The sequence below is a fragment of the Ambystoma mexicanum genome, chromosome 1q (assembly GCF_040938575.1).
Source record: "Ambystoma mexicanum isolate Mex_15411 chromosome 1q, UKY_AmexF1_1, whole genome shotgun sequence".
NCBI classification, from domain to species: Eukaryota; Metazoa; Chordata; class Amphibia; order Caudata; family Ambystomatidae; genus Ambystoma; species Ambystoma mexicanum.
The window spans coordinates 257,577,198-257,865,555 of record NC_090922.1 but is presented as its reverse complement, the minus strand read 5'-3'; the positions used below and the strand labels follow the sequence as shown (position 1 = coordinate 257,865,555).

Below are 288,358 nucleotides of genomic sequence, written 5' to 3'. Positions count from 1 at the left end.
GTGAAAACACTGATTTCCCCCCCTCTATACTATTCAGGGGTCCCCCATGAGACCCTTGAAAGACTCCATTCTTGTATGGAGAAAATGGAAAGGTTTTTGGGAAACCAAAACCCACCCACACCCAAAAGACTGGGAGAATGGCCCCAGGATGACCCTAGGGTCAAAATTCCTAGGCTGTTTCCCCCTTCTACAGACGTATATGACCTCACGGAAGAGGAGCAATACCTCCAGGAGGATGATGAGTGTTTGGGTGGAGAGGAAGAACATGAGGAAGAGGGGTTTGAAGAAGATCCTTACACTAGTGCAGGAGCTTTCGAAGAAGATACAGCTACCTCGCAGCCTTGGCAATCCCCATCAGTGCACTCAGACCCTGATGTCTTTCACCCTTCTCCTCCCAAGGATTCACCTATTGGAAACACCTCTCCCATAGATGACCAACCTTTACTTAATGCACTATTGCGCAAGGCAGCAGCGCATTTTGAAATAGACACAGGGGAGACTCTTCCTGACATAGACTTTGTAGAGAAAGTTATTAAAGAAAAACCCCCTGTTAGTCAGTCTATTCCGCTCCTGGCTTCTATAAAGAGAAGAATAACTCCTTCCCTTTCCAATCCTGCCTTAGTCAGAGGGGTCAACCCTCGGATAGAAAAGCTCTTCAGCCCTTCGCCCTCTGACCCGTTGTACATCAGAGGCCATTCTATTCCGGACTCCCTCGTAGTTACTAATACAAGGAAAAGAGCAGGGGTACCACTATCCACTAGTGAGGCACCACCTGACAAAGAGGGCAAAAAGCTCTACGCACTTGGGAAGAGAATCACGACGTCCGCCGCCTTTTCAACTAGGATTGCAAATAACAATTCCCTACTAGCTAGCTACGCAGATGCACAGTGGAGCAAGCTTCGCAGCGAAGCAGAGGACGCACCAGAACCCCTGCGTTCACGCCTGTTAGCTACAATCTCAGAGGGAACTCTTGTAAACCAGGGCATCGTAAAGAACTCCTTAGATGCCGCAGAGATGGCTGGCCGTTCCCTGGTTCAGGGAACACTTCTCAAACGCCATGTCTGGCTGCGCAATTCGGGATTTAAGCCGGAAACCCAGGCTTCCCTGATAAATAAGCCCATAGAAGAAACACATCTGTTTGGGAAAGCAGTTGATGAGGCCCTAGAACATGCGAAGAAAGAGTTTGATACCATCAAAACTCTTGACCAAATTTCTAGGCCCCCTAACAGACGCGGCTATGGCAATAGACGCTCCTTTCGTGGCCAACGCCAGCAGCAAAACCAACAGCAATTTTACTCTGCTACCAACTGGCCCTCTAACCAGGGTAACAACACCCAGTTCAGTCAAAGAGGCCAACGCCGTGGCAGGGGAAGAGGTCGCGGCTCCAGCCCCAAAGGTTCCACGCCCAATACCAACAAATGACCCGAAGATTCGGGTCCCCTCCCATGCATCACCGGTCGGGGGCCGGCTAACATCGTTCCTTTCAGCATGGGAGGGAATATCGTCAGACCGCTGGGTATTATCCACCATAGCCCACGGATACTGCATCGAATTCAACGGTTCCCCGAAGTACAGACCCCCACGGAACCGACGCATGACACCGGAACACCTCACCATTCTTCTACAAGAAGTAGAAGAGCTACTGAAAAAAGAAGCTATAGAGGCTGTCCCCCTATCTCAGGTAACAGAAGGTATTTATTCAGTGTACTTCCTTGTACCCAAAAAGGACTTAACCATGCGCCCTGTATTAGATCTGCGCCCAGCGAACAAGTTTGTCAAACCCCAAAAGTTTCGTATGGTGACCTTGCAGGAAGTAATCCCACTGTTATCACAGGGGGGTTACATGACAACACTGGACATGAAAGATGCATACTTTCATATTTTAATGTTGCCAGCGCACAGAAAATACCTCAGGTTCAAGATAGAGAACAAACACTACCAGTTCAGAGTACTACCCTTCGGGATAGCATCTGCACCAAGGGTATTCACGAAGGTACTGGCAGTGGCAGCGGCCCACCTGCGCAGGTTATCCATCCGGTATACCCTTACCTCGACGACTGGCTCATAACAGGGGATTCTTACGAAACATGTTTCTCCAATACCCAAAAGACCGTAGACCTTTTGTTCCAACTGGGCTTCTCCATCAATGAAAAGAAGTCCAGCTTAGACCCCAGCCAAATCAAACAATTCCTAGGGGCTCTAATTCGAACAAAGGACGGCCTCGTCTTCCCCTCCAATGAGAGGGTCCAAAACATGCTGTTTCAGATCTCCCATTATGGGGCAGGTCGAGAGGTGACGGTATGCAAAGCAATGCGCTTGCTAGGAATGATGGCGTCATGTATTTATTTGGTACCTCACGCGCGCCTGCGCATGCGCCCAATGCAAGAGTGGCTCAACAGCCAGTGGTGTCAGGCCAGCGGACAATGGGACGATCTAGTGGTGGTCTCGCAGGCCTTGGTTCTCTTGCTACGGTGGTGGACAAAAGAAAACCTGTTATTAGGGAAAACTTTTGCCACACCCGCAGTGGAAGCCACTCTAACCACAGACGCATCCCTTACAGGATGGGGGGCTCACCTATCCCATCAGACTGCTCACGGAGCGTGGACTCCGAGCTAAGCATCCAAGCATATAAACCTGCTGGAACTATGTCACGCCCTCCGGTTTCCTAGGACATTCTTATGCTCAGGGGAGAAGCCCATGGCGTTTGCCCTGGCGTTTACAGCAACGCCGACGCCACCGCCAGTAATTAACTACATCTCCCAAGAGGAACGTGCCTGCAAGGAACCTTTGGAATGTTTTCACTTTCTTTTTGCGTGCGTTTCACGCCTCCTTTGTATTCACTTCCTATATTTGGCCACACCCCCAGTAAGCCGGTGCTCCTAAACCATTGCGTTACGCGAGCTACGCTCCTGGGATAAGTTATTCTTTCCTTGCTTACCTGGTTGCTGAATTCCACCTTTGCCTTGGACCTTGTTATCCTTGTTATCCGTTTTCCTGTCTTTGATCAACTCCCCTGCCCGACCACGGAATACACATTGGACTTGCTTTGGGTTCTGCTCCTCATGTCTGGCTCCCGGCTCCCTTCAATCCCGGATTTTCCAATCGCTCCTTACCATCCGCTCCCCAAGTGAAGAAAGAAACACCACTTCTAATCTCTCCCGGAGTGTCGTTTTCCGCGCTAGCAAGTACGGCGCTGTTTAACTACACACTTGTTGGTTCTTTATTTGTGGGACGCTTTGCTGTGTTGCTCCGCCCCCTTGGATCTTGAGACACTTGGCTCCTGGCTTCACTCCGTGGATTGTGGGACGCTCTGCTGTTTTTTCCCGCTTATTTGCTTTCGGAACATTGGATTCTGCTTTCACTCATTGGATTGGGGGACGCTTTGCTGTTAACATCACTGATCCATCATTGGGGGAAGTCTTTGGTCCCCCTTTCTTTCAAGCAAGAACACTTCCCCTGACCTTCACTCACTCCCAGTCTTGTGTCTTGTCACAAGTAGGTATTCCGCTGGAAAAAGGAATACACAGGTAAGCTTGTGGGGCTCGGAGGGGGTAGAGGGACTGGAATTGTCAACAAACGGTATGTAATCTTTGCTTTGTTTGTTTTCTTCCCTCTAGCTCCGCTGTGCGTTCCGCCTTTTTGCCTGAGCCCTTGGCCTGACAGGTGTTCTTTTCCCTGCAAGCTGTGCTCTCAGGAAGGAAGTCTGAATTACTTTAGCGGCATCTAGCCCAAGTGATCTCTCAGACTGATCGTGGAACATACGAAGCGCGACAGATTTAGGAGCCCAATACTGGTGCCTGTCTGTCCGAAATGGATCCTAATGCAGATCCTATGGCTGCTATGATGCAAGCCTTTACCACGTTACGCACAGACATGGCAGCAGCACATGCCGCTTTGCACCAACGCATGGATGTCATGCAAAGCTTTGTGCAACCCTTGCCGGTGGATGAGGAGTTTGGGGATGTTCCCGCTCCTGTACCACCACCCGTTCCCCCGACACCCCTAGCCCCTGTGGTATTGCCGGGTCCTTTTCCATTGGCACCACCGGAACGCTTCACGGGAGATCCCAAAACGTATAGGACATTTGTCAATCAATGTCGTTTACGTTTTCTATGCCGTCCTTTGGCATTCCCTACTTCTGAAAAAAAAGCAGCTTTTGTGCTCTCTCACCTAGGGGGTATGGCTGCGGCCTGGGCGAATCCGTTGCTGGAGTCCGATGACCCGGTTTTGTACAATTTCGATGCCCTTCTAGTCGCCATGAATCTGGTCTTTGACACCAGATATAAGGCTCAGACTTCGGACTTAGAGTTTTTGGCAATATCCCAGGGGAAACAACCCCTTTTGGCGTATTTAGCCCGATTCAATCAGCTGGCCGCAGAAACCTCTTGGCCTGAATCAAAAAAGGCGGCAGTCTTTTATAAGGGATTATCAGACGAACTTAAGGATGCGTTATCTGTTGTCCCTTCTGTCCCTTCAGTATTTTCTGAATTGCTTGATTTAGTGTTACAGGTCGATGCTCGGCTGCAACAAAGGCGTGGAGAACGCCGTCAACTTGATCTACGTCCTGGCAAACCCGAATTGGGATCCTCTCCAGCCTCCGGAGAGGTAGAACCCATGCAAATTGGGGCAGTAAAAGGTCCCCTCTCAAAGGCAGAGAGGGAGAGAAGAATGCAAAACAATCTGTGTCTGTATTGTGGACAGACGGGACATTTCATTTGTGTCTGCCCTAAACGCCCTGCTAAACGGGCGGGAAACGCCACGGCCCGTCCCTAAATCGAGCCGATGTGACGGGTCAGCCTTCCAATGGCTCATTCCTTCAGACAGCTGCCGCGCACATATACTTAGATATGTCTTTTATGTTGCCCAACTCTCAAGTTTTTTCTAGTCCAGTCATGATAGATTCCGGGGCAACAGGCAATTATATGGATGAACATCTGGCAGCAACCTATGGTATTCCAGTAGACCCTAAGGAGTCACCAGAACTTGTCTATGCAGTAGATGGCTCCTGTTTGGTTTCGGGTCATGTCGTAAAACAAACACAACCCTTGCGAATGAGCACAACGGAAGGGCATACAGAACACCTGTCCTTCGATCTCATTTCCGCACCGCAATTTGGGGTCATTTTGGGCCTCCCGTGGTTGCGTAAACATAACCCTATCATTGATTGGGTAGAACAAACAGTACTTTTTTCTTCTCCCTTGTGTTTGAAGGAATGCTTTCCGGTTCAGGGGACATCCCTCCCCTCTCCATGCAGGGCTCTGGTTTCAAGTATACTCACTTGTAACGCGACTACTAGGGCGACGATGGAAATACCTTCTGCATATCAGGACCTGATTGAGGTGTTTGACAAAGGTTTGTCTGAACAACTGCCGCCGCATCGGGAATACGATTGCCCGATTGATCTGGTACCCAATGCCATTCTCCCCCACGGACGGATATATTCCTTGGCACGGCCCGAGGAAGAACACCTAAAGGAGTACATTGAGAAGTCTTTGAGACTGGGCCATATAAGACCTTCCCGTTCTCCAGCTGCTTCTCCAATTTTTTTTGTCCCTAAAAAGGAAGGGGATCTCCGGCCTTGTGTAGATTATCGTGCACTTAACGCTGTGACCATAAAAAACCAGTATCCATTACCCCTCATTTCGGAGTTGTTGGATCGCCTCTCTACCGCCAAACTCTTTACGAAACTAGATTTAAGGGGGGCCTACAATCTGGTGAGAGTGCGTGCGGGCGACGAATGGAAGACTGCCTTCAAGTGCAAATACGGCCTTTTTGAATATCAAGTAATGCCGTTTGGCCTATGTAACGCCCCCGCAACGTTCCAACACTTTGTTAATGACATCTTCCGAGATCTGTTGGATGTTTTTGTTGTGATATATCTGGATGATATATTAATATTCTCTGAAACGTTATCACAACATGAGGACCATGTCCGGACAGTGTTGCTCCGTCTTCGGGAACATGGGTTATATGCAAAGGCTGAAAAATGTGTCTTTCACGTTTCCTCTGTGGAGTTTCTAGGGTTCGTGATATCCTCTCAGGGTGTTCATATGCACGATGCAAAGATGCGAGCAGTCCTTGAGTGGCCTGCTCCCACTTCGCTTAAGAGTTTGCAATCTTTCCTAGGATTCGCTAATTTCTATAGACGTTTTATTGCATCCTTTTCAGCCATAGTAGCCCCATTGACACGCCTTACCGGTCCTTCCGTTCCCTTTTGTTGGGACATTCAGGCTCAGGACGCCTTTCAGACCTTGAAAGAGGCATTTACTACGGCTCCGGTCTTGCTACATCCAGACCCCCTATTGCCTTTCATCATCGAAGCTGATGCCTCTGCCCTTGCCCTTGGGGCTATCTTGTCTCAAAAATGCCCCACGACTCGGCAGCTACATCCTGTAGCTTTTTATTCCAGGAAATTGACTCCCCCGGAAAAACATTATACTATAATGGAACGTGAGCTACTGGCTATTCGAGCTGCTTTTAAGGAGTGGAGACACCATCTACTGGGGGGTCGACACCCTGTCACGGTTTATACGGACCACCGTAACCTACAAGCTCTATCCACGGTGAAATGTACCAACTCTAGACAAATCAGGTGGCATTTGTTTTTTGCACAATTCAACTTCACGGTTTCTTATCGACCGGGTCCCTTGCATGGCAAGGCCGATGCACTTTCTCGCATCGGAGTTGATATCCCCTCCGAGGAGGCAGTCCTTCCTGTTTTGCCGCACAACACTGTTATGTGTGTTTGTGCTGCAACCGGTTCATTATTAGAACGGATCCGTCATTGGGCTGCAGAACATGGGGAGGTGCTTCAAAGGCTAAAAGCACGATTGATATCGGGATTACCTTATGTACAGGAACGCCTATATATCCCTGATGCCCGGACTCGGTTACAGGCCCTAAACTGGTCCCATGATACTCGCCTAGCGGCCCATCCAGGACAAACTAAGACAACTGACCTACTCCTTCGGTGGTGTTGGTGGCCCAATATGAAACGGGATGTGGCAGAGTATGTATCCAAATGTGCCATATGTACGCAATGCAAAACGGTGCCTGGAAAACCGGTGGGGCTTCTCCAAAAAATGCCCATCCCGTCACGCCCATGGCACACTGTGTCACTTGATTTTGTGGTAGAGCTACCACCGGTCCAGGGGTTAACCACTATCCTGGTGGTAGTAGATACCTTCACCAAGATGGCACGGTTTATCCCCTGCAAAGGTGTTCCTTCTGCTCCTGCATTGGCCAAGTTGTTCTTCGAGCAGGTGGTTCGCCTATTCGGCCTCCCTCTGGTCCTTATCTCAGACCGTGGATCCCAATTCACCTCGCGTTTTTGGTTGGCTCTCACTCGTTTTCTTGGCATTGACGTTCGCCTATCCTCAGCATACCATCCTCAGACGGACGGGCAGACAGAACGTCTTAATGCCACTATGGAGCAGTATCTTCGATGTTTATGTCTACAATATCAATCGGACTGGCTGTCCGTATTGGGGGCTGCGGAATTCGCTTACAACAATGCCTGCCATGCATCAGCCGGTTGTTCACCCTTCTATGCCATGTACGGTTTACATCCTCGAGTTCTACCATCCATCCTTCCTTCGGTGGCACGAGTACCCGCAGCTCAGGCAACAGCCCTGTCATTACGGTCTATCCGTGCCGCTGTGCTTCGGCATCTACACCAAGCACAGGATCGCACAAAACGAAATGCTGATAGGCATCGTAGGTCAGCCCCGGAGTATCACCTGGGGCATAAGGTCTGGCTATCCACTGTGCACCTTCGCATACTGGGCAAGCGTAAACTTAACCCTCGCTACGTGGGTCCCTATACCATCACGCGATGTATTAACGCAGTAGCCTATCGCTTGAACATACCCTCACCTTGGAAGATCCACCCCGTGTTCCATGTCTCCCTATTACGGCCTTATGTTTCCGGTACACGCTTGGGCAATCGTCCCGCTCCCATTACGATCCAGGGAGAAGAGGAATATGAGGTACAGGTTATATTGGATACCCGGGTGGCCCGGGGCACCCGGTATTATCTAGTGGATTGGAAAGGCTAGGGCCCCGAAGATCGTACCTGGGAACCCGCCTCGAATCTTCACGCTCCACATCTTTTGCGGGCGTTTCTCCGCTCTCGTGGTTCGAGACTCGGGGGACGCCCATCTTTGAGGAGGGGTACTGTCACGCCCTCCGGCTTCCTAGGACATTCTTATGCTCAGGGGAGAAGCCCATGGCGTTTGCCCTGGCGTTTACAGCAACGCCGACGCCACCACCGGTAATTAACTACATCTCCCAAGAGGAACGTGCCTGCAAGGAACCTTTGGAATGTTTTCACTTTCATTTTGCGTGCGTTTCACGCCTCCTTTGTATTCACTTCCTATATTTGGCCACACCCCCAGTAAGCCGGTGCTCCTAAACCATTGCGTTACGCGAGCTACGCTCCTGGGATAAGTTATTCTTTCCTTGCTTACCTGGTTGCTGAATTCCACCTTTGCCTTGGACCTTGTTATCCTTGTTATCCGTTTTCCTGTCTTTGATCAACTCCCCTGCCCGACCACGGAATACACATTGGACTTGCTTTGGGTTCTGCTCCTCATGTCTGGCTCCCGGCTCCCTTCAATCCCGGATTTTCCAATCGCTCCTTACCATCCGCTCCCCGAGCGAAGAAAGAAACACCACTTCTAATCTCTCCCGGAGTGTCGTTTTCCGCGCTAGCAAGTACGGCGCTGTTTAACTACACACTTGTTGGTTCTTTATTTGTGGGACGCTTTGCTGTGTTGCTCCGCCCCCTTGGATCTTGAGACACTTGGCTCCTGGCTTCACTCCTTGGATTGTGGGACGCTCTGCTGTTTTTTCCCGCTTATTTGCTTTCGGAACATTGGATTCTGCTTTCACTCATTGGATTGGGGGACGCTTTGCTGTTAACATCACTGATCCATCATTGGGGGAAGTCTTTGGTCCCCCTTTCTTTCAAGCAAGAACACTTCCCCTGACCTTCACTCACTCCCAGTCTTGTGTCTTGTCACAAGTAGGTATTCCGCTGGAAAAAGGAATACACAGGTAAGCTTGTGGGGCTCGGAGGGGGTAGAGGGACTGGAATTGTCAACAAACGGTATGTAATCTTTGCTTTGTTTGTTTTCTTCCCTCTAGCTCCGCTGTGCGTTCTGCCTTTTTGCCTGAGCCCTTGGCCTGACAGGTGTTCTTTTCCCTGCAAGCTGTGCTCTCAGGAAGGAAGTCTGAATTACTTTAGCGGCATCTAGCCCAAGTGATCTCTCAGACTGATCGTGGAACATACGAAGCGCGACAAACTACTAGCGGTGTTCAAAGCACTGAAAGCCTTTCAGGAACACCTACAAGGAAAGACAGTGATGGTCCTCACAGACAGCACCACAGCCATGTACTACCTCAACAAGCAAGGGGCACTCACTCTCCAGGACTGTCCAAGCTGTCCCAGAACATCTGGAAGTGGGCTCTCAAACACAACATGTTCCTACTATCACAACATGTACCAGGGGAACTCAATCTGCTAGCAGACAAACTCAGCAGAGACTTCCCCCTGCCCGTAGAGTACGAATGGCGGTTACAAGAAGACATCGTCTTCGACGTCTTCACACAGTGGGGTTTCCCAGAAATAGACCTGTTCGCAACTCTGGAAAACTCTCAATGCCAAGATTACGCCTCCAGGTACCCCCAGAACCAGTCCAAGGGGAACGGTCTATCGATTCCATGGTCAGGGAAATTTGTTTACGCTTTTCCCCCGACTCGCCTTCCCAACAAGATAGTGCACAAGATGCACCAGGAACAAGTTACCATGATACTGGTGGCCCCTATGTGGGCCCGACAGCCATGGTTCGCTCACTTGTTGAAGATGTCTCTATCTCCTCCAGTGAAACTGCCCTGCCCGTACAGCATGCTGTCACAAGACAGGGGCAGGACACTGCACCCATGCCCTCAGACCATGAACTTAGCAGCCTGGCTCCTGAGGTCATAGAATTTGGACATTTACAACTTCCACAGAGGTGCATGGACATCCTCAGAGAGGCCAGAAAGCCTAACACTCGTCACTGCTATTCTAGCAAATGGAAAAGATTTGTCATCTGGTGTAGAGGGAAGAGTATCAACCCCGTTGACTGCTCTCCCACACAAATTATTCTGTACCTGACCCATTTACTGGACTCGGGTCTAGTATTCAATTCTATTAAAGTACACCTGGCAGCGCTTTCGGCTTACACCACTTCACAACTCAAAGTATCGTGGTGGAAGATCCCAGTAATCAGAGCCTTCATGGCAGGGGTAAAGAGAATATACCCTCCAATAGCAAACCCAGCTCCTGGCTGGGATCTAAATGTGGTACTCACCAGGCTCATGGGGTCACCCTTTGAACCCATGCACAAGGCAACTCTTAAAGATCTCACTCTTAAGACTGCTTTCCTAATCGCTATTACCTCCATTAGGAGAGTAAGTGAACTACAGGCCCTTTCGGTTTTAGACCCCTTTGTAACAGTTCACAAAGATAAAGTGGTTCTACGCACACACCCAAGGTTCGCACCGAAATTCATCTCCAAATTCCATGTCAACCAGTCTATAGAACTACCAACGTTCTTTCAAAATCCTTCAAATCTAGGAGAAAAAAGCCTGCATACACTTGATGTGCACAGAGCTGTCATGTTTTACATGGAAAGAACTAGTCCACTGAGAAAGACTAATCAGTTCTTTGTCTCGGTGGCAGCAGGAAGAGAAGGAGATGCAGTTTCAAAATCCACTATATCTAGATGGATTGTACAATGCATCACTCTCTGTTACACTCTTGCTAAGAGAGAACTACCCTTCAAGCCAAGAGCACACTCTACTCGAGGCACTGGGGCATCCATAGCATTAATTGCAAATGTTCCCCTTGAGTCCATCTGCAAAGCGGCAACCTGGAGTTCTGTACACACCTTTACAAAACACTACTGTCTAGATGCCCACTCTAGATCTGATTCCCAGGTGGGACAAGCAGTATTAAGACATCTTTTCTCTACTGTTCCTTCTCACAACCCACCTCCAACTCCGGGTACTGCTCGCTAGTCTATGCACAGCATGTGATTCTAAGCAGATTAACAAACATCAGAAGACAATGCATTACTTACCGTAAAAGCATTTCTGATGGTTGTATCTGCTTAGATTCACATGCGCCCACCCTTCCTCCCCGCTCGGATGGAAGGAACATAGACATCCTTTTCTATATCTCTCTCTTTTCTGTACTCACTCACGTCTAGAAGGCTCCCTCAGGGCAGAGAAATACAAACAGAGGGACCTCGACGTGTGAGGGATTATGGGTACAACGCACGTCACCATAGGGATAGTGTTACAGACACGCCTTGTCGACGTCCCCTTTTCGACTACGAAAAACAAAATGCAATACTCCGCAGTGACCACTGGATGTCGGACCTATGCACAGCATGTGAATCTAAGCAGATACAACCATCAGAAATGCTTTTACGGTAAGTAATGCATTGTCATATATATGTATCCTTGAATCCCCTGTCATTTTAGGACCCAACCTGCAAATTATTCAAATTAGGCACTTGTTGGAAGTGCTTAATGTTGCTTAGTATGCCTAAAAGTGCCACAAAAAAGTTATACTTGAAAACCTTACCCTTTTCGTGTTTCTAACTTCCCAAATATAAGATTACAATTTGAAAGCCTTTCTGTGGGCATACCACCCATACAGCTAAAATGTCTGTATGTGAGAGGCATATATAATGCTCCTTGCTGATTGGACATTCGGAAAATGTCTCAGCTTAGGAGGAGCAGAGACAACTGGTTACTTACTACCTGTCACTGTCACAGTCTAGGAAGAATGCATTCCTCTGCTTGTTATGGTAAAGAGACTACTCAACAGATGATGTTGAAAAAGTAGAGGACATATAAGGTTCTATCTATCCCTGCCTCTCTAGGCCACTATACCTGGTGGGCCGCCTATCTTATAGTGGATAGAATAAGAAGACCAGAGAGAAACACTTACATTTTTTATTTCTCAGTTGTCTTATGCGTTATGTTTCATTGTAGCTTCAGACTCTAACCCCTTAACTTCTTATGTATTTTTTGATAGTTGTGATGCTGACAAGTGAAGCCAAAGAAGGGCTATTGGTTGTTGTGGAACTAAAAAACAGTGGGGCTGGAGTCCAGGCAACTCTCCACCAGTATTTAGGCAATGATTACTTTATTGGCCAGTGCTGGGGCTGAGTATGCCATCGGTAATAAACACTCTCATTTGAGTGGTTTAAAAGAAAGGATTGCTGTGAAGACTCAGCTGGTGAGGGTTGATCCGTTGAGTGGTGGATCTCCCTATTGCCGAAAAACGAGGAATGCAGTGGGAAAATCCCTGCTGTCTCCACTTGTTTTGTCGATCGGTTTCAGTGGGCTGTCTTGTTTGCAGCACCTTCTTCAGGACTGTCTTCTTATTTAGTTGAGAGTTTCATTTGCATATATAGAGTGCCCATATTCCTTGGACTCTAGAAATATTTCCAGCATATCATTGCATGGAAAGACCTCAAAGTGGGATAGGCGAGGCATTCAGACTGACCCTGCTGAAAATCACATGGAACGGTATCACTATTAATACAACTACAGTATGGTATTTATTACAGGGTTATTACAATGTTGTGGAGCATTCACTCTCACGAATTAAGGTACTCACACATCATATCTATTAACTCGAATGCAGATTTTCATGTTGGAACTCAGCAGAGGTGTATTCCAATATGCGTCACCTGCTCTCAAGTTATGAAATCCACAGTTTATTGAGTAATTTGCATGTCTTCCAATCATTACATATCCAGCTATCAATCAGCAATTAGTAACTGCTATAGGTGCTAAGTTAATATAAAGGCTGCCATAAATAAGCCACTCACCGCCACAGTTTGTTTTGGCACATTTTTACCATCTCAAACATATCAAGAAAATGCCACAGCTATATGTTTCAAAATATTTCTGCAAAGAACCCATGTGCCTTCAAATAAGCGCTCTTAAATTATTGCAAATGCACCACCCTGTGTCATGGACTGCCATTTGCGTCCCTTCTGGACTTCGTGGTCCCTGACCCATAGGGGACTGAATTCAGTAGTCCTCCCAACATGGCCGCTGAACGCTGTGTGCCAGTCTCTGTGTTACACGCTCTACGTTCTACAAAGCAGACACGCCCCCGCGGCTCTGCGCGTCTCAACGCTACCGCTTGCAGTAGGGTGTGTGTTGCCGGAGCTCGTTCAGCGCTTACTTTTGATTCCTGGTTCCCGGTTCCCTGAATTCCTCTTCTTCCTTCCTTCCCCTTATCCTTACCTTTGCATATCCTGGATTTCTATCGCATTCGGCTCTCCGAGTGCAAACCTCGTTATTTCCCGGTCTCCGTCCTGGACATCTGAACGTATCCTGGAGTTGGGTTATGAACCACACACTGGAATCCGAGGACCTACGCACGGGGTTATATAATTCCCGAACTGTGCGAAAGAAGACATCTCCGAAGATCACGAGTAAACAATACAGACAGGTGAGAAGGGGAGAGACTTGTGACAGATTGAGACGCCAACAAATTGATACAGTTACAGAAATGGAGGCCGCAGTTCAAGAATTAACAACAGAAGTCCAAAATCTTAAGGCTGAGAATACTGCGTTGAAACAGCTGGTCTTGTCACGTGACACCGCAACCAAGGAAAGCGTGATATTGGGAGGAGTAGTGGATAAATATGATGGTTCTTCGAAGACCCTTTGTGCCTTCCTCGATTCATGTTTAGTGCACTTCACCTTTAAACCCTACTACTTCTCCACTCCCAGAGCAAAGGTGGGATTTATGATCTCACACCTCACTGGTAATGTCTTGTCCTGGGCAACTCCCTTAGTTAATTCGGGCGACGCCCTCCTGGATGATTATGATGGCTTCGTGGAGGCGCTAAAGGCCATGTTTGATCGCCCAGAGCAGGTTTACAGTGCTCAACAGCGTTTACTAGAATTTCAACAAGGATCCCAGGATATGCTTATCTATGTGACCTGCTTTAAACAACTCGCCAAGGAAGCAGACTGGTCCCCAGAGGCCAGCTTCAGCCTCTTTCGAAGAGGTTTGAATGAAGAGATAAAGGATGAGCTAGCCAGGGTAGCTCACCCAAGTTCTTTCCAGGCTCTCATGGATCTTTCCTTGCAAATCGACTTTCGTATCCAGGAAAGAAAGGCGGAGAAGAAGAAATTTAAGTCACCCTTCCAAAAGGCCACTACAGACCATCCTTCTAGACCTGAGCCTTCAGCTTCTCCGACCACGGACCCAGAACCCAGGCAACTTGGGGCCTTCCGCGGACCCAGAACCCCCCAAGAAAGGATGCGACTAATTCACACTGGTCTGCGCATGTATTGTGCCTCTGATAAACATCTTGTGAGAGAGTGTCCTATTGCTCCTCCACGGCGTTCGGGAAATGCCAGCTCCCGATCCTAGATGGAGCACAGTTTTGGGAGAGAGATGTTTGCTCCACATCTATTCCATCCTTGAACTCTCCTGGACAAAACAACCTTGTGATTCTGCAGACCTTTCTATCGCCTTCCAAGAAAGAATCTTACCCCATTTTGGCATTAGTGGATTGTGGGGCCATGGGGATATTCATAGATCATGATTGGGTCACTACTCATAATATTCCATATGAAACTCGAGAGATCATGCAACCTGTGGAGGCTATTGATGGGAGACCCCTCTCTTCAGGACCCCTAACCCTTCAAACTAAAGAGATCCTGCTTTCTATAAACCACCATCAAGAGAGAACCAAATTCGACATCATAAGATCTGCCCATTACCCAATGGTTCTTGGCATGCCCTGGTTACAGAAGCATAACCCCTACATCAACTGGGCAGCAGGATGCTTGTTTCTTGGTTCTGAACATTGTATGTCCCACTGTTTATCCCTAGACTCCCTGTCAAGATCCTCTGAAGACTCGCAAGCAAACCAGCAAGGTCCACTCACTGCCTCTAATATCATCCAGATTCCCAGGGCTTATCAGGCTTATACAGATGTATTTTCGACCGCCATAGTTCAAGCTCTTCCCCCTCACAGACCTGAGGACTACGCCATCGATACTGAACCTTCAGCAGTGATTCCTTTTGGGAGGATGTTTATTCTATCAGAATCTGAGAAAAGAGCCCCCCGAGAATACCTGGATACTAACTTGGAAAATGGTACCATACGACCATCCAAGTCCCCGGTGGGAGCTTCGTTGTTTTTCGTTCCCAAGAAAGATACCAAGGAGCTTAGGCCCTGTCTAGATTACCATAGCCATAATCAATGCTCCCTCAAGGGCCGCTACCCGTTGCCCCTCATCTCGGAAATCTTGGAAGCGGTAAGAGGAGCTGTAGTGTTCACAAAATTAGATCTCAGAGGTGCCTACCATCTTATCCGTATAAAGGAAGGTGACGAATGGAAAACAGCCTTTAGAACACCCTTTGGTCATTTTGAATACTTGGTTATACCCTTCGACTTGCCAATGCCCCAGCGGTCTTCCAACGTTTTATGGACCGGGTGTTCTCCGATAAGCTGTTCCTCTTCGTCATTGTATATCTGGACGACATACTGATATACTCTAAGGACCATCTGAAGCATGAAGAGCATGTAAAGGCAGTCTTACAACATCTACGTGAACATAAGCTCCTGGCTAAACCCAAGAAATGCCTTTTCCATGTATCTAGCGTTCACTATCTTGGATTCATCCTTAGCCCAAAAGGAATTGGAATGGACCCCTTGAAAGTAGATTCCATTCTATCCTGGCCTGTTCCAACTACTGTAAAACAAATTCAATCCTTCCTGGGGCTTGCTAACTTCTACTGGAAATGTATACCCTCTTTTTCGGAGATTGTACATCCAATCATTACATTGTTGAAAAAGGATACCCCCTTTCACTGGACAGCAGCCCAAGATAAGGTGTTTCAACGGTTAAAGTCGGAGTTCACACAAGCCCCCATTTTAGCCCAACCTGACGTTGTGTCATGGTGCCTACCCCCGGACATCTGGATCGAGTCCATCAGCCCTGGGAGCAGGCATCCAGATACTCATTAAAACCCCAACAGCCCCGGCTGGGGGCTGTTTGGATTCAGTGCTGGTGCCTCAGGCACCAGGCTCATCATAGAAATCAGTCCTGGCACCATAGGCACCAGGCTCTTAGACTTTACTTACCTTAGGCAGACCATGCTGCAAATGAGTCCAAGCCAACGTGAGGCCTGGATGGGACTATTTTATTACAGGGACTATTTTTTACTCGGGTGTGGTTCTGGGGAACTTCTTACCTGGGACTACTTTGCAGGCTATTTAAACCACGCCCGAACAGCAGCCCATGCTTCGCGTTATTCTGCATCCAGCAGCATGACGCTCACCGTGTCTGCAAGTCAGCATCCAGCCTTCTGCCACGCCCGCCTCGATTCCGGAGTTCCTAGACAAAAGGAAAAGAAAGGAGAAGAGGTTAGATCATGGACATTATTTGATTCCTTACCTGATTCCGGACCCAGCACATCTCCGAGTCTGGAAAGGACATTATTTCAGCACGCGTCGTTTCGCCAGTAGCAGCGCCGCGTTATACTCACCAGTCCACCGCATCTTTCGACTCGGCGCTGCCTCCATCATTTTCTTCGTCGAAACCCAGCACCTGGGAGGAAAACAAAAGGAATAACAAGGTGAGCCGAGAAAACCGACAAAGACAATGGCCCTCATTACGACCCTTGCGGAAATCAACCGACCGGACCGCCATAGCGTAAATAGCGTTTCCGCCATTGCACGATGGAGCAAAGTGCGGCTCATTCCGACCCATCGGGCACGAGCACCACGCCATGGCGGAAGTGCAAAGTCCGCGATGGCGGAAATGACCCTAAAACGGCCCACACCGCCGCCGTACGGCGCCCTAGGTGCAATACCGCCACCCATATCAGCGGACACCGCAGTGAGCGCCAACCGGAAAGTACGGTGACCGTAAATATATGGAAACGGAAGTAAAAGCATGGTCCCGGAACGGGAAACATCCCGCCGTACACCTATAAAACCACAAATTCCACACAACCATTAAAAATACTACCCTGAGACACATCCCAACCCGTCATCCACCCTAGTGAAACCAAGAAAAATGGGAAAAGTAGCGAAGAAAGCGTGCGACCGCAAGCGGCAGGTCCACTTCTCCCGTGAGGAACTCACCGTGCTCACAGAGACCCTCCAGGAGAATGCTGCCGCCGTCTTCTCCACGCAAATGACCAGGACGGCACTTGCGAACAAGAAGGCCATATGGGCCCTGGTGGCACAGCGGGTAAGTGCGGTGGGGACCGCACCCCGCAACCCACAGCAATGCAGAAAGCGATGGGACGACCTTCGGATACGTGTCCGTAGCATACTTTCTGCCAACCGTAACATTGCCACAGCTACCGGGGGAGGATCGGAATCACCCATCAAGTTGACCCCCTGGGAAGAAATCTGTGCCTCCACCATTGGAATGGAGAGCATAGAGGGAGTCGGAGGGATGGAGAAAGGAGTGCAGACATCCGAAGATTCAGGTAGGTGTCCCAAATAAAACAATGCCAAAACCACAATGTCCAATCATGTGAAGTACCACGTGCCCACATAGTGCAACAGGAACACATGTCCAGGAGAACGTCCACATACATAGGCCTGATAGCACACTTTAAAACACACATCAAATACATAAATAATTAAAAATCCTAAAAACACCCTCTACACGTGCAGCAGGCACACCCTAACTGCAGGCTGCCAAACAACTGCACCCTCACTCCACACACAAATGAAACCACCTCCAAGGCCCCGACCCAAATCACCCTCAGGTACCACCCCAATGCGTGTGATACATTGCCATTCCAATTCCCACAGACCCATTAATAACGCTCGCCCTCCTTTACTCCACCACAGGGTCCGATCCAAACGATGAGCTCCAGGACACCCCTACCAGCACACCTGCAAAGAGGGCCAAGACCAACGGCCAAAGACCCTCCACCTCAGCTGCACGCATCAAGACACGGCAGCAGCACAAATCAAGTGGCAGCACAGAGGAGGGAACTCCAACAGGCACCCCAGCAGCCAGCATGCCCACAACAACACCACCACAGGTCCCCCCAATGGATGCCACAGTAGGCACTGCTTCTGGTGGCAGCAGCACCATAGGTGACACAGCATTAATGGCAGCATGCTCCGACACAGAAAACGGGGATGTCGAAGTTAGATCCATCCATGACCTGTCTCAATCCCCCTGTCTGTTCCATCCCGTACACCATGAGGATACCACGCAGGGGCACCCACAAGACGACGACTGGCCATCCCCCACAAGCCCTGTGGCAAGGCAACATGAGGTGATCAGCCACTCTGTGACACCACCGCAAATGGCCATGGCCCAGCAGAGGCAACAGTCCCTCGACCAGGTAATCGTGCAACAGCAGCAACTGGCCACGCTCCTCAAGGACCATGCCGATGAATGTGGGGGCACTAAGGCAGACATAGAAACATCAACTGAGACACTTAGGGCAGAAATGGAGAGAAGTACAGAGACACTAAGGGCACAAATGGAGAGTAGCACCGAGAGCCTGAGAGTAGAAATGGAGAGAAGCACCGAGAGCCTGAGAGTACAAATGGAGAGAAGCACCGAGAGCCTGAGGGGGGAACTGCATGCGACGTCCAAAGACGTATGTGCCGAACTTGCCGCAGTGCGCCGTGTGCTCACTGAGCTCTCACAAACCCTTAGGGACATGCATGGACGTGAGCAGGCAGAGACATCATCCGTTGCAAGTTCCGTCCAGGGCAGCCCCCAACGTAGATCTGGGAGGAACCTGCGCTCCACAGGCAGGGGTGCCCCTGATACCCAGAGAGGGGGCTTGCAATAGCGACTGCCCACTGACAAAGAGCATCTTTGGACACTGGTGTTCGGGGGGGAGGTAGGAGGGTGGAGGGGGTGTGTTGGGCTCACTTGGGTGGCGGGTCGATGGGGTGTTTAACATGATATCACATATGCCATAAACAATGCACGATCATCCAATGAGATGTGTGGACATTGATCTTTGTGTACGAGGCCATTATAGGCGTACAGTCCATATTGTGCATGTTCCAGACACACACAGTGCCACGAGTCCCGTGTCCATGTATCAGCCACCAGGCGTGAGTGCTAGAAGCATGCATCTATGAGATGCTGACGAATGTCACGGCCCTCCTGTGCCTCGCAGACTCCTTGAGGTGCTGCCACACCCCCACCCTCATCATGACCATCATCAGGTGCTTGCAGTTCTGCGTCAGGGGGCATGGGCACATTTCTACGTACGCACATGTTGTGGAGCATGACACATGCCATGACCATCTTTGCAACCTTCACATGGCGGTACAGGAGTGCCCCGCCAGACCTGCTGAGGCAGCGGAAACAAGTCTTCAGTAGGCCGAATGCCTGTTCAATGACTACACGGGTACGTGAGTGGGCATGGTTGTAGTCCTCCTCATGCTGGTCCCGTGGGTTCCGGACTGGTGTGAGGAGCCATCTCTTCAGTGGATACCCGGCATCACCTGTATGTGGACAATAAAGGAATTCTGAGGAATGCCATTGCTACGTACGCACCCCCCCCCCCTTCCTGCCAGGTCATTGCCGCATCACGTACCCCACATCATCATGCATGAAATGAGACTCACCGAGTAGCCAGGATCTGTTCCCTGCGTGTCGCTCCATGTAGCGTGGTATTGTAGAGTTCCTCAAGACCATAGAATCATGGGTTGATCCAGGGAATCGGGCACAACAATGTGTAATGATCCTGTTGGAGTCACACACCATTTGTACATTCAGAGAATGAAATTGTTTTCGGTTGCGGTACTGGGCCTCCACGGCATGTGGGACGACCAATTCCACATGGGTGCAGTCGATGGCACCAATGCAACCCGGTATGCCGGCAAGTGCATGGAATCCCACTTTTGTGTTGGTAATTTCCTGCTCCGAGCGTGGTAGAGAGATGTAGTCGTCTGCGTGCTTCAGGAGGGCATCGAGCACTTGCAATAGTGTCCGTGAGAACAGTGGTTGTGATATGCCATGCAACTGTCCGACTGTGTGCTGGTAGGTGCCTGTGGCCAGGAAGTGGAGTACAGACACCACCTTCAGTAGGGGTGGGATGGCGGTTGGGCTATCTATCATGCTGACAAGGTCAGCCTGTGTCATGTCCACAATGGCGGTTATGGTGTCCCGGTCCAAACGGTAGAGGGTATGGATCTGCTCATCAGTGAGGTTGAACGGATGTGCTCGGAGGCGTGGGATTGCGGGCTGCCTGCGTGGTGGTAGTGGCTGTGCTGGCGGCCCTTGCTGGCCCTGCCTTGCCCTCCTCCTCCTCCTGCGTCTCCGCCGTGCGGCCGGTTGTAGTTGGTGTTCGTCTTCTTCTTGAAGTTGGAGTACTTGCAGTGCTAACAGGTCCCCCAGGGCCAACATAGCTAGTCCGGCCGGTAGCATTTCGGAGTGGGTGTGGTTGTGGGAGGAGACTGGGTGTGCAATTTATGTGTTTTCAGGCTGTATGGCCTCCACCTGTGGTGATTCATTCCACCTGTGCAAGCTGCTCTCCCCTTTGGGCGAGCACGTCCCGCACACAACGCTGCAATTCGACGAATGGCATCTTGCTATTACAATCATGTATTTGTACCCGATCGCAGTGTAACATTGGTTGATATGTTCATTCGGCTATGGTCCCATTGTTTCACATACTATCTTTGCAGTCGCGAACAGACTTGTGAAGGGTCAGTGGAACGTAGTACTCGAGTAACGGTGGACCCTCATGCAACACTGTACCGAGGTTCACCGACGGTCGGGGCGTCCCATTTGTGAGTGAAGGCAGTTGCCATTTTCACTCACAGTCGCACTAGATGGATTAATTTGTGAATTCAAGCGGCCACAGATGCCTTTTCGACGTGATGTTGCAAATGAGGAATTCGAAGGGCGGCGCTTTCGGTTTTCAGCTAGCGGCGAGGAGATGCCCACAGGTCTGACTGCAAATGTAACGTTCTATTGTTCAATGTCCTTGGGACAGGGGCCATGGCGAGGATGCAATGATTGATATGAATAGTTTGGGATGCGCAATAGCGACGTGGGCGATGAGGCCGGACGTTCCCAAATACATGTTACTTCACAACACTGGAATTACGGGCTGGGGCACAGTGGATTTTGCAGGCTGCATAACGCACAGACTCAATGGAAATTTCACATGTTATGTGAGTATGGAAACAGGCGTTTTCATTACGGGATGAGGGAATGATGTATGGATGCATGGACAGATGATTTGATACAGAGTTTGCCATGTACAGGGCTTCTTGGAATCTATCCGCCTCCCCTGCGCTATGTGATGCAGGGTGCCATAGTGGGACCATCGTCTATCTGGCCTTGTTGAGCCCTCCCTGTCTCGACGCACCTTCAGACACTTGTGTCTATGCACGTTACCAATCCCATCTGATGGATTCTGTTTTAACAGACTCATGCACAGGTACACTCGTTTGTGATAGTGTTTTCACCTCGATATGGATGGTTATGATTCGCAAGTGGTTTTTGGGTGGTGATGATCCTTTGGAGTGGGCTAGCATGCATATGGCTGTGGATTTGGTGTGATCATTGAAGTGAGTAATTCAAATGTAGTTCTGATGGCCATACTATTCTTTTTCATTTCATTTGGTTGACAGGTATCTCCTCCCCTTTTGCCACTGCCATCTGTATGCCACTCCTGCAGATGGCTTTTACTCCCGACACCTGCTGCTTCGTGTTAATCAGTGGAGCAGCATTACGATCTCATGGGACGATCGCCAATGGGCCACATGCCCTTACGCAGTACTAGTGGCTAGGAGCAACATTTCGGCCTTTCAGCTGGACTAGTGCCTCCCTATTGGGACGGCCCTGCGGTTCTAGGCGCTTCCATGTTGCCTTTTCGTACGAGAATGTAGCCCCTGTGTACCATGAAGGAACAGGGCGTCACACAAGAAGTAGCTGGTCATTTATTGCGGATGCAGCCCACAATGGTGAAATGTATTTTGGAGTTCATGGCCTAATGGCTGTATGGGCTTGGAGAATTTGTTGTGCATTAAATTTCTATTCTGATATGAACCGTGTAGCGTTCTTCTTTGCAAGTGATGTGGCATATTACTATTTGGGGAGCGATGTATTGTGAGGAGATCTGCATTGGGTTCCAGCTTCGGGGTATAGTTGCGTGGTACTGTGCTGGGCGCGTTTGCCTACGAAGCCCAGTGAGGTCAGGGATAGGGGCTGCCATTATGACTGTTTTGATGTTGTCATGCTCAGGGGCGGGGGATTAGCTTTTGTGTAACAGATGCCGGTCAGCCAGTTGGATTGGTGTAATGATGTGATTATCGGAATATTGCTGGTCACAGGTGCCTGTGTTTGCGTGCGTTTCTTGGTGGGAGACTGAGGTCATGTCCATTTGTATAGCTTCTGTATTCGTGCCATCTGTGCCCTGCAGCTCCCATTGGGCCCTCTTGAGATTCATTTGCTCGTTGGCAGGCATGGATGACTAGTACATTTCACTGGTTGCATTGTGTGACTTCATTGCACCTACGGGGGGTTGTACAATGTGGCCAGGGAGCGGTGTACAGGCACTCAGTAGGGCCGTTTACGGTTGGTTCGCGATGCCGTACTTCTCACCATGGCGGAATGGTACTTTCCGCCGTGCTTGATGGCGTTAGGTGCATGTCCGCTAGGGTCGGAATTCGCGTACCGTTGCGCCATGGTGGTAATTACGGTTTGGCATGGCGCGCGCGCGCGTACTTGGTGCAGTTAGCGTTGGCGTTCACTACGGTGTCGCTAATGGCATCGTACTTTGCGGTGACGGGTCATGATGGCACCGAGCGCTATTCGATGGCGGTATTGCATTTCCGCCATCGTTTTTCGATTTCCGCCAGGGTCGTAATGAGGGCCAATCTCTTGCCACCATAGGCTTACCTGCTTTACCACCGGAGGTATTATTCTTTAATTCGCCGCATCTTCCTATGCCGCACCTACAAAGGGAGAGAAAACAGCAAGTTAAACTCATGCAACTTTTACCGGACAGTGTTTGGTAATACAGACTCTTACCTGAACGCCATCAGCTGCCTCCAGGCAATATTCTTTTGGACCCAGCTGCAACCTAATGAGGGAATGGAACAAGAGTGAACATCGGACATATTGAACTCTTTGAACTTTATAGACACTGGAGTCAATATTCCTCTGGAACGCCTCCAGTACCTAGTACCTAGTAGTAAGTAACTGAAGTAACTGGTATCTACGCGCCCCTGCATGCCATGCAGGATGGAGAGCTCATCATTTAAAAACATAAGGTGAGGTTACCAAAAGGGGATATCAGAGGTGATTAGTGGGGAGAACGAGAACTGTTGGGGGGCCATCACTTAAGTCCACGGGTGGCTAAATCCCTTTCTCCACTTGCAGGAGAATAGTTCTACAAGTCCAGCAGACAAGATTAGGCGGGCCAGTCCAGACTGTCATCTCTTCGCTACGCATCACGTTGGTGGAGACCACAGCTGTCTGGGTCCGACCGACGCTCCTGTGAGAACCAGGTGAGCGTAACACATTGATTGACCCTTTCTAGTGGAAACTGCTGCCTCCAACTACGCCATTGGGGCAGTCCTGAAACAGGAGTTGGATGACAAGTTAGAGCACCTCATCGCCTATCTTTCTCGCACCTTGACTCCTAGCGAAACCCATTATTCCGTTCTAGAAAAGGAATTGCTAGCCATCCGTCAAGCCTTCACTGATTGGCGTCATCTACTCCTGGGAGCAAAACACCCTGTTCAGGTCCGCACGGACCATCAGAATCTTCAAGTCCTGCAATCCCTAGAATGTAGAAACAGCAAGTGAAACTCTACACAAAACTGGATTTAAGAGGAGCATACCATCTTGTAAGAGTAAAAGAGGGAGACGAGTGGAAAATGGCCTTCTGCACGAAGTACGGCCTCTTTCAATACCAGGTCATGCCATTCGGGCTATTCAATGCCCCAGCGGCATTCCAATTCTTTATGAATTATGTACTCCGTCAACTACTGGACGTTTGCGCTCTTGTTTACAATGATGACATTCTTATCTACTCAAATTCCATGGAAGAACATGTAGGCCATGTCCGGGCAGTCTTAGAGAAGCTTTGACAACACCAATTGTATGCCAAGTTGGAAAAATGTTTTTTCCATGTAACGGAGGTCGGGTTTCTCGGTTTCTTGCTCACACCACAAGGAGTACATATCGATACACGAAAGGTGGATGCAATCCTCCAATGGCCCTCACCAACATCCATGAAAGGAGTGCAAAGTGTGCTCGGATTCACCAACTTTTACCATCGGTTTATACCTGGGTTTCCACAGATTGTACATCCAATTACCTTCTTGTTAAAGAAAAATCAAACGTTCCATTGGTCGACAGAAGCTGAAGAAGCCTTCCAGAAGTTGAAACTAGCATTCACTACAGCACTAAATATTCACCACGCTCCTGTGCAACCAAGGAAATGGGCTTTCTCGGATGCTGTTATCAAAATGGTGTATTCTCGGAAGTGGTAAGGGATAAGATTAAAGATTATTTGTTGGACAATGGGGTGTCGGATACATCCCCAGGGATTTGGTGGCATGCCTGTAAGACAGTGATATAGAGGAACTAATAAGCCTGAAAGCCTCCAGTGACAAACGGAGAAGGGCGCTAGAGCAGGATTTGGAATCCTAATTGAAAGAGATTATGCTCAAAATGGGGAAGGGGGCAACCAAACAGGGCTACTCTGAAACAGTATAGGGAAACACAGGGTGAATTGGATTTACTGAGGGCTAAATGGGCTGAGAAGAGTCTGCTTAATATGAAGCAATAGTTCTACATAAAGGGAATAGAGCAGATATGTTATTAGACAGGCAACGTAGGAAAAAGGTAGCGTCTCAAACCATCATGAAACTACAAAATGACGCCGGGCAAACAGGGACAGAGAATGGAAAATGGTGAAACTATTTAAACATTTTTACAGGTCCCTATATTCGTCCGAACACTCCCAGGAGGTGCCCCAAGGAGAATACTTAGGGCCTCATCACAAGTTGTTACGTAGCCCTTAAATGCGGTATTACCATTTTACCCATTTAATGGCTGATCCTATCACGAGTTGGGTGCAAAATGTGCTGTTTTACCTCCAGCTTTTTTCTAGAGGGCCCATTTAGCGCCCTGTTTTCGGCGGTATTACCACTGGCTGTATTATCCCACAGTATTAGCACTGAAAATGCCCCATTGGATCCAATGGACCCAATGGAGAATGGGGATTTACTGTTAACGTCCAACGCGTGATCCGGCGCTAATACCGCCAGACCGGTGGGTGCTAAGGCTTTTACAGTCAGGCGGTATTACAGCCGGGATGAAGCCCGACTCATGATGAGGCCCTCAGACTTTATCAAGCTGAGGACCCTATTGAACAAAGACAGAAAATCTCTGGAAATGGACATTCTAGGAGAAGTTGTTAATATCCACAGTAGGCAACTACCCATGAATAAAGCGCTGAGGCCGGACAGCTTCCCAGCAATATTCTATTAGAAATACTGACTGGTACTTACTCCGAGGTTAACATCTTCATTCAATTCATTTGGGACGGTCGGGAAGTATATCAGAGTCGATGGACCAAGCAAAACTGGATGTATTCGCAAGGACTAATAAGGATCCCACACTATGTGGCTCATATTGCCCTCATTAATAGTGATGCTAAAATATATACAAAGATTCAGGCGACTAGATTGGAGGGCCTGCTCCTTGATCTCATATATCCCAATCAATCCGGATTTATTACATCTCATTAAGCACTCAATAATATCCAGAGGGTGAGCCATCTTGTAGAAGAAAATCTCCAAATGTAAGACTCCCACCCGATTGCTATCTCTTGATGCAAAAAGGCGTTTGATTGGGTGGAGTGGTCATTTTTTTCCACACTATGAATTGTATGAGATTCAGGAATAGGTTTCTGCAGATTGCACGAGCCAATTGTCACTCACCCAATATGAGACTTATAGTGAACGGCCAACTCTGGCAACACATTTTCATGGAATAAGGGACGAAACAGGGATGCCCCCTCTCGCCATTATTGTATGCCATATACTTTGAACCTTTTCTGCAGCGACTGGGGGAGACCCCTAAAACACGGTACAATATTTGGAGGTGATGTACATACGGTGATGGTCTTTGCCGACGACATGTTGCTGGCCCTCTCAGATCCGGTCACTTTGCTCACTGAGGTGGTGGTGGAGGTAGAGGCGTTTGGCAAGGTGGCATGAATAAAAATAAATATAAACAAGTCGGACATTGTTAATTTGTCTCTAACATGGGAAGTGTTTGAGAGGGTGCAGAACTGTTCTGTGTTCAGTGGGCGAAGGATGGGATCAAGTATTTGGGTGTTACTATCATGAAGTAATTCGCCTCCTTATACGGAGAAAATTACACACACCTTTTCACCAATACAAAATGGGGATATGGAACGATGGAATACCCTTAACATGTCGTGGATGGGCAGGATGGCATCAATTAAAATGGTGACCATCCCAGGGTTTCTTTATTTTTTTCAAGGCCTGCAGATTACTCTTCCCAAGACTTTCTTTAGAAAATTGAACAAGCACTTAACTGCATTTATTTGGAACAATGAAAAACCAAGGGTGGTCCTACAATTACTATTGGCCCGAGATGTAAGAGGGGCCAGGCAGTCCCAATGTTTTACCATTACTATCAAGCCACATAAATGAGGGTCATGTACCAATGGTTGCTAACCAATGTAAAAAAGCAGTGGGTCGAAATGGATAGGGCGTGGTAGGTTTCCCATTAGTTGAGGTCTTATGGCTTGCAAAAGCAGAGAGACCGGATAGTATGCATGCATGTAAAATCACTGCATTAAAGGAAGATATATGGGATGAATTTGTGAAAAACAAAGGTATCTCGTCAATACCTGCCACATTCACACACTTGTTTTCGCAATACTTAGTTCTCCCCTGCTAATGCAGGGAAGCTTCTTTAGACACTGGAGAGAGGGGGGGTGTCTACTGTTTAAGATCTATTATGCAATAGCAGGAGGTACAGTCTTTCAAACTGCGCAAACAGAACTTTGGCCTGGGGGAAAGAGACAGACTTAGTTACTACCAATTGTGACCCTGTTTAACATATCCACACAATAAATCTGCTGTGAATAGACAATTGACTTTATTCGAAAAATACATCACCAGCCGGTTGGGGGAACAACATCTGGTATCGTACATATAGAAAATCATAACGGAAAACTCTGGGATCAGGACTTGGCTATAGATGAGCAAGTATGAAGGGATGCTGGGTCATGATATTGTAACAAGATTGGGAATTTCTTAGAGGTAATATACCCAAATTGACCAGATCCATCCAAATACAGGAAATCTGGTACAAAATACTATTCCAATGCCACTGTACCCTGGTGAGGTTGCAGGAGATGTTTCCAGATACATCAGCCGAGTGTTGGAGGGCCTCTAAAGTAAGGGGAGATTAGGCCCACATTTGGTGGACCTGTCTGATCATTCAACCATTTTGGGAACAGGTAATGTCTTCAAATAATAATATGCTCAAAACAAACTTTACTCTAGGAATGGAAACGTACCTCTTGGGCCTTTGGGACAGGGAAGCAACCCCACAAATTAGACCACAATTTAAAGCATATGTGATCTTAGTGTTGGCTGCTATCCTAGTGGTGGCCAGGAAGTGGAATAACAAGTCTGCCCAACGGAACATGAATGGTTAGCAAAAATCTGATATTAATACTTATAAGTGCTTTAATGGTCTTTTGTTGTCTTGAGTTTTCACCACAATACTTCTTAATCATTCCTCATTCATAGGCCTTTCTCACTTACATACAATATTCTCCTATATAAATTCCAATATACCCATATATTGATTTTTAACTTATCTCAATACATTCATTATTCTCCTTGTACATAAATGAATGAGTACCAGTGGTTTTTCAGGCAACAGTGCAAAAAGAATTTTTAAACATCTAAAAATGCATTATATCCTAAAACTCAGCAGTAAATAATATTCTCTCATTCATTCTCACTTCCACACTTATCATTCCATTTCATTACATTTATCCCAACATGTTTCATTCCTTCCATCCATTCTAAATTATTTGTTTAAGGACATTCTTCAGGGGAACACTGTTCCCCTTTCTGCAGTCCTTTTTTGTAAATATTGCATCCGCTCCTTTTTGTTTAGGAGACTTATTCTGTTCATTAAGCTATTAGCTGATTTGATTGCTGCATTTCTGTGTTTACAATTATTTCTCAGGTCTGGTGTTGCAAAGTGGTGTCTCCTGCAACGACATATAGGCAAGGGTTTTAATTACCTGATCCTTTATAAAAGATTGAATATCTTCATTAGTTTTTGACTAACTTTATTCACTGTCAGGATATTACTTCCCATTTTGCTGGGCATATTGGGGTACAAATGTACTTACAATTTCACTGTATAGGCAATGTCCTTAGCTATGCTATAATATAGTATGCACGCCCATGCTACAGGCCTCTAGTGGGTTCCTAAAATCCCTGAAAATCACAGTAAAGGGTGGGGGAACAAAACATCTCTTATTGCTCCTGTTATTAACTAGCATAACTAAACCTCTGGCAGTTTCATATTTATTTCTTATGTTTATTACGTTATTTATTTGAATTCTGAATGCCACAGGGACTTGCCATGATTTCGGCTCCGACACAGGCTGACTGGCCAGTTGGTCAATCTGACTCTGGTTGCTGTAGACTCCCAAAGGGTACTGCCCACAATCTTGCCTAACAGTATGCTATTGCTTTATTTTGCCCGCTTGTTACCCACAAAATGTTAATAAAATTAGGAGTTGGTCGAACAACCATGTTGACAATTGTACCTGCTCCCAAGTATTAAAACACAAAATGGCATTTAATAGTGTTTGCTTATTCCTGCAAGCTTTGTCTGATTACTTTGCCGCTGGTGTGTAGAACATTATGGACACATCCAATTCTGTTGTCTACCGGAGTCAGTGAAGTTTTTTCCACCTTCACCAGGTCACTTGTCATTACCGATCCCCTAAAATTTATCTGCCAATTTTGGGACACGACCTTGGTGCCAGGCTGAATACTCTCTGGAGGGAGACATAAAAGAGATAACAGATGTGCTCTTAAGTTAAGCTGTTTGGGGTCTTACACCACCTGCCCAGTTCATTATATACAAAATGTGTCAATCTGTGAATGTCGAATTGGTTGTTAGACCTCTATTTATGCATGATTTTGTAAAGGCTTGACCCCATCAGGAATAAAGCTTCAGGAGCTGGACTTCGCATTCATGCCTGAAAGTGGATTAAATAGTCTGTTGGGGGGTGGCAACTGTTCTTGATTTCAGGCAGCTTTTGGGTATAGAAACAAAAAAAACAACCAAAAATCACATACACTCGGGTATGGCTTACCTGCAGTCATGAATGAGCGAGGCTTGTCAATGGATGTTTTGGTGCTCGTGGTGATTTTGAGGGGGGTCGGGGAGGGTGGTAGCGTAAATTTTCTTTTTAACTCCCCGCTCTGGCGCATGATCAGGGAGTTAATCACTGGAATAGGGTGCTCATGCTATTGCATGAGCACCCTATTCTCATGAAAACCACCTCACTCTCACGTCAGAGCATGGAGGTCTCATCTCAATAGGGTGCTGATGAATAGCATCAGCACCCTATTGTTATTAAAAGCCCCACTGCATTTAATAACAAAAGGCAGGGATTTTGGTTGTTTGCCCGTAATGGAAATGTTTGTGGCCGAAAAGACTGTAGCTAACTTGACCGTTAAGTTAAACAACCCAAAGTAAATGCCTTGCCAAACATACCCCACAAATAAACTCCCCCCTTACTTACCTTTTCCTTTTGGCAGCACACCTTGTTGTGTGCCACCGACTCCCTGTGACACCGGTTCCCTTCACTTACATGCTTGGGAACTGGCACCCCAGAGTCCTTTCATGTATTTTGTTTAAACTTTATTCCCCCTCTTTCTCCGCATCTTGAGTATTTTTTCAGATTCGTACGAATGGTACAGGCCTTTTTCGGTCTTTTGTACATTCGTACAAATGGATACAGTCTTTTGGGGCATTTCCCCTACCGCACCTTCTCCCACTACGCCAGCTCAGGGGAGCCCTTGAAAGACTCCCCCGAGCCGGCGTTGTGGGGGCTAATGGTGCCCTAGGGAGGCTCTGGCGCCCCAGGCGGTCGGCCAGCCGGCCCTGCCCCAAGGTCGGCCCTGGGTGTCTTAGTCATGGTGGATTGCACTCACTGTGTCTATCTGTAGAGCTGCCACAGTCCGTCTTGCCTTCCTGCAGTTGTCAGTATGAGTATCGTGTTACATTGTAATTGGTGGGACAGGCATTGTGGTCACATGACCGGGAAAAGTAAGCCCATTGCAGACATCCTATGTTTGTGTGTTCTAACTTTGCCATTTTGGACTGGAATGCACTCAAAGGCACAAATACCACCTGTACATGGGAAGCACGATGTAAGGGACTTGCTGTTAGAAATGCCGCTATATATTACAGAAAAATGTGCAAACGATGTTGTACTTTTAAGAAATTGGAGCCTAGTTCGAAGTTTGCTGGTACTTCTATTTTTTTACATATCTGGATATTTACTTGCACTTGCGCTGCATCATTCACTATAAAATATTTTATCTAATCTATTATGGAAATTGTTATGCTAGTGCTTTGTATGATGCATAACCCATCTTTGACTGTAAGCACGGCCAAACTGGTTTGTGTAACTGGTCACAGAAACCGCAACTATACGGTGAAGTATGTTCAAATGTCTTGTGTAATGGGGACATGTCATACCTTCTTTTGCAGTCGATTACACACATTTGTCTTCTCAACAATATTCTTATAATACAGAGAGATGTTGCCATGGGATTCCTTCATTTAATCCTGTCATGTAAGTGTGTAATTTATTAATCCCATTTTGTTCCCTCAGCAGGAAAATGCGCGGGACGTCACCCCTTGATCTATAATGGTCCGTTTGCGGTCGCATTCTGTTATTGTGTATGCACACACTGGCATTGCCGGCAGGCCTTTCACTGAGCTGCAACTGTCACAATGGCACGCTGCAAGTTGGCAGAGCGCAAGACAACAATCATTCTGAAAACAAATATATATACATGTGCGTAACAGTACAGTAAACATTTAACAAGTTGAATTTGGCAGGATCGAGAGAGAGGAAATATGCAAAACTTTTCAAGTGATACTTTGAGAGTATTAAAGCTGAAAAAAGAGAGATTGGAAGATTTGTATTCTACAAAGGCTGAGTGGTTGCTTTTTAGAACCAAAAGCAGCTATTTTGAAAGAGGCGAAAAATGTGATCGGCTTCTTGCTCATCGGTTGAGGGTCATGGATAATGACAGAACTGCAAATGTAGTGAAGAGACTGGATGGGGTGGTGACTTTTGACCCTATGGAAATTAATGCAGCGTTTCAGTCATACTACAAAACCCTCTACTCTTCAGAAACCATCTTATCTGAGAGTGAAATTTGTCAATTCATTGAAGACTACCATTTGAAGAAAGTGAGTTCGGAATCTCTGGAGTGCATGGAGAGATAATTATGCGTGGAGGATCTCAGGACGGCAGCTTGTGCGTTGAATTTTGGGAAATGCCCGGGCCCAGATGGTCTACCGGCAGAACTTTATAAAATTTTCCTGGAAGAGGTTTTTGAATTGATGCTAGAAATGCTGCGCGCGTATCGTTGAGGGATGGGTGCCTTCCAGGTTCAACAAGGCACGCTTCAATTTCTGTTTTTCTAAAGGAGGGGCGACCCCCGGTAGAAACCGGCAGCTATAGGCCAATCAGTTTACTGAACACTGACAACAAGATCTTAGCCAAGGCATTGGCTTTGAGGATTGAAGCTTCTCTAATGGATATTATAGATGTTGGTCAGTCCGGCTTCGTGAAAGGTAGACGTGTATCAGATAACATGAGAAGACTGTTGCTGACTCTATATGAAAGCAGAGAACACCAGAATGATGTGGTGACGTTATCACTGGATGCTGAAAAAGCTTTCGATCGTATTGAATGGACATAGCTTTTAAGTACATTGAAAGGTTTTGGATTTGGAGATAACATGATCGGATGGATTAGACTGCTGTATTCACATCCAATGGCTAGTGTTCGGACTAATGGCAGAAGCTCTGGCATTTTTGAACTTGAGAGAGGCATGAGGCAAGGCTGTCCATTGTCGCCGATTTTGTTTGTAATCGCTATGGAACTGTTGGCTGTGAGGATAAGAGAGGAAGATAGAATTGAAGGAGAACGCTATGGTGCGGCCTACCAGAGAGTTTGGTTATATGCGGATGACATGTTGTTGGTGGTTCAGAATGTGGAGAGCTCCATTCCTTTGATGATGGAGTTGATTGGTGTGTTCATCAGAGTATCCGGATACAAGATCAATTGGGTCAAGTCGGAAGCGCTGCCGGCATCGACCGCATGCACCGTTTTGAGGATGAGGAACTTTTCATTTTAGTGGTGTCCGAGTAAGATGAGATACCTTGGGATTTGGTTAACGGATGATGTCTCAAAAATTATGGATGTCAATATTACACATGTGATTCAATCCCTGGAGCTTGACTTGAAGAGATGGAGTGCGCTTAAATTGAGTCTCTGGGGAAGGGTGAATGCCATCAAAATGACATTGACGCCACGTATAAACTATGTGCTTAGTGTACTTCGCCTGGACGTTAAGAAAGGCTTTTGGAAGAAAATTGAGAGTTTAATCCAATCTTTTATCTGGGAGAACAAACAAGCATGCCTCAGATTGTGGAAATTACAGTTACCCCAAGACTGTGGGGGTTTAGGGGTCCCGGATTTTGAAAATTACCATTTGGCCTTTGGAGCCAGGCATCTGGTTCCATTTATTGAAAATTCGGAGGACGTATGGACGCAGGCGGAATCAAGTCATTCATCTCCACTGCCACCTAGGGCCATGCTGTCCACGGTGGATGGGCCTGGATGTCGATCATTTCCACCAACAAAATTCCTAAGAACTTGTTGGAATGGGCTATGGAAGAAGAGTAAACGCAAGGTATGTGATGATGATTTCATCCCAATCTGGTTAAATCCAAGAATACTGTTGAAGGGGAGGCCGCTATTGTGGTTGAATTGGCTCCTGAGTGGGGTGCTATGGCTGAGCGACTTGATTGAAGATGGCAAATGGATCAGCTATAAAAGACTTGCACAAATTAAATATCTCAGAGACTGCACATTGGGAGAATACAGGAAATTGAGAAATTTATTGCGAAACGAAAGTACAGCTAATGGCGGTGGATGGCAGTTATGGTTGCCTGAATATAGGACAAGAGGTGGTATGGCATCCAAGGTGTATAAGAATCTGGGCCAACAACATACACCAGCAGAAGGATTATTAACTAAGTGGTCTGAGATCCTTGGCTATGATATGTCTGTGGAGAGGTGGAGGTTCCTTTGTAAAAATGTGAACCTGACTTCCGTTAATCTGGGAGAGCAATGCCGACAAATCGAAATTCTTAATAGAGTGTTTTGGACTCCCCAAACACTTCATATGAGAGGGATGATTGCTTCAGAGGCTTGTTAGAGATGTAAACATGCAGTTGGTTCATTTGAACACATGATCTGGGAGTGTTATGAGCTAAGAACATTTTGGAGGAAAGTCACTGAGAAGATTAATGAGGTTTTATTGTTGCAGGAAGATTTTGACTACAATACTATCATCTGGGTCGAGGATGATAAAGTAGAAGAACTCACTTATTCACAGAAATGTTGGTTTTTCAGGGATGCAAATTCAGCGAAGAAAATTGTTTTGAGAAAATGGAAATGTGATGAGAGGCCGACCTATTTAGAATGGGTGGAGGATTTGAGACAGGTTTCCAGGATTGGGAAGGTTATTCTTCGCAGAAACAAAAAAGAGAAATTGTTTGATCAAATGTGGGTAGATTTTTGGAAGAAATGTAATGATAGGTTGGTCTGTTTTTACATTGCTTTCGGTTAAGGTTGGGGATGGTAGTGGGTGTGTGGATTATTTGCGGTGAATTCAAAAGTTATGATACTGATAAACTTGATGTCATGTATAATTTTATGGAAACTTCAATAAACTTAATAATAAAAAAAAAGAATGCAAGGAGCAAAGTGCCAGGAGGCGCACATTGATGCCTAATATTACACATCCATTAAATATTTGGTGAAAGCGACTGTATTTAGGGTTAAATTGAAGTCCCCACGGGATAAGCACTTTCTGGGATTGCATGAAACCTTCTCCAGCAAATATACATTGAATTCTAGAAAGTTTCATAAAGTTGCATTCATCAGGGCAAAGGAATAAGAGGGGTGGGTATAAATGGCATTTCCTATTATAATTTACAAGTGAAAATGTTTGCTCTCACGAAAAGAGAAAAACAGAAGGTGGATTCGCATCACACGTTGCACAAGAAGACGTTGGCACCTGTGCAGACACACATGCTCCTCAAAATTTTAAAAAGGTGGCACAAATAATAGGCATATTTCGTCTAAAGGGTCGTTAGAGATCTGTCTACCCAAATTCAAATTTGAAGCCAGAATTGTGATTGGGAGAAATCGAGGATGAAAATACTTGGTCTCCTGCCATTGTGGATCCGGTGCTGGGAAAAGATTTGAAGGGGGCATTTAGCAGCCCCATCAGGCATGCCCCAACTCTGGGGAGGAAAAGGGCAAGGTGTGTAACACGGCCATTTCTATGGGGAAATGCCCCATTGCCTGCAGGGTTATCAGATCCAGGGAGCTGCATCAGCGGAACTGGTGAGTTATGCAAATGTTTATATGCCTATTCAAACATGGCGTGACAGGCGACATCTATGATGTCACGTGTGCCACCGCTGAATTGCAACCCTAATGTCCCTTCAACTAAAGATGTTTCAGTACATTTGGGGTTTTAGAAATGAAGGTTAATTATTACCGTACATAACAAAGGTTATCTTGTGAATATATATGGACACACTTGCACACAGTACAGCCAAGAGTCCAATCACATTAAGCACATTTGGCCTCGTGGCACAAGGCATCCTACCTTGGCACTCACTATCCATGCCTGTGCAGGGCCGGCTGTCCCAATTTTCACTTTTATATGGCATTGTTAACCCATTCCACAGGTTATACCGGGGTTAACGGCCCGGCAGCACGAGTTCACAAGGGTGTTTAATGAGTGCACCGGGACGTTACCCTGGTATTACCCATGGAACGGGTTAACACCATTAGCACCCCCAGCACCCCTGCGGAGGCCCAACCGCTACCACAGCAAACAGGTAGTGGTGATTTGGGAAAAATGACTGCAGTGGTGGGGGAAGATGGTGTGCTAGGGAGCCGGGGATCAGGCTGCTTGGAATGCGTGCTAGATCGGTAGTATCAGCCCACGTTTCTAGCCTCCTGATTGGCCGGCTACCACCCACAGGGTGATAACACCAGTGCTAAACAGCCAGCCTGTATCAAGACCAAAAAGGCAGCAACCTGTACACTGCAACTACACAGATCCTAGACGCAGCTCTTTCATAGCCTAGTCGGGCACATGGAACATACTCTGGCTAGGCCTAGCTTCTGAATTAACACTCCATCCCCCCCCTTCAGAATTGCATTTCACTGTGCCAGCCTTAGTGTTTGAACCTTTCCTTGAGAAGATAGCAAACTGAAATATAATTAGCAATATAGCTTATAGGAGTTTATCCTCAATGTGCATTTCATAACTCGGAGACTGATAAACAATTAAGTATTTGTACTTTTTGAGTATTAGGAATGTCATTTTGATTAAAAGTCGTGTACAAAGGAGACAATACTGATAAAGTAGGCAGTCACTGTGAAGGGTGTCCGTACAAGGGGTAGCTGAACTCGAAGAAGAGAATGGACTGGGTAGTGCATGGATGGCAGTGAGAAACATTAACCAGGGACATGCACATCTCTCGGGAGCTCTGCTGTGAATCAGCTGACTGGTTAATGTTAATGCAGAAGGATATTTGTACCGCGCACTATCACCACAAGAGTGGTCCCCTGGCACTCTGGTGGCTCTGTAAAGGGAGGGGGGGTGAGTTAGTGGGAACGAGCGGGAAAAGTGCAAGAGAGCAGTGATGTACCGTCGGCAGCCTCAGCCTGGTTAACACCTGTTGACTGGGCTTGGGGTGCTTTCCGGCCGGTAGCCTTCGTGTGCTGTTGTGCAAGTCTACGTGTGGTTTGGTTTGTTTTGTTGTTGTGAAAGACCAAAAAAATATCGAGGCTTAGTACCACAAATGAAATACACCAATCACTGGCTAAAAAGATACAGGTATCTTTTATTACTGTACAGTTTACAGCAGACACAGTGAGGAGTGAGAGTGCTGGACATTTAAACACAGACATATTTATATGATTTTTGCAATATTGTCCAGCCTCTTTCCAAATTAATAAGTCGTGGGCTAGAGTTTGTGCCTAGTTCACATGACAGATGCTACAATATTATACAAAGGATTAAACAAGTTTGCATGTCAATGAACATTGAATGGTAATGTTGGTTCTCGAATCCACGGTAAGCCTTATTCCAAGAGTCACTACAATGCAGTTCAGCTAAAGCATACGATCGAAGTTTACTCTTCATTGTTTCCGTGTTTATACGAGGATGAGGCTTGTGAGCGCAGACAACACTTAAATGGCAGTTCGTATGAAGCGCAAGGTTTCTTTACATAGGTTAAACAGTCGGCTCTCGGTCAACCTAAACATTAACGAAACTCAAAGGTCGTTCGGCTCGACTGCAAGTCGAAAACACACTCCACCATTTCAGAACTTGGAACATGAGTTGAAATCAAAATGGCGGATGAGTCTTAAAATGGCAGCGGAGTTAACCCAAAAATTGAAACTTTGCAAAGTGGTTTTCTGCGTAACGCGAATGGGTTTAGGCCAATATTCATAAGAAGGAGGCACTATATGATTACAGTTTAACAAACCGTTAAAGTTTGGCCTAAGCCAAGAGCTTTACTCAACCATTCGCTTTACTAAAAACCCCATGTCTCAATGTCCGTACATCCTGAATCACGTTCATCAGATATATCAATCGCCATTAGATCCTTGATAGTGATATCCTTCATTAAAAAAACATAAGTCATTTTCTCAGGTGCATGTATTTTTGGTTCCAATGTACCTACAGTTTGCGCACAACATCCCCCTAACATCGAACATATGGCTGGAAGACATTGTATGGAACAACAACAGAACAATAGAATACCAAGGATTACCACTAAGACTGAAAAGAGCTTCCATATCCAAGACCGTAAAAAGTCCAGAACCAAGCACTAAGATCCCAATTTCCCTCGGGAACATGTACTTCCATACTTAGAATGTGCAGATTTTGTATTGCCTTGAATAAGGTAGGGGAGGAGTCAGGCACAAAAACACAACAAGCAGATCCCACCAATTTACATACTCCACCACACTCAGCTAGGATGACGTCTAACACCATCCTGTTCTGTAGAGCCACTAATCTAATTGCTTTCTGTTCCAACGTCATATTGTATAGTGTATCGGTGGTTCTGTTGATGGTTCTTTCCTACACTCTTGCCAGTCTCCTAATATCCTCAGAGTTCATGATCTGTCCCCAAAATGGCACCAAGGATTTCGCTACATCACCCATGACCCGTGAAGGAGTATCACCATTCTTGTCCCACCTTGGACGAGCTCTAGAGACCTCAGAGGTACTGGCTACAAATACCCCTGGTAGCAAGATATCCAAATAACAAGTACCCTGCCAATCTCTAGGTAGCCAAGGATAAGCTTCATTGCCACGGACAAAATAAATGGGATTGTGTACATACAAAGGTCTGTCCTCAGTAGTCAGATTCGCAATATTGGTACAACCCTCAAAAGTACCCATTGACTGAGAACCATCCCTTTGTATGCAGAAGGAAAAAGAGTTGGGGGCTATGATTGATAGTGTAAGAAGGAGGCATGGCATCCCGGTTGCCTACGGGAACCATCTTGAAAGAAATCAATGATTGGAAAGGTCTTAAAAGTCTATCGGAAAGCCTAATAGAAGCAACATTGAGTTTGCTACTATTTGCAAAAAGGGAACATCCCAAAGACGTCAGGACTCGTCTTTCAAATTCATTCAAATTAGTCCCATCGAAGTTCCCAGAGATGCTATCATTCCAACGACCAATGAGTAGTGCCCTTAGAGTGGCCTAAATTGCAGTAGTCAAAGGAAGAGGATGAATATACCAGCCCAACCCTTTTTCCCCATGCTGTGGCAAATGCGAACATATCCAGCAATTCGTTCTGTTTAGAATCGCATGGGTCGCGTTCATAATTAATAGAAGTGTATTATTTTGGTAACTCTGTCTGTGTTGGTAATCCCTAGAAGGTAGAGTGTGCAGATGCACGAAAGGTGACGACATAATGGGAACACTCTCGGTAGGTAACAAAGTCTCAAGTGGCCGCACCCCCTCAATATACCAAAACCCAAATGCAAATACAACTGTTCGACCAGTTAACATTATAAGAACAAAACAGTAAATCCTCAAGGACCATGATTTTTGATGCTCAATGTCTTTGTTAGCCACAAGACCGATCAGTTGCTTCGTACAAGTAGAGTTAGCGACGGGCATTGTCCCTCAAAGTTCATTTCAAAAAGTTTCTGCGACAGACTCTTTCAGTTCGTCCGTTGGTGATCTCCTGACCATGTGGCTTATCTTGCTCGAAGGTAATTTTGCCGGTCCCGGCCACTTACTTATGTTTCAGTGAGAGAGTGGCAGGGGACTGGCTCAACAGTGATTCCTCATGGGCACAGCCGTGCTGTGCTGTAAGTCTAGTGCCATGGATGCAGATCGTATCTCAAGACTCCAGGTAAGGTGTGATCTGTGATCAGAGTGTCGTTGCTCCCTGATGAAAGTGGTGAAACAGAAGCAAGATTGCTCAAGGGTGCAGAAAGATCCAAAGAAGAATACAAAGACAAAGCAACAGTCTCCCCAGACTCCACGGGCTCAGGAAGTATCTCTGAGACACCTTTGGTGTTGTTCAAGACAGGCTTATCATGCGAAGCAGAACAAACAGTTTCCTTCTTTTCTTCTTCATCGAGTGGCAAAGGAAAAGGAATTTTCTTGACGTGCGTCGCGTGTACCCAGTGTCGCTTTCCTGCTACTCGTACAACGGTCTGTGTGGCCAACAGGACCTGGAACGGTCCTCTCCAGAGCGGTGCGAGACAGGATGCTCTTTTAAAAGCTTTTGTTAGCACCCAGTCCCCAGGTCGAAGTCAATGACCTGGCCCCTCGTATTTCACTGGGATGGCTTCTCGCACCTGTTGATAAATCAAATACAAGTTTTGAGTTAACTGGTCACAGTGTTCAGCAAGAAGCAAATGCTCCACGTCTTTCAGTATTTTGGGTTTAGGTAGGTTCCAAATATTAGCTGGCCTCCTCATCACGATCTCGTACGGCGAAAGTCCAGTTCTAGTCTGTGGGGTCGTCCGCATGGACATTAAAACTACTGGTAAGGCATCTGGCCATTTCAAGTTACTGCTAGCACAGACTTTTGCTAGCTTGTTCTTTAGGATACCATTATGGCGTTCTACAAGTCCGGCACTCTGAGCGTGTCTAGCCGAATGGAACCATTTATCAATCTGCAATCCCACGCACACTTGCAGGATAACAGCAGTGATATAATGTGGACCATTGTCCGACCAGATGACTCTCGGCACAACAAACCTAGGAAAATATTCCTTAAGCATGGTTTTTGCCGTTGTCATTGCTGTGGCATCTTTCACAAGCTTCAACCCACTTGCTAAAGGCACAAATGACTACCAGAACATACTTGTAGTTGTAGCAGCGTTCCATTTCGATGAAGTCGAAATGTATTACCTCGAAAGGCACTGAGGGGGGACCAAAACTACCCATAGGTGTCGCTGTACTCTTCCCCACATTATGCTTGAAGCATACCATACAGTTTTGGACCAAACATTCAGCAGTTTTTGAAATATTTACATTTACCCAAACAGGTTCTAGCAGTTTACAGATTTTCTTAGCACATATATGAGTAGGACCATGAGCCATTGTAACCATGGCGGTGACATAAGCATCGGGTAGCATCCATCTTTTCCTTGTGTTGCCCACCCAACAACCTTCCTCACCCAAACTTGCTAAACCCTCAGCCCAGTGTCTAAGTTCTTCTGGAGTGGCATCAGCTTGGATATTTTTTATTGAATCGGTTCCTTCATCTATTGTACAGGTATTCGTAACTTCTTTCGTTATATACATTTCTGAACATAAATCAGTGGCAGCCTGTTTAGCTATCCTGTCAGCAAAAGCGTTTCCTCTCCCTACATCGTCTGTCACTTTCTGATGTGCGGCGCACTTCATGATTGCTAGTTGAGTAGGAAGCGCAAGTGCTGAGAGTAGCTGAACTATCAAAGTACCATGTTGGATTTTAGTTCCGTGTGAGGTCAAGAAACTTTGTTCTGCCCATAGTCTACCAAAGTTGTGAACCACCCCAAAGTCATACTGGCTATCCGTAAATATATTTACTCTAAGCCCTTCAGAACGTTCAGAAGCTCGAGTCAATGCGATAATCTCTGCGGCCTGCGCGGAATTATGCATGATTCTCTTGGTTTCCACAATCATACTTAATATAGTGATGGCATAAGCAACAGTGGATGTACCACCCGGAAGTTTGAAGCAAGAGCCATCGCGAAACAGCTCCCCTTGTGGTTCTTTCAATGGTGTATAATTTAAGTCAATTCTGCCTTTGGTTTTTTGGTTTGGTTTAAAGGCAGTCATGTGACATTTTGTCACTGCAAACAATGTTTTGCTGAAGAGACCATAATTCAGCCGCATTCAATACGCAACACCGCTTAATTTGAATATGTGGTGCAAATAGGATCAGTTCGTATATTGTTAATCGTGCGGAAGTAAGGTGTTGCACTTGCGTTCTGTTTCATAGAACATCTATGGAGTGGGGTTCCAATACGGTTAAAGAGTGACCTAAAACCATACCCTCACATTATTTTACGGACGCAGCAGCAGCAGCGACAGCTCTCAAACATCTTGGCAAAGCGCATGCAACGTGATCAAGTGTAGAGGAAAAATAACCGCACAGTCTATTCTTCCCCCCATGTTGCTGCATTAACACAGCCAAAGCACATCCATCACATTCATGCACATATAACACAAAGGCCTTGTCATAATTTGGTGTGCCCAAAACTGGTGCTGAACACAGTGCAGCCTTGAGCAGATCAAAAGCTTTCTGGTGTTCCAAGATCCACGGTAATGGCAAAGAAAAGCCCTTCTTTGTCAATGCCAACATTGGTTTTATCACTAGTGAAAAATTAGGGATCCACTGTCTACAGTAAGAAGCCATTCCTATCAAGGCTCTGACCTCTTTCTGTGTATTTGGGACAGACATGCTAGAGATGCTTTTTATCTGTTCAGGTGTCAATCTTCTTCCTTCCTTTGACAGGAGATAGCCTATATAGGCAACCTCCTGTCGACAATACTGAAACTTTTTCAATGAAGCTTTATGCCCATGCTCTGCTAGATGAATAAGCAACAACACAGTACCCTCTTTGCAAGCGATTTCTGAGTCTGCAGCTAAGAGAAGATCGTCAACATATTGCAACAATGTACAAGTGGGAGGCAATTCAAGTGTATCAAGCTGCTCTTTCAAAGCTCTACTATAAATGCTCGGACTCTCCGTGTACCCTTGTGGCACACAAGTGAATGTAAACGAGCATCCTCCTATGGTGAACGCAAACAAATATCTACTATCCACGTGTACTGGAATGCTAAAGAAGGCATTCTTAAGAACCACCACACTGAAATAAGTAGCAGAAGCTGAGATCATTGTTAATATCGTGGTTTCACCAGACACAATTGGAAATTGTGGAGCAACAATCTTATTGATACCACACAAATCAATAATAAAACAGAAAGGAATCGCATTATCCACTTTCTTATACACCAGTAAAATCGGGCTATTGCACAAACCTCCTGCAATTTCTTCGATTACTCCACGATGGACAAAATCAGAAACTATGCTCTTCAGAGCTTGCTCACCATTAACTGAAATCTTATATAGTGGAATGCGTGGCAACTTAGCTCCTGGCTTCAAAACAATTTTAACAGGTTTGATTTGCAAAATGCAACATCATTGTCATCAACCGCCCATAAACACACAGGAACTTCACTAAATTCAGGCGGTAAATGTCTAGTCAAAAACTGTGAGGCAGAAGATTGCTGGGGTGAAATCGGCAAACGTACTCCCTCTGAAGAACAATGAATTACCGCATTTAATTCCTTCAATAGATTCAACCCCAAAAAATTCTCACCACAATTCGTCTTTAGAAGAAATGGACAGTGATCTGTGAATGGCCCAAGTGAAATCGGTACCGGCTGAGAAACCGGACTAACCACTGGCGTGCCAGAAAACCCTACAGAAATGTTATTCTGCCCTGACAGTGGAATATCTGTAACCCGTAAATGATCAATGGAACACTTCTGTGCTCCTGTATCTATCAAAAATAGATGCTTACTATTCCCTACCTTCATCTCAATGTAGGGTCCTTTCTGATTGACGGGAATAGGTACTGGTTCCAGACCCTTCTTCGGGCTGTCCTAGCGAAACAATATATCATCAAAGACAAGATCTTGAGAAAGATAGGCAGTTGAAGGATTATCAAAAATATTTCTACTGTCTATACTAGGTTGCTGACTATCTTGAAAGAATGACTGTGGATTTTGAGCGAACTGGCTTCTACCAGCACCCCTTACCCCAGGGCGGCCTCTGGATCGTCTACCCATGATACCATGTGTTATTCGATCTTTGCTGAAGGATCGGGCATTGTGCTCACCAATGACCCTCTTGTCTGCAATAAGTACATTGGTTCATGTGCACAGGACCCAACTGTGTATTACTTTGTGGAACAAACTGGCCTCGAAACTGTGCACTCCCACTTCTAGTCCCTCTAACTATCTGTTGCAACAATACTTTAGTTTTCAAGTCTCCCTTTTTCTTTTCAATCCTCTCTTTTTCATTATTGACTCTATTTTTGTAATACTGAGCCATATGCAATACTTCGGACTGTGATTTAGCTGGCCAAGCACTTTCGAAAGTCATGATTTGTGATTGGATATCAGGCAACAATCCACGCACAAATGTATCCACAAACAACCTTTTCCCTAACTCAGTGCTTAAATCCTGTCCGCTAAAATCTGAAAATACTTGTTTGAACCGATTAAAGAATTCAGTAGCACCCTCAGATTTCCCTTGGGTACAAGCAGTGAGTTTGTCCCAAACAATCCTTCTCTCGGGAACCAGAGCTTTTAGTTTTGTTACTATTCTGTCTGGCAAAGTCAGTATCACCTGCAGTGGTCTCTCACCAGCTTTTCTTTCTCCATCTAACTGCATCAAGTTAACCCACGTGTTACCCAGTCCTGCTTGATCGTCTACAGTCCTAATTTGTTTCCATAAATCAGCAGGTAGGATCACAGGAAACGCAGGAAAAGGGAATTGTCAACAGTCACTTATTCTCTAAGTGATAAATTCACATTTAGAAAAGATATAAAAAAACTTTAATAGTAATTATTTTAAGTTAAACATTGTACATATATAGATACACAAAAAATTTCATTTTCGAACACTCTAAAATGCATGCATGGTCAAAACCTTTACAAAGACTAATTAAGACTCATAGTTCTAAAAAAATTAGGAGCATATGGTGGTCTAGCTGTTAGTATTTAACCTAAGCTTTGGGTCCTGTAGTTTATCGTAGGGTATTAGATCTTGTTAGATCTCTAGCTATTTCTATGCAATCTAGTTAGACTCATAGATTGCCAACTCAACATGTTTCAGTCCTCTATATCGGGTGTAGGGACTTTCTTCAGGAGTAGTCTTAAACATCCATATTGAGTGATCAGGCAGATGGTCTGGAATCTTCTTTAGATGAAGAGTCTTTAGTTAAAAAGAGAGGTGACTGTTGACAAAACCAGAAAACCAGAGTCAATATTATATAGTATTCTGGTAACACAATTTAGGGTGTTATGAAGCGGAATTAGATAGATAAATTACCTTTCCGTTCTTGTGTAGGGGCTCCCTTTGTTGGTAGAGATAAATCCACATATGTTGGACACGTTCTCTTAGGGGAATATGTATTATTCCTTAGGTACCTGAAATGGGTTAAATAAGGGAGTCATTAGATCCGTTTTTCTCTTTGGGTCGGGATTAGCCAGAGTCCTAGGTAAACAACCTAATGTTGATTTAGTAGCCATGATGTAATTGGCGTATATTGCCTTTCATTCCTACCTTTTCAGGCGTGGGTAGGGTATTTCTTTCTAGTCTCTAACGGACGCTTGGAAAAGTCGTCGCTGCGGGGCGGGCCATTTGATTTTCAAAACTCGTGTGCGGCGTCTAGAGGGTCAAAAGTACCTATTAGTTATGCCGTTGTGTCGAATGTTATGATGCGGAAACCTGTTGTTATTATAAAACTGTTTACCTTTGTTTCGCGGCAAAATTGCGTGTTTGTGCCCTTTCCTGGTCAATCCCTTGTTCCTAACTTGCGGAGGGTGTTCTCCTGGGCGGTCTGGTTGATGAGCCGCCGAACGTCTGTTGGTGCCGTTGGGAAACCTGAGTAGGCTGCCATGTTGGGTGTATAAATACATGAGTGCCTAGTTCTCTGTGTTAGTCCTTCTTTTGTGGTGTTGTAACGTCCTACGAGGATAGCTGGCTAGTGTCTTATTTTACTGGCAATCAGGTTCGGTGTAGTGAGAAACATTAGTAGATCTCTAGCAAAGTAGTTCTATTGGATGTCGTTTTTTCCAAATAATTCAGAAATGAGTATTTAGATTTTAAGCCATTCAATGGACTCGTTAAGTCCTTTCTTATCACTTTGTGTTATAAAGATGAGTCTTTGTTCTTTTTTAAGAAGAATTCTACTTTTAGTATGGTGATCGTTCCCTTTGATCATTAGCAATACGGTCCATTTGAAATCTTCGTATCCGTGTTTGGCTTCTGAAAAATGTTTTACTAGAGGGGCATTTACTGTTTTGTTCTTAAGACAGCTTTTGTGTTCTTGCATTCTTACTTTTACTTTTCTGTTTGTTTTTCCTATATAATGTTTGTTGCAGGGGCAGGTAATCATATAGAGGACATATTCCGAATTACAATTTGTGAGCTTTTTTTGTTTCCACATTTCTGGTAGTCCTATATCTACTTCTTTAGTTTTTTGTGTTTGTTTACACATCATACATTGACCGCATGGATAATGGCCCACAATTGGGTCGTAGCCCCAAATTTGTGTGAGGCTTGGCGTAGAGGGTCTAATAGTCTTTAGTTTGCTATTGCTCACTCTGTTACCTATAGTGGCTGATTTTTTATATGCAAACATAGGTATTGGTATAGATGAATTGCCCTTTTCAAAGATTTTCCATTGTTTCTTAACTATTTGATTGATTTTGAGACTCAAGTTAGTGAAGGTATTCACACATACAAGGCGATCGTTGGTAGGTTGTTTACACTTATCTTCCAATAAGGCGTCGCGGTTGTTATTGAATGCTCTCTTTGCGGATTTCCTCACTAGTTTTTTAGGATACCCTCTTTGTCTAAGTTTTGCAGCTAGGTTCTTGGCTTCTTTTTCAAATGCTGGTTTTTGGCTGCTATTCCTTTTTAGACGTAAAAATTGGCCATAGGGTAAATTGTCTCTTAAATGTTTAACGTGATGGCTTTCGTAATGTAACAGGGAATTTTTCTCTGTGGGTTTGTGGAAAGGTTTCACTAGTAGTCGGCCTTCTTCATGATAGATAGTAAGGTCTAACTACTTCCTACCTTTCTTATATTGCTAATCCTTTAACTCTCCCAAATTTAAGGTAGGATTCCACACTTGTGGACGTTTGGGATCTCCTCATTGTTTTTTCCTCTTCTATAGTGGCTAATTAGTCACGGAGACTCACTCAGTGTAGTGATCCGTTCTTTCCTCTTTGTGAGAGGGACCCCAGAGCCTACAGACTTTACTAAATACCTAAGATATACACCTCTTTAGCTCTGTTCAAAATGACAGACGAAAGACTACTCGCTTACAGCGATGATTATGCCACGGCACTTATGAATGCCATCTCGATCATTAACAATAGCGAATTAGAAGAAAATAGTGACAAACTTAACGATTGGGATGAAATAATCCAATTACGTAAAAGACTGATCAGAACAGAACTACATGGAGCCATAATGCTAGAATATCTTAAAAACAAGGCCCTACCACAAGGGTTAACTGTACCAAATGAACCACGACTATTTCTAGACAACCCTAAATTCGTATTACAATGGAGCTATATTGCGAATCGCTGCGGGAGAGACTGGCTTATACTCATAATAGACACAGCCAAAGAAACCACAAGCAAAATAGAGATCGACCTTAAAAAATTAGAAGACGACATTAAAAAACTGATCGCTCTAGATGCATTAAAGAAAAGAATAGAAGAAATCGACAAAGAAATGAAAGATTTCAAACAAACAAACACCCTAGAAAGAATACAAAGACTTAAAAAAGACCTTGCCAACTACTCACACGAGAAAGCATACCCCTACACTAAAGATGGATATAAAACACAAGCAATACCTACATATGGCCAGCCACGCCAAAATAGACGAGTTAGATTTAGAGCTACATCATATAGTTCGAGTAACTCCAGTAATGACCCAGATAATACCAACCCAGGCCCTTCCGGTAATCCACCAACTAGAGGAAGAGGTAACCCGAACTATAGACAAAGAAGAGGGAATCCAAGTACACAACCTTTTTTATACAAAGGCCCCAACAGGGGCAATCGGAACGGAGACCAGAGATACCTCCGAAGCGGCAACAACTTTTAGTCAATCTATCTACTTATGAACCAACCAACACTGAAAAACAACTCTTGGAGAAAGGTTTAGGGTTTGTATTCTCTAATAAACACGACCCTTTCCAGTTCCGCATGGAATTCTTTAAATTCATGCGTAAGATTAGACTTAAAGAGTTTTTCGCCACAGAACCAGCCACACCAAAAGAACCTAATACAGTGAACCATTCAGGCCTAAGGAATCCTTCAACCTTCTGTCCACCAACTTACACTTATTCTCCAGAATCAATAATTTTTGAGAAGAAAGTCCTGGCAGATGTTACCAAGTTAGAACAACAGAATATACCAATGTACCATAATCTAACGACACAAGAAAGACTAGCCATGGAATCACTAGCGATTAATGACAAAATTATCATCAAGAGAGCTGATAAAGGCGGAGCGATCGTAATGCTCAATAAGAACGACTATATCGCAGAATGTCAAAAACAACTAGCAAATGGAAACTATTACAAAAAACTAAGTAAGGATCCCACTAAAGATTTACAACAAATGATAGAACTGAAGACCACCAAAGCTCTAGAAAGGAATTGGATCAGCAAACAAGAATGGGCATTTTTAAACAATCCAGAACCCAGCGTACCAAAATTCTATTGCCTACCCAAAATACATAAGTCATTAATTAATCCACCGGGTAGGCCTATAGTTTCGGGTATTAATTCCATTTTGGAACCTCTTTCTAAATTCGCGGACCACTATCTGAAAGACTACGTGGTTAAAATGAAATCATACTTAAAAGACACCAAAGACGTGATAATTAAGTATGAAAATCTACCATATAACCCTGAGAATTCCTACTTAATAGGGTTAGACATTGTTTCTTTATACACCAATATTCCACAACAAGCCACATTAGAAACAATAAGCGAAATTCTACTCAACAGACTAGACAACGACCCTGTACCAAGTTCATTCATCCTTTGGTGCATAGAACTTGCACTGACACGAAATTATTTTGAATTTCACGAAACCTTTTACCAACAGGTTGAGGGCACAGCAATGGGAGCCACTATGGCCCCCAGCCTAGCAAATCTGTTTGTCGAATTCTTCGAAAAACAATACATTTACATGACAAACCCATTTAAAGACAATATTCAATCGTGGGCAAGGTATATTGACGATATACTTATGGTCTGGACAGGAACAGCAGAAAAAGCTGAAGAATTCCTCAACTGGCTTAATAGCTGCAATCGACATCTGCAGTTTACTATCAACATTCAAAAACACTCGATCGACTTCTTAGACCTTACTATCTATCATGAAGAAGGCCGACTACTAGTGAAACCTTTCCACAAACCCACAGAGAAAAATTCCCTGTTACATTACGAAAGCCATCACGTTAAACATTTAAGAGACAATTTACCCTATGGCCAATTTTTACGTCTAAAAAGGAATAGCAGCCAAAAACCAGCATTTGAAAAAGAAGCCAAGAACCTAGCTGCAAAACTTAGACAAAGAGGGTATCCTAAAAAACTAGTGAGGAAATCCGCAAAGAGAGCATTCAATAACAACCGCGACGCCTTATTGGAAGATAAGTGTAAACAACCTACCAACGATCGCCTTGTATGTGTGAATACCTTCACTAACTTGAGTCTCAAAATCAATCAAATAGTTAAGAAACAATGGAAAATCTTTGAAAAGGGCAATTCATCTATACCAATACCTATGTTTGCATATAAAAAATCAGCCACTATAGGTAACAGAGTGAGCAATAGCAAACTAAAGACTATTAGACCCTCTACGCCAAGCCTCACACAAATTTGGGGCTACGACCCAATTGTGGGCCATTATCCATGCGGTCAATGTATGATGTGTAAACAAACACAAAAAACTAAAGAAGTAGATATAGGACTACCAGAAATGTGGAAACAAAAAAAGTTCACAAATTGTAATTCGGAATATGTCCTCTATATGATTACCTGCCCCTGCAACAAACATTATATAGGAAAAACAAACAGAAAAGTAAAAGTAAGAATGCAAGAACACAAAAGCTGTCTTAAGAACAAAACAGTAAATGCCCCTCTAGTAAAACATTTTTCAGAAGCCAAACACGGATACGAAGATTTCAAATGGACCGTATTGCTAATGATCAAAGGGAACGATCACCATACTAAAAGTAGAATTCTTCTTAAAAAAGAACAAAGACTCATCTTTATAACACAAAGTGATAAGAAAGGACTTAACGAGTCCATTGAATGGCTTAAAATCTAAATACTCATTTCTGAATTATTTGGAAAAAACGACATCCAATAGAACTACTTTGCTAGAGATCTACTAATGTTTCTCACTACACCGAACCTGATTGCCAGTAAAATAAGACACTAGCCAGCTATCCTCGTAGGACGTTACAACACCACAAAAGAAGGACTAACACAGAGAACTAGGCACTCATGTATTTATACACCCAACATGGCAGCCTACTCAGGTTTCCCAACGGCACCAACAGACGTTCGGCGGCTCATCAACCAGACCGCCCAGGAGAACACCCTCCGCAAGTTAGGAACAAGGGATTGACCAGGAAAGGGCACAAACACGCAATTTTGCCGCGAAACAAAGGTAAACAGTTTTATAATAACAACAGGTTTCCGCATCATAACATTCGACACAACGGCATAACTAATAGGTACTTTTGACCCTCTAGACGCCGCACACGAGTTTTGAAAATCAAATGGCCCGCCCCGCAGCGACGACTTTTCCAAGCGTCCGTTAGAGACTAGAAAGAAATACCCTACCCACGCCTGAAAAGGTAGGAATGAAAGGCAATATACGCCAATTACATCATGGCTACTAAATCAACATTAGGTTGTTTACCTAGGACTCTGGCTAATCCCGACCCAAAGAGAAAAACGGATCTAATGACTCCCTTATTTAACCCATTTCAGGTACCTAAGGAATAATACATATTCCCCTAAGAGAACGTGTCCAACATATGTGGATTTATCTCTACCAACAAAGGGAGCCCCTACACAAGAACGGAAAGGTAATTTATCTATCTAATTCCGCTTCATAACACCCTAAATTGTGTTACCAGAATACTATATAATATTGACTCTGGTTTTCTGGTTTTGTCAACAGTCACCTCTCTTTTTAACTAAAGACTCTTCATCTAAAGAAGATTCCAGACCATCTGCCTGATCACTCAATATGGATGTTTAAGACTACTCCTGAAGAAAGTCCCTACACCCGATATAGAGGACTGAAACATGTTGAGTTGGCAATCTATGAGTCTAACTAGATTGCATAGAAATAGCTAGAGATCTAACAAGATCTAATACCCTACGATAAACTACAGGACCCAAAGCTTAGGTTAAATACTAACAGCTAGACCACCATATGCTCCTAATTTTTTTAGAACTATGAGTCTTAATTAGTCTTTGTAAAGGTTTTGACCATGCATGCATTTTAGAGTGTTCGAAAATGAAATTTTTTGTGTATCTATATATGTACAATGTTTAACTTAAAATAATTACTATTAAAGTTTTTTTATATCTTTTCTAAATGTGAATTTATCACTTAGAGAATAAGTGACTGTTGACAATTCCCTTTTCCTACCTTTCTTATATTGCTAATCCTTTAACTCTCCCAAATTTAAGGTAGGATTCCACACTTGTGGACGTTTGGGATCTCCTCATTGTTTTTTCCTCAGGATCACAGGAAACAACAAGTCTATATCACCTAAGGTGAAAACTGATGAATGCAAGACAGATTCTATTTCTTTATAAAACCCTGTTGGATTTTTCCTAATGTCTGGAATCAACTGCCTAATAGTGTTCACTTCCTGTCTGGAAAACAGGACATGAACAAATGCGATACATAGTGAGCTTCAATAGTAGTGGCTGCTGCTGAAAAAAGAATGTTGCTACCAACAAAGCTCTCCCTTGGCGCCTGCTCCTTAAGTTATATTGTTGTCTGCATGAGTAATTCCCAAATCCTTGTGTGGCTGCTACACACATGTTAGTACAAAATAGGTTGAAATGAGAAAAAGATTTACTCAAATGCGCCAACTTAGAATTTTAGGTTAATGTTGGTGAGTCAGCTGAAATTATAGTTCCCAAATCTTGAATCTAGTTTCTTGTTAAATGAGAAATAAACTTCATTCCATATCAATAGTGTTTTTCTAGATTCTTTAATTATATATGTAGTTGTAGAAAATCAAAGAAATCAACAAATATTTGTGAGTCCAAGTGTTATCATCACACCTGGTGGCTTGCAAGTAAATTTTTACTGAATAGTCAAATTATCAGTCATTCTCACTCAACACGTGTTTCCCCATTGAAATTCTCAATGGTTCATCAGGAGAGAGAATAATTCCTAATCAAAAAATATAATAGGAGAAAAGAGAGAAAAGAAAACTGTACAGATTTATATGCATTTTTCTTGTTTCAAATACATGTTAATTTATGACAAGTTTACTGAATTGGTAATCATTGCTTGTAAATTCAATGTTCTGACTCGCCCTTTAATTTTTTGAGGTGCAATTTTAAGTGTCTTGGATTTTTCCAGTTAAGTTTCTCCTGATATTTTATAATGATATAGTGATGTTGCTTTCCAAATGTTAATGTATTCAACTTGTTTCAAGTATCTTTGTGAATAATCTGTTAGAAAGAGAAGGCTTAATGAGGTTTATGTTTAATTTTTATACCTATTGTTGCTTTGAGTCAAGCTTGGAGACAAGCATAGTTGTTAGTTAAGCAGATAGGACTGCTGGAGGGAGCCTCTAGTTCTTACCTTCTATTTATTATGCATCCAAATGGGATCTGCATACGTCTTTGTGGCCTTGATAAGCAGAAGACAGCTGCCGGCAGGTTGCGCGGCCTCTGTGTTAAAGGTTACACTATTTATAGCTCGCGGGTGGCGTGGTTACATCATCATGCTGCGCGCCCCATATTTACATGCAATGTGATGATGTCACTGCGTCCTCTTTATGCTTGGCGGCCATTTTTGTTGCTATTCGCTTTGGGGTCTTTTGCATTCCTCTTTTTGTCGGTCCATTCTTTGGCTTTTCTCTTCTTTTCAGCATCCCGTTCCCTTATAGCTGCGTCTTCTTCCAGTGTGTACTCTTCCCACTGGGGGATGCGTGTTCGGGGTTGGTACCTCACCATTAGTTCAGCTGGCATTTTCCCCGTCGCATCATGCTGGGTGTTTCCATTAGCTTCTGAGCATGCTGCAGATGGCCTGTGCTTGAGGTACTTGCTCGGCTAGGGCCTTCTGTCGGGTTAGTTTTATGGTGGCCATGAACCGTTCCACCATTCCGTTGGCTTGGGGCCAGAGTGGTGTAACCTTCTGATGATGGAAGCCGAGGTGGGCTGTGAGTTTGGCAAATTCGCGTCCTTGGAACGGGGATCTATTGTCTGACTTAACGATGTTGGGGATGCCCCACTCACTGGGCCTCATCACGAGTTGGGCGGTAATGCCGGTGCTAATAGCGCTGGCGCTATCTGCCCTACCGCTAAAGCCCCGGCGCTAGTAGCACCGGTTCACGGGTTTGGCGGTAATGGAACTCCCCATTCCCCACTGAGCCCATTCGGGAATGCCCCAGTATCCGCCTTCTTCCAGGGGTCCATAGAAGTCCATTGCAACCTTTTGCCAGGGCCTCACTGGAAGTGTCGTTGGTTGTAGGAGGTTCGGGGGTGATTTCCCCACAGCTAGTTGGCAGGGTCTGCAGTGTGCCAGCATGTCTTCCATTACGATGTCCATGTAGGGGAACCAGATGTGGTTTCTTAGGATCTTTTTTGTATTGTCAATTCCTCTGTGGCCCTCATGGGCTAGCGTTACGAGCGTCTTCCGTAGGTCTTTTGGGGCCACTAGCCTGTTTCCACGTAGCAATATGTCTTGGTCTGTCGCTATCAGTTCCCTGTGTATTTTGGCTAGACAGTCTAGGTCCTTCTTGTCCGCCCCCTCCCCTTCGTTTCTTCTTTCCTGGCACTCTCTACATTTGTTGGAGCCTGTGAGGCGTACAGCGGCTTTGATTGTCGGGTCAGCCTTATTTCTCTCTGCAAATATTGCCGTTGATATCGTTGGTGGCATGGCGTTGGAGGATAGATATGAGATGTATTCTTTGGCCTCATGGGCTAGGGTATCGTCACTTCTTATCAGTGGGTGCCTTGACAGGTAGTCTGCCGGGTTGGCCTCTCCTCCAGGCTTGTGGATGATCACATAGTCATATTCTTGTAACCTTATCCCCCAGCGCTCTATTCGGGGAGGCATTTTTGTCTTGGGGTTCCCAAATATCAAAAGGAGCGCTTGATGGTCCATTACAAGGGTGAACTTTCGGCCAATTATGAAGTGGTGGAACTTTTTGCAGGCCCATACTGCTGCAAGGCTTTCTCATTCGGCTTGGGAGTAAGCCTTTTCGGTGTGAGATAGGGCGCGGCTGGCGTAGGCTACAACTGCATGTCGCGTGTTGTCCTTGGTGTCTGTTTGGGCTAGGATGGCTCCAAGGCCAACTGGGCTGGCATCCACCGTGATGATGGTGTGCCACTCCGGATGGAAGTATGCTAGCTGGCGGTGGTTGGCAAGGTTCTCTTTGATGGCTGAGAATGGCGTCTGGCAGTGTGAGTCCCAGTGGAATGGCTGGTCCTTTTTGAGGAGAGTTTGAAGTGGGTCGGTAATTGTTGCATAATTTAGGAGGTAGCATGCACAGTATCCCGCCATCCCCAGGAATTAGCGCAGTTCCTCAGTTGTCGTGGGGGCTTGGAGATCAGTGATTGCTTTTATCTTGTCTGGGTCAGCTTTTATGCCTTTGTCTGAGAATATATGTCCAAAGAATCTGAGGCTGGTTTTGTTGATGTCGCATTTGGGGCCATTCAGCGTCAAACCCGCCTCTTGGAGGATCTTGCAGACAGCTGTGCGTGCCCTGTCGTGTTGGTCTTGGTCCCTCCTGAAGATCAGGATATCATCGCTGTAGTTTAGGGCATTCACCTCAGATGATATTAGGCGTCTGATTGTTTCCTGAAAGATTTCTACGGCAGAAGATATGCCAAAGTTGAGGCGTTTATATTTAAACAGCCCTTCGTGTGTCACAAAGGTGGTGATTGGTCTCGACGCGGGGTCTATGACGAGCTGGTGATAGCCCTGATTAAGGTCTAGTTTTGAGAAATGTGTCGCTTGGTTCATTCTGATAAGCATGTCCTCTAGGCTTGGACCTGGGTGCCTCTCCCTTTGAATCGCAATGTTGGAGATGCACATATCAACGCATATGCGTAGGCGTCCATTGTCCTTGGGTACTATTACTATGGGGGATACCCATGGTGTTGGTCCCTCTGCCTTTTCAATGATGTTGTTGAGGAGGAGGAGTTGGATCCCCTTTGAGACTTGGGCCTGGAGGTGGAAACCCACCTTGCGGGGGTGTTGTGGCACCAGTGACTTTGGGGTCGATGTGTAGCTTAACAACGGAATCTTTTAGCATTCCTACCCCTTCAAATAGTTGTGGGAACTGGGCCATAAAATCCTCTTTGGTGAGGGGTCGGCAGGTTATTGACATGATGGTGCTGCGTTCTGATGGGCGTCCTTTTATCATTTCAGTTTGGTCGTATTGCAGGTCGATGAGTGCCAGGGCTCTAGCCGTGCTGTAGCTGAGAAGGCAACGCCCTACGGAGGGACTCCTTATGATGTGTATTGTGGTGGATATCATGAGATCACGATGTGTCAGGTCACATTGAAATTGTCCTTTGAACGTCATGGACAGGGCTGCGCCCCATTGGAAGATGTGCGTTCTGGACTTCCGCAGAGGGTAGAGGGCTGCGATTTCCTGGTATAATTCTTCACTCATAACATTCACTGTCGCCCCGGTGTCAATGACGAATTGGTTTTTGGTGTCTCCCATTTGTATCATGACTTTGGGGGCTAGCGTGTCCGCAGTGTCAATGCTAAGGAGTCAGACGTACTCTCTGTCATATCCGTCTTGTAGGTACTGGAATTGTTGTATTTCCTCCTGATGATACCTTGGTGGAGAGTTGTCCTATGGGTCGATGACTAGTGGGAACGGGTGGGCAGGGCTGTCATGTTCGTGAGGTGGCGAGGGTTCTCTCGTATACATTCTCTCCTGTGCTGTCACTTGTACTGGGTCACGGTGACGGAAGTCTTAGAGCTCATGGGCTTTCCTGGCGGGTTCAATTTGTAGTCCTTCTAGCGCTCTCACCGTGTTCGGGCGTTGGTAGACGTTTGTGGGGCGCTGGTCATGCTGTTCTCTGTGGGACTCTGGTGGGCGACTGGCATTCTGTTGGCAGATTGGGCTCACCTACGAGAGTTGTTCCTTGCACATGGCTTGGAAGTGGTTTTCTTGTCCACATAGCATGCACCGTTGGCCAATCGCAGGGCATCATCCACTGTGTGGGTACTCGAACCCACAGCGGTAGCATTGTTGGTCACTTTGTGTGCGTTGTGAGGAATATCTGGGAGTTGACCTGCTTTGAGCATTCGGGCATCGGGTGTAAGAGGTTATGTCCGCGATGACGTTGCCCTTTTTGGGGTTCTCTGTGGCTGCCGCTTGAACATCAATCCTTTCGTACACCCTGGCCAAGTCCAGTACTTCTTTGAGGGATAGGGGTTTTTTCAGAAGATGTTTCCTGAACATTGAGGATATACACCCCTCTATTATGCGCAGCCTAAACGATTTGTTGTTGTTAAAGCTGGCGAAGTACCACTTTATGATCTTCCTTTGAAGGCGGATGACAAATTCCCCTATCGATTCGTGGGGGAGTTGAGCACATTGATTGAAGGTATAGCGTTCATAGTCACGATTGGGTGTTATGACAAGTTTTTCGTTGATGGCTACCAGGAGGCGGAAATAAGTAGCGCGGTCTTGCGGGGGAATCATGCGTATGATGTTTTTGATTTCTCTTCCCGCGACATTGGTGAAGATGCTGATTTTGTTCGGAGTGTCCTGGGTGCCAATGGCACCTACGAAGTCTTCGAATTCCTCAACCCACTCTACCCAGCGCTGACCTTGGTCATGGTGATGGTTGAGCGTGAATGGGCTTGGTCTCCTCATGAGGCTGGCATGCGAGTTAAGGCTGGCGTTGGCAGTGGGGGGTGTTCCTGCATCTGCAGCTGCCTGTGCTGCGGCTGCCTGGGCTGGGTCAGTCATGGTTGCACCTTAGGTGCTGTGTTGGCTTTGTGGTAGGTTGGAGCTGTTAGTGGTATTCAAGTGGAGCTTTTAATACTGTGTCGCACGTAGGAGTGCTTGTGGTACCAAGGGATGTGATGGCGGTAAAATTAATTCTGGCCTCGTAATGGAGGAGGCTTGTGTGCTCCTCTGCTTTCCTTTTGAGCTTGGGCCATTTTTTTTTTCTTCCACTTTGGGGTTTGACACTCTCTGGTGTGAGTGTTGTCCTCTTCCCTTGTGACTTGCCGTGGTAGGGGTTTCTGCCGTGGCTTATTTTTGTATGCTATTGGCTTGCTCACTATGTGTGGCTAGAGGAGGAGGCTTGTGTGCTCCTCTGCTTTCTTTTTGGGCTTGGACTGTTTTTTTTTCCTCACTTTGGGGTTTGACACTCTCTGGTGTTTTCCCGCTGCTTTCCGCAGTTGACGTGGGTCCTGGTTGGGCGCGGGTCTTCACCGCAGTTGAACCGCAGCTCATGCGCCGCAGTTCTCGGTGGTGCTGGGCCCTGCGATGTTCCGGTCCTCCGATCCTCCTGCAGGGTCGCTGGGTCACGGTCCGGTAGCAGCTCCACTTCTTGTTGCTGGCCATGGTCACGCGGCGTCACTCTGCTGCTGGGTATGTCACTGTGGGGCGGCGGGTCTTCTCTGCTGTGCTCACGAGCCCTCCTCCTGGGCTTCTCCTTTGTTGGGCACATGGCCCTCGGTCTCTGCTGGGCTCACGGGCCCCCTTCCTGGGCCCCCTTCCTGGGCTCCTTTTCTGTTGGGCACACGGGCCCTCGATCTCTGCTGGGCTCACAGGCCCCCCTCCTGGGCTCCTCCTCTGTTGGGCACACAGGCCCTCGATCTCTGCTGGGCTCACAGGCCCTCCTCCTAGGCTCCTCCTCTGCTGGGCACACGGGCCCTCCGTCACTGCTGCGGAGCATGGACTCTTATCGGCCTCGTCGCCAGTTGTTGGGGTGAACTGTAACGCTCACCTGATTCCCGTAGAGGCGCCGGTCTTGACTGGGCGTATACCGTATCTTCAAAGGTGATGTGTAACACACGGCTGGCTCTTTGGGCTGGACCTCTGTGCACTGTATGTCTGACTCGAAGGGTAAGATGTCTTAGGTAAGTGAACGCCGTGCTCTCCATCTGCCTCGGGGCAGGGTGCTGTAACCAGTTTCTTCACTGGATAAGGGGAGCAGGCCTCTTGACTTCAGAGGACTGCTGTCAGTCGTTTACTGCACGAACGGTAAGTTTCGAGTAATCCTAATGTCTTTAAAGTCTTTAGTAATGATGTCTCTTGTTTTGCAGGGTTCCGGCGATGGCGGATGACGGGCTGAAGTGAGTTGAAGATGGAGCCCGTGTGATGAATAGAAGCGCCTGGAAGCACGTAAGTAAGCGCTTGTTGCCTGCTTCACGATGCGCTCTAACTGTCTTTTTATTTTGCAGGTACAAGTTCGGAGCAGCTGCAGGGTGCCGGAATACCCACTGGGTTAGATGTGGAAAGGAATAATGGCACGTGAGTATTAAAGTTCCCCAATGTCTTTAAACGCACCTTGTTTTGTCTTTCCGATGCGGGATGCAGCGCCGAAGGCCTCCGGAGCGTGCAAAGAGTTGGTAAGCTTTTGTCTTTCAGATGCCGGAATGCAGTGTGAAGACCTCCGGAGCGCACGAAGAGTAGGTAAGCCTTTGTCTTTCAGATGCCGGAATGCAGCGCGAGGCGTTGGTGACAGCCGATGGACCAGGTAAGTGAAGAGCTGTCACTGAAGACCGTAATGCTAACCTGTTCTTTCTTGTCTTTATAGGTGTTGCTGAAGACTGGATTCAGGATGGTAAGCCTTTTTCCTTAGGCCCAGGATCAGATGCAGAAGACACGATGAGCGTTCTGCTGCAGAGGATGCAGAATAACGCAAAGCAAGATTCATCCATCGGGTGTGGTTTAAATAGCCTCCTGTAGTGCTTAGGTGTCTCCTTCCACGCCTAGGTAAGAAAAGAGTTCCTGCTTTCCAGAAGAGTTCCAGTGTTCTGAATCTAGGGAGTGGCTCCTGCCCCACCCAACAGGAAAAGTAGTTCCAAACAGAAGAGGATCAGAGGCTCAACTGGCAGGCAAGTAAGCAGCATGGTCTGCTGCAGGTAAGTCCACCCAAGCATTATGAGCCTGGCGCTTCCAGCGCTGGGACTGGGCATATTTATGAGCCTGGTGCCACTGGCGCCAGGACTGGGTCCAAAAGGTCCCAATTGGGACTGGTTGGCACTCCGAACCTGGGTTATGGATCTGCTTCCAAGGGAGTTGGGAAAACCCTGACCTTTTGGAAGCAGAGATCATGACAGTACCCCCCTTCAAGGCCCCTCCCAAACCGGGCTTCTCCGGGGGTTTTGGCTTGTCAGGAAATGTTCGGTGAAATCTTTTGATTAGGCGAGGAGCGTGGACATATTCAGCAGGTTCCCAGGATCTCTCTTGGGGGCCGTAGCCTTTCCAGTCAATTAGGTAAAATAGTTTAGATTTGGAGATCTTGGAGTCCAGAATGCTTTTGACTTCAAACTCGAGTTCTCCATCAACTAGGATAGGTTTTGGAGATTTAGTTAGTCGGGTTTGAGGTTGCACGGGTTTTAATAGAGAGACGTGGAAGACCGGATGTATCTTCATGTGCGGGGGCAAGTCCAACTTGACCGCTACTGGGTTTACTATGGTAGTGATGGAATAGGGACCAAGGTATCTTGGGTTGAATGTGCGTGGCCCTTTTAGAGGTAGATATTTGGTGGATAACCAGACTTGATCCCCTACTTGATATTGAGGGGCTTCCTTCCGATGTTGATCTGCTCCTTTCTTGTATTGTTCTTTAGCCCTTTGAAGGTGAGAAACAGCTTCCTTAAAGGGTTGGGTGATTGTAGAATGCAGGTAGTCTACTGCTGGTGTTTCAAGATCTTGGAGGGGATCCAACTCCGAGGTTCGAGGGTGACTGCCGTACAAAAGAAAAAACGGGGTTTTCCCAGTTCCCGAATGGACAGAGTTATTGTAGGCATATTCGGCTATCCAAAGGATGTCTTTCCAAGTTTTTTCCGTTTGTTGCAGCATGCAGCGTAAATACTGTTCCAGAGTTTGATTGGTCCTCTCGGTTTGTCCGTCGGTCTGAGGGTGGTGACTGGTCGATAGTCTCACATCAATTTGAGCCGACCGACAGCAACTTCGCCAAAAATGAGAAATAAATTGACTACCTCGATCCGAAATTAGAACCGAAGGAAAACCGTGCAGTCGGACGATGTTTTCGAGAAATTCTCGGGCCAGAGTTGCTGCTGTTGGCAAGCATTTGAGCGGAATGAAATGCGCCATCTTGGAGAGTAAGTCCACGATTACTAGAATCGTATTGTATCCGGAGCATGGAGGTAGATCGGTGATGAAGTCCATAGAAAGCGTATGCCAAGGGCGAGGTGGGATGTAAATAGGGCGTAAGAGGCCTGCTGGTCTTTCCTTTTGACTCTTGTTTTGGGCGCATACTCCACAGGACATTATAAAGTCTCTGATATCTTTTTTCCAAGACGGCCACCAGAAGTAGCGCTTGATCTTTTCTGAGGTCTTGGCCATACCGGGATGTCCTTCCATTAAAGAATCGTGATAACAAGAGATTACTTTTTTCTGTAAATCTGTGCTGGGTAGGTATAATCGTTCTTGGAAATACAATAAGTTGTCCTTTACTGCAAAGTCCTTTCCCTGCAGATGCCAATTCTGTATGTCTGCTGGAGTTACAAGTTGCCTGGCTTTATCCTTAACTTCCTCTATGGATTCTGTGGCGATTACACCCAGAATTCTTTGTTCGGGAATGATTGGTACAGGTTTAGGGTTGATCAAGTGTTTTTCCAGTCCCATCCGAGAAAGGGCATCAGCTTTACCGTACTTTGTACCAGGTCGATAGGTAATTATGAAGTCAAACTCGGCAAAGAATAATGCCCAACGGAGTTGTCTAGAGGATTGGGCTTTTGCGGTTTTCAAATATTGCAGGTTTCGGTGATCCGTAATCACAGTAACGGTGTGTCGGGCCCCCAGCAGATAATGCCGCCAAGCCTTAAAGGCAGACTTGATAGCCAGAAGTTCCTTGTCAGTAATCGTGTAATTGAATTCAGGAGGCGAGAATTTGCGGGACCAAAATGCCACAGGATGCAACTGATTGGTTACCGGGTCCTTTTGTGATAGAACTGCCCCCATGGCAAGGCTTGAAGCATCAGTTTCCACGATGTAGGGGAGTTCGGGGCGAGGGTGTTTTAAGATTGGTGCAGAGATAAATTTAGTCTTCAAATCCTGGAAAGCTTGTTCCGCCTCGGTAGAATATTCAAAACGTTTGTTTTTCTTTAACAAGGCAGTGATGGGCTGGACTATTCGAGAGAATTCGGGGATAAACCTGCGGTAAAAGTTAGCGAAGCCTAACATGCTTTGCACACCTTTTACGGAGGATGGTGATGGCAATTTGAGAACTGCATCGACCTTCTTTGAATCCATACGCACTCCGCCAGGTGATAATATGAATCCCAAGAATTCAACTTCAGTCACGTTGAAAACACATTTTTCCAATTTAGCGAAAAGTTTGTGTTGACGCAATCTTTCGAGGACCATTTTCACGTGTTTCCGATGTTCAGATTCCGATGAAGAATAAACGAGGATGTCGTCAATGTAAACAACAACACACACATCTATGAGCTCTCTGAGGACATCGTTCATAAAATATTGAAAGGCGGCCCGGGCATTGCAAAGTCCGAAGGGCATGACCTGATATTCAAATGGCCCATACTTGGTGCGGAAGGCCGTCTTCCATTCATCGCCCTCTTTTACTCGTACCAAGTGGTAAGCTCCTCTAAGATCCAGCTTTGTATATATGCATGCTTTTCTGACTTGGTCCAGGAGTTCAGGGATCAAAGGTAACGGATATCTATTCTTAATGGTGATCTGGTTCAGGGAGCGATAATCTATACAAGTTCTAAGGTCTCCTTCCTTTTTTGGAACGAAGAACAAAGCTGAAGAAGCAGGGGACTTGGAAGGACGAATAAACCCATTTGCCAGGTATTGATCCAGGTATTGTCGAAGGTGAAGGTTCTCAGGCTCGGTGAGGGCATACATTCTACTACAAGGAGGAGTAGATCCAGGTATCAGGTCTATCTGGCAGTCATAAGACCTATGAGGAGGTAGAGAGTTAGCCTGATCCTTCCGGAAAACATCTTGGTATTCTAGGTATTCGGGAGGTAACTGGGGAGTCTCTGAAGAAATTGCTGCCAGTGCAACACCAGGTGGAGGGTGACAAGTAGAGACACATTCTGGAAACTGGACCGTTCTTGCTCGCCAATCGATCAGAGGATTGTGTTTCTCTAACCAAGGTATTCCTAGAATAATCTGAAACTGAGGGGCCTTGATCACATCGAACACGATCTTCTCATGGTGTCCATCTTGACTTACTAGCGTCACCTCTTGAGTGGTATGCGTTACTGGCCCGGAGGCTATCTCCGTACCATCCACCGTAGTAATGACGTCCTTTACAGCCTTGGGACAAAGAGTTAGATTCATCCTCAAAACCATTTCATGATCCACATAATTGCCAATGGCACCGCTGTCGACGTAAGCTTCAATCGCATGTAATCGATCCGGATGTTCAGGGCTAATGAGGACCATAGGTATCACGAAATGCGAGGTCACGGAACTGGTTTTAACGCTCAGCAAGAGGACCTCTATTCTTGTCGGGCGAGGTCGTTTCCCTGCTCAGAGTTTGTAACTTTGGTAACTGCAGCTCCTACTGCCTTCTTGGCAGGTTTCACCGGACAGTCTCGAAGAAAGTGCCCTGAGTTTCCGCAATAGAGGCATAATTGCAACTGTTTTCTCCTTTCCCGCTCCTTTTGTGTTAGAGGACCTTTCAGACCCCCTATTTGCATGGGTTCCCCGGAGTCTACTCCTTTGGAAGGAGTTGGCGGTTTGGAAAATACTCGAGCATCAAACTTGGAACGATCGGCCTTCCTGTTCTGCAGTCTGTGATCTATTTGAACGACTAAGTCTATATAGTCCGAACAATCTTGTGGGGGATTCACTACTTGGGCTAACACATCTTTGAGCTCTCCACGTAGACCTCTATAAAACAGCGTAATCCTTTTGTCCTCAGGCCATTGAGTTTCCACTATCAGTCTGTTGAAAGACGCAATATAAGCCAAAAGGTCTTGATTACCTTGTCGCAACGAAAGAAGCTCATTGTCCAAGGCCTGCCCCTGTGAATGTCTTGCGAACAGTTTTTCCATACTGAGCTGAAAAGCTTGAAAATCATGGAGGACCGGATCATCTTGATTTACTAGAGGGATCGACCAGTCTGCCGCATTGCCACTAAGGTACGAAAGCACGAAAGCTACTTTAGCTTGATCAGTTGGAAAGGCTGCTGGCCGGCATAAGAAATGCAACCAGCACTGATTGATAAATACTGCAAACCTCTTTGGGTCACCAGAAAATCGTTCGGGCGGAGCCAGAGGTACATTCCCAGGTAGGTTGATCTGCACTGGATTCATAGAGGATGTAGAAGGAAGATTTCCCCCAGATGCGGGTAACGGGGTCTGTCCGGCTTGTGACTGTAGCAATTGTCTAGCGAGATCATCTGTTCGCTCCTTGGAAATAATCAGTTCCCTTCTTAGAGCGTTCGTTTCCTGACGGGCTGCATGCACTTCTGCCCTTAGTTCCCCAAGTAACTGGGCTAGCTGGTCGGTATCCGAGGTTTCCATAGCGCCTGGACGGGAGTTTTGTGGTAGGCTTTGCGTTCTGTAACGCTCACCTGATTCCCGTAGAGGCGCCGGTCTTGACAGGGCGTATACCGTATCTTCAAAGGTGATGTGTAACACACGGCTGGCTCTTTGAGCTGGACCTCTGTGCACTGTATGTCTGACTCGAAGGGTAAGATGTCTTAGGTAAGTGAACGCTGTGCTCTCCATCTGCCTCGGGGCAGGGTGCTGTAACCAGTTTCTTCACTGGATAAGGGGAGCAGGCCTCTTGACTTCAGAGGACTGCTGTCCGTCGTTTACTGCACGAACGGTAAGTTTCGAGTAATCCTAATGTCTTTAAAGTCTTTAGCAATGATGTCTCTTGTTTTGCAGGGTTCCGGCGATGGCGGATGACGGGCTGAAGTGAGTTGAAGATGGAGCCCGTGTGATGAATAGAAGCGCCTGGAAGCACGTAAGTAAGCGCTTGTTGCCTGCTTCACGATGCGCTCTAACTGTCTTTTTATTTTGCAGGTACAAGTTCGGAGCGGCTGCAGGGTGCCGGAATACCCACTGGGTTAGATGTGGAAAGGAGTAATGGCATGTGAGTATTAAAGTTCCCCAATGTCTTTAAACGCACCTTGTTTTGTCTTTCAGATGCGGGATGCAGCGCCGAAGGCCTCCGGAGCGTGCGAAGAGTTGGTAAACTTTTGTCTTTCAGATGCCGGAATGCAGTGTGAAGACCTCCGGAGCGCACGAAGAGTAGGTAAGCCTTTGTCTTTCAGATGCCGGAATGCAGCGCGAGGCGTTGGTGACAGCCGATGGACCAGGTAAGTGAAGAGCTGTCACTGAAGACCGTAATGCTAACCTGTTCTTTCTTGTCTTTATAGGTGTTGCTGAAGACTGGATTCAGGATGGTAAGCCTTTTTCCTTAGGCCCAGGATCAGATGCAGAAGACACGATGAGCGTTCTGCTGCAGAGGATGCAGAATAACGCAAAGCAAGATTCATCCATCGGGTGTGGTTTAAATAGCCTCCTGTAGTGCTTAGGTGTCTCCTTCCACAGAGCCACGCCTAGGTAAGAAAAGAGTTCCTGCTTTCCAGAAGAGTTCCAGTGTTCTGAATCTAGGGAGTGGCTCCTGCCCCACCCAACAGGAAAAGTAGTTCCAAACAGAAGAGGATCAGAGGCTCAACTGGCAGGCAAGTAAGCAGCATGGTCTGCTGCAGGTAAGTCCACCCAAGCATTATGAGCCCGGCGCTTCCAGCGCTGGGACTGGGCATATTTATGAGCCCGGTGCCACTGGCGCCAGGACTGGGTCCAAAAGGTCCCAATTGGGACTGGTTGGCACTCGGAACCTGGGTTATGGATCTGCTTCCAAGGGAGTTGGGAAAACCCTGACCTTTTGGAAGCAGAGATCATGACATGAACTCTCTCACTCTTTCGTACCGACCTCATTAAGAATGGTAGGAGCCGTGTCTCATATTAACCTTCTTTATTCCGTAACATATTTCAACTGCCGTTCCCTTCCCCTGTCCCTCCCCTTCTGCCCTCCTCCCGCCCTGGTGTGTGTCCTCTCCCTTAAAGGGGCTGCGTCCCTTTATTCAGGTACAACAGACATGGTGAGCGTTACGCTGCAGGAGTCCAGAATAACGCGAAGCATGTACTGCTGTTTGGGTGTGGTTTAAATAGCCCAGGTAAAGTAGTTCCAGGCCCAGCCACACCCAAAACACTAGACCGCATGGCTTGGTTCTAAAGAACTGAGCTGTGTAATAGGCCTCCATGTTGGATTGAGGTCCAAAACTGGTATTGCTTTATTCCTGATAATGAGCCTGGCGCCAAAGGCACCAGGTCTAACTCCATGTATGTTTCTGATGGAGTTTTAAGGCCCTTGGGGCCAGTGTGAAGGGCTTTAGCCCCACTGCTGCCAGGGGGCTGTTATACCTGAGGGGGTCAGGGGCATGGATCGTGACAGCACTCCCCACTAAGGCCCCTCCCAAGGTATTTCCTCCATCTGGCCCTGGTTTGGTCGGATGCATCCAATGAAATTGTCTTACCAGGCGTGGCGCACGGACGTGCTCGCTAGGCTTCCATGTCCGGTCCTGAGGGCCATATCCCTTCCAGTCCACTAAGTAATATAACTTGGACCTGGTGAGCTTAGAATCTAGGATGTCCTTGACTTCAAATTCAGGTTCTCCGTTAACCAGTACCAGATTTGGTGGTGTTTTGACCCGAGTTCTAGGCAGAACAGGTTTTAAGAGTGACACGTGGAATACGGGATGGATCTGCATATTTGGTGGTAAAGCTAGTTTTACTGCCACAGGATTTATAATAGCCTTGATGGTATAGGGCTTACATATCTGGGACAACATTTTCGAGTTCCTCTTATGGGCACGTGCTGAGACGCCAACCAGACTTCATCTCTGACTTGGTAGTCTGGGGCTTTTCTTCGGTGTTGATCAGAGAATCTTTTCTGTCTTTCTTTGGCTTGGATCAAGTGTTCTGCTGCTTTTTTGAAGGCTTGGGTGATGGTCGTATGTAAAGTCTTCACCGTGGGCATTTCAAAGGCCACGCGGGTATCTAATTCGGAAGTACATGGGTGCCTTCCATATACGGTATAGAATGGACTCTGTCCCGTACTGGTGTGTAGCGAGTTGTTGTAGGCATATTCGGCTATCCACAGCACATCCTTCCAGCTTTCTTCCACTTGATGTAACATGCACCGTAGGTATTGCTCTAGTGTCTGATTTGTCCGCTCCGTTTGGCCATCAGTTTGGGGATGGTGACTAGTGGACAAACAAATATCGATTTGGGCAATTGCACAACTCTTCTGTCATGATCTCTGCTTCCAAAAGGTCAGGGTTTTCCCAACTCCCTTGGAAGCAGATCCATAACCCAGGTTCCGAGTGCCAACCAGTCCCAATTGGGACCTTTTGGACCCAGTCCTGGCGCCAGTGGCACCAGGCTCATAAATATGCCCAGTCCCAGCACTGGAAGCGCCGGGCTCATAATGCTTGGGTGGACTTACCTTCAGCAGACCATGCTGCTTACTTGCCTGCCAGTTGAGCCTCTGATCCTCTTCTGTTTGGAACTACTTTTCCTGTTGGGTGGGGCTGGAGCCACTCCCTAGATTCAGAACACTGGAACTCTTCTGGAAGGCAGGAACTCTTTTCTTACCAGGAACTCTTTTCTTACTTAGGCGTGGCTGTGGAAGGAGACACCTGAGCACTACAGGAGGCTATTTAAACCACACTCGGTGGATGAATCTTGCTTTGCGTTATTCTGCAACCTCTGCAGCAGAACGCTCATCGTGTCTTCTGCATCCGGTCCTGGGCCTAAGGAAAAAGGCTTACCATCCTGAATCCAGACTTCAGCAACACCTATAAAGACAAGAAAGAACAGGTTAGCATTCCGGCATCTGAAAGGCAAAGGCTTACCATCCTGAATCCAGTCTTCAGCAACACCTATAAAGACAAGAAAGAACAGGCTAGCATTCCGGCATCTGAAAGGCAAAGGCTTACCTACTCTTCGTGCGCTCCGGAGGTCTTCACACTGCATTCCGGCATCTGAAAGACAAAACAAGGTGCGTTTAAAGACATTGGGGAACTTTAATACTCACGTGCCATTACTCCTTTCCACATCTAATCCAGTGGGTATTCCGGCACCCTGCAGCCGCTCCGAACTCGTACCTGCAAAATAAAAAGACAGTTAGAGCGCATAGTGAAGCAGGCAACAAGCGCTTACTTACGTGCTTCCAGGCGCTTCTATTCATCACACGGGCTCCATCTTCAACTCACTCTAGCCCGTCATCCGCCATCGCCGGAACCCTGCAAAACAAGAGACATCATTACTAAAGACTTTAAAGACATTTGAATGACTCGAAACTTACCGTTCGTGCAGTAAACGACGGACAGCAGTCCTCTGAAGTCAAGAGGCCTGCGCTACCTATCCAGTGAAGAAACTCGTTACAGCACCCTGCCCCGAGGCAGATGGAGAGCTCGGCATTCACTTACCTAAGGTGAGAGCGTTAACCTTTGGGGGTCTACAGGAGAGGAGAAGAGGAAAGAGATAGGGACACCCCAATAACCCCAGTTCATTAACCCCATATTTTCTATCTGCAGACATCTTACTCTACACGTCAGGCATACAGTGCACAGAGGTCCAGCCCAAAGAGCCAACCGGGTGCTACACATCACCTTTGAAGATACGGTAGTCGCCCAGTCAAGACCGGCGCCTCTGCGAGAATCAGGTGAGCGTTACAGAACGCAAAGCCTACCGCAAAACTCTCGCCCAGGCGCTATGGAAACCTCGGATACTGACCCCCTAGCCCGGTTACTTGGGGAACTAAGGGCAGAAGTGCATGCAGCTCGTCAGGAAACGAATGCTCTAAGAAGGGAACTAATTATTTCCAAGGAGAGAACAGACAATCTTGCTAGACAAGTGCTACAGTCACAAGCCGGACAGACCCCGTTACCCGCATCAGGGGCAAATCTTCCTTCAACATCCTCTATGAATCCAGTGCAGATCAACCTACCTGGGAATGTACCTCTGGCTCCGCCCGAACGATTTTCTGGTGACCCAAAGAGGTTTGCAGTATTTATCAATCAGTGCCGGTTGCACTTCTTATGCCGGCCAGCAGCCTTTCCAACTGATCAAGCTAAAGTAGCTTTCGTGCTTTCGTACCTTAGTGGCAATGCGGCAGACTGGTCGATCCCTCTAGTTAATCAAGATGATCCGGTCCTCCATGATTTTCAAGCTTTTCAGCTCAGTATGGAAAAACTGTTCGCAAGACATTCACAGGGGCAGGCCTTGGACAATGAGCTTCTTTCGTTGCGACAGGGTAATCAAGACCTTTTGGCTTATATTGCATCTTTCAATAGACTAATAGTGGAAACTCAATGGCCTGAGGACAAAAGGATTACGCTGTTTTATAGAGGTCTACGTGGAGAGCTCAAAGATGTTTTAGCCCAAGTAGTGAATCCCCCACAAGACTGTTCGGATTATATAGACTTGGTCGTTCAAATAGATCACAGGCTGCAGAACAGGAAGGCCGATCGTTCCAAGTTTGATGCTCGAGTATTTTCCAAACCGCCAACTCCTTCCAAAGGAGTAGACTCTGGGGAACCCATGCAAATAGGGGGTCTGAAAGGTCCTCTAACACAAAGGGAGCGGGAAAGGAGGAAACAGTTGCAATTATGCCTATATTGCGGGATAACTCAGGGCACTTTCTTCGAGACTGTCCGGTGAAACCTGCCAAGAAGGCAGTAGGAGCTGCAGTTACCAAAGTTACAAACTCTGAGCAGGGAAACGACCTCGCCCGACAAGAATAGAGGTCCTCTTGCCGAGCGTGAAAACCAGTTCCGTGACCTCGCATTTCGTGATACCTATGGTCCTCATTAGCCCTGATAATCCGGATCGATTACATGCAATTGAAGCTTACGTCGACAGCGGTGCCATCGGCAATTATGTGGATCATGAAATGGTTTTGAGGATGAATCTAACTCTTTGTCCCAAGGCTGTAAAGGACGTCATTACTACGGTGGATGGTACGGAGATAGCCTCCGGGCCAGTAACGCATACCACTCAAGAGGTGACGCTAGTAAGTCAAGATGGACACCATGAGAAGATCGTGTTCGATGTGATCAAGGCCCCTCAGTTTCAGATTATTCTAGGAATACCTTGGTTAGAGAAACACAATCCTCTGATCGATTGGCGAGCAAGAACGGTCCAGTTTCCAGAATGTGTCTCTACTTGTCACCCTCCACCTGGTGTTGCACTGGCCGCAATTTCTTCAGAGACTCCCCAGTTACCTCCCGAATACCTAGAATACCAAGATGTTTTCCGGAAGGATCAGGCTAACTCTCTACCTCCTCATAGGTCTTATGACTGCCAGATAGACCTGATACCTGGATCTACTCCTCCTTGTAGTAGAATTTATGCCCTCACCGAGCCTGAGAACCTTCACCTTCGACAATACCTGGATCAATACCTGGCAAATGGGTTTATTCGTCCTTCCAAGTCCCCTGCTTCTTCAGCTTTGTTCTTCGTTCCAGAAAAGGAAGGAGACCTTAGAACTTGTATCGATTATCGCTCCCTGAACCAGATCACGTTAAGAATAGATATCCGTTACCTTTGATCCCTGAACTCCTGGACCAAGTCAGAAAAGCATGCATATATACAAAGCTGGATCTTAGAGGAGCTTACCACTTGGTACGAGTAAAAGAGGGCGATGAATGGAAGACGGCCTTCCGCACCAAGTATGGGCTATTTGAATATCAGGTCATGCCCTTCGGACTTTGCAATGCCCCGGCCGCCTTTCAATATTTTATGAACGATGTCCTCAGAGAGCTCATAGATGTATGTGTTGTTGTTTACATTGACGACATCCTCGTTTATTCTTCATCGGAATCTGAACATCGGAAACACGTGAAAATGGTCCTCGAAAGATTGCGTCAACACAAACTTTTCGCTAAGTTGGAAAAATGTGTTTTCAACGTGACTGAAGTTGAATTCTTGGGATTCATATTATCACCTGGCGGAGGGCGTATGGATTCAAAGAAGGTCGATGCAGTTCTCAAATGGCCATCACCATCCTCCGTAAAAGGTGTGCAAAGCATGTTAGGCTTCGCTAACTTTTACCGCAGGTTTATCCCCGAATTCTCTCGAATAGTCCAGCCCATCACTGCCTTGTTAAAGAAAAACAAACGTTTTGAATGGTCTACCGAGGCGGAACAAGCTTTCCAGGATTTGAAGACTAAATTTATCTCTGCACCAATCTTAAAACACCCTCGCCCCGAACTCCCCTACATCGTGGAAACTGATGCTTCAAGCCTTGCCATGGGGGCAGTTCTATCACAAAAGGACCCGGTAACCAATCAGTTGCATCCTGTGGCATTTTGGTCCCGCAAATTCTCGCCTCCTGAAATCAATTACACGATTACTGACAAGGAACTTCTGGCTATCAAGTCTGCCTTTAAGGCTTGGTGGCATTATCTGCTGGGGGCCCGACACACCGTTACTGTGATTACGGATCACCGAAACCTGCAATATTTGAAGACCGCAAAAGCCCAATCCTCTAGACAACTCCGTTGGGCATTATTCTTTGCCGAGTTTGACTTCATAATTACCTATCGACCTGGTACAAAGAACGGTAAAGCCGATGCCCTTTCTCGGATGGGAGTGGAAGAACACTTGGTCAACCCTAAACCTGTACCAATCATTCCCGAACAAAGAATTCTGGGTGTAATCGCCACAGATTCCATAGAGGAAGTTAAGGATAAAGCCAGGCAACTTGTAACTCCAGCAGACATACAGAATTGGCATCTGCAGGGAAAGGACTTTGCAGTAAAGGACAACTTATTGTATTTCCAAGAACGATTATACCTACCCAGCACAGATTTACAGAAAAAAGTAATCTCTTGTTATCACGACTCTTTAATGGAAGGTCATCCCGGTATAGCCAAGACCTCAGAAAAGATCAAGCGCTACTTCTGGTGGCCGTCTTGGAAAAAAGATATCAGAGACTTTATAATGTCCTGTGGAGTATGCGCCCGAAACAAGAGTCAAAAGGAAAGACCAGCAGGCCTCTTACGCCCTATTGACATCCCACCTCGCCCTTGGCATACGCTTTCTATGGACTTCATCACCGATCTACCTCCATGCTCCGGATACAATACGATTCTAGTAATCGTGGACTTATTCTCCAAGATGGCGCATTTCATTCTGCTCAAAGGCTTGCCAACAGCAGCAACTCTGGCCCGAGAATTTCTCGAAAACATCGTCCGACTGCACGGTTTTACTTCGGTTCTAATTTCGGATCGAGGTAGTCAATTTATTTCTCATTTTTGGCGAAGTTGCTGTCGGTCGGCTCAAATTGATGTGAGACTATCGACCAGTCACCACCCTCAGACCGACGGACAAACCGAGAGGACCAATCAAACTCTGGAACAGTATTTACGCTGCATGCTGCAACAAACTGAAAAAACTTGGAAAGATATCCTTTGGATAGCCGAGTATGCCTACAATAACTCTGTCCATTCGGGAACTGGGAAAACCCCGTTTTTTCTTTTGTACGGCAGTCACCCTCGAACCTCGGAGTTGGATCCCCTCCAAGATCTTGAAACACCAGCAGTAGACTACCTGCATTCTACAATCACCCAAGCCTTTAAGGAAGCTGTTTCTCACCTTCAAAGGGCTAAAGAACAATACAAGAAAGGAGCAGATCAACATCGGAAGGAAGCCCCTCACTATCAAGTAGGGGATCAAGTCTGGTTATCCACCAAATATCTATCTCTAAAAGGGCCACGCACATTCAACCCAAGATACCTTGGTCCCTATTCCATCACTACCATAGTAAACCCAGTAGCGGTCAAGTTGGACTTGCCCCCGCACATGAAGATACATCCGGTCTTCCACGTCTCTCTATTAAAACCTGTGCAACCTCAAACCCGACTAACCCAATCTCCAAAACCTATCCTAGTGGATGGAGAACTCGAGTTTGAAGTCAAAAGCATTCTGGACTCCAAGATCTCCAAATCTAAACTATTCTACCTAATTGACTGGAAAGGCTACGGCCCCCAAGAGAGATCCTGGGAACCTGCTGAATATGTCCACGCTCCTCGCCTAATCAAAAGATTTCACCGAACATTTCCTGACAAGCCAAAACCCCCGGAGAAGCCCGGTTTGGGAGGGGCCTTGAGGGGGGGTACTGTCATGATCTCTGCTTCCAAAAGGTCAGGGTTTTCCCAACTCCCTTGGAAGCAGATCCATAACCCAGGTTCCGAGTGCCAACCAGTCCCAATTGGGACCTTTTGGACCCAGTCCTGGCGCCAGTGGCACCAGGCTCATAAATATGCCCAGTCCCAGCGCTGGAAGCGCCGGGCTCATAATGCTTGGGTGGACTTACCTTCAGCAGACCATGCTGCTTACTTGCCTGCCAGTTGAGCCTCTGATCCTCTTCTGTTTGGAACTACTTTTCCTGTTGGGTGGGGCTGGAGCCACTCCCTAGATTCAGAACACTGGAACTCTTCTGGAAGGCAGGAACTCTTTTCTTACCAGGAACTCTTTTCTTACTTAGGCGTGGCTTTGGAAGGAGACACCTAAGCACTACAGGAGGCTATTTAAACCACACCCGGTGGATGAATCTTGCTTTGCGTTATTCTGCAACCTCTGCAGCAGAACGCTCATCGTGTCTTCTGCATCCGGTCCTGGGCCTAAGGAAAAAGGCTTACCATCCTGAATCCAGTCTTCAGCAACACCTATAAAGACAAGAAAGAACAGGTTAGCATTCCGGCATCTGAAAGGCAAAGGCTTACCATCCTGAATCCAGTCTTCAGCAACACCTATAAAGACAAGAAAGAACAGGCTAGCATTCCGGCATCTGAAAGGCAAAGGCTTACCTACTCTTCGTGCGCTCCGGAGGTCTTCACACTGCATTCCGGCATCTGAAAGACAAAACAAGGTGCGTTTAAAGACATTGGGGAACTTTAATACTCACGTGCCATTACTCCTTTCCACATCTAATCCAGTGGGTATTCCGGCACCCTGCAGCCGCTCCGAACTCGTACCTGCAAAATAAAAAGACAGTTAGAGCGCATAGTGAAGCAGGCAACAAGCGCTTACTTACGTGCTTCCAGGCGCTTCTATTCATCACACGGGCTCCATCTTCAACTCACTTCAGCCCGTCATCCGCCATCGCCGGAACCCTGCAAAACAAGAGACATCATTACTAAAGACTTTAAAGACATTTGAATGACTCGAAACTTACCGTTCGTGCAGTAAACGACGGACAGCAGTCCTCTGAAGTCAAGAGGCCTGCGCTACCTATCAAGTGAAGAAACTGGTTACAGCACCCTGCCCCGAGGCAGATGGAGAGCTCGGCATTCACTTACCTAAGGTGAGAGCGTTAACCTTTGGGGGTCTACAGGAGAGGAGAAGAGGAAAGAGATAGGGACACCCCAATAACCCCAGTTCATTAACCCCATATTTTCTATCTGCAGACATCTTACTCTACACGTCAGGCATACAGTGCACAGAGGTCCAGCCCAAAGAGCCAACCGGGTGCTACACATCACCTTTGAAGATACGGTAGTCGCCCAGTCAAGACCGGCGCCTCTGCGAGAATCAGGTGAGCGTTACATCTTCCTCCAGAAGTTAGACACAAACTGACTCCCCCGGTCAGAAATCAGGACGGAGGGGAAACCATGTAATCGTATGATTTGCTCTAAAAACACCTTTGCCAGACTGGATGCGTTTGGTAGACCCTTAAGCAGAATGAAATGGGCCATTTTAGAGAATAGGTCAACAACCACTAGGATAGTGTTGAACCCTTGACAGGGAGGCAGATCTGTGATGAAATCGAGGGAGAGTGTGTGCCAAGGTGCAGGTGGAATTTCCAGGGGTTGAAGAAGGCCTGCAGATCTTTGTTTCTGGGATTTATGCTGTGCCGGCCACCAATAATTCATTTTCACTTTGGCTAGGGTCTTGGCAATTCCTGGATGTCCTTCTATCAGGGGGTTGTGATAACCAGAAATTACTTGTTCTTGTAGTGCTTTATTCGGTAGATATAAACGCCCTCTGAAATACGGGAGTTGGTTCTTTGTTGTGTAATGTTCACCTTGAGTGGTCCAGTCTTGTAGAGCCTCAGTGTTCATTAGGAGCCGAATTTCCTTTTGGCGTTCGTCCAGAGATAACAATGTTTTAAGTCCTAGTAGTTTGTCACCTGGAATAATGGCCACCGGGTCTGGGGTTGACTATGCGTTCTCATCAATACCCATGCAGATAGGGCGTCAGCTTTTCCGTTCTGGACTCCCGGTCGGTATGTGATTATGTAATCATATTCTGCAAAGAATAAAGCCCATCGGAGTTGATGGGATGATTGAGCCTTTGCCGTCTTGAGGCATTGTAGGTTGCGATGGTCGGTGATTACTGTGATGGTATGTCTGGCGCCTAGGAGGTTATGCCGCCAAGCCTTAAAGGCTGCCTTGATCGCTAGGAGTTCCTTGTCTGTTATTGCATAGTTAAGTTCAGGTGTAGTACATTGGCCACGGGATGTAACTGCCCTGTTTCGGGATCCCTTTGGGAAAGAACAGCCCCCATTGCCATGCTGGAGGCATCTGTTTTCACTACATATGGGAGATCTGGGCGGGGGTGTGGTAGCACTGGGCCTGAGGTAAATCTTTTCTTGAGTTCCTGGAAGGCCTTTTCCGCCTCTTCAGTTCATTGGAACAGTTTGTTCCAGGTGTAGTACATTTTCACGACCAAAAGGCCACAGGATGTAACTGCCCTGTTTCGGGATCCCTTTGGGAAAGAACAGCCCCCATTGCCATGCTGGAGGCATCTGTTTTCACTACATATGGGAGATCTGGGCGGGGGGGTGGTAGCACCGGGCCTGAGGTAAATCTTTTCTTGAGTTCCTGGAAGGCCTTTTCCGCCTCTTCTGTTCATTGGAACAGTTTGTTGTTTTTTCGTAATAAAGAAGCGACTGGGTGAACAATCTGGGATAAACCCAGGATGAATCAGCGATAAAAGTTTGCAAAGCCGAGCATACTTTGGACACCTTTGACTGAATAAGGTGATGGCCAGCTTAGGATGGCGTCTTCTTTGAGCATATCCATCCAGACGCCTCTGGGAGTGAGGACAAAACCAAGGAACTCGACTTCGGTGACATGGAAGGAACATTTTTCAAGTTTGGCGTATAGCTGGTGCTGTCGGAGTTTTGCAAGTACGGAGTGAACGTGCCTGACATGGTCCTGTTTAGAAGAGGAGTTCACCAAGATGTTGTCGATGTAAACTAGGGCACATACGTCGATCAATTCTTGTAGTACATCGTTCATGAAGTACTGGAACGCGGCAGGAGCATTGCAAAGCCCAAAGGCCCAAAGGGCATCACCTGATATTCGTACAGCCCCCCTGAGGTCCAATTTGGTGTAAATTTGGTCATCCTTGACTTGGTCCAGGAGTTCTGGGATAAGGGGTAGAGGATAACGGTTTTTAACTGTTACCTGGTTTAGTGCACGGTAGTCGATGCACGTTCTCAAGTCCCCCGCCTTCTTGGGTACGAAGAATAGGGGCGAGGCTGCCGGGGATTTGGACGGGCGGATAAAACCGTTTGCCAGGTATTGGTCCAGATATGATTTCAAGTGGAGATTTTCAGGTTTGGTGAGTGCATAAATTCGACTACACGGGATTTGTGCACCAGGTACAAGGTCGATCTGACAGTCATATGGCCTGTGAGGGGAAAAGGTATTAGCCTGTTCTTTTTGAAAAACGTCTTGGAAATTGTGGTATTCGCTTGGTAGTGTACTTGGTACACCTAGCACCAACGCCTCTTTATCTTGGACAGGTGTCTCTGGGTCATACAATGGCATTTCCACTTTTTAGCACAGATGAGCACACTCATTGGAGAAGGCTAATTTTTTTGCTCGCCAGTCGATGTTAGGATTGTGAGCCACCCACCACGGCATCCCTAGAATCAGCCGGAACTGAGGGGCCTTGATAAGTTCGAAGGCAATGGCTTCCCGGTGTCCGTATTGGCACAGAAGGATCAATTCTGCTGTGCATTGAGTTACAGGACCAGAAGCTAGCTCTGTGCCTTCGACAGTGGTGACCTTCTCAGTTGTCGTTTTCTGACAGAGGGAAAGCCCCATCCTTGTTGCCAGGCCTTGGTCTATGTAGTTACCAATGGCTCCGCTGTCTATGTATGCCTCCACAGCATGCATCTGAGATGGTTGTTGGTGACTAATCAAAATCACAGGCAGGGCAAGGTGTGAGGTCTGTGGCTCTTTTCCTTCGCTCGACAAACGGACATCTATGCTTGCCTGGCCTGGAAGTTTTCCGACTCTTGTTCTCCTCCTTCTTCCTCTGTAGCTCCAAATGTTCTCATAGGAGGTTTTACGGGACATTCTCTGAGGAAGTGACCTGATTTCCCGCAGTACAGGCATAATTGCTGTTGTCTCCTTTTGTCTCTTTCGGCCTTGGTTAATGGGCTCCGTTCCCCCCCCAATTTGCATGGGTTCCAAAGTGTTTTCTGATGAACGCGGAATGTTCTCCTTTGAGCGTACATACACAGTCTGGTTCTCCGTTCTGGCTCGATCTGCCCTTCAGTCTTGCAGCCTGTGGTCTAGCTGCACCACTAGGTTGATGAACTCTGCACATTCTTTTGGCGGGTTTACGACCTGAGCTAGGACGTCTTTCAATTCCCCCCGTAATCCTTGATGGAATAACGTTGTTCGTTTCTCCTCAGTCCACCCAGTTTCAACGACAAGTTTGTTAAAAGTGGCAATATATGTTAACAAATCTTGGCAGCCTTGGCGGAGGGACAGAAGTTCGTTATCCAGAGCTTGGCCCTGGGTATGCCGGCAAACAGCTTCTCCATCCCCTGTTGAAACCCCCTGAAATCCTGCAGGAGTGGGTCATCCTGGCTTGCTAACGGTATGGACCAATCCGCGGCACTGCCACTCAGATATGGCAGAACGAAGGCAACCCGCGACTGATTGTTAGGAAAGGCTCTGTGTCTACAAAAAAAATTGAGGCGGCACTGCATATTTTCTTGGGTTCCCCGTAAAACGTTCCGGTGGGGCCAAAGGAACTGCCCCAGGGAGGACCACCTGCACTGGATTGATGGATGTCGCTGGAGCCGATTAAATACTTCCTGGCAACGGAGCCTGCCCAGCCTGTGTTTGGACAAATTGTCTGGCTAATTCATCGGTGCGGTCCTTGGTGACAATCAACTCCCTCCTAAGGGCGTTGGTTTCTTGTCGGGTGGAGTGCACCTCAGCCCATAATCCTCCCAGTAACTGGGCTAGTTGGTAAGTCTCTGATGTTTCCAGGACGCCCAGGTCGATGTATTTAATTGAGGCTTTGATTTCTGTTACGCTCACCTGGTATCCACGGGGCGCCACACGATAATGGATGGAGGTCTAAGCGCTATTCCGGACCCCTCTCTGCTTGGTTATGTGCCAGATGTTGGGTAGCGCCTATTACAGGAGAATGAAAGGTTAAGATACTGGTTCTGTGATGGCTGGACTCCCACCTTCCCCTGGTACAAATCCCCTCCATTGGGGTTATTGATCACCTTAGGTTTTTGTCGTTGAACTCTCCGTCCTGCATCTCTGTGCAGGGGCGCGTTGTTGGCGGGGGCATTCCATGGACCTAGTTGCTTCACTGGTCCATGTGCCCTTATGTCAGGTCCAGACCGGCTTTGACTCCGACTCTGCTTGCTGTCTTCCAGGTGAGTTATAATGTCTTTTCCGTCTTTAAACTGTCTCTTTCTTTCCCTCCGTTTTCTCTGTCTTCTCAGCGTCTTGCTCCACTACGCTGTTCCCTAACAATGTCTCGTTTTGTTTTCTCAGGGATGGTTGCAATCTCGAAGTTGCCACACCGATGGCGAAGATCACGGTGAGTTATTGATTTTGTGGAGCGCTGCGCTGTTTATTGGTGTTAATTGATAACCTGTGTTCTCTTCCCTTCTTTGTACAGGTTGCAGTGATGTTCCGGAGTGATGAGCGATCGAAGCGCTGCTTGCCCAGGTAAGTGCTTTATTTATGCTGACCTTGTTCCTTCTCCCTTGCAGGTTGCGGTGAAACCCGGAGATGGGTGAGGTAAGAGAAGTGCAGGGTGCTGCCAGGACTTGCTGCTTGCCCAGGTAAGAATTGTTATTAATGCTTTCGTTGTTTCTTTACCTTTGCAGGTTGCAGCGAACTCCGGAGATAGGCGAGGTAAGCGAAGCGCAGGATGGATTTAAGACCGGTTACTTCACAGGTAAGTGTTCTTGCTCGCTGATGCTGTTTTTGTTTTTCCATGTTATTAATGGAATCCAGATCTAGCACTTCAGGATCGTGCCGCCAGAGAAGCAGATAAGCAGGAGCTGGACACGGTGAGCGTTACGCTGCAGGAGTGCAGAATAACGCGAAGCATGTTCTGCTGTTTTGGGTGTGGTTTAAATAGCCCAGGTAAAGTAGTTCCAGGCCAAGTAGTTCAAGGCCCAGGCACACCCAAAACAATAGACCGCATGGCTTGGTTCTAAAGAACTGAGCTGTGTAATAGGCCTCCATGTTGGATTAAGGTCCAAAACTGGTATTGCTTTATTCCTCATAATGAGCCTGGCGCCAAAGGCATCAGGACTGATTCCATGTATGTTTCTGATGGAGTTTTAAGGCCCTTGGGGTCAGTGTGAAGGGCTTTAGCCCCACTGCTGCCAGGGGGCTGTTATACCCGAGGGGGTCAGGGGCATGGATCGTGACATTTAGGAACAAATATCAGAACGTCTCTCATAGGTAACTGAGAAGTGGCCAACTCTGAATGTTTGTTAAGCAATAAAGCCATATTGAGCGCTAAAGTGGTCGAAGTAGTATCGGGCGCAAATGCTCTCTTATAAATAATCATCAAATCTGCAGGACAACAAATCTTTTTCTTCATACACTCATCCTGCAGGTATTCTACCATTACCTGTAACACTTTCTTCTGCATTTCTGGAGTATACTGACTAAACATATCATATACTTCTATGTGACATATCGACACATCCGAAATCCATCTAAGCACATCCCTTGTGCAAATTAGCGTCTCTTCACTCGCTGATTTAACAGGAGGAAGTAAACATTTCTGCACATACAGAGCATCCAATCTATCACCATCTACTTCATAATTCTGTAACTGTTCTAACTCCCTTCTTAACTCAAAAACCCTCTCGGAATGCTCATTTACTTTCTCCGCAGTATCCCTTGAATAAGATAAGATATTCAAATCCCTCAACCCTTGTGGGTCATCCATGTCCATAAAATTATTCACATTAAAGCCAAGTGTATTGCCATCCCCTCAATAATAACATTCTGTTCGGGAATACTTTCTAAATCAAGAAGTGTGGCTAATACAGCTGATTTTTCACCTTTCTCTATACATTTCTTAGCCCATGCATACAATTCTCTCTTATCTTTAGAAACTGTACTACGAGTCACTACTTTTGATTCAGCACTCGCACCTTCATCGGCTACAAGCAGAGCAGAACCGCTTGGGAAAGAGAGAGTAGGCAAATCCTGCACAACAGGTAGTGGAGACACTACCGCTGGCTCCAAAGACGGAATCACGGGAACAGTAATGGTCGGTAAAGGTGGAGATACAGAAGGAGAAGCATCAATAGGAAGAGGAGCAAGAGCTGGCAGTGGAGGAACAACAGAAAGAACAGGGATAGCTACGGGAGGAGGTGCAACAGCGGGAAGAGGTAAGACAGCAGGAAGAGGTACATAAGGAGGTGGTTCAGTGGAACCAGGCCTTCATTCTTTTAAAAGTTTATCAATTAGTTCATCTGAAACATGAAAATCTTTAGACGGATATATCTTTTGTACACCAGGTTGGAAAGCCCTATCCATGTTTCTAACAGACTCAGACTGTTTCTGTTGATCATACAATAATGCCTTTTCTGAATTCTACATATGACGACGTGCATGCTTCTCTTTACTCTTAAGTTGCTGCATAGCTTCTTTTTTCCAATTCTGAATTACATCAAATTGTGAAAACAAAATCAAAATATCGAGGCTGAGTACCCCAAAAGGAAATACACCGGACATGGGTTACAAAGGAACATACAAAGTACTTTAATTTATACTGAATTCAGTTACAAAGAACAGAACAAAACCAGATGGCTATCGGCCCTCAGTGCAACACAGCAAACTCCAGCGTGGTTCGGTGTATTCAGTGAGAGACCCTGTACATTAGAATTCATTGCTCTTTTATACTATTTGCGAACACAATGTCCAACCCTACTTTGGGTTAATATTCCTCTAATACATCACTGATCTAGGGTTCATGCCGAGTTCACGTATCCACATGTAACTAGTTTGCCTTTAATACATATGTCAACAAGCCTACTCGGCAACTGTGTGTTTTGGGATTTCCCATACAGGTCTTCTCAAACAGTAATACAATGTAGTTAAACAAGTGTAATTAGTTCAGTATTTGAATACATTGTTCTTAACATATGCTCGCGGATTATTTTAATTGCACGAGTAATCCTTTACACAAAGGTCAATGAAGGATAAGGTCTCAGTTCATGACCTCAACAAGTGGCCTGCAGGCAAGTTATATATTAATTACACACAGAGGTCAAGACAGCCATGTTGTATTTCGGAATGACATCGTCCACCATTTTAACTCACAGGGTGACTTTACAAAGCAAACCTAAAATGGCGGATTGACCTAAAATGGCGCTTACATTGATTTTAAGGTCAGGACCTTGCAACACAGATTTTTCGCAAGTGACTTACAAGCAGCTTGGCGTAGGCCAATATACATATATTCATTGCAATAGGAGGCACGATATAATTTCTCATTTGACAAACCCTTCTTTTGGCCTATGCCAAGTGCTACACTACTTCGGATCTCCTTGCAAATAACTCCATGCATCATCGTCCATCAGTGCTTTAAGTGGGGTAAGAAATTGAGGGGGGGGCCCTCGTTTGGGGGCGTGGCTTTCATTGTGGGCGTGGCCTAAAAGTGCACAAATCATAGTAAGGTGCGCAAACAAATATATAAATGTATGTGAGCATTTATATGTTTGTATGCGTACTACTATGGTGTGTGTACTTTTCAAGCCATATTTTATAAACATAGCAATGTTACATATTTCTATGTTTATAAAAGGTGGCTTGAAAAGTGCACAAACCATAGTAAGTTACGCACACTTGTGTGCTTACCTTACTATGGTTTGTGTACTTTTCAAGCCACCTTTTATAAACATAGATATTTGTAACATGTTTCTATGTTTCTAAAAGATGGCTTGACACGTAAACAATTGAAGGCATCTTTTATAAAGCGTTGATGACAGACAAAACAAACCGCAAGGTGGCTTTGTCCGTCGACAAAGCTTTATAAAAGATGCCTTGAATTGTGCACGTTTCAAGCCGTCTTTTATAAACATATAAATATTTCTACCTTTGTAAAAGATGGCTTGAAACGTACACAGTTCAAGGCATCTTTTATAAAGCTTTGCCGACGGAGAAAGGCACCTCGGGCTCAGTGATCTATCTGCTCTGAGCAGATAGATCACTGAGCCGAGGCGTCTTTCACCCTCTGCGAACCCGCGGGCTCCGTGATCTAATCTGCATATTAGATCACGGAGCCCGCGGGGGTCAGTGACCTGGGGAGGGAAAACAAAGGGACAGTAACTTCCTCTGATGACCCTGATGAGGGGTCATCAGAGGGAGTTACACTGACAGAAGTGCCGCCAGCCTCAGCATAGCTGTGGCTGGCTGGCACTTCTGTCTGCTTGGCCGACATAATGACGGGCGCATTTCCCGTCGCGGCTTCGGCCGTGGTGGGATAATGCATCCCGCCAATGTTGTGTGGGACGGGGGCCCCGGCTGGGCCCCGGCTCAGCCCCACTTTCTGGAGACTGCCGGGGCCCGGCCCCGGCAGGCCCCGGCCCACTTAAAGCACTGTCGTCCATGCACCCTGAATCGCTGTCAGAAATATCTATTGCCATCAGGTAATTCGCTAAAATTTCTTTTAACACATATTCCTTGGAAGTTTTATCTGGGGCATACACTTTATGTCCTATTGTACCTATCGCTTGTGCGCAACATCCCCCTAGCATCGAACATATACTCGGTAGACACTGAATACAACAACAAAGGAACAACAGAATTCCCAAAATGATCAGTAAATCAGAAAGTACCTTCCAACCCCAAGATCGCAAGAAGTCCCAGAACCAAGCGCTAAGATCCCAGTTTCCCTCGGGAACATGCACTTCTGAACTAAGGACGTGCAGATTCTGTATTGCTTTGAAGATAGTTGGGGAGGAATCCGGCTCAAAAACACAGCAAGCGGACCCCACTAATTTACACACTCCACCACGTTCAGCCAGAATGACATCTAATGCCATCCATTCTGAAGCGCTACTAGTCTTATCGCTTTTTGTTCTAATGTCATATTATAGAGTATGTCTGTGGTCCGGTTGATGGTTCTCTCCAGTACTCTCGCAAGTCTGCTGACATCTTCGGAATTCGCTATCTGCCCCCAAAATGGCACAACTGATTTTGCTATATCTCCCAAGATTTGTGCTGGAGTGTTACCATTCTCGTCCCGCCATGGACGAGCCTTTGAAACTTCTATCGTACTGGCTATAAACACCCCAGGTAACAGGATCCCTAAATAACAGGTTCCCTGCCAATCCCTGGGCAACCATGGAAATGCTACATTACCGCAAACAAAGTAGACAGGTTCGCCTACATACAAAGGTCTGTCTTCCTCATTCAAATTTGCAACGTTGGCACAACCTTTAAAATCTCCCATTGACTGAGTACTATTCCTCTGTATGCAAAGAGAAACTGAATCGGGTCTACGGTTAACAGTGTAAGAAGGAGGCAGGGCATCCTTACTGCCTATCAGAGCCATCTTGAAGGAAATCAAAGATTGGAAAGGACGAGACAATCTATCAGAAGGCCTAATAGAAGCAACGTTGGGCTTACTCCTATTTGCAAAAAGCGAGCATCCCAGGGGAGTCAAAACACATTTCTCAAAACTATTCAAATTAGTGCCATCAAAGTTCCCCAAGATGCTATTGTTCCAACAGCCAAAGAACAGTGCTCTAAGAGAAGCATAACAAGCAGTTGTCCAAGGTAAAGGATGAATATACCAACCTAGCCCCTTATCCCCGTGTTGCGCTAAATGTGAGCAGACCCAACAATTAGACTTATTAAACATGGCATTCGTAGCATTCATAATAAGTAGCAGAATATTATTGTGGTGCATTTGTCTATGCTGGGAGTCTCTAGGGGACAGAGTATGTGAATGTACAAAGAGAGTAGGAACAGTAGGTACATTTTCAGTCGGAAACAAGCACTCTAAAGGATGACTTTCCTCAAGGTACCATAAACCTAAGACAGTGACTATTATAAAACCAAATATTATTATAAAAACACAGCAATACGTTTTCGAGGCCGGGGTGCATTGTCCATTGTCCCGGTTGGTCACGCAATCATTTACAAGTCCCATACGAGCGGTAGCGGTGGCAGGCATTGTAGTCTTCAAGCAGAAACCCCCAATGTTTGTTGCTGGTGACCTCTCGGCCGCACGACTTCTTAGTCCTTCCACTACCCTAGCCAACAGAATCCCCTTTCCCAAATTTGGGCAAAAACAAGCCCTCAATGATCCTTTCCTTCTCCGAATGCACAGCTGAACTGTGCCGTAAGTCTATCAGATGCACAGCCAAACCATGCCGTAAGTCTATCAGATGCACAGCAAAATCGTGCCGTAAGTCTATTTTCTTGAACGCAGATTCTACCTTGCTTTTCCCGGTACTGATTGATCCGGAAACAATGTGTCGTCACTTCCTGTTGGAAGCAACGTATCAGAGACAAGTGAAGATGCCGAATTTGAAACAGCAGTTTCCGGATGCAAAACTTTTGGAGAGTGTGGAGACAAAATGGCTGCTTCCCCAAGCCTCACGGGCTCAGAAAGATTCTCCAACACACTCTCGGTGCTATTTACTGCTTTGGGATCATTGGTTGCAGCGTTAGCGAGGGGTTCTGTTTCTTCTGTATCGTGTGGCACTGGGTGAGGAAGTTTCTTGACGTGCGACGCGTGGATCCAATTCTTTCTTCCAGAAACCCGCACCGCTGTTTGGGTGACGAACAGGACCTGGAACGGGCCCCGCCAGCGAGGTTCAAGGCAGGAAGAGCGCTCAAATGCCTTAATAAGCACCCAGCTTCCAGGCCGTATGCTGTGGCCCAGGCCCTCGTATCGCACAGGTAAAGCCTCTCGCACCTGGTGATAAATCAAATACAGGTTTTTAGTCAACTGGCTGCAATAATCTGAAAGTAATACATTTTCAACGTTTCTCAAAGAGCTACATTAAGGAAGGTTCCAGATATTGGCAGGTCTCCCCATTACCACCTCAAATGGAGGGAGCCCAGTCTTAGTTTGAGGGGTTGTACGCATGGATAATAACACGATTGGTAAGGCGTCTGGCCATTTTAATTTAGTGCCAGCACACGTTTTAGCAAGCTTGTTCTTGATGATACCATTGTGTCTTTCTACTAGTCCGGCGCTCTGAGCGTGTCTGGCCGAATGGAACCGTTTGTCGATCTGCAATGCCGCACATATCTGCAGAATTACAGCAGCGACAAAATGTGGACCATTGTCCGACCAGATGACTCTTGGTAGCCCGAACCATGGGAAGTACTCCTTTAACATGGTTTTCGCAGTAGTCATGGCTGTAGCATCTTTGACAGGGAAAGCCTCAAGCCATTTACTAAAAGCACAGATGACCACTAGTACGTACTTCATATTATTGCACCGTTCCATTTCAATAAAATCAAAGTGGATGACTTCAAAGGGGACAGAGGGTGGGCCAAAACGTCCCCTTGGAGTTGCTGTCCCCTTTCCCACATTGTGTTGTAGGCAAATCATGCAATCCTGGACATAGCGCTAGGCAATTTTTGAAATTTTGTCATTTGCCCAAACTTTCTGGGCACATACATGCGTAGGACCATGGGCCATGATGACCATCATCATTACATATGCGTCAGGGAGTAGCCATTGGCCCTTCAACTATGTCCACCCAACACCCGTCATCATCAAGTTTCCCCAAGCCTTCAGCCCACCTCTTGGATTCTTCTAACGTGGCATCAGCTTGGATATTCCGTACAAACCCAACACCCTCATCCATTGCATAAGCATTTACATTCTCCCTCGAAACATACATCTCCGTACGGAGATCGGTGTCATGATCCGTCGATCACGCCCTTTCTGGTCTTCCTGGTCCCTGGCACATCGGGGGTTACTCGCTGTAGTACACCCAACATGGCCGTATACACGGAACGCGGTCTGTCGACCTTAACGTCCTATGCAGCACGTTCTATAAATTAGCCACTCCCCTGCGGTTCCGCGCATCTCAATGCTACTGATAGCTGTGGCCTGACGTGCTCCGTAGTTCGTTCTCCTGAACTGTGTTGCTTCCTGGTTCCCGGATCTTCCTCCTGCTCCTTTCCTTCTACCTTCCTTGATCCTGTTCTTCCGCGTTCCGCGCAGACCGCCTCCGTGTGCTGCCTCCATTCCAAGCTTCCTGGAGTTTCCATAAAACCCCGGACGAAGAAGCTGAACGAATCCTGGAATCCGAAGACGGCCGAGTGGGCTTGTACAAGACCCGAACTGCTTGGAAGAAAACCCTGACAAAGGACTCCGCAAAACAGACAAAACAGGTGAGAAAAGGGTAAACCTGTGACAGATTGAGACGCCACCTGACCGATCTCGATACAGACATGGAAGCGGCCGTCCAGGATCTTATGCGTGGCATGCTTGGCATGCAAGAGCTGACGACCGAAGTGCAAAACTTAAAGGTGGAAAACGCGGCGTTAAAACAATTGGTGTAATCCCGTGATTCCGCCACAAAGGAGAGTGTAATTCTAGGCGGCGTCGTTGACAAGTACGACGGTTCAGCAAAGAGCCTTTGTGGATCACTTTACATTTAAGCCTTATTATTTTTCTACGCCCAGTGCTAAAGTGGGCTTTATTATTTCGCATCTTTCCGGGAATGCCTTGGCCTGGGCCACACCATTGGTTAACTCTGGTGATGCTCTCCTGGATGACTACGGCGGCTTTATAGAGGCCCTCAAGACCATGTTCGAACGCCCGGAACAAGTTTACAGTGCCCAGGAACGTTTACTCGACTTTCATCAGGGTACCCAGGATTTGCTCTTGTATGTCACACGCTTCAAACAGCTGGCAAAGGAAGCGGATTGGTCCTCTGAAGCTTGTTTTACTTTATTTCGAAGAGGGCTAAATGAAGAGATCAAGGACGAACTAGCCAGAGTGGCTCGCCTGGGTTCCTTTCAAGCCCTAATGGATCTCGCTCTACTGATTGACTTTTGCATTCAGGAGAGAAAGGCAGAAAAAAAGAAAACCAAGTTACCACTCCAGAAAAAACCCATTGGGACCCCTTCGAGCCCAGAAGGCATTTCTACTCCAAGCAATGAGCCTGAACCTATGCAATTAGGGGCCTTCCGTGGACCCATTACCCCCCAAGAGAGTATGCGAAGGATTCATACTGGATTATGTATGTATTGTGCATCCGACAAACATTTAGTAAGAGAATGTCCGATTGCCCCCCCCCACGGCGCTCGGGAAACGCCAGCTCCCGATCCTAAACGGACCGCAGGTTCGGGAGAGCGATGTCTGCTCCACCTCTATTCCATCATTGAACTCTCCTGGACAAAATTCCTTGGTAATCTTACAGGCCTTCTTGACAACATCCAAGAAAGAAATATACCCCATCCTGGCACTGGTCGACTGTGGAGCTATGGGGGTATTCATAGATCATGAATGGGTCCTAAAACACCATATTCCTTATGAATCCCGGACTATCATGCAATCTGTAGAAGCAATTGATGGAAGATCCCTTTCTTCTGGACCTATAACCCTGCAGACTAAGGAGATCGAGCTTGCTATAAATCAACATCGAGAAAGGATAAGATTTGACATCATCAAGTCAGCCCATTACCCCATGGTTTTGGGAATGCCCTGGCTTCAAAGACATAACCCCTATATCAATTGGGCAGAGGGATACTTGTTCCTGGGTTCTGAGTTTTGTATGTCCCACTGCTTACATCCAGACCTTGATCCTACACCATCGAAGGGATTTCCTACAACTCGTCAGAACACAATCTCAGTCTCAAACATCATCTGGGTTCCGGAGGCTTACCAGGAATATTCCGATGTTTTCTCCTCTGCCATTGTTCAGGCCTTACCTCCCCACAGACCTGAAGATTGTGCTATTGAAACGGAACCTGTAACGCTCACCTGATTCCCGCAGAGGCGCCGGCCTTGACTGGGTGAATGCCGTATCTTCAAAGGTGATGTGTAACACACGGTTGGCTCCTTGGGCTGGACCTCTGTGCACTGTATGTCTGACTCGAAGAGTAAGATGTCTTAGGTAAGTGAACGCCGAGCTCTCCATCTGCCTCGGGGCAGGGTGCCGTAACCAGTTTCGTCACTGGATAAGGGTGCAGGCCTCTTGACCTCAGGGGACTGCTGTCCGTCGTTAACTGCACGAACGGTAAGTTCTGGGCACTTCAAATGTCTTAAAAGTCTTTTGTAATGATATCTCTTGTTTTGCAGGGTTCCGGCGATGGCGGATGGCGGGCTGATGAGAGTTGAGGATCGAACCCGCGTGAGGAATAGAAGCGCCTGGAAGCACGTAAGTAAGCGCTTGTAGCCTGCTTCACGATGCGCACTAACTGTCCCTTTTATGTTGCAGGTACAAGTTCGGAGCTTTAGAGAAGCTGAAGGGTGCTGGAATACCCACTGGATTCGGCGTGGGAAGGAGTAATGGCACGTGAGTAATAAAGTTGCCCAATGTCTTTTAACGCACCTTCTTCTGTCTTTCAGATGCGGGATGCAGCGCCGAAGGCCTCCGGAGCGTGCGAAGAGCTGGTAAGCTTTTGTCTTTCAGATGCCGGAATGCAGTGCGAAGACCTCCAGAGCATACGAAGAGTAGGTAAGCTTTTGTCTTTCAGATGCCGGAATGCAGCGCGAGGCGTTGGTGACAGCCGATGGACCAGGTAAGAGATGAGCTGCCACTGAAGACCGTAGTGCTAACCTGTTCTTTCTTTGTCTTTACAGGTGCTGCTGAAGACTGGATTCCAGGATGGTCAGCCTTTGTTCCCTTAGGCCCAGGATCAGAAGCAGAAGACACGATGAGCGTTCTGCTGCAGAGAATGCAGAATAACGCAAAGCAAGATTCATCCATCGGGTGTGGTTTAAATAGCCTCCTGTAGTGCTTAGGTGTCTCCTTCCACAGCCTCGCCTAGGTAAGAAAAGAGTTCCTGCTTTCCAGAAGAGTTCCAGTGTTCTGAACCTAGGGAGTGGCTCCTGCCCCACCCAACAGGAAAAGTAGTCCCAAACAGAAGAGGATCAGGGGCTCAACTGGCAGGTAAGTAAGCAGCATGGTCTGCTGCAGGTAAGTCCACCCAAGCATTATGAGCCCAACGCTTCCAGCGCTGGGACTGGGCATCTTTATGAGCCTGGTGCCACTGGCGCCAGGGCAGGGTCCAAAAGGTCCCAATTGGGACTGGCTGGCACTCGGAACCGGGGTTATGGGTCTGCTTCCAAGGGAGTTGGGCAAGTCCTGATCTTTTGGAAGCAGAGATCATGACAGCACCGCCCCTCAAGGCCCCTCCCAAACCGGGCTTCTCCGGGGGTTTGGGCTTGTTAGGAAATGTTCGATGAAATCTTTTGATTAGGCGAGGCGCGTGGACATATTCTGCAGGTTCCCAGGATCTTTCTTGGGGACCGTAGCCTTTCCAGTCAATCAGGTAAAATAGTTTAGATTTGGAGATCTTGGAATCCAGGATGCTTTTGACTTCAAACTCGAGTTCTCCATCAACTAGAATAGGTTTTGGAGATTTAGTTAGTCGGGTTTGAGGTTGCACGGGTTTTAATAGAGAGACGTGGAAGACCGGATGTATCTTCATGTGAGGGGGCAAGTCCAACTTGACCGCTACTGGATTTACTATGGTAGTGATGGAATAGGGACCAAGGTATCTTGGGTTGAATGTGCGTGGTCCTTTTAGAGGTAGATATTTGGTGGATAACCAGACTTGATCTCCTACTTGATATTGGGGGGCTTCCTTCCGATGTTGGTCTGCTCCTTTCTTGTATTGTTCTTTAGCCCTTTGAAGGTGAGAAACGGCTTCCTTAAAGGCTTGGGTGATTGTAGAATGCAGGTGGTCTACTGCTGGTGTTCCAAGATCTTGGAGTGGATCCAACTCCGAGGTTCGAGGGTGACTACCGTATAAAAGAAAAAACGGGGTCTTCCCAGTTCCCGAGTGGACAGAGTTATTGTAGGCATATTCGGCTATCCAAAGGATATCTTTCCAAGTTTTTTCAGTTTGTTGTAGCATGCAGCGCAAATACTGTTCCAGAGTTTGATTGGTCCTCTCGGTTTGTCCGTCGGTTTGAGGGTGGTGGCTGGTCGAAAGTCTCACATCAATTTGAGCCGACCGACAGCAACTTCGCCAAAAATGAGAAATAAATTGACTACCTCGATCCGAAATTAGAACTGAAGGAAAACCGTGCAGTCGGACGATGTTTTCGAGAAATTCTCGGGCCAGAGTTGCTGCTGTTGGTAAGCCTTTGAGTGGAATGAAATGCGCCATTTTGGAGAATAGGTCCACAATTACTAGGATCGTATTGTATAAGGATCATGGAGGTAGATCGGTGATGAAGTCCATAGAAAGCGTATGCCAAGGGCGAGGTGGGATGTCAATAGGGCGTAAGAGGCCGGCTGGTTTTTCCTTTTGACTCTTGTTTTGGGCGCATACTCCACAGGACATTATAAAGTCTCTGATATCTTTTTTCCAAGACGGCCACCAGAAGTAGCGCTTGATCTTTTCCGAGGTTTTGGCCATACCGGGATGTCCTTCCATTAAAGAATCATGATAACAAGAGATTACCTTTTTCTGTAAATCTGTGCTGGGCAGGTATAACCGTTCTTGTAAATATAATAGGTTGTCCTTCACCGTAAAGTCCTTTCCCTGCAGATACCAATTCTGTATGTCTGCTGGAGTTACCAGTAGCCTGGCTTTATCCTTAACTTCCTCTATGGATTGTGTGGCGATTACACCCAGAATTCTTTGTTCGGGAATGATAGGTACAGGTTTAGGATTGATCAAATGTTCTTCCACTCCCATCCGAGAAAGGGCATCAGCTTTACCGTTTTTTGTACCAGGTCGATAGGTAATTATGAAGTCAAACTCGGCAAAGAATAGTGCCCAACGGAGTTGCCTAGAGGATTGAGCTTTTGCGGTTTTAAAATATTGCAGGTTTCGGTGATCTGTAATCACAGTAACGGTGTGTCGGGCCCCCAGAAGATAATGCCGCCAAGCCTTAAAGGCGGACTTGATAGCTAGAAGTTCCTTATCAGTAATAGTGTAATTGATTTCAGGAGGCGAGAATTTGCGGGACCAAAATGCCACGGGATGCAACTGATTGGTTACTGGGTCCTTTTGTGATAGAACTGCCCCCATGGCAAGGCTCGAAGCATCAGTTTCAACAATGTAGGGGAGTTCTGGGCGAGGATGTTTTAAGATCGGTGCAGAGATAAATCTAGTCTTCAAATTCTGGAAAGCTTGTTCCGCCTCGGTAGACCATTCAAAACGTTTGTTTTTCTTTAACAAGGCGGTGATGGGATGGACTATTCGAGAGAATTCGGGGATAAACCTGCGGTAAAAGTTAGCGAAGCCTAACATGCTTTGAACACCTTTTACGGAGGATGGCGATGGCCATTTGAGAATTGCATCGACCTTCTTTGAATCCATACGCACTCCGCTAGGTGATAATATGAATCCCAAGAATTCAACTTCAGTCACGTTGAAAACACATTTTTCCAATTTAGCGAAACGTTTGTGTTGACGCAATCTCTCGAGGACCATTTTCACGTGTTTCCGATGTTCAGTTTCCGATGAAGAATAAACGAGGATGTCGTCAATGTAAACAACAACACACACATCTATGAGCTCTCTGAGGACATTGTTCATAAAATATTGAAAGGCGGTTGGGGCATTGCAAAGTCCGAGGGCATGACCTGATATTCAAATAGCCCATACTTGGTGCGGAAGGCCGTCTTCCATTCATCGCCCTCTTTTACTCGTACCAAGTGGTAGGCTCCTCTAAGATCCAGCTTTGTATATATGCATGCTTTTCTGACTTGGTCCAGGAGTTCAGGGATCAAAGGTAACGGATATCTATTCTTAACGGTGATCTGGTTCAGGGCGCGATAATCTATACAAGTTCTAAGGTCCCCTTCTTTTTTTGGAACGAAGAACAAAGCTGAGGAAGCAGGGGACTTGGAAGGACGAATAAACCCATTTGCTAGGTATTGATCCAGGTATTGTCAGAGGTGAAGATTCTCAGGCTCGGTGAGGGCATAAATTCTACTACAAGGAGGAGTAGATCCAGGTATCAGGTCTATCTGGCAGTCATAAGACCTATGAGGAGGTAGAGAGTTAGCCTGATCCTTCCGGAAAACATCTTGGAATTCTAGGTATTCGGGAGGTAACTGGGGAGCCTCCGAAGAAATTGCTGCCAGTGCAACACCAGGTCGAGGGTGACAAGTAGAGACACATTCTGGAAACTGAACCGTTCTTGCTCGCCAATCGATCTGAGGATTGTGCTTCTCTAACCAAGGAATTCCTAGAATAATCTGGAACTGAGGGGCCTTGATCACATCGAACACGATCTTCTCATGGTGTCCATCTTGACTTACTAGCGTCACTTCTTGGGTGGTATGCGTTACTGGTCCGGAGGCTATCTCCGTACCATCCACCGTAGTAATGACGTCCTTTACAGCCTTTGGACAAAGAGTCAGATTCATCCTAAAAACCATTTCATGATCCACATAATTGCCGATGGCACCGCTGTCGACGTAAGCTTCAATCGCATGTAATCGATCCGGATGTTCAGGGCTAATGAGGACCATAGGTATCACGAAATGCGAGGTCACGGAACTGGTTTTAACGCTCGGCAAGAGGACCTCTATTCTTGTCGGGCGAGGTCGTTTCCCTGCTCAGAGTTTGTGACCCTGGTAACTGCAGCTCCTACTGCCTTCTTGGCTGGTTTCACCGGACAGTCTCGAAGAAAGTGTCCCGAGTTTCCGCAATAGAGGCATAATTGCAGCTGTTTTCTCCTTTCCCGCTCCTTTTGTGTTAGTGGTCCTTTCAGGCCCCCTATTTGCATGGGTTCCCCAGAGTCTACTCCTTTGGTAGGAGTTGGTGGTTTGGAAAATACTCGAGCATCAAACTTGGAACGATCGGCCTTCCTGTTCTGCAGTCTGTGGTCTATTTGAACGACTAAGTCAATATAGTCCGAACAGTCTTGCGGGGGATTCACTACTTGGGCTAACACATCTTTGAGCTCTCCACGTAGACCTCTATAAAACAGCGTAATCCTCTTGTCCTCAGGCCATCGAGTTTCCACTATCAGTCTGTTGAAAGACGCAATATAAGCCAAAAGGTCTTGATTACCCTGTCGCAATGAAAGGAGCTCATTGTCCAAGGCCTGCCCCTGTGAATGTCTTGCAAACAGTTTTTCCATACTGAGCTGAAAAGCTTGAAAATCATGGAGAACCGGATCATCTTGATTAACTAGAGGGATCGACCAGTCTGCTGCATTGCCACTAAGGTACGAAAGCACGAAAGCTACCTTAGCTTGATCAGTTGGAAAGGCTGCTGGCCGGCATAAGAAGTGCAACCGGCACTGATTAATAAATACTGCAAACCTCTTTGGGTCACCAGAAAATCGTTCGGGCGGAGCCAGAGGTACATTCCCAGGTAGGTTGATCTGCACTGGGTTCGTAGAGGATTTTGAAGGAAGATTTGCCCCTGATGCGGGTAACGGAGTTTGTCCGGCTTGTGACTGTAGCAATTGTCTAACGAGATCGTCTGTTCGCTCCTTGGAAATAATCAGTTCCCTTCTTAGAGCATTCGTTTCCTGACGGGCTGCATGCACTTCTGCTCTTAGTTCCCCAAGTAACTGGGCTAGCTGGTCGGTATCCGAGGTTTCCATAGCGCCTGGGTGGGAGTTTTGCGGTAGGCTTTGCGTTCTGTAACGCTCACCTGATTCCCGCAGAGGCGCCGGTCTTGACTGGGTGAATGCCGTATCTTCAAAGGTGATGTGTAACACACGGTTGGCTCCTTGGGCTGGACCTCTGTGCACTGTATGTCTGACTCGAAGAGTAAGATGTCTTAGGTAAGTGAACGCCGAGCTCTCCATCTGCCTCGGGGCAGGGTGTCGTAACCAGTTTCTTCACTGGATAAGGGTGCAGGCCACTTGACCTCAGGGGACTGCTGTCCGTCGTTAACTGCACGAACGGTAAGTTCTGGGCACTTCAAATGTCTTAAAAGTCTTTTGTAATGATATCTCTTGTTTTGCAGGGTTCCGGCGATGGCGGATGGCGGGCTGATGAGAGTTGAGGATCGAACCCGCGTGAGGAATAGAAGCACCTGGAAGCACGTAAGTAAGCGCTTGTAGCCTGCTTCACGATGCGCACTAACTGTCCCTTTTATCTTGCAGGTACAAGTTCGGAGCTTTAGAGAAGCTGAAGGGTGCTGGAATACCCACTGGATTCGGCGTGGGAAGGAGTAATGGCACGTGAGTAATAAAGTTGCCCAATGTCTTTTAACGCACCTTCTTCTGTCTTTCAGATGCGGGATGCAGCGCCGAAGACCTCCGGAGCATACGAAGAGTAGGTAAGCTTTTGTCTTTCAGATGCCGGAATGCAGCGCGAGGCGTTGGTGACAGCCGATGGACCAGGTAAGAGATGCGCTGCCACTGAAGACCGTAGTGCTAACCTGTTCTTTCTTTGTCTTTACAGGTGCTGCTGAAGACTGGATTCCAGGATGGTAAGCCTTTGTTCCCTTAGGCCCAGGATCAGAAGCAGAAGACACGATGAGCGTTCTGCTGCAGAGAATGTAGAATAACGCAAAGCAAGATTCATCCATCGGGTGTGGTTTAAATAGCCTCCTGTAGTGCTTAGGTGTCTCCTTCCACAGCCTCGCCTAGGTAAGAAAAGAGTTCCTGCTTTCCAGAAGAGTTCCAGTGTTCTGAACCTAGGGAGTGGCTCCTGCCCCACCCAACAGGAAAAGTAGTCCCAAACAGAAGAGGATCAGGGGCTCAACTGGCAGGTAAGTAAGCAGCATGGTCTGCTGCAGGTAAGTCCACCCAAGCATTATGAGCCCGGCGCTTCCAGCGCTGGGACTGGGCATCTTTATGAGCCTGGTGCCACTGGCGCCAGGACAGGGTCCAAAAGGTCCCAATTGGGACTGGCTGGCACTCGGAACCGGGGTTATGGGTCTGCTTCCAAGGGAGTTGGGCAAGTCCTGATCTTTTGGAAGCAGAGATCATGACAGAACCTTCCGCGGTGATTACTTTTGGAAGGATGTTCATCCTATCAGAACCTGAAAAGAAAGCCCTTCGTGAATACCTGGATACAAATCTTGCAAATGGCACCATACGACCATCTAAATCTCCATCAGGGGCCTCCCTGTTCTTCGTTCCTAAAAAAGACACTAAAGATTATCGAGGTCTAAATCAATGTACTCTCAAGGACCGCTATCCGTTGCCCTTGATCTCAGACATCCTGGAGGCAGTAAGAGGCGCAGTTGTGTTCACCAAGCTGGATCTCTGGGGCGCCTATCATTTGATTCGTATCAGGGCAGGTGACGAGTGGAAGACAGCCTTTAGAACACCCTTTGGGCATTTTGAATACTTAGTCATGCCCTTTGGACTTGCTAATGCCCCAGCGGTGTTCCAACGTTTCATGGATCGAGTGTTCTCGGACATGATGTTCCTTTTTGTGATTGTCTATCTGGACGATATTCTAATATGTTCGAAGGACCCTCTCAAGCACGAAAAACATGTGAAAGCAGTATTACAACGCTTACGCGAAAATAAACTCCTGGCGAAGCCCGAGAAATGTATCTTCCATACTTCTACTGTTCACTACCTAGGGTTTGTCCTTACTCCCCGATGGTATCGGTATGGATCAATCCAAGGTTAAGGCTATTTTATCCTGGCCTAGCCCCGCCTCGGTGAAACACATACAATCCTTCCTGGGCTTGGCTAATTTCTATAGGAAATTCATACCTTCCTTTTCCGAGATTGTCCAACCAATAATTGCCTTCTTGAAAAAAGATGTTCCCTTCCATTGGACCATGGCCCAAGAGAAAGCCTTCCAACAGTTAAAGTCTGAATTTACACAAGCTCCCATTCTTGCTCAGCCTGATGTTAATCGACCATTCATAGTGGAGACAGATGCCTCCAATTACGGCATTGGAGCCGTCTTAAGACAGCAATTCGAGGATAGCTTGGAACATCCCTTCGCCTACCTTTCTCGGACATTAACTCCTAGTGAAACCCATTACTCCGTCCTAGAGAAAGAGCTGCTAGCCATCCGTCAAGCCTTCACAGAATGGCGTCATTTACTTCTAGGAGCCAAATTTCCGGTCCATGTCCGCACGGATCATCGAAACCTACAAGTGTTGCAAGCCCTGGAATGTAGAAATAGTCGCCAAGCTCGGTGGGCCTTCTTTTTTGCCCAATATCAGTTTCAGATTCACCACGTCCCTGGAACCCAAAATGTAATAGCTGATGCACTTTCTCGTCGTCCAGACTATGAACCTCCAGAAGATCAGACGTATCCCAAGAGGTTTCCTCATACCATATTCGTAGCTCAAGCAAACTGTCATGGGCGCTACTCCCGAGGGGCCAGGACTGGCCCAGCGCCCTCGGAAGCAGACCCGTCTTCCACTACCCCGGACCCAGCAGACCCCTACAGGGGCCCTTTGGACCGTGTCCTGGCGCCTTTGGCGCCAGGCTCATGAAGGGTTTCAGTCCCGGCACCATAGGCGCCGGGCTCATATTGATAAACAGTGTAATAATGCTTGGGTGGACTTACCTGAGGCAGACCATGCTGCATATTTACCCAGAACAATCCAGTCTGGTTGAAGTCCCCAGCCATCAGGGCTGGGAGGAACTATTCCCTCCATTCAGGAACTCTTTTCTTACCTGGGTGGAACCGGTGGAAGAACACACACTGGAAGCACTTCTCTGCTATTTAAACCACGCCCTATGGAAAACACGTGCTTCGCGTTACTCTGCAGCAGCAGCAGGACGCTCACCGAGTCGGCTCCTGCATTCCAGGTCCAGAGTCATCTTCAGCTTCCACGCAGCAACCTGTGGATGAAGAAAGACACAGAACAATACTTACCAGATCCCGGAATCCAGTCACCGGCAAAACCTGCAACGAATAAACATAAGGTTAGAAAAGTGCAACTCGCTCGCAGCCGCGCCCGCTTACCTGATCCATCCGTGATTGCAATGGAGCTAACCGCGGCCTTCTCTTCGGCAGCTTCTCTGCATCTGAAAGGACAAGGACATAATTAAAAAGGGGTTCGGGTGAAGGCAGTCGCATTCATCTTAACTTACCAGTTTTTGCACGCGCAGAAGCGGCCGCATCAACCGCAGCATCCCGGCACCTGAAAACTAGAAAAAGGACATTATTAGAGGTGCCATTAAAAGCGGCCAACGATCATTATACTTACGTGCATCAGCACGTGCAGTGGCAACGGATATAAAGCCTGCAGCATCCCGGCACCTGAAAACTAGAAAAAGGACATTATTAGAGGTGCCATTAAAAGCGGCCAACGAACATTATACTTACGTGCATCGGCACGTGCAGCGGCAACGGAAAACTACACCCACAGCATCCCGAGGCCTGAAACAAAGGAAAAGGGACATTATTGAGGTGCCCATCTTTTAAAGCCTAAAGACTACAGTATACTTACAGGCATCCGCTCGTGCAGTAACGGCGGCATCGCTCTTCGGCATCCCAGCACCAGTGCCACAACTAAGGCCGCAAAAGACTTGAGCCTCAACACTGAACTCATCCAGTGACGTAACTGGAATCCACGCACCCCTGCACCAGACGCAGGATGGAGAGTTCAGCATTTATACGCCTAAGGTGAGAGCTCGCCGAGACAAGTAGAAAGCTAGGCTGTGGGAGAAACTGGCGATTGGTGGAAGAAGGAATCCCATCAAACGGTGATTAACCCTTTTTCTTCCACCTGCAGAAAACTTACCCTGCAAGTCAGACATTCGATAAGAGGAAGCCCAGTCCTGAGAGTCGTCCGAGCTCTACGCTTCTCAATTGAAGAAACTATAGCAGCCCAGCCGGGATCAGCGCCTCCGTGGGAATCAGGTGAGCGTTACACAAACAACCTCCTGGAAGAGATTCGTATGCAAACTCAGACTTCGGAACTTTTGAAAGGAATTTCAGAAAGGAATCAATGGAACTTGAGAGTCAAGGACAGATACTTGTTCAAAGATACCAATCTGGTCATTCCTACACAAAACTTACAACAAAGAATAATAAATCTCTGCCATGATACTCTTCATTCCAGTCATCGTGGTATTTCCAACACCCTCCGTCTAATACAAAGACAATTTTGGTGGCCCAAGATGAAGACCGATGTACAACTGTATATTCAATCTTGCTCCGTCTGTAATCAGAACAAACATGATAACCAGAAACCAGCAGGTCTCTTATTACAGCTTACACCACCAACCATACCTTGGGAAATCATTGCTACAGACTTCATTGTGGAATTGCCGCCTTCTAGAGGTTATACCACTATCATGGTCACCATTGATCTATTCACTCAAATGGCTCACTTTACCCCTCTGTATAAATTACCATCCTCCTCAGAACTTGCTGGTATTTTCCTGGAACACGTCTTCCGACTGCATGGACTTCCTTCCAAGATCATATCGGACAAAGGACCCCAGTATATATCTCAATTCTGGAAACACCTCTGCAGGATACTAGGGACTCAACAAGCTCTCTCCTCGGGATATCATCCCCAAACCAATGGTGTCACAGAACGAGTAAATCAAACCCTTGAAGAATATCTTTGTTGTTTCTCTACCAAAGTCCAGGATGATTGGTCACTTTTAGTACCAGTAGGCAAATTCGCTTACAATAATTCGGACCATTCCGCTGTTAAGAACAGCCCTTTTTTCTGCAGCCAAGGATTTCACCCTTCGGTCTTACCTTCTGTTCTTCCACACCCTACACCTGTTCCTACTGTCGATTCCTGTATTGAAACACTCATAAATGTTCAGAAAGAAGCCAAGGAACATCTCGAAAGAGCGCGAATCCAAACCAAACACTATGCAGATTCAAGGAGAAGACCAGGGCCTTCATACTCCATTGGGGATAAAGTATGGCTATCCTCGAAACTTCTACCCCGACATCTCAGACCGAATAAATTGGCTCCCCGGTATTATGGACCCTTCTCTATAAAAGAATTCATCAATCCTGTGGCCTTTCGACTCCATCTCCCGGACTCCTGGAAGAAGATACATCCAGTTTTTCACAAATCCCTGTCGAAGCCTTTCGTCCAAACTACCCGGACTACTCTTAGACCTAGTCCTGTGCTTGTCAATGACCAGCCGGAATATGAAGTTTCTCGTATTTGTGATTCCCGATATAGACGAGGCAAACTTCAATACCTGGTGGAATGGATAGGTTATCCACCCAGCGAACGTACCTGGGAACCAATCTTAAATTTGAACTCCCCCAGATTGCTCAGAAAGTTCCACCGAATTCATCCAGGTAAACCCGGTGGAACGGGTTTTAGAAGGGGGCATGCCGTCATGATCCGTCGATCACGCCCTTTCTGGTCTTCCTGGTCCCTGGCACATCAGGGGTTACTCGCTGTAGTACACCCAACATGGCCGTATACATGGAATGCGGTCCATCGACCTTTACGTCCTATGTAGCACGTTCTATAAATTAGCCACTCCCCTGCGGTTCCGCGCGTGTCAACGCTGCTGATAGCTGTGGCCTGACGTGCTCCGTAGTTCGTTCTCCTAAACTGTGTTGCTTCCTGGTTCCCGGATCTTCCTCCTTCTTCTTTCCTTCTACCTTCCTTGATCCTGTTCTTCCGCGTTCCGCGCAGACCGCCTCCGTGTGCTGCCTCCATTCCAAGCTTCCTGGAGTTTCCATAAGACCCCGGACGAAGAAGCTGAACGAATCCTGGAATCCGAAGACGGCCGAGCGGGCTTGTACAAGACCCAAACTGCTTAGAAGAAAACCCCGACAAAGGACTCCGCAAAACAGAGAAAACAGGTGAGAAAAGGGGAAACCTGTGACAATCGGTAGCAGTTTGTCTAGCTATCTGATCAGCGAAAGCATTCCCTCTTCCTATGTCATCTGTAATCTTTCGATATGCTGCACATTTCATAACGGCTAACTGAGTAGGGAGTGCAAGCGCTGAGAGCAGTTGTACTATTAGGGAGCCATACTGGATTTTGGTACCATGCGAAGTTAAGAACCCTCTCTCTGACCAAAGTCTCCCAAAATTGTGAACCACCCCAAAGGCATATTGACTATCAGTATATATGTTTACTGTCAGCCCTTCGGAAAGTTCACAAGCTCGGGTCAATTCTATAATCTCTGCGGCCTGCGCAGAGTTATGCGTGATTCTCTTGGTTTCCACGACCGTGCTTAATGTGGTGATTGCATAAGCAGCTGTGGATGTACCATCCGGAAGTTTGAAGCAAGAGCCATCACAAAACAGCTCTCCTTGCAGATTATCCAAAGGAGTGTCTTTCAAATCAATTCTACCCTTTGTCTCTTGTTCGGTAGTATACAGACGGTCATGTCACTCTTCATCGCCGCAAGTAGTATCTTGCGGGAAAGGTAGGAGTTCAGCCGGATTAAGAACACAACACCTCTTAATTTGGATGTGAGGAGCAAACAAGATCAATCATATCTCGTCAACTGTGCGGAAGTGAGCTGTTGCGTTTGGGTTCGGTCCAGTAGAACATCTACAGAGTGAGGCACCATCAGGGTTAGACCATGGCCGAGGACCATTCCCTTACTCTGTTTTACAGACGCAGCAGCAGCAGCAGCAGCAGCGACAGCTCGCAAACATCTTAGCAAACCGCATGCTACATGATCAAGGGCGGAAGAAAAGTAACCGCACGGCCTATTCTTCCCTCCATGTTCCTGCGTTAATACATCCAAAGCCCATCCATCACATTCATGCACAAACAACACAAAGGCCTTTTCATAGTTTGGTGTGCCCAAAACTGGTGCAGAGCATAATGCAGTCTTGAGCAAATCAAACGATGGCTGGTGTTCCGCATTCCACGGCAATGGTGAAGAAATACCCTTCTTTGTCAAAGCCAACATCGGTTTGATCACTAGTGAAAAATTTGGGACCCACAACCTACAGTAAGAAGCCATACCTATCAAGGCTCTAACTTCCTTCTGTGTATTTGGGAAAGACACGCCAGAAATGTGTTTTATTCTTTCAGGTGTCAATCTTCTTCCCTCCTTTGACAGGAGATAGCCTAAATAGGCGACCTCCTGGAAACAATATTGAAACTTTTTAAGCAAAGCTTTGTGACCATGCTTAGCTAGATGAATAAGCAATAACACAGTGCCCTCCTTACAGGCGCTCTCAGAATCAGCAGCTAAAAGCAAGTCATCAACATATTGAAGCAATGTACAAGTAGAGGGCAATTCAAGGGCATAAAGCTGTTCTTTCAAAGCCCTACTATAGATGCTAGGACTCTCTGTGTACCCTTGAGGTGCACGAGTAAATGTGAACGAGCGTCCCCCTAAGGTGAACGCGGACAAGTATCTACTATCCTTGTGTATAGGAATACTAAAGAAAGCATTCTTTAGATCCACAACACTAAAGTAAGTAGCTGTAGCTGGAATCATGGTTAATATTGTCGTCACATCAGGCACAATTGGAAATTGCAGAGCGACGACTTTATTAATGGCACGTAAATCAATTATGAAATGTAATTGCATTGTCGCCTTTCTTGTACACGGGTAAAATCGGACTATTGCACAAACTTCCTGAAATTTCTTCAATCACCCAGCGATGCACAAAATCCGAAACAATGCATTTCAAAGCTCGCTTGCCCTCAACTGAAATCTTATACTGGGGAATGCGTGGCAGCTAAATTCCATGTTTCAAAACTATCTTAACAGGCTCAATCTGTAAAACACCAACATCGTTGTCGTCAACAGCCCATAAGCTCTCTGGTACATCAATGAATTCTAGCGGCAAAGGTCTAGTCAAGAATTGCGAGACAGAAAATTGCTGTGGTGAAATCGTCAAGCGCACTCCATCAGAAGAACAATAAATCACTGCATTTAATTCTTTTAACAAGTTCAACCCCAGCAAATTCTCCCCACAATTCGAAGTCAACAGGAATGGACAGTGGTCCAAAGAAAGTGGACCAAAGAAATAGGTACCGGTGAAGAAACTGGACAAACAACGGGCGTGCCAGAAAACCCTAGAGAAACGTTGGTTTGCCCTGACAGTGGAATGTTTGGAACCCGTGAATGATCAATGGAACACTTTTGTGCTCCAGTATCTATCAAAAACTGATGTTTCCTATTCCCCACCACCATTTCAACGTAGGGACCTTTCTGATTGACGGGAATAGGTATAGGTTCCAAACCCTGCTTCGGGCAATCCTAACGAAACAGAATATCATCAAAAGGAAGCTCTTCAGATACATTTGCAGCAGAAGGATGATCAAATATGTTCCTAGTATCCACACTCGGAGTCTGATTATCCTGTGAAAAAGGTTGCTGAGGATCCTGTGCAAACTGACCTCTACCAGGGCCCCCTACACCCGGGTGACCTCTGGATCGTCTACCCATATTCCCAAATGTGTTATTTGACCTCTGTCGAAGGACGGGGCATTGTGCATGCCAATGACCCTCTTGATGACAATAGGCACACTGATTAATGTTCACAGGACCCAAGGGCACATTCCCTTGAGGAACATACTGACCTCTAATCTGCGAACTACCCCCCTCTGGGGCCTCTAACAATTTGCTGTAATAGTACTTTAGTCTTTAAATCACCTTTTCATTTTTCAACTCTATCTTTTTCATTATTGACCCGATTCTCGTAGTACTGAGCCACGTGCAGTACTTCTGATTGGGACTTCGCCTGCCAAGCGCCCTCAGAAGACATAATTTGTGAATGGATGTCAGGCCGCAATCCACGAACAAATTTGTCCACAAATAACCTTTTCCCAGAATCTGTGCCTAGGTCTTGTCCGCTGAAATCTGAGAATACCTGTTCGAACCGATTAAAGAACTCGGTAGCACCCTCAGACTTCCCTTGGACACAGGCTGTAAGTTTGTCCCAAATAATTATTTTCTCTGGAATTATGGTTTTCAATTTTGCAATGATTCTATCAGGCAAAGTTAGTATCACCTGGGGCGGTCTTTCACCAGCTGGCCTTTCTCCATCAAATCTAGTTATATTTGCCCAAGTATCTCCCAACCCTGGCACATCGTCTATGGTCCTATCCTGTCGGATTTTTCCTAATATCAGGAATAGATGGTCTAATAGTATTCACTTCTTTTCTTGAGAACGGGATGTGAACAAACTGTGATATATAATGTGCAGGAATGTTCACACCAACTATACCCTGTGCAGCATCGGCCGCAGCATCGGCCGCAGCATCGGCCGCAACCTCAACCCTCGGGACAAATGTCGGAGGAACCTCTCTCATAGGCAACTGAGAAGTAGGTGACTCCGAACGCTTACCAAGCAACAGAGCTAAGTCGAGCGCTAAAGCAGTCGAAGAAGTGTCAAGTGAAAAAGCTCTCTTATAAATACTCAATAGCTCTGTGGGACAACTAATCTTTCTTTTTACACAATCATCCTGTAGGGACTCTATCATTACCTGTATCACTTTCCTCTGCATTTCTGGCGTATACTGACTATATGTGTCATATACCTCAACTGGAGTTATCGACATATCTGAAATCCATCTAAGCTCGTCCTTCGTACAAATTCGTGCTTCCTCAGATATTGATTTTCGACAAGGAAGGAACCGTTTCTGTACATGTATAATTTCCCCCTCCTCATTCTGTAACCTTTCCAACTCCTTTCTATACTCAAATAACCTCTTGACATGCTCATTTACTTTCTCCACAGTGTCTCTTGAAAACGCTAAAGTATGTAGATCCCTTAACCCCTGCGGGAGATCTGTTTGATTTAATTTGTCCCACATTACACATAAATTAATCCCTAAACCTTCAATAAAAACATTTTTCTCAGGAAAATTATCCATATTATGAAGTGTGGCAAACACATTAGCTTGATCATCCCTCTCCATACAACATTTAGCCCATGCAATCAAATCAGGTTTCTTCTATGGTGGTACAGTATTGCGAGTGACAACCTTCGACCCCACACCTTGATCAACTACAAGCGGCACAGGACCACTTGGAAGTGAGGGAGCAGGCAAATTCAATGGAGGTACTGTTACTGGTGCGATAAGAGGTGGAGGAAGAGGAACATTAGGAGGAGCAGGAACAACGGGAACAACAGCAGTTAGAGCAGGAATAGCAGGAGGAAGAGGCAAAGCAGCAGGAAGAGGAACATACGGAGGTGGCGCAGAGGCACCAGGCCTTCGTTCATTTAACAATTTGTCTATGAATTCGTCGGAAGCATGAAGGTCTTTAGAAGGATAGATTTTCTGAATTCCAAGTGAGAAAGCCCTAGTCAATTCAGAATGTTTTCAGAATGTTTTCAGAATGTTTGTCTATGTTTGTCAATTTGTCTATGAATTCGTCGGAAGCATGAAGGTCTTTAGAAGGATAGATTTTCTGAATTCCAAGTGAGAAAGCCCTAGTCAATTCAGAATGTTTTCAGAATGTTTTCAGAATGTTCAGAATGTTTTCAGAAAGCGGCACAGGACCACTTGGAAGTGAGGGAGCAGGCAAATTCAATGGAGGTACTGTTACTGGTGCGATAAGAGGTGGAGGAAGAGGAACATTAGGAGGAGCAGGAACAACGGGAACAACAGCAGTTAGAGCAGGAATAGCAGGAGGAAGAGGCAAAGCAGCAGGAAGAGGAACATACGGAGGTGGCGCAGAGGCACCAGGCCTTCGTTCATTTAACAATTTGTCTATGAATTCGTCGGAAGCATGAAGGTCTTTAGAAGGATAGATTTTCTGAATTCCAAGTGAGAAAGCCCTAGTCAATTCAGAATGTTTATCTTGGACATACAATAATGCTTTTTCGGCATTCGTTTTATGACGGCGCGCACGTTTTTCTCTACATTTAAGTTGCTGCAACGCTTCTTTTTTCCAATTCTGCAAAACATCAAATGCTGCAGGTCTAGCCTTTTTCTTTAATAGAATTGACTCTAAATACTTAATACGAGGGATTTCGAAACTACCATTGATTGGCCACTGAAGTTCGGAGGCATGTCTGGTTTGTCTGTGCCAAATATCATTAAACACTATACTTCCAATGCCTTGCTTAAAGTACATAGTACATGCCGGCGACCCCTCCTGTGGTGCTGGACAGCTAAATTCCAAAGATTGCCTATCGCTGCGGAACAAGGCCCTGAAGCAGGTAGACAATTTCCCAGGCATATCAAATTATTGGTGTTACCTGGTCAATAATTGTGTCTGCAGATACAATACGCCAAAATCAAATTATCAGGATTATATTAAGAGTCGGGTCACGACTCACCTGATCAAGCCTAAGGAGGTCCGATCGGATTTCAAAGAATCTTACCTAACCAATCTTACCTCGTGTGTGGTGATTTCGGCAAATCTGCCCGCCTCGATAAGTGGACCCTCGTCAAGATGCCGTTCTCGGACCACAAGCTAATCGTCCAGGGATCGGGTTCTGCAGCGCTGCTGAGGTGTCGTGTTTCGTTCAGTGGGGCCCCTTTTCGTCACACCGTCCGATCCCGGTCTGATAGCGAGGGTCAACCTTCGATAATCTGGCATCAATCTTGAGGGTCCCTGTTCGGGCGCCAACTGTGAAAACAAAATCAAAATATCGAAGCTGAATACCCCAAAAGGAAATACACCGGACACGGGTTACAAAGGAACATACAAAGTACTTTAATTTATACTGAATTCAGTTACAAAGAACAGAACAAAATCAGATAGCTATCGGCCCTCAGTGCAACACAGCGAACTCCAGCGTGGTTCAGTGTATTCAGTGAGAGACCCTGTACATTAGAATTAATTGCTCTTTTATACTATTTGCGAACACGATGTCCAACCTTACTTCGGGTTAATATTCCTCTAATACATCACTGATCTAGGGTTCATGCCGAGTTCACGTATCCACATGTAACTAGTTTGCCTTTAATACATACGTCAACAAGCCTACTCGCCAACTGTGTGTTTTGGGATTTCCCACACAGGTTTTCTCAAACATTAATACAATGTAGTTAAACAAGTATTCTTAGTTCAGTATTTGAATACATTGTTCTTAACATATGCTCGCGGATTAGATTCATTGCATGAGTAATCCTTTACACACAGGTCAACGAAGGACAAGGTCTCAGTTCACGACCTCAACAAGTGGCCTGCAGGCAAGTTATATATTAATTACACACAGAGGTCAAGACGGCCATGTTGTATTTCGGAATGACATCGTCCACCATTTTAACTCACAGGGTGACTTTACAAAGCGAACCTAAAATGGCGGATTGACCTAAAATGGCCGCTTACATTGATTTTAAGGTCAGGACCTTGCAACACGAATTTTTCGCAAGTGACTTACAAGCAGCTTGGCATAGGCCAATATACATATATTCATTGCAATAGGAGGCACAATATAATTTCTCATTTGACAAAATGCTACAGGTCTAGCTTTTTTCTATAACAATATGGACTCTAAATACTCTAGTCGGGCAATCTCAAAACTATCATTGACTGGCCACTGAAATTCAGAAGCATGTCTTGTTTGCCTTTGCCAAATATCGTTGAATACTATACTACCAATGCCATACTTACAGTACGTAGTAAATGCCGGCGGCCCCTCCTGTGGTGTCGGTCGGCCAAATTCCAAAGATTGTCTGTCTTTGCAGAATAAACCCCTGAAACAGGCAGACAATTTCCCAGGCATGTCAGATCACTGGTGTTACCTGGCGTCGTTTGTGCTCATGAGGAGAAAACTGCAACCAAATATCAGGATACTTAGGAATCAGGGCACGACTCACTTGATTACAAAGGAATGAGGAGGTCCGATCAGATTACAAAGGACAAAGGACCCTTGTGGTTGGTGAATTCGGCAAAACTGCACGCCTCAATATGTGGACCCTCCTCAAGCTGCCTTCTCGGACCGCGTGCTCACCGTTCAGGGATCGGATCATGCAGTACTGTCGAGGGGTTGTATCTCATACAAAGGGGCCCCCTTTTTCTCACCTTCCGATCCCAATCCGATGGCCACATATTCTCTTCAATGAGGTGGCATCAATCTTGAGGGTTCCTATTCGGGCGCCATCTGAAAGACCAAAGAAATATGAAGGCTTAGTACCACAAATTAAATACACCAATCACGGGCTGAAAAGATACAAGTATCTTTTATTACTGTACAGTTTCAAAGCAAAACAGATAGCTATCTGGCTCCCAACACCTCGCAGTGTACCAGCAGACACAGTGAGGAGTGAGAATGCTGGACATCTAAACACAGACATGTTTATAATATTTTTGCAATATTGTCCATCCTCTCTCCAAGTTAATAAGTCGTTGGCTAGAGTTTGTGCCTAGTTCACATGACAGATGTTACAGTATTATACAAAGGATTAAACAAGTTTACATGTCCATGAACATTCATTACTGTTGGTTCTCGAATCCACGGTAAGCCTTATTCCAAGAGTCACTAAAATGCAGTTTGGCTAAAGCATACGATCAAAGTTTAACCTTCATTGTTTCGGTGTTTATACGAGGATGAGGCTTGTGAGCGCAGACAACACTTAAATGGCAGTTCGTATGAAGCGCAAGGTTTCTTTACATAGGTTAAACAGTTGGCTCTGAGTCAACCTAAACATTAACGAAACTCAAAGGTCATTCAGCTCGACTGCAAGTCGAAAACACAGTCCACCATTTTAGAACATGGAACATGAGTTGAAATCAAAATGGTAGATGAGTCTTAAAATGGTGGCGAAGTTATCCCGAAAATCGAAACTTTGCAACACAGATGGGCTTAGGCCAATATTCATAATAAGGAGGTACTATATGATTACGGTTTAACAGTTGCGGTGTAGTGAAGTTTGTGCGGTTTGTTGTGCTATAGGGTTGTGGTTGTGTTTGGTTAGGGTTTGAGAGGTGTATGCAGAGGGGTGAAATTGTTAGTGGGTTGGTTATTGACATCGCTGTTTAGAAGTGAAGTCCTAAATTTCCATGTTCTTTCTAGAAGTGGCACGTGAATATCTCTGTATTTCTATCTAGAACCGGTACTGGCTAATATTCACAATTGTTTCTATATATGACGCCCATCAATATTCAACCACTGTATCCAAATGTGGCACTGACACACCTTCGAAAATCCTGTCTATATGTGAAGCATGCTAGTATACACAGTTCTATCTAAATCTGGCCTTGATAGTATTCCCAATGCAGTCTAGGCTTGGCACGGGCTAACAATCACTATTCTATCTAACTGTGGCACTGGCCGACGTTTGCAATCCTATCTAGTTGTGACGCAGGTTATTGTTCACAATCTTATGTAAGTGTGGCACATGCTAACATTTGCAATTATGTCTAAGTGTGGTACTTGCTATCATTCACTAATCCATCTGAGTGTGGCACTTGCTAACCTTCAACATCCTATCTAGATGCGATGCAGGCTAGTGATCACGATTCCAAATAAGTGTGGCACATGCTATCATTCCCATTTCTATCCAGATGCGACGCAGGCTAATGCTCATGATTCCATCTAAGTGTGGGACATGTTATTATTCACAATTTCATCTAAGTGTGGCACAAATGTCGGGCGCGATGCAGCCTGAGAACGAGGCTGTGCTTAATAGGTGTTGCTAGGCAACGCGTGTTTATTTTTGTTTAAATTACCCTAACATCCACCGGCAGGCGGAAGAGCCGTCGGCCACATCCAAGGCCTCTATAAGGCCTGCAGCCCTGTTTGCACCTGTTCGCACCTGGAGCACTGATCTATGTGCTCTATAAAAAAAAATGCTTGCTCGCTTCCTGATTGAGAGCAATCCCGCCTCAGCTGATCGCCTTGAGCTGGCCTGTTACACATGTAAGTACGTCCTCTAACAGTTCCATTGCTGTGCCCCTACTGTCTGCGTGATCCATACAAACTTACAAACTTTAACCAGCGCTAGCACATGTCATTTGCCATTCTAAATACATCTATCGCGCTCTAATGCATGTACTCGCACTCCTACTCCTGATTGCCTCCATGTGAACATCGTACCACGCACTGATGTCTTCATGCCCTGCTGAATCAGCCTACTGCACCCTTTTGGCCTTGTTTTATGGGACTAGCGTACCCCTACACTGGTAAGTATGCTATTTGGGACTAGCCCACTGAATATGCCTCTTCTTTATCACATTAGCATTTTGCTAGATGCTAGACGCCGGCAAAATTAGCCCATATTCCACGGGCGCCTTCCTTATTTTGCCTGTACCCTGAGGTTAGCCCCACTACCCTCCAGACTGCAGCTAACAGTCTGCACCTACTCCGCTGTATAATTCACCATCAGCAGCCATGTGAACACTCTGTTCCTAGCCTTGTGACCACCATGAAAACATCATCTGTGCTTATTTTTGAATCTAGATACTTGTGCATATTTTAATCCTAGCCCCTGTGCCTACACTGCTCTTAACCTTGTGACCACTGTGAAAGTACTGATTCTAGACACTTGGGCATTTATTGATTCATTGCCATCACCCTACCCTAGACATATTGCCTCTATCCACTCACATACCTGCTATAGTTGCCATAATGCTACCCTACCTAGCTACCTACGCCTGCGTTTGGACACCCCTCAACCAACGTTAATGCCACTTCAACAATTAGCTAGCCACTCCAGGCAAAAACCATGTTTATGCCTGCAATCTACACTGTCCTACTGAGGACTATCTTATACCTATTTAGTCCATTAGACCCTACCATGCCACTCACTCTGCCTTTATCAGCGTATGCGACTCTCCCCAACAAACCCCTCAGTCAAAATGACCTCACAAGACCCTGCAGTATCCTCCAAAGAAACCTTAAACTTTGCGCTAGACTTCCCAAAATCTATGAACCTTTAGCCAAAACCTTATATCCTCCTTCTAACAATACCACCAGATACCTAAGAGGACCTCAGCCTATCACTAAAACCCCCTCTCACAAAGCCACTAACATTCAGCATCCACTCCAGCTCAATCGCCGACTCACCCAAGACCGTAATACCCACCCAAGACGCCACCACAACACCCGGGCACTACCCATGGAGTCCACTCAGACTGCCATAAAAGGAGCTCTGATAAATGCCCGTTCTATGGTGGCCCATGCTACAGATATAGCCGATCTACTCTTAACAGAAAGAATTGACTTCCTTGCTATCACTGAATCCTGGCATCACTCAGCAGCTGGCCCAGCGATCATGTTAGCCATCCCCGAGGACTATACCCGTCTAAGAATAGATCGCACCACCTCCCGAGGCAGAGGCCTTGCCATAATTGCAAAAACTAGTCTAGCACTGAGACTCACCTCCCCACTAAATGTAGACTCATGCGAATCCCTTACTGCCAAGTTGACCATTTCAGACACCCAGACCTTATCCATTCATCACCTCATTTACAGACCCCCGGGCCCACAAGACTCCTTCGAAGAAGATTTGACATATCCTTTCTGATAACCTTTAAAACTCCTCACTATGCCTTCTCTTAGGAGACCTCAACCTTGGATTCAAAGACCCATCAGAGCCTAACGCTACACAGATTAACGATTCCCTTGAGGAATAAGGGTTCACCCAAAAGGTAACAGGTGTGACCCATACCAAAGGTAGGACCCTCGACTGGATAGCAGAGCACAAATGCCAGACATCCATCACCTCCATAACACTGCTGCCCTGGTCCGACCACCACTTGATCTCCTTCTTCTTAGAGGTTGCAGCTCCCATACACGCTGATAGCATAGCTCCTGTCATTCTCACTAGAAACAAAAAAAACATTAAAGCTGATAAACTCGCTCCTCTGATTCTTCCCACTTTGAATTCTCTACCTGCCCACACAGACCCATTTATCCTGGTTGAAGAATACAACAAAGTAATGCTATCTGCTTTAGATGCCATAGCACCACTGAAAATCAGAAAGAGAAAACCGAAGAAACATGTAAATACATGGTTCTCTCCTCACCTGAAAGCATTCAGACTAGAGAAACGTAAAAGCAAACACATTTGTAGACTAGAGCCATCTGACACTAATAAAAACAATCTCAGCAAACTAGCCTCCCTCTACAAAAAAGAAATCATCCTTGCCAAAACAAGAGTCATATAACCTGCATATTACCCAAGCCTACTCTAATACCAAAGAATTGTTCACTATCCTCAAAGAGATAGAAACGCCCATCCAAGCCCCTGACACTTGCCTCAAGGACAAAAACTGGTGCACCAGTTTTCAGAATTCCCTATCTAACAAGATAACGAATCTCCAGACTAAGATTAACAATAAAAAAGAAACTCTCCTCCTTGCCCCTACTCCTAACAAAAGTTCGGCACCCTTGCCCCTGACCACCCTACCTCCTACTCTCCCCACTCCACGCACGCCCGTCTTCAACTTAAAGAAAGTATCCATCCTAGAAGTTGAAAAAGTCATCCTAAGCCTCAAACCGTCCAACTGCCATGGCGACCCTTGCCCAGCACAAATTATAAAAGATGCCGCACGTGACCTCTCCCCTTTCATTGCCAAGCGCATAAATGCCTCCTTCTCCACCAGCATCATTCCTAAGAACCTGAAACAGTCATGGGTCCTCCCACTTCTTAAAAAATGAACACTTGACCCATCTATACCCACCAATTATCGCCCCATCACCACAGTTCCTTTCCTGCTTAAAATCCTAGATAAGACGGCATACCTCCAAATCCAACAATATCTGGAATGCAACCACCTTCTAGGAGTACGTCAGTCAGGTTTCAGACCACAACACGGAACGGAAACTGCGCTTATCGACCTTAAAGCACAAATAGACACCCTGAGAGACAATGGTAAGACAGCACTATTACTGCTACTTGATCTCTCAGCGGTGTTCGACCTGGTTGACCATAAAATTCTTTGTAACCGCTTGGACTCTGCCGTTCACTTCTCACAAGAAGCCATAGGCTGGATTCAATCCTTCCTTGACAATAGAACAATGCGGGTTTTCTCACCTTTAGCAGCCGGTGACCCCATACCTATCACCTGCGGTGTGCCCCAGGGCTCTTGCGTCTCGCCTACTCTGTACAACATCTTTACAAAGCACCGTTTTGATTATCTAGATGGCCTGGGTATCACCTACACTAACTATGCGGATGATATACAGATCCTCATCCTGTTGACGGGAGATTACAACAAGGATTTGGCCTTTGTGAACAGAGTGTACCTCATCATCCAGGCATGGATGGCATCTCATGGACTATGCCTGAATGATGACAAAACAGAACTTCTCATTCTCGGCACCCCTGCTAACCTCAGCAAACTAGGCCATCTCTACTCGAATTTCAGAATAGACAACAATAATATCACAGTAGCCAAGGAAGTCAAAACACTTGGATTCTATCTAGACTCTTCCTCTCATCTAATACCTGCATCACCCTAGCAAGAGCCCTTGTCTTATCCAAACTGGATTACTGTAATGCCTTATATGTAGGGAGTAACAAATACATTACCAATAAGATCCAGATTCTACAAAATAATTCCCTGAGAGCAGCCCTTAGTATTCCCAAGAAAGCCCATATATCTGACCTCAGAAGATCCAATAACTGGCTCTCCACAAAAGACAAAATTCTCCTCAAAACAGCTTCCCTGACACATAAATGCCTACACCATGCCGCCCCACAATACCTCACTGCCAGATTCTCGAGACAATCTTCCAACCGCCCTGCGAGAACAGCTAACGCCAACCTCCTACTAGTGCCCAGATTTAAACGGATGGAGACTGGTGGAAGCAGCTTCCCGGTCAAAGCTGCCCAATGCTGGAACTCGCTCCCACCTACCTTAAGGGAAGGCCTACCCTATCTATGCTTTAGATCTAACCTCATCCATTGGATTAAGCAACATGACATCTGACACACTACTACACTCTGTTTACATCACCTGCCCTGCATGTATATATTGTATATAACTGTTTCTCGATGTCTCTTGCCATACTGTGTATATCATGTATGATAATTTACAGCAATGTGTATATAATGTATGATATTTTACAGCAATGTAACCGAAGCTGAACAACCCTCTTTATGCCTTTTGTGCCCTGATACCCTTGCGTCTGGCGTGCATTATAAATATTAAACAAACAAACAAACATGCTAACATTCACATTTCTATCTAGATGCGACGCAGGCTAATGTTCATGATTCCATCTAAGTGAGGCACCTGCTAACATTCACAATTCTATCTTGATGCGACGCAGGCTAAAGTTCATGATTCCATCTAAGTGTGGCACATGCTAACATTCACAATTTCATCTAAGTGTGGCACATGCTATCATTCACAATTTCATCTAAGTGTGGCGCATGCTAACATTCACAATTCTATCTAGATGCGACGCAGGCCAGTGTTCACGATTCCATCTAAGTGTGGCGCATGCCAACATTCACAATTTCATCTAAGTGCGGCTCATGCTATCATTCACATTTCTATCTAGATGCGATGCAGGCCAGTGTTCATGATTCCATCTAAGTGTGGCGCATGCTAACATTCACAATTTCATCTAAGTGTGGCACATGCTATCATTCACATTTCTATCTAGATGCGACGCAGGCTAATGTTCACAATTTTCTCTAGGTGTGGCACGTGTTAACATTGACAAGTATGTTAGTATGCAATGCAAGGTAAAATGTACAATCCTGTCATGAACATATTCAGGCTGGCGGTCATAAATCTTTATAAGTATGCAAGGTGTAAGTCTATGGAAGTCTATGTTATGGAAAGGTAAGGTAGAGTGGCGTGGTCTTTCTGGAGTAGAGTAATTGCTCTACACCCCACCCAAGCCACACATACAGTTTTTGTTGGTGTCTGTTACCTGCTGGCTTCAGTGGCTTCTCCTGCGGGCAACTGCAGACATATAAGCATAAGTTAACTCTCGATGGTCCATTGCTTTTCAGATTTGCTCCCTGGTTTTGTGCCTGGACATTGAACACTGTGAGCCTGATTCAAGGCACGCTTTTTAATGGGAAAATGTGGTGAGAGGGACTTTCGAGAGCCTGTGCTGAGTGGGGCATCGCGAGACTCAAAACGAGATTTGCACGAGGCAAGGAGAGCACGAGGTAAGGAGAGTGTGCGCAGATCAACGGCCAGTAGAGGTGGAGCAGAAGGTGCTGTCTGGCGCTCCTGACTGAGCGGGACTTATACTGTTTGCTCAAAGAATAAAGTTGAGTGACTGCCGCTAACCATAGGAACAGTGAATCAAACTGTTCACTGTAAATATTTCAGATTGCAGATCAACGGCCAGTAGAGGTGGAGCAGAAGGTGCTGTCTGGCACTCCTGACTGAGCGGGACTTATACTGTTTGCTCAAAGAATAAAGTTGAGTGACTGCCGCTAACCATAGGAACAGTGAATCAAACTGTTCACTGTAAATATTTCCTGTTTGTTAAATAAATCTCTGTACAACCAATTCTCTCGGAGTTGCAGTCCTCATTTCACAACACAAAATCCCTTTAAAACGCTTGGCGATTCATGTCCTATACGTTTCCATAAGCTCTTGCAGGCTCTGATTCACACAGAGAAAGCAAGGCTACGAGTGCCACAAAACTAAAGGGAGAGGCAATTATTTACTTTATTGCTAATATATTGACTCTCGATTAAATATTCTGTATATTTTGCTTTGATCCCCCTTCCCCCCCCCCGCACCCCGCTCACATTTTCTCTTCACCTCAGGCTGAAGCCTTGTCATTGACATTGCTGTCCACAAATCATCAATTTGTGCTAATTCAACCTTAATAATATATTGTCCTATGCCCTGCAAATTCATTTCAGGCTTATATGTTTCTACCAGAAAGCATTCCTAGGACACATGGCTGCACCATTTGCCCTTTCCTGTCCCTGCACACACACATACTATGATAATACTTTTGATAAATGTATTTCACAGTATGTTGTTTAAAATGTTTTTAATTGATGCAGTGGTGCTGCTTGTCTCCTCTACCAGGGTAAACACATGTGTGGAATGCCTATCCTCCCAATCCAGCATTGCTGCTTCCCTGCACCGGAAATGAAAACATGGCAGTGCACTCGCATGCATTTCAACCTATGCCATTTGGGATTTGGTCAAGGTTGGACGTGGCACCAAGAAGTGCAGTGCAGCCTGAGAGCTCACTTGGAGATGGCAGCAAGGAAAGGTACAGATGCAAGCTCAGGTCTGGTAGTGACGTTGAGCGGGTACAAGCAAAACAAATAAAAGCTGTGAATTGAAAGTGGGTCAAGGGCATATTATGCAAGATGCTCACCGCATTCTGCATGGGGGTGTGTACTAAAAAAAGGTCTTGCGTTCCTTTCAGTGGCCATGCAGTACCTCTGCTCCCTGTCACCTCCTACAATGCTTGAAGCCGTCCATAGATGCCATAGATTCTGCCACATTATTTTTGCTGGCATAAGGGCATGTCTCGGTTTGCAATGAATAGCTAGGTTAACAACACAGTGCCTCTATTGTATGCTGTGGCAGGATGTCACAGCAACCTGAGCAGTGGTCGAAGTGGGGGAAAAATAGTAGTGGGGCTATGGATTTTGTAGAAAAATTGGAGTTGTTTCCAGTGACGGCTGGTGAATTTTTTAAATGGGTGGTCTGGGAATAAAAATTTCCATAAATACGTGGTAGCAACCGAGCGTGTAGCGAGTGAGCCTAAAATAAATGAGATGGGTTAAGAGGGTTTTGCCCATGAGAATAATTTTTGAATAATGGGTTAAACAGTGCTTTTCTTGCAGCACATTTTCAGAGCTTTCTAGGGTAAGTCTTGAAAAATCAGTTTGAGGCAGAATCAGCAACAGTGCTAGTCTTTGCTTTGACCATATTATCGGTAAAGATACTATAGGGAAACATGCCCATACTGGCAATTGAAACATGTCCTGACTGGCTGCACCATGTTGGCTGGTGAGGCCACATAGAAAACGCTCATCATGTTTGCTTTGCCCTTAACGTCAGTTTAAGATGGCATGCCACAGTAATAAAACATGTCCGTGCTGGAAGAACAAATTACAAATGCCCACAACACCCATATTATGGATACACTTCATGATGGCTTTGACCTCTCCACACAGATCAAAATGCCATGCCATAGTAATAAACCCTTTCCAGATTGGCCACATAAGAACACTTATACTGGCTTTGCGCTTAACCCCAGTATAAAATGCAATTTATGATAAGAAATAATGTTTCATCTTGATGCATAAATGCTACTGCAATTTAAGAATGTTCATTTAATTTGCTTTCCCTGCTATGCCACCTGAGAAAATATTTCAGTGCACCAACACCCTCTTTAGCCCCAACCTTCCATGCAAACACATATTCATCCACATTCACACCTGCAGGCATGCACCCATACAGGTTCTCTCAATCATTCACACACGCACAGAATATTTACACTACATTTGTATTTGCATGCTCACCCATGCCCACCAGTGGCACTGCTCTCTTATATATCCACTAATACAGACACCCCTTGCCAAAAGACATGCATTCACATCTGACATCCACAGATGAATACACAAATTCAAAAATGCTTTTTTTACCCATTACTTGTTTTCCCCGCAGATCTGAACTCAGCGAGGCTCTTCAATCCAGGCTTCCAGCTCCAGGTTTCCACACATATAGGAACCAGAAAGCAGGGTGAGCTTCCTGGGTCCTGACATGTGTGATAGAATCACAGTACCTACATCTCACAGCCACAAACTGAAATGCACGGTGAGGTTCAGGAGCACCCTCGCAGCATATTTGAACCTGCAGTTTTCCAGCCTCCATCCCGATTGGGCCATACGAGACTGAGGAATCAAAATACCCTGGCCTTGCTTTGCTTATTGGGCATGAGTTCTGAGGGACTGAAGATTAAACGGAAACGAGTCTTCCTCATTACATTTTGGTGGATTGCCTATAATGTGTGGCATCCGGCAGGTTCACACCCTGAATCCCTTTTCAGACGGTCTGCTCCTGTTTTTGTGCAGGAGGCTTGTTGGGGGCATAGCTAAATCATTCAGATCTATCCTTCTAGTGATGATTTTTGGCAATATTTCACTTAGCTAGAACTACTATAAGGGATGCACAGGTAGCCATTCAAAAAAAAGGAAAAGATTGTACTATAAATCCCTTTAAGGCTTGATTTTGGATGCTACGAACTGCCTGGCTGGCTCTAGAAAAAGCATGTAGGTTTGGCTGCATTGATTGGTGCTGCTCAGAGTATTACAGGCATGCACTGCCTTGTCAACATAAAGCTGTAGCAGCTGTACAATACATATGAGCTTGGTTCATTCAACAACATACCAACTTAATAGTTGAATTAAATTTTATTTTACACTTCCAACAGAGGCAGCTGTTAATTAAGCTTACATGCAGTAGTACAGACATAAATATGTATTTAAACATTGGTACAGAGTGCAATGATACTGTGTTGTATTCCATGTACGCTGATGCTAACGGACCTTTATTCAGAATAGTTTTGTTGCAAAGGGAATTTGTGCTCAGAAAGTAACATACATCATGAAAGTTTACACCTGTTATGTAAATGGTTAGAATGCAAAACTGTATCAACATTTTTTTATTTACTGGCCAGAATGTGCCAGATATTCTTATAAGCTGATTCATTAACAACTTGTCTGCCGAGCCATACAGTTTGTGGCATCAGCGCTTCTCCTGCCTTTTTGCAACCATTTCTTTACGTAGCAGTCTGGGATAAACTCTGTCTCTGGAGGCCCAACAATTTTTAAGAGCATTACAGAGGACAGTCTAGTAACTGACATCCTATTGCGCAATGGGGTAAGCACATAATTCATCATGCTAAAACCACGCGCACAATCAGCAGTGGATGTGGAAAATGTTTCCACAATTCTTGCTAAAGTTTTCAACTGTATAGGTATGTATCATGCAATCTTTGTTTTGTTTGTAATGCCTGAAATCGTTGATGTACTGTCAGGCATCAAAAACATGTAACTTATCACAAAATGCCCGCAAATCAGCATCACCATACTGAATATCCACAGGGAATGGCCAATGATGTGGATTCAGAAGCTTCATTGCATCTATCAGCTGTGTGCACTCAATATCTCCCTCTCTGGTGGAGGTATTCTTTGAAAGATGTGAGGCTGTGGCTGTTCTCATTCTTTGGCAAATATTATTTGTCAAACTCCTAAAGAACTGAGCTCTTGATATGCTAATACAACTTTTGGTGTTACTCTGCTGCAGTTGTATCCCATCAAATTGCATTTGTTCAACAGCAGTAGCTGTGGCTGTAGCATAAGGCCCAGGTGACAATGCCATTGATTCAAAGACACAAATAAGCGTTTGGATTATTCGGTCTGCCTCATATAACGTCATGTCACGCCGCTGCAGTTGTCTGGAAAAGTCACCCAGTTCTGTTAGGGCATCGAAAATTATCCCGAGGTACTCCACAAATACTGTAGATGTTAGCATTCTGTTTAAGCCACAGTATTTGTTACGCTCAATTCCACTCTTCGCTTTGTCACAAGAAGATTCACCAAAATGCTTGTTTAGAGCTTTATCATTACTCCACACAACCTTTACTAACCTTTCACTGGAGGCCACCCAACGTATATCTAAAACCTTTCCTATTTTGAGAAGCCTCACTTCTACCTGTGTTGCACATTCCCCTAGCTTGCGCTGATTTTTTGGGGAGGCACGGTAAGTTGCATATAGCTTGTCAAAAGAAATCTTAAATTGATTAATCCCTGTGACTTCTTTTGAAACATCGCCAACCGCAAGCTCTAATTTGTGGTTAGCACAGTGCCAAATAGTCAACTGTGGATAATTAATCTTAAGTAGTGTTCCTACACCCGACTTCCTTCCTATCATGTTAGAAGCCCCATCAGTCACTCGCTGAATCAAATGCATTCTTAGATAGTCATCTATAAGGTCATAACTCTGCAAGCATGCCAATAACTTATCAAAAATTATTTCTGCTGAAGTACCAGGCTGTTCAACAAGGTCCAAGAAAAAGGTCAAAGGTGGATCCTCCTTCTCAATGCATGCTCGTATACAAATAATTAAAGTTGTTCGTTTACTGAAGGTGGTGGATTCGTCTATTAATACAGATATTTTTGATTCATTTTGCAAGATATGGTGAACCAGTTTTGCCCTCATCGTGGTTGCAATGTGCTCAATAATTTCAGCACAGCTGTGGTCAGAATGCAGCACTCTTCCCAAATCAACACCATTCATTCTTTGAACATCTACATCCAATGGTAGATCAGTAAAAGGACGTTAATGTTGACCTATTTTGTAGGCACTTCTAAATACACGGCATGTTTCTTCATATAATTTTACTTGCATTCAGGAATTTAACTGAGTAATGGTTTCACAAGTCCTTACATCTAAAATTGCTACTGCTTTCAAATGGCAAGCGCTGCTTTTATGGAGAAACATTTATTTACGCAGGGCACTGTGTTGTTACTCTTTAGTGGGACCATACAAGCTGACTGAAGAATTCACCCATTCCAGAGAGAAATGCACCCCTTGACTTATTTCTGTTCCAAGATTTTTAACTTCCCTACAGATTTTACATCCAAGCTTCCCTTTGGAAGAAGTAAGCCAAGGGTATTCTTTGCATTTGTTTTCATACTGTTCCCATGTCCAGCAATCAAGATGCTCACTTCTTTCCTCCTCCTCCCTCACATTTTCCTCTTCACCAAGGACCAAGTCCATTACACTGTCTCTCTCATCGGAACCTTCTATCATCATTGGCATAACATCTTCAGAGGGTACTTTTCTTTTTTTCTCAGGTACCTTAAGCATTTCATCTGTTCTACTTGCAGGCACTGGACTAAAGATGATTTCCCCGCCTAGATTTTCTGCCACTGCTGGGTCTTCTACTCTGACATCTGAGCTCTTTTGAGCTGTTTCCATAGATGTAGCTGCAGCATTTCTCTTCTGTAGCCACTTTAGCATCCTATGTAAATAGTTTTGTAAAGAAAGATACTTTTACAAACGCTCGTTATAAGCGACAAGCTAGACATACACGTCACTTGCAATTATTAATGAAAGCCAATTCTCCAAATTCAAAAAACACAGCCTTTCTTACTCGCCCAGAGCGAATATTCACTAGGCCACAGCGAACAGTGTCTCCATGTTTTGTGGCCTATTACATCGATGTGTTTTTCCAATAAATGAATCATCCAGTTGTGTACAATACATTAATGTTGCATGGCAGGATGGAGATTCAAGTTGCATTTCACAATGTTTTTATTGTCTCTTTAATCAATCCACTTGTGTTAGGGTTTTCCCCTATATGGGATTCACCTGTACAATATAGGTCTGAGTTGAACTATTCAGGAAAGAGATAGCCCTACCTCGTGGGGCTATATGTCAGATTTAGATATTCAAAAACCTATTCTTTGGGAAGGGTGGGAAATGGAGACCAATTTGCATGGCAAATGGGTGTATGCTTAATTCTGATCACCTAGATCTATTTCTCTCTTTACCTTAGCAGTGATTTGAGTAGACTGGTTACAAGAGTGGGAGACTTCTAAGACTCTGGCTAAGATTGGGGATGGCTGCAGCCATCTATGGCCCTGCTAATGAAAAAGTCCTGCCTTTTCTGCAGCTCTGTGTCAAATGTTGCCTTATTAAGTAGCCATATGTGTATTCTTTGGGAAACAAATGGAGTGCAGAATCTCAGCCCACAGGCCACAACCCACAAAAAACATGGCAGGTTAATTGTACACATGATCTGAGAGGCAAGCAGATACACCACCACAACAGCTACACCATGGGTAATCTGCAGCTGCTTTCTACACATTCAGGAGCCACGTGGGACGGACTAGTAGCTATGTAAACAGACTGAATGGTGTCTTCCTTCAAGTGCTTTATCACTAATAACATATGGAAGATATACAACCTTGTTCTCTTACCTTTTTTTTTTTTCTTTTTTTTCTTCCGACGTTCTCTTACCTTGAGCAGTCTGGAAACAATACTTCCTGGATGCCTATGGGTTGGCTGGGCGGGATTTCAGTCACCTGGTTCTCTTGTGGACAGATGAATCCCTAGGGAATGAGGAACAGGCATTCACATGTTAGAGAATGTTTACAAAGCTTGAGCAGGTAGGCTACTAAGAGAAGGATGCATCAGGGAAAGAATGAAACATGAGGTTGAAGGAAGTGGAATAGTGGAATACTGATACGGGCACATTCCTTCTAAGAGGCTAGGAAGTCGAGCATTTAAGAAACCAGGGCACTACGAGGAGTATGCACACACAAGTGGGATCCCATTTATGGTATTCTTCATATGCTTGATATTCAGACAATTTCCTAGACATTACACAGATACTCTTATCATTTTCTGGTCTTATCATGAAAATCCCTTGCTTAAAAATGTGTTAAGAGCTAGGTGGGATATGGGATACAGGGGTGAACATTTCAAGTTGCAAACTACTAGCCAGCCATAACAAATCACTTACCACCTCAATTGCACATATACAGCACACCATTTTCCAAATGGATATGTATCTATATAATAACACTTCTGTATATCCAGTGGGAAGAGAAAACACAGTGAGCACTGTAAAGTGCACATTTCAAGCCCCAGAACGAAAATAGAGAAATTAATATATTGCAGTGCTACAAAACTGATGACTGGCAACACAGGAACTGTTGCTGGGGGGGTCCACTTGACATGAAAGTTTGAAAGGCCCTGACGCCTTCCCTGTCACAGCTCAATGCATTTTATTTAGGAACTCCACTGTGCTGCCAGAAATATTTCCCTCCATTGAACTTTGTTTTTCTGCATTTGTGGGGTTAGGTAGGAAGCTGCTGAAATACCCACACATCACTGCTTCCAAAGCTCATCAACTTGAAAAGAAATACGTTTTAGGTAACGAAAATAATACTGCTTTTGTATACTGTTCAAACCTAGGGTGTTTCCAGATCCTGTAGTAACGGATGACATTAATATTAATGTATTCAAAAGTACTCATTTTTGTTAACTTTAGAAGCATAAAAGTGTGTGCTGGTCATATTGGGAGACTATCCTTTGATTACATAACATTCTCTGCAGTCGCCACATTACCCTCCTTTGACCTATTTATTATGGTTGCTTGCATCCCCCAACCATTACATTCTCTCCCAAAGAATCGGCCACAGAAACTCTCCCTTCTGCCAGCAATCCACTCTGGAGCAATGAAAAGTATGTAGTGTGTTACAGAAAAACAAATAAATAAATGAAATAGGCATCAGCTGAAATCCCATATAGAAATTGTACACGTAAATTACTTTCGACTGCGCACGTCCCCAATAAAGTAACAATAAGTTTGAGATAAAAGAGGGTGCCCAATAGCTTCCCGTTGGGGGTAGCTCTTAAGTAATGGGCTGCCCTGCTGCAATGGGGATCATGCAGTGTATTACGCATGCACGTTGATCAGACTCACATCAGCACATCACGACATGCATCCATTTTCAATTATGTGTTCTTTCATTATTTAGGCCAAGTACTCCGTTTTGTAGACTGCTGCCCTTTTAGAACGGGTTGTGTGAGAATGCTATAGGGGTGCATCTGCCCCTCTCGCCAAACAACCTCCTTCACTCATCTGTTTTCTACCTCCTCTTTAGAACATCTTCTCTATGCTGACTCTTTTCACCACCTCCTCCTCGTCTTCTTTTGTTCTGTTTGCAATCACATCTGCTCCTTCTTTTACTTACGTCCTCCTCTGGTAACTTCCTCCTCCTCTGCTCGTATTCTCACATCTACCTGCTCTGCTCCTCCCTTCATCAACCTTCAACTTTCTGATCTTACTCTCTACTCTAACTCCTCTACTCTGCCCATTACCAGCCTCCCATCCTTCCTTCATTTCCTCTGGAAACAGAGGCACACATCTAAATAAAGCAGTGTAAGTTTAACTGCAGCAATTAGAAAATGGCCACTGTTTCATCCCCTCCCACTCACTTCGATCACTGCTCCCGAACCAGTGGGCACCTGGCCTGGCCCAGTGGCCCTGATCTCCCTCCGACGGCACCCTCCACTGCAGAAAAATAATAAAATATGCTCATGTCGGGAGAGAGGGACGGCACTGAACCGGACCTCTCTCCCAACCCACTACCATCTGGCCTGGCTGGCCCCTGAGCTCCTGTGTGTTGAATGTATTTCCTTGGAGACCCGTTGTAAGCAAAATACATTCTGCACACCAGTGAAGGTGGCACATACATAACTTTCCTCTGCTTGAAGCAACATTATGTACGTGCCACCTTTGTGTAAACATCGACTTCACTGGTGTCTGATTGCTGGATTTATTTTGTTCACGGACAGTCTACAAAGTAAGTTCTTAGAGATCCTCCATGAGCAAAATACATTCTCGACAGCAGTGAAGGTGGCGTCATGTGAAGGCCACTTTCACTGGTCTGCTGGGAGGTCCTTTGGAGACGACCTGTGAGCAAAACAATTTTTGGCAAAATATTGCCAGGGGGAGGGCTGCAGCAGCCAATAAACTATTTGCTTATTGGCTGCTGCAAATTACAACCTCACTGGTGTGCCTTTCAGCAGCCTATAAGCAAACGGCGTATTGGTTGCTGCAGCTTTCCTTCGGCAGTTCCACTCTCTGTGACTGGCTACCATCTCTCAAAAATAGAGAAAATAGTAATCATAGAAAGTGGACTTCGGCTTCAGAAAGTATGCAGCCAACGACAAATAGCTGGATTTCAGCCAAACTAAAGCCGAATTCTCACTCGAAGCCAAGGTTCGGTACACCCCACTATTAAGCGCCAAACTATGGGTACTTGAAGCCATCTGCATAGTATGTACTAGTCAATTTCACTGTCATGGGTCTTCGGGCACCTGATCATAATGAACGCTATATAATGGGTCTCCCCATGGTTCTTTCTCCTCTTTTCTGGACAGCAGCATGGTGTGCGCAATCAACCTACTTGCCAACCCTACAGATTTAGGCAGAAGGCTACTGCTTTCTAAGCATTCCTACAGCCTACAGATTTCAGTGACAGATCCTACTGCTTTTTACAGTAGCAAGTAATTTATATGACTCTAAGGCCGGCTCCAGGACATAGCATGCAACACATTAGTCTGTCTATACAGTGGACTGTTAGGTGATTACTGTGATTTGGCTCATGTGGCTCAGACCAATCCACTGACCTGACAGCTACTTGACTCTGTCCTGCACTCTTGCCGAGACAACCCTTAGATGAACCACCAGTGAAGGCAAGTGGCAGAGTATAACACCATCACACATCATCTGCCTATCAGACTGAGGGGGGTATCAGTCACCATGTCATTCAGTGTTCAACTTGCAATAAATATGTACTGCGTGGGCTGCCGCTACAGAGCAATGGCAAACGTTGCCTACTAGCTCTGTGTGATTACCTTCTGTGAAGTTAGGTAATTGAATTTGGTGTTAAGTTACCATTCAGAATTATAAATCTTTAAAATTTCAACATCTTTCCATGTTGTGTTGTTTGATGGGTTGTGTACTTTAGAATGCTTCAATGGTGCCAAATATGTTTTTTTTGTATTTTCCTGTGATGTAATTGTTATGGGAATTATTATTTTTGAAACTTAAAAAATCCTACATCTTTTTGGTCACAGAATGTTGGAAAGTATGACTCAATACAACAAAGCCAAAACGTGACAACTTATTAGCAAGCAATATTATCATTTCAGATGATAAAAGGTACATTTGTGAACTAGTGTTTTAGAAATCTGAAATCATCAGTTGATGAGCATCCGTTTTAACTTTTGACTTCTAAAAGACAAAAGGGTTAGTATTAGCAGAATACCTATCTGGACAGTCGTATCCAAAAGTAGTATACAATTAAGCTGATGTATAAAAGGTCACCTACTGGGCTTTACATCCAAGATCTGCAGATTGCAAGCAATTTCTGCAGCAGATGCATTAACCTACTGAACTAACTCACCCTGGCTAGAAGCTAACAATAAGACCATTTAGGATTGACACATATACAGTGCTTTAAAGGGGCCGGTCCCAGGCGGCTCTCAGTGCCTGCACTTGAAATTGTTCTGTTTGAGAACCTGGGCTTCTCCAACCTAAAGGAGAGCACCTGTACTCAAGTATATTTGACATGATGAATGGAAGTGCATTTTAATAACTGCACCACGATGGCTCCTGCACCCTGCACTGTGGGAGGCTGTGCTCGTTGTTAGGGGGAATTCTCATTTTATGGCTAATTTCCCTTACCTAGTGAGTCCCCCAGCAGCTTTGCTGGATTTCTGGAGTTATTTTTTTCACTTGGTAAGAGTGTGCCTCTTTTTCCCACTCTTACCTTTGTTTTTGCCATGTGTATTTCCTCTGCTTTTATGATTGTGGACTCTGGAGTACACCACTTCAGTAGCCCCCTTCTTTTGTGTGTTACAAAGCACCTTCAGTGCAGTGACACAGGGTTGTCTTTTAGACTTCCCCCCGACTCCATTTCTGAGGCTGACTGCTGTCCCCCAGAAGAAGGTAAAGTTGCCATTAACTTTACCTAGTCGGAATTTAACCACAGATCCAGTACACCCCATCTTACATGGAGTACTGGAAAGGGTTAATCCTTAGCCCTTTATATCTGTACCTCCTAGAGCATTGTTTTGCTCTTTTAACATTTACAGTTGGCTGGTGGCAGTGGTATCTACCCTAACTTTTCTACCGCGATTATATTATATAAACGTGGTATTGTTTTAGGCTATTATATTAGCCCCGAACATAAACCCGCTTGACCAAATACTCTTTCTTTTGGCTCCGGTCGGGTTTATTCACCATTTCTTTTTGTTAAAGTCCTTCTTGTGTTTTACTTTGAGTGGCAAACCAGCTTTGCCTCCTTTGTTCACTGTCTTTTGGCAGGCTTCTGCCAAGAAGCCCTCCTCCAGGCGATTGGGTGTCTAGGTGGGCTGAATGTGAGGGAGGGGTGTAGTCACCCCCTGCACAGGGTATCCTAGGAAACCCAAGTCGCACTTTGCCATGATTGGCTGAGGTGGTTATCCGGGCTGGACAACCCCCCTGCTGCGTGATTGACAGCCAGGCTGTGTGAATGGGGGATTCTTGCATAACAGGCAGGTCTCTTGGGCTGGAAGTCAGAGTCGCCACTGGAACTACAAGGAACCGAAGAGAAGCGGAGAAGAAGACGGCTGCTGCAACAACCCCGTCCCGGTGAAGCCCTGCTGCAGTCCTGAGCTATCTACCCTTCGACGACCAGAGAAGATCCAGTCCGGAGTCCTCTTCCCTTGCGCCCGGTGGGGATAACCAGCTCATCTTCCACAGCCAGAGGATCCTCTTCTTGGTCGAAATCGCTGCACACTGCTGTAGTGGTCCGGATAGCCATCTGAAGAGCCTCTCCGGTTTTTAAGGAGCACACCTTTTATACACCGTCGCTGCTGCCGGCCTCATCCCTGTGTGGTGCAGACCCCTCCAGATGTCCTCCTTCTTACTGAAGCTCCAGGAACTGTGGGTCTGCAGGAAACTACCAGGAACAACTGCCGTGGCACCAGCTTCTTCATTGAATAAGGTACTGTGTTCTTCTTGAGGAATTAGGGTGAATCCCTTTTCTTCGCCTCCACGGCTTGCCCTTGTCTTCCCTCCTTCTTATAACTTTGGCTTCCTCTGTTGACAATATCTAAGTACTCCTGGAAACGTTGAATCTTGAACTGTCCGACTGTGTGATCCTCGACAACAGGAACCCGGTTCCAATTGACACTGGCTCCGGCCTATTGACTCTTTAATTTCTGTCAACGAGTGTTCTCTGATTCTGTCTGCCTTGACAAAAGTATTGCCTATGATGTTTGCCCCCAACTCTCTCTGGTTAACTCAGGTGCTAAGTGTGTTTTTGCCCCGGTAACATTTCTTGTCGCGGATACACGTATCTTTAGTAAGACCGAACTGTCATTACTGTCAAAAAGTGATCGCATATGTATTCCCAGTAATGTCTTTTGCTTCACAACACCGGTCCGTTAAAACATAGGGTACTTACCTTGAGTGAGAGTGTACCAAAGTGAATTGGTTGGTTGTAGTATATTTTACGTGTGATTTTGAATTAATAGAAGTGTTGTGTTTATAACAAATGGTTTTAAAAAAAATGTACTTATATTTTTACCTGAAACCTTGAGTCAGTGTTTGCTTGATTCACAGTCATTGTGGTCCCTTTGTGTAATCTCTGCTACTGCTCATATACTCTTGAGATAGGCCTGGCTGCTCCGCTACTGCTACCACTTTAACATAGTAGTACAGGCTTGTACCAAAGGTGAACTTGTATTACCACTTGTAGTCTTAATTGTGTGTAGTGGTCCGTAAGGGCACTGCACAGGATTCTGCCTAACACTGGTGTACAGCGGTGAGGATTTGGAAGTAGAGTGATTACACTTAGAGTGCTGCTGTTGCTTGGGTTCAACTAACCACAAGGCTAAACACCACTAATTCCATTTAACTGAGAAATCATGTCAAATATGGAAAGCTACACTGAAAAGGGTGTCTTAAACTACACTGCTGAGGTTCTGAGAACCATGTGTAGGGAGAGAAGTCTCTCTGGTAAAGGAAAGAAATCTGAATTGGTTGCAAAGTTAATGGGAAAACAAAGTCTGGAGAGTGGGTCAGAAGAGCCTAACCCTCCAGCAAATGTGGATACTGATGTTTCTGATTATGAGAGTGTTACTTTAGAAGAAGTAGATGAGTCCTTGTTAGGAAACCCTACAACTCCTTTGCCTGCTCAGAAAGCACAACCTCTGTCCACGGGGACCCCCACAGGTCCTACACTTACTCCTGGGTTTATTGCACTTGAGAAAATGAGACTTGAATTGGAAGTGAAATGTATTGATGCACAAACTGCCATGAAACATCAAGAGTTGAGGCTCAGAGAAATGGAGCTGAATCATGAACTAGAGATGAAGAAATTGTCTGTAGAAAATGCTTCTTTCCCAGAGTCTTCTAGGTCTTCCAGCCCTAAGAGACCCCGTATGCCAAAGGAAATGATTGGTATGTATGAGACTAAACTTGATGTTTTGTATTGGTTAGCAATGTTTGAGCACAATCATGGGATTCAAGGTATCTCAGGGAATCAGCTGATTCCCTGGCTTTTCTCTAGGCTTCCCCCTGTTGCAAGTGATGCTGTAATGGAGTTGGGGGAGGAGGATAAACAGGATTATGAGTGTGTGAAACTAGCATTAATAGCTAGGTTTGGGAAGACCCCTTCCCAGTATCTTAAGAGGTTTAGAACCCTCAAAAAGGATGATGGTACCCCTTGGGCTACCTGGGTGTGTGAATGTTTGAAAAACTTAGATGGTTGGGTTAAGGGTTACAAAGTGAACACTTATAAAGGTTTGAGGAATCTTGTAATGTTGGAGTCTATTTTTGATGTCTGCTCTCCGGAGCTTAGACAGCACTTGGCTGATTCAAAGGAGATAGATCATAAGAAGCTAGCTAAGGCTGCTGACTTGTGGGTTGCCAACAGGGCTACTCACAAGGATTCTGGGGCTACTCAGAAAAAGGATGAGGGGAAGCAGCCCAAGAAAGCCAACAAAGAGAATTCCAATAACTCCAATCCAAAAGAGGGCCACAAACATAACCAGGGTAAGCCACAATGGAAACCGAATCAGGCTAGTGTACCATCTGGTCCCAAACCAGGTGGAGCTCAGAACAAGCACCCATTCCAGACAGCATTTGGGAAATGCTTTGTTTGTGGGTTAACTGACCATGTGAAAGGAAATCCCAGATGTAAGGGTAAACCTTCAGGGGTCCACACTGTCTCCTTAGCCTTCTCCCAGGTGGATGAAGTACCTATAGCCAGTGGAAAATTTCAGTTACTAGCTGATGAGCCCATGAGAGTCTCAGCTAGTCTTTCTTTAGTGTCCTTGGGTCTTTGGGAACAACAGAACTTAGATGTCTATAACTCAATCCCAGATAATACTAAAGAGTATTACAAAGATAGTGTTCTTGTGAATGGTCAGGAAACCCCTGCCATCAGAGACACTGGAGCCATCATAACTGTGGTTGATGAATGTTTTTTCAAAGTGGAGGATGTTGCTAAGGCACCCAAACACCTAACCAAGTTAGCCAGAGGCCCTGTGCAAATGGTTCCCCAGTTACCAGCTCTCATCCAGTGTAATGACATGACTGTCAGAATACCTGTAAGTGTGCAAAATAACGTACCTGGCAGGGTTCGGCTGGGTAATGACCATACAACTCTTGGAGTTGTGTCTAGTACCCCCAGGCCCTCCAGTAGAAGGAAGCAGGAGCTCACTAGGTCTGCAAGGGAGAGAACCTTGAGAGGCTCTCCTGGGGACATGATAGAGGAGACTATCACCCCAAGTCCACAGTACTTACTTACTGCTATTGCAGGACAGAAAGAGACAAAGGGGAAACCCAAGTCTGCCAGCAAGAAACCAGCAAGCACCCCTGTGCCCAGAAGGACATCTCAGAGACTGTCCAAAGTCACATCTGTGACTCCTCCACCAGCTGAGGCTGAGTGTGAGGTTCAACCCTGTATGGTTCAGCTACATACTGAGGAATCAGATCTAGAAGAAGATCTTACTCTGGTAGGAGATCTTGACCCTGTTGACCATCCTGAGCTGCAGTGTTTACTGGCAGAAGGTGGACCCAACAGGGCAGATTTCAGCAAAGGATAAAGAGAGTGTCCTACCCTGGAAGGTCTTCGCCTACAGGCAGCTTCTCAGCTCAATGGGACTGATCCTGGGAAGTATAGGTTGCACTGGGAAGATGGCCTCTTCTACAGTGAACCGACTGAGTCAACCCCTGGAGACTGAAAGAAACGTGTAGTACCTCTAGTGAACCGACTCCAGTTTCTGCAGTTAGCCCACGTGATACCTTTGGCTGGTCACTTAGGTTTTAAGAAGACCAAGGAAAGGCTCTCTCTTTACTTCTACTGGCCTAAAATGGGTCCAGAAGTAGACAAGTTCTGCAGGAGCTGCCACACTTGCCAAACTTCTGGCAAGAGTGGAGCCAGGAATGTGGCACCCTTGGTGTCTCTCCCAGTGGTGGGAGTTCCTTTTGAGAGGGTTGGGATTGACATTGTTGGTGCTCTTGACCCTCCCACATCTTCAGGCAACAGGTTTATCCTGGTTGTAGTGGATCATGCCACTAGGTTCCCTGAATCCATACCTGTGAGGATTGTTACGGCTCCGGCTGTGGCTAGGCCCTACTTGGTATTTTTACCAGAGTAGGTTTTCCTAAGGATGTGATATCTGATAGGGGATCAAATTTTATGTCCCACTACATGCAAGCCATGTGGAAACCCTGTGGAGTCACCTACAAGTTCTCAACTGCCTACCATCCCCAAACCAATGGTTGGTGGAGAGGTTTAACAGAACTATGAAGAGCATGATAGGTGCTTTAGAAGAAACCCTTAGAAGAAAGTGGGACCTTCTACTGCCATGCCTTCTCTTTGCATATAGAGAAGTCCCTCAGGAGGGAGTGGGATTCAGTCCCTTCGAACTTCTCTATGGCCATCCAGTCAGAGGTCCATTGGCCCTGATTAAGGAGGGGTTGGAGAGTGCTCCTTCCCCCAAGCCAGTCAGAGTGACTGACTATGTGATAGGTCTCCGGAGGAGAATGTCACACATGATGGCAGAGGCAAGTGATAACTTGAAGGCTGGTCAAGCACTGGTCAAGCATTGGCATGACCAGAAGGCTAACATGGTTGAGTTCTCTCAAGACCAGCTTGGTCTTGTTAGGGTCGCCACAAGACAGAGGGCCTTGCAGGACAAATGGATAGGACCCTTCAAAGTTGTGGGTAAACTTGGAGAGGTGAACTATCTGGTGGATTTAGGCAATCCTAAGGAGGCTCCCAGAGTCTTTCGCACCAACCGTTTAAAGGCTTATGTCTCTAGACCTGACATAGGAGCTCTGCTTCTAGCTTCAGCTCAGGAGGAGGAGGAGAATGAACCTCTGCCTGACCTCCTCAGAGGCATACCTTTAGATGGGCAAGTGGAAGGAGTTCATCTCTCTTCCAGTCTTAACTCTGACCAGCAGGATGAGTGCAAATTACTGTTAAATCAGTTTGCCTCCCTGTTCTTACTTTCACCAGGCTTGACCCCTTGGGGCCAGCATGATATACTCACTGGTGACTGTTTGCCTGTCAAAAGCAGGGGGTACAGAATGTCAGACAATGTAAGAACCCATATAAGGAATGAGGTCAACAAGATGCTTGATCTCAGGGTTATAGAGCCCTCTACTAGCCCATGGTCTAGCACAGTTGCGCTTGTACCAAAGGCAGGATCCAAGGAGTTGAGATTCTGCGTGGACTATAGAGCTCTAAATGCAGTCACAAAGACTGATGCCCATCCTTTGCCTAGGACAGATGAGCTGGTGGACAAACTTGGCGCAGCCAAGTACCTCAGCACATTTGACCTAACGTCAGGCTATTGGCAAATAGCCCTGACAGACCATGCCAAGGAGAAAACTGCATTCTCCACCCCAGCTGGCCTCTACCAATTCAAGGTAATGCCTTTTGGACTAAAGAATGCACCTGCTACATTTCAGAGGATGGTCAATCAAGTTCTAAATGGGATGGAGGACTTCTGCATGGCATACTTGGATGACATTGCAGTGTTCAGCCCTACATGGAAAGAACATATTGAACACCTAGGATATGTATTGCAGGCTCTGGAACAGGCCCATCTGACCATAAAGGCAAGCAAATGTCAAATTGGTCAGAGTTCAGTGGTCTACCTTGGACATGAGGTAGGAGCAGGTGAAATAAGGCCATTGCCTAGCAAAGTACAAGCTGTACAAAACTGGGCCACCCCTACTACTCAAACCCAAGTGAGAGCCTTCTTAGGTCTCACTGGGTATTACAGGAACTTCATAGAGAACTATGGGACCATAGCCTCTCCCTTGAATGTCATCTCCGCTCCCAAATTTCCTAAAAAGGTCAGGTGGAATGAGGAGTGCAATCAAGCCTTTGAAGGTCTGAAGAAAGCCCTTTGTCAAGCTCCAGTCCTAAGTGCTCCTGACTGTCACCAACCCTTCATTGTACAAACTGATTCTTCTAATGTAGGTATAGGTGCAGTCCTTAGTCAACTGATTGAGAAAGGTAGGGAACACCCCATTTGTTTCATCAGCAGGAAGTTAAAGGATCCTGAGACAAGGTGGGCAACAATAGAACATGAATGTTTTGCTATTGTGTGGTCACTGAAGAGGTTTAGACCATACTTGTATGGATCTACCTTCATCATTCAGACTGACCACCAACCCTTGAGATGGCTGATGCAAATGAAGGGGGAAAACCCAAAGTTACTCAGATGGTCAATCTGCCTACAAGGATTAGATTTTTCCATTGAGCACAGAGCAGGAAGTCACCACCAAAATGCTGATGGTCTCTCTAGGATGTTTATAACCGACTAGAGGTATGAGATCCATCCAGGAGTGGATTAAATCCTCCTCTCCCTTAGTCTGGGGGGGGGGGCGAGTGTTAGGGAGAATTCTCATTTTATGGCTAGTTTCCCTTACCTAGTGAGTCCCCCAGCAGCTTTGCTGGATTTCTGGAGTTATTTCTTTCACTTGGTAAGAGTGTGCCTCTTTTTCCCACTCTTACCTGTGTTTTAGCCATTTGTATTTCCTCTGCTTTTATGATTGTGGACTCTGGAGTACACCACTTCAGTAGCCCCCTTCTTTTGTGTGTTCCACAGCACCTTCCGTGCAGTGACACAGGGTTGTCTTTTAGACTTCCCACCGACTCCATTTCTGAGGCTGACTACTGCCCCCAGAAGAAGGTAAAGTTGCCATTAACTTTACCTAGTCATTTAACCACAGACACAGTACACCTCATCTTACATGGAGTACTGGAAAGGGTTAATCCTTAGCCCTTTTTATCTGTACCTCCTAGAGCATTGTTTCGCTCTTTTAACATTTAGACTTGGCTGGTGGCAGTGGTATCTACCCTAACTTTTCTACCGCGATTATATTATATAAACGTGGTATTGTTTTAGGCTATTATATTAGCCTCGAACATAAACCCGCTTGACCAAATACTCTTTCTTTTGGCTCTGGTCGGGTTTATTCGCCAATTCTTTTTTGTTAAAGTCCTTCTTGTGTTTTACTTTGCGCTGCAAACCAGGTTAGCCTCCTTTGTTCACTGTCTTTTGGCGGGCTTCTGCCAAGAAGCCCTCCTCCAGGCGCCTGGGTGTCTAGGTGGGCTTAATGTGAGGGAGGGGTGTAGTCACCCCCTGCACAGGGTATCCTAGGAAACCCAAGTCACACTTTGCCATGATTGGCTGAGGTGGTTGTCCGGGCTGGACAACCCCCCTGCTGCGTGATTGACAGCCAGGCTGTGTGAATGGGGGATTCTCGCATAAAAGGCGGGTCTCTTGGGCTAGAAGTCAGAGTCGCCACTGGAACTACAAGGAACCAAAGAGAAGCGGAGAAGAAGATGGCTGCTGCAACTACCCCGTCCCGGTGAAGCCCTGCTGCAGTCCTGAGCTATCTACCCTTCGACGACCAGAGAAGATCCAGTCCGGAGTCTTCTTCCCTTGAGCCTGGTGGGGATAACCAGCTCATCTTCCACAGCCAGAGGATCCTCTTCTTGGTCGAAATCGCTGCACACTGCTGTAGTGGTCCGGATAGCTATCGGAAGAGCCTCTCCTGTTTTTAAGGAGCACACCTTTTATTCATCATCGCTGCTGCAGGCCTCATCCCTGTGTGGTGCAGACCCCTCCAGATGTCCTCCTTCATACCGAAGCTCCAGGAACCGTGGGTCTGCAGGAAACTACCAGGAACAACTGCCGTGGCACCAGCTTCTTCATTGAATAAGGTACTGTGTTCTGCTTGAGGAATTAGGGTGAATCCCTTTTCTTCGCCTCCAAGGCTTGCCCTTGTCTTCCCTCCTTCTTATAACTTTTGCTTCCTCTGTTGACAATATCTAAGTACTCCTGGCAACGTTGAATCTTGAACTGTCCGACTGTGTGATCCTCGACAACAGGAACCCGGTTCCACTTGACACTGGCTCCGGCCTATTGACTCTTGAATTTCTGTCAACGAGTGTTCTCTGATTCTGTCTGCCTTGACAAAAGTATTGCCTATGATTTATTCCCCCAACTCTCTCTGGTTAACTCAGGTGCTAAGTGTGTTTTTGCCCCGGTAACATTTCTTGTCGCGGATACGCGTATCTTTAGCAAGACCGAACTGTCATTACTGTCAAAAAGTGATTGCATACGTATTCCCGGTAACATCTTTTGTTTCACAACACCGGTCCGTTAAAACATAGGGTACTTACCTTGAGTTAGAGTGTACCAAAGTGAATTGTTTGGTTGTAGTATATTTTACGTGTGATTTTGAATTAATAGAAGTGTTGTGTTTAGAACAAATGGTTTAAAAATAAATGTACTTATATTTTTACCTGAAACCTTAAGTCAGTGTTTGCTTGAGTCACAGTAATTGTGGTCCCTTTGTGTAATCTCTGCTACTGCTCATATACTCTTGAGATGGGCCTGGCTGCTCTGCTACTGCTACCACTTTAACATAGTAGTACAGGCTTGTACCAAAGGTGAACTTGTATTACCACTTGTAGTGTTAATTGTGTGTAGTGGTACCTAAGGGCACTGCACAAGATTCTGCCTAACACTCGTTCCCCCTCCTCTCACTCCCGCCCTCTGTGTTCCTTTCCACCACACCAAGCAGGCAGGCACAGCACTGCTGTCTGTTTTCGTACACCACATCATTAGGTTGCTAGGTGGTAAGGAAGGCAGAACCAGCCAGGGCATTACAGGGCAGCCTCACCCCTGCCATCAAACAGGAGGCCAGCTGCTCAAACCTCCTACCATGCCCCTCTGTCCTTCTCACCTCTTACTACTGTATGGCCCTCTGGCTCTGTTCATAAAAGTTGAAAATACCACAGCTGCAGCCCAATTTAACAGAACTTGCACGTGCATCCTGGGGCAGGTTCTTTGCAAGCATCCATGGTTTTGCTAATGGGCACTTTATAAACAGCCATTAAATACATGTGATAAATAGGTTTGTGGTTTGCTTTCACTACTATAGTAAGTCTCTGATGATTTTGGTCTGCTGATTTTCGGATTACTCTTTCATATTTTCTTGGGTATCTTTCTATTTGTTCAATGCTCCTCTGGCAGTGAATCATGAAATTATTGAATTTCAGCACATGAATTCCATGCACTTTTCAGGCCTATACAGAAGTGGCTTGACTGTTTTTAATCATACATGGTTGACTCGGGGTAGCTCTATTTTGGTCTTTGAGGATGTAATCATCTTTTTCTTACTGTAAAAACGGGCTGATTCACAGTATATGTGGTAAAACAATTGGCTGCTCTTGTGTTTGTAAATAAATAAAACCATGCCTTGTATTGATAACTAGAGAGTGGGGATGGTAAACCCAGACGTGCATGTGACTCATTAAATCCCACGTCAAAGCAGCGGGCGCAGGGCCGACTTAAGGGGCGATTGAGTGGTGCAGCCACACAGGGTCGTAAACAATAACTGGCGTACCACATCACCTGGGTGCGTATGTGAAAGAGCGAGTGAATAGTGTATGGGTGAGCGAGTGAATGTTGTGTAAATGGGTGTATGCGTGTTTTGTGCTGGGCCGGCTGCGGAGAGCTCATTTGGGCAGGAGGGGGGCTAGGGATGGGGCGTCATAATGGAACAGGGATTTTTTTATGGGCATCCATTAAATGATAAAAACAAGCATCTTATGTGTCATTATGTGGCTAGACTGGCATTTTGGGTCAGCCTTTTCCTACTGTGACATGACATTTTGTTTGGCATCTATGATAAACCAAGCATGATATCTTGTATTACTTGGCTAGACTATCATTTTGTGGCTGCCAGTCTAGACCTTTCTTAATGTGGCATGACTTTTTTTCTGGGCTTCTATGATAAAGCAAGCATGCTATGTGTTATTACTTGGCTCGACTGGCATTTTGGGGCAGCCAGTTCAGCTACATTTTATTGTGGCATGGCATTTTATTCTAGGCCTACTATGCGCATGTGGGCCAGAACATTCGAGGGTGGGGAGGCACCTACAAATCTCATACTGGCTGCTAGGAGCAGTGGGTCTGGCACTGAGAGTGTTAAAGGGGCTATTTCTTAGGATAATTTCCTGTTGCCAGCCTCCGTGGGAGGGAACGCACGATGTGCAAAAGACAGACACAGATGACGACTAGTCGGGAGTATTTTGTTTTAAACACCATCTTGCAGGCCGACAAAAAGCAGATCTCAGCTTTTTTTTACATTTGAGACAACACTTATCGGGCCTCATCACGAGTTGGGCTGTATTCCTGGCTGTAATACCGCCAACTATAATAGCCCTAGCACCGAACGGCCCAGTGGTATTACCACCGGATCACGGGTTGGGCCTTAACAGTAAATCCCCATTCCTGATTGGGTCCATTGGATCCAATGGGGAATTTTCGGTGCTACTATTGCGGGCTAATACAGCCGGCTGTAATACCGCCGAAAACAGGGATTTTCACCACCAGAAAAAAGCTGGAGGTAAAACACCCGATTTAGCGCCCAACTTGTGATAGGGCCAGCCCTTAAATGCGGTGGTAATACTGTTACCACCGCATTTAAGGGCTACAGCCCAACTCATGGTGAGGCCCTATGTCTAATAAAGGTAAAGGCTGGTCGAACTTTCAGTATTACTTGATTTCACTGTTGTATATGATAATGGGAGAAAGGAAGAGTATATAATAATACTGCAAAAAATAATACATCATTTCTGTCCTAGCATAATTTCTATAATTTCATTGGTCAAACTCCTATTCATGAAATGCATCACCTTTTCACATTGGGTAAACATATTTTTTAAGATGTAAACTCCCCCTATCCATGTCCTGGCATTAATATCCCATGTTAAAATGACTCGTGGTATTTCATTGAACACAAGATATATTTTGCACCCTTAAACTAGAAAAAAGCAGTTTGGAGAACGACGCACGTTTCTAGACAACCTTCAAGGATGTAAATTAGTTGTCGAGTTTCGCATTGGTTACTTCACCCAGCTTATCTTTTTTCTGACTCTATGCCAGTTTCATTTGTGAGCAACACTGTTGAAAGACCATCTATTTGGTTTTTGATGCTGCCAAATTGCCCCAAGCCTGCTTTCAGTCAACCTTGGATTGGGTTTCTTCTCTATTTGTCTTTTTTCCCAACTCTGTATTTCTGTGATTTTAAGCACTTGTGATTCTCCATGAGAGTTAAGGCCTATAGTTGCCTGTAATGCATGCTGTAGAATCCAGTTTAAAAAGAATGGACGTCCAGTGCTGTGCTATGTCTACGTCAGGAAACTATTTTCTGCATGTATTTGAGCACTGCATTTTCCCATCTATTGAGTGTGGCTAATATCCTTCATATCTAAACACAGTCTGTGTTATTTTGTAATGAATACATATTTGCCTTGTGTCTTATGCAACTACATGTGTCGTAGGTGAGAGGGCATCACTCACTCCTGCCATTAGTGGCTCATACCATGTTTATCCTCACTGTTTCTGGTTACGTTATGGATAATACAGTTGTTTGAGTGCATAACTCTTCTCACATTTGCACTATTGTACCAGGGGCGGAATATGGGCCCTAAATGACATATTCACCTGTCTGTCACCAGAGGGAGGCAGGGCCTACTCCTCTTCAAGAGCACGTTTCAAACAATTATTGTAGTGCTTACAATGTAGCTTAATTGTCTTTTGTGTTTTTTTTCTGTTTCGTATGTAACTCTCACTGCTCACTATCCACCACACAGAATTTAGTAAATAATTCTATTTAGGGTGGAGCATGACACAGGGGCCGGTTAGCTGGGTGCCCTGCAATGCTGGGCGACATATGCTCTGCTAAGAAAGGGGTCATGGCAAACTACTTGAGATCCGTTAGTGGTATTGTCAGGCTGCGTTACATCCTGTGTGCTTCGAGTAGTGGCATGCTGTATCACCGTTATGCACAATAGCGCCTCCAGAATGTTACATCCTATCACGCCTAACAGTAGCTCTGCCCAGCACTACATCATCGTTCACTATATCAGTGGATGTCTTTAACGGTGTTACTTGTCATGATGACCCAATGCCAGGGGAGTTGCTAGGTCTGGAAAAGACCAGGGGCTAAGCTGATGTCAGAACTGTTGGGACTGGGGGCTAGCTAGTCTTTTGGCTGTAGCTCCTGAGATTCTATCCGGGGCTACAGCCAAAAGATCAGGGGCTATAGCCCCCTTAGCCCCCCCCTAGCAACGCCCCTGCCCAATGCTGTCAATACACATTATTGCTCTTCAATGTGTAATGTTTTTTGCCTACTGCCAGATGTCATATCCGATATTGTGCAAACAGGGGGGATGGGGCAAAAGGGTTATGACTTTCAAATAGAAACGCACACAGAGACATTCTCGAAGAGCGAGACATGAAGAGTGAGACAAAAAGAGGGGCGCACACATGGAATGCAAGTGAAATGGAAAACTACAAAAATCGAGAGCGACATGGAGTGAGATTAATAACAGAGGGGCGGGTAGTTCTGTCAATGCCCAAGAACAAGAGCAATATGTGGACACTGTTGTGGGCCGAGCCCCCAGCTCCCCCAACCACATAAACCTGCACAGGAGGCGAGTACCTGCGCTTCTTTTCTTTTTGTTTCAAGCACTGCATATACGAAAGCACGTGGCAGAAAGCCACGCCTTCTATATGGATCCCATGAAGCACATTTGTAACCAATGATGTGATTCTGTGTGTAAAAACCCTGGATGACGTAAACACATTTCTTCACACACACACCAATGCATTCTACACAGGGCTGGCACCAGGCAAGTGCAGCTGCACTTGGCCTCATGCTCATGGGGACCCGCGGAGAGGCTGACCCTCTTTCTCAGAGGGGCAGCGTCTGAGAATTTTGCAAGAGATGCCCTGGCATGAAGCCAGGTAGACGGATTGGGAGGCGTGGTGGCGGGCCAAGAAGGGAGGGGCACCAGAAAGAGGGTCACCACACCGGCGCCGGCGGCATGGGATGTCACTGGCAAGCAATGGAAGTTGGAGCCAAAGGGTCCCTGGCAGGTATAATGAGGGGCGGGGGGGCGAGGTTCTCTGCCTCCCTTTTGCCCTGCCTGGCATCGGTGAGCTGCGAAAGCAGCATTTGTTTATTTTCCCACCCACCCTATTAGATCAGGGGTTTGTTGGTGTGTTGTGGTAGGTTGGGGCACATTGCATTGAATTGAGATACGGGCTCGACCATTTGGGTCACTGGAGAGGAGATGTAATTCTGAGGTAGGTTATGGTCCTAGGTTTGGCGTAGATTGGAGAGGTGTCATGTCAGGGGCCCATAGTGCGGTCCTCACCGGTCCACCAGGGCAGGTCTTGTCAGTTTAGGGTGTCACATATTCACCTCGGGTCCATCCTGCTGCATGGGGGCCAATGGCCACTGCCACTCCCCACGCTCAAGTACGTAAAAGACATAATTGATGATGTAACTATGACTTAATGGTGATGTAAAAATGTGGTGATGTGATTCATGTATGGCTTCATCGCATTTGTTGATGATGTAAGAAATGTAAGAAATGCAACCTTTTTACCTAGCAAAGAATATTTGTTTCTGGATGTTTTTGGTGTCCCTCAATGGCCCTGTCGCCTACGCCGCCCAGGTGCTGTAGTCAAAGGGGAATCCAGCCATTGTGCGGCTGCCTGACATTGCTCAACCATGTCTGGCTTCTTTCACAATGTAAACTCATATCGAAAGAGGGTGGGACTTTCGTTCTTTTGTGTGTTTATATTGTGAAAGAAGCCTCGGCAGGCCAAGAAGGTCACTGCAGTTCAAAGCTCAGGCGGATTGCCATTCTTTAGCAAGCCCACATGCAGCATTCTGAACTTAGCTGCCTGTGACTTTTTAATGACCTGCAACATGCCCCTTTCTCTTATCCAGCACACCCTTTATTTAACAACCTTATTCATGACCTTAGCAAGAAGGTGTTCACTAAAATAAAGCACCCCTTTACAGGTTTGCCATGATGTCAGGGGTTGCCTTATGTGAATATGCAAACGCTCTTAACAACTTGCTCAATAGCCTGCTGGAATGTTGTGACAAAAGTAACTCTTATCCAAGGAATGGTATAAAAAAAAAAGATTTTTGCTTCAGGCTTTTAATATTATGCATTGTGGGCCTTCGAGTTTTCCATTCAGGATGTGGAAAATAAAGCAACAACAATATTCTTTTGCTTTAGCAAGTCGGTCTAAGGATTAATGTATTGTAATGTTGCTATCAGATATGTCTGTTTTATAAGTAAACTATCCGAGCTCTGAAGTTTCTCAGGGCCACGTGTGAGAAGGCCATGAAGTTCCTGTTTTTTGCATTTTTTTTATTTATTTTATTTTTTGAGTATTTATAAAGCGCCTATACAGCAAATGGTGTTTCAAGGCGCCAAAAGACAAAAAAAGGGAGGGGGGACAGGGAAGAAAACGACAATAATGGTCCTACTAGGCCTTGTGTCATTCAGATCGTGCAAGTGCAGTAACAAGAAGTGAAGGGGGCAAGGGAGTGCAGGTCTGGGCAGAGGGGATAATGCTAGGGTGGGAGGGAAGTGAGGGGCAGAGTGGAAGCATACAAGTGCAGGGGAGGAGAGGAGGAGGGGTAAGAAGAGGACCATGGGGCCTGGAAAGTGCTAAGGGGAGGCCAGGTGGGCAGGTGCCAGGGAGTGCAGGGAGAGAGGATCACATGCTAAGTGCAAGAGCGGGGGTGGACCAGGCTTGGTAGGGATGCACACCCCGCCAGGCTAGTTGGGCAAAGGGGTCCCAAAAAAACAAGTGCAGGCTAGGGGTGGTGCAGGGGTAGACTGGGTGAGGAGGGTCTGGTGCCCTGTAGGACTCAGAAGGGACCAGCTGGTCAATGCGGCAGAGGGGGGCATTAGCAGGGGAGTGGGGGAGGGAAGAAAGAAGAGAAAAGGAGGGTCTTGAGAAGCTTCCGAAATTTAAGGAGATCCGGCTTAAGCCTGAGAGGGGCAGGGAGGCCATTCCAGAAGGAGGCTCCTGCCGAAGAGAAAGATCAACCCCCCATTCTCTGCTTGGAAAACCGTCTGATCTGCATAGAATTTCAGCTAGAAGACCGAAGGGCTCTAGCAGTGAGGTATTTAGGGAGAGAGAGTTGGATGTAGAGGGGTCCAAGGCCCCTGAAAGTCTTGTGGATGATGCAGAGGGTCTTGAACTTGATCCTCGCAGCAACCGGGAGCCAGTGGAGAGCTTTTACAGTTGGAGAGAGGCTGTCCCTGGGTTTGAGGCCAAGGATAAGTCTTGAAGTCTTATTAGTTCCATTTTGATCCTCGGACGTGTACTTTTTTCTCTCTGGTTTGCAATTCAGAGAAACTTAAGTCCCAAAATGCCAGGGAAAATGAGGACTGGGTGGCATTTGCCTGCATAGCCATGGGAAGCTGGAGAGCTCTGCTCTACCAGACATTGTTGTAGGTCTTGAAATACAAACTTAAAATATTTGTGCCAAGTCGAGCTTGGAAGGTATGTCTTCAAGTGGTTAAACTGTGCATGGGTTAATATCCCCGATTCACTGTGGACAATAAGGTAATCATCCCTTGTAGTATAGGCAGAGCCATCGTTAACTTTGATCTCATGTTGCTGCTAGTGACCAAAGTGGCATGGGCCATACAAAGTACTGCCTAACAGAGAATGAGTGAAACATTTTGCTATGCCCAGTTATGCAATGTTATTGAATCTTGTATAGCACATAGTCTGCCATAAAAAGCAAGTGTCTATGTGTGTGTTGGGGTAAAGGGGCAGGTAGACGACAAAGTATCTTTATATCAATATACATGCAGCAATTATAGCCATTAGGTTAATGTGCCTACTGCTGAGATCTATGCTTAAACTGCTGGCCACGGGTTCCAATCCCCTCAGGTTTCATCCTTCCGAGTTCAGCTTGGAGTGATGTCACTTCCTTTGATGTCATATGCAAGTTAATAAGCCCCACAATTAGTTTGCTGCACTTGGCCCCACAATTCCTAGGGCCGTCCCTGATTCTAAATACTTCAGTCATCCCACAATGCCTCTGATGGTCAGCGGCATCACCTCCACACATTACTTAATTGCTTTGGTGTAAACACAGCTGCTTGTATCTTTAACCCAAGATCCCACAGTAGCTGTGCTATAGACCCCTAGGAGGCCGACGCCCGTTGTCATAGCCTTGACTCCCTAAAGAGTTGTTGGTACGTGCATGTTTTCCTTCAAACAAACACTTGTGCTCATTCCCTTTCATTATTGTGGCCTGTTTTTGAACCCTTTCACACCCACTTTGCTGTCCCTGAATATGCGACCAGCGAAACATTGAACGTTCGTTCCTACCTGGAAGCAATGCCAATTTTGCACCCCAAATTCCACTACTTTTACTCCATTCATCAGCCGAAGTTAACAAAAGACATTTCCATCCACCAACAGCAAAGCCGCATCCACTAAAGCAAGGCCCTGATATGTCATGTGTTACATTTCACGGTAAATGCTTTTACGTGCTGCTTGACTGCACGCGCTCCTCCCTACTGAGCTCCGAACCGCAGCGCCTAGAAGGAATTTAACAAAGTTAAGAGGCCAGGTTTGTGCTGGTAGAGCACTCCTTCCTTCAGTGGCCCGGGGACTAGGCCAGGAAACTTCGGGCGCCTTGAAACGGAATTGGCTTACTGTATAAGTGCCTAAAAAATGCAGTATACATACATAAATAAAACTCCCAGACCTGACTGTTTCCAAGCAGAGCAGCCCAGGTTTCAGAAGACTAACTCGGCACCAGAGATTGCATGCAGAAACCAGTTTGGGTTACGGGAAGATATACTGCCACCCCTCCTCTTCCCTCAAGGAGGACAAGATCACCAGAGTAACTGGTTTCCATGTATCCCTATACAAGCATGAACAAGCAGCTAAATATTAAAAAAAAACAGATTGAGGAATCTTTTTAAGATTAAGTAAAAACATGCTGTAAAACGATTCATTCCTTGTAGTGACAGGAAGCAAAACGCACGCTCGCATTGTGTAGTATTTCAACTTTCCGACCATCCCTTCTCAACCATACCGTGTTCCAGATCCCAGCACACTGGAGATATGCCCCGAACCTGTCATTCAAAGAGTGTTCACACAATGGCGGCGCCTCTCCTTAAATGACACAGAAATACAAGAAAGGGGCGTGGCGGAAAAGTACGGGACAGGGTGGCGTAGATAGATACGAGAGAGGACAGGTGAGAGCACGCACTCTAAGGCGGCAAAGAAGGGTGGGTGTACGTGGACCTTGATTGGGAGGCGCAGAGCTCTTTATCTGGGGTAAGTGAAATATGGCATTTCTTCCACGTAGGAATGAACCCGTATTTGTTTTCTTAAAACGGGATTTCGACCAGGAAACAGCTAAACGAAGGCATTCCCTATTTAAGCGAGACTTTAACACGAGTACCCCGAGGGTGCTCTGCTGTTCCGAGTCCCGCTTTACCAGCGTGGCTACTCTAGAAAAGGTGTCAGAAACCAGTTTGAGTTACAGGAAGAGATACCGCCATGCACTCGTGGAGGAGAAGATTACCAGAGTAACTGTTTTCCATTTCCAGCACTGGGCCGAACTTGCAGGCATGCGGTCAGTCCAGAGAAGCAGCTGCCATGCTCTGTAGGCTTGCTCTCTCTAAGATGCACACTATGTCAGCCCCTTGTGATTTGCCTGTCTCCGGCAACCGCCGCACCCCGAAAAATCCCAGACCAAAATAAGGAGCCACACAGAGTAAAATCCTCACCACACTCCTACACTAACTACAGCCACAGTTATGTTCCCGGCAACACAAAATGCACCTGTCAGTCAGCAGCCAGGTCACAAGGAAGCTGTACATACAGTCACATCTCACTGCTCGGCTCATTAGATTGCCTATATTACGCAGAAGTACATGTTTCACTTGAATCCTCGAAATAAAACATTCCAAAAATAAAAAAGAGACAGGAAGAGGGTAAAGAGAGAAAGAGGGGCAGTCAAGCACAACAACAGGAAGATAACAGGCGAAAGATAGAAAGATACAAGAGATCAGGAGCATAAAGTGTTGAACTGCTGCAGAAGCGCAGGATTCCACCCCGTCACCTGCAGGTCACACCTGGCTCGCAGCAGCAAGCGCTTATTCCACTGAGCCATCCTGCCAAATATTCCTGCTGCGTATCCCACTGAGCCATCCTGCCAAATATTCCTTCTTAAAATGTGTATACGGGCAGCTTCAGGTAATGCCTTGACTCTGGGGGCTGCGTTGTTTCTTATTAATAAGTAACACCTATTGTTACAGTGCCACGAAGCAGGGGGAATATGTCATGACACATTATATAAAAAAGAGAGGAGTCTGTAGGTATTGGAGAGGCATACTTGCCAACCCTACAGATTTAGGCAGTAGGCTACTGCTTTTTTAAGTAGTCCTACTGCCTACAGATTTGTGTGACAGATCCTACTGATTTTTACAGTGGCAGGTAATTTATGTGACTATAAGGCAGGCTGCAGGACAAAGCTGCAACACAGTAATTAGTCTGTCTGTACAGTGGGCTGGTAGGTGATTACTTTGGCCTCAGACCAATCCACTGACCTGACAGCTACGTGACTCTGTCCTGCACTCTTGCTGGTACAACCCTAAGTTAAACCACCAGTGAAGGCAAGTGACAGAGCGTACCATCATCACACAGCATCTGCCTATCAGACTGTCATTCAGTGTTCAACTTGCACTGCAGAAATACATATGTATTCCCCAGGCTGCTGCTGCTAGAGAGCAGTGGCAAACGTTGCCTACCAGCTCTGTGTGATTACCTTCGGTGTAATTGCATTTGGTGTTAACTTGCCATTTAGAATTATACATTTTTAACATTTGAACCTCGTTCCATGCAGTGCTGTTTGATGGGCTGTGTATTTTAGAATGCCTCAATGGTGCCAACAAAGTATGTTTTTTATTTTTCTGTGATGTCACCATTATTTTTGAAACTTGAGAAATCCTACATCTTTCTGGTCACAGAATGTTGGCAAGTATGGAGAGGGTGGTGGATATATGTATCTTAAATATTTATTTTGAACTGCACAGGCCATTATACATAGTGTAGTGCACGTGGATAGCTCAGCATGTTAAATGCTCAACTCTGGCACGTGCCAGCATGCACTTGCAAAGTTCAGATCTCAGCCCTTCATCCTTCTGAGGGTGATAAATTGACTTGAGTATCATTACTTGTGGTAGTAATAACACCAGTTGTTTCAGCCCTTTGAAGCAGGAGGAACCAGGCATGAAGAGCTACATATAAAAAGCTGACATTATATAAACTATAGAAGCTGTTTATGGGAAAAGGCAGCCCACAGTAACATCCAAGTGAGCAGCTTTGCTCAAAATAAAAAGTTAAAATAATCAAGTTCACTGACTCTACAAAGCCAGCGCTGGGTCAGGGGCATCGCTCTCTTCAGCTGTACCCAGAATATAACACATTGGTGAAAGCCAAAACACACAATAAGGAAGGCTTGTGGCAGGGGGTATTGTGGTTTAAAGTTCATACTGCAGCTCACATTAACTGCAATGTGCACACAGTTAAGCTGACTAGAGTGTACAATAAGGTCACTCACCACATATAATGCTTCCCATTGTTTCTGCAGGCTTTACGTGCCAAGTGCAGAGCTTCTAGCTGCTCACTAGAGAGGGAGTCCATCTCTGGTTATATTTATTCTTCACTATGGTAGGCACGCATTGGTGCACCCAGTCTAGATGTATTTACTGCGGCATGGCATTTTTTACTGGCCTAAATGGTAAGGCCAACATGATGAGTATTGTTATATTATGTTATGTTGATTTATACCACACTGCTGCCACCAAGGGGCAGTCCCCAGGCGCTCACGTGGCTCTGCAAGAGATGGGGGCGGGGAGGTTTGTGAGGATAGGATGAGAGGATAGGTTCAGAACCAGGAGGAACTGGCATCTGTGAGTGTTATTTTACATGTGGGAGTAAGTGCGGGAGGCCCCATGTGTTGTAACCGTATGGGTAAGATTTAGTGCCTCAGTGTTTGATAGTGTTTGTGTTGGTGTTAGCGTGTTGTGGTGGGTTGTGGTTGTGCGCGCTGGTTAGATGGTATCCATAAGAGATCCAGAGTCGCGGATGGCCATAGCTGTAAGACTATCTGGTGTCTTGGTGGGTAATTGCCTTGTTGACGGTCTTATGGATTATGTGGGATGGCTCACTCTGAGTGTGCTTTCAGCATCTCAGAGATGATGGGTGTGAACATAGAATTTATTATTGCTTTGTTTATGTGTAGTGTGGCTAGCCCAAGGTCTGGTGTAGTGGCCTTGGTTATACTGGAGCAGCAGGAAGGGCAAGTGGGTTGCTAAGTCTGTCGGTTTGTTGGAGTTCTGGTGTGACACTTTGGTTGCCGCTTGATGGTATCTAGACAGGTGCCGGGTTGTGGATCGTCGGCCCATCTCACCTCCACTCTAGTTGTTTGTCTGTAATGTTATTGCTGCTGGTTTCCCTTTGCGATTGTTATTGTCTGTTGAATAGCCAGATTTGTATTTGTTTCCTGAAGCTAATGTGGTCTTCTGTGGTTCTAATTTCTTTGGGCATGGTGTTCCAGGGGATAGCAATTAGATGTAAGAACGCTGTTTCCACCGAATTTCCTTTTTTTTCTTATGTTTTTGTAGGTCGTTACTGGATCTTAGGCCCCTTCTTGGGCGATACCGGCTGTCATGCTGTTCTTATAGGGTTATACTGGCATGTATTGGTGCAGCCTGCCTGGACATGTATGGTTATAGCCAGCATAACATTTCTTTTTTTCATTAATTACTTTATTTCTGTATAAAAACCATAATAGTATACACCATCAGTAAACAAAACTTGACCATACATAATCAGAATAAGAACTGAGGACAATCATTAAAAAATTCGGTAGTGTGCCATACATTTATAATAAAGTAATAGACTTGGGCCTAATTTCACCTGGTTTAGTAAAAACAATTACATCCTACAGGACCAATAAAACACCTCACTAGCCATGATAACAATTCATTATGGGGCTGATTCACAGAACGTTTTCCTATGGCATTGCGCCATTATAAAACACTTCCATGAATCTGGCCCTATATCTTTTGTTTAAACTGCTATACAGGCATCAGAAAAATGCTTTGGGAAATTCTGCTGTGCACTGTTGGTGACTTGCATCTCTTGATTTTGTTGACGTCACCCCATAAAACTACTTGCAAACCGTGTGGCTTTTAACCCAATATTTCACAGAAAGTGTGCTGAAAAAAGCACCGATTGTATCTATTATTTCACGGGAAGACCTCCCTAAAGCAACCATTGATTTGTTGGGCTCCCTTGCTACGCTCGGCTTCTCCTGACCCTCTAATCAAAAAATTCACCAACCGCCACTGTGACTATTCAATTCTTGCATTCTCTGTGGAACCCAACAACACGCACTAGTCTATATTTCCTCTGAGGTGCTGGCTTTGCATTTACCCGTCCGTTAAGCATGATATGACATGATAGGTTATTTATAACACGCTTCATACCCAGAGGTTTTAAGCGTGGACCCGGGGATCAAACCCGTGTTGCTTCGTGTCCTCTTGCTCCCAAGGTGAGCATGTTACCACTGACCATTCTCACATGCTTGTGTGCATGTCCCTTCTGGGACATGCACACAAGCACTAGTGGAGACATCTTCTGGTGCCGGGGGGCGGCCTGTAGGGTGCCAGCGGGAGGCTGGGGGTGCACTGGGCACCCAGGGGGAGCCAGCAGGGGTGGCCGCTGGAAGTGTACTCGGTCCCAAAGCAGCAGCCGCATCCACCAGTCAGAAGCGTCTTTTTTTTTTAATGTATTTATAGTGCAAATTGGATAATTCAAACCTTATACACTTAATATATACACATTGTTAAGAGAAAGTAAAGATTCCATTAAGAACTACAATTCATATTACATAACAACAAAATTGATCCGATGCTGCCATTCTAAGGTCGCTCACCAGATCTCTGTAGCCTTTGTTATACAATTCTTGGCAATTTATACAATTTGTCAGCAAGTGTCTGCTGGTTTCCACCTCCTTTTTACACGACCGGCACAATCTATCCTGGTACTTTACCGCCTCCCAGCTCCCCACAAATTCATAACAAGGTAATACATTGAACCGGAGCATTAAAATAAAACGTAACAATACAGGGTTGCACATTTTTGTCATGTAACTTTTTGTTATATCAGTTTCATATCTCATCAGAATGTATTGGCTATACCTTTTCTTCCTACTGAGTACAGTCATGTTATTTCACATGTCCTACCCACTGCACAACACTTTTCGCACCAAGCTCTGGGATTATTTCAATTTCTGTTGCATTCAACAAGTAGTCTCCCACCATCTAAATCTCATTTGCTGTACCGTTTAACCAATTATCAAACAGTCCTTGATCATTGATTGTTGTTGCTGTGGGTATCACCAGTGCTTTTTTCACCTTTTGTATCTTATCTACCTTTGTTAGGTCATAGCTATTCCCCTTAAAGTCACATACCACATCATTCCCCATCTCCTCCAATGAAGCAACATTCGCTCTGCTTACCACTTTCCCTCTATTTTTCCCCTCTTACACCTCTGCTTTATGCTATTTTTTGTGATTACGTTTGCGACTGGTACATTTCTTCCTTCCAAATGTAATACTATTTTCGTCCCCGAACACAATATCTATTTGTATCTTTTCCTCTATACTTTCTATCTCAATTGTGCCATTTTCACAATCATCTTCTGCTAGAGGTCACTCAAACCATCATCACCTCCACCAATGTTAACCCCCTCTTCAATTATTTGTTCCGCACCACGGTGGCTCACCTTCCCATATGTAGTGATACTACATATCAATACATTTAGGGCATTTAGGGCAAACGCTGCATCCAAAGTTGCAGCCATGACCTCTATTGTATTTGACATACTCATTGATCTTTCACTCCCAATAACTATCATCTTCAGTATCTTCAATATTATTGGCTGCTGGTTCTATATTGACATACCTGACCCGGCACCCCTTTCACCACCATAGATTGTCTACAAAATTTGTGGCAGTGGCACATATCTCCTATGGGGTATCATATATGGGGTATCATACTATTAATCATCCCTTCACATGAATCCACAGACTCACCCCCCTGCCCCTCTGTTCAAGATGTTGACTCTCATTTTTATTTTATTTATTTTGCATTTTTAAAGCTGTTACGTATTTGTTTTATTTTTTTGTCTTAGTTGCATATTTATAACGCGCTTAAATACCCAGAGGTTTCTAAGCACGGACCCGGGGATCGAACCTGTGTTGCTTCGTGTCGTCTTGCTTCCAAGGCGAGCACGTTTGCCGCTGAGCTACCCTCCCGAGACACCAATAGTCAGATCCGCCATGTTATTACTCCCTCCCACTGTTACAACGCCAGATATCTTTGGTTGTGCTGGGTCTAATTTTCTGATTATGCGTATCCCTTTTCCCCTTTATTTTCTTTAATACCCTTTGCGGGGAAGACATGTCTGGAGGTGTGACACTACGGTCACCTAATTTCCTTTTATTAAGGTGGGAGAGAAGCTTATGCCCCATGTTTCAGGTCCACTGTATACTGGGCAAATATAGAAATATATCTCCCAGCCACCAGGGACTGAATACAATATCCCCAGACTAATATGAAATGGAAAGTCGTTATTTAGCAATTCATGTCAATATATACCCTTGCTCCAGTTCTATTATCAGGCTAAGCTGAACAAGCTACTTTCAGTATTCAATATGCTGATAATATGTAAAGTGAGTCAGTAGGATACTTCGTCCCCCAGGAAAATTACTTAAAGAAAAGTCAACAACTCCGCTTTTATATTGCAACAGCACCGTGGGATAAAATCCACTGGCTTATGACCACCGCACGTGATGTGGAAATACGATAACAAGATTACAATATATCAAGCGATATATAACCCAGCTAACTCCGGCTCATTTGCTATTACATGCGGGGAAGTTTTGTAGAGTTTAATTGTAATCGACACAGTTGACGTACTGTAAATTGCAATACATCAGCAGTATCAGTAAAAAGCAAAAATCCAAAATCGCTACGCTCTCACCCATTCTCACTCTCGCTGCGAGCAGCGAACAGCAAACAGCCACTTCTGCAGTACGCACGTGCTAGCGCGCGTGCACATCTGTATATGTAGTATGAGCAGTTAAGGAGGAGGAGCCACGTATTCTGCTACCTGTTAAGGTCAATAAAGAGTATTAGACTCCACAGTGAATAATGATATCTTGAATAGTACTAAATGTCCACATATACAGTCTCTCTGGTTAGCCTCAGCGCAAACCACAGGTAAAGTCTAAAAGCGCTGTAGATTCCACAGGAGCACGGGGACACAATAATTTTAGCCAGCAAACAGCCACTTCCGCAGTGCGCGCACGCTGGTGCACGCGCCCGTCTGTATGTGTAGTATGAGCAGTTAAGGAGGAGAGGAGCCACGTATTCTGCTACCATAAGTAAAGTCCAATAGTGCTGCAGATTCCACAGGAGCACAGGGACAGTGATTTTAGCCAGCAAACAGCCACTTACCTGTCACTTCCGCAGTGCGCGACCAGGGGGGGTGGCCGCTGGAAGTGTGCATGGTCCCAAAGCAGCAGCAGCATCCACCAGTCAGAAGCGTATTCAGATTTGTGCAGCAACCAAAAATCATTTTTCTGTTGTTCAACAAATAGAGCAGTTTGCCCCTTTCCAGGTGTTCTTCTTTGTCTGCCATCCCAGTAATCTGCAACTGCTCCTTCACGTCTCGACCAGAATGTGAGGGTGAGTTGTATAGGGATTGTGGGTAGGCACATTTTACTTAGGCGATCTGCTTTCATCTAGCTATTTGCCATGGTACCGTGTGCTGATTCTTGGTACAATGTATGCAGTGTGGTGGGGGCTCAAATAGTCACTAACCTCTTTACTGCCCAGGGAATGGGCATCCACTGGTCCTGCTCAATCACTATAAATATATTGCCCAGTACTTGGTCGTCCATGTTCTTGCTGCACCTGCTAATTGGGCGGTTCGGCTCTGCAGCAGGAATTCCTGCAGCCGCCAAAACCTACCCTGCCTTTAGGTGCTTGCATGGGCGTAATTTTAGGGTGGTACAGGGGAGTTTGTACCCCCCAACTTTCATGGCACACCATTTTGTCACCATTCATTTGACTTGGGCACCTTTTCTTCAGATGTCATGTCCCCCCAACATTTTCAGCAAAGTTACTCCACAGGGTGCTTGCATTCTTTTATTCGTTCATAAGTGATTCAACCCTCCTCTGGAAAGAATAAAGGGTGTCAGTCGTGACGAGGGTGCTTTGGATACCCGCAGGGAAAAGTGGCAGCCATAGATGGTCCGCTCACTGGAGACCGACTAGCCACAGGATTTAGCCCTGGCGGCAGACTCATCCCCAGAACTCATCCTTTCATCATTTGAAGCAGCTAAACTGAACAGAAGTCAGCAGGAACGTGCATTATAATACCGATAATGTAAAGGGTGTGGTATTTAATAGTTACACGACGTAAAATATTTGGAAACGTCCTGCTCAAGTGTAATGGGTGCCTTAATCCGTGTTAGATACCAGCATTTCAGTTTCGACATAGAGAGGGTAATTCATGGAATGAATGTGCGCTGAAAACGGGGGCGCAAGCGTGAAAATCACAGCGCACGCGTGCGAAACCCTCGCATGCAGCCGTTTGTCGATTCATGGAAGGCGCTGCGCGTGGCTTACCTGAGATCTGCACTGAATCTGCGTGTGGTGCACACGTCATTGCGACATCCCGAAGGCTGTGCGCAAGACGGCCAGTGAAGGCGCACACAGGGCAGCGCACACACCTAAGAAGGCAGCGGAACATGCGGAATGGGGAACAACACGTGAAAATGTGGGCGTTACGGGGGAAGTACCGCTGCTAAATCCTCGCAATGCCCACACACGCACTAACAACATGTATTCATGGAATCGAACAGGGGAAACCCACGTGCCACAAAAGACGCACTAATCCGGAAACACGTTCGCCAGGCGGAAGTTAGCGTAAGCGGCCGAAGCGCAGCATTAAAGTGCACTCAAACAACAAACAAGCTCATACGCTACGATGAATATACCGTTCCTCGCAGCAGTGGTCGTGGGAAACCGCAGGGGGAGGAGGAGACCCAGGACCAGCCTTTTTGGGATGCCTGATGACCAGGTCTATGGCAGGTATAGGTTTCCACCCCATATCATCCTAGACCTGGTTGCTGAGTGGGAGGATGACCTCACATCACCCATCCTGTGCTCCCAAGCACTGAGCCCCTTGGAAAAGGTGCTCAATGTACTGCATTTCTTGGCCACCGGGTCATTTCAGCGGACAAGTGCCATAGCTGGGGGCATCTCACAGGCCACGCAGTCATGCTGCCTACACCAGGTGTTGGTGATCATGACTGCATGCCCCTCAGTCCGCAGGCACATATACATGCCCAGAACACCCGCAGAAATGCAGGCCGTGGTCCAGGACTTTTACGGGTGGCACACTTCCCCAAAGTGCTAGGTGCCACAAATTACTCATGTTCTTTTGGAAGAATTATTCTTTATTTATTTTTTTCAGCCATGTGGCTCTCCGTCCTCCTAGGGCCACTGAGCACATCTATCGCAACCGCTTGCATTCCATCAACGTGCAGGTTGTATGTGATGCCAAGGAAATCATCACCTCTGTATATGCCAACTCTCCGGGGTCCAGCCATGATAGTTTCATATTCAGAATGTCACCCCTAAACCGGGACCTAGAAGCTGGGAGGCATGGCGACACATGGCTCATTGTTGAGTAAAAATGCCTCTGCACATGCATGCATGTCACACACAGAGAAATGTCAAAACCCAACTAATGACAACCATTAGCACCTCCCCAGGGGCAGTGCCTACCCTCTGAGCACCTACATGATGACGCCAATACGGAACCCCACCACACCACCCGAGGTAAGATACAACGCAGCACATATTGCAACCTGGGGCATAGTGGAGCGCACATTCGGAGTGCTGAAGTCAAGTTTCCGCTCCCTTGACCACTCTGGCGGCCAGCTGCTATATGCGCCCCCAGTAGTGTGCAGGATTATAGTGGCAGCATGTGTCCTGCACAATGTTGCAACCCGGCGGGGCGTACCGGTGGACATGGTGGTGCCCCCACATCCCCAACCACATGCACGGCTGCTGCACCTAGGAGGGGAAAGAGCACGTGGCGAGGCAGCCCGTACCCAGCTTGTGGCAACATTTTTCACCTATAATCTCACCCTTGCAGAGTGCACACATGCCTGGCACATATCAGCTGAAAATTGATGATGACAAAGGGACAGTCAACTGTCACAACCATACCACCCTGAGATTGATTCCCTGGAAGTGCTACATTGTGTGCATCCCTAGCTACTTAAACAGACCCAATGCTGTGTCAGTAAAAGGCACACATTCATGCTGCATGAAGGACTACCCCATTGCAAAACAGCACACCCAAATACTGGTATGTCACCCAACCCCTCCCAAACCCCATCTCACCCACCCAAGACACCATGGCATGCAATGTGAAAGCAACCAAATGAATGCACAAAACATTACACAACTGTCACAAAGTGCACCGTCACAAATGGAAACAGGCCACAGACAATTCCCTCTCACCTATGAAAAAGAAACAGCACACATGAACATATACTTACCAGCATGACAAAACATGAATACAGGACCCAACAGTGGCAACGTCTGACAGTAACCAGTCACAATAGTCCAAGTGTCACAACCTGACAAAGGCAGCACATCGACTCCTTCCATCTCCAGTGTGTTGCTGGTAGGTAAATGTGGCAGGTACTGCATACAACATGAACTGCCTCTGGAATGGAGAGAGGCAATGTAAGACATGAAGAAGCTAAATGCAATTATGCATAATGAGCAATATCGAATACAATATACAAATCAACCATGCAGTGGAGAAATCATCAGTAATCCCCACTAGGGGTGTATACACAGTTTGGACTAAAGACTGGCCACACAACTGATGGAAGCCCAATGCCTCTGTGTAAGTTACTGTCACACGGTGCCACCCTTGCGAGCCCATGGAAAGGGGAAGCAGGAGTGGCATATGTGTCTGGACCCCGAGCTTCAAACACAAGACAAGCCTGCATGGGCCTAGCTGGAACACACAGTGGATGCCTACGGGTGGCCACACAAAGCAACACACTGTAACATGAATGCACGTGCCAGCAGGCCCCGACTCATGTCCCCCCCACCAGTGACGGGCTCCTGCCAGCAGGCCCCGACACATGTCCCTCCACCCCACCCCCATTGACGGCAACCTGCCAGCAGGCCCCGACATATATCCCTCCACCCCACCCCCATTAATGGCAACCTGCCAGCAGGCCCCGACTCATGTTCCTCCACCCTACCCCCATTGACGGCAACCTGCCAGCAGGCCCCGACACATGTCCCTCCACCCCACCCCCATAGACGGCAATCTGCCAGCAGGCCCTGACTCATGTCCCTCCATCCCACCTCCATTGACGGCAACCTGCCAGCAGGCCCCGACACATGTCCCTCCACCCCACTCCCATTGACGGCAACCTACCAGCAGGCCCCGACTCATGTCCCTCCACCCCACTCCCATTGACGGCAACCTGCCAGCAGGTCCCGCAACACATGTCCTTCCACCCCACCCCCATTGACGGCAACCTGCCAGCAGGCCCCGACATGCCCATGAATAAATGTCCTACAGAGCCACAAAGTGGCAACACATGACTGAGGCAATGCTCATAGAAACATGCACGAAACCAATGAGAGTAGACCACACCAATAATGAAGATTTATGAAATGTATTAAAAAGAAAACAAAATGACGAAAATGAAAACCACACATGCAAATGAAGAAATAATTAATGCAATATGAAAAAGAAAGTAAAATCTAAGGAAAAATCAGAATCCAAGACATGAAAAATGAGAAGTGGTCCATCGCCAAAGTCCATAGAAACAAATTCAAAATTGAAAAGCATAAAAAACCATCACTCCATGGGATGACGTAAAAAAGAAAGCATGTACATGTCCGGAACTATTTACAATGAAAGTCGGAAGTGTCCATGATCCCAAAACAAAATGAAACCCACAAAAAACCCTATGTAAAACACAACTATATACAAAAAGTGGAGCAAAGTCCGTGTACTCCAAATCATAAAGAAACAAAATGAAACCTAAACCTAAATAACCATATACAAAGGCGGCGGGCTAGTCTGACGGCTCACTTTTTGATGTCCCGGGCCAGGGCATCATCGAACTCCATGTCGATGTTCCAGTGGCGGGCCTGTTCCCTGGCCTCGAGGTCTTGCAGAGGTGCAGCCATGGCATCCTCCGACTCCCTGCTAGTTGCCTCGAGGCACTCAGCCCGCCTCAAAGCCCGGTACATGGAGTTCTCCGACCTGACCATTGTGAGCCGTGCTCTCTCCGCCCGCCGCCGCTCTGCATCTATTTGCTGGCCCAAACGCTGCCACACGGAAGACTCTCCCAATCCTGGGTCCTCCTGCCCACCGGCCGATGCCTGCCCCCGGGATGGTGATGGCGCTGAGCCATGATGCCTCCCACGTTGAGCCTGCTGCTGCCTACAATGCAACTGCCTCTGGCACCACAATGGCATCCAGGCTGATGGAATCCTCTGGTGCCGTCGTGGACGCGCCCTGCTTGTTCATGCCTGCACGTCCTCCATTTTCTGGGGTCCAGTTGGTGGGGTGACCACCCCTGCTGGACCTCAGACTCCCGACTGTGGTAGGGAGGTGTCCTCTACCAGCCTGGCCACTGGCTCAGGGGCAGCTCCACAGGGGGCCCAGGTGATACTTGGGCGGTAAAGTGGCACGGAGGATGACTGGCGCATAGGGAGTTTAGTTAAGGAGGAGGTCGCAAGAACCTCCAGCACATGGAGGAACCCAGTCCTAGTAGTTCGACGCGCCCGAACAGGTATTCGAAATGACGTGCATTGTCCTGACGAGAACCCTGCACGTCAACCCGAATACCATGTGCGTGCAACGCCAAACCAGCTAGGACAGGCTCAATCGGTCACGGATTGCCACGTCCACAGGGAGAGGAAGGCCAGTTGTTCGCGCATCCTCTCCCTGAAAACGGGTCTGAACTAAGGCATCCCTGCTGGTGCCGGATGATGCAGTCACAGGATCGGGGACAGGATTACACACAGGCACCTCCGAGGCGGCCTGTGCTGCCTCCTGTCCCTGCCCCTGGACTGCACCACTAGCACCAGTGGAATCCCCCCTTCCAGGCCCCATGCGTGGGGATGTCACAGCCTCCTCCTCAACCAAACCCCCACCAACCTGGATGACTCCGTGCCGTCTTCCTCCATAGGCCCCTGTGGGGGCTCAGCTGCCCCTTCTGCTGCCGAGGAGTCCACCTCCAACCTCCGCCTCTCAGCCCTTCCCTCGGCAGCTGCGGCCATGGATGCGGCACCAGACTCCTCACTCCCGGAGGATATCAGTACTTGGGAGGGGAGCTGGGCCTTGCGTCTCTGGCTGGCGGTGGCATCCCTGCCGCTGTGCTCCACAGCACCGTCTCCGCCCTCTTCATCAGTCGACGCCGCAGACAGGGAGAGATAGTACACAGGCAACAGGGCACTGTACAATGGTCTGATACACACATGACAGTTGCACATGAGTGGCAGTGTCAAACTTCACAGATGGCATTACACTCCCCAACACTCATATCATTTGAACACACCCACATGTACAAATAGACTGGTATCGTGCAACAGGCATCAGCATCCATACACACGTAACTGCTTGACCCACCAAAAGTTGGCATGACGTCACAAGCAACATGGGGAGTGCCGATCACATGCACACACGCCACCAGGCGTACATGCATCTGTACACCTGTCAGAGTGCAATCATCCGCAAGTAAGTCACATCTGCCAATCAGGTACCCACATGTCCGGGTCACACGCATCCATGGCGTATCACAGTCGCACACATGTCAATCACACACACGCACATGTACACCGTACACGTACATGAAGGTGGAACCAGCATCCATGTCACACCCCAACCATGGCATAGTACATGCACAGAAATGCAAACATGTGTGCATCTCCACATGCAGTTGGGCATCATGCATTGGAACACATACATCATTGATGTGCATCACACATGACTGCACACACATGCAGCATGGGCATGTTCCTGCACACACACACATCCATACATGGGCCATGTCAGACATATGGCCAATCTGCACACTCCTGCCACACCTCAACATGCACTGTGTGGAATGGGATAGCCCAGACATTCACCGCTCGACTCCAGATGGGTCTGCCTCTCCAGGACCTGGTGGAGAAGCACTGGGTCGATGTGTTCCAGGACCCTCATCTGGTCGATGGAGAGTTGGACCTGGCACCCCCCTGCATCTGCTGCATGCAAGAGGAGCCCAGCCTTCGTGAGGGTCCTGGATCTGAAGTCCTCCCAGCGCTTCTGGGCGTGTTTGAAGTCATGGGTTGCCACCCCCTCCACGTTGATGGCAACCACGATGTCCAACCAGGTCCTCTTCCGTCTATCCTTGTCGGCGCACGGTCATCTGAAGAGGGCATCATAATGCCCCAGGACTTGCTCCACCAGGATGCCAACGTCTGTGGCTGAGAAGCTGACAGCCCTCTGCCTCTTTGGCTGGGGGTTGCCAGTGGTCCCAGATGGTGTTTGCCCTGACATGGCGACCCACAAGTCAGGTGTGGGTGGGCAACTGGGTCCTGGGGCTGGGCAGTGGAGCGATGGAACATCAGTCGGGAGTCTTCTGTTCCAGCAGGGGTGGTCGCAGCAACTTGACCCCTGCAGATGGCTGATGTGCAGGCACCAAGTAGCAGGGCACTGTAACGCTCACCTGATTCCCGTAGAGGCGCCGGTCTTGACTGGGCGTATACTGTATCTTCAAAGGTGATGTGTAACACACGGCTGGCTCTTTGGGCTCGACCTCTGTGCACTGTATGTCTGACTCGAAGGGTAAGATGTCTGCAGATAGAAAATATGGGATTAAGGAACTGGGTTATTGAATGTCTCTCTCTTCTTCCCTTTCTCTTCTCCTGTAGAACCCCAAAGGTTAACGCTCTCACCTTAGGTAAGTGAACGCTGTGCTCTCCATCTGCCTCGGGGCAGGGTGCTGTAACCAGTTTCTTCACTGGATAAGGGGAGCAGGCCTCTTGACTTCAGAGGACTGCTGTCCGTCGTTTACTGCACGAACTGTAAGTTTTGAGTAATTCTAATGTCTTTAAAGTCTTTAGTAATGATGTCTCTTGTTTTACAGGGTTCCGGCGATGGCGGATGACGGGCTGAAGTGAGTTGAAGATGGAGCCCGTGTGATGAATAGAAGCGCCTGGAAGCACGTCGTAAGTAAGCGCTTGTTGCCTGCTTCACGATGCGCTCTAACTGTCTTTTTATTTTGCAGGTACAAGTTCGGAGCGGCTGCAGGGTGCCGGAATACCCACTGGGTTAGATGTGGAAAGGAGTAATGGCACGTGAGTATTAAAGTTCCCCAATGTCTTTAAACGCACCTTGTTTTGTCTTTCAGATGCGGGATGCAGCGCCGAAGGCCTCCGGAGCGTGCGAAGAGTTGGTAAGCTTTTGTCTTTCAGATGCCGGAATGCAGTGTGAAGACCTCCGGAGCGCACAAAGAGTAGGTAAGCCTTTGTCTTTCAGATGCCGGAATGCAGCGCGAGGCGTTGGTGACAGCCGATGGACCAGGTAAGTGAAGAGCTGTCACTGAAGACCGTAATGCTAACCTGTTCTTTCTTGTCTTTATAGGTGTTGCTGAAGACTGGATTCAGGATGGTAAGCCTTTTTCCTTAGGCCCAGGAACAGATGCAGAAGACACGATGAGCGTTCTGCTGCAGAGGATGCAGAATAACGCAAAGCAAGATTGATCCATCGGGTGTGGTTTAAATAGCCTCCTGTAGTGCTTAGGTGTCTCCTTCCACAGCCACGCCTAGGTAAGAAAAGAGTTCCTGCTTTCCAGAAGAGTTCCAGTGTTCTGAATCTAGGGAGTGGCTCCTGCCCCACCCAACAGGAAAAGTAGTTCCAAACAGAAGAGGATCAGAGGCTCAACTGGCAGGCAAGTAAGCAGCATGGTCTGCTGCAGGTAAGTCCACCCAAGCATTATGAGCCCGGCGCTTCCAGCGCTGGGACTGGGCATATTTATGAGCCTGGTGCCACTGGCGCCAGGACTGGGTCCAAAAGGTCCAAATTGGGACTGGTTGGCACTCGGAACCTGGGTTATGGATCTGCTTCCAAGGGAGTTGGGAAAACCCTCACCTTTTGGAAGCAAAGATCATGACAGGCACATGGCCAGCAGGCAGACAGGCAGCAGCAGATGGCTCGTGGGAGGCTGCTCGGGGCTCTGGGGGGCAGGAAAATGGCCTTCTGGGCAGGAGCTTGGTCTTCTATGTGTTGTTGCGTGGCCAGCTTGATGCAGAGTGAATCCGCACATGAAAAATCCGCACGTTTGCGTGAAAATTGAGGAAAAGCCCTTAGCGCGTAAGTGACGTGGCACGCGTAGGCGTTGCTGTGCGCAGGGGTTAAAGGTCCACGTAGGATGCCATTTTCTTGTACGTGCTTTTTGTGGAGAGCGAGCATGTGATTCTTGTACTTCTTGTCGGTTCACACGCGATTACTTCACAATGGTTGCAGTGCGTACTCCTTGTTTACTGAGACAATTCTTCTTTTGGCGGGGGTGTTGCCAAGGCGCACACGTGTATCTTTTTTACGTTCATTTTCCAGGCAAATGGTGAGTGGCGCACATATTTTTCCACTGTGGTTGCCCCCGTGTTGCCCCCGTGTGTCGCGTACCCATTCAGAGGTCATTGTAGCCTGCGTGTATCACGTGTACGCATTTTTTGTGTTTCTGGGTGCCACAGCGTACTGCGGGTCCTTCATTCCACGCACGTGGGCTACCGAGGGGTCGCATGCATGTTTATTTTTGTTTTTGGGAAGCCTGAGCGTTGCGTGACCCGTCATTTTCCCCCTGGGGTCGCAGACAGCCTTGAAAGGGCACAGGGGTACGCATTACATCTAGTACCCTGCCCCCCCTCACTCCAATTGCCCAGGACAATAGTTTTCTGCACCTCCCATTCGCACAAGAACATCAGTGCCATGGTTGGAAGGCAACCAAATAGTAAGGGAGGCAAAGGTGGCCGACCTCCAAGAGGTGGCCGCGTTAGGGAACATGGCCAGGATGAGCAGGGTGGCCAAGGTGGCAGTGGTGGGCAACGTGGGCAGGGTGGCCCAAGAGGGCAGTGTGTCCAGGCCCATTCAGGGACACCTATGCACCACTTGCCCCCAGTGGGTCAGGGAGATGCAGCTGACACCATCCCAGCTCAGGCCCTGCTAGCCCAGCCCGGATTGGTCACCGAACTGGCACGGGATGACTCACAGGCCGACTTCCGTGTCACGAAGTCCAAGCCACGTGTGGCGGTGAAAGTTGCTGTCACCAGGCCACGTGGCTCTGGGGCAGCAATGTCATTTGCTGCCCCGAGTAGCCAGGGTGAGGAGGCTGCAGGGGCGGCTGCAGCTCACTCCACCCCGGCTCTGAGTCACCCAGCTGGGACAATGTTGGTCCCAGACACTCACACCAAGGCAATTGTGCCACTTGGTCCTGGCAACAGCACCCAGCAGCCAATACCTGCAATGAGACCTTTGGTCATCGTGCCGTTGCCTGCTTCCAGTGGCCAGTCCACCTGCGCTTCAGCCCCTACAGTGGCATAAGCAGTGGGTCACCACCAGAAGAGGATGAACTCACAGAACATGAGGCAACTGCTGGAGGGTTCATCACAGAGGATCAGATCCAAGGCGGGGAGACCTACCAGATCTTGAGACAATGTCTGGTGAGTCCCCATGCGTGTGTGTCCAGACCATGTGTATGTTGCTTGGGTGATGTGTTGTGATTGAGTGCCAGGTCAGGCTGTGTAGTCATAACTGCTATATGTGACCCATGTAGTGCCTCCAACCCATCCCCCGCCCTTGGGTTTGGGGTTCACTGTATCCCTACTGACCGCTGCAAACACTTTGGACATGATGACTGCACTTGCCCTTAAACTGCCATCATGCCACAACATTGTTAATACAGTTTTTTCTCTTTATTCTGCCTGATTGATGGAATCATTAGCATGATAAACGCAGATTTGTGTGCCGTTCTGCCCCAAAATCACCATACTTCAGACAGGGATTTTCCCCCACAAAGCCCCACAAATGTGCACTTTTTACGCAAATGATTTAATCAATCAGGCTAATTGGCTGCTGTGCACCTAAACATGCACTGCACCCGATCACTTCTGAGCCCTGTTTGAAGTTTCAACATGACAACTGACTTGTGTCATGTCCAAGTGACCTACCATTGATGTATCCATGTGCCTCCCATCACTGTATTTGAACACACTGGCGTTGTTGCAGCGTGTGACACATGTGTGTTTTGTTCCACTCTTTTGCATGTTCTGTTTGATGATATGCGTTTGACATGGATGGGGGACAGTAGTGATTAATTCCCATCTGGGTGTCCTTGTCAGTTCTGGCATGGCTATGCTACATGCATCTGTGTGCTGGCATGTGTCATGTTTGCGGATGGTCCATGCCACTCACAGGCTAATGTGTGATGCAGGTGCTATGCACCATGCAGCACATGTGTTGCTTTTCCATTTCTGAGTCATCAGTGTCTGCATTTAGGGCCCCCTTCCACTTCATTGCCACTGCAAGCATGGCTGAGTTTGTGTCATTTGTGACATGTGTGATTAATGTATTGGATGTGTACATTGTGATGCCTATGTGTGTCGGCTATGCTGTTCATGCGTGCCTTCATTACTTTTCTTTTCATTTTGTGCACGTGATGAGGCACTAGATGCTGTGGACGAGGAGGAGATGGCGCAGGGGCAGGAGTACTCAGAGCCCCAACCAAACAACACTGGAGGATGTGCGGTGGTGTTGCATGAAAATCCATTGGTCCCACAGACCATCCTGTCCACGAGTGTCTCTGGGTACACCTCCGATGATCTCTATGCCTCAGGTGCTGAATCAGACATTGAAACAAATGTCCCGTCGCAGGTGAGTGTTTCTGGCAGGGATGCTGTTCTGTCCAATGCACCTGCACTGGGGGTAAACCCCTCAATGGCCCATTCAGTGTTGGAATGTCTGCCTGTGGCGGTTACAGATGCGGGGTCACACTCCCCTATTTGCTCTTGTTCCTGGGGCAGCAGATCAAAGGAGGAATGCAGTCCTGCAGCCCCAGGCAGTGCCAGCACAGCAAGGTGCACATCACCTTGGGGCCAACAGGTGTCGTGTCCGGCAACGCGGTGGCCGTTTGCCACCGGACAATACTGTGAGGGAGAACTCCATTTATGCAATTGCAGAACAACAGGGGGCATCATGTGAGATGATGGCTCAGGCTGTGGATAGGGTGGCCACTTCCATTCTCCCCCCCCAAAAGGCAGGTGGAGTTCCAGCAGCAGGCAATGCTGTCTACGTGCCGCTCACACAGGCAGGACATGTTGGCCACCAACAGGGACCGATGGGCTGAACTGGAGGCTCTGTGCACAGCCATATCTGCAGAGGCACGGGCCCACAGAGATGCCCTGATGGAAGAAAACAGCTCCCTCACAGCTACTCTGGGTGCACTTGAGGTGTACCAGAGTACAAGGTTAGAACAGCAGCTGGAGCAGCTAACACGCACAATCTCAGTTGAGCTCCAGGCAACCCGTGAGGAGATCCGTGCATAAAATGAGGCCTTGCAGGCAGAAGTCCGTGCTACCCGTGAGGTGCTGCATGGGGACCTCCGGACCATCATCCTGCAGAACCAAACCTTTCAAACCCGCATGCTTGCTGCCATGGAGGAGCATGCCAGGGCTTTGCATGGTCTGCTTCCCATACCACGCACACCTTCTAATGTAGCGGAGGGGGATGACAGCGACGGCAGTTCTCCCACTATCGGGTACCCCTGCAGGCCATGAGCACATGGAGGGTATTTTTATTTTTTCTCAACATCCACGCATGTGGGTGTTGGGTGCACCCTGCACCTCCTCCTCCCTCCTGGGTGGTTTCCCGCAAGTCGACCCATGGGCATTTTTGATTTCTTTTTTTTTCTTCTCTTTTTTGGTTTTTTATGCTTTTCAATTTTGAATTTGTTTCTATGGACTTTGGCGATGGACCACTTCTCATTTTTCATGTCTTGGATTCTGATTTTTCCTTAGATTTTACTTTCTTTTTCATATTGCATTAATTATTTCTTCATTTGCATGTGTGGTTTTCATTTTCGTCATTTTGTTCTCTTTTTAATACATTTCATAAATCTTCATTATTGGTGTGGTCTACTCTCATTGGTTTGGTGCATGTTTCTATGAGCATTGCCTCAGTCATGTGTTGCCACTTTGTGGCTCTGTAGGACATTTATTCATGGGCATGTCGGGGCCTGCTGGCAGGTTGCCGTCAATGGGGGTGGGGTGGAAGGACATGTGTTGCGGGACCTGCTGGCAGGTTGCCGTCAATGGGAGTGGGGTGGAGGGACATGAGTCGGGGCCTGCTGGTAGGTTCCCGTCAATGGGAGTGGGGTGGAGGGACATGTGTCGGGGCCTGCTGGCAGGTTGCCGTCAATGGGGGTGGGGTGGAGGGACATGAGTCGGGGCCTGCTGGCAGATTGCCATCTATGGGCGTGGGGTGGAGGGACATGTGTCGGGGCCTGCTGGCAGGTTGCCGTCAATGGGGGTGGGGTGGAGGAACATGAGTCGGGGCCTGCTGGCAGGTTGCCATTAATGGGGGTGGGGTGGAGGGACATATGTCGGGGCCTGCTGGCAGGTTGCCGTCAATGGGGGTGGGGTGGAGGGACATGTGTCGGGGCCTGCTGGCAGGAGCCCGTCACTGGTGGGGGGGACATGAGTCAGGGCCTGCTGGCACGTTGCTGTCAATGGGGGTGGGGTGGAGGGACATGTGTCGGGGCTTGCTGGCAGGTGCCCGTCACTGGTGGGGGGGACATGAGTGGGTGCCTGCTGGCAGGTGCCCGTCACTGGTGGGGGGGACTTGTGTTGGGGCTCACAAGTGCATGGTGCCATGTGGGCTGCCTGCAGGGCATGGTCAAGGTGGATGGGCTGCCTGCAGGGCATGCCCAGGGGTGTAGGGTAGTCCCCTGTGGTGTGGGCTGCCTGCAGGGCATGGTCAGGGTGGATGGGCTGCCTGCGGGGCATGCCCAGGGGTGTATGGTGGTCCCCCGTGGTGTGGGCTGCCTGCAGGGCATGGTCAGGGTGGATGGACTGCCTGCGGGGCATGGTCAGGGGTTGCAGGGGTCCCCCCTTTGGTGTGGGCTGCCTGCAGGGCATGGGGAGGGGTGATGGACTGGCTGCAGGGCATGGTCAGGGATGTTGGGGGGGCCCTGTGGTGTGGGCTGCCTGCAGGGCATGCCCAGTGGTGTATGGTGGTCCCCTGTGGTGTGGGCTGCCTGTGGGGCATGGGGAGGGGGGAGGGCACACCTGGGAGGGCCCGCACTGCCAATTTGCGTGCAAAGCTCACTCACGTACCCCGGAATACACTTACCCCGCTCCTGCCAGCGACATTGCGTGTAAAGCTCACTCACGTACCCCGGAATACACGTACCCCGCTCGCGCCAGCGAAATCGCGTGTAAAGCTCACTTGCGTACCCCAGAATACACGTAGCCCGCTCGCACCAGTGAAATCGTGTGTAAAGCTCACTCGCGTACCCCGGATTACACGTACCCCGCTCACGCCAGCAAAATCGCATGTAAAGCTCACTCGCGTACCCCGGAATACGCATACCCCACTTGTGCCAGCAAAATCGCATATAAAGCTCACTCGCGTAGCCCGGAATACACATAGCCCGCTCACGCAAGTGAAATCGCGTGTAAAGCTCACTCACGTATCCCAGAATACACGTAGCCCGCTCGCGCCAGCGAAATCGCGTCTAAAGCTCACTCGCGTACCCCGGAATACACTTACCCCGCTCCCGCCAGCGACATCACATGTTAAGCTTACTCGCGTACCCCGGAATACACGGACCCCGCTCGCGCCAGCGAAATTGCATGTAAAGCTCACTCGCATACCCCGGAATACACGTACCCCGCTCACGCCAGCGAAATCGCGTGTAAAGCTCACTCGCGTACCCCGGAATACATGTACCCCACTCGCGCCAGCAAAATCGCATGTAAAGCTCACTCCCGTACCCCGGAATACACATACCCCACTTTTGCCAGCGAAATTGCATGTAAAGCTCACTCGCGTACCCCTGAATACACGTAGCCCGCTCACGTGAGCGAAATCGCATGTAAAGCTCACTCCCGTACCCCGGAATACACGTACCCCGCTCCCGCCAGCGACATCGCGTGTTAAGCTTACTCGCGTACCCCGGAATACACGGACCCCGCTCGCGCCAGCAAAATCGCATGTAAAGCTCACTCGCGTATCCCGGAATACACGTACCCCGCTCCCACCAGCGACATCGCGCCAGCGACATTGCATGTAAAGCTCACTTGTGTACCCTCAGATTCGCGCACCAGTGTGGTGAGGAGCCACATTCACCCGCTGCAGGCAGCCCACACCACAGGCCCCCCCACTACACCCCTGACCATGCCCCGCAGGCAGCCCATCCACCCTGACCATGCCCTGCAGGCAGCCCACACCACAGAGGACCACCCTACACCCCTGACCATGCCCCGCAGGCAGCCCATCCACCCTGACCATGCCCTGCAGGCAGCCCACACCACTGGGGACCATCCTACACCCCTGGGCATGCCCCGCAGGTAGCCCACACCACAGGGGACCCCTACACCCTTGACCATGCCCTGCAGCCAGCCCATCACCCCTGACCATGCCCTGCAGGCAGCCCACACCACAGGCCCCCACTACACCCCTGACCATGCCCCGCAGGCAGTCCATCCACCCTGACCATGCCCTGCAGGTAGCCCACACCACGGGGGACCACCTTACACCCCTGGCCATGCCCTGCAGGCAGCCCACACCAAGGGGGACCTCCCTACACCCGTGGACATGCCCCGCAGGCAGCCCACACCACAGGGCCCCCCCTACACCCCAGAACATGCCCTGCAGCCAGACCATCACCCCTGACCATGCCCTGCAGGCAGCCCACACCACAGGGGACCACCCTACACCCCTGGGCATGCCCGGCAGGCAGCCCATCCACCCTGACCATGACCCGCATACAGCACATCACCCCTGACCATGACCCGCAGGCACCCCACACCACAGGGGGGACTTTTTCCACGCAATGTGCCTGGCGCAGGCGGAATACGCCTATTGTAGGGGGTGCGCAAGTTCATTTTCACGTGTTTTATCTGCCGCGAGCAGGGTACGCATAATTTTTCACGCGATTACAGTGTAGGGGACCTGTAAACTGGTCCAGAGTTAGCGAGGCCCTTTGCGCTGTACTGGGAATTTCTATGGCTTTTCCTTGCGCAAGGGGCGTTCTTGGGGGCGTAACTGGCGCTGCGGGATGTTCGCTGCGCCAAGGCTGCAAATGGCTTGGGAAATCCACAAATACTTGGTGCACCAGAATGCTGTTTGGCGCACACGGCTGGCGCACGCTGGTGCACGCTCCCTCTCTGCACTGCCCGCGTGCGCTATTTCTGCGCTGAATTCTATGAATTAACCACTTAATATTGGCTGTGGCATTTATGTTGCAAACGTCAAAAGGAAAAAAATGCCAAAACCTAGGGCCCAGTATTGGGGTATCAGTGCGGGTGCGACGTCTCAACAGCTCTGCGTCGCTTCTATCTCCCGCGCCAATACATGGTTAACCTTGTATCTAAGGAATCACTGTGTTCAGGGGTGAACTGGGAACCGAATGTGTATGGCACGCGAGAAAGCCAAACCTCACTAGGCAGAGCTTTGGGGGTCTCTGTCCAAGAAAGTTTTCAAGAATGGCTGCGAATAGCACATTTTAAAGCACATGTGTCCCTATACAAGCATGAAAAAGCCGACAAATATAACAAAAACGGTCTTGGTTTGGAAGCAAAACGCACACTCACATTTTCTATATTTCAGCTTTCCAACCGCCCTTCTCAACAATACTGTGTTTCAGATCCCAGCAAGTGCTGGTCGCCCTTCTCAACAATACTGTGTTTCAGATCCCAGCAAGTGCTGGTCATTGGGCCGGCTCTCGGCGGATCCGCGATCCGGCACCAGAAATGGAGCCGGATCTCGGGATCTGGCCAGAGTCAGCTGCCGAAGACCATGAACCGCGCTGGAATACGTTAAAAAAAAAAAAGAAAACGCCCGCGTCGGCAGCATTGCCCTTTATCGCAGGCTTTGGCACTGGTGTGTAATGCACAATGCTTGCACCACTATGCCCTGAACCCCTGTCATTCAAAGAGTGTTCACACTATAGCGGCGCCGGTCCTTAATGAATAATGAAACAAAAATACAAGAAACTGGCGTGGCGGAAAAGCTAGAGGTGGGGCAGAGGGTGGGGTAGATGCGAGAGAGGACAGGAGAGAGCACGCACTGTGAGGCGGCAAAAAGGGATGGACGGGCCAAAATTGGGAGGGGCTTTATCTGAGGTAAGTGAAATATGCCATTTCTTCCACGTATGAATGAACCCGTATTTGTTTTCTTAAAACGGGAATTCGACCAGGAAACAGCTAAACGAAGGCATTCCCTATAAGCGAGACTTTAACACGAGTACCCCGAGGGTGCTCTGCTGTTCCGAGTTTCGCTTTGGCAACGCGGCTAGAAAACGAATCGAAGTGAGCGAGGCGCGGTGCGTTTATGTTCCTTAAAGTGTTCCCAGGATTGGCAGATAAGGGAACCGAGACAGGGGGAGATACCGCGCAGTGATTCACCGAATCGGCGTGTCTGCTCCTGCTGAACTATTAACAATGTAATGGCACGAATGATTCTCCCCGAAGCTGAAAGGCAGAGTTCGGGGTCACTTGCGTTTCTCAGGCCGCGGTGCTATTTTGTGTGTAAAATGCGCACAGCGACCTGTGAAGTTCAAGACTAATAATATGTCTCCCCACATTAAATGGGAGTGCCCTGGAATCGGGGTGCACGGGAAACGCTTTTTGGCAGCACGGCATTTGTTCTCACCCAATGCACCGTGGCACATTAGCAGGACACCTGCACTGGGCGCCGAGAGGCTGTAGGAAACCTTAACGGCAGAAAGGTCTTCTTCTCTGCTTTGAATCAGCTGAAATAATATCACTCGACTAGTTGACCCGATTCTTGGTGAGCTAAACAAAAAGGCTGCTCTTTTTTTATTAAAGTATGAATCGGAGATTTACTTTTGCAGGTACAATTCTTTAAGTTTCTCCACCTACGTGGTCCAGTGGATACCAGCCCACATAGCCAGACTTAGCGCTTTACGTGGGATCAGAATCGAGGGGGGCTCTAATACGTTAGGATGCAATATTTGGGGCCAAAGGATCGTGCGCAGTCGCAAATCCCAAGTAGCTAAAAAAAGCTTTAAATGAGGAGTCGCCTGTGTAATTAAAGTGGTGACTTAACAGAGCCAATCGAGTTTCCACGTGTGAAATGAAAGCGCAACAATTCTTGGTCAAACGATGTATTTCAATATAGTTAATGTGTGTACATAGTTTGACCAAAATAAATATATTCAAATATGAAACAGAACATCAAATCAAAAGGGGGTCAGTACAGCATGCAATCCCACAGTTCTTCAGAAAGCAATCCATTATTCATACATCCTAATTGAAGGAATTCTAATGATAATACTTTAATGAAACAATGTTTTCTCTTGTAATTTCCCTTTCCTGTTTGCAAAGTACCTAATTTCACATTTCTTTAACTGATGTTGTGATTCGAAACATTACCAAAGGTGACATTTACTGGCAAAGAGCAGTATTGCCACTCACTTTTTTAAAAGAAATTTGGTGACAAAGGTCCGTTTGGGGAGCCCGGGCAGAGCCCTGGCTCAGGGGCAATATTGGGAGACTGCCAGGGCTGAGTCCAGACTAGCCCTGGCCCACTTAAAGCCCAGTTTAGATCCCTGCCTTATATGGCTGCCAGGCACTCTGTTGGCCACAGCCTACAGTGCACAGGGACTTGCTCACTAGCATATTTAAGTTTGCCTAAATATATTGTCAACCGCACTGTTTTGGTTAGCCGCCAAGTACATGGAGCTGTCCTGTAAGTGCACCATCCCAGCATAAATAGGTTGTTGTGTCCAGCAAAAATAACATGCGTGACACAGCAATCTGTGCACAGAACGTGCAGGTCCCTGTGCCCTTCTGGCCGCAGCCATCAAAGCCATAAAAGGCGTGCCTAACGGCCAGTGCCAAGCGTGCTGCACCAAAGCACAAGGCACCGTGATTGTGGGGCGGGCGGAAAAACACACCCCGGGAAAGCACCTCACCTGGGACGACGAGCATCCGGGCACTGACCTTAAAAGAGCTCTCAAGTGTCCCCAAACCATGCTTGAGACAGTCATCCAGTCTTGTTACTTTCTTTATACATTGGAAATTGTCGTTTTTTCTTTCCCATTTTAAATGAAGGAAAGCTACAAGTCCCTGAATTTCATGAAACAACAGCACTGAATAACTTTTTGATGCACAACATGGGAACACTTGAAGGCGGCTTAACACCTTCGCTTAATGCAAAAACTGGACCAGAAGCCCTGCCCGCAAATTAATTGACTCCATCCCTCCGTTATCCCAGGTGATGATAGGTAATGTGTGGTTGGTTTGGTTTATTATGTTTTAAGATCTATGTGTTCACTCAATTGCCACATTAGATGGGAAGTTAAGTCTTGGCATACAGACTATTAATGTAACATAGCATGGCATGTTTTAGTTGTACTGTTAACAATATCGAATTCCCTGGCCAATACTGAGAGCTCTTAAAGCCATTACCTCCATGTCCCTCTCCTTCGACCCAGTACTTACCTTTGAGTATGCTCCATGTTCACAGGAGCTTTTTTCAAGCTCACCTCCACTGGCCCCTCACCTCACAGGAGGTATAGCCTCCTACTTACACACCACACAGCAGCTCTTTTGTTCCTGCCAGAACCACTGGATCCTTTCCATGCTGGGCGTGTGAGGCGCAACGGTTGGTGATCCTCGCTCGGCAGCTCCACTGTGGGGCTTGGATGCTGGCCGGGCACAGGATTCCCGTCGGGCTCCCTGCAGGGCTTTGAGGTCCGGTGGATGGGTGTGCGGTATCCTCGGGCAATGTGAGGTGGGCCCGTTGGCCAATGGGCATGGTCCATATCTGGTTTTATGGCAGGGGGGTTCCGGGCCTTGCCCTGAGACTCTGGTAAGTCTGGGTTGGGGGTGGTGGCGAGGGTTCTGGTTTCACAGCTTTCGCCACTGCGCCTCCTGGAACCCTATGGCTCATGTTGGACAGAGGCAGGGCAGGGGCTGCCTCCTGTGCTCTTTTGGTGTGGTTCGTGGCGCACAGGTGCCCTCAAGAAAACCTACTTGGAGTCTCATCTGGCTTTCAGGTCCAAAACCTATGGGTCCTACCCTGCAGACAGTGTGTTGGCTGGCTTACAGACACTGCAGCACTCTCCGGATGATGGCACTGGCTGTTCCCAGCTCCTGCCGGACATGCAGCATCAGACCAAGTACATTTCGGACCTGTTTCATGATGGTGTGTGGGGGCCTGCAGTTTCCTTCAGCGCCACCGTCTATGGCAGGCAGCATTTGTGTGTTCTGGATCGGAGTGCGGAGGGATCCCAGAAGCCCGCTGTGTTGAAGCGTCCATTTGAAGGTTGGAAGTTGTTTGGGGATACTCTGGGTTCTAAAGCGTTCACAGGTGCTTAAGGCACACAATCATGCAGACAAATTGAGGAAGAAAGTGTCATCTGTGTCAGCCGGGAGTTTTCAGCCTCTTTGCAAGTCTTATGATCCTCGTCCCCGGATTGATCGTAAGAAGCCGGGTTTCCTGGTTCCGGTCCATCATCCCAGATCCCCTCCTTAGTCTCAGAAGTCCTGATGCTCACTGTGGGCTGGTGGGAGGGTGTTTGCCTCGCTTTTCCATGATCTGAGACCTCTTGGCATTCGACGCCTGGGCTCATTGCACTGTTCGCCTGGGAAACCGGCTGGACTTTGTTTCTCTTCCTCTGGAGTACGGTCTCCGGTTGACTCCTCTTCCCAGGGACGTCTGTCACCATGTGGCCTGGCGCATTGCCCTACCAGGACAGTGGTCTAAGTGTATGAAAAAACGTAGTGGAACTATGTTCCCTGCTGGCTTGTATCCGCTCCCCACAAACCCCATTGCACGCCCCTCCCACGCGCCACAAATCCCTAACAAATGCACCTGCTGTTTAAGGGAACGTTCAATGCAGTGCACTGAAGTGCAAGTTTCAACTTCTTCTTACAGTTTTACTTTAAAACAAAACAATTCCGGAACATTTTCTTTTTTGAATAAAAGTATAGAAACAGTGAAACGTAATTTAAAAAAGTAGAGGAGCACTGCTCCCGACTGCATACACCCACTTCGACCACTGCTCCAGGACCTTCTTCAGAAGCCGGTCATTGTCTGGGCCAGTGGGGGACAGGTTTCTATTCCACAGTGTTTCTGGTCCCCAAGCCAGGAGGGTTCTCCTTCCGGCTCTTCCTCAATCTACGGGGCCTGAATGCTTTTGTTCTGATGCAGCGCTTCAATATGGAGACCCTGCAGTCATCATCCTGGCTGTGTCCCGGGGTGACTGATGGGTTTCTCTAGACCTGCAGGACGCATATTAGCATGTCCCGATATTTTGCAGTCATCAGCATTTCCTGCGGTTCGCTGTGGGGCAGGAGCATTCTCATTTCTGTGTTCTGTCCTTCGGTTTCAAGTCTGTTCCATGGGTCTTCCTGAAGTTGCTGGCTCCCTGGGTGACTTACTTGCACCTGGTCTGTATTCAGGTGTACTCCTACTTGGCTGATTGGATGATCAAGGCTGGGTCTCGGCTCCAGGTGTTGGCCTATCTTTAGGTTGTCTGCCGGTACCTGGTCCGGTGTGTTTCTTTGCTCAATCTCCCAAAGTTGCACTTGTCCCCCTCTCAGACTCTCCAGTTCATCAGTGCACTCAGGAGGGGATGGTCCAGCTGCCGCTGGACAGGGCCTCATGGCTCCTATCACTCTTGAGGTATCTTTTCACAGGAACTGGGCTACGGCCAGGAACTGGTTGTGTCTCCAGGGTCAAATGACTTCCTGTGTCTTTGTGGTCCAATGGGAACCACTGCTTTTGAGACTGTTGGTGCGTCATCTGCTGTCCCATTGGCACCCGGCATCCCTTCAATACGACTCTTTGATCCTGGTCACGTCTGCCCTCCAGAAGTCTCTTTGCTGCTGATTGGTCAGGTCCCATCTCCTTAGGGGTGTGCACTTGTCCCCGGCCTTGCTGATCATTCATACCACCGATGCCAGCAGCCTGGGCAGAGGGGCAACCCTCCAGGACTTTTCTCATCAGGTGAAGTGGTCTCTTCAGGACAAGATGCGGTCCTTCAATTGGAAGGAGTTGGCTGCTGCTCTGAGGGCTTTGGTGGTCTTCAGACCTTCGATCCTGAGGAAGAATGTTCTGGTTCAGATGGACAATACCACAGCTCTGGCGAATACCAACCACAAGGTGGTACGGGGTCCCGCTACCTGGAGGATCTGCCGTTGTCCATTAGGTCCTGGGCCGAGGCTCGCCTTGTCTCCTTGTGGCTAGTCCATATCCGGGGGGTGGACAGTGTGACTGCGGACCGGCTCAGCAGGGTGTTTTCGGTCTCGGGGGAGACGTTCCTATGCACCAAGCTTTTTCAGGAGGTGTGTCAGTGGTTCGGGCCTACCTGGGTGGACCTCTTTGCCACCCCCTGCAACACTCAGCTTCCCTGGTTTTGTTTGCGGATTCCGGCCCCAGGGCCCAGGGTGGTGGACTCTCTTTCCTTGGCTTAGCTGCTGGAGTTTCTTTATGCTTTTTCCCCGGTTCCCCTGGTTACCATGGTCATCAGCAAGATCATGGTGTCTCTGGGGGTGTTTGTCCTGGTGGACCCTTGCTGGCCTCTGAGGGGGTGGTTCCCGAGTCTTCTAGGGATGCAGTACACTCCTGCATGGGTGTTGTCCAGTTGGCCGACTCTGTTGCGGAGGGTGTCAGTCCCCACTTATCATCTGATGGGGGGTCAGGAAACTGAGAATTGGGGGCTGCAGGCATTAGGACTTTCGGCCACTATGGCTGGGATGGTTCAATACAACTCTTTGATCCAGGTCACCTCTCCCCTACAGAAGCCTCTTCGCTGGTGGTTGGTCAGGTCCCATCTCCGGAGGGATGTGCCCTTGTCCCGGCCTTGCTGATCATTCTTACCACCGATGCCAGCGGCTTGGGCTGGGGAGCAACTCTCCAGGGCTTGTCTCATCAGGCAAAGTGGCCTCTTAAGACCAAAGGCAGGTCCTCAAATTGGAAGGAGTTGGCTGCTGTTCTGAGGACTTTGGTGGTCTTCAGACCTTCGATCCTGGGGAAGGATGTTCTGGTATGGACAGACAATACCAGACCTCTGGCTTATGCCAACCATCAGGCGTTACAGGGTCCCACCCTCTGAAGGATCTGGCATTGTCCATCATGGCCTGGGCTGAGGCTCGCCTTGTCTCCTTGTGGGCAGTCCATATCCGGCGGGCAGATGATGTGACTTCAGACTAGCTCAGCAGGGTGTTTCCGTTCTCAGGGGAGATGTCTCTATGCACTGAGGCTTTTCAGGAGGTGTGTCAGCGGTTCGGGCATCCCTGGATGGACCTATTTGCCTCCCCCTGCAACACTCAGTTTACCTGTTTTTTTGTTTGCGGACTCCGTCCCCAAGGCCCAGGGTGGTGGACTCTCTTTCCTGGCCTAACTGCCGGAGCTTCTTTATACTTTCGCCCCAGTTCTCCTGATTCCGAGGGTTATCAGCAAGATCAGGGTGTCTCCGGGGGTGTTTGTCTTGGCAGACTCTTACTGGCCTCTGAGGGGGTGGTTGAACAACTCTGTTGCAGAGGGGTTGATCCCCACTTCTCGTCCATTGGGGGTTCAGGAAACTGAGGGATTTGGTCTGCATGTGTTATGACTTTCGGCCAATGTGGCTGGGATGGTCCAGGGGCTGCATTGGTCCTCTATGCTTAAGTCTTATGACCGTCATTGGGCTAATTATTTTACATGGTGTTCCCCGAGGGGTGTGAAGGCGCTGATCTGTGGTCTGCCGAACATTTTGCAGTTTCTCCATGAAGTGGCTGAGAAGGGGTTTACAGTCTCTACTCTCAGGGGCATCGCTCTCTTCAGCTGTACACAGAATATAACACATTGGTGAAAGCCAAAACACACAATAAGGAAGGCTTGTGGCAGGGGTTATTGTGGTTTAAAGTTCATACTGCAGCTCACATTAACTACAATGTGCACACATTTAAGCTGACTAGAGTGTACAATAAGGTCACTCACCACATATAATGCTTCTCATTGTTTCTACGGGTTGTATGTGCCAAGTGCAGAGCTTTCTGTTGCTCACTAGAGAGGGAGTCAATTTCTGTTTATATTTTTTCTTCACTATGGTAGGCTTGCATTGGTGCAGCCAGTCTAGATGTATTTATTGACTGTGGCGGGGCATTTTTTACTGGCCTAAAGGGTAAAGCCAACATGATGAGTGTTTTTATATTATGTTTTGTTATGTTATATGGATTTATAACGCACTTCTACCACCCAGGGGCAGTCTCGACTCTGCACGAGATGGGGGTGGGGAGGTTAGTGAGGATAGGATGAGAGGATAGGTTCAGAACCAGGAGGAATTGGCATCTGTGAGTGTTGTTTTACATGTGGGAGTTGGTGCGGGAGGCCCCATGCGTTGTAACTGTATGAGTAAGATGTATTGCCTCGGTGTGTGATAGTGTTTGTGTTAGTTTGGTATGTTGTGGTGGGTTGTGGTTGTGTGCACTGGTTAGATGGTGTCCATAAGGGCCCCAGAGTCGTGGTTGGCCATAGCTGTAAGACTATCTGGTGTCTTGGTGTGTGTACTCGTGTTGTTGACGGTTTTGTGGACTATGTGGGGTGATTCACTCTGGGTGTGCTTGCAGCATCTCAGAGATGATGGGTGTGAACATAGAATTGATTCTTTGTAGTGGCCTTGGTTATGTTGGAGGAGCAGGACGGGGACGTGGGTAAGTATGTCGGTTTGTTGGAGACACTGGTCTGACATTTTGGTTGCCGCTTGATGGTATCTAGCCAGGTCCTTGGTTGTGGTTCGTTGGCCCATCTCACCTCCACTCTAGTTGTTTGTCTGTGATGTTATTGGTGCTGGTGTCCCTTTGCGATTGTCATTGTCTGAAAAATAGCCAGGTTTTGAGTTGTTTCCTGAAGGTGATGTGGTCTTCTGTGGTTCTAATTTCTTTGGGCATGGGGTTGCAGGGGTTAGTAATTAGACGTCAGAACACTGTTACCGCCGAATTTCCTTTTTTTGTAATGTTTTGTCGCTATTTGTAGGTTGTTGCTGGATCTTAGGTCACTTCTTGGGCGGTACCGGCTGTCATACTGGTGTACATTGGTGCAGCCTATCTGGCTATAGTATTCTATTGTGGCATGGCTTTTTTTACCGGCAAAGCAAACAGCATTATGTTCTTATAGGGTAATATTGGCATATATTGGTGCAGCCTGCCTGGACATTTATTGTAATAGCCAACTTAACATTTCTTTTTCATTAGTTACTTTATTTCGGTAGCAAAAACCATAATAGTATGCAGCAACAGTAAAAAAAACTTGACCATACATAATCACAATAAGAACTGATGACAATCATTAAACAATTCAGTAGCGTGCCGTACATTTATAGGTATTACCCAAATTGTTCATTCACAATTGTTCGAATGAACAATTGACCGAATTTAAAGGGTCACAATTGACCTTTTCACAATTGACCGTATATATATATATATATATATATATATATATATATATATATATATATCTGTTTGGTAATATATATTTATTTATATATATAGGGGCTTTGGGGGGTTTGGCGTTAGGTGGGGGGTTGTGGGGGGTTTCCCCCCACATATATGTTATAATTGACCTTCACAATTCGGTCAATTGTGAAAAGCTCAATTGTAATTCGAACAGTTGTAAAACGAACAATTCGTATACAACCCATTTATAATAAAGTAATTGACTTGGGCCTAATTTCACCTGGTTTAGTAAAAATAATGACATCCTACAGGACAAATAAAACACCTCACTGGCCATGATAACAATTCATTAAGAGGGTAATTCATAGAAATTCTCACAAAAGCGGTGCACGCGGCTGGCGCACAGTGTACCCGTGCAAATGTCTGCGCCAGCCGCGTGCGCTAAAATCGATTTCCGTGCACAGCGTATTCATGGATTTTAGGCTCCAAAAGCAGCCGTGGCGCAGAGTGGCGCAGCAACCCTGCAGCAGCGCCAGTTACGCCCCCAAGAACACCCTCGTGCAAGGAAAAGCCATCAAAATCCCCAATCCAGCGCAAAGGGCTGCGCCAAACCTGGACCAGTTTACCGGACTGCCAAACAGCAAACGCCAAGCGGGGAACGTGTATTACGGGTTTCGCGGTAACTTCCACACGCAAAAGTGCCTGTGCGAGTGGGGTACGTGTATAACTGTTGTTCGCGTGAATTTTTACACGCGATTGGCCTGGGTACGTGTATTTCAGAGGTGCGTGGGAAGTTTTACACGCAAAATGGCCTGTGCGAGTGGGGTACGTGTATTCCTGGGGTTCGAGTGAAGTTTCACACGCGATAGGCCATGGGCGAGTGGGGTACGTGTATTTCAGGGGTGCGCATGAAGTTTCACATGCGAATGGGCTGGGTACGTGTATTTCAGGGGTGCGCGGGAAGTTTCACACGCGAAAGGGCTGGGTACGTGTATTTCAGGGGTGCGCGGGAAGTTTTACACATGATCGGGCCTGGGGGAGCGGGGTACTTGTATTTCAAGGGGCTTGCGGGCGGTTACACACGCGATCGGGCCTGGGGGAGCGGGGTACATGTATTCCTGGGGTTCGCGTGAAGTTTCACACGTGATAGGCCATGGGCGAGTGGGGTAGGTGTATTTCAGGGGCTCGCCGGTGGTTTCACACGCGATCGGGCCTGATGGAGCGGGGTACGTGTATTTCAGGGGCTCGCGGGTGGTTTCACACGCGACCGGGCCTGGGGGAGCGGGGTACGTGTATTTCAGGGGCTCGCTGGTGGTTTCACACGCGATCGGGCCTGGGGGAGAGGGGTACGTGTATTTCAGGGGCTCGCGGGTGGTTTCACACGCGATCGGACCTGGGGGAGCGGGGTACCACTCACCTTCTGCCTTGCGTGTAGAAGAACGCGTAGCCAACACCCACCCGCTGTGAAGTAATAGCGTGTGAACCCCAACACCTGGAAAACACACGCACCGCACCCCACAAAAAGCACGTACAGAGCAATGGAAAGGCACGTGGGATCTTCAAGCCCTGCCAGGGCAACGCCCGTGCGCAATACGTCACAGACACGCTTACGCGCTAAAGGCCTTTGGTCCAATGAAATCGTGTATGCGTGCTGACGCGCTTACGCGCTAAGGCCCTTTCCTCGAATTACACGCTGACGTGCAAGATTTTCACGTGCCAAATCACTCCGTATCAAGCTGGCCACGCATAAGCACACGGAAGACCACGCTCCTGCCCAGAAGGCCGAATCACTTCCCCCCAGAGCCCCGAGCAGCCTCCCACCTGCCATCTGCTGCTGCCTGACTGGCTGCTGCCCACGTGCCCTGCTATTTGCTGCCTGTACATCAGCCAGGGGTGCAGTTGCTGATGCAGCTGAACCCCTGCTGGAACCGAAGACTCCCGACTGGGATTACATCGCTCCACAGCCCAGCCCCAGGACCCAGTTGCCCACCCACTCCTGCCTCTGGGGTTGCCATGTCGGGCACCACACCATCTGGCAGCACTGGCAACCCCCAGCCAGAGAGGCAGAGGGCCACCAGCTTCAGTGCCACCGAAGTTGGTGTCCTGGTGGAGCAAGTCCTGGGGCAGTATGATGCCCTCTACGGAAGTTTGCGCACTGACAAGGAAGGACGGACCAGGATCTGGACGGACATCGTGACTGCCATCAACGCGGAGGGGGTGGCAGTCCGCGACTTCGAACATGTCAAGAAGCGCTGGGAGGACTTCAGGTCCAGGACCCTCAACAAGGCCCGGCGCCTCGTGAAGCCAGCGGATGATAAGGGGCGCCGGGGCCACCTGTCAGAACATCAGATGAGGGTCCTGGAACGCATATCCCCAGCGCTCCATGTCCAGGTCCTTGAGAGGCAGTCCTGTCTGGAGTCGAGCGGTAAGTGTACATGCATACTGATTGTAAGCTGTGCGTGTGGTGGTGTGCCTTTAGTGTGCAGGTTGCACATGTGTTTTTGGAGGGCCATGTATGGATGTGTATGTACAGGGCCGTGGGGCTAACACATGCGAGTCCTCTCTTGTGTGAGACACATTGATGGTGCATGTGTGTGTAAGCTTGCATGCCAAATGCAGATGTCTGAGCACACATGTTTGAATGACTGTGTATGTAAGTTGTCATGGTTGTGGTGTCACACATGGATGTCGGTTTCAGCTGCATGTATCTGCACCGTGTACATGTGCATGTGTGTGTATTTCACAAGGGTGCAACAGTGATGCAACATGGATGCTTGGGACACTGATATGTAGGAGACTGATTGCCTGATGTGGCATGGGTGCAAATCTCATCACTGCGACAGTTGGTGGAGGTGTACACATGCATGTAGGTGTGGTGGCGTGTGTGCATGTCTAGTGCACTCCTTGTGTTTCATGTGATGTCTGGCTCACCTTTGGCTGCTCATGCGGTTGTATGTGTATGGATGTTGCTAGCTGTTGCCATATGGCTGTGGAATTGCTCATGTGTGTGAGTTGACATGCCATGTGTGTTGGGGATTGTGATGCCATGTCTGCAGTCTGACACTGCCACTCATGTGCAACTGTCATGTGTGTATCAGTCCGTTGTACAGTGTCATGATGCCTGTCTCCTATCTCTCCCTGTCTGCAGCGTCAACTGATGAAGAGAGCGGAGAGGGTGCTGTGGAGCACAGCGGCGGGGATCACACCACCAGCCGGAGACGCAAGGCCCGGATCCCCTCCCATGTTGTCATCTTGTCGGGGAGTGAGGAGTCCGGTGCCGCATCACAGGCCACAGCTGCCGAGGGAAGGTCCAAGAGGCGGAGGTCGGAGTTGGACTCCTCGACAGCAGAAGGGGCAGCTGAGACCCCACAGGGTCCGACGGCGGAAGATGCCACAGAGTCATCCAGGTTGGTGGGGGGTTTGGTGGAGGAGGAGGCCGTGCAAGGGACAGAGACGGGGTCTGGAGGTGGGGATTCCTTTGGTGCTAGTGGTGCAGCGCAGGGGCAGGGACAGGAGGCAGCACAGGCCGACGCGGAGGTGCCTGTGTGTAATCCTGTCCCCGATCCTGTGACTGCATCATCCTGCACCAGCAGGGATGCCTCCGTCCAGACCCGTTTTCAGGGAGGGGATGAGCTTACAACAACTGGCCTTCCTCTCTCTGCGGACGTGGCTATACGGGACCGGGTTGAGCCTGTCCTGGGTGGGGTGGCGATGCGTCAACGGGCCATGCAAGGTGACCTGCAGTCTTTTCATGGGGAGACTGCACGTCATCTCGAATGGCTCGTTGACCACGTCAGCCTACTGGGACAGGTCACCCAGGCCGGATTCCTCCGTTTACTGGAACTTATTTCGACCCCCTCCTCACCTGAACCCCCTATGCGCCAGTCGTCCTCCGTGCCATCTTCCCACCCATGTATCACCTGGGTGCCCTGTGGAGCTGCCTCTGACCGTGCAGCCAGGCTGGTGGAGGAAAGATCCCTGCCACAGTCGGGAGTCGGACGTCCAGCAGGGGTGGCCACCTCAACAACTGCACCCCAGCCGGAGGAGGATGTGCAGGCAGCAGGAGCCAGGGCACAGGCACAGGCACAGCAGCAGCAGCGGCAACAAGGTGGGAGCCATGATGGCTCGGGGCCTTCGACATCGGAGGGGCAGGCATCGGCCAGAGGGCAAGAGGACCCAGGATGGGAAGTGTCTTCCATGTGGCAGCGGTTGGGCCACGCCATAGATGCGGATCAGCAGCGGGCGGAAGAGGCAGGGCTCACAATGGTCAGGGCGGAGAACTCCATGCGGAGGGCCCTGAGGCAGGCCGAGTGCCTCGAGGCCATTCGCAGGGACCTGGGGGTCCGGATGTCATCGTCCCTGCGAACCCTCGGGGCCATGGAAGTGGACCGCCTCCGGGACATCGAGCAGGAGTTCGATGATGCCCTGGCCCGGGAAATCAGGAAGTGAGCCATCGGACTAGCCCGCTGCCATTGTATATAGTTAATTAGTGTTAGGTTTCCTTTTGGTTTTCATTTCATTTGGGGCGCTTGGACAATGCCCCACCTTTTTGTATATAGTTTTTTTCGTAGGTAGTTTCTTAGGTAGGTTTCTTTTCTTTCGTCGGGCTCATGGACCCTTGACCATTGCTTGTAAATAGTTGGACATTGGATTCATGTGGACTTATTATTTGGATTTCACCATGGAGCAATGGATTTTACTTTTTACGTTTCCTTTGGATTTGATTTGGTGGACGGAGAGTTTGGACAATGGATCATTAGGATTTCTTTGGATTGCTTATACTTTTCTTTTTCATTCTTTTTCTTTTTATACATTGATTTTGGTCATGATACATTTTTATATTTTACTTCCATGTGTGTGATTTGCTCATTGGGTTCATGCATGTCAAAATGTGGGTTTACAGTATCAATGGCAACCAGTGTGTGTTTGTGACGGACATGTGTTGATGTACATAGTTGACTTCTGTCTTGAGATGGTCAAGTCAGTGTGGGGTGGATTGGGAAGATCATTGCGTGTCAAGACTGGGGTGGCGTTCTGTGGTATTTTGGTGGACATGAGGCCCATGATTGTGAATCTTCATGTCATGTTGGGGGGGACATGAGTGGGGGCCTGCTGGCAGGTGCCCATGACTGCTTGGGGGTGGGGGTGCAGGGGGACATGTGTGGGGGCCTGCTGGCAGGTGCCCCTGACTGCTGGGGGGTGGGGGTGCAGGGGGACATGTGTGGGGGCCTGCTGGCAGGTGCTCCTGACTGCTGGGGGGTGGGGGTGCAGGGGGACATGTGTGGGGGCCTGCTGGCAGGTGCCCCTGACTGCTGGGGGGTGGGTGTGCTGGGAGACATGAGTTGGTGATCATATTGCAACGTGACATGTGGCTTGGCTGGGGGGCATGCCCATGGTGGATGGGCTGCCTGCGGGACATGACCAGGGGTGCAGGGTAGTCCCCTGTGGTGTGGGCTGCCTGCAGGGGCCGTGGAGGGGGTAGAGGGGCCACCTGCCCACACTGCCAATTCACGTGTGAGACTTCCCGCGCACCCCTGAAATACACGTACCCAGGCCATTCACATGTAAAACTTCACGCGCACCCCTGTAATACACGTACCCAGCCCATTCGCGTGTAAAACTTCACGCGCACCCCTGAAATACACGTACCCAGCCTATTCGCGTGTGAAACTTCCCGCGCACCCCTGAAATACAAGTACCCAGGCCAATCGCGTGTGAAACTTCCAGCGCACCCCTGAAATACACGTACCCAGGCCAATCGCGTGTGAAACTATCCGCGAACCCCTGAAATACACGTACCCCACTCGCCCAGGCCCAATCGCGTGTGAAACTTCCCGCGCACCCCTGAAATACACGTACCCAGGCCAATCGCGTGTGAAACTACCCGCGAACCCTTGAAATACACGTACCCCACTCGCCCAGGCCCAATCGCGTGTGTAACTTCCCACGCACCCCTGAAATACACGTACCCAGGCCAATCGCGTGTGAAACTTCCCGCGAACCCCAGGAATACATGTACCCCACTCGCCCAGGCCCAATCGCGTGTGAAACTTCCCGCGCACCCCTGAAATACACGTACCCCACTCGCCCAGGCCCAATCGCATGTGAAACTTCCCGCGTACCCCTGAAATACACGTACCCAGGCCAATCGCGTGTGAAACTACCCGCGAACCCCTGAAATACACGTACCCCACTCGCCCAGGCCCAATTGCGTGTGTAACTTCCCGCGCACTCCTGAAATACACGTACCCAGGCCAATCGCGTGTGAAACTACCCGCGAACCCCTGAAATACACATACCCCGCTCCCCCAGGCCCAATCGCGTGTGAAACTTCCCGCGCACCCATGAAATACACATACCCCCCTCCCCAAGGCCCGATCGCGTGTAAAACTTCCCGCGCACCCCTGAAATACACGTAACCAGGCCAATCGCGTGTGAAACTTCACGCGATCCCCTGAAATACACGTACCCCGCTCCCCCAGGCCCGATCGCGTGTAAAACTTCCTGCGCACCGCTGAAATACACGTACCCCGCTCCCCCAGGCCCGATCGCGTGTAAAACTTCCCGCGCACCCCCGAAATACACGCACACGCTATTTTTCACACAGCGGGTGTCCGTGTTTGTCGCGTACCCCTTTGCACGTCATTTGTCCTAGGGGGCCACAGTATGGGTCATTCATCAGAGCTGTATATTCGTGCTTTTTGTTAGCGCACATTTTGGCGCACATTTTTCTCCTTTGCAGGGCCGCTACCGCCTGCCTTCGTGTGGCGGACGGGTTTGGGTCTGGGCGTGTCTTTGCCCGTGCGCTGGTTTGCCCTATTCGATTCCATGAATACGTGTTGTAGGCGAGCGTGTGGGCGTTCCGCGCACTTGCCTCCTGTACTTCCCCCGTGACGCCCACATTTTCACGAGTTGTTCCCCATTCCGAGTGTTACGCCCCGTGTTCCGCCTACTTTTGTTATGTGCGCCGCGCTATGTGCGCTTTCGCTGGGGCCTTAGCGCACGCCGTTAGATGACCTGTACGCCGGCGTGCGCCGCACACTTTTTCAGCGCACATCCCAGATTTTACTTGCACACGGACTTCCATGAATAGATGTGCGCTGGTTTCCCTGCGATATTCGCACTTGCACTGCAATTTTCGCTCTTTCACTGAGAATCGCACGTTTGCGCTGTAATTTTCAGCGCACATTAATTCCATGAATCGGCCTGTAAATCTTTTGTTTAAATTGCTATATGCATTGGGAAATGCTGCTGTGCACTGTTGGTGACCTGCATCTCTTGATTTTGTTCATGTCACTCCACAAAATTGTTTGTAAACCGTGTAGCTTTTTACCCAATATTTCACCGAAACTGTGCTGAAAAATGCACCGATTGTATCTATTATTTCACAGGAAGACCTCCCTAAAGCAACCATTGATTTGTTGGGCTCCCTTGCTACGCTCGGTTTCTCCTGACCCTCTAATCAAAAAATGCACCAACTGCCACTGTGACGATTCAATTCTTGCATTCTCTGTGGAACCCAAACACACGCACTAGTCTATATTTCCTCAGAGGTGCTGGCTTTGCATTTACCCGGCCTTCGAGCATGCGCACAAGCAGTAGCGGAGGGAGATTCTGGCGTGGTGGCAGTCTATAGGGCACCAGAGTGTGCACTAGACTACCACCAGAGGGGAGACACCCCCCACCTCCACCACCACCCCTGGCTCTGCCAATGCACACAAGTACATGCCTGCTGGAAGTGTGCTTGGTCCTAAAGCAGCAGCCGCACCCACCAGTCAGAAGCGTCTTCAGATTTGTGCAGCAAACAAACATCATTTTTCTGTTGTTCAACAAATAGAGCAGTTTGCAAGTTTCCAGGTGTTCTTCTTTGTCTGCCATCCGTGTATTCTGCAACTTTACATTCACGTCTCGACTGGAATGTGAGGGTGAGTTTTATAGGGATTGTGTGTAGGCACATTTTCCTTAGAAGATCTGCTTGCAGCCGGGTATTTCCCATGGTGCCGTGTGCTGATTGTTGGCACAATGTATGCACGGTGGTGTGGAACTCAAATAGTCACTAATCTCTTCACTGCGCAGAGAATGTGCGTTGACAGGTCCTGCTCAATCACTACATATATTGCCCAGTACTTGGTCGGCCATGTTCTTGCTGCACCTGCTAATTGGGCGTTTCGACACGGCAGCAGGAATTCCTGCAGCCGCCAAAACCTACCCTGCCTTTAGGTGCTTGCATTCTTTTAGTCGTTCATAAGCGATTCAACCCTCCTCTGGAAAGAGTGAAGGGTGTCAGTCATGACTAGGGTGCCTTGGCTACATGCAGGACAAAGTGGCCGCCATAGGTGGTCCTCTGACTAGAGCCCGACCAGCCACAGGATTTAGCCCTGGCAGCGGACTCATCCCCTGGACTCATCCTTTCATCATTTGAAGTAGTTAAATTGAACAGAGGTCAGCAAGAACGTGCATTATAATACTGATAATGTAAAGGGTGTGGTATTGAGTAGTTACACATTGTAAAATGTGTGGAAGCGTCCTGCTCAAATGTAAACGGTGCCTTAATCCATGTTAGATACTAGCTTTTCGGTTTTGACATTTGCTATTCGCTGTGACATCTAATTTACGAACCTCTTGCGAACAATAAATGATTATGACATAAAAATGTAAACATGCCAAAGCCTCGGGCCCAGTATTGGGGCATCAATGCGGCTACGACGTCTGAGCAGCTCTCTGTCGCCTCTGCCTCCCGTGCCACTAATACAAGGTTAATGCACTGTGTTCAGGGGTCAACTAGGAATAGAATGTGCACAGTGCGGGAGAAAACCAAACCTCAATAGGCAGAACTTGGGCGTTCTCTGTCCAAGAAACTTTTGAAGAATGGCTGTAAACAGCCAATTTTAAAGCACATGTGTCCCTACACAAGCATGAAAAAGCAGACAGATATAAAGATTGAGGCCATTTTTAAGGAGTTTCTGGCCAGTCGTGTGGCGGCGATAGAGGGGTCGTAGTCTGTTCCTCTGTCTTTCTTCGTCCTGCTCTTCTTCAGATGCAGCTGGATCCTCCCGTTCACCTGATGAGGAGGAGGCCACCGGGATGTACTTGGACTGGGAGGAGGTACAACTGGTGATGGACCATATCTACCTTTCTATGGAGTTTCAGGTGCTGTCGGTAGTGGAGCAGGCTTCAGGACCATCTATTCATCAGTATAAACTTCCCTAATCTGGGCCTCCATTTGATTTCAGACATTTGGGACAAGGTCCTGCAGGGAGGGGACCTGGCTGGAGCAGATCTCCATGCCCCGTTTATGGCAAAGTTGTATCCCCCAGGGGTTGAGGAAACCCGGCTTCCTGCCACTGTGGAGGTGGGTGACATTCTGGCTAGCCTGGCGGGCCGTTCCTTCGTGTCTGTGGATGAAGCGGCTGTCAGGGATCCGGTGGATAAGAAGGTGGAATCTGCCCTCAAGAAAACCTACTTGGGGCCTCCTCTGGCTTTGAGGTCCATAACCTATGGGTCCTATCCTGCAGTCACTGCGTTGGCTGGCTTTCGGACACTGCAGCACTCTCCGGATGATGGCACTGGCTGTTGCCAGCTCCTGCCGGACATGCAGCATCAGACCAAGTACTTTTCAGACCTGTTTTATGATGGTGTGTGGGGGACAGCAATGACCTTGAGTTCCACTGTCTCTGGCAGACAGCATTTGTGTCTTCTGGATTGGAGTGTGGAGGGATCTCAGAAGCCAGCTGTGTTGAAGCTTCAATTTGAGGGTCGCAAGTAGTTTGGGGATGCTCTGGGGTCTAAAGCATTCACCAGGTTCTTAAGGTAGATAATCATGCAGACAAAGTGAACCCGGAGGTCGTTTAAAATGAGGTACCAGTATCTGAGATGGATGGGGATGCAGATCTTACTTGTACATCAATAATCAGGTCGACTCAGGAAGTTAACAAAACTCAACTATTTTAATAACAATTTTCTAAAACAGAAAGTACAATGGGCATCTACGGACACCTCACAAGCATTCTCAATGATTTTCATGAAAAAACAAAAATTTACAGCAAAAACCTGTCATGAGTGACATCATACTACGTGGCAAAATAAGAAAACCTAATTGGGGTTGTGGTTGGCTTAAAGGGAACTTCTATGTATACTTTCTATGGGGTATGGGGTTGTGATTGGGTCTGTGAGGTCAGGTGGACAGCTAAGGCCACCCCTAGTGCAAGTCATCTTCTGCGTCATGAAAATACATGATGTTTTATTGTCTTTTAAACTATAGGAATCTTCAGCTATGTGGCCCTCCACAATTGGTTGGCATGCTTTTACCCTTCTGGAATATTCCACTCACTAGCAACACGCAAGCTTGTACACCAGATGCTGGAGGGTTGGCTTGGTCATGCCTCCCCACCCAAATAGCCCAACATCCATCATCACTCCTACTGTCTGCCAGTCAATTGGTCTTTGAACTCAGCCTTGCAAAGGATTACTGTACCTGAGAATAGAAGGGAGTGTGAGCATGGCCTTATCTTCTGGTCTCGCTGTACCTCTCCCAAAGTCTATTCTCATCTTCGGTGACAGGAGACCATGTTTTGAGCTCTTTCGTTGTATTTAACACTATTAAATGAATAAAACCTGGCACGTCTAGTGTTTTTCCATTACACCTCAACAGGAGCATGTCTTGCTTCTCAGATTCATTGTATGTTCTCGAATAGATAACCAGTTTCTTGGCTGCCTCAACCCTTGACACTGCGCCAGACAAGCCTTATTGAATCTTCCTTCGCCATCACCTCTTTTATTCAACTGCGCCACACTTTCAGCCCTTCTCTTCCATGGGATCTCATTTTGCCAAAATGCGTTGTTGAACATCCAGATTCTATGCACAAATATATATATTGGCGGTACTGCCTGCAGTCTATTCACTATGCATAGCCAGGCTTATGATTACTTAGTCTACTTGCGTTACTGCATCTGTAGAATTATAAAATGACTCTGCATTTTCTTCAGTGCTCTCTGCACGTGCAATCTTAATTTTGCTCATGAAATGTTGCTCAATTCTTTACTTCGCCATCAGATTCTATACAGTCTGTATACTTTTCTTCTTTGGCATCTCTTCTGGTTGTGTCACTTCTGCTTCATGTCTTCTCTTTCATTCATCTTCACACTTCTTCCGGAACTTCATTCAGAAGATTGTAATTTCTCAGTGGATACATCATATAGTGTCATGATGCATACCCCCGGGCATCCAGACCACGTCCATCAGCCCCGGGAGCAGGCACCATATTGCCTTGAGAAAACCCAGCAACCCCTGCTAGGGGCTGTCTGGGTTCAGTCCTGGCGCCTATGGCGCCAGGCTCATATGGGACATCAGTCCTGGCGCCTTATGCGCCAGGCTCATAAGTGCACACTTACCTGATGCAGACCATGCTGCAAGAAGATCCAAGCCCATGTGAGGCCTGGAAGGGACTACTTTACCTTAGGACTATTTTGTTACTCGTGTGTGGTCGGGGAGGAATACCTACCTGGGACTACTTTGAAGGCTATTTAAACCACGCCCGAAGAGCAGCACATGCTTCGCATTATTCTGCATCCAGCAGCGTAACGTTCACCGTGCCAGCAGAAGCATCCAGCCTTCTGCCACGCCCGCCTCAAACCTGGAGCACCTAGAAAGAAGGAAAGAAGCAAAGGTTAGAACAAGAGAATTACCTGATTTCTTACCTGATTCCGGATTCATCGCATCTTCAAACCAGAGGAAAGACTTTGTTTTAAACGCTGAGCATCGTCAGCAGCAGCGCCGCGCCATACTCACCGTTCCACGCAGCATCTCTTCGATCTGGCGCTGTCTCCATCCTGACATCGCCGAATCCCGGCACCTAAGGGGGACAAGAAACAACAAGGTGAGCAGAGAGAACAGACTAAGACAATCTCTTTAGCCGCCATATGCTTACCTGATTTTACCGCCAGAGGTATAATTCATCAGCACGCCACATCTTCGTATGCCGCACCTGTGAAATAAGGAGAAAGCAGCAAGTTTAACCCTTGGCATTATTTACCGGACAGTGTTGGGTAACACAGACTTTTACCGGACCGCTTTGAGCTGTTACTCTTCAAAGCTGCAAGATAAAAGAGGAATTGGACAGGAGTGATCTCCAGACATTTTGAACTCTTATGAACTATATACTTACAGCTCTTCACCAGGACCTTTTGGAGTCAGGATTTGTCTACAACTCTTCCAATATCCTCAGGCCAGTGAAGTAACTGGTCATCAATGCGCCCCTGCGTGCTTCGCAGGATGGAGGGCCCATCCTTCAAGAATATAAGGTGAGATTGCTGAGAGGGCGCTTCAGAGGTGATTAGTGGGGAGCACAGTGGGGGTGCTATCACTTGAATCCACAAGTGGCTAAATCCATCTCTCCACTTGTAGGAGAATATTTCTACGGGTCAAGCTGACAAGATTAGGAGGGCAGATCCAGTCAGTCATCGCTGCACTACGCATCACGTGGGTGGAGGCCGCAGCAGTTCGGGTCTGACCGACGCCCCTGTGGGAGCCAGGTGAGCGTAACATATAGGGTTTTCTCAATGGATACCTTGTTTCAATGACTCTTTGAAGTATAGGCACTAATACTGGTGTTGTTCATGTCGCAATTTCCAGCTGCCAACATATAGGCAAAATGGGGCGGGACTTCTGGTATAGGCATTTGGCTCCTCCTCTGCACTCCCCCCTTTGGGCGATTCATCAACCACTCTCCCATCAGTCTTCACATCTAGACATCCTCTTCTGAAAAAGTGCTTCTTTGGAGTCCATATCTTCATTACTCCTTTCAAGGATCCTGCTGATTTCACATGTTCATCAACACTCCAGGTCATGAGACTACATTGTCCGTTTGGACTGCAATAGACCTATCTTCCCACATACTTCTTGTGGTGTCTCAGATACAGGAATTGTGCCCCCTCCCCTTTCCCTTGAAAGGTAGTGTTTTAGGATTACCTCTTTTCAGATTCAGGACCCCCCCTTTTTGACAGAAGTCAGGGGTTTCAGAAGAACAGTCACCCAAGTCTATATTGTCTATACCGGCTCTAACATACTGGGCATGAACTTTGTTAGTTTCAAACTCTAGCAACACTTATCCCGTGATTTTCTATATGGGAATTAGCTGATTTAAATTCAATGTGGTAAGGATCTACACTGCTTCCCCCTACCCACAAATGAATGGAAAGGATAGGGTGATGTTCTATAGGGAAATTAATTTGAATTGGATTTAATACAATGTGCCAAGGGCCTATCCAGTTTCAGCCCTCTACCCACTAATGGAAAGGGATAAAGTCAGGTAGCTCCCCACACAATTGATGGCTATTGGATTAATCTACTTCATGCCTTGATTATGGGGCATTGAGGAAAATAGCAGGGCTCCTCTGAGGACAGCACAGATCTGGTCAGGGCTTCAGCCAAGGATTTTCACCTGCACCCAGACTTCCTCTTGCTCCTCTGATGGGTACCCATCTACCTTGTAGATTTCCCTGTCACTGTCTCCAATGCAAGGATTGAGGCCTCTCTGCTAGTTGATCCTCGCAAGATTCCGGCAGCAGGCTACCTCCAGGAATAAACTGAAAAGGCCCTGTTCTGATGCAAAATGGACCTCTTATAGGGCTGATGACACTCCTACATTATCATAATTCCCACAGTAAGGATTTGCTAGCACTCTCCCTTCACCACCCTCCAAGACGCCCACTGGGTGCTGATACGACCAGAAGTTGGGAGGTATGGGTTATGGAAGCTGAAGAAGGAGGAAAAATACATCATCAAAAAATGACAGGTGGGTTTTACCTTTTTGGGTTCTAAAAATCTAACAACATGGCAGCTGGGCTGATTTTTCAGAAAGCTACATAAATCTATATATTCTTTAATTCTACATTTTATGGCGAGTAGGAAAATACTAATTTTATTTTGGCACACCCTTCCTGGGCAGAACCACAATTTTTCACACGTTGTGGCTGCACTGTAAAAGTTACAACTCTGACACTACATACTTCCAACATTAATGTCACCATCTACCACTTCACACATTTTCCAGTTCCTCAGACCTATGAAATTGCCAGGATCATAATCATGATAATAACTTGAGTTATGTACATCGCAAAAAGGTCGTTTTTGCATGGTGCCGACGTGATCTTTATACCCTTTAATATGAATCTGTGCTGGGCTCACTGGGACACATGATGCCCTTTTCATTTAGGAAAATGTGTTCAATGTTAAAAATATGGCAATGCATCATAGGAGAGGTAGTTTCACTTTCAGACCACCCCACCTTTTCCCCTCTAAGTTTCCATTTCTCCTTGAACATGTGTCCAGGCCATCTGTTTGGGCCAACGTTTATTCTACCCTCTTTTCCTGAGATTCAAAGGGTCTTTGCTCGGGGCTAATGCACACTTAATGGGGGACCTGACCTTAAAGGTCATTTCTGTTGGTTATGTTATCTGTAAATCCCTGCAGTCCATTCTCTCTTGCAATATTTCATATATGTTTAACTGAAGCTGCAAGCCTGTTTCCTGATAAACCCAGCCCCAAAGGTATTGGGGTTGAAGTTTCAGCTCAGAGAGTAAAACAAGTTGCAGTTCACAATTCTGAAAGGCTAGCATATTAAATGTACCCACTGTGTACATGTAACTTTCAATACTGCACCAGGACCTACTGGCAAGAAATAAACTGTTTCTTTACATAATGTTTGAACAGAAATAAGTTCCCTCTGGATATTAGTCACACCGATAGGCCATAGTTGCATAAGAAGCCAGTGTTCACTTTTACACTAAATGAAATATGCCTTTTCCTATAAATGTTGTAATTTTATGTGCTGAAATAAAGTCTCTTTATTCCTGACAATGCGATCGGTCATTCAATTTTATTTCTTAAATGTAAGGTATTATTCCTCCTTTTTAGCTTCCCAATTCCCAGTGTTTAAAATGTATATTTTCTTTCCATGTGCACTGTTACAGCTTTAAATCTGTCACATGTGTCTCTACACGAAGTCAGCAATTGAAGCACACATGTATTTTTGGAATACATTAGACAATGTTAGTAATATTTCAGATCTGAATCACACTTTTCTTCAGCCGAGTACCTGTACAGTCTAACAAAATGGAGGAAGGCCAATTCTCACTCATTCACTAGGTCTTATGTCATAATCACTGTTTTGCACTGGCTTTTATTATATTTCAATTGAACTCCCCACTTAGCCAGCTTCACTCTCACAATGGGGGCTAGCATGGCCTCTCCATCTCTGTTGTTCTGGTACTGTCTTTTTACACCACACATTAATTGGGTGGGTTATGACAAATATTCTTCTGGCAGGCTACAGCAGGTTTCTGGAGCTGTTTCAGATAGAGCGGTATTGAGAGAGACTTCAAGAAAACATTTCTTTGTACTAGTAGACACCTACAACAAAGAGTTTCAAAGAAATTAATGTCAAAATACAGAAAGGATTACCTGATCCAATACCAACATGAGTGTCGCACAAAGATTGAGGGGTCTCACATGCAAGCCTTGCTGTGTGGGCCCATTATGCTCCTTGAAGTAACACATGCTTGGCCAGATATGCCCAGACCAGCCAGGCACAGGGAGGTGGGGGATCAGTAAGTCAGGGAGAACAGGCCATTTGTGAGGGCTTTCCTGAAGGCAAGGTGGCCCTCTATGAGGCAGAGCACAAGGAGAAGGGAGTTCCATTAAGTGTGTGCAAGGACAGAGAAACAGGTACCTCCTAATCTGGAGAACTTGAAAGGGGGGGACTACTAGAAGGTGTGCAGAGCCTGATCTGAGGATTCTGCTGGAGTGGTAGCAAGTGAGCTTCTTTTAGAGGAATTCCGGGCCTTTCTTGTGAATTCTGTGGTGGGTAATGCACAAGGCTTTGAAGGAGACCCGTCGGCTGATTGGCAGCCAGTTGAGTGTCCTGAGTGCGGGGGAGATGTGTTCTCTGGGGGAAAGTGTGAGTAGGAGCCTTGTTGTGGAGTTTTGAATCCGTTGGAGCTTTCTCAATTGGTATGTAGGCCGGCTAGGTAGAGGGAAGTTAGAGTAGTCTAGGCACAAGAGGATGAGGGCCATGATTGCAGAAACTCTATGGGGGTAGGAGAGATGAGGAAAGATCCACTTGAGGATGCAGAGCTGGTAGGTGCACAATCTGGAGACTGCATTGATGTGACAGGAGAGTGTCAGGTCTGAGCTAAAAGTGCACCCTACGTTTTTGACTGAGGGGGATGCAGTGGGTGCGGGTCCTAGTGAATGCGGCCATAGGATAGGTTGGGGAAGGAGAGCTGTTTTGCCGCAGATTATGATTTCGGTTTTTCCAAGTTGGAGGAGCAGGTGATTGTTCATCATCTAAGGGTCAATGTCTAAGAGGCTGGATGTTAAGTCTGGGTGGGGAGATGAGGGGGAATTGGGAATCTTGAGGATGATCTGGGTGTTGTCAGCATAGTTGTAACAGGTGAGATTCTGGTAACGGGTGAGCTTGCGGAGGGGTGAAAGGTAGAGGTTGAAGAGGAGGGAGGAGAGTGAGGTTCCCTGGGGGACCCCAAGGAGGGCAGAGGAGAAAGGATGGAGAGAGGTGATTTGGGAGCAGTCAGAGAGGAAAGCAGAGATCCATCTGAGGGTGGAGTCCCTTATGCCTAGGTGAAAGAGTCTATTTGTGAGTATGGAGTGGTTAATCATGTCGAAGGCTGCAGAGAGGTTAATGTGGATGAGAGCAGTGCAGCCCTCAGATTCTGCTGTTCTTTTCATTTTGTCCCAGATACAGTTTAGGGAGGATTCAGTTCCATGGAGGGGTCTGAAGCCAGACTGGGCAGGGGACAAGGAAGCTGTGAGCCTCAGTGAGCAGAGTGAGCTGGAAGTATGCTGTGCAATTTGGCTATGAAGTGGTTGTTGGAGATGGGGCGGTGGTTGGAGGGGAGGAGGGGGTCAAGACAGGGATTTTTTAGGTTATACAGTCTTTTCATCTAAAATGTTTCAGTGAAAGGTGTTTCATCGAAAACATTTTTCATCGAAAAAATCTTTCATTGAATGTATGTATGTTTGGGTGGGGTAAAGGGTTACATTTGGAAGACCAGGGTTTGGGAAGGACACCCCAATAAAAAAAATATTTGGGAATGTTTGGGGTGTTTTGAAGGGCAGCAAATGGGAGTTTGGGGGACCTCCCAGACTACCCCAATTAGAAATTCGATGTACACATTTTCGATGAAGTGTCAATAATATACATTCAGTGAAAAACATTTCAATGAAAACTCTTTCCATGAAACATTTTTTGATGAAACATCTTTCAATGAAAAGACATTTAACCTTTTTTTAGTAGTGGTTTGACGTGAGAGGTTTGTATGCTGGTGGGAAGATACCTGCTGGTAGTGAGTGGTTGATTGTATATCTAGAATGGGTGCCTGCACAGGTGGAGGAAAGGATGTTTTTGAGGAGGTCTGGGGGCAGTGGTCTCACAGGGAACATGAGGGGAGGCTATTGAAGAGAAGCTTTGAGAACTCAGAACAGGAGATTCCTTAGAAGTAGCTGAAGATGATGCGTGTTGGAGGGCAGCGGAAGGGGGTTATCGGTATGGGGCCATAAGGGGTTGGTAGTTTAGCATGGATGCTACGGTTCCTTTCAATTGCTATGTTGAAGTAATGGTTGAAAAGGGTGCCGCACAGCGCCTGAGAGACGGGGGCGGAGAGGTAGAGCAGAAGGGCGTCTTGAACTCAGATATAATCTTGTGTAGTTATTTTCTTGGGTTGTTTGCATTGGCAATGTGGGAGGTGTAGAAGACATTTTTGGCTTTCCTAATTTCGAATGTGTAGGCTCTCGTCCGTCTAGCCAGAGTGGCCTTGTGTTGGACGGAAGGGTTGGTCCGCCAGTGTCATTTCAGGCAGTGATTGAGGGTTTTGAGGAATTTGAGATGAGGGTTGAACCACCTGGAGGAAGCACCTGCTGCACTGGGATGGGGGTTTTGTTGGGGTTAAGGGGGGCATAGCGTCTGAGAGCCATTTGTCGAACAGGTCTGGGGAGGGATTTCCTCCCTGGAGGGGGAGATTGGGAAGGGAGGAGAGTAGGGTGAAGGAAAGATCAGGGCATATGGTTACCTGGTTCTAGAACGGGATCCTGGGGGTGGTGGCAGAGGGTGGGAGGCAGGGAGGGAAAGGGGGCATGGGAGTCAGGGCTGAGAAGGGGATAAGCGAGTGATCAGTCAGATGAGGGGGCGGGTGAGGGGGGAGTTCAGGTTCCACGAGCTGAACACTACATCTAAGGAGTGACCTGTAATATTTGTGGTGCCTGATGTGAGTTGGGCCAGAATTAGTGCTTCCATATGGTCAATGAGATGACAGGTCATTGGCCTGGAGGGGTGTTGGACTAGATGTTTAGATCACCACAAATATTGAGAGGCGGATGAGAGCAGTATGGCTGATACAGAGTCATTCAGGGAGTCTATGAAGTTTCTGTTATAGCCCGGGGTCTGTAAAGGAGGAGAAAACTGAGGGAGAAAGGAGGAGTGGATTGGAATTTAACTAGCAGAGATTCACAGTCATCATTGCAGGGTTGTTTCTTAACCTATAAGGGTGTGAGGTGAGGTTTGTGGAGGATGGTTATACCACCTGCAGGGGTATGCTGCTGCAGCGCTGCCAGCCCAACCCGGCTAAAGTCAAATATATACTGTGTTACACCATGCTAAACCAGGCTTGTGCTGTAGGTACAAGCACCACTCTGATGCATATGCTCAAACTGATGCTGACACTCAGGTGGGTAAATGCTGACATCAAAAATTTAGACCAGTACCAGCCAAATCAGAAGTATGCTCCTCAGAGCTCCTCCTGTCTGTCCCACTCCTAATTTGCCAAATAATATGCTCAAGGAAGGACGCCTAGGCTTGGCATGCCCTGGCTGGCAGCCATGTGTCCATGATGGAGCGTGTTTACCATAATTTCACACCACTTCTGTTTTAATGACGGCTCCAGTTCCATTTCCATGGCAAACAACCCCATCTCGGCTATCCCCAGTGCAAAACTACAGCTGATTACTGCAGCAACGCTGACTGACAGTGATGCAGCATGCATATAATATTTGCAATTGCAGCCTGCAGTTTACATAATGCATGTTGTTAGGCAAGATTTTTCATTTTATGCCAAATCACCCACACTTGTGAGACCCCCAGCACGTTTTGCTGGACGTTTGTTTTTTAACATATGTTCCTGGGTGAGTGGGAACTTTTGCCCCACACACGTTTTCTTTTACTTTGGCTATGGAAGTCATTTGTATGCCTCTCCATACTTTTATTTTTGGAGTCATAATTTCCTCCATTTCCATTTCACTTTTGCACAGCACATTCTGTGTAGTGTTGCTAGGGAGCGTCCCTTTTTATGTTCTCTTATTTTCGTTGTGAGAACTAATGTTCCCAAGGATAGAGGGATACTTTTTATCCGTACCTTTCCTTTTCGTGCTGGGTGAGGGAGGTCCTGGTTTGACTTTTGTCTTCAGCAGGAATCCTTTGTGAAGCCCGCCGGGGCCCCAAGTGTCTATGAAGACAGGAAACAAGGAGTTTAAATGTAGCATGAGTGCTAATTGGCTGGGTTCCTGGATAAATGGCTTGGATCCTGAGCCTAAAGACAAGTCAACCACGCGAGCAAAATCCGATGAGGAAGAAGAAGAGAAGACACCTGTAGCTACTTCAAGCAACCGGAGATGCCTGCTGAGTGACAGCTGCTGTGCTGACCCTTTCTCCCATGTGACAGAAAAGACCTGAAGAGGATGTCTCCTTCCTTTGTACAGGTGGCGAAGACCTGCATTTCCAGCCAATCCAACGACGTGCTGTGAACTTCCTGGGCTTAAACCGCCCATACCCTGGGACCTCGAGCCTAATTGCAGTGCACCGTCTTACGAAGAACAAATCCTCCTGAATCGTTGGTGGACTCCTTCCAGAGGCAAGCTTCCACTCCTTGAAGTCCCCTCACCAGAGTGCTGGACCCAGAAAGCGAGGCAAATTATTCAGACGACTACTGTTCTTCATATGGTGTCTTGAAAAGGGTACCAAAACCAATAGTCCTTGGCTGGAAGCCTTTCCACTCAACTGCTGCAGCAAAATCCCATCCAGTGTCCGTTCTTTCGGCTGAAGACCAAGAATCCTGTGCCCGGGTCATGTAGCTGCTGCATCATGAGGTGTCCGCCTGCATCATCTTCTTCATTGCCAAGGTACTGTGAGACTCGAGGTAATACTTACCTAGAGTAATTTTGCCGCTAATGTGTGGCTGGGGGGGGTAATTCGTGTAGTAGGGAGTTCACCCATACACGTTCGCCCAGCCCTAATGATGGAACGAATTCATGGAGCGTTCTATGAAGTATCTGAACCCTTTTACCCTTAAGAACTGTTACTTACCTGCTACAGAAGATTTTCACAGGAACTCTTGACATTTCTACAGCTTGTGCTTGCCTTTTTGACCTCCAGTCTGACCCTGAAAGAGACTCAGAACTAGATAGGGAAGGACTCCTAAAGCATAGGTTATGTGAAAAGATTGCTTGGTAACTTACCTTGTGTTGGGCTTGCTTCTGTCATAAGGATCTGAAACAAAGTATTGCAAAGTTATTTCTCAATTTTGAATTGCCTATTGTCATTCTGAAAAGTAATTGACAAGTTCTTGTGTCTACTATTCTAAAAAGTATCTGCAAAGTTTACTACCAAGTGGTTTTTACTTACCTTGAATGGCATACTTCCATTCTATAAGTCTTTTACACTGTGGTTTACTTACCAGAAATGTTGTCTTGGTTTGACATTGTGTTTGCTAATTGTGATAGTACTTACCTTTCTGATGATATCTCTTCAACTGTATATAGATATATATATATATGTATATATATATATTCAATGAAAAAACTTTATTAAAGGGACATTATGGTTAAGTTGCACTAATAAAAACCTATGAAATTCAATGACAAATATTTGTTAAAGGTACATTATGGTTAAATTACACTTATAAAAACCTATGAAATTCAATGAAAAAACTTTGGTAAAGGGACGTTATGGTTACAAGTAAAACCGAAAACCCCCAGGAATTCGCCAGTTATGGTAAGCTAAGCAACCATAACTCGCGCCACCACCGTGCACTGCTAAGACTAACATCCAGGACATCAAAGATGACATCACATATCTGGGCCACTTGTTTTTGTTCACTGACATATCTAGGCCAGGTGTTTTTTTTCACTGACAGTCCAAATATTAAAATTGAAAAGGTGCTTTATAACTAGACGTTAACCTTGTCATAAGTTCTTAAAGTACTTTCATTAGGGTTTGGTCTCAGCTCAAGGAGCATATACATGGGGAAATAAGTAGGCCTCAAACATACAATTGATTTGTATACATGAAGATAAACTTTAATGATGCTGTTTCTTTCTTCCATGCTTTAGTTTCCCTGTATGTGCCTCTGATTTGTATGCATTGAGGTTCTTCACGCACAAGTGTAGTAAGTCTTAAATTGTTAGTTAGTTATTATATGTTTAACATTACTGAAAACTCTGAAAAGGTAGCGTTCATTTTTGTACTATCCAAAATTACAAGATTATAAATATTGTACTTCTATGTGCATGCTGAGGTCCTTGCCTTTGTTTATATATGATTAGGTTCCTACATTAACAACAACACTCCAATCGAATGATTTTAGATGAGTACATTCTTTAATAGATTAAGTAGTTCATGATAGGTCTCTCGATCACCTCTGACATCTTGTTACCAACAATATAAACACAACCCCTTGTAGGGACTTTTCATCAAAATTTATTTCACTTGTGATCTCATCTCATGTTTCTAAGCGCAGATCCAGGATTCAAACCTCTGTTGCTCTGCGTAGTCTTGCTTTCAAGACCAGCACGTTGCCCCTGTGCTATCCTCCGTTCATTTTTGTAACGGTTTAAAAAATGCATGTTGTGTTTGAATATAGAAGTGATTGCCTAACACTGTTTATGTGTGTATTGATTAGAAATAACTCCAACAGTAATGTGAAGTGGCACAAATAAAAATATTGAGGTTTTGGCTGTTTTGCATATTAAAGAGCATTTTGGGAAGATAAGACTGACCAAAGAGCTTTATATCTGTCATATATGTCTGTAAAAGTTTTATAACTGTATCACTAAAAACCTAAAGTCACCCTAACAACTAAGCTTTTGTAAATATCAAGCACGCATACAAGTTTGGCCATCACAACATTAACTGTCAGTGTGGAATGACTGCTAACAGCTCAAAATTACTTGCAGTATTGTGGATCAGCCAGACCCGGAGAAACAAAATTGGTTTTATTTTTAAAAAATGACAACCAGCAAAATGAAAATATGCTGCAATAAACTGCTGCTCCTCTGTCAATCTGCCGCCCTAGGCCTGGGCCTAGTCGGCCTTGTTGTTAATACATCTATGCAGGTCAGTGTTTGAAGTAACCCTGATTCTGGGGTGGGGTCGTCTGACAGCCATGCCGTCAGTAGCCCTAGTTGAGCAGATAGAGAGTAAAGCTCCAAAACGGGGAGCTGTAACCCCATCCCCCAATCACAGTCATTTAAACCCAAAGCGTTTAGGGCTATCCTGTGTCGGCTCTGTCTCCAGAGAAGTTTGGTATCGAGAGCACGGAAAAAGGCAGCACAAATGCAAGAGTGTGTGTTTACAAAAACATAAAGTAGCATGGGGAGAACAATCATTTTAACCATGGCAAACCGTCCCATAAGTGAGAGTGGCATTTTGGTGCAGAATGTCATGGATATTTTCACTCCTTCCACGGCCCTTACCGTATTGCCAATGTGCATGTATTCTGGTATATGTGCAATGTGAATAAACAGGTACATGAATGTATGTGGTTCCCATTGCAACCCTACGTCTGGTAGTTCTGCAATGTCATACTCCCAAAGGCCGCTAGCGGAAAAAGGCATGATTTCTGTCTACTGAAAGGGATTCCGGAAAGTTTGGCAAAGTCGTCAGGTACATCAAGGATGATGGGCAGGATGTGTACTGTTTCGCATAGGTACAAGAGGATATCATCGCATAGAGAGATATGAGATGGCTGGTGCCTCCGATCTCTATGCCAGCTTCCAGGTATTCCTGTTGTGGGTACACTGCCAAAGGCTCCAATGCTAGTATGTACAGCATCGGCAAGAGCAGACACCCCTGACATGTCCCTCTCTTTATGAACCATAGACTGTCTGCTGCATTTCACTCTAGCAACCGGTTTTATATAGAGTAGCCTACCCAGCAGATGCAGCCCTTCCAAACCCAAAGCTCTGCATTTCCTCATCCATCCATTCCCAAAATACAGAATCAAAGGACTTGATGGCGTTGAGGGACGCTGCCATATACAGAGAGTCTTGGTAGTTGGTTTGGTCAATGACATGCTATAATCTGTAGAGATTTAATGAGGTACTGCGACTGGGCACAAAACCCATTTGGTCCACATTTAGCACCAGGGTGTTAATCACTATACGCAGTCATCCAGCCAGTAACATGGAGAGTATGTTCATGTCATAGTTCAGCATGGCTAGAGGTCGATAAGACTCCCACCGTTCAGTTGGTTTCCCAGGCTTAGGGATGGGGACCACCATTGTTTCCCTGATACTGGGTCGGAAGCATGCCCTTCTCGTAGGCCTCTTCAAAGACCTTCAACAGAACTGGGGCAAGTGTGAAGTTGTATGATTTATAAAACTCTCTCGGAGGTCCATCGCCTCCCGGCGTCTTGTCAGAGGACAGGGAGGTGATCGCCTCCCCCAGCTCTTCTGTAGTGAAAGGTTGATCAAGAATGTCCACCTGCTCCGCCGTGAGCCTCGGGAGTCGAATTAGGGAAAACATAGCTCCTAGCTATTCCAGGAAAACCTTTGTTTCATGTCTGTACAGTTGGGTGGAGAATGTATTAAAGATATCATTTATTGCAGCTTGGGACCCCACGGGGAACCACACTCATCATACAATAACGTGGTTGCGGGTTTAGGTTGTTCCCTTTTACACAGCTGCGCTTGTATCCTCTCAGATTTGTCGCCCTCAGCGTATAGTCATGCTACCTGTGCTGTGTGATCGAATTTACAGTTTCTTCCAAGATTGTGTGCATTGTAACCGCATCGCCATAAGGTCTGATTCTGCCACCAGTGCACCAGAGTGCACGGTTTCTAGAGTGCAAATCTGATCTTCAATGGCACCTAGATCTTCCTGCAGCTGTCTTCTAATGCCGCCAGTGCCAGCTATTATTTCCTCTCTAATTACCACCTTTAGGGTCTCCCAGACAGTTTGAGCAAGAGAAAGTGCTCCAAGGTCTCTGAGTCGTTCCCTAAATAGGTCATCTCGCAGGGCATCCATGGGCATGCACCACATCAGGATTGTGTTCCTGGATCCTCTATATGCCCATACAGCCATTAATGGGGAGTGATCAGATATGGTGCATCCCATATATTCTGCATCAGTAAATTCAGTCCAGACAAACAGATAATCAATTCTAGTGTGCAGTCTGTGCAGGGCCGAATAAAAGGAAAATCCTTTAGTATCTCGGTGCAATTCCCTGCAGATATTCACCAAGGCTAGCTCACACAGAGCAGCGTTAAGGGCCTCCAAGGCAGGTGAGGGCCCTCCCTGCAAGGGGAATGACGTGTCTAACAAGAAATCTCAAACACAGTGGAAGTCTCCTCCGACAGAAACAAAGCGTTCCATCTAAAGACAAGCCGGCTACACATTGAACGCACGTGAGCTGGGATCATGTGATTAGGGAAGTAGGAATTTACAATACATAGCTCCTGTTGATCCGCATAGCCATGTAGCACCACATAACTTCCCTCTGTATCTAACTCAACCACTGGAAGGTGGAACTAGACTGCCACGTCTCTCCATACCGGCACCCCTCAGGTAAACTTTGACTACGTAGAGCCATTACCAAATCCACCCCAACAAGCAATAACCGTGTCTTGTTCCTGGGGTAATAAATGTGTTTCCTGCAGTAAGGCAATGGATACCTTCTTTCTGCGCAGGTCGGATTACACTCGTTCCTGCCGATATATGAGCCCAATCCCCTAACATTCCAAGTCAGTATTCTAACCAAAGCCAAAAGGAGGACTTAATGGCCACTCCGGCAGCATCTCCCAGTTGCCAGTATGTGAATTCCACCATACTGTCGCCTCCCGCTTCTTACCAGCAGCTCCCAAACATCTGTACCCCCACGCATACCCACCATATAAATTGCTAGCATACCATGTGCCTAATCCCGCCCCCAGACTATGCCCACCATACCAAAAACCTTCCTTGCCAAGTAATCAAGGCTCCACAATTTCAGGTTATTCTTGGAATTCCTTGGTTAGAGACACATAATCCTCAAATTGATTGGCGAGCTAAGAGAATAACCTTCCCGGATTGTGCACAAACCTGCTACCCAGAAAATCTGAAGATTAGTTTAGCATCTGTAACCTCTGCCTCCATGCAACTACCTCCGGAATACCAAGACTTTCAGGACGTCTTCCAAAACGAACAGGCCAACACGTTACCTCCCCACAGATCGTACGATTGCCAAATCGATCTGGTGCCCGGTGCACAACCCCCTTGTAGCAGGATTTATGCCCTTAATGAACCTGAGAACCTGCATTTGAGACAATATTTGGGTTTTATTCGCCCGTCAAAGTCTCCGGCATCCTCGGCTTTGTTCTTCGTGCCCAAAAAAGAAGGCGACCTTAGAACTTGTATCGACTACCGCGCATTGAACCAGATAACGGTTAAAAACCATTACCCTCTACCTCTGATCCCTGAACTCCTTGACCAGGTGAAGGACGCTTGCGTATACACCAAGTTAGATCTCCGGGGGGCTTATCATCTGGTGCGAGTAAAGGAAGGCGACGAATGGAAAACCGCCTTCCGTACAAAATACGGATTATTCGAATACCAAGTGATGCCTTTCGGGTTGTGCAACGCGCCTGCTGCCTTCCAATTCTTCATGAACGATGTCCTTCGGGAACTCATCGATGTTTGTATTGTCGTATATATCGATGACATTCTTGTGTACTCCTCTTCGGAATCTGATCACAGAAAGCATGTCCGGGCCGTCCTTGAGAAATTGCGTCAGCACAAACTGTTTGCTAAGCTGGAAAAGTGTGTTTTCCAGACCACCGAGGTTGAGTTTCTCGGATTCATCCTGACACCTAATGGGGTCCGAATGGACTCACGGAAAGTGGAGGCCATCCTCAAATGACCATCTCCTAGTTCGGTGAAAGGGGTCCAAAGCATGCTTGGTTTTGCCAATTTTTATCGCAGATTTATTCCAGAATTTTCACGTGTAGTACAACCCATCACTGCACTCTTGCGGAAAAATAAACGTTTCGAATGGACCAAGGAAGCTGAACAGGCCTTTCAGGAATTGAAAGCTAAATTCACGTCTGCACCGATTTTGAAGCACCCGCGTCCCGATCTCCCATACATAGTCGAAACTGACGCATCCAGTTTAGCCATGGGAGCTGTCCTGTCTCAGAGAGACCCTGAAACCAACCAACTGCATCCTGTAGCATTCTGGTCCAGAAAGTTCTCACCGCCTGAGATAAATTATGCAATTACTGATAAGGAATTATTAGCCATTAAGTCCGCCTTTAAGGCTTGGCGGCATTATCTTCTTGGCGCCAGGCACACCATTACCGTGATCACTGATCACCGAAACTTGCAATACTTAAAGACTGCCAAGGCTCAATCGTCACGTCAGCTCCGATGGGCTTTGTTCTTTGCTGAGTTCACTATCTCGAATAGGAATGGGAGAAATAGACACTAATTCAGAACCTGTGCCGATCATTCCCGAACAAAGAATTTTGGGATTGACCTCCTTACAAACCTTCGAAGACATTCAAGCACGAGTAAAACAACTCCTGGACTCTACCGCCTTAAAGGATTGGATCCAAAGAGGATCTTACTTTTCGGTCAACAATGGCCTACCTTACTTCCAAGGACGCTTATTTCTGCCAGAAAAGGAATTACAAGAACTGGTTATTTCCCGTCATCATGATGCCCTGATGGAAGGACATCCTGGCATTGCCAAAACTGAGGAAAAAATTAAACGACAATTCTGGTGGCCTTCCTGGCGAAAGGATATTAAATCTTTTGTGATGTCCTGTGGAGTGTGCGCCCAAAACAAAGGCCAAAAGACAAGACCCGCCGGTCTTCTTCAGCCTTTAGACATTCCACCAGCGCCTTGGCACACCTTATCACTAGATTTTATCACAGACCTGCCTCCTTGTAATGGATAACAATGCCATTCTGGTTGTGGTGGATTTATTTTCAAAAATGGCTCATTTTATTCCGTTGAGAGGATTACCTTCAGCTTCTGTCCTTGCCAAGGAATTCCTCGAAAATATTATCCGCTTGCATGGATTCCCGTCCATATTAGTCTCCGACCGGGGAAGCCAGTTTATTTCACACTTTTGGAAAAAGTGTTGTCAACTGGCAGAAATCGACGTAAGACTCTCAACCAGCCACCACCCACAGACCGATGGTCAGACGAAGAGAACGAACCAGACCCTTGAACAATAACTACGGTGTATGTTGCACCAATCGGAGGGTAATTGGAAGGATTTGTTATGGGTGGCCGAATATGCATACAATAACTCGGTGCACTCTGGAACTGGACAAAGCCCCTTTTACACCCTATATGGACATCACCCTCGTACTTCAGACCTGGACTCTCCTCTGAGCCTCGAAATGCCTGCAGTGGACCATTTGCATTCCACTATAACTCAAGCCTTCAAGAATGCAACTGCCCATTTGCAACAAGCGAAAGAGAAATACAAGAAAAATGCAGATCAGCATCGGAGGGAGGCGCCTTCATACCAAATAGGAGATCAAGTATGGTTGGCTACAAAACATTTATCGCTCAAGGGACCTCAAACTTTTAATCCAAGGTATTTAGGCCCTTATTCGATCAAAGCTATCATTAATCCAGTGGCAGTCAAGCTCGAGCTGCCAACCAGCATGCGGATTCATCCCGTTTTTCATGTGTCACTTTTGAAACCAGTGCAACCAGGAACCAGATTAATAAAGCCTCCAGAACCAATTCAGATAGATGGGGAACCTGAATTCGAGGTAAAAGACATTTTGGATTCTAAAATCTCAAAATCAAAACTAATTGATTGGAAAGGGTATGGGCCTCAGGAAAGGTCTTGGGAACCCAGCGACCACGTACATGCACCTCGGCTGGTAAAAAGGTTCTATCGGAATTTCCCAAACAAACCGAAACCTCCAGAAGGAACGACCTTGGGAGGGGCCTTGGGGGGTAGTGCTGTCATGATGCCTGCCCCCAGAGCACCGGGACAGGCCCAGCACCCCCGGAAGCAGGCATCATGCCCTCGGGAAAAAACCCAGCGGCCCCTAATAGGGGCTCTTGGACTTTGTCCTGGCGCCTTTGGCGCCAGGCTCATATTGGACATCAGTCCTGGCGCCAAAGGCGCTAGGCTCATAAAAGAAGGTGTTTGGTGCACTTACCTGACGCAGACCATGCTGCATAAAGCCTCAAGCCAAATGAGGCTTAGGAGGGACTACTTTATTAAAGGAACTATTTTACTTGGGTGGGGACCGTGGAAGAATACTTACCTGGAACTTCTTCCAAGGCTATTTAAACCACGCCCGGACTGCCACACGTGCTTCGCGTTGTTCTGCATCTAGCAGCTGGACGCTCACTGTGTCTGCTCCTGCATCCTGACTTCTGCCACGCCCGCCAGCATCCTGGAACACCTGCAAAGGGAGAAGAGAAGAGAAGAGAATAGGAGGCAGAAGAGCCCTTACCTGCTAAATGTGCATTCAGGAGACATTTCGCCGACGATCCTGAAAAGGAAGACATTCATTTTAAAAGCACATTGCATCGATCGCTGCAGCGCCGCATTCCACTCACCGTTACTAGGCGCCTCATGTTCATCAGCGACCATCTGAATCCGCAACCATATTTCAGCGCCTAGGGAGAAAAAGACAAGAACAAAGGTGAGCTAGGAAAGAGAATAAGAAAACCGTAATCAGTCATTTTGAGACTTACCTGTTGGGTCATTCCCACTTCATTTCGGGTCGGTGCCGCATCCTGGCATTTCCGGACCCCGGCCCCTAAGGGGAAAAAAGACATCAGCGTTAGTGAGCGAATGCTAAGACATTACCTGAACGCTCATTAAAGACTTACCTGATATCTACTGGAACTGCACCTTTCACTTCGGGTCGGTGCCATATCTCCGGCATTTCCGGACCCCGGCCCCTATGGGGAAAAAAGACACAAGCATTAGTGCATTAATGCAAGGACACTAAAGGAACCTCTCATCAAACAAACTCACCTGAATTTCTACAATCCATGATCCAGTGAAGTAACTGGATCACAACGCGCCCCTGCATCAGAAGCAGGATGGAGAGTTCATCCTTTCAAACCATAAGGTGAGCCTTAGCAGGGAACTTTCGGAGGTGGTCAAAGAAGAGCGAAGGGGGAGGTGGGAGTAAGCACACTACTCGGCAAAGAGTTAATCCCCTTTCTCCATCTGCAGAAGGATCTTCCTACGGGCCAGACAAGCCAGAGTTGGGGGTTGAGTACAGTTGGTGTTCCGAGTCCTGCGCATCACGTTAGAAGAGGTCGCAGCTATCCAGACCAGACCCGCGCCTCCGTGGGAGCCAGGTGAACGTTACAACCGACCGTTGGGTGCTTGACGCCCTGGCCCAGGGTCACGCGCTCGAGTTTCTAAAGAAGTGCCCGCGCGTCCCCCCCGTGGCCAGGAAGGAACATCACGTCCCTCAACTTCTCTTGGAGGTAAAGGCGATGCTCAAGAAAGGCGCCATCGAGCTCGTCCCAAAGGGGCTTCGGGGCTCCGGAGTTTACTCAAGATACTTCCTCGTGAAGAAGAAGACGGGAGGATGGCGTCCCATCCTGGACCTACGACGACTGAACAAATTCATCAAGGCACAGAAGTTCCGGATGGTCACCCTCCAGCACGTCCTGGGCCAACTGGAGGAGGGCCGTTTCCTGTCGTCGTTGGATTTGGAGGATGCCTACTTCCATATCCCCATCCTAAAGGGACACCGAAGGTTTCTCAGATTCGTGGTCCAAGGGCGTCACTACCAGTTCAGAGCCCTTCCCTTCGGATTGAGGTCGGCACCCAGGGTGTTCACCAAGTGCCTGCGCCTGGAGGGGATCCACGTCTACACCTACCTGGACGACTGGCTCATCCGAGCGAAGACGAAGGAGCTCGCCGCGGAGCACACGGCAAGGACCGTCCAACTACTCACGGACCTGGGATTCTCCATAAACTACGCCAAGTCCCACCTGGTGCCCGCGCAAGACGCACTGTTTCTGGGAGCGAAGCTCGACACAGTGTCGCTTCTGGCCTCTCCGTCGGAGGAAAGGACGAGGGCCATCTTGGGCAAGGTGCAGCGGATGCTGGTTGCGGACGCGGCCAGGGTGAGGTCCATGAAGTCCCTCCTCGGAATGATGTCGTCTTGCATTTATCTCATCCGCCTATGCAGGCTTCGGATGTGCCCGTTACAGGAGTTCCTGGACGCCCGCTGGATCCAGACGACGGGCAGCTTCGAGGACAGGATCACACTCGACGAGAGCTTCCGACGAGCGATCCGGTGGTGGGGCACCCGCGCGCATCTGACGGCGGGCATGGACTTCCAGACCCCGGGCCACCAGAAGACAGTGACCACGGATGCCTCCCTGGAAGGGTGGGGAGCGCACACAGAAAACCTGCACGCGAGGGGTCTTTGGCTGCCGGCGGAGAAGTCCCTACATATCAACGTCCTGGAACTCCGTGCAGTGTTTTGGGCCCTCAGGTCTTTTCTTCCGTCCCTCAAGAGCAAGGTGGTGAGGATCTTCACCGACAACACCACCACCATGTTCTACATCAGGAAGCAGGGCGGTACCAGATCCCCAGCCCTGTCCAAGGAGGCGCAGAATCTGTGGCATTGGGCCGTCGCCCAAGGGATGTTTCTGGTGCCGTTTCATCTGGCAGGAATAAAAAACACCATCGCCGACTCGCTCAGCAGAGAGCTGCGCTCGTGCCACGAGTGGGAACTACGACAGGATCTAGTGGACCGCCTCTTCCGACGGTGGGGCACACCCCAGATCGATCTGTTTGCGACGGCGACAAACTCCAAGTGGCGGAGGTTCGCCAGCAGGTTTCCCCAGCCGAGGAGCATGGGCGATGCGTTCTTGTTCCCCTGGGAGGGCCTGTTCCTATATGCGTTCCCTCCATTGCCACTGCTGATCCGGCTCATCAACCAGCTCAAGAGGTCACGGTGCAGGATGATCCTCGTCGCACCTGCGTGGCCGAGACAGATATGGTTCCCGGACCTTCTGGACTTGTCAGCATCACTGTCAATCAAACTGCCAGTGGACGCGGATCTTCTCTCCAGGGAAGGAGGCGCCATCCTCCATCACGACCCGAAGTCGCTCAACTTGCAGGCCTGGCTCCTTCGGCGTTAGAGTTTGGAGGTTACGACATACCGGCCGACTGCAAAGAGGTTCTTGCAAAGGCCAGGGCGTCCTCGACTCTTAAATGCTACGGACACAAATGGAAGAGGTTCTCTGTCTGGTGCCACGCACAGAAGAATAACCCTCTACGGATTACGGCTCCTCAAGTACTGCCGTACCTGCGGACGCTGGCCAAGGCTGGACTGGCGCACGCTTCCATCAAGATTCATTTTGCTGCGATCTCCCGATACACCAGAACCACGGGACGGACGTCTTTGTGGTCTCATCGTCTGGTGAAAGAATTCATGAAGGCACTGTTCAGATCGTTCCCGCCAGTGAAGGCCCTGGCCCCGGCGTGGGAGCTTAACGTGGTGCTGACCAAGCTCATGGGACCTCCGTTCGAGCCTCTCCACTCAGCTCCGTTGAAGTTCTTGTCGTGGAAAACAGCGTTTCTTGTGGCCATCACCTCCGCACGAACGGTGGGAGAGATCCGGGCCCTTTCCTGCAAGCCCCCGTACTTGACTTTTCACGACACGAGGGTAGTGCTCAGGACGCACCCCTCCTTCATGCCCAAGGTGCCGTCGGACTTCCACCTCAACGAACCCTTGGTGTTGCCTGTTTTCTTCCCGTCGCCTTCGTCGCCGGCTGAAAGAACTTTGCACTCGCTGGATGTGGCTAGAGCGCTGAAGTTCTACGTGGAACGCACGAAAAGTTTTCGGAAGACGTCGCAACTTTTTGTGAACTTTGGACCTGTCAATCAGGCTCTCTCGAAGGTTTCCATTTCCAGATGGCTCTCCGGCTGTATCATGTACTGTCATCGGTTGGCAAACCGACCGCTGCCTGGCCGTCCGAGAGCCCATTCCACCAGAGCAATCGCAGCTACCACAGCGTTCCTATCTGGTGTGCCTTGCTGGACATCTGCAGGGCTGCTACGTGGAGGTCGACGCACACCTTCACGAAATTCTACTGCGTCGATCGGGATTCCAGGGAGGAGTCCAGGGTCGGCCAAGCAGTGCTGCGCAACCTGTTCGCCTAAGGTGAGCCTGGTGAGGAGGTAAGAATTGCTTAATGTTGAGTTTTGATGTAATGCTTAATGTTGAGCCTTTGCAACCTCCCGTGGTTGTGCATGTGTGTACTGCTGTGTATTCTTTTATTCATGAGCATGTGAATCCATGCCAGACCCCATGCTGGAGAAGGAACAAGTTACTTACCTGTAACTGTTGTTCTCCAGCATGGGTCTGGCATGGATTCACATGCGAACCCTTCCGCCTACCCCTCTGCGGCTCTTCACTTGGTCATACTGCCACTTCACGTGCTACCAAATCTGAAGATGGCTGCCGGAGGCGGGGCTTAGGGAGATGGCAGTCATTGGCTGTGGTCAGTATGACGCAGAGATCAGTGATTGGTTACTACTACGAAAGACAGATCAGAAACGAAACTGATACTGATTTTTCTTTACCGAGGATTCCCAGCCTGACGACGGGGAATATTCATGAGCATGTGAATCCATGCCAGACCCATGCTGGAGAACAACAGTTACAGGTAAGTAACTTGTTCCATCACTCACACCTGATTCCACTTGACTGCTTTCCCAACTATAAAAGGTGTGGTTTACACGGTTGAGAGCACGAGCTGGCGATGTTGTTTGGGCCAGAGATGCCAGGGAGCAGAGAGCAGCAAGATCTAAGGCCCAGAGGAGAACAGCGTGCCAAGACGCTGGCTCGGTGCTTGTCAGGGGCTGCAGCATGGCTAGTGAGCCTTGTCTCCAGAGAGCCGGAGCTAAGTATCCTGCAGGCTGCTTTTAGCGGTCAGAACATTGCTTGTTTACTTGGGGCCTGTGCCGGCCCCAAGTATGTCTGAGGGGCAGGTGGTGAGACCCTGACCTCAGGCCCTCACAACCAAGTTTAAGAGAAAGTAAAAGAAAGAAAGAAAATCTGAGCGTGCAAGGGGCACGAAGTAAAGGAACTATGTTAAAGAGGGTGCGAGAAACCCAAAACGAGAGAGAGAAGGGTGCAAGCAACCCAGCAGATTGAAAAGTGTGCAAGTGTGCACGGGAATGTTGAAAAAGTGCCAGTAAGTACGGAAGTGTGCAAAGGAAAGCTGAAAAGGGTGCCAGTGGTCACAGAAAGGTGCAAGTGTGCAAGGAGGAAATTGAAAAAATTTAGCAGTGGGCACAAGAAGGCGAGGAAGGTGCAAGTGTGCAGGAGAAGGAAAGAAAGGTGAAAGAGGGCACGAGAAAGCAATCAAGAAAATAGAGGGGAAGAAGAAGTGGTGCAGAAAGCCAAAATAAAAGAGAGGGGTTATAGCTCGGAGTGGTCAAGCTAAGGAGGAGCTAAGAACCTGGCGTTTTCTAATGTCTCAGATGCTACCCCTTGAAAGAACTGTCTAAGAATGAAAAAGGTACATCCTGAGAAACTGAACGAGTATTTTGAAATGCAAGAGAGGCCTCAGTTTGGGGAAGTGTCATGATTCCTGCCCCTCATGTCCCCAGCCCTCCAAGATGTCAGGCTGGAGCCAGGCCACGATCACCTACATGGCCCTCAAGGGCCTCTCCATCCCTCCAAAGACCCACTTGGAGTCAGACTTGGCACTTGTGGCACCAGACTCACTCACTCCCATAGGATAACATTGGGGATTGGACTTGTAGTGCATTGATGGGGACAAGATGGATTCCCCCACATATTTCGGTTCCCAGAACTGCATGTGCAGTCTAGTCTTTTGGGTGTGGTTCAGCCCAGGGACACCTGGGATACCCAGAGACTATTAAGGCCAAGCCCAGGCTGAGAAACATGCTTTGTGTTTTCTGCACCTGCAGCGTGACACTCACCGTGTTCGGATCGGTCTCCAGTAGGCCTGCATCTTTCTTCTGCGCTCAGCTCCTGCAAGAACAAGAACACTGTTAGGAACAGCCTTACCTTGCGGCGCTCCTGCCCATCATTCATCGCTTCTTCTGTTCTGCTGGCATCTTCGGCAGTGTCATTCCGATCCCGGCACGCCGCTTCCTAAGGAAAAGGGAAAAGAACAGAAAAAAGGCATTAGTAAGCATTCAGCAAATCTTCGCTTATTTTTAAAGACTGTACGAGCTTCAAACGCTTACCTGAATCCCAGCCGCTCTGGGGGAACTCTGTCTCCGGAACTTCTCATCCATCTGCAAGAGGGAAAAGACACTCCAGGTTAGCGTGGAAACATCTAGAGGCGCCGCATACCGCGCTTACTCACCGCATTTCTTCTTCATAACCGGCATCCACGCTGAAAACGTCGCGGCACCTAAAAGACACAGAAAAAGAACTCAGTTTAATACAAATACAAAAGGGTCGCATCACGCATCACGCTCTCACTCACCTTCAGCGCTACTCATCTCAGCAGCACGTCGCCCTCCCCGGACGCCGGCCATCATCTAAGGAAGGAAAGGAACGAAGTTGGAGAACTGTTCAAAAGATTCATTATACTTACCTGTCGGACTATTGCCAGTGAAGTAACTAGGCAGCAACGAGCCCGCATCAATCAACGCCCCCCTGCGCTGAAAGCAGGACGGAGAGCACACTTTCCAAGAAAACAAGGTGAGCTGTGGATCAAAGGTAAGGGTTGGACCCCGGGGAAGAAGGAGTTCAAGCACACAGAGACAATAGGGAGTTAAACTCTACCAATCCTGTGTTTCAGGCCCAGTCTCCAGTCGAGTAGACTACAGGGAAGGGTTCGCGGTCGTAAGAGGTCAGAACAGGCTGAGTGACGTCCCCGTGGATACCAGGTGAGCGTTACAGGAAAGGAACCCTGAGAGGCTTAAAAGCTAAACCTATTATTTGAACTAGGTAGAGGCCTACGCTTGGGGAAGGGAACACTAAGAGGCCTATCAGGGACGTCATTTCACCAAAATGCCTGGGGTAGCGGAAGTGACATCACACGACATCACATCAAGTGATGTCATTTGACCCCACCCCAAAGTGATACTGCGGGAAGCGATGGAACACAACCTTCCAGCCGTTAACAAAACAGGAAGTGGCATCACATAGCATTGAACACTACTAAAAATATGATTACGTACATTTCATACAAGAATGGATCGCCATATGTATCGTTAAGATCAGTGTGTATAGGCCCATATTACCAAATTACTGTGAATGCAAGCAGACGGCCATGACCAAATGATAATGATGTGTTATTATATAGCACTTAAGCGCTTTATATAGAAAAAATATACACCCAATATCACCCAACCTGTATTGGTACTCATTTATCGATCTCAGAAGGATGAAAAGCTGAGTTGAGGCGCCCCCTGAATCACCCCCTGAAGTGTGCCTGAAATAAACCTTTAATGAGTCTAGCAATTATTGTATAGAATGTCAGAAAGACACATTATTTGGTATTCCTATTCTTTCTTATTTAGGGTCAGTGCTGAAAGTGTTAGACTTGTGGCACTCCTGTTCTTATTTTTCTTCTTTTTTTTAAGGGGCCTGAACAAGAAAGTCAGCCACTCCAGAAGTAAAGAGCCACATGGTGCTGGCCACAGCCCAGGAGTTTGCATTACAAAAAAAAAGTTTTTTTTAGTTTTTTTTATTTAGACGTCGCAAGGGACACTACAGAGGTCGCAAGGGAGACCTCAGAGGTCGCAGTTGCGACCTCTGGCGACCCCTAAATGAGGTCACTGATGCCTATCACAGTGGAATCTTGATTATTTGATGTTACCCAAGGAATTGAAACTTGGAGAATGGAACCCCAGGGCATGAAGACCATTGCATTGTTTGAACTATGAAAGTTATATGAACAATGCCTTTTGAGTGAGCTTGTCCTTTTGAAGCCGACCAACCTACAGCTGGTGAGAAGACCACCTGAAACAAATCCTGGTTTCCTATTTTTGTTGAACCACCACTTTTTACTTTTATAAAGACTTCCTAGCACGTTGTTGTCAAAGAGTGAGGGCAAGCATAGGTTTAGACACAGATGGATTTTTATTTTGGGCTTCCAGACTTCGACGGCCCTTAGAAACATCAGTTAAGGGAACTATCCCTTTAGTGTTAGGGCCAGTTAGGCATTACACCAACCCAGGAACTTTAGTAAAATAAAAGATTGGAACAATTATCTTTGAGTCTGTGTCTCTTTTGGTACGCTGCCTGTCTCACAGCGCAAATTAGCTTCTGGTGGCACTTAATCAGTGCCTGGCAATCTTTTTTCCAGAATTAGCAAGCGCTACTAAATGCTCCTCCTGTATTCCAGTGCATGTCTCATAATTGGCCACTAGATGGCAGCAGATCTCAGAGCACCGACAAGCATTGGTGCAAGGCTTATTGAAACTGGGATCTGCTGCAGGCAAACTAAAAGCTGTTGTTGCAATGGTACGACGGCTTTTTATCGACAGTCTTTTTTTTTTTGGCTGGTGTTTTTAAGAAAACATTGCCAAAAAAAATCATCTACATTTTTTTTAGGGGTAGGGCAGATAAGAGGCAGGGGGGTTGGAAACAGGATAAAAGAGGAGGGGGAGCGGCAGTTTGGGGGATCCCCCAAAAAATGTAATGTTGACTTTTTTCAGTAAAATGCATTCTTAAAAACACCCGTCGTAAAAATGCCTAATGATGAAATCACTTAGAACCATTGCAATAAAGGTGGTGCAAGATATATGCGAGATAATGCACCACTGCATGTATATATTGTAAAGCAAGTGCTCTGGTGCTTGTTGCTTCTTTCTGGCTGTTTTACAGAGGCCTCTACAGGCCTACATAAACATAATGATGTGGAGGAGGTTTGCGTGAAGATGGAGTACAAGGTTAAATGAAGTTGCAGGCACTGTTGTGTGGTAGTTTACTTTGAGTTTGTGGAGTAGTGTGGGGGTGTGGAGAAACTATAGTGTTAAACAGTCAAAACAGAGAGAAGCAGCAGGGCTTGGACAGGTTTGTTCAAGATTATTACTGCAGTCTGTGGCAGTTTCTAGCCCTGCCAAGGGAGCAATGGTTTTTCAGAACCTTCTTTCTGGCCTGCATTCCCGGGCCCAGGTTATATTTTTCTGTTGTTGGATGATAGGTTCCTTAATTTCTCTTTCCTCAGCCTGGCTTGTGCCCCGGATCTTAGGTATGCTTCTTGTGGCCAGATGATAACTTCTCCATTTTCAAGGGTGTTAGCCATTAAGCATTAGTAGTGTGTTCAGTGTGGGGTGGGTGCTCTGATACTTCTGGATCGGTCGGCTGCATTTGACACTGTCGGCCAATCCATCCTGGTTGCTCGTTTGATCAAGGCTACGGTGTCTGGCTGGGTGTTGGCTTGGCTGTAGTCCTTTTTTACTGGTCACACTCAATCCCTCTCCCTTTCCTCATTCCACTCTGCCCCTCTTGCTCTTTCCTGTGGTGTTCCTTAGAGCTCTGCCGTGTCCCTTATACTGTTTAACGTGTATATTCAGCCTTTGATCAAGCTCATCCATGTCCATGGCCTCTGCTGCTACTCGTATACCGTTGACACGCAGATTGTTGTTCACATTGATCTCCATCATTTGCAAGCTGCGTCTCATCTGCGGGAGTGTCTGGGTGCCGTGGGATGGTGGATGAATGATAATTGGCTTAGGCTGAATGGGGACAAGATGGAGGTCTTGGTGGTGGGTTCTCTGCTACCTCTCTCTGGTCCTCTGACATTTGGCCCGATTCTCTTGGTCCACTTCCTCCCCCTGTTCTAGTGGTGAAGGACCATGGTGTCAAATGATCTGGCTCACTTTCTCTTGATGCACAGGTGGTAGCTGTTTGCCAGGCAGGACATTGCAAGCTTAAGATTCTGCAGAAAGTTCTCCATTAGATTCCTTCTTATCTTCACGCCCCCGTGGTCGCCTCACTCGTTCTGAGTGGATCAGATTACTGTAACTCGCTCTACCTGGCCCAGCCGCTATATCTTCTACGACGGCTCCAGAGTCTTAAAAAACTATGGGGTGCGAGTGGTGTCTCACGTCCCTTTCTCTTCTCATATTTCTCTGGTTCTTCACCAGCTCCACTGGCTTCCCATTGAGAAACAAGTAAAGTTTAAATGTCTTTGCTTAGCAACAGAATTTTCGTATGTCCCCAGCTGTGTGCTTTGCTCTCAGGATAACACTTTTGTCTCGTTGCCTAAGATCCGGCCCCCCTCATTGGTGGCCGCGCCTTCTCAGTTGCGCCCGCCAAGCTTTGGAACTCGGTACCTAGGGGACGGTGGGTTACAGAGAATCACCTTGCTTTTTGCCAGACCGTAACAACCCTACTCTTTTATTGAGGTCGGTTGATGGCTTCTTTTCTGCTGGTTCTATAGCACCAAGGTGCCTTTGGGCGTGTGTGCGCTTAACCCATATCAAATCATTCAGCATAATGCTGTCTGTGTTCTTTGTGTGAGCTAGTCGACAGCTGAGTGAACAGCCAGGTCTTGAACGTTTTCCGAAAATCTAGGTGATCCCCTAGTGTGCAGAGTTCCTTGGTCATCAAGGACAACTGTTTAGCTGGCAGACCTACCAAAATCAAAGCTTCCAGGTAGGTTTGTATGGTAGTATATAAAACACAAGGTAACACTTGCACACCAATTTTCAAACAGGATTCCACGAAAACATGGGTAATTGTAAAAGATTGGTTAGTAAGGGGAGAATGGCTCAGCCTTGGTATCTAGGCTGGGATACGAATATAGAACGATAGAAATCCAAATTATGGATAACTGCGTCCCCTGCACACTTTCAATCAGGCCAATGGCCTAAATGAATTAAATGAAATGACTTTTTTCAAGAATCGGTCAAAAATACAATTAAATGTCACTTTACGATTCAGATTTCAAATATGTAGACATTCTTAAAAAGGAAAAATTCCAGGAGTCGTTTTCTTTAGAGAAAGATGGTCTTCTCTGATTTATTGATTTTTTCTAGTTGCCCAACGCGTTTCGAGATAACATTCTCTCTTCATCAGGGGCTTAAGTTTCAACATCACAAGCATCTACAAAAAAACATATATTGAAAATAGTTCAGTCTTATTCAAAAGATTTCATACCTTAACAGTAAAAGAACTCATATTGCCTCAAGCTACCACACTTGTCCAGGTAGAGCTTAATTTAAACAAAACAATGTTTCATTTTTCTAAATCATAGGATACTCTCGGATGGATAACATGTCCTTTCTGTTGTAGGTTGTCTAAAGGTACCTTGTTCTAAACCGTCTGATAATCCAACACGTCTTTTTTGGGAAGAAGATATATTTGACCAGAGCCCATCTTAAAAACCGAAAGGATAGCAGATTAAAAAATGGACCATCCTACTTGTGCTGTTTGAGCCTAAAGGGTCTTTCAAAGGAGTAAAAGAGAAGGACTCACCCTTCTTCCAAAGTCTGGGAAAGAGAAAGTAGGTGCCAGGGCTGGGAGCTGGTAATCTCCCAGGTATAATCAGTACAGTGGAGACAACCAAGTCTCAATTGATGAAAGGTCAGAATCCGACTCCTAAGGGAGTTAAGAAAGTGCATGGTGACAAAAGTGAAAATAGTAAATAGGAGCGTGTAATAGAGAAAGTGGAGATCCAAGTTACCTTATTTCTGTAGGCGGCAGTAACAGAGAAGCAGTCAGGAAGCGGAGCTTTCCGACTGCCTCCGTTGCGCCTCTGTTTATATATGATATGTGGGGCCTATGACGTCACCCGCGCATGCGTGAGCGGCGTCAGAAGAGATGACGTCACCCACGCATGCGCGGGCGGCGTCAGAGATGATGTGAGCTGTATGGGTCCCATGACGTCACCCGTGCATGCGCGAGCGGCGTCGAAAGTGATGACATCACACCCGCATGTGCGGGTGGCGTTGGAGAAAGTATCAGCTGACTCGTTGGTTGAAAAATAAGATAGCAGCATATAACAAAGATTGTAAGGATAACCTGTATGAACCCGTGGACAAAGAGATAGTGGCGTCACTCATGGAACTGATACCCATCTGGTAGGGTATGTAAAGTCTATTTGGATGACGTAAAAAAAGATGTGTGTAGGAACTACGGATGAATGAGGGCTCGAAAAATGAGAGCTCGGAGTAGTTTGGAAAGAATAGGTAGTACTGGATATAGTACATCCCATATGAGAATCGTGAAAAGGCCTGTGGAGACTGGGTGTGCAAGAAACAGAGAAATTAGTTTAAAAATCATGCAAAATGAAGTCACATGTTTGTAGTAAGAAAAAGAATTGTTTTGCATAAAAAGAAGTAGAGTGGAAATGGAATAAGTCATTTTCCAGCGTTGTCTAGCCCCAAGACTTATGGGTGTACAATCTTGTGTTCATCATAATCGGCCTCTGTAGCATTCCAAACTTAAGCTGCTCTAATTAGAACATACAATACAAAGTCAGTTTCCGATATTATCTTACCCCTAGGCACATGGGTGTACAATCTTGTGTTAATCATAATTGGCATCTGTACATTCCAAACTAAATGTGCTCTACTTACAACGTTCATGTAAAGGTCATCGACACCAAGTGGTCGAATTCGGGGAAATAAAAGATAGACTTTGTACGTGTTATATGCTTGTATGCCTACAGGAATGGACCTAAATAGTATTCTTCATTCAGTCCCAGGGGATTCATAGCATCAAGTTTATTGATCCAAAACAGTTCCCTTTGTGCCAGTAATTTGGGTAAATTACCCCCTCTGCTGAATGGACGTATAACTTCCAATATTGCCAGTCTCATTTGAGAGACATTGTGTCTCATATCTCGAAAATGTCTGTAGACGGGTGAACTTATGTTTTTAGTCCTTATGCATGATTTGTGCTCCGTGTAACGCTCACCTGAATCCCTCGGAGGTGCAGGTCTGGGCTGGGGGTTCTCGGAGTCTTCTAGGGTCACGCGCAGGCCTCGAATGCCACCCTGGAAAGGCCCTTTCCTCACTGAGATCTTGATCTGAAGGGTGAGGTGTCTGCAATAATGAGAGCAAGGGGTTAATATGGATATATAAGCCTGAATGGGTAAGCTGCCTCCCCTTCCTGGTACTCCCAAGTAGTTCGTAGGCTAAATGTGCTCACCTTATGTAGGTGAAAGCGGAGCTCTCCATCCTGCGTCTGTGCAGGGGCGCCGAAGCCAGTTACTTCACTGGTTAATTGTCCAGCCTCTTGGTTGCAGAGGATGAAGATTTGGAGCTAGGCCGTTGTTAGCAGCACGAACGGCGGTTGCTTGAATATGGAGGTCCGGAGAGCGATGGAATGGCGAAGGTATTGCAGGCAAGTAAGTAGAAAATGTCAATTCGAAGTTAAAAGCACTTCTTAATGTCTCTTTTCCTTTTTCAGGTCGCAGAAGCAGCTGGGTAGAAAAATGGATGTCGAGGAATGCACCGAGGAGTGAGAAAGATGAGCGCTGCCCAAAACACGTGCGTATAGATGGAGTTTTGTCTTTCTTAATGATGTCCTTTTGTTTTGCAGATGCGAGTAGCAGCGTCGGCGGAGGCGAGAAGAATGCAGCGCAGGTAAGGAAAGTTTCACGGAGGTTTACTAACCAATGTCTTTGCTTCCACAGGGTGCCGGAAAAATGGAAAGCTGCAGCCCGTGGCTTGAGATGCACCGATGGACTGGGTAAGTGCTGCGCTGGTTTTTATCTCATGCTAACCTGGTGTTCTTTTCCCTTTTCAGATGCTGCTGAAGACGAAGATGGTATTTCGGAAGGTAAGATTGCGGATTTCTCTTCCCCAGATGCAGAAGTTGAAGATTCTCTGGAGCTGACACGGTGAGCGTCCTGCTGCTATTGCAGAATAACGCGAAGCACGTTGCTCTGATCGGGCGTGGTTTAAATAGCTTACTGGAGTGCTTAGGTGTCTCCTTCCACAGCAGCCTCGCCCAGGTAAGAAGTCCCAGCTTCCAGAATAGTTCCAGTATCCAGTCCCAGGGAGTGGTGCTGGCCACACCCAGAAGGTAAACTAGTTCCAGCCATGGATGGATGAGGATTTCATCCTGCAGGTGAGTGAGCAGCATGGTCTGCAGCAGGTAGGTCCACCCAAGCACCATTCCTTACATCATGAGCCCGGCACGTCCTGTGCCGGGACTGGGTCCCCTTATGAGCCTGGCGCCACTGGCGCCAGGACAAGGTCCATAAGGCCCCTATGGGAGCCGATGGGTGCCTGGAAATGAAGTTGTGACCCAGCTTCCGAGGCAGTTGGGCTAAACCTGACTCCTTGGAGGCTGCGGTCATGACAGCACCCCCCCTCAAGGCCCCTCCCAAGCTTGTCTTTTCCGGAGGTTTTGGCTTGTTGGGAAAAGCCCGATGAAATTTTCGGACTAGACGAGGTGCATGTACATATTCTGAGGGTTCCCAAGATCTCTCCTGGGGTCCATATCCCTTCCAATCAATCAGGTAGTATAGTTTTGATTTGGAAATTTTGGAGTCCAAGATGTCTCGAATTTCAAATTCGGATTCTCCGTCAACTTGGATTGGCTCAGGAGGTTTAGTGAAACGGGTTCCGGGTTGCACAGGTTTCAGGAGAGAAACATGGAAGACAGGATGTATCTTCATTCGAGTAGGTAATTCTAGTTTGACAGCCACTGGGTTAATCACGGCCGTGATCGAGTAGGGTCCTAAATATCTTGGGTTGAAGGTGCGTGGTCCTTTTAAAGATAAATGTTTAGTGGACAGCCAGACTTGATCTCCTTTTTGATATTGAGGAGCCTCTTTTCGATGTTGGTCTGCTCCTTTTTTGTATGATTCTTTAGCTCGTTGAAGATGAGCTGTGGCTTCTTTAAATGCTTGAGTTATCGTCGAATGCAGATGGTCAACAGCAGGTGTTCCGAGAGCTTGAGGTGGGTCCAGATTTGAGGTTCGAGGATGACTTCCATACAGCAGGAAAAAAGGGTTTTTTCCCGTCCCAGAATGGATTGAATTATTGTAAGCGTATTCAGCAATCCAAAGGACATCCTTCCAAGTACCCTCGGATTGATGCAACATGCAGCGCAGATATTGTTCTAAAGTTTGGTTAGTTCTCTCAGTCTGCCCATCGGTTTGAGGGTGATGGCTGGTGGAAAGTCGTACATCAATTTGTGCTAAACGACAACAACTCCGCCAAAAATGGGAAATAAATTGGCTCCCTCGGTCAGAGATTAGTACTGAAGGGAAACCGTGCAACCGGACAATGTTTTCAAGAAATTCTCGGGCTAGAATGGAAGCTGTAGGTAAACCCTTCAGTGGGATAAAATGAGCCATTTTTGAAAAAAGGTCCACGATCACTAGAATTGTGTTGTATCCGGAGCAAGGGGGTAAATCCGTGATAAAATCCATCGAGAGCGTGTGCCAAGGGCCTGGTGGAATGTCTATTGGAAGTAGTAATCCTGCTGGTTTTTCCTTCTGACTCTTGTTTTGTGCGCAGATACCACAAGAAGCCACAAACTCTTTAACATCTTTCCTCCAAGATGGCCACCAAAAATGCCTTTTAATTTTCTCTGAGGTTTTGGCAACTCCAGGATGTCCTTCCATTAGAGAATCATGGTAGCAGGTGATGACCTGTTTTTGTAAGTCAACGCAGGGTAAGAATAGTCTTCCTTGGAAATACAATAGGTTCTGATCTATTGTAAAATCATTTCCTTTCAATTGCCAATTCGATGAATCTTCGGGAGTCATGAGTTGATTGACCCTTGCTTTAATCTCTTCCAGGGATAGTGTGTTGATTGCTCCTAGTATCTTTTGTTCAGGAATTATTGGCACTGGCTCCGGATTAGCTGTAAGTTTGTCTACCCCTATCCGGGAAAGGGCGTCTGCTTTTCCGTTCCTAACGCCTGGTCGATATGTGATTACAAAATCGAATTCTGCGAAGAATAAAGCCCAGCGTAGTTGCCTCGAAGATTGAGCTTTAGCTGACTTCAGGTACTGAAGGTTACGGTGATCCGTGATTACAGTTACTGTGTGCCGGGCTCCCAAAAGATAATGCCGCCAGGCCTTAAAGGCGGACTTAATTGCCAAGAGTTCTTTGTCCGTAATTGTGTAGTTGATCTCAGGAGCCGAAAATTTGCGAGATCAAAAGGCTATAGGGTGTAATTGGTGCGTTTCGGGGTCTCTTTGTGACAGCACCGCCCCCATTGCAAGACTGGAAGTGTCTGTCTCGACGATGTAGGGAAGTTCTGGACGGGGATGCCTTAAGACTGGAGCAGAGATAAATTTGGCTTTTAATTCTTGGAAGGCTTGTTCGGCTTCTGGAGTCCACTCAAATTTTTTATTCTTTTTCAGAAGAGCCGTGATAGGTTGGACTACCCGAGAGAATTCAGGAATGAACCTTCGGTAAAAATTAGCGAAGCACAGCATGCTCCGTACACCTTTCACGGAAGTTGGGGAAGGCCATTTGGTGATAGCATCCACTTTTCTTGAGTCCATGTGAACTCCTTTGGGTGACAAGATGAACCCTAAAAATTCCACCTCCTTTGCGTGAAAGGTGCACTTCTCCAGTTTAGCAAACAAGCGGTGTTGGCGAAGTCTCTGTAAAACCGCTGTGACGTGTCTACGATGATCAGTTTCTGAGGCTGAGTATACCAGGATGTCGTCAATATACACAACTACGCACACATCAATAAGTTCTCTGAGGACATCATTCATGAAAAACTGGAAAGCGGCCGGTGCGTTACATAGTCCGAAGGGCATTACTTGATACTCAAATAATCCATATTTAGTGCGAAAGGCCGTCTTCCATTCGTCGCCCTCCTTAATGCGTACCAAATGGTAAGCTCCTCTGAGGTCTAACTTCGTGTATATGCAGGCGCCTTTTACCTGGTCCAATAATTCAGGAATCAAGGGCAACGGGTATCGGTTTTTGACTGTAATCTGGTTCAGGGTGCGATAATCGATACAAGTTCTTAGTTCACCTTCCTTTTTCGGGACGAAGAACAAAGCTGAGGAAGCCGGGGATTTCGAGGGGCGGATGAATCCGTTAGCCAAGTACTGGTCCAAGTATTGCCTGAGATGGAGGTTTTCTGGTTCAGTGAGGGCATATATTCTACTGCACGGAGGGGTGGACCCAGGTATTAGGTCTATCTGGCAGTCGTATGACCAATGCGGAGGCAGGGTGTTGGCTTGATCTTTCTGAAAGACGTCGCTGAACTCTTGGTATTCCAGAGGTAATCGGGGGTCCTCGGAAGTGATGGCTGCTAGCTTGATTTCGGGCTGAGGATAACAGGTTGAAGCGCATTCTGGAAACCGAATTACCTTGGCTCGCCAGTCTATCTGAGGATTGTGCTTTTCCAACCAAGGCATTCCCAGAATCACCTGAAACTGCGGGGCCTTGATTACATCAAACACGATCTTCTCCCGATGTCCGTCTTGACATAACAACGTTACCTCCATGGTGGTATGAGAAACTGGTCCGGAAGCTATTTCAGTACCATCCACTGTAGTGATTACGTCCTTTACCATCTTGGGACGTAGGGGAAGATCCATCCTGATAGCCAAGTCTTGGTCCACATAATTACCGATTGCTCCGCTATCAATGTATACTTTGATAGCATGCATGCGATCTTGTCTATTGGAACTTATGAGGACCATAGGCATTACCAAATGCGAGGTCAAGGAATTGGTTTTAACGCTCGCCAAGCGGACCTCTACGCTTGTCGGGCAAGGTTGTTTCCCGATTCCAGTTTCTCAGCATTTTTATCAGAAACTCCTACGGTCTTCTTGACCGGTTTCACTGAGCAATCACGAAGGAAATGTCCAGAATTCCCACAGTATAGGCACAGCTGTAATTGCCTTCTTCTTTCCCGTTCTTTCTGAGTTAATGGTCCTTTTACTACTCCTATTTGCATTGGTTCCACGGAGTCATTCCCTTTAGCGGAGCTCTGAGGTCTTGAAAGTACCCGGGTTTCAAATCTGGATCGATCGGTCTTCCTGTTCTGTAGCCGATGATCTAATTGGACTACTAGGTCGATATAATCTGAACAGTCTTGCGGCGGATTAACCACCTGTGCTAAAACGTCTTTAAGTTCCCCACGTAGACCTCTGTAGAAGAGCGTGATTCTCTTATCTTCAGGCCACCTGGTCTCAACCACCAGTCTATTAAAGGACGCTATGTAAGCCAGGAGATCCTGATTACCTTGTCTGAGGGACAGGAGTTCATTGTCCAAGGCCTGCCCCTGTGAATGTCTTGCGAACAACTTTTCCATACTGGTCTGAAAGTCTTGAAAGTTATAGAGGAGCGGGTCATCCTGTGTCACGAGAGGAATTGACCAATCTGCAGCACTACCGCTAAGATAGGAAAGTACAAACGCTACCTTGGCTTGGTCCGTTGGGAATGCGGCGGGTCTACACAGAAAGTGCAAGCGGCATTGATTGATGAATACTGCATATCGCTTTGGATCACCGGAAAAACGTTCGGGCGGGGCCAAAGGCACATTCCCTGGCAGATTAATTTGCACCGGATTACTTGAGGTTGTAGGAGTGCCGCCCCCTCCATAGGGAGGCAGTGGCGTCTGTCCCGCTTGAGCCTGTAGCAACTGTCTGGCCAGATCATCCGTCCGTTCCTTGGCAATGATCAACTCCCTTCGTAAAGCGTTTGTTTCTTGGCGAGATGCGTGTACTTCTGCCCTTAGTTCCCCAAGCAATTGAGCCAGTTGATCTGTGTCCGAGGTTTCCATTGCGCCTGGGTGGGAAAATTGCGGTAGGCTTCGCGTTCTGTAACGCTCACCTGAATCCCTCGGAGGCGCAGGTCTGGGCTGGGGGTTCTCGGAGTCTTCTAGGGTCACGCGCAGGCCTCGAATGCCACCCTGAAAAGGCCCTTTCCTCACTGAGATCTTGATCTGAAGGGTGAGGTGTCTGCAATTATGAGAGCAAGGGGTTAATATGGATATATAAGCCTGACTGGGTAAGCTGCCTCCCCTTCCTGGTACTCCCAAGTAGTTCGTAGGCTATATGTGCTCACCTTATGTAGGTGAAAGCGGAGCTCTCCATCCTGCGTCTGTGCAGGGGCGCCGAAGCCAGTTACTTCACTGGTTAATTGTCCAGCCTCTTGGTTGCAGAGGATGAAGATTTGGAGCTAGGCCGTTGTTAGCAGCACGAACGGCGGTTGCTTGAATATGGAGGTCCGGAGAGCGATGGAATGGCGAAGGTATTGCAGGCAAGTAAGTAGAAAATGTCAATTCGAAGTTAAAAGCACTTCTTAATGTCTCTTTTCCTTTTTCAGGTCGCAGAAGCAGCTGGGTAGAAAAATGGATGTCGAGGAATGCACCGAGGAGTGAGAAAGATGAGCGCTGCCCAAAACACGTGCGTATAGATGGAGTTTTGTCTTTCTTAATGATGTCCTTTTGTTTTGCAGATGCGAGTAGCAGCGTCGGCGGAGGCGAGAAGAATGCAGCGCAGGTAAGGAAAGTTTCACGGAGGTTTACTAACCAATGTCTTTGCTTCCACAGGGTGCCGGAAAAATGGAAAGCTGCAGCCCGTGGCTTGAGATGCACCGATGGACTGGGTAAGTGCTGCGCTGGTTTTTATCTCGTGCTAACCTGGTGTTCTTTTCCCTTTTCAGATGCTGCTGAAGACGAAGATGGTATTTCGGAAGGTAAGATTGCGGATTTCTCTTCCCCAGATGCAGAAGTTGAAGATTCTCTGGAGCTGACACGGTGAGCGTTCTGCTGCTATTGCAGAATAACGTGAAGCACGTTGCTCTGATCGGGCGTGGTTTAAATAGCTTACTGGAGTGCTTAGGTGTCTCCTTCCACAGCAGCCTCGCCCAGGTAAGAAGTCCCAGCTTCCAGAATAGTTCCAGTACCCAGTCCTAGGGAGTGGTGCTGGCCACACCCAGAAGGTAAAGTAGTTCCAGCCATGGATGGATGAGGATTTCATCCTGCAGGTGAGTGAGCAGCATGGTCTGCAGCAGGTAGGTCCACCCAAGCACCATTCCTTACATCATGAGCCCGGCACGTCCTGTACCGGGACTGGGTCCCCTTATGAGCCTGGCGCCACTGGCGCCAGGACAAGGTCCATAAGGCCCCTATGGGAGCCGGTGGGTGCCTGGAAATGAAGTTGTGACCCAGCTTCCGAGGCAGTTGGGCTAAACCTGACTCCTTGGAGGCTGCGGTCATGACACTCCGTCCACCTGTCCTTGGCCCTTCTGTTCGTTTTCCCAACATAGTATTTACCACAGGGACATCGTATCACGTAAATGACGTTTATTGTGTCACATGTCGCAAAATTCTTTAAAACAATCTTTTTGCCTGTTTGTGGGTGACGTATGTGATCTCCTTTGATCAGATTATTACAGTGCTGACAGTGTAGACAGGCAAAAGTGCCAACTTTTGGTTTGCTTAACGTCCTCTGTGTTGTTGGTTTCGCTCTTTCCGCTCGTATCAATTGGTCTCTAAAGTTCCTTCCTCGTTTGTAGGCCATCATGGGTGGATCAGGGAAGAGTTGTGATAGAGTTTCATCTGATTTAATAAGTTCCCAATTTTTGTGGATGATTCTTTTAATCTGAAAACTCTGACTTGAGAATTTGAGCGTGTGTATTAAGTTTTTCTCTTGTTTCTTCTTCTGTGTCTCTTGTATGAGAGCATTTCTGGCATGAGTTTCAGTCCGTTCGATAGCTTTATTGATAGTATCTGGAGGGAATCCTCTGTCCATGAATCTTCTTCTCATGGTGTTGTATTCGTCCTGTCGTGTGTTGGTCTCTGATGTGATCCTTTTTACTCGCTATAACTGGCTGTAAGGTAAATTGTCTTTCAAGTGTTTCGGATGGTGACTCATGTGATGTAGGCAACTATTCACATCCGTAGGCTTTCGAAAAATCTTGGTTTTGATGTTTGTGCCCGTGTATTCCAATGTGACATCGAGGAAGTTGACCGCAGGTTTACCAATTTCAATCGTGAACCCTATTCTGGGGTTACACGTGTTCAAATAGTTCCAAAATTCAAGAAGTTCTGTTTCAGTTCCTTTCCAAATTCCAAAAATATCGTCGATGTATCTCAACCAGATTAGTATTTTGTTTTTCCAATTGGGGTTGTCCAGTACATGTATTTTCTCATAGTGGTACATGAAGATGTTGGCGTAAGATGGGGCCATTGAGGACCCCATTGAAGTACCCGAGGTCTGAAGATAGTATCGTCCATTGTACCTAAAATAATTGTTGTAAAGGATAATGTGAAGTAATTCCAAAGCAAAAATCTTATGGATGTTAACCTCTCTGTGGGACAGCAGGAACCATTCCATAGCCTCAATACCTTCCAGGTATGGAATGGAAGTATATAGGCTATTCACATTCATTGTGAAGAGTAGTAAGTTTTCTTCTGGTAACTGTAATAACTGTAGAATTCTCAAAAAATGTGTAGTATCCTTAAGGTATGTTCTTATTGATTGTACAAGTGGTTGAAGAGCAGTATCAAGGTAAACAGCCAAAGGTTGGAAAATGCTGTCCGTTCCTGCAACAATAGGACGGAATGGTGGATCACTGGTATTCTTGTGTATTTTTGGAAGTCCGTAAAAAACCGGAGTAACCGGGTGTTTCTGGATTAAGTAGTCTGCTGTTTTTTCAGAAATCCAATTCATGGTTTCGGCTTTTTCGACTTATTTCTGTAGGCGGCAGTAACAGAGAAGCAGTCAGGAAGCGGAGCTTTCCGACTGCCTCCGTTGCGCCTCTGTTTAAATATGATATGTGGGGCCTATGACGTCACCCGCGCATGCGCGAGCGGCGTCAGAAGAGATGACGTCATCCACGCATGCGCGGGCGGTGTCAGAGATGATGTGAGCTGTATGGGTCCCATGACGTCACCCGCGCATGCGCGAGCAGCGTCGAAAGTGATGACGTCACACCCGCATGTGCAGGTGGCGTTGGAGAAGGTATCAGCTGACTCATTGGTTGAAAAATAAGATAGCAGCATATAACAAAGATTGTAAGGATATCTGGAAATGAAAAACAAGAGTGCATTTCACCCTCAGGTGAACCATCCTCTTATAAATCTGTTCAAACAGAAAACTATGAAGGATCTAAAACGCATCAAATACGTTTCCCCCAAAAGATGTAACATCAGGAAACATCAACTTAAAATCATTAAACAATTAGCAGAGGACAACACTCTTACTCTCAAACAGACGGATAAAGGGGGTGCCCTGGTACTCATTGACACCACACTTTACGACAAGGGATGCATGAAACTTCTAGAAGATGAACGTACCTACAAACTACTTGATAATGATCCAGGACTAGGCACAATTGCCATCATTCAAACAACAGTCGAAAAAGCCGAAACCATGAATTGGATTTCTGAAAAAACAGCAGACTACTTAATCCAGAAACACCCGGTTACTCCGGTTTTTTACGGACTTCCAAAAATACACAAGAATACCAGTGATCCACCATTCCGTCCTATTGTTGCAGGAACGGACAGCATTTTCCAACCTTTGGCTGTTTACCTTGATACTGCTCTTCAACCACTTGTACAATCAATAAGCACATACCTTAAGGATACTACACCTTTTTTGAGAATTCTACAGTCATTACAGTTACCAGAAGAAAACTTACTACTCTTCACAATGGATGTGAATAGCCTATATACTTCCATTCCACACCTGGAAGGTATTGAGGCTATGGAATGGTTCCTGCTGTCCCACAGAGAGGTTAACATCCATAAGATTTTTGCTTTGGAATTACTTCACATTATCCTTTACAACAATTATTTTAGGTACAATGGATGATACTATCTTCAGATCTCGGGTACTTCAATGGGGTCCGCAGTGGCCCCATCTTACGCCAACATCTTCATGTACCACTATGAGAAAATATATGTACTGGACAACCCCAATTGGAAAAACAAAATACTAATCTGGTTGAGATACATCGACGATATTTTTGGAATTTGGAAAGGAACTGAAACAGAACTTCTTGAATTTTGGAACTATTTTAACACGTGTAACGATGATCAGTTTCTGAGGCTGAGTATACCAGGATGTCGTCAATATACACGACTACGCACACATCAATAAGTTCTCTGAGGACATCATTCATGAAAAACTGGAAAGCGGCCGGTGCGTTACATAGTCCGAAGGGCATTACTTGATACTCAAATAATCCATATTTAGTGCGAAAGGCCGTCTTCCATTCGTCGCCCTCCTTAATGCGTACCAAATGGTAAGCTCCTCTGAGGTCTAACTTTGTGTATATGCAGGCGCCTTTTACCTGGTCCAATAATTCAGGAATCAAGGGCAACGGGTATCGGTTTTTGACTGTAATCTGGTTCAGGGCGCGATAATCGATACAAGTTCTTAGTTCACCTTCCTTTTTCGGGACGAAGAACAAAGCTGAGGAAGCCGGGGATTTCGAGGGGCGGATGAATCCGTTAGCCAAGTACTGGTCCAAGTATTGCCTGAGATGGAGGTTTTCTGGTTCAGTGAGGGCATATATTCTACTGCACGGAGGGGTGGACCCAGGTATTAGGTCTATCTGGCAGTCGTATGACCGATGCGGAGGCAGGGTGTTGGCTTGATCTTTCTGAAAGACGTCGCTGAACTCTTGGTATTCCAGAGGTAATCGGGGGTCCTCGGAAGTGATGGCTGCTAGCTTGATTTCGGGCTGAGGATAACAGGTTGAAGCGCATTCTGGAAACCGAATTACCTTGGCTCGCCAGTCTATCTGAGGATTGTGCTTTTCCAACCAAGGCATTCCCAGAATCACCTGAAACTGCGGGGCCTTGATTACATCAAACACGATCTTCTCCCGATGTCCGTCTTGACATAACAACGTTACCTCCCTGGTGGTATGAGAAACTGGTCCGGAAGCTATTTCAGTACCATCCACTGTAGTGATTACGTCCTTTACCATCTTGAGACGTAGGGGAAGATCCATCCTGATAGCCAAGTCTTGGTCCACATAATTACCGATTGCTCCGCTATCAATGTATACTTTGATAGCATGCATGCGATCTGGTCTATTGGAACTTATGAGGACCATAGGCATTACCAAATGCGAGGTCAAGGAACTGGTTTTAACGCTCGCCAAGCGGACCGCTACGCTTGTCGGGCGAGGTTGTTTCCCGATTCCAGTTTCTCAGCATTTTTATCAGAAACTCCTACGGTCTTCTTGACCGGTTTCACTGAGCAATCACGAAGGAAATGTCCAGAATTCCCACAGTATAGGCACAGCTGTAATTGCCTTCTTCTTTCCCGTTCTTTCTGAGTTAATGGTCCTTTTACTACTCCTATTTGCATTGGTTCCACGGAGTCATTCCCTTTAGCGGAGCTCTGAGGTCTTGAAAGTACCCGGGTTTCAAATCTGGATCGATCGGTCTTCCTGTTCTGTAGCCGATGATCTAATTGGACTACTAGGTCGATATAATCTGAACAGTCTTGCGGCGGATTAACCACCTGTGCTAAAACGTCTTTAAGTTCCCCACGTAGACCTCTGTAGAAGAGCGTGATTCTCTTATCTTCAGGCCACCTGGTCTCAACCACCAGTCTATTAAAGGACGCTATGTAAGCCAGGAGATCCTGATTACCTTGTCTGAGTGACAGGAGTTCATTGTCCAAGGCCTGCCCCTGTGAATGTCTTGCGAATGACTTTTCCATACTGGTCTGAAAGTCTTGAAAGTTATAGAGGAGCGGGTCATCCTGTGCCACGAGAGGAATGGACCAATCTGCAGCACTACTGCTAAGATAGGAAAGTACAAACGCTACCTTGGCTTGGTCCGTTGGGAATGCGGCGGGTCTACACAGAAAGTGCAAGCGGCATTGATTGATGAATACTGCATATCGCTTTGGATCACCGGAAAAACGTTCGGGCGGGGCCAAAGGCACATTCCCTGGCAGATTAATTTGCACCGGATTACTTGAGGTTGTAGGAGTGCCGCCCCCTCCATAGGGAGGCAGTGGCGTCTGTTCCGCTTGAGCCTGTAGCAACTGTCTGGCCAGATCATCCGTCCGTTCCTTGGCAATGATCAACTCCCTTCGTAAAGCGTTTGTTTCTTGGCGAGATGCGTGTACTTCTGCCCTTAGTTCCCCAAGCAATTGAGCCAGTTGATCTGTGTCCGAGGTTTCCATTGCGCCTGGGTGGGAAAATTGCGGTAGGCTTCGCGTTCTGTAACGCTCACCTGAATCCCTCGGAGGCGCAGGTCTGGGCTGGGGGTTCTCGGAGTCTTCTAGGGTCACGCGCAGGCCTCGAATGCCACCCTGGAAAGGCCCTTTCCTCACTGAGATCTTGATCTGAAGGGTGAGGTGTCTGAAATTATGAGAGCAAGGGGTTAATATGGATATATAAGCCTGACTGGGTAAGCTGCCTCCCCTTCCTGGTACTCCCAAGTAGTTCGTAGGCTAAATGTGCTCACCTTATGTAGGTGAAAGCGGAGCTCTCCATCCTGCGTCTGTGCAGGGGCGCCAAAGCCAGTTACTTCACTGGTTAATTGTCCAGCCTCTTGGTTGCAGAGGATGAAGATTTGGAGCTAGGCCGTTGTTAGCAGCACGAACGGCGGTTGCTTGAATATGAAGGTCCGGAGAGCGATGGAATGGCGAAGGTATTGCAGGCAAGTAAGTAGAAAATGTCAATTCGAAGTTAAAAGCACTTCTTAATGTCTCTTTTCCTTTTTCAGGTCGCAGAAGCAGCTGGGTAGAAAAATGGATGTCGAGGAATGCACCGAGGAGTGAGAAAGATGAGCGCTGCCCAAAACACGTGCGTATAGATGGAGTTTTGTCTTTCTTAATGATGTCCTTTTGTTTTGCAGATGCGAGTAGCAGCGTCGGCGGAGGCGAGAAGAATGCAGCGCAGGTAAGGAAAGTTTCACAGAGGTTTACTAACCAATGTCTTTGCTTCCACAGGGTGCCGGAAAAATGGAAAGCTGCAGCCCGTGGCTTGAGATGCACCGATGGACTGGGTAAGTGCTGCACTGGTTTTCATCTCGTGCTAACCTGGTGTTCTTTTCCCTTTTCAGATGCTGCTGAAGACGAAGATGGTATTTCGGAAGGTAAGATTGCGGATTTCTCTTCCCCAGATGCAGAAGTTGAAGATTCTCTGGAGCTGACACGGTGAGCGTCCTGCTGCTATTGCAGAATAACGCGAAGCACGTTGCTCTGATCGGGCGTGGTTTAAATAGCTTACTGGAGTGATTAGGTGTCTCCTTCCACAGCAGCCTCGCCCAGGTAAGAAGTCCCAGCTTCCAGAATAGTTCCAGTACCCAGTCCCAGGGAGTGGTGCTGGCCACACCCAGAAGGTAAAGTAGTTCCAGCCATGGATGGATGAGGATTTCATCCTGCAGGTGAGTGAGCAGCATGGTCTGCAGCAGGTAGGTCCACCCAAGCACCATTCCTTACATCATGAGCCCGGCACGTCCTGTGCCGGGACTGGGTCCCCTTATGAGCCTGGCGCCACTGGCGCCAGGACAAGGTCCATAAGGCCCCTATGGGAGCCGATGGGTGCCTGGAAATGAAGTTGTGACCCAGCTTCTGAGGCAGTTGGGCTAAACCTGACTCCTTGGAGGCTGCGGTCATGACACTCCGTCCACCTGTCCTTGGCCCTTCTGTTCGTTTTCCCAACATAGTATTTACCACAGGGACATCGTATCGCGTAAATGACGTTTATTGTGTCACATGTCGCAAAATTCTTTAAAACAATCTTTTTGCCTGTTTGTGGGTGACGTATGTGATCTCCTTTGATCAGATTATTACAGTGCTGACAGTGTAGACAGGCAAAAGTGCCAACTTTTGGTTTGCTTAACGTCCTCTGTGTTGTTGGTTTCGCTCTTTCCGCTCGTATCAATTGGTCTCTAAAGTTCCTTCCTTGTTTGTAGGCCATCATGGGTGGATCAGGGAAGAGTTGTGATAGAGTTTCATCTGATTTAATAAGTTCCCAATTTTTGTGGATGATTCTTTTAACCTGAAAACTCTGACTTGAGAATTTGAGCGTGTGTATTAAGTTTTTCTCTTGTTTCTTCTTCTGTGTCCCTTGTATGAGAGCATTTCTGGCATGAGTTTCAGTCCGTTCGATAGCTTTATTGATAGTATCTGGAGGGAATCCTCTGTCCATGAATCTTCTTCTCATGGTGTTGTATTCGTCCTGTCGTGTGTTGGTCTCTGATGTGATCCTTTTTACTCGCTATAACTGGCTGTAAGGTAAATTGTCTTTCAAGTGTTTCGGATGGTGACTCATGTGATGTAGGCAACTATTCACATCCGTAGGCTTTCGAAAAATCTTGGTTTTGATGTTTGTGCCCGTGTATTCCAATGTGACATCGAGGAAGTTGACCGCAGGTTTACCAATTTCAATCGTGAACCCTATTCTGGGGTTACACGTGTTCAAATAGTTCCAAAATTCAAGAAGTTCTGTTTCAGTTCCTTTCCAAATTCCAAAAATATCGTCGATGTATCTCAACCAGATTAGTATTTTGTTTTTCCAATTGGGGTTGTCCAGTACATGTATTTTCTCATAGTGGTACATGAAGATGTTGGCGTAAAATGGGGCCATTGAGGACCCCATTGAAGTACCCGAGGTCTGAAGATAGTATCGTCCATTGTACCTAAAATAATTGTTGTAAAGGATAATGTGAAGTAATTCCAAAGCAAAAATCTTATGGATGTTAACCTCTCTGTGGGACAGCAGGAACCATTCCATAGCCTCAATACCTTCCAGGTATGGAATGGAAGTATATAGGCTATTCACATTCATTGTGAAGAGTAGTAAGTTTTCTTCTGGTAACTGTAATAACTGTAGAATTCTCAAAAAATGTGTAGTATCCTTAAGGTATGTTCTTATTGATTGTACAAGTGGTTGAAGAGCAGTATCAGGGTAAACAGCCAAAGGTTGGAAAATGCTGTCCGTTCCTGCAACAATAGGACGGAATGGTGGATCACTGGTATTCTTGTGTATTTTTGGAAGTCCGTAAAAAACCGGAGTAACCGGGTGTTTCTGGATTAAGTAGTCTGCTGTTTTTTCAGAAATCCAATTCATGGTTTCGGCTTTTTCGACTTATTTCTGTAGGCGGCAGTAACAGAGAAGCAGTCAGGAAGCGGAGCTTTCCGACTGCCTCCGTTGCGCCTCTGTTTAAATATGATATGTGGGGCCTATGATGTCACCCGCGCATGCGCGAGCGGCGTCAGAAGAGATGACGTCACCCACGCATGCGCGGGCGGTGTCAGAGATGATGTGAGCTGTATGGGTCCCATGACGTCACCCGCGCATGCGCGAGCAGCGTCGAAAGTGATGACGTCACACCCGCATGTGCAGGTGGCGTTGGAGAAGGTATCAGCTGACTCATTGGTTGAAAAATAAGATAGCAGCATATAACAAAGATTGTAAGGATATCTGGAAATGAAAAACAAGAGTGCATTTCACCCTCAGGTGAACCATCCTCTTATAAATCTGTTCAAACAGAAAACTATGAAGGATCTAAAACGCATCAAATACGTTTCCCCCAAAAGATGTAACATCAGGAAACATCAACTTAAAATCATTAAACAATTAGCAGAGGACAACACTCTTACTCTCAAACAGACGGATAAAGGGGGTGCCCTGGTACTCATTGACACCACACTTTACGACAAGGGATGCATGAAACTTCTAGAAGATGAACGTACCTACAAACTACTTGATAATGATCCAGGACTAGGCACAATTGCCATCATTCAAACAACAGTCGAAAAAGCCGAAACCATGAATTGGATTTCTGAAAAAACAGCAGACTACTTAATCCAGAAACACCCGGTTACTCCGGTTTTTTACGGACTTCCAAAAATACACAAGAATACCAGTGATCCACCATTCCGTCCTATTGTTGCAGGAACGGACAGCATTTTCCAACCTTTGGCTGTTTACCTTGATACTGCTCTTCAACCACTTGTACAATCAATAAGCACATACCTTAAGGATACTACACCTTTTTTGAGAATTCTACAGTCATTACAGTTACCAGAAGAAAACTTACTACTCTTCACAATGGATGTGAATAGCCTATATACTTCCATTCCACACCTGGAAGGTATTGAGGCTATGGAATGGTTCCTGCTGTCCCACAGAGAGGTTAACATCCATAAGATTTTTGCTTTGGAATTACTTCACATTATCCTTTACAACAATTATTTTAGGTACAATGGACGATACTATCTTCAGACCTCGGGTACTTCAATGGGGTCCGCAGTGGCCCCATCTTACGCCAACATCTTCATGTACCACTATGAGAAAATACATGTACTGGACAACCCCAATTGGAAAAACAAAATACTAATCTGGTTGAGATACATCGACGATATTTTTGGAATTTGGAAAGGAACTGAAACAGAACTTCTTGAATTTTGGAACTATTTTAACACGTGTAACCCCAGAATAGGGTTCACGATTGAAATTGGTAAACCTGCGGTCAACTTCCTCGATGTCACATTGGAATACACGGGCACAAACATCAAAACCAAGATTTTTCAAAAGCCTACGGATGTGAATAGTTGCCTACATCACATGAGTCACCATCCGAAACACTTGAAAGACAATTTACCTTACAGCCAGTTATAGCGAGTAAAAAGGATCACATCAGAGACCAACACACTACAGGACAAATACAACACCATGAGAAGAAGATTCATGGACAGAGGATTCCCTCCAGATACTATCAATAAAGCTATCGAACGGACTGAAACTCATGCCAGAAATGCTCTCATACAAGGGACACAGAAGAAGAAAGAAGAGAAAAACTTAATACACACGCTCAAATTCTCAAGTCAGAGTTTTCAGGTTAAAAGAATCATCCACAAAAATGGGGAACATATTAAATCAGATGAAACTCTATCACAACTCTTCCCTGATCCTCCCATGATGGCCTACAAACGAGGAAGGAACTTTAGAGACCAATTGATACGAGCGGAAAGAGCGAAACCAACAACACAAAGGACGTTAAGCAAACCAAAAGTTGGCACTTTTGCCTGTCTACACTGTCAGCACTGTAATAATCTGATCAAAGGAGATCACATACGTCACCCACAAACAGGCAAAAAGATTGTTTTAAAGAATTTTCCGACATGTGACACAAAAAACGTCATTTACGCGATACGATGTCCCTGTGGTAAATACTATGTTGTGAAAATGAACAGAAGGGCCAAGGACAGGTGGACGGAGCACAAATCATGCATAAGGACTAAAAACATAAGTTCACCCGTCTACAGACATTTTCGAGATATGAGACACAATGTCTCTCAAATGAGACTGGCAATATTGGAAGTTATACGTCCATTCAGCAGAGGGGGTAATTTACCCAAATTACTGGCACAAAGGGAACTGTTTTGGATCAATAAACTTGATGCTATGAATCCCCTGAGACTGAATGAAGAATACTATTTAGGTCCATTCATGTAGGCATACAAGCATATAACACGTACAAAGTCTATCTTTTATTTCCCCGAATTCGACCACTTGGTGTCGCTGACCTTTACATGAACGTTGTAAGTAGAGCACATTTAGTTTGGAATGTTACAGATGCCAATTATGATTAACACAAGATTGTACACCCATGTGCCTAGGGGTAAGATACTATCGGAAACTGACTTTGTATTGTATGTTCTAATTAGAGCAGCTTATGTTTGGAATGCTACAGAGGCCGATTGTGATGAACACAAGATTGTACACCCATAAGTCTTGGGGCTAGACAACGCTGGAAAATGACTTATTCCATTTCCACTCTACTTCTTTTTATGCAAAACAATTCTTTGTCTTACTACAAACATGTGACTTCATTTTGCATGATTTTTAAACTAATTTCTCTGTTTCTTGCACACCCAGTCTCCACAGGCTTTTTCACCATTCTCATATGGGATGTACTATATCCAGTACTACCTATTCTTTCCAAACTACTCCCAGCTCTCATTTTTCGAGCCCTCATTCATCCGTAGTTCCTACACACATCTTTTTTTACGTCATCCAAATAGACTTTACATACCCTACCAGATGGGTATCAGTTCCATGAGTGGCGCCACTATCTCTTTGGCCACGGGTACATACAGGTTATCCTTACAATCTTTGTTATATGCTGCTATCTTATTTTTCAACCAATGAGTCAGCTGATACGTTCTCCAACGCCACCCGCACATGCGGGTGTGACGTCATCACTTTCGACGCCGCTCGCGCATGCGCGGGTGACGTCATGGGACCCATACAGCTCACATCATCTCTGACGCCGCCCGCGCATGCGTGGGTGACGTCATCTCTTCTGACGCCGCTCGCGCATGCGCAGGTGACGTCATAGGCCCCACATATCATATAACAGAGGCGCAACGGAGGCAGTCGGAAAGCTCCGCTTGCTGACTGCTTCTCTGTTACTGCCGCCTACAGAAATAAGGTAATTTGGATCTCCACTTTCTCTATTACACGCTCCTATTTACTATTTTCACTTTTGTCACCATGCACTTTCTTAACTCCCTTAGGAGTCGGATTCTGACCTTTCATCAATTGAGACTTGGTTGTCTCCACTGTACTGATTATACCTGGGAGATTACCAGCTCCCAGCCCTGGCACCTACTTTCTCTTTCCCAGACTTTGGAAGAAGGGTGAGTCCTTCTCTTTTACTCCTTTGAAAGACCCTTTAGGCTCACACAGCCCAAGTAGGATGGTCCATTTTTTAATCTGCTATCCTTTCGGTTTTTAAGATGGGCTCTGGTCAAATATATCTTCTTCCCAAAAAAGACGTGTTGGATTATCAGACGGTTTAGAACAAGGTATCTTTAGACAACCTACAACAGAAAGGACATGTTATCCATCCGAGAGTATCCTATGATTTAGAAAAATGAAACATTGTTTTGTTTAAATTAAGCTCTACCTGGACAAGTGAGGTAGCTTGAGGCAATATGAGTTATTTTACTGTTAAGGTATGAAATCTTTTGAATAAGACTGAACTATTTTCAATATATGTTTTTTTGTAGATGCTTGTGATGTTGAAACTTAAGACCCTGATGAAGAGAGAATGTTATCTCGAAACGCGTTGGGCAACTAGAAAAAATCAATAAATCAGAGAAGACCATCTTTCTCTAAAGAAAACGACTCCTGGAATTTTTCCTTTTTAAGAATGTCTACATATTTGAAATCTGAATCGTAAAGTGACATTTAATTGTATTTTTGACCGATTCTTGAAAAAAGTCTTTTCATTTAATTCATTTAGGCCATTGGCCTGATTGAAAGTGTGCAGGGGACGCAGTTTTCCATAATTTGGATTTCTATCGTTCTATTGTATGGTAGTATATTCCATTGGAAACCCCCCCCCTTGCCCCTCACTGTGTAAGGCCCAGTGGCCGAATAAGAGTGGCTTAAATTGTACCCTGCACTTAACTGGTTGTCAGTTGTAAGGAAGGCATGGTATCAAACAGTGAGGACCGACACAAGTGATCACAGTTCAAGGGTGTTTATTGAACTTCAATGGGTTGGTTTAACGCCTATGTTATCCTAAATCTAAGGATGGGAGCAAGCTACAACCATCAAATAATAATAATACAATCCTAGTGGAGTCTCTGTCAAAATAAAAGGGCTTATACTAATAAACATATTGCCCATCCTTACTTCTAAATACAAATGGTGTGAGAAAACGATGTATGCAAAAGATAAGTGTTCAAGAAATAATATTTCAGGATAGTTGAGCAGTTGGCTTCCCTTCTGCACATTTTCAGCACGGGAGAAGGTGGCACACTCGAGCTTTGCACTCACTCAGGCTTCTCTGCCACAGCATGCCATTCAAACATAGGTATATGGGCCTTCTGCGCCAAAGTCTCTTTCCCAATACAATTCTCTTATTGCAGAGTCTCTGGTGTAACAAAACAAGTACCAAAGTTCCTTTCTCTTTAGGATTTCACATTCACAAGTTCCCGGGTTTATTGTTCATCACGGGTCTCCCTCAGTCGGGTTCAGACTCCCTTAAATGCAAGTTCACAGTTGGTCTCCCTCGATCGGGCTTGGACCACCTTAAACACAAGTTCACAATTGGTCTTGCTCGGTCGGGCTCAGACCACGGTCTCCCTCACTCAGGCTCAGACCTTTCGACTGTGTGATGGATTTCTCTTAAACGATTGCATGACCACTTCGATTCACTCATTCATTACTTTCACATTACTACTTTGTTTCTGCCACTTCTTGGCTGGGTATAACACTGACGTTCGATTGAGCACACCCGTGGTGCCGGACCACATTGTTACTTTGTCTCGTACCTTCTCTAATTCAGATTAAAGTTCAAACATCCATCTGCAATTGCGCTTTATTTGCGTCTTTTATCACACGCGTTAATATTCTTTGCTCTTGCGCTTCTCATACAATGTTGCCGCTTGCAATCTTGACTTTGACACAGACCGGTCTTGCATCGGTCTCCACAACTCACCGGCTGTGTTGATTTCTCTTGCGCTGCTTTGATCCTGGAGCCAAGGACTGGTTTCTCACACAGTGTAGAGCTAATCTCATAAATGGCCCTGCAGCTACGTTTTGCCCCACAAGGGAAGTCCTGCCCCCACTACTAGGCAATTCTCCATACAATAGTACCAACAGCAACCCCAGACATGTGTTTCCGCCTTGTTGGGCCTCCTCAGTGAGGTGAAGCTGTCTAAGGACAGTTAACAAGGTCCACATCTGGATTACCCTGGGTAATTTAGGGTAAAATCCCAAATCCCTAATCTGGTGGGTTATTTTGCCTTGCTGGCCATATGCATGAAACCATGTTGTCAGCCCCTCCAGGTGTCCTGGGTCTCTCAGCCCCTAGTGGGCGTTACTGCCTCACTGGCCAGAGTCATACAATGTGCTCATCCCCTCTAGAGGTACCGGGCCTCTCTGCTCCTCTTGTGCTATTCAGCATTGCTGGTCGTATGTGTGATACAATGTTCTCACCCCCTCCAGGGGTCTTGGGTCTCTCACCGCATTGTGGGCTGCTCGATGATTTTGTATTTTTGTATTTTTATTATTTATAACGCGCACCACCAGGCCTCGGGGGCATCAGGGCGCAAATGATGTTGGTCGTCTGCGTTCTGCAATGTTCTCACCTCCTCCATCGGTACTTGGTCTTTCAGGCCCTCATGGGCTTCTTGGCTTCTGTGGCTGTGTGCATGATACAATGCTCTCACTCCTTCTTGGGGAGCTTTGGAGTTTCATTGCCCTCCTTCCTTTCCTCCGTATCTGCCACTTAACTGTGTTTAGCTGGTGTTTGTTCGTCAAAGGGGGCAGTGGCTGCGGAGCCGCACTTTCATGGTCATCAGCTCATACACAGTGGATCCTCAACTCGGGTCGTTGATTGAGATCGCCTGTGCATCACCTCTTCAGGTTCAGTCTCCTGCTTCAAGGGACCTGGGACTGTGGGGCACTCTGCCCTTCTAGACTTGTCAGCTTTCTTCAGGCTCTGGGATTCCTCAGCCCACCAAATATCTGTTATGATCGATCCAACCAGTGTAACAGCTCACGCTTCCACAGTCTGCTGGCTGGCTCAGACTCACTCCTCTCCTGCAGGTATGATCTTGCTTCATTTTACAATCTGCTGTGAATCAAGAGAAGAAACAGGATTGGTTCTGCGTCTCCTGAACCAGAGGCCGACAGAATAGGGTCAGCAGCCAAGCCTATGCCAGTTAAACGGCCCTCTAAATTATAATATGGTTAAATTGTCATATAACCCATAAACAATGAGGTTTATATCTCCCTTGGGGCTAAGGGGAGAATTTCCTGGATTTGTCACAGTACAGTAAGAATGCTCAAGCGAGAGGAATGCAGCATTCTGTTAGGGTAATAAGGAGTAAGTCTCCTTGCAAGAAAAAGAGAGGACCACTCCAGAAAGGTAGTGTAAGTCAATGAGCAAGATATCGAACTGTATCTGCTGTGCAATAGTGAACCAGTGGAGTTTAATGAGAATGATGTGAAGGGTACAGCGAAATCCAAACACCAGGTGAGCTGGAGCATTGTGCAAGTTATACAGTCTTTTTTCACATCAAAACACCTGATCCGAACCTTTCCGCTTCACCCACAAATGAGTGGTCTATTGAGACTGCCGACGCGTGCCGACTTAAAGACTCCATTGAGCCACAGTGTTTGCCGATAGATGCCAGGGTGCTGGAATACAATCAAACTAGCTTGCCACTGTCTGGAAGACTGGCTCAATGCCGTTTACCAAAGACTGACCGGCACTAAGGTAAGTAGATTAGGTGCTCTTTCACAGGCATTTGCAGCATCACCCGTAGCCTTACCTTGGGTGAGACAGAAAGTTTAGTTAGCTTTAGATGCTTTCATGTGGTTTATCTAGAACAAAACAGTTATCATTCTGGATAATTAACATTATTTGGAGCACAATAACATGAGTAACAAGCCAAGCAAAGGTGCAAGGGTAGTGTAAAATGCACAGGCCACCATCCTGTTTTCTTCCCTACCTTCTCCAAAGACAGTTAAGCAACCATGTTTGTGTTTTTGCATTTTTCTACCATTTTAACTTCTGGCTCCCGCTTCCAATAATTCCCAGTATATGTCTGCCTAATCAGATAGCAAATCAGCTGGCATTTACTGTGTATTCCTTTGATGGGGTGGGCTTTTATTGTGTTTAATCAATTGTTTGGGATTATTAGTAAAGATGTATTTTCACATCCCCTCCTTGGTCATTACTTGGTCATTACTATTGCTATTTTGAATCTTCACCGGCTCATCCACCTCTGTGGAGAGTATAGCCAGCTCTTGGCCAACGTTAACAATATAGAGGCAAAGGAGTGTGAGAGCAGATCATTTTAATAAAGAAATCAAGCTTGAGTAATGGAGGAGGGGTGGGAGGTATTTCCTTTGCAGGTGGACCTTTATAAAAACATTAATGAATATAATGAGCCTGTCTCCCGGCCCTGGCAGTGAAGTCATTCTACCATGGTCCTTCGTATTCTTTCCTTAGGGCCTCATCACGAGTTGGGCGGTAGCCCTTAAATGTGTCGGCAATGCCATTACCGTTGCATTTAAGTGCTGGTCCTATTTGGAGTTGGGCGGAAAGTTAGGAGTTTTACCTCCAGCTTTATCCTGCTTTCCGCCCGTTTTCAGTGCTATTACCGCCGGCGCAATTACTTTTTTTTAATATTGTTTATTGGTTAAAATGAATTCAACCTTAACAATGCAACACAATTAATGTTTAAAGAAGAAAAAAACGAAGTAAAACATTAAAATCACAGATTCACCAAATGAACATACATTGAATCACCACCTGTGCTGAGAGAGAAAGGCCTGATGGCCTGATCACGAGTTGGGCAGTATTCTGGCTGCGATACTGCCCAACTATATTGGCGTTAACGCCCACCGGTCCGGCGGTAATCACAGGTACGGTGCTAACTGTTAATGCGATTCCCTATTGGATCCGGTGGACTCAATGGGGAATTTCCGGCGCGATTACCATGCGGTAATACCACCGGCAGTAATTGCGCCGAAAATGGGCATTTTCTCAGCGTGTTTACCCCCTGCTACGAGCTCGGGGTAAACCCCCCAGACTCATGATAGGGCCAGTGTCACGATCCCTGCTTCCAAGGGGTCAGGACTTGCCCCACGACCTTGGAAGCAGGCCCATGACTCTGATCCCAGGAACCAGCCAGTCCCTATAGGGACCCTCTGGACCTTGTCCTGGCGCCAGTGGCGCCAGGCTCATGATGGTGACTGGTCCCGGCACAGGAAGCGCCGGGCTCATATTGGATAAGAGTGCTTGGTGGACCTACCTGTAGCAGACCATGCTGCTTACTTACCAGCTAACTGGTCTCCTGATCCTTCTCTGCCTGGAACTACTTTTTCTGTCTGGGTGGAGCAGGAGCCACTCCCTGGAAGCAGAACACAGGAACTCTTTTTGAAATCTGGAACTCTTTTCTTACCTGGGTGGGGCCGTGGAAGGAGACGCCTAAGCACTACAGAAGGCTATTTAAACCACACCCGATTGGTTTCACGTGCTTCGCGTTATTCTGCATCTGCAGCAGGACGCTCACCGTGTCAGCTCCAGGAAATCTCCAGCTCCAGTTCCTGTGAACACGAAATAACCTGCTGGAATCCAATCTGCAGTCTTCTTCAGTCTCCTGCAGCTCCTGCAGAACAAAGGCACAGGTTAGGTTAAAGTAAAGGCAGTGAATCTACTTACCTAATCCAACGGCAGCATCCAAGGTGCCTTTTTCTGCCTTTCTCTTCCGGCATCCGACATCTGCAAAGAGAGAGAACATCGGTTAGTAATATTCAACTACAAGTTCTGCTTACCTGTGTTACGCCCGTTCCAACTCAGCTCGCGCTGCATTCCGGCACCTGCAAGGCAAGATACATCGGTTAGTAACGCTTAGTTACAAGACTACTTACCTGTGTTATGCTCGCTTTCAATCTGTTCGCGCTGCACCTCAGCACCTGCAAAGACAAAAGAGACATTACGGAGCATTCTCCAGCGCTAGTGCAGTCTTTCTACTTACGTGCCATTAGAAGGATAATCTTCATCGTCACAGCCTCTGAAAAGGGAAAGACATAGACTTTACAGACTTAAGACTTTTGAAAGAGAAGAAAGCAAGGCAAAAGGAACTTTAATACTTACAAGGCACGCTCGTGCATTAACGGCGTCTTCACTCTCAGCAAATCCTCTGCTATCAAGAGGCAGAGCTCGCATCCAGTGAAGCAACTGGATCCAGCGCCCCTGCATAAGACGCAGGATGGAGAGCCCGGCATTTACCTATATAAGGTAAGCGCAATATCAACCCAGTTCCACGGGGAAAGAAATCTAATCCTTACACCCCATTTACCACCACCCAGCAAATTAATACTACAGCCTAACATGGCACCTGAACAACTCACACTGACTACGACCTTATAGTCTCAGCCCACAATTCCCACCCAGCCCCTCCCAGAACCAACACAAAGCTTTACAGGTGCACTTCTAAATGTTCACTCACTTGGAGCTCATGCTATTGAGACCCATGACCTTATACTAGAAAATAATCTCGACCTACTAAGGGCGAGAGGGGCTAGGAACCTTCCGAACCTCCAAACACTAATACCTTGGTTTACCCTTGCAGACATCTCTCTCTTCAGCTTAAACTGTCGGTGGGAAGGGGGCCCAGTCCGGGAGCAAAACGAACCCCGCGCCTAACACTGAAGACAGTGTCCTCGCCAGATCAAGACCCGCGCCTCCGGGGGAACCAGATGAGCGTTACAGAACGCGAAGCCTTACCACAAAATTACCGCCCAGGCGCAATAGAAACTTCAGACACAGACCAGTTGGCCCAATTACTCGGGGAGTTGAGGGCGGAAGTACACGCTGCACGTCAGGAAACAAATGCCCTAAGGAGGGAGTTAGTGGTCTCCAAAGAGCGAACAGACGATTTGGCTAGACAATTGCTGCAAGCCCAAGCTGGACAAACTCCTCTACCAACCCCAAGTGGGGGCCACGCTCCTCCAGCTTCCTCGAATCCGGTACAAATCAATCTACCAGGAAATATACCTTTGGCTCCGCCCGAACGCTTTTCAGGTGATTCAAAAAGGTTTGCTGTGTTCTTCAATCAATGTCGCTTGCACTTTTTGTGCAGACCCGCCGCTTTTCCAACGGACCAGGCTAAAGTGGCCTTCGTGCTCTCTTATCTCAGTGGCAGTGCCGCAGATTGGTCTGTTCCTTTAGTGTCTCAAGATGACCCCATTCTCCATAACTTCCAGGACTTCCAAGCCAGTATGGAGAAACTGTTCGCAAGGCACTATCAGGGACAGGCCTTGGACAATGAACTTCTTTCACTACGACAGGGCAATCAAGATCTTCTGACTTATATTGCATCATTTAACAGACTAGTGGTGGAAACCGGATGGCCGGAGGATAAGAGGATCACACTGTTTTACAGAGGTCTGCGTGGGGAATTAAAAGACGTTCTGGCTCAAGTGGTAAATCCTCCACAAGACTGTTCCGAATATATCGATCTGGTAGTGCAATTGGATCATCGACTACAGAATCGGAAAGCCGATCGATCCAGATTTGAAACCCGACTTTTTTCAAGGCCGCAAAGTTCTACGAAAGGAACTGATTCCGTGGAACCCATGCAAATAGGGGGTGTAAAAGGACCTTTAACCCAAAAGGAGAGGGAAAGGAGGAGACAACTGCAATTATGCCTCTATTGCGGAAACTCAGGGCACTTTCTTCGAGATTGTCCAGTGAAGCCCAAGAAGAAGATAGTAGGGGCGTCTGATAAAGGTACTGAGAATTCTGAGCCGGGAAACAACCTCGCCCGGCAAGTGTAGAGGTCCGCTTGCCGAGCGTTAAAACCAGTTCTTTGACCTCGCATTTCATCATGCCCATGGTCCTCGTGAGTCCTGAACAACCTAATCGTATGCATGCCATTAAAGCATACATTGATAGTGGCGCAATCGGGAATTACTTGGACTGTGAGCTGGCCGCCAGGATGAATCTATCTCTTTGTCCAAAGACGGTGAAAGACGTCATTACCACCGTGGATGGGACGGAAATAGCTTCCGGACCCGTAACTCACACCACCATGGAAGTAAAGTTAGTAAGCCAAGATGGGCATCAAGAGAAGATCGTGTTTGATGTGATCAAGGCCCCTCAGTTTCAAGTCATCTTGGGAGTTCCTTGGTTGGAGAAACACAATCCTCAAATTGATTGGCGAGCAAAGACAATCCGGTTTCCAGAATGCACCTCTACCTGCTACCCTCAGCTCTCCACCAAACTAGCTGCAACTGTTTCTGAGAGTCCGCAACTGCCTCCTGAATACCAGGAATTCCAAGATGTCTTTCGGAAAGACCAAGCTAATTCTTTGCCTCCCCACAGATCATACGACTGTCAGATAGACCTGATTCCCGGATCCACTCCTCCGTGTAGTCGGATTTATGCCCTTACTGAACCTGAAAATCTCCACCTAAGGCAATATTTGGACCAGTACCTGGCTAACGGATTCATCCGTCCTTCGAAGTCCCCGGCCTCCTCAGCTCTGTTCTTCGTGCCAAAAAAGGAGGGAGACTTAAGAACGTGTATAGACTACCGTGCCCTGAACCAGATTACAATTAAGAACAGGTATCCATTGCCATTGATCCCAGAACTACTTGACCAAGTCAAAAACGCCTGCATATATACTAAGTTAGACCTCAGAGGAGCCTACCATTTGGTGCGAATAAAGGAGGGCGATGAATGGAAGACGGCCTTTCGTACCAAGTATGGACTGTTCGAGTATCAAGTGATGACCTTCGGGTTGTGTAACGCACCGGCTGCATTCCAGTTCTTTATGAATGACGTGCTCCGTGAACTCATTGATGTGTGTGTAGTTGTATACATTGACGACATTCTGGTTTATTCGTCCTCTGAGGCAGAACACCGAAAACATGTAACCGCAGTACTGGAGAGGCTCCGCAAACACAAACTTTTTGCAAAATTAGAGAAGTGCTTTCACAAAGAGATCCAAAAACCAACCAGTTGCACCCCGTGGCGTTTTGGTCTCGCAAATTATCAGCCCCAGAAATCAATTACACCATTACCGATAAGGAACTGTTGGCTATTAAGTCCGCCTTTAAGGCCTGGAGGCATTATCTCTTAGGAGCCCGCCACACAGTCACTGTCATTACTGACCATCGTAATCTACAGTATCTTAAATCAGCCAAAGCTCAATCCTCCAGACAACTTCGCTGGGCATTATTTTTTGCCGAATTTGATTTTATAATCACCTACCGACCAGGCAATAAGAATGGTAAAGCGGATGCCCTCTCTCGAATCGGAGTAGAGGAACACATGGTTAACCCCGAGCTCGTACCTATTATTCCTGAACAAAGAATCCTGGGTTTGATCAGCATGCAATCCATTGAAGAAATTGAAACCCAGGTTAAACAACTTGTAACTCCAACGGACATACAAAAATGGCAACTTCGGGTGGAAGACTTCACAGTAAAGGACGACTTATTATACTTCAAGGAACGACTTTATCTACCCTGTACCAGCTTACAAACTCAAGTCATCTCTTGTTATCACGACTCCTTAATGGAAGGACACCCGGGTATGGCCAAGACCTCGGAAAAGGTCAAGCGTCACTTTTGGTGGCCATCTTGGAGAAAAGACATCAGAAACTTTGTCATGTCCTGTGCAGTGTGCGCCCAGAACAAGAGTCCTAAGGAAAAACCAGCAGGCCTCTTACAACCACTTGAAATTCCACCTCATCCCTGGCATACCCTTTCCATGGACTTTATCACCAACTTACCTCCCTGTTCCGGATACAATACAATCCTGGTGATCGTAGACTTATTTTCAAAAATGGCACATTTCATCCCACTAAAGGGGTTACCGTCAGCAGCAATCCTGGCTCGAGAATTTCTTGAAAACATCGTTCGGTTGCACGGCTTTCCTTCAGTTTTAATCTCAGACAGAGGAAGTCAATTCATCTCCCACTTCTGGCGGAGTTGCTGTCGGTTAGCTCAAATTGATGTGAGGCTTTCCACCAGTCACCACCCACAAACCGATGGTCAGACAGAAAGGACCAATCAGACTTTAGAACAGTACCTACGCTGCATGCTGCAACAGACAGGAGGAACTTGGAAGGACATCCTTTGGATAGCCGAGTACGCTTACAATAACTCAGTCCACTCTGGAACCGGAAAGACCCCGTTTTTTGTTTTGTATGGTAATCATCCTCGAACCTCTAACCTGGATCCACCTCAGGATCTTGGAACACCAGCAGTGGACCACCTACATTCAACCATCACCCAAGCCTTCAAGGAAGCTACTACCCACCTTCAAAGGGCCAAGGAACAATACAAGAAAGGAGCAGATCAACATCGAAAGGAAGCCCCTCAATACCAAATAGGAGATCAAGTCTGGTTATCCACCAAATATTTACCCCTAAAGGGACCACGCACCTTTAACCCAAGATACCTGGGACCCTACTCTGTTACTGCCATAATAAATCCAGTAGCGGTCAAGTTGGATTTACCCCCTCGCATGAAAATGCACCCAGTCTTCCATGTTTCACTACTAAAACCTGTTCAACCAGAAACCCGATTGACTAAATCTCCTGAACCTATCCTAGTTGACGGAGAACTTGAGTTTGAAATCAAAAATATCCTGGATTCCAAGATCTCCAAATCAAAACTACACTACCTAATTGACTGGAAAGGCTACGGCCCCCAAGAAAGATCTTGGGAACCTGCAGAACATGTACACGCTCCCCGACTGATCAGGAAATTTCATCGGACATTTCCTAACAAACCAAGACCTCCGGAGAAGTCAACCTTGGGAGGGGCCTTGAGGGGGGGTGCTGTCACGATCCCTGCTTCCAAGGGGTCAGGACTTGCCCCACGACCTTGGAAGCAGGCCCATGACTCTGATCCCAGGAACCAGCCAGTCCCTATAGGGACCCTCTGGACCTTGTCCTGGCGCCAGTGGCGCCAGGCTCATGATGGTGACTGGTCCCGGCACAGGAAGCGCCGGGCTCATATTGGATAAGAGTGCTTGGTGGACCTACCTGTAGCAGACCATGCTGCTTACTTACCAGCTAACTGGTCTCCTGATCCTTCTCTGCCTGGAACTACTTTTTCTGTCTGGGTGGAGCAGGAGCCACTCCCTGGAAGCAGAACACAGGAACTCTTTTTGAAATCTGGAACTCTTTTCTTACCTGGGTGGGGCCGTGGAAGGAGACGCCTAAGCACTACAGAAGGCTATTTAAACCACACCCGATTGGTTTCACGTGCTTCGCGTTATTCTGCATCTGCAGCAGGACGCTCACCGTGTCAGCTCCAGGAAATCTCCAGCTCCAGTTCCTGTGAACACGAAATAACCTGCTGGAATCCAATCTGCAGTCTTCTTCAGTCTCCTGCAGCTCCTGCAGAACAAAGGCACAGGTTAGGTTAAAGTAAAGGCAGTGAATCTACTTACCTAATCCAACGGCAGCATCCAAGGCACCTTTTTCTGCCTTTCTCTTCCGGCATCCGACATCTGCAAAGAGAGAGAACATCGGTTAGTAATATTCAACTACAAGTTCTGCTTACCTGTGTTACGCCCGTTCCAACTCAGCTCGCGCTGCATTCCGGCACCTGCAAGGCAAGATACATCGGTTAGTAACGCTTAGTTACAAGACTGCTTACCTGTGTTATGCTCGCTTTCAATCTGTTCGCGCTGCACCTCAGCACCTGCAAAGACAAAAGAGACATTACGGAGCATTCTCCAGCGCTAGTGCAGTCTTTCTACTTACGTGCCATTAGAAGGATAATCTTCATCGTCACAGCCTCTGAAAAGGGAAAGACATAGACTTTACAGACTTAAGACTTTTGAAAGAGAAGAAAGCAAGGCAAAAGGAACTTTAATACTTACAAGGCACGCTCGTGCATTAACGGCGTCTTCACTCTCAGCAAATCCTCTGCTATGAAGAGGCAGAGCTCGCATCCAGTGAAGCAACTGGATCCAGCGCCCCTGCATAAGACGCAGGATGGAGAGCCCGGCATTTACCTATATAAGGTAAGCGCAATATCAACCCAGTTCCACGGGGAAAGAAAGGGCGAGAGGGGCTAGGAACTTTCCGAACCTCCAAACACTAATACCTTGGTTTACCCTTGCAGATATCTCTCTCTTCAGCTTAAACTGTCGGTGGGAAGGGGGCCCAGTCCGGGAGCAAAACGAACCCTGCGCCTAACACTGAAGACAGTATCCTCGCCAGATCAAGACCCGCGCCTCCGGGGGAACCAGGTGAGCGTTACAGCCAGCCCTTAAATGCGGTGGTAATACTGTTACCGCTGCATTTAAGGGGTGCAGCCCAACTCGTGATGAGGCCCTACACAGAAACCACAGTTGATGTTTTGGAACCAGTAGTACATGTTTGCCAAAAAATCCTGATCAATGCTCTCACAGGCATCAAAGATTCTTTTGAAGTACTGATACCTCTGAGAACTCAGTTGTGGACATTCCACCAACAAATGCCTCAATGCTTCAACCCTTTATTCCTGTTGGTAGAACCTGCATTGGACCTCATTAACAGATGCCACATTCCTTCTATTGAGTACTTCCTTGGTCAAAAGTTGTTTCCATCTGAAACAAATGAATACATTTCTATTTCTACTGCATGGGAACCTAACCAAGTAAGAGGGGAGAGTCCCTCTATGCTTGTGATCAAATTGTAGATGTGACAGAGAGTTGTAACCATGCAATCTTTCTGTGTTGTAGGACCAATCTTGATCCAACAACTTGTGTTTCGTCCTGTTTGAGTTAGATACCAAATAATCAGAAGTAAGTTCAAGATCATTTAGTATTTTTTCACATTGTGCTCTAAATATCCCAAGAGTCTGATCTTGTTCATGGTTCATGACCTCGGCAAGTTCCCAGTATAAGAGCTTTCTACAAGGTTGGATAAACTTTCCAAATAAAGATAGGTGTCGCCATTGACCCTTTACTTTTAGTGAGGAAAGACCAAATTATTGTCGGATGACTGCTAATGGTACTGAATTTGAAACACCCAGCATGTTTCGCCAAATCACACCTTCAATTAGAGAGAGATAGTCCAGGGCCCATTTGCCCAACAACTCAATACCATACAGGAGTTTGGGGCAGATCTTTCCTTCAAAAAATGTAATGATCAATTCTAATCAAAATGTACTGAATCGATTCTTAATGTTTTTCATTTGGGGAATGTAGAATTCTGCTTTTGCTCTCAGATGGTTCTTAAGAGATGCCTTATCGAGACAGCGAAAACATGGGGATCCCAAATAAATAATGGAATTAACCCTTTTCAAGGCCATTCCATTTAAAGTGTAACTCAAGTTGGTCTTACGTTTTCTTGATACCATGGAGATACAAATGAATCCCCAAAAAACTCAGATTAAGTTGTTTTCCCTTGCATAAGCTTCAAAGGCCTCCAATAGCTGGCGCAGCCTTGTTTAAGTACAATCAATTGTGATGAAATTGTCAGCGTAAGCCATCCAGCAGATTGGTAAATGTCCGATTTTGGGGGAACAAAGGAGACCACTTCCAAAGATTTACCCACCTCGGCCACATAAAGATTAAATAGACAGGAGGCCAATATGTACCCCTGTCTCAGGCCGTTATACGTGGGAATCTTTCTAATCAGGGAACCCTCCTGGTTCAATCGTACTCTGACATGGGTGTCTTCGTGTAACAGAATGATCAGTTTAAGAAGACCGTCAGGAATTCCCCACTGCCTTAGTTTCTCCGACAATCTGGCTCTAATGACGGTGTCAAAGGCAGTGGATAAGTCCAATGCCGCCAAATGTATCACTGGATAAGTTCCCCTGTTGACAGAGTCCTGAAGACAGCCCAACAGGAACCCATTCAAATTGGTTCAGTGAGATTTCCTGAATCCCGTTTGGAAAGGTGAGAGTAAATCATTACTATTGGCCCAGACTCCAGATGCTTCAATATAATGGTTGCACATATTTTGCTATCAGAGTCCAAAATAGTTATTGGTCGGTAATTTGTTGGGGATGATCTTCCCCCCTTTTTGAATATCGGGATGATGTAGGCAGTCCCACAGCTAAACGGATACATGCCTCTCTTTAGACGTCATCGAAGAGGAACTTCAGCATTCCAGCCCACACCAGCGGTGCACCCTTAAACAATTTGTTAGAATTATTATTGGGGTCGGGAGCTCTAGAGTCACCAGCTCCTTTAATAGCATCCAATACATCCTGTAGTTCAATGGCAAATGCCCTAATTATCCCAAGACCTTTATTATTAGGACTCACAGTGCTGGAGCAGTCCGAGGGGATCTTCCCATATACGTCCCCAAAGTGCGTCACCCAGTCGTTTTCTGAAACAGCATTAATAATGTTTTCTCCTAGACCATTACCGTGAACATTCATTATTGCCCAATAGGAGAGAGACTCTTTCTTTTGAAGGTGGCCAACATTACCTCAGAGTCTAACTGAATCAATTGAGCTCAATGGTTTCTGACCCAGTTTTTATATCTCTGTCTAAGTGTCTTTATAGAGTCAGGACAATCCACACATGGTGGGCCAAGCATTCGTACTTCCCGAATGCGTTGTCTTAATTCCCTTTTTTCCAGCAACGGCTTCATCAAATAAATGTGTTTTCTTATGATTAGGATTTTTCCCACAATCTATTTTATAGTTACCACTAGTGACTAGTTCTAAAGACTCCAGCATAAAAGCACCAACGTTTTAATGCGTAACTGTCTTCAGTTTCCATTCATAATCAGTGCGATCAAGGAGCCCTTGTATTTCATTATTCACATGATCTATCTAGTGTTGATTCCACACAATTCTGTTTTGAGCCGAGTTGAGGAGAATGGGTTCCTCAAAGCTTTCACCTACAATGACCGGTTGCCAATCAATTGCACATATAAATAAACAATGATCACTCCATACATTTCTCAGAAATTCACAATCTTCACAGGTGGCCAATAAAAAGGTATCTAGGAAGATATAGTCCAGAGCGGAGCTACAAGAAGCACTATGCCAAGAAGTGCATTCCCCAAGCTCCCCTTCGACAGAACCATTTACAGGTTTTAGTCTAAAACTACTCATACAATTATTCCATTTGATACCTTTCTCACAGGTCCCAGGGGTGTTAGTACATAGGGCCATCTCCCCATAGACGGTTCATATTCAGGCACTGTGATCCCTTTCAACCTTATAACACAGGTAGTTAAAGTCCCTTGCCACTATAATATGACCTTCACTGTACCTTTGGACAAAGTTTCCAAGAATGTGCTTAGTTGGCATACATCTTCATGCCAATAAATGTTACACAGTAGAAACTGCATAGTCATCCTACCATATAGCCCTGACATTCCCACAGCCAAAAAGCCATTAGTGACATCAAACCATTATGTACATTGTATGGCACAGTCAGGTCTGCACAACATAATGAGGCCTCCGCTAGGCCTACCCCATAGGCCCTTATTAGCCAATTGGGAAATAGCATTTTAGCCATCAAGTACCAAAGGTTCGGTCAGCCATGTCTCCTGAACGTATATAATATCCAGACTATGTAGCATTAGTCCCACCTCTGAGTTTGGAAAGAGCGGATTATGAACTCTAGTGTTCCATATTGCTAGCAAGATTGTGTAGAGCGCTAGAGCCTACAAGGTGTCTTGTCAACAGAGCGGGTGGAATTTATTGTTGAGGCCGCCCAGGACCAATCCTGCTGTCTGGAGTCTCTGTTCACTTCAGCACCGTCAGTAAAGGCGGACCTGTCCCAGTTCCCCATTGCTGAGCAAATCAGTACAAGGCTCTCATCATAACGCAATGACCCTTCCAAGAGAAGTTGAAAAGGAGCTTTATACTTGAGACGGTGCTGATTATTTTTTTCCCCTTCATTCTGAGCAAAGTGCGGTACATACAAATTGCTGCAGTCATTAGCCCCAGCAGGAGGACAGCGAGATTCCTCTACTCTTAGCATCTCACAAAATCAAGTGGACTGATGCCTCCCTCATTTTTGTACAGTGGGAATTTCCCTGGGTTGCATAGCTTTTGGTAAATACATTGTGCCCCATTAAGACCAAGCATGTTATCAGTAGGCTCTTCCTCTTTGCTTGTGTTGAAAGGTTTGTTCTTGAGACTCCATTCGGAACCATAGTTTGTTTGTTGGTCCCATAAATCGGAGTGCACACTATACTGAAGTCTAGGGAGATGTCTCCTCTCCAAATTGATTATAGCTGGCTCACCCCTTGATGACCCACTTAAGGTTACCATACGGGTAATGTCCCCAAATGAGTGAGTTGAATGAGGGTTGGTGGGGGTGCCTCAGACAATACATTTGCATTTAAGTGCCACATTGGCAACCAGCTCCCCTAAAGGTTGCAGCCCTCGATAATTCAAAACAGGCTCCACCCTTGACGAGGCATCTTCTCCAGGAACAGTATATCCCCCATTGGTATGCATGGGGCGAGTGCAAGCGTTTCTGGTTCCATTATATTGAATAGAGTGGAAATAATTGTGGGTTGAGGTGAGTAATGAGCATGAGGCTGCCGCTGACAGCAGAAATTCCCAGTTATTAGTGGTCTAACAAGTCATGTCTGACTGTGACGTGTGTTTCTGATGTGATTCGGGAGGTATGATTGAAGTTCCCCTAGGATCAATACACGTCCGTTGTGTTTCCATGTCCATTAGTATATGTGAAAAGGACACAGGCTACCCCTTCCTTTTACACCTACAGGTATGGTGTACACCACTCAAACAGATCACTAAGTTATTCTGTATTCTTCATATAGCAGATCATCACTACTTGTTACTACAAAAAATATATAATTTTATTTGTCATCATACACTGTTAAAAAAGGCCAGTTCTCAGGCTCTCAATTGTAACACACACATATTTCTGTACAATCAATTTTCTGGGCACCTAAAAACACTATATTCACATTCATATAGTGCTATTATAGGGTGCTTGAACACGCAGTGAAAAGGGTTAGTATATAGTGAGTCAATGTGTTGCTCTTATTCCAATACACCTATCAAGTCGACACTGTTGCTGTTTCCAGCATGAGTAGAGTCTCTACAATTGTTGTGGTAGCTATTCTCATGCTTTCCTCAGAACTGGTAACAAAGGAGGAGGGGAACCTTAGTGTTATTCTTCTCATCCAACAAGCCTCTTGGTATGACTCTACATAAAAAATAGTAATAAAATAATGACATTAGGGCTACATGTATCTGCAGGCGTATTTTAATTAGCTAAGGCGTTTGGGTACTACTCATACCTGTACTTGTACTCCCGGGGTATTGGGCTATATTGCTTGCGAAAGGTGTCTTGCATACACCATGTCCATTAGTCCATTGCACTGTGTGTAGATCAATTTCATTATTGGAACGATGGAAGGCAATTTGTTCTTGGATGGTTTCGTCCCTGCCACCTGACAGTGTTTAGAACATTGCAAGCTTGCTCTGTTGTTCACAGGATTGACTTGCTGCATGTCCTCCACTGCAGCCGGAACTGTGTTTTTGCTGCCAAAAGCTCAGGAGTAGTGCCGTTGCGTTTTGGACAATCCAAGAACTTAGGCAGGGTGTTATTCTGCCCCAGGCCTTTGTTCGTTTTCCCCTGTTGCTTTCCACTTTTGCCCGACCCCTTCCTGAGAGGCTGGTTAGCCGGTGCCCCACTGGGGTCAGGAACAGTTATGGGAGTGGTGGTAGCATTGATCACCTCTGGTGAAGGGGTTGTCACTCCTGCAATTACTTGATTTATAGAAGAGAGTGCTGCCTGGGCTTGTGTTTCACTGTTTGTGTTCTGACAAATGGAACGACTGAAGGAGCTGCGTCTGGAGGCAGGTCGTGGAGTGGAAACATAAGAGGTGCTAGTATCGACAGAACTAACAACCTCCACTGCATCTTCATCAGAGTATGAGTAAAAATACTGGGAGAATACTCCACGAGGATTGGTAACTGTTCATTCATATTCGACAGCAGCTACAAGCTCCACGTCAGACGGATGCACTGAGTCTGGCACATAGTCAATTCTGCTAGAATTCGATTCATGTTCTACTGCATTAGAGATGCCCTCGTGTGCCGGGACTTCCACAGGGGAACCAATTTTACCCTTAGAGCCCGAACCCAGAGGAGAGATGAATAATTGATCTCCCCTGTGGATAGCGTGCGGGGAAGGAGGCAGTGGCAGGTCTGTCGCCATTTTCAAAATTTGCTTGTGCAGTGATTTCCTTGAATGTTTACACCGGCTGCGCAGTCCAAACATTTACTAGCAAAAAAATGTTTTTAAAAGTTTTTAAACACTGGTGTGTCGTTACCTGGTGTCCCACAGTAAACCACTCGACCGTCCCTCCTTCTCAAACTTCTCAGCTACTGGAAGAAAATGTAGCAAACGCACAAAGTCAGTGAAAGGGTCCACCTGCAGGAACTGGCAAGATGGTGAAAAGACTCGGAATGCAGTGCAAGAGGGCGGGACCACAGTAAACCACTCGACCTCCGCTCCTGCTCCGTGCCATACACTACTGGAAGAATATGTAGCAAACACCCAAAGTCAGTGAAAGGGTCCACCTCCAGGAACTGGCAAGATGGTGAAAAGACTCGGAATGCAGTGCAAGAGGGCGGGACCACAGTAAACCACTCGACCTCCACTCCTGCTCCGTGCCACACACTACTGGAAGAATATGTAGCAAACACACAAAGTCAGTGAAAGGGTCCACCTCCAGGAACTGGCAAGATGGTGAAAAGACTCTGAATGCAGTGTAGCAGGGGAGGACCACACTAAACCCCTCGAGCTCCAGCCTTCTCCGCGCTTCGCGCTACTGGAAGAATATGTAGCAAACACACAAGGTCAGTGAAAGGGTCCGCCTCCAGGAACTGGCAAGATGGTGAAAATACTCTGAATACAGTGTAGCAGGGAAGGACCACAGTAACCCACTCAACCTCCACACCTTCTTCGCGCTACTGGAAGAATATATAGCAAACACACAAAGTCAGTGAAAGGGTCCGCCTCCAGTAACTGGCAAGATGGTGAAAAGACTCTGAATGCAGTGTAGCAGGGCAGGACCACAGTAAACCACTCCACTCCTTCTCCGCTGGCAATAATAGCGCCCCTAACCCCATTGGGTCCTGTGGACCCAATGGGGAATGGGCAGTAACCTCTCACCCACTACTCGTGATCCGGCGCTAATAGTGCCGGACCGAGTAGTGGTAGCACTATTTGCACTGGTGGTATTACTGCCGGGATACCGCCAGACTTGTGATAAGGCCCTTAAACTGGACTCTATTAGGCCACCCCATCACATTCTTTGCCATTGGCAATGCTTGTTCTAACTATGGACTCATTCATGCATGCACATAAGGATCAATAATTATAAGTCTTTGACCAGCCTGGGTTACCGGGACAAGGTCGGAGACCTGGGTACAGAGGTAAAAACTAGTTTGGACCAGATCAGACAATGGGATGTTCATAGACATTGGAAATCCTCCAAGTGGTGGAAGTCCAATGCCGCTTGGCTGAGGGGGAGAGACTGGAAATTGTAATGGTGGGTGTAGATTTACACCCCCCGTCTGGGATCCACTTGACCGGTAAAACCATGCCCAAAGAAACATGCGCCATATCCAGTTATGGACAGTGACGCAGGACTAAACGTTCATGTCCAGGGACATTGCTTTGGCAGGAAGCAGGGTGAGTGTGGCAGGAGGCCTAGCAGTAATGTTCCAGAATCTTCCCTGAGAACAAAGTGTTTCTGGAAACTTAATTCATCACACTCCTCAACAACATTTTTTATGGAACAAATGTAATTAATACAAAAAGAATGTACTCATATTTTAGATAGGGTATTTTTTTAATAATGTAATTCAAAATTCATGAAACTGTAAGTAAGGACCGAGTGCAATCGTGCTATATCCAAGATCCCTGAAGGAACAGATCACATGAACAGAAACACAACAGATTTAACAAAAATACTAATACATAACAGACATGACCACAAATTCACAGTATGGTAAGAAAATGATATCCATCAAGATCATAACGTAGTCTGGGACTAAAATTGCAAAGTTGTATTTCATTTGTTAAGGTGTAACTTTTTTTAGAAAGCCTTTAAGGGTAGGCTAACTACTATCTTAGAGTTTTTTTTATTCGAGACGAACAGGAATTCTGGAAATGGAGCAGAAAAGGGTGAAAAGGCATTTGATTTGTTAAATGTGAGAGGAAGTACACAAAAATTGGCGCACGCAGTAGAAAATGTACAATATTGAATGATTTCTCAGAATAAAACCTAGTGGAATATTCTACCTACATAGTCTGCTAAATGTGTACAGCTTTTTGAAGTAAAGCAAACTGAGTCCTAAACTGATTTCTGTATGCCTGCTAGCATATCTGGTGCTAGAATGAGTGAAAACACTGGTGGGAGAGGAGAGCAATGGGTTTTATGCAGCCATATAAAAATAATAACTTTCTTTTCTTGTTTAGGTAATCAGAAGAAGGCACTCCCCGTAAAGAAAAAAGAACATGGGCGTGCTGGCGCAATTTCATCCCAGAAGGGTACTTTTCGTAGTGGCACTTCTCGGATCCATCACACTTCTGTCACTTTACATCAATAGTCGAGAGACAAAGGAATATTCGATGCCTCAAACCTGCCCTTGCGACAGTCTGGCGGAAAACACCCCCACCCACACAATAGAATCAAAGGGAAAAGGTGATGGGATGTGGACTGTGCTTTCAGTCAACCGCTTGGGTAACCAGATGGATGGGTATGCAGCACTGTATGCCCTGGCCAAGATGCATGGGAAACAGCCATATATTCAATCTAAAATGCATGGCTTCCTATCCCCCATGTTTAAAATCACTATTCCAGTTCTGCACAATACTGTGGACCAAAAAACAAAATGGAGGGGATATTATCTCAAGAACTGGATGTTAGAAGAGTACAAGAACATCACTGGGGAATACATCAAATTAATGTCAAGTCCCTTTTCCTGGACCTTCTTCCATCACCTGCAAGATGAGATCCGCACAGAGTTCGCCTTACATGACTTCATAGATGCAAATGCCAAACAAAAGCTCCAAAGGTTGAAGGGCTCACGGACAAATGTGACCTTTGTTGGGGTACATGTTCGAAGAGGAGACTATGTTTTGCATAATCCCAGAGATTGGAAAGGGGTGCTTGGGGATAAAGCCTACCTAGATCAGGCCATGGGCTATTTCCGTAAAAAGTATCAAGATCCCATATTTGTGGTGGCCAGCAACGGGATGCCGTGGTGCAAAGAAAACATCAATGCCTCCAAAGGAGATGTTTATTTTGCAGGGGATAGTAATGAAGCGTCGCCAGAAAATGACTTTGCTCTACTTGTGAACTGTAACCACACCGTCATGACTATTGGCAGTTTTGGCTGGTGGGCAGGTTACCTGGCTGGAGGAGAAGTGATCTATCTCAGTAACTACACTGGCCCAGGGTCAACACTTCCGAAGTACTTATCTTACAAGACCACTTACCTTCCAGAATGGATTGGGATTGATGCTGATCTGACGCCTCTTCTCGATGGTTCGTGGAAGACATGGCACTAGGCGTTGGTTATGGAAGAGCAAAAGGCAATTATGAAGGAAACCCATCAGTGTCTAAAATCTGCCAGATGGGTAAACACATAGGTTACGTCATAAGTTCTCGAAGCTAGGTCCGTGCTCATTAAAGCCCCTAATAACAGTAATACTACTTGGAATATACCTTTCCAATTTGAATTATAGTTAGGTTGGCGGCAGCTGATATAATTCAGAGGAAGAGTTGTTCATGGAACCCGAACAGGAACTTACTTTACGTGACTTCCAAGTGAAGATCCCAACTGCAGTGATTTCAAGTTTGAACCCAGAGTCCATGGTTTTAAGTCCAGACTCCTTATAAAATCTACAACCTGGCGTAATTGTACATGCAACATAACCTCTTGATGCTTTCCATACTTAACATATTAACACTAGATTAAATCTGGTTTGTGATGTAAAGCTAAAACAATGTTGTTATCCAATCCGTAGGGCTCAGAGGAAGACAAATTCATTGCTGGCTGCTGGTGGGGTTTACAGGGTCTTGAGATTATGTAGAGGGATTTTTTTCTCACCCTGGTTAATTCATTTTTGGGGCATCGCTAAAGTGGAATTGGTGGCATCGCCTGGCATACCTGCAGCTTCTCCTGCCCCAACGGGTTTTTCACCATCTGACATTCCAGAAATACGTTAGTGCAGCAGTCCTTAGGAGAACAGGGGCCATAGACTGGGCAGCCAGATTAATGCTTTCATAATGCCGAATGGAGAAAACAGGTTTCGTCACAATCTGATTTATCTAAAATCGTTTGCACTAGGGCAAACATGAATCAGACTGTTTTGTGCTATGTTTACTGCATAACATGAAAAGAAATGTTACTTGCCTGGAGAATGCCACAAAGAGCTTGCATTTGCTATACGGTTTGTTCTATGCATTTTCAGCAGCAGCATGTCAAGGTGGCAGCCACCTAGTTCCACTTGTGGCCATCTTAGATGCTGAAATATCATTTGATGTTCTCACTGTTCTTTTAAAGCTGCAGAGAGCCCCTTAAGATATTAACCTTGAAAGGTATGTTCTAAGACACTCGGCTTTTCTGCTTTCCTCAGGATGGAAGCTATGTTTAACAAAATAGAGACTCTACAATAACAGATGGCTGGGATTGGGTCGTTTCCAAAATAAAGTGACCATGAAGCAATTAAATACCTTTTTATAGGTGGGTCAAAGATACCAAAACAATCTGTCAATGGCAAGATCCAGATAAGAGCCAGCAATCATACAACGCTAACATAACATGCTGTGAGGTGGAAATAATGAGCGTTTCATGCATATGATCAACTATACCAAAGAAAACATGTATATGAATGTGTCAGCAGAAAATCACAGCAATTTGAGGAGGATATTAGATAGGATGCACTTAATATTAAACTGAGTGTTTTCTTTCTTGCTTATTCGCCCTATTGCAGAATTATACATTTCCATTCTGGTTTTTGGTAGCTATCCAGAACAATTGTACTGCACCAGCAAAATTACTTTGAAAAGAAAGCTTTTCATTATTTTAGAGATGATGGGTGTCCTGATCCATACTGGCTTCGGATGGAAAAAGAGAAGTTGTACCCACTTCCTATTGATTGTTTATATTCATATGGGAAGCTTCCGAAACCTAGGGTGAGAATGGAGGCATTGGAGGCTACAAAAACTGCTTTAGTTTTGTTTATTCAGGGTTGTGGTCAAGCATTATATTTTTACAATAATGCTCCCATTTGGTCAAATCCGGGTTTGCAGATTGAGAATAAAATGTTATACTGGAGGAGTTGGGCTAAAAAAGGAATCCTGAAAATTGTGGATGTGTGGAGAGGTGATAGGATGGTGGCTTTTGAAGACTTAGTGTGCCAGTATGGATAGGGTAATAATGTGTTTAATAGGTATCTGTCCCTGAGGCAATTATTATCAGAAAGCTATCTACTGCTCTGTGAACTGTTTGGTGATTGTCCGCAAGTATGTGTGTTGTATGGTGCTGCAACGAATGTAGTCTCTACGTTTACTAAATTGATGCCTATTCACGAATGTATGCAGGTTGCTTGGGAGACTTTATGTATGAAGTGGATAATGGAGTTGGGTCAGGATTTGTCAGGAAAGGAATGGGATAGAGCCTGGAGGGTAACGGTGAGAGATAAAATGGATTTGAATTTGAGATATACTCATCAAAGAATCTTGGGACGCATTTATTGGACCCCAGTGAGAATGCAGGAGAGGGGTTTGATGGATTCAGATTTGTGTTGTCGTTGTACTCGTTCAAAGGGAACGTATTTACACATGTTGTGGGAATGTGAACGGGTGCTTACTTTTTGGAAAGATCTTCTTGATCGGGTAGATTTGGTGTCGGATATTTCATTGCCTCAGACTTTTCTGTCTGCGGTTTTCCTCTTGAATTGTGGTGGTACTGATTGGGTTAATAGGGCATTGATGATGGCAGTTAAACATATTATGAAAGTATGAAAGTCACGGAAAAAGCCACATGTTGAGGGTTGGTTGGTGGATCTGTCGGTCTAGAAAAAAATGGAACGGCAAATGTATTTTGGTGGCCGAAGACCAAACCGTTTTATGTACAGAATGATAGAAATACAGATTGCTATGCTTGACTAATGAACGGCCATTTTGAATATAGCAAGAATCGCCATTTTGCTTTCTAACCATTGCTCATTGCTTTCTGTCTAAAACTGCTTTGCAGCTTGCAATTCTTGCGAATTCTGCATACTCTGCTTGGCTGTTAACATTGTTGTCTGAATATGAAAGGGCAAGGCCGCGAGACTGAGGAGTTTGTTGAAACTCCTCGGGAAGCAGCCCAGAGAGAAATGCCCACACTCCCTCTCTATAGCCTTGAAGGAAAGCCGCAGAACATTTAATCATTTTGCAGCTGCCAGCCAGTCTCGTTAAATAACAGAAAAATACTAGAATAAGGCAGCTAGAGGCTTGAATTATAGTTTTCTTACGGCCCCCTTTCGCCAGCCCTTTAGAGCGTGTCGGCTCCCAGGACACGAATAGCTACTCACAGATAGCAAGGTCTGAAATGTGACTCATCCCCCGTAGGTAGCCGCTTACAAGAACAGAAGCACAATGTTCTGTTCAACAACAGAAGAATGTCTCTATGCTTGCCGAGTTGCATATTGTTGCATATTGTTAATAGAATAGATGTTTGAAGATGTCATATTCGTTGAAACTGTCCATCATCACACTAAGTTCAAAGAAACCCAATAAAGGGCGGTGTTAAACATGTCACAACTGATTGTATGATGTGCATTTTGTATATTTGTAACTGATGTACAATATTTGCTCTCTTGCGTCCCTCGAGGTCTAGAGATACACGTCGCGGGGCGTGAGACCGGGTTGGCCAACTGAGACTATTTGCTTTGCAATAAACCCTAGCTTTGGGAATACAACCTCGTGTCTGGCGTATCTTTCGTGAGTGGTGATTTGCCTTGTTTCCATAAACACGAGGGACCCCTAGGGGCCCCTTTCAGATCTGCGATTGTTGTCAAGATATGAACATTCTCGTGCTAGTCGGTTACATCGGGAGACTGAATATTGTGAGAATTGGGATTCTTTTAATGATTTATTTGGGTAAGGTGTAGAGAATTTGGATTGGATTGTTGTGGGTTGGGGTGGGCGGTAGATGTTGTAGTGTTTTTGTTTGTTTGTGGTTGTGGTTTGTGGAGTTTTGTATTGAAATTGGGACAGGGGGTGGGGTTTTTGGAATAGGATGGTTTCTAAATGGATTATTCATTTTTGTATATTTGAGATGTTGCTTCAAATTGTTCATGTTTTATGACCTTCACCGTTGTTTTATTGTTATGTTGATTTAAAATTAAATAAAGATGATAAAAAAATAAAAAAATAAAATAAAAAAATTACTTTGATACACTTTCTTAGCATATGTTTTACTTCATTGCCAAAAACACACAGCAAAACACTATGTACATTTAATAGTGCGGTTAGTATATCATAAATTGCAATAAAACTGGGATCAAATAATAGGTTGGAGCCTGTGCAGTATTTGTGTATATTTTTTCGCAGAGGGTAGAACACCATTGTGGTATGCCCCGTCTGCTTCATGTAGGCTTTATTTCACTGACACAAAGGGCCTCATTACACGGAAGGCGGTAATGGTTAACGGCCACCGTTAATGGTAACGGTGACCGTTAACCATTACCGCCTTACTACGAGGTCCCTTAGCGGGTTGGTGCTTTAATGCCTGCTTTTTGCAGGCGTTAAAAACCAACCCGCTAAGGGACCTCGGAGCTAATTACGGCACCGCAAAATTGCGGTGCCGTAATTAGCGCCTTCCCCATTCCCATAGAGCCCTATGGGGCAGAAATGGGAATGGGGAAGGGCAATGGCGGAAGGGGGATTTACCGCCCCACCAACCTTGGAATGGGGCGGTAAATCCCCTTTCCGCCAAGGCGGTGCCGGTAATTTACCGGCATGGTCCAGGGTGCTAATAGCACCCTGGATCACCGCCTTCCGTGTAATGAGGCCCAATGTGTTTTAGCCAAAGTGGGTACAGTCTATTAAACTGCCCCTTACAAATTTACAACAAGCATCGGCAATGCAAACAGTTTTGACTTTTGTGTAGGAATGGGACATTTTCCAAGCTATTTCGTAGTGGTATTACATGGTAGATGCTGTAAAATGTTTCAAGTAATCGGGCATATAATAGCAGGGCCTTGCAAATTCCCATTTACTTATACACAAGCCAAAACTGTTGGCTTTGCCAATGATTGTTTTTGACAGGACTTCAGTGAAGGACTAGCATAGGGCTTATAAATCAAGTGGCTGAAGGTAGACCTGATGAGACATCTTTATTACAACAGTAGCCTGTCTACAGCTCCAATTAAGTCATTAAATTAACTTTCAGAAGACTTCTTTGAAAACACACTGTCAAGCACTTTGACCACAAAGTTTGATAGTAAGGCTTGTTGAAGCTAGCTCAAAGAGATCCCAAGAGGATGTGTTTTGTGCAGGGAGGCGCAGGAAGTTCGTGGAAATGGCCATAGGGAAAGTCAATGGGTGGTTAAGTAGTCAAAGAACGCCTGCAAGCTTTTCATCCCTCCTCATATGCCATGTCTCCCTAGCTGTACTCTAATGCAAAGGTTTCTGCGCCACTTAATAGAATTCTTTTTTAAAAATGAGTCTACGCAAGATTGAAAATGCCCTTTTGTAATGTAAATAACGTGACATAAAATATTTTTGAAAACAAGTAATTGCAATCTATAAGTACGAAGTTTCTGCAGCAAGTTTACAGAGTAGATCCATTTTGACCTTTCCCGACATTAGAATGACTATTCAATTACAACACTGTTGATCAACAAACACTTAAGTAAATGGTAGACCAAAATCTGTTCCTGGTGAGTGGTTACAATTTAATAAATTGCTCTAAATATCATACAACAGAAATCCAAGGTTTACTAAAATGCTGTACTACTCAAATGACCACTCCCTCCGGCTCAGTGTGTGAGTATGTGCACATGTTTTTTCATATACCCGGCATGCTCTGTACCAAGTTATTACACCTCGGTTTTGACATCCCAATGCCTCCTGCTTGAGCCTCCAGAGAGAATATCAGCTGTCACTGCTGCACTTAATTAAAGCTGTGAAAAGCCTTTCAAATTCCTTGCTTGCAGAGTAGTTTATTGCAGCCAGTAATTGACAAAGGATTGTTTATAGTAGAATGTTTCATTTGGCCACTGCTGGAGTTTTACTTCTATGAATAAGACTTTGCATGTTATTACTTATATTCCTACGTCCCGTCCCCTTTCCTCGATACTTATGGGACATCTCTCCGTCCTGTGGGACGGGACCGGAGCACTTTGTAAAAAGCATCCACATTTTTTTCAAAAATGTGTCCCTCCTCTCTTTCCTGCACGGGGCCCGGCACGCGGCCGTAACCCCGCCCACCTTGGCTCCGCCCCGCGCATCACCCATCAGTCCTTTTCTCTGCACGATCGGGGCCGGACGCACTTGCATCCTCAGAAGATTTTCTTCAGTTTTTCCCTCTCTGGCTCTCGCTAGCGTTCGTTTACTAGTCTGTCTATGGCCCTCATTACAAGTCAGGCGTTAAGGGGTTAACGGCGCCGTAAAGAGCGTCGGCGCCGTTAAACCCTTAACGCCTGATTCACACTTTAACGCCTGCTTTTTGCAGGCGTTAAAGTCCAAGGCGCTAAGCGACCTTGGTGCTAATTACGGCACCGTAATTTACGGTGCCGTAATTAGCGCCTTTCCCATCCCCATTATGCCCTATGGGGCAAAAATGGGAATGGGGAAGGGCAAATGGTGAATGGGGAATTACCGCCCCACTCACCTTGGAATGGGGCGGTAATTCCGCCATCCACCATGGCGGAATCTGGCATGGACCATGGTGCTAATAGCACCATGGTCCACCGCCCGACTTGTAATGAGGGCTCATGTCTTTTAAACTAGATTTTCCAGACTGTTCATCGTGTCACCGTCGCTTCGCGAGGGCGGATCCCCATCCTCTTTGTTTAGAGTGTTTGGGTCCGGAACACCGTTGGGACTCCTGTTTTTACTGTGACTCCCTTTCGGTCCGGGCTCTTCAACGTCGGTTGGAGCGGTGGGAGGAGGTGTTTGGACGGACTCCTTCACATTTTCAGGCGTTCATCGATGAGAAGAAAAAACGTCCGGTAAGTTCTTTGATTTTCAGAGCACCCCGTCCAGGGGATACCTTCCGGGTTCCTCTCGAGCCGGGAGGGGCGTCGATCGCTCTGTTACCGGTGTTCGCCCTGAGGTGCCTGTCGGGCCAAATAATTCTACCTGAGTTTACTCCGAGGGTCTCCGTAAGGTGCCTGTGTTCACCGGAGTACACTCCGAGGCCCCTCCTGTGGGGGCTGTGTGTAGACCCAGTTCTACTGAGTCGTGGGGTACCGGAGCTTGCTCTGAGGCCGTTCTTTCAGTTTCCCTCAAAAACAAAACCGGGGTATGCCCCGAGGTCTTGGCTGGGCTTGAGGTTACCGAACGCATGTTCGAGGCCCGTGCCGATAAGGCTTCTACCGGGCCTAGGTCCGAGGTCCCTTGTACAGAGGCTAAGGCTACCAACAGTTCTGAGGGGCCGGGCAAGGCCCTGTCGGTGACAGCGCACCGTTCCCGCTCTTGTGGTGACACCAGATCTGTTGAGGGGGCAAAGAAGAAGGTTTCTTCTTTTACCGGCAGTGCTGAGGCTCTTCCTTCGAAGGCTCAGTTGGCAGTTGGTATGTCGCAGAAACATTCCAGGCCTCATAGTACCAGCTCTGCCGAGGTTCCTTACGTTAAGGCTAAAATTTAGACCCCTGATCCATTGACGGGGACCCTTGCCTCACTTCCTCACGTGCCGCAGTTCCCCTCAGATGAGGACAAAATGGCGCCCGTTCCCGCCACGACCACGGCGGCCATTTTAGGTACTACCCCTACAACTACACCATCGGCCCCTGGTGTAGGGTCCGGTCCTTCGGGTGAACCTAAGGTCCCTTGTGCGCATCCTTACCGGCCAGTTTTTGATTGGAACGCCCGGATGCCTCTTCCGCACAATGTTTCGTTGCCCATCGGGGCGGCTCCCTTGATTTATGTGGATACGTCGGCAGAGGGGCCGGTGTGGCACCCGTCCCCGTTGCGTCCCTGGTTTTGTCCACCTCATGAGAGGCCTCCTCAGGTTCTGAAACAATCTCCTGAGGACGCCTTTTTCGGTAAGTTTCAAGTGCTTATGCGCACCGACCCCATGAGGGAATATTTCAAGGGGCTTTTCAAGGAGATATGTCCATCCGCGCCTCCGGCTCCAACTGTCCCGTCGGTGGTTCCGCCGGCGCCTCCCTTGCCCGTGGTGCCTCCCCCTGCGCTTCCGCCTGTGCCGCCATTGTCCCCAGTGGACAAGGCAATGCCTGACTCGGCTCAGCAGGAGCCGGACCTGTCAGATGACCCTCAAGGCGATCAGGACAACGAGGACCTGCCCCGCTCTACCAGAGCTTTCCATGACCGGGTACTGGACATGATGAGCTTCTTGGATGTTCCGGTGCCCGAGGCACCTGCTCCGCAGGAGGGCGTGCTTTCTGGGGGGTTCACCTTGTCTCCTTTGGAGCGTACCGGCCTGTTCTTGCAGAAGGACGTTCTGGCCGAGGTCCGAAGAGTTTGGGAAAAGCCACACTCGGGACTTTTTGTCAATAAAAAGATTGACGCGAGGTACAGGCTACATTCCTCGGAAGAAGTGGCCTTGTCGTCTTGTCCGCCTCCCTCCTCCACAGTGGTGGCTGCGGCCACGTTGCAATCCAGACCTGCAGCTTCCTCCTGCGCAACGGCGACTCAGGTCTTGGGAAAGGAGGACAAGCTCCTGGACTCCCTAGGGAGGAAAATCTTTGCCAATTCGGCTTTGCAGCTCAGGCAGGCCAATGCAGAATTGATTTTGGCGGGAGCTAACATGCGGATGTGGAGAGGTCGGTCAGAGTTTGAGGAGCATATCCCGGTCGAGAAGCTGGAGGACTTCAGAGGAGGCCTTTCCGATGCCAGGGTCTTCGCCCAGGATCTCCTGGAGGCTGCGGCTCATCACATAGACACCTAGGCTCGGGGTCTGATGTTAGGGGTTGATACCTCGCAGCAAGCATGGCTGCATGCCACTAAGTTCTCGAAGGAGGTGCAAGACAAGGTCCTGGACCTTCCATTTGATGGTAAGGAGCTTTTTCACTCTTCTACTGATGTAGAGCTCACCAAAACCAAAGACAGCACGCCGACGGCTAAATCTTTGTCTGTTCTGGTTAAACCTCCCTTCAAGACTCAAAGGCCGTTGTCGCAAGGTCGACCTTCCTCTGGTTTTAGGGGCTTCCTCGACCGCAAAAATCGCAGAGTGGATACTCCTGCGGGGAATAACCACCGTACACAACAGCGTACGCGGTATTTCTCCCGCTCCTCAGCCTCCTCATCAGGTTCAGGTGGCACCGCCACCTATAAACCTGCCAAATGAGGGTTTTCCGTGCTCGCACGAGACCCCGGTGGGAGGACGCATTGCATCTCATTGGGAGGCGTGGCAGACCATCACAGAAGACAGATGGGTCTTGTCAGTCGCTCGAGCGGGCTTCCGCTTACCTTTACCCCCTACCCCACCCCTCAACCCTCGGTGCCCAAACCCAACCAGGCTGGCCTGCGCACCATTCTAGACCTTTCCCAGTTCAATCTTTCCCTACCCCAAGAGAAATTCAAGATGATCACGCCCGGCCAAATTCGCTCCTCGTTGCAGGCGGGCGATTGGCCCAGCGTGGTGGATCTTCAGGATGCGTACATGCATATCCTGATTTGGAACCCACACAGGAGATATCTCCGTTTCTCTCTGGGAGAGGAGCACTTCCAGTTTCGGGTGCTTCCTTTTGGCCTCAGTTCGGCGCCGCGTGTCTTCATGAAGATGATGTCGGTGATCGCGGCCCATCTTCGTCTCCAGGGTATCCATGTGTATCCCTATTTGGACGACTGGCTCCTACGCAGACCTTGCCCGTTGGCAGCAGCGGGCAACCTCCAGTCTCTCCTTCAGCTCCTGTTCCATCTTGGGCTGTCGGTGAACTGGCGGAAATCCTCCATGACGGTCTCACAGGACCTGACTTTCCTGGGTTTTCGTTGGAACACGATAGACTGCTGTGTGTATCTGACCGGGGACAGAATGGCGGATCTGTTGGCCACGTGTCAGATGTTTACGCAGTCGGAGAGCATGTCGGCTTGGTGGTTCCAGAGGCTTCTGGGCCTCATGGCCTTGTGTGTACTGGCTCTTCCTCTTGCTCGTCTCAAAATGTGGTGGACCCAGATGGCTCTTCGGAGTTCCTGGCGTCAGGCTGTGGACCCGGATTCCAAACGGATAATGATTCCGGATTCCATGAGAGTGGACCTGGACTGGTGGTCTTCTCTCAGCAACCTGTCAGTGGGTGTCGGGTTCCAGGACCCAAGCCCCATGGTGACGATCACGACAGACTCCCCCCTTTTCGGTTGGGGTACGACGTTAGATCTTCTTCAGGTCTCGGACCTCTGGTCACCTCAGGACAAGCTCCTGCACATAAATCAATTGGAGCTTCTGGCGATTTTTCTGGCGCTCAAGGCGTTCAGATCTCTCATTGTCAACAAGGTGGTCCGCATAAGAACGGACAATGTGGTGTCAATGTACTACATAAACAAGCAGGGGGGAACGAAGTCTCCCCCTCTCGTGGATCTGGCCATTCAGATTTGGGATTGGGCCGTGCTTCATGGGGTCTGGCTGCTTGCAGTGCACATCCCGGGCCGGCTGAATGTCACCGCGGATGCCCTCAGCCGGCGGACAGTGGTCAGCTAGGAGTGGGAGTTGAAGGCGGAGATCCTATCATGGATTTTCCCGCGTTGGGACACACCGGAGGTGGACCTCTTCGCCACGGCGATGAAAAAGAAGCTTCCTCAGTACGCCTCCAGAGGGGGGCTGGGAGCCTCCTCTCTGGGGGACGCACTCGAGATCCCATGGCACAACATGAGAGCATACGCCTTCCCGCCTCTTCCTCTGGTTCATCGAGCAATTTGGAAGTTGAAAAGTTCTGTCAAATGTTCTCTTCTACTGATAGCTCCGTGGTGGCCGGCCAGGTTTTGGTTTTCAGAACTTCAACACCTGTCGGTGTGTCCGCCGATCAGGTTACCAGTAACTCCCGATCTTCTTCACCAAGGGGAACAGCAGATGTGGCACCCCTCCCCAAAATCGCTCAACTTGGCGGCATGGTGCCTGAGTTCACGGCGCTAGAGCCTTTGGGTTCTGTCATTGGTGTTTGAAGAAAGAATTGGACCCGAGGGTGGCGACGATTGACACGGTGCTGTCCTTTGTCTCCTCCGTAGCAGAGTCAGGGGTTCATGTCTTGTCCTGCAGGACTTATTTCTCGGCGATTTCCGCCTACCTCTCTACAGACCGGTGTTCTTATTCGTTAACTAACCCGTTGGTGAAGAGACATTTTGCTGGTTTGACACGCATCTACCCTCCGGTTCGTACTCTGCACCCGCCCTGGGACTTAAACGTAGTCCTGACAGCGGTGTGCCATAAACCTTTCGAGCCAATGGCTACGGTTGACCTCAAGTACGTGTCCTGGAAAGTGTCCTTTCTGGTCTGGTTACGTCAGCGAGGAGAGTGAGTGAGCTCCAGACATTGTCGGTAGAGCATCCTTTCTTGGTTTTTCACACGGACAAGGTAGTCCTTCGGACAAACCCAGCTTTCCTACCAAAGGTAGTGACCGAATTCCATCTGAATCAGTCGATTTCCCTTCCGGTCTTTTTTCCGAACCCTGCCTCGGAGGCGGAAAGGGTTCTACACTGCCTGGATGTCCGAAGAGCTCTTAAGTTCTACCGCGACAGGACTGCTGAGCTTCGGAGCTCTTCCCAACTGTTTGTGACCTTCGGTAAACCCCAGGGCAGGCCGGTGTCTAAGGCATCCATTTCCAGATGGATTGCTGCCTGTATCACGGAATCTTTCACCGTCCAAAAGCTGAAACCACCTAAGGGTATCCATGCACATCAGGTGCGAGGCAAGGCAGCTGCGGTTGCTTTTCAGAAGTATGTTCCCTGGGAGTCCATCGCTAGAGCGGCTACCTGGGCCTCCCCATATGCTTTCTGTAAGCATGACTGCCTTGATATGAGCTCTAGGGCCGACGCTCAGTTCGGCCAGGCTGTGCTGAAGAACCTGTTTCAGTAAGGGGTATTTCCATCCACCCATAGTTCCTGTAAGGAGTGCTTGGGAATCTCCCATAAGTATGGAGGAAAGGGGATGGGACGTAGGAGTATTACCAGGTTACTCACCGTAGTGACCACCTTACTCCTAGTCCATTGCTAATGGGTCTTAGACCCTGCGATAGAAAAGGACTGAAGGGCGATGCGCGGGGCGGAGCTAAGGTGGGCGGGGTTACAGCCGCGTGCCGGGCCCCGCGCAGGAAAGAGAGGAGGGACACATTTTTGAAAAAAAATTGGATGCTTTTTACAAAGTGCTCCGGTCCCGTCCCACAGGATGGAGAGATGTCCCATAAGTATGGAGGAAAGGGGACTATTGACTAGGAGTAAGGTGGTCACTACGGTGAGTAACCTGGTAATTTTAAAACACAAAATGAGCTTTTTTTAAATACATTTTATTAAACTGCTTGAACTATTTTTCTGCAGCACATTAGGAGCTGCATTTTTGCTGTTTTTAATCAAATTAGATTTAATATTGATTAAATGGCTCAGCAAATGGAAGATCTCTTACATCATATTAAGCAAGAGACGAGGTAGTTAGGAGAGTGATATTGTGTGGCCATGTATTATCAGGAATAAAATACCCCCTACCATAAATCAAAAGGATATTTCAAGCCACCTTGGAGTTCTGTGAGCTTATAAAGGAACTTGGCCTTCGACCTTGTTGATCACGAAAGTCCTCAGTGACTTGAAATATCCTTAGACTGTACGGAAAGGGGAATATTATCCCATATATCCAGGCATTCAAGGATGTACCCAGCTCACAGATCCCTGCAGCCCTATGAAATAACCCTCGTCCTCTCTACTTTACAATTGTCCACCCACCATGCCTCCCCCTCTCATTCCTTCTTGCTTGCTTCTGGCCTGCATTTCTTTTGGGATCCGATCCCTCCACGCCCCCTTACCTTGAGCTCCTGGCAGACACAATATAACAGGCAAAACTATTGTCAATGCTTGTCTTGTCGCACAATTTTTTGAATGTCCTTTCACAGCTACTTTATATTGCCAATCATTCTGGAAACAGGAGAAAAGTCAGAGCTTTTGACTCATAGCTCCATTTAGCAGGCAGCTTGCATGCAAACTACGTCTCACAGAAGTTAACCCACTTATGCAAAACCACTAATTTACATGCTATATCCACTCTGCATTACCTATGCCCTGCAGCGGCAACAGTGCAACGCATGATCTCCCTTTCAGAAGCTATGCAACCTTATCACTGTTACACGTCTCTGCCCCTTTAAGGGGGAGACATGAGCCTGGTGGGAGGAAGGGGAACAAAAGTGGAAGGGGAGTAGTTGAGAAGGAAAATGTAGTACATAGTTAAGATTCAATAAAGCAAGACGTTTGTCCATAAACTCCGGTGCTGTGTCCTTTATTTGAACCGTACATTCCGTGTAACAGCTGGCGACAAGGCTATTTACAAAGGACCGGAGTTCCAGTAATTGGCAGGTGATCCCACCGCGCCGCCCATCCATCCAGACGGCCTGGCGCATCCCGCGTATCTCCTCAGGTGCCGATGATCCTGCGGCACAATACCATGCCCGATCTCAGGCGGGAGGAAGTCAGTAATCAAGACGTCCTCCCCGCAGCACTCCACAGGAGGGTGTGAGACACTGCTGTCTGCCAGTGGCTTTCCTCGGTTCCACGTGAGGCTGAGACATGCTAGTGCACAGCGCATTCCAGGTCTGTTATTTGCACGCTGTTTCCACAATTAACGCATGGTGCCGCCACTTCATTGACAGCTTGTCTCCTACACATGACGACTGCTCCCTAGAAGCAAAGACTGGAAAACAGAAAGGCACAGAAACGCATATACCAAAGTGAACTCCCACCACCTACAACAGGGAAGAAATAGAGGGTGCATTTTGAACTTCCAGGACATGTTAACCCATGCTGAGTTCTGCATTAACTCCTAAGAAAAAAAAAGATACTAAAGAGAATAAATGAACAATTCGGAAATGTCAACCCACAAAGAGTCCTTGTACAATGACCAGCACTCATAAGACAAACGTGCATGATAAACGGCAGCCAGACATACAGGAAATCGCCCAGGCCCTAGTCCCACACATGGAATAGGACCACAGACGGCTTCCTAACCCCTAAAAGAACACTGCTGCGTCGACCACAAAAGAAAGCCAGAGCAGGGATGTTATCCGTACCTCAACTATCACACCTGCCACCATGAGCAACCTAGGGACACTGCCCCCTGCACCCACGTCCAAAACAGTTTTACTGCGCATGCCACTCCCATTCACCATGACACCTCAAGCGGATAAGGGCCCAAGGTGGAGTGAGTGGATGGAGGACTTTAACCATTTTGTAAAAGCGGCGGGGAAGGAGAAATCACCCAACCTACTCAATATGTTCATTAACCTGGTTTCCAGTGAGATAAAGACCATTGTCAAGTCGATTCCTCCAGAAGACCAACCAGACTTCGCCTCACTAATCACCGCCCTAAACAGAAAACTCATAATTGAACCAAACCGAGACTATGAGAGATACATGTTCAGACAGTGTACGCAGAGGGTGGAAGAGACTTCGACGAATTCATCACCCGCCTTTGAGTGCACATTGTCAGTTTCATGCATTCTCCGTGGATGAAGCAATACAGCTACGTGTGATAGAGGTATGCCTATCACCAGCCCTCAGGAAACAATTGCTGAAAAAGCCTCTCTCGATTGACAAAGTGAGCGTGCTAGCGAGAATTTTTGAGAGAGTTAACGAACAAGAAGCTTCCACGACAGACACCCCAAACGCAAAACAGGACAAAACCGAACTTATTGCCGCTGTCCAACCAGCAGCCCATTGACCAGGAGACCGAGGGGTCACATCCTACAAAGTGACCATCCAGACTGGGCCCAGACTGCAAGGCAATGCTACGGCTGTGGAATGGCTTTCCCACACTCGGGGCCTGCCCCACACTCTCGCAAAGATGTGCCAACTGCGGGAGAGAAGGCCACTTCCAATCCATTTGCAGGGAAACTCAAAGGAGCTCCTGATAAATTACACATAGATGAATCCGTCAGTCCTGTTGCCCAGCACCCAAGAAGGGTGGGATTTCATCTACAAGAGGCTGTCTCAAGAGAACTGAACCAACTACTTAGCGATGATATCTTCGAGCCAGCGACGGGCCGCACCCCATGGGTATGCTCTCTGGTTATTGTGCCCATGGAAGGTGGACAACTACGTTTGTGTGTAGACATGAGGATGGCGAACACTGTCATACAAAGAGACTGCCATCCTGGGCCGTACATAGAAGACATGATCGTCCAGCTCAACAAGTCTGTGATGTTCTCGAAACTCTACCTAATTCAAGGGTACCACCAGCTGGAACTGCACCCTGAATCAAGGGGCATCACCACATTCGCCACCCATGAAGGTCTATTTCGGTACAGACGCCTCAATTTCGGCATTTCCTCTGCGGCCGAAATCTTCCAGGAGGCCATAACACAGGTGATCAGACCCATCAAGGGCGCGCTGAATTACAGCAATGATATACTCGTATTCGGCACATCACGGGAGGACCACGGTGCAGCCCTGCTAGCAACATGCACAGCAATACAGAAGGCCGGCCTAACGCTCAACATTGAAAAGTGTTGTTTCAGCAAGAAGAAACGGACATTTTTTGGTCACATTTTCTCTGACGACAGCCTGACACCTGACCCCGACAAAGTCAGTACCATCACCAACCTACAGGAACCAACGCAAGTAGCAGATGTCCGAACATTCCTGGGGATGGCCGGTTATTGTGGACGCTATATCCCTCACTGCGCGTACCTCACTGAACCGATACGAAGACTGCTGCAGAAAGAATCAGCGTTCATCTGGTCCACAGCCTGCCAGGAGGTGTTCAATTCCATCAAGAAGGCCCTGGCAGATATACACTGCCTGGCTTACTTTGACCCCAACTTGCACATGGAAATCCTGTAGGACTTGGGGCCATCCTGGTGCAGACGAGCAGGGACAATACACACCCCAGGCATATTGTCGCCTATGTGAGTAGGGCCCTGTCAGGCCCTGAATCTGCATACTCGTAAGCCGAAAAGGAGATCCTGGTTGCAGTCTGGGCCTGTGAACTTTTCCACAACTTCGAAATTGGAAAGAAATTCACACTCATCATGGACCACCAGGCGTTTCTTGTCCCTTTTTGGAAATCCACACACAAAGATGCCGCCCAGGATAGAGAGATGGGGCATCCGATTTCAGAAATACGACTATGACATTATCCACAGGCCTGGTGGGGATCAAACTCCGGCTGACTACTTATCTCGCCATCTGGCAAGTACGCTGATCACCCGAGCAGGTGACACTGAATACATCAACCACGTGGCTGCAATCGCACATCCTCCAGCACTATCAAGCATGCCAGTTGCAGCTGCATCCACAGCCGACCCATCCATGGCGCTAGCCATCAGTTTGACGGGCAACAACAAGTATAAATATTACTGTTGTGCAGTTCTAAACCAGCCGGGGGTGTGCAAAGAACAGTTGGAGAGATTGGCAAGAATACACACAGAACTGGCAAAGACCACGTCATTATACTGAGAGGGTGTTGGCTAATCATCCCTGTGATGCTCAGAGCAGTGATCCTTAAAACGGCTCATGAAAGGCACTGAGGAGCAGACAGCACGAAAAGGCAGCTGCGGTGCCACAAATGGTTCCACTTCATGGACTCACTGGTTGACAGCTGGGTCAAGAACTGCCGGGCATGCCAGTGTACAGCAAGAGCGGAAGCCCCATCCCACTTCAGTCAATGCACATTCCAGACCGGCCATGGGACAGAGTAGCAATCGACCGATGGAGTCGGGTGAATATCTTCTGCTGTTAATCGATTAATATTCAAGATTCCCCATTGTCAAGAAAATGACAACAACTGCATACTCTCAAGTGGCCGCAACATTCGACAAAGTACTCAGTGAGTGGGGCATCCCTAGGTCTATCAAATAAGATAACAGGCCCTCATTCAACGGCCATGAATTTTCAGATTTTGCAAAACATATGGGGTTCACACACCAAAGGATTACCCCAGACTACTACAAGCCAACGAAATGGCTGAACGCTTCATGGCGTCCATCAAGAAGACAAACCAAAGAGCCTGCATAGAAGGCACCAACCCACATCTAGCTCTATGCATGCTATTACGAGACGATTGTAACACGCCACATAAAGCCACCAACAAGACACCAGCAGAACTAATGTTAGCTACGAGGTCGTGAGACATCCCACTGCCCAGGAAAAAGGGGACGCAGAAATCATAAGAAGAGACATTGAAAGGAAAGAACGGGCAAAGGCGGACTCAGACATGAGACAAAGAGCTGTGCCCATAGACTTCCACATGGGAGACGAGGTCCTAGTTCAACAAACCATGAAAAGGAAGACAAATGCAAAGTATGCACAGAAATCAAAGGAACCATTGTGGCTGCTCAAAACGCAGACCTTGAAGTCACAAGAAACAGTTCGCAGTTCAAACATGTCATCAAAAGAGAGGATTGCAAACTACCCCCTCCTGAGCCTGAATCCGAACCTAAGGAGCCACAGGATGATCCGTGGACTCCTCAGGACGAGGCCCGCCAAGCTGGGCTGCCAGTCTTTTGGGCATGTGAGCACTTTCAGATGTTCCTATTGGGAAAACTGTTCACAGTAGTGACTGATCACCAGGCACCAGTCACGATTTACGGAAACCCTCTGTGTAAAATGCCTCATAGGATTGAGAGGTGGGGGTTCAGATTGCAAAACTTCAACTTGTCCATCATTCATACCATCATTCATAAGTCAGGAAAGGAAAACAATCCGGCGGACTTCATGTCTTGGCACCCGCTTGTGAACAAGATTGTGATCCGTCCATGGCGGAGACATACATAAACTTCCTCGCTCAGCAGGGACCTCCAAAGCCACTTACAACGAGCATGGTGAGAGAGCACACCATGGTTGATCGGATACTGCAGAAGGTGAAAGAGCTTATCACATTGCGAAGGTGGAGAGACAGTGAGCTAGAATACACACAAGGGACGCAAAAGACCGTGAAGCAAGAAATGCAAGCTTTCAGACAAGTGAAAGATGAGCTGTCAGTTACTGTGGAAGGCCTTGTGAAGTGCGGGAGGCAATTCATTATACCCACAGATCTACGACAGCAAGTGTTGGATCTGGCGCGCTAGGGACATTGAGGTATGGTGGCCAACCAAGCAACAGATAAGAGATACTATGTGCCTCCCTGGGATCGATGGAATGGTGGAAAACACAGTGAAAAGATGCCACTTATGTCCGTTCACGTTGAAACCCAGCAATCTGGACCCACTCAGAATGTCGGAACGGCCAGGAGCTCCATGGACCCCTGTAGCAGTTGACTTCTTTGGACCGTTTGGCGGTGGAAAGTACTGGATGATGGTAATGAACAAATTCTCTCGGTTCCCTCTTGTACAGATGATCTCGTCCACAGCAGCCAGAACTGTCATCCCTGAGTTGGACATCATATTCTCGGCATGGGGCATTCCTGAGACGCTGGAATCAGACAATGGGCCCCCATTTAGCAGTCTGGAATTTGTGCGATTCATGAGTCACATGGGCATACGCCACCGGAAAATCACACCTTTGTGGCCACAAGCCAACGGATTGATTGAGAAGTTTAAGGGGAGCTTGAAGAAAGAGTTGCAACAAAACAAGATGAGTCAGATGTCGCTAAACCAAGCAGTGTGCAGCATGCTGCGGGATTACTGGAACTCACCACATGAAACAACGGGAAGATGCCTGTCAGAGTTGGTGTTTCAAAGAAAAGTGAAGGAAGGATTGCCCCACAGAGAAGAGCTCCTGCAAACTGACAATGCTACAGGCCGAGGATGTGACGAGAAAATGCAAGATGAAAAGATATGCTGATGAAAAGGGGGGAGAAAAGGTGTCAACACTGCAAACTGGGGACAAAGTTCTTGTGTGTCGAAAGCAGGAACGGATGTCAGAGTCAAGATTTGATCCTGGTCATCTAGTCATCACGCAGATCAAGGGATCTATGGTGAAGGCCCGATACCCGGGCAGAGGGATCACACGAAATGTGTCACAATTCAGGCTCTAACAAGAGGGAGAAAAGGCGTGCGAGGATGAGGAGAGAGTCGAGGAAGTTTGTCAAGAAAGGTCAGGAGATGAGTATGTGGCGTTGACAGAGAATAGGCAGCCTGTGGAGATGTCGTTGAAACCAAAGTGATGCATTACAAGGCCTGTGAGACTGATTGAGGAAATGGAAGGCCAACTGTGAGTAACGGGATACTGTTTTTCCCGAGAGAGGAAGATGTCGTGTCCGGTATGGACACGGTTAACTTGGCATGATGAGAAGCTTCATCACGCTGGACACCACCAATTGAATGAGTGCACGCTCACGCATGCGCAAGGGGATTTGCCGCGTTCACGGCCGAAAGGAGAAAGTAAGAATAAAGAAGGCTTCATGTTCTCTTGGCTCCATGTCCCTCATTTCGGCGCTGCTGCACGCAGGGGCCCAAGAAGGGGAATTAAGGCCCCACCTGCATGGGGATAAGAAAGCACCAAATTCTCCAGCCCCATTAGACCCCAGACTTGTGAATTAACCATTCTGACCATCAAAAGTCATTAATAAACACGCTTGAATTTACTTTAGGAGTCAGCATGATTGTTTGTGGCGGGCCGCCCGCCACATGTCTCTTCATTTAAAACACAAAAGGAAGTAGAAGGGGTAGCGTGGTTGTCTTTGTCCTTTGTTTGGGTATTTCCACTGGGAAGGAGAATGTCATTTACAACCACCTGACCCTCGCCCTTGCCATTCACATTTTCATGCATCTTCGCTGGAAATATAGAATTGCTCCCACCCATCTGGTTTTCTCACCTGGGGCTTGCTATCGGATTATACTCAAAACATGTATTTTTCTTATCCATGGGGGGAGTTTGTTTTGCCATTGCAAATGTAAGTATGTTGAAGTTTCCCCATTTTTAGACTTTTGTTAACTGGGTCGTTTTCCCCAGCCCGCTTTTGTTTTCCCACCACTGGGGAATGCCCCTTAACCACCATTTCCTGGGGGCTATCATCTAGAAGTATCTCAATTTAATGTATCAATATGTTCACTTATGTTATGGGGCGGATAATCGTGCTGTTCATTTTGCACCATGTGCTGCTGCATTATAGCCTTGCCTTAAGACATAGCACATACACTGATTTAACACTAGCGCATTGATAAACGAATACGCAAACAACCTGTAAGGACATGGGCGCTGAATAACTAAAAAGGGCTACCTGAATCCCTCCTCCTCCCCCCTATTTCTTGCGTCAAACAATAGACATTTATGGAGATTATCAATAACGTGCAAAGTTAACAAAAGTGAGTAACACGGATATTCCATGGGTGCACAGGTGGATTGCGTTTGGGGGGCTGCCTTAGTAATTCTCCCCCATGGCTTTTTTTCAACAATGGACGATTTACCAATAAAAGAGGTTGTTCAAATTTGGCTAAATATTTAACGGCTGCTGAGACACAGGGGGAAACGCCAGATTGCCTTGAGGGGCTGCCTTAGTCGGTTCCCCCCGCCCCCACTTTGGTTTGATTCCAGCAGGAAGCAGTTGTGCAAATGAACAAGTTTAGCCAAGTTAACAGAGTAGATATAAACCAGGACGTTGCACTTTTCATCTCCTGATAGTTTGCCTGTATTATTTGGGCCATACAGCGAAAGTTCTGTCACTCCCTTGATCAAGGTCGTTCAATGATATAAGCTATAAAATGCCCCATGTGGGAGTTTCCAGGCTAGGGGAAAGGGAGGGTTATCAGGAAGTTATGCAGGTGCAAATCTCAGCAAGCAAAGTCAATTTACATTGTTCATGCAATGCCAAGGTTTTGAGTGTTGGTCAGTTAAAAATAGAGTGCTATACAATTTAAATAAACAAAATGTAATCAATATTAAAATGTTGTGATCTAGCCACAGTTAAATTATAACATTAAAAAAAGCCTTTGTCGCCGCGATATTAAAGCACCTGATGGTATTCGGAACTATGACTGCAGGGTTTTGTCAGGCAATGGGCCTGTACTCCTGCATATACAGAAGTATACCGGAGTATTTATTTTGGTTTTTTTTGTATTATTACAGCGCTACGAACCCTCAGGCATCTGAGCGCTGCTTATTACCCACGGTGTGTGGTGTTCACCGTTGATTGGAGAATCTGGGTGCCACCAGACTGTCCTGTTGACTTGTAGATTCTTAGATTTTAACTGCAACCACCTTTGCATACCAGCGCCAAACAGCACCTAACTGCCACACCCTTGCTCCACTGCAGGTTTCACAGCTGCGAGCCTTGTGGAGAAAGAAATTAGACAGGGGGCATGTCCTCCCTATGTGGCGCCAAACAGCCGCAAACTTGCTCCGCTGCAGTCATTGTATAATGTAGGTCAGTCTAGCCACGTAATAACACATATGTTTGCTTTTTCCTCAATGCCAAGTTGAAAGTACCAGTGATAGTGCCAATTTGCATATACTTTCTTAATGTAGCATTGAATTTTTTACTTGGCATGAAACTTAAAGCAAACCTGAGAAGTGTTATTACCTGGCCAGACTGTTGTACGTTCAATGTAATCCAGTCTAGTCAGTTTTCAAGCACATATCATGTTTGCTTAATCCTTGATGCCAAGTAAAAAATGCCATGCCACAATAAGAAAGTATATTCACACTGCACCACTAATGTAGGACAGTCTAGCTACATAACATTTGTCATGTCCAAAATACCTTCAGCTATCCCTCCGCAAATACCTCCCCTCTCGAGCTCTTCGCTCCTCTACCTCTAACTCCCTCAGGGTCAGTCGTTTTTCAAAGAAACGAGCTGTGGGTAGATCCCTGTCTTCGGCTGGGGCCTCCCTCTGGAACAGCCTCCCTGCCACTCTAAAACTTGAGGAGAACCATCTCCGGTTCCGGAAGCACCTCAAGACCTTCCTCTTTTCTTCTGCCTTCGCTCCTCTCTCTCCCCTGCTGATCTGTTCTCTCTTGGCACCGTGCACCTGGCCACCCTCTGTCCTCCGGGCCCAGGTACCTGCTCACCCTGCCACCCTCCTGCACTGCCTCCAGGCCACCCCTTGCACTGGGGTCAGTATATGTACCCATACAGCCCCCCCTTTTTCTTCCTGCACTTATCAGACCTACCCTGTCTGCTGCCTTAAACCTAGCACTTGCAAATTGCTGGCTGCACTACCACTGTTTGTTGCCTTTATTATTTATTTATTTATGTATTATTATTTATCTGTTTCTCCTCTGCTTTGCACTTTCCACTTCTCCCCCCTTTCATGCACTTTTCCCGTCTCCCTCTCCCATGCACTTGTGCGTTCGCAATGTCACTGGGCCTAGTAAGATCGCTGTTTTGTTCTCTCTTGTCCCCCTCCCTTGCCTTGTCGCGCTCTGAAACACTTGTGTACGAGCGCGATAGAAATAAAATATCAATATCAATGCTTGATTTGCCCTTGATGCATAGTAACTAGCTTTAAACGTCTTTAGCAGGAATTATTTCATCGCACAGAGCTCTCACACAGCTTTTTTTTATTTATGTTTTTCAAAAACATACAACAAACATAAGATCTTGATTACTGTTTCTGTGCTCACTTTTTCAACCCTGTGTACTCTGTTGCTCACACTCCCTTTGTTTGGTTTCTTGTTTCCTTATCCGGCTTGGCACACTCACATGCTCCCTACCTTTGTGCAATTTGTCCCTCTCAGTTGCCTCTCAGTTGTCCAACTCCATGTCTCAAGGGCCAGAAACATGTCAGATTTTCAGGATACTCATCATTAATATTCATGAGATCAATTTGCACACACTGATTCTAAATGTATGCATATTTTGTTTTCATGAATATTAACGAGGAATATTCTTAAAACCCGTCAGGACTCTGGGCCCCGAGTCCTGGAGTTGGACAACCCTTTACTGTATTCTCTCTCTACCTCTCTCCCTTCTGTGATCCATCTCTCTGTGTCTCTTTATCATTCTGTGTGTGCGTTCTTTATCTACCCAATGTGTGCTTCCTCACCAATTCTCTGGCTTGTGATTGCTGTTCTACAGTGCTTGGCTCTCAGCACCCACCTGTCCAAGGTCATCCTTAGGTGCCATGTCTTGGTGCTGCATGGTCCTTGTTCCCCGGTGTGCACTCACTTTCTCCTGCCTGTGAATGTTCACTCTCACTCCTGCGTGCTCTCCCTTTTGTGCTCTCTCTTCCCCTTCTGTGTTCTCCCTCCTCATACTCTTCCATTCAGCCATCCTCACATTTCCATTCATTTGCCTAACCTCAAATAATTTGTGATCTCTCTGTTACATTCTCTCTCCCTACATGAGCATGCAGGCAATCATTTATTCCTCCATATGCACACTTACGCACTTGTAAGTCCATCCATCATCAAACTGATAAATGCCAATGCACTATGATGAGGTTTTCCCCTTCTTGGCTCACTTTCCCGTTACTGTGCCTTCTCTTGTACTGCTTTAACTTTTTTTTCTCGTTCCTCCCTTTCCCTCTACCCATCCTTCTCCCCTGTCCCCTCCCTCTCCCCTTCCCACTCTGTCCCCCACCCTCTCCCATTCCCCTTCCCCACACGTCTGTGCATTCTATCTCGTCCCAGGTGAGTAAATCTCGACCCATATTCTCCTTTTCTCTCCGGCTGTGTGCTCTTTCACACCCGAATCCATTCTCTGCTTCTTCCCTGTGCACTATTGCCACCAGTGATTTCTGCACCGGGGTGCTTTCTCGCCCCAAGTGCTCTCTATCCTCCCACTTTTCCCCATCCTCTTCCTCCCTTTTTATTTGATTTTATTTAAAGATTTCACAATACACAAACTTAACATCATCAGGTATCTGAAGGTGTTAAACATTTCTGGAACCTAGTAGCTAAAGGCTTTCATGATCTGGAAGGTTCTATTGAGGAGCATATTACCCCAGGCAAATGGATTAGTCACTATCAAGAAATCTGGCATTGCCCAGGTGTGGTTAGTATAGCTTCGGAGAATCCAAAGAGGCAGAAGCTGAGCCGACCTGCAACGACGACACCACCGATGGAGCCCTGCTGAACCGTCTCATCACTTCCCAACGACAGAGAAGATCTTCATCCAGGAGAGTCTTCTTCCTCTGAGCTGGTGGGGTTAACCACTTCACCTCTTTTTTACCTCCTGGATCGTCTCGTGGTCGAATCGCCCGTGCCAAGCACCCTGGTGGCCGGATAGCCACGCTTCACCACTACAGCGAATAAAAGGATCGTACCTTTTAATCGTGAAATACCGCGGCTGGTTTCTTCCCTGGCAGTGCAACGACCTCCAGCTTTCCTCCACGTCGAGATCTTCTCTTCCCCTGGACGAAGCACCGACTTGCACCCGCTGCCGGGAACAACTGCCCCCGCTGGAGCTTTCTCACCATTTCAGGTACTGTGTCCCACCTGGTCTCCCTTGCAACAGACTGTTCAAGGTGTCCCGTAAATCCATGACTCTCTATCCTGGGGTGACCTGGGACCTGTTAACTAACTTTTCTGAACTGAACCAACTCCTTTTTGAACTATCTGCAAGACTTTTTAAGTTACTTCAACTGTGTGATCTTTGGCACATTCCGCCTTGCTCTCTCCAAGAGTGGGCCTGGCTTATGACTTTCTTTCTCTACAGTAGACTCTGCCTTTCTTGACTTGCTGTGGTTCTTTTAAAACTGTGGGTATTGTGTGCTTTCCTAATTCTGCCGTTTTCCTCCCTTTTTAAATAATTATTGGAGTGCCATCTTGGTTAAGCGCTCACCCCTGTTTGATAATAAGTAGTGTTCTTTTCCTAAGACTTGTCGAATAATTAATCAGGGAGGTGTATATATTTCTAGTGACTGTGTTTTGAACTTGCTTGACATATTAGTGCCAGTGTATATTTTACAAGTGTGTTTTTAAATAAATAATTATATACTTTTATACCAAAGCTCTGGTCAGTGTTTGCTTGTGCTACTGTGCTTTTGTACCTAATGTGTATACTCTATATACTGTCTAACTGTTCTTGAGAGAAGTCTGACTGCTCAGCCACAGCTACCAGGTAAATCTGGGTGGTACAGACTGCTACCAATTGGGTTTACTGCCAACGCTTGTAGTCTTAAACGTTTTGCAGTGGTCCCTAAGGGAACTGCACAGGTTTCTGTCTAACACCATGGCCATTGAAACTGCACAAACCACTCAGATGCAGTCAAACACTTCCACCCGGCACATCGAGGGGAGGAACAGAAAGATTATAAACCTATCCACCAACCTCAACCTCAGGGAGTAGATAAACAAGGAGGGTCATACCGAATCAAGGAATGGATACCAAAAGAAAGACTAGAAATCAAGAGATCTGACCCCAAAAACAAAGTCAAAAGCTAAAGGGAGGAACCTAAAGGAAGCAGACCACCCCCTCGTATCTGATTTTCCTGTAGAGAAACAAGGGTCCTTGTGCTGAAGAAGTCCAAGAGTGTGATATGCCCGAGTGAACCACCTTGTCCCGTGCTGAAAACATGGGGAAGGGAAACCAACGGCCTGAACATCCTGACTTATCATTTTGTGAAGACTTCCTTCTTTTTTAATGAACATTTCCCCACACTATTTGTAAATTAGCAGTAAGGATTGGCAATAGGTTTTTTAGTATAGGCCCTTTTAATTTGACGAGACTCCACTAGGACTATGTTATTATTATTTGATGTTCGTAGCTTGCTCCCATCTTTAGATATAGGTTTAGATAGGTGTTTTTCACACCCTTGATAAAGTTCAATAAACACACTTGAACTGTGGTCACTTGTGTCTGTCTTACTTTGATACCATGCCTTTCTTACAGACTCCCAACTGTTACCACCCGATTTCTTTATTCAATTCCACAAACAAGCTCTTCAGTAAATGCTTAATGCATAGACTGGAGCATTGGGCCACCTTGAGTAATATTTTGAACACTTCTCAAGCTGGATTCAGAAAGGGATTCTCCACACTCCTCCATTGTTTTATACTGAACATTTTGGTTGAAAAGTACTGTAAGATTAGAGGGGGAAAATTCGATGTCACTTTTTTAGACTTGGAAAAGGCGTTTGACTCCATAGATCGGAGTATTCTATGGAGAAAAATGGATGCTGTGACACAGTCCCCAAAGGATTTCTAAAGTTAATCCAAGTCTGTTATGTAAACACATTTGCGGCTGTGCGCTGCTCCTTGGGAAGCGGGAAGGGGCAATTACCTCAAATCTTCTAACAAACAAAGGTGTAAAACAAGGATGTTCACTACCCCACTCCCATTTATTTGATACATTTCAGATTTTAACCCAGAAACGAGCGGTCTCAAAACTTTCCCTCCTATTTACACATATAGACCTATGGATGTCTTGTATTTGCGGATGATACAGCTTGGCTAGATTTGACTCCTCTGAGGCTTCATAAGAGCCTTGAATATGCAGAATGCCATTTCCGTATTAATGGGTTAAAATTAAACATGCAAAAAACAAACATGGTTTTCGGGAAGGGGGAAATAAACATGCGTGGTATTCGAAGAATACAAATTAGACATGGTGGGCTCGTTTTGTTGTCTGGGTCTAAGAAGAACGGAAAATGGGCAACGCATATTAAAATGAGAAAGATACAGCTCGGTTGGGAAAAACTTCAAAGTTCTTTCACAAATGTGGCACCCGTATTCTTAATAAACGTCTAAAACGTTTTAGAAATTGACCCTATTGCGCTCTTGCACCTTGAAACGTCTTAGTGCTAGATGGAATTACCAATAAAATGTCTCAGACCAAATAACCAGACAGACTCAAAGAGATGGTAAAATACTGCTTTTCTCTCATTGAAGGAAAGCAGGGTTAATCTCCATTCATCAAGTTGATTCATGCAGGATCACACTGTCTTCTCGTTTATATTTAGTTCATATAATACTAGATGCACCATCTATGACGTCATCCTACGTTGCATATTACACAAGCCTATTGAGGGGTGGGATTGGATTCGGGGAACATGTCTACATATAGAATGCATTATTAGTCTCTCATTGGCAGTCCCTTGTCTATAGATCGCGCCTGAGCTACTTCTACATATGTAGCACCCTGATTACAGCAAGGAATATGGCAGCAGAATAATCATTGCAACATTGTATGTAAAATTGCATGGCAGGCTTTTCTGATTGGTTGGCAACCCAAATCCAACCTTGGGCATTCGGATTGCTAGCAGCATGTACGTAAAAACGAACCTCAGGTGCTTTGAGATACGTCAGTTCTTCCCTTGTTTTCCCAATTAGTCTACCCTCGCTCATCAGTAAACCTCATGCCAGTGTACTCTGAAGATTGACCTTGCCAGTCTGCACTGTCCTGGAACATTCAAGGGAGTGTAGACACACCATTATGTTAGTTTGAAGCCTAATGAATAGCCCTTGTTTGCGAGGTTTTCATCATGTGTTAAGAGACCACGAATTTCTCCATTTCGACAGTGTATTTAACACTATTTGATTCAGGTGCAGTTGCTTCTCTTGGGCTTTAGAGATTTGCTCACTTTACACGTCTTTAATTGTCCTATACATGCCATCTGTAAATGTTCTTGTTCCTCCTAATCTTGAGAAATACGTGCTTCGCTCATGGTCTGCTCATTAGACACCCTTCGTACTTCGCCTTGTTCTCTTGAAATAGCATCCTTGGTCTCAGGCCAATGCACTCCTTTATTTTGCAAGGGAAAAACAGCCTCTTCATCGTCTTTTCACGTCAGGATCCTAGGCTCGTATTTTAAGGTAGCTCGGTTGATTGACATAATCCGTCGTCCATCTTGTTCTAATGGTCATCCTAAACGTTGAATATATACCTCTTATAAGCAAGCTTCTATGTGTTATTTCTACCTTGCTTTAAGGCATATTTTACGGTCGTTGACTAGGGAGTCACTTCATTCTTCTTCGTGTTCATGATTACTGTATCATTGGCTACATGTTTCTCTTAGTGCTCCAGTTACATCATCATCTTTAATTATTTTCATATCGTTTCAGCATAGGTTCTTATATCTTCTTTATGACATTCCTTTGCTGTCGTCAAACTTTGTTTTAACGTACATCCATTCTGTTCATGGCTGCATTTCAACAGCTCAGCAAAGGGCATCCTTCTTGGTAGCTTTCCTATACTATGTTAGCTTGTAGGTACACTCTAATTGGTTGCCTGGGTACATATCGTCTCTCATATACTCAAAGTGGTACAGGAATGTTTCAAGGATTCATACACTGGTTCCGAAATGTGGCTTTGTCTGTCATTCCGATTGAGTGGTGTTAAGGGGGCACAGACCAGGGAGAAGGTGTCCACTTGCTCCTCTACATTCCCCCTCTGATCGAGTTCACCTGCTCTTCTGCAATTCCTGTTTTGTCTTCTATCATTTCATCATATTTTTTTTTCTTTGGGGCCCATATATGTGTCTCCTTCCAACCCCATCAGGTGGCCAGCATTTTGTATATGTTCATCCACACTCCAGGTCATCAGACAACAATCTCCTGCTGGTGCACAGAATATCCATCGTCCCACTTATTTCTTCCGATGTTTTGGATAATAGAACTTAGTTCCTGGAGGGGCAAGGGTACTTTTCTTTATGTTCTCACGAATGCTGTCTTCGCTTTGCACTTGTTCACCATTTGCAGTATCCATGTCAATCATTATCTTCATTCCAATAGCTTTCTTGATTGTCTTTTCACATTGTCCTATGATTTTATGTTAGGAGAATTTCTTACACGCACGTTCACCCGAAGGCATCTTGGCTCAAGGGAAAACACAACAGCCAGTAACGGTTTAGCAAAAAGAAATAGTTTAACGTAAATGACGGAAGGCCAAATTGTTTTCAATCAGTCTAAGTTTAAGCGGAAGTATGTTCCAAAGTTTACTGGCTGCTACAGAGAAGGCCCTGCCACCAATTCTCAGGAGGCGGAACTTGGGAACTTCGACAAGCCGGTCAGCACCAGAGCGAATAGTTCGGAGGGGAATATAAGGCTGGAACTTATCCGGGAGAAATTCAGGACCAACCTGATATCAGTCTCGATGAACCAAGCATAGAGATTTAAAAGCTATATGTCGATGTACTGGGAGCCAATGTAGGCAACGCAGAACTGGGCTGATATGGGAACCATATGGGGTTGCAGTGGCAACCTGAGCAGACAGATTTTGTAATAGTTGCAGCTGATGGATAAGACCAACCGGCTGAGCCAAATAAAGAGCGATGCAATAAACAAGCCTACTAGAAACAAGAACAGCCACCACTAATGGATGCAGCGAAAGGGGAAGGAAAGGTAAGATCTTGGGGAGAACCTGAAACAGAAAATGTCCAGACTGGCATACCGCACACACCTGCAAGGCCATAGACACTGATGCAGACAGATAGACCCCTAGGTTCTTCACCACCGTCACCAGAGTGGAAAATACACCCAGTGAATGAGGCCAAAAAGAAGAGGACCAGGAAGCCGATGCAGAGGAGATCCCTACTACCAGGACCACTGTCATATCCCCGTTTAGCTGAAGCCAACTGGTGCCCATCCAGTCCCCCACGGCTGACAGTCAATCACATAAGCGAGACGTCACCTCGTCCCGGTCAAGATCTAATCGGACCAAGATTTGCATGTTGTCCGCATAAGTGTAGCACCTAAAGCCATGGGAGAGGATAAGGGCCACCAGAGAACAAACATAGATGTTAAACAACATCCGCAACAGGGTCGGCACCCTTGGGGACTCCACACGAAAGAGAATAAGAAGAGCAGAGAAAAGGAGGCAGATATATGGACTGACCATGACTGGTTATGAACGAGGTGAACCAGGCCAGTACGGGACCCGAGAGTCCGATGGATGCCAGTCGAGAGAGCAGGAGGGGGTGGTCAACAGTGTCGAAAGCTGCTGATAAGTCAAGCAGAATCAGGGCCCCCATGCCCATGTCATCAACAAGCCTGGTTGAGTCATCCGTTACTGATACTAAGACGCTCTGTGTACCACTTCCAGGGTGAAACCCAGACTGAAAAGGGCCGAGTACCGAAAAAGACTCCAAAAAGGAAGACAAAAGAGGAGAAATTAAAGCCTCAAGAAGTTTCATAAAGAAGAGAAGTAAATAAACAGGACGAAAACTAGAAACAACAGAAGCACCCAGGGGCGGTTTCTTTAGAAGGGGGACCACAGTAGCCTGTTTAAGTTCATTAGGAATAAATCCTAGGTCACAGGAGAGATTCACAGCCTGAGTTACCAATGGAATGATCATAGGCAAAAGATCCTTTAGAATAGATAGAGGAACTGGGACGGACGGAGCTGCCGATTTAAGACAGGAGATGGCAGAAAGGATGACCTCATCGGTGAATACCGGAAAGGAAGCCCAAACGGTAGTCACAGATGGGTGGATGTCAACAGCCTTCGCCTTAGTAACAGGGAGATAAGATTCAATATTGTCACGTATGCCAGCGATTTTAGAATGAAATAAATCAGCTAGCATATCGCAGTGAGACTGAGATGGTGGAGCAGTAGGACAGAAACAAGCAGTGGATGAAAAAGATTTAACAACAGAGAAAATCTCCTTACATTGGTTAAGAGCAGATTCAATGCTATGTGCAAAAAAATACTGCTTGGTCATTTTAATCGCCAGATGATACTTCCTTAATAGAGAAACAAGTGTAACTTTGTCAGAGGGGCTATAGGAAGAGCGCCATTTACTCTCAGCTTGACGAACACCGAGTTTAGCTGCTTTAAGTTCGGCAGAGAACCAAGGTTAAGAGGGCCGGCAACAAACACTAGTAAGCTTAAGAGGCACAAGTTGATCGGCAGCATTCAACAATGATTCAGACAAAATAGAATATTCAGTATGCCTATCACTAGGGCAATTTGCCATAACAGATGCTATGTGAGGCAGGACCAAATTACGCCAGTTCTCCTAAGAATAGTCTGCTTGACAGGGGATTAAAAATGGGTCTTAAGGAGCACCGAGAAGGAGATAAAAAAATGGTCTGTCCAGATGAGTGGAATAAGAGAAAGAACCACTACCCCTGGAATGGCTGTAAGAATTAAGTCCAGAATTCCACCAAGCCGGTGAGTGGATTTGGCCAGATGTTGTTTCATGCCTAGAAAAACTTCCAGAAATTGACCAAGATTAGGGGCTAAAGGTGAGTTAAGTCGAATGTTAAAGTCACCCAAGACAACTAAATTCAAATATTTCAATTGAAGTGAGGCTACCAGTTCCAAGAAAGAGCATAGAAAAAGTGAACACATTCCAGGAGGACGATCAACAAGAAGAAAATGAACCGACTGTGACGCAGATAAATCCAAATTACCCAACAGTGAGTCCATACCCAAAGTATGAACAGGAGGCACCAAATTAACTCCAAAAGCTGATTTAGAAGAGAATATTAAACCCTCCTCCAGGATGGGAGGCGACTCTATCAATGTGGACAATTTTATAGCCATCCAGCAAAAATTGTGAGAACATGGGAGCCGAGGAATCAATCAACCTTGTCTCAGTTATACAAAGCAGATCAGGACCATCATTGCAGAGTAATCTGTAAACATGGCTGGCGTACGCTACCAGCAAACGCAAATTAAGTAACTTAACATAGAATGCGGATACAGCCTGAGCTGATTTAGTAGGAGAAAGAACCATAACAAAATCAAGTGGAAATACTGCTTTTGCTGCCACCAGCTCCAAAAGTGCCACACGAGAATAATGGCCACCATGTACGATGATCCTTATGAGACAGAATCCTAGCAATACAAACACTAGTATTGCTCCAAGCATTTTTAAAGCATTTGTTAGCCAGGTCGGAATCCATGAAAACAGAGATGTAAGCCAATCATCTTCTTCAATTTCATCTACTTCCTCCACCATCTTTGGGTGCAATGTTGACAGCATGGTTATTGTTTCTGTCAGAGTTCCATTTAATCCATCATGAGATGGTATAAATGTACAGCAAGAAGGCCCGACCTTGGCACACACGCCTCCTTCCATTGCTGTAATTAAGTCCAGGACATACCTGTTCTGAAGAGTCATCAACCGGATGGCTTTTAATTCTTCTCTGATTGCATTGAATCCTTTTATTGTTGCATTGATTGTCTGCAGCAGCTCCCATCTTGTAATCTTGGCGTTTACTGCAGCTTAAAGTCCTGTCAAGAATATAGCTGTCATTATCATTGCCGTCTTGCTGAACAATTTATGCTCATCTGATATGATATGATATGGCATTTATAACACGCCTATACATAAGTGTTTGTCGGATATTGTCTTAAGACTCCATTGATTTTGGGGAAATATTGTTACTTCTCTTCAGTCAGCAGAGTTCAGGTGATCACTTCCTCCTTAAATGTTCATCCATGGAGGTCACTTTGGGAAATCACTAATGCTGGTACATGTAGCATTATCATAGAGCTTATTCCTCCACAATTCTTAGGCAACTGCATGTAGGGTCTGGATCCACAGGCCCATTAACGATCCATTAACACTGCAGTTCCTCCATTCATTCCTGGGACTTCAATTATCTGTCCACATCCTTTATTTTTCCCAACCAGGATCAGGCCATCATTCCTAAAGCATGTAGTTGCATTGTTCAGTGGTATTATAGAAACTGGTTCTGCTTCATCAACGACCTATGAGTAATTTTGAATACGTGGCCCATGATTCCAGATATTTGTCACTCACTATCTGCACTATACTTACTGATTCCATCTTCAATAGATGTGCAGGGCAGGCCAATAGTCCTTCTTCCCATCCAGTACTAGTGAAAACACATCTGTATATCACTAGCTGAGGTCTACCTCAACATCTTGGCTGTCCTGGTTTTTCAGTGATTGCTGAGCAATTCAACTTCTTCATCTGGACAACCTTTATTCGATATCCTATCTGAGATGGCTACATGAGTTTCTTGCTTGTTCATCCTAATCTATTTTCCATCCTTCTTGTTTTCACATAGGTATCTTCATATGGAAATGCCACTTTTGTTTGCCATCGTAACATTTCTCTTGCAATAAAGGTTCTTGCCGCATTCATGACATAAGGTGTTAAGGAAGAAACATAACATTTGTCTGACATTCTTTCACCCACCTCTTTCATGTGCTGGTACCATGAGTTACTCTTTAAGTGAACTGAATTTTCAAGATATGTATTTGTACTTTCATGGTTCTCCTCAATATTTCTTTTAAAGCGAAATATCCTTCTAGTTATATTATATAAAATGCTATTTGTGCTTTTAGTGGGGACTATAAGTGTTTCATTAATACACTTCATATCAGTTCCATTAATGCCCTTAATGTTAGTGCCCTTTTCTGCAACACTTTGTAATGCCATAATAATGAGAAAAACACAAATCACAATACCATCTGATATCACCAGC

General features: G+C 46.8%; 1 protein-coding gene across 2 annotated transcripts; it reads left to right on the top strand.

The window, feature by feature from the left end:
• Nucleotides 1–141,509: 141,509 nt before the first annotated feature.
• LOC138527233 (galactoside alpha-(1,2)-fucosyltransferase 2-like) lies at nt 141,510–258,738 on the top strand. 2 transcript variants are annotated; one of them, XM_069638348.1, is made up of 2 exons: nt 141,510–141,631; nt 254,242–258,738. In XM_069638348.1, exon 2 carries the CDS (start codon nt 254,281–254,283, stop codon nt 255,334–255,336), a length of 1,056 nt encoding a protein of 351 aa, XP_069494449.1. In that variant the 5' UTR covers nt 141,510–141,631; nt 254,242–254,280; the 3' UTR covers nt 255,337–258,738. The 2 variants fall into 2 exon arrangements, with proteins under 2 accessions (XP_069494449.1, XP_069494452.1); XM_069638351.1 differs by lacking the exon at nt 141,510–141,631 and adding an exon at nt 165,796–165,880.
• The last annotated feature ends 29,620 nt before the right edge of the window (nt 258,739–288,358 follow it).

Coding starts and splice junctions, on each gene's coding strand:
- LOC138527233 (XM_069638348.1), top strand. CDS start 254,281: ATGGGCGTGCTGGCGCAATTTCATCCCAGAAGGGTACTTTTCGTAGTG.